Here is a 243782-nt window from a genome sequence, read left to right on the forward strand (position 1 = left end):
TTTTCTTCCATGATTCCTCTCGCTCCACCGGTTGGCTACTGGAACAAACTAGATGCATGTGTTTCACGGTATATATGGGATGGGAAATGTCCTCGTATTAAACTGACTACCTTACAACGATGTAGATTACATGGAGGTCTTTCTTTCCCTAATTTACCATACAGTGAAGTCTTTTCCCTCTGCCCTTTAGCAGTTTGGTTTGATCCTGACGCTTCTGTGTCTTGGAGAGCGATTGAGGAATCTATTGTTTATCCGTATAAATTGAAGCATCTTGTTTTTTCGGGAGTTCTGCTTAGGCAGTGTACATCTCAGTTTGGTCCCATTGTAACCCATCTCCTCTCCACATGGAGGGATGTTGAAAGACGTTCACAACTAGCTACAAAATGGCATAGGCATTCACCTATTTTCCACAATAATAACCTTTTGTCAGGCAGTACTCCATTTCATTGTCCGCAATGGACTCATAATAAAGTAAACACTCTTGGAGATATCTATGGTGATAGTGGTTTAAAATCCTTCCAGAATCTTAAAACTCAATATAATCTGCAGGCACCTCCTTTGTTATGTATTTCACCCTTTACACAAACTAATCCTTCCTTCTGAGGAATCTCCCTCCTCTACTTCAGTCATCTATCTCTTTCTTCTTGAGCATTCATACAAACCTTTATCTATTACTACTGTTTGGGCTAAGGATCTTAATGAGGATGTGCATGTTTTATTTTCCGATCAGGTATGGGGTATGTTTAAATTGTCTTCTAAAAACCTTAATCACCAAATGATTCATTGGAAATTGCTGCATAGGGTTTGCTTGACTCCAATTAAACGTTTTTATATGAATCTGTCATCTTCTCCTATGTATAATCCCAAGAAGTTTTAGGCACGTTTTTGCATTTTTTTGGGAGTGCCCCTCTCTCTCATCTTTTTGAACTCAGCTCTCACTGGACCTATCATACTTGTTGGGTACTGAGATATGTTTGACTCCGCGCCATTTTTTCATGAATGACTTTTGGGACTTCACCTTGTCCGTCCAACACAGATCTTTTCTGTTAACTGCTCTCACAGCAGCAAAACAATAGCTGGTCAACCGTTGGAATCCTCCTCACACAATGGACAGATGAACCTGGACGGTGTATTTGTTGGACATTATCTCGATGGAACGCTCTACTTCTCGTATACATGCATCTAACATGAAAGCTGATCATTCATGGCATTCAGCTTTTAATGTTGTGTCTTCTTTTCTAAAATCTTTGTAAAAATTATTTTATCGTTATTTGTTTATCTATTAATATTAATGAATATATTTGTATTATTATTATTTATTTTATTTTATTTATTTTTATTATGTTTTTTTTAAGTCTACCAGGGGGTGAGATGGGTTCTAAATTTGTACAGCTGCTTTTTGTTTTGCACTACTGTTCCACAGAATAAAATTCAATAAACAGTTGTTAACTAAAAAAAAAAAGTGAACAGTTTTTTTCAGCAGAATCCTATATTAAAGCACACAGATCTATTGGCATCAGGCCTTTCCTCAAGTACAAAAAGATTGAGTCGTAATCTGAAATGTGCATGAATTATTTTGCTTCATTAACCTCCTATCTTGACTCAGACAGAGTGATGTTCGGCGGATCATCATTTTCACTAGACAACAGAGAACATGCTCTTCCACCAACTTGTTCCCAGGGGGTAAAAAGCCAGATACCCTACTGTTTGATCATAGTTAAGATGTCATCCAGACTGTAAAGCAGGCTGATCCATTACACTTCCTCCTGATGAAATACTTAATGTCTGTTCCTTGCATTGTCTCCATCTTCTTTTTCATTAAAATGATCTATTTTTACTTTCTTCGCCATTCAATAACCTGGTATCAATGCACTGTCTCCCCAATGACATTTCCCTGAGTAAAATCTGAAAAACTGTTGAGAAAGCCAGTGTACTATGAATGCTCATTGCTCTTTTATTGATCCCATCTTGCCCAGGCTCATGCAGATTCGAGGCCGGCTTTCTCCCTGCAGCAACCAAAAGAGTCATATTTTTTGCCACTGCCGATTTTGTCCCCACTGCTTTATGAAATAGTTTGCAGCAGGGATGCATCTAATGCAGAGGAAACATCTACAATTTTTGAGGTTTTCCATTTAGTTTTTGTATGTTATAACGACAATCCATTTGAATGAAACCACAAAACAAAATGCAAATATATTAACAGATGCAGTGTTGATAACTCTAGGGTTAATTAGAACTCAAATCTCAACCACAATCTCACATTTAATATCAAGCTGCTAATCTATGCATTTATCCACTGACCTACAAAATCTTGAGACTCAGTAACAGAAAGATTTCAGGAATATTCAAATAAAATATTTAAATATATTTTTTTAGAATAATAAAATTATGTCCATTTTTCTCAGCAAGAACGATTGCTACCTCAAATCATTCTGTAACTTCACTTCAGAAAAAAATGTCAAAAAAAAGTATTTAATGTGCTACAGAAATTTTACAGTGCTGTTCTGTGTTAAAATTAGTAACTTTGACAAACATAAAATTAATCAATATTACTTAACATTAATTTCTACATTTAGCACCACTTTTTGAACACTCAAATTGTATAAATTAACAACAAATATTTACATTATTACATTTATATAAAAAATAAAAAATCTATCTATCTATCTACTGTTGTTAACTGTATTATATATAAATAAAATATTGTTTATAATCCAGTTTTGTCCTGAACATGAGCAAATCCTCTGCTACAGATCTCAGGATATTTTTATTAATTTAAATCACTAAAATAGAAGCTATTAAATGTCACAACCATCACATCTGTCCCACCTCACAACTATTCTCGACTACTTTTTTAAAACCAAGTGACACCCAAGTTAGGAACAATGACAGAACTTGCCACAACAGCAGCTGTTCCGTTGTGCAATGGCTGTATAAATAAACAGAAGGTCACCGGCGGTGAGATAAATTTTGTATCTGCTGTAATACAGGAAAGCTCTTCATCCTAATCTAGCAGACAGAGCAATCACAACAGTGCAGTAGACAATCCTCTCCAAATAAATGCTGCATGAGTGTGTCTGAGCTGTGGAGGAACTGTTCTAGTTTTGAACATCCATCCACAAGAACATGCATTATTTTCAGCCTCTCACACACCACCGCATGACAGCCGCGCTGCTGCGCTACAATTCTGAAGGCAGTTCATGAAAATTGACTGCAATGTGCTCCTTTTCACTTCAGTTCAACTCAGTAGAGGAGGTGAGGCACTTTAAATTCATGTGAAGGGCAGTCAGTCTCCCGGTGTGTGGTATAAAATTGCATAACAGTAATTTATCAGGTGCCATCTCTTGGAGACAGAAACGAGGGCCGGTCACGTGATCTATCAGCAGCTGGTGGATCCTCCCCCATACTCTCGCCGCTGCACGCGCAGCCATCAGTGCCATATAAATCACCTCTGAGACACCAGGCCGTTTTTCATTCCTAGCAAAGTGGCCATTTTGTAGTAAACTCCGAGCATGAGCAATTTGCACACCGGAATATGAGTTTGTGTCGTTCGCGAACGGAGTGATTAAGTGAGCGAAGGACCGCCCACCTTCCACATCAACCTCAGCGGATCTGCAGGGCCCGGGAAAGAGGAGGAAAGGACCTTTGGAGAATTCCAGGCGAGGTTAAATGCATTTTAATGGGTCTCATTCACGCTGTACTCAAAAGAATGTCATTTCAGGTGCAGAACCTCTGGCCAGCGCTGGCTGAAGACAAGGCGCTCAATTTCGTCTGAGTCGCCAAACGATTCAATCTATGCTTTTTTGCGGTAGAGCACTTGAGAAAACTCAGTGGGGCTTCTACACACATTTCGACACCAGAAACACCTTGAGATTTAGGTGCGAGAAAGACTGCACCAGTCTTCTCACCAGGGAGCCCAACTACACTAATCAACATGTTGCTAGCGTGAAATACATGCATTACTGCATTCATAGATACGCTTTAACTCCTTATTTTGTAGGGTCAGCATAGTACTTTTCCACATTTCTGCGATATAGGCATGCCAGTCATACTGTGCCTCACTGTAACCAATTCCAAAATTATACCCATAAAATGTTACAGTGCTTTTAGCAACAGTGCTAATGCTTATGAGATGAAACACAGCACGATAGCATCTGAAGAGAAATGCCGACTAAAAGTTCAGCCTGTACCCAAAGCCACCTCAAAAGGCTTACTTCAAAAAGTGACATTAAAAAAATCATATCTTTCTAAAAAGTTAAATTGCTAAATAAAGATACACTAAACAGATAATGTCCTGTTAGTACATTTTAAATAAAATAAAATATTAATAATGATGATATTTTAGAAGCTTCCAATATGTTCATATTGTGCGTTTCAATGCATGAAAAGAAATACACAAATGACTACAGATATTAACGAGCGTGCCCAACTGATAAAGGGATAGTTAAACCAAAAATGAAAATTCTGTCATTAATTTCTCACTCTCATGTCACTTCAAGACCTTCGGAACACAAATGAAGATATTTTTCATAGACAGAAACACAACTAAAATGTTTGCAGGTCCAGAAACGTAGTAAGGACATCGTTAAAATAGTGCATGTGACATCAGTGGTTAAACCGTAATGTTATGAAGCTATAAGAATACTTTTTGTGCGCAAAAAATAAAATAACGACTGCATAAATAACAAATGCACCATGGTACTCATGTGAGTGGCAGCAGAGACTGACCCGGAAGAGAAGAAATTTTATTTTATATAAGAATTGTTATTTTTTTCTTAGCACACAAAAAGTATTCTTGTAGCTTCATAACATTACGGTTTAACCACTGATGTCACATGGACTATTTTAACGATGTCCTTACTACGTTTCTGGGCCATAAAACGTTTCAGTTGCATTGCTGTCTATGCAGGATCAGAAAGCTCTCAGATTTCATCAAAAATATCTTAATTTGTGTCCTGAAGATGAACAAAGATCTTACGGGTTTGGAATATTTTCAATTTTATCAGTCAAAACATTAAAAAACTGTTACTTAGCTCTATCAATACCCTCATTTATGCCCATGCTTCAGATTAGGTGAATGTCAGTTTGCAATGTTCTGCACGGCTATGAACAGTTGTTCTCTCTCCTTGCGCTCATTGCACAGTAACCCGGCAATGATATCAAATCCATTTGAGTTCAAAACTGAAGCAGGTAATTTTCCTGTGCATGTGCTAATTATCGGGAGGTGGGCACTCTGCGCTGCAGCAGACACATCATTAAGTTTTAACAGGACCAAAGGTTATCCAGCCTCCAGCGATTCAGACAGATTGGCAAGGTGTGGACACTTAAAACACATCCATTCCATCTGAGATTAAGTTTACACCGAGCGCCTCCCCCTGCTTCTTGGTAGAGTGCTAATGAAGTCTCTATTTAGTGAGATCATCTATTTCAGTGACACCTGCTAAAAGAGCCTGCCGCTTTTGTGCCTCAAAGCAACAGCTCAGGGCGGCAATTCCTGCTATGACCCACAGAGGGCCAGTTCATGTCCCGTTTTAATTAATAAAAGCCATTGATTGATGGTAATGATCAATGGTTAACACACATCTTTGATTTTATGGCTTCGGCAAATTAAGTGTCACTGATAAAACTTAATATGATGGATTTCTTAAGTGGGTGAGGCAGTGGAGCGAGTTTGAATCATCATTCTCAGAAAAACATTTTGATTGCATTCAAATGTGAACTTCTGGATTCCCTCATTTCGTTCTGTGCTATTAGCTGCTTCCTGCTGAAATTCAACATTCAAGTGTCATGCCTACATGCCCCCTCCAATTTTTGAATCAAGTGGAATTTCAGTGTAACCTCCAAAAAATGTATTGTACGTTTAATAATCCATGATTATTTTAGGTAATCATGAAAAAAAATGTCTGTGACAGAAATCACACTTTCATATGTATAAATTTGGGAAGTACTCTTTAATACTTTAAACTGACAATTTGCTTAGACACTTATACCCAACAAGGATGCATTTATTTGATCAAAACTACAGTAAAACTGTAATATATGAAATATGTTTTCCTCTTTAAAATATCGGTTTTCTATTTTTATATATGTATTTTTATCATGTAATTTAATGTCCTGTTAAGGTAACGCTGGACTTTTTACTAATTAATTTTACATTATGTTTCATGATCCTTTAGAAATAATAATTATTACTATAAATGTCAAAAACAAATTTTTCATTTTTGATTAATTAATGATTAATTTTTTGCATCCATGCTAAATAAAAGTATGAATTTATTCTTAAAAATAAATGAATAAACCATGACTTTTGAATGATAGTGTATAAAAAGGTCAGAATGTGAACATAATGCAATATAATATAATAATATATAATTCAAGGTCCATGACACCCCTGTCCTGATTTATGAACTCGAACCTCTCAAAGGCAGGATAAAGAAAAAAACTCTGTTGAGGTTAGAAATATGTATTGCCATGTTAAGAGGTATCTCAGATACACTATTGTGAGCTGGAGGTGAAAGGAAAGATCTTTATAAATTCCTGGATTTATTTCTAATTTTTTAATCAATAAACTTCTAAAACAACATTCCCTCAACTGCTGCTTTCTGTTTTATCTCTGCTCCCCCCTCTGACACAAAAGAGGAGAGAGTCGTAGTGTAGGCGGCAAAACAACATCAAACCTGGTGCGGTGCCAGGATCTGTCTTTATACCGGCACCCATGAAAGCAGACTGAGGCACAGAGGCTCAGACCAGAGGCTATCTATCTGACTTCAGTGTGATCAAAAAACTCATAAGTACATGCATAAAAGCATACATTGATTTTCAAACACTCTGATACAAGCATAAAGGAAACAGCTGTAAAGAAAAATCTATGAAATATGCAGCACAGCACACACAAAACTCTCTTTCTTTGATATTTTAGTTGTAGACCTTCATCAGAAAGCAACAGGAAGCCCCGATTGGCTGTGCTTCCATGTACCCATCTCTAATTGATGCTCTGAGACTCTGAGAGGTCTTAATTTTGGGATTACCCGGAGCATAACATTGACTTAAACACGAAGCAGGAAGGTAGGTTAATGTTACCTAAAGTCGGCTGATGTTTTTACAAGGTGCATCGTCCAAATGCTTGAGTTGATTTTCTGCTCTAATGATTTTTTCATGTGTCTTTGAAGCTATTTTTGAACCTCACTTTGAAATCCTGCACTCCAATCAAGATCCACAAGTGCTTAATGCATAATGGGCTTCATTAAAATTGGAATTTGATGACAGAGAAGTTTCCACTGAGCATGCTCAGTGGGGGTTTTCTCAATTACAGACCCACTTTACAAGTAGTGTTAAACAAAACTGAATTTTAAGCAATGGGTAGTTCTGTAGAGGGACAGAGACCCAAAAATGAAAATTCTATCATCATTTACTCCCCTGTACTACAGATTTTTTTTCTTCCATATTGTGACCTACATCCAAAAAAAAAGTCGAGTGGGGATTCTATTGCTCTATTGTTTATTGGATGGAGGCAGATCTGAATACAAGCTTGCATTCTATTGTAAGAAAGGGGCAGAACGTAGCAGACTAAATGATTGGTGAAGTTCAGCATACGTAACCGAGACGTCTGACATTTCGGCAAAAGATTAAGTTGATATTTAGTTAAAAAATTATTAGCTCAAAATTTAAAAAGAAAGAAAGATAGAAACAAACAAAAAATTAAACAAACAAAGATGCATTCATGATTACTAGACAGAAAATAGATGGGGGGAATATTAATTCACCCTTTGTTGGGACATGCGACCTGACCAATCATAATGCCAAATCTGCCATTTGTTTCCAAGTAGATCATGTCAGTGGACTTGAACTTGAAACAATGAAACAAGCTACCTTCTGATGTTCATTCGTGTTTATTTCGTGCTTTAAGTAAATATGAAAAGACGATCGGTTCACATGCTGATTGAACTAAGGTTCGCAAATAAAGAATAAAGAAATAAAGAAGCCACAGTATGGTGAAAAGAAGCCAAAAATGAAGGTTTGCTAGAAGTTTTGATAGAGCTGGTATTGCGTGACGCCTAGTTGAGCGTTCAAAGTAGTCTTTTATTTCCTGAAGCAAATTAAAAATAACATGGCTTGGCAAACGATATGTTTGGATAATTCTGGCATTCAAAATAAATTAATACGTGTGGAAAAAGTAACAAGTTTAAGACATGCTTTTTGGGGCGTTAAATAAAGGCGCAAATGCCAGTAATTTGACAAGTGCAAATGTTAGTAAAATACGTTGCGTGATTCATTTGAATACTCTCCTCCCATAACTTTTGCGTCTGAAAGGGAAACTCCTAAAAATGCATATTTAATACAGTCAGGCGCAAAAATAGGCTGGCGCAAGCTGTTAGTAAAACTGGCCCAAAGTATCATAAAATAGTTTTGAGTACTTGGGTCCATTATTCGAAGTTTTCTGAAGTCAAACGCCATTTTAATTGATGAACAGACTAAAATGTTCTCATTATTTACTTATAATCTTTGCCTTTATTAACCACTGAATTCACATGTTTTAACAGCCTGATTCGTGAACAAATCATTTAGACCGATTGTGAATTGGATCAAATCGGCTAGTTCTCTCATACATTTTCTTGTGACAAGGAGAGCTAGGGCTTTTCTGTGAATTTCAACTGAAATTTTGCTCTGTTCATTGCACAGATCTATTCTCTAACTTCAAATTATATAATTTAGCCCTGTTCGGACGGAACGAGTTTTCTAAATTACATTTGAGTGTCGATTCTTATCACCTGACGTCTGAGATTGTAATGTACCAATTTGGACGGGACTAACATCTCCGGATCGATAGTATAACCACAGTTTTACTACAAATACCATGGTGAAGCTTTATGGCTAATATAGCAAAACCATGGTTAATGTGTGATTAGTTTAAAAAAAAAAAATTATTTGAAGAAAACCATGTTTGATTTTCATAAGGTACATATGTACTTAAATCATTATGTAATTGAGCGCAGAAATTAAGGTGAAGAAACGTTAATATTACCTGACGCTGATATTACAGTAGCCAGTCTTAACAGTTTACGTGATCTGGCTCTTTATTTTATTATTGTTGTTATTTTTTTTAGTGCTGTCAAACGATTAATCGCGATTAATCGCATCCAAAATAAAAGTTTTTGTTTACATAACATATGTGTGTGTACTGTGTATATTTATTATGTATATATAAATACAAACTCATGCATGTACATATTTAAGAAAAATATGTTATGTTTATATATTAAATATATTTATATATAATATAAAATATAAGTATCTGAATATATAAATGTATATGCATGTAACTATTTACAAAATATATGCTGTATGTGTGTGTATTTATAGATACATAATAAATATACACAGTACACACACATATATTATGTAAACATACATTTTATTTTGGATGTGATTAATCACGATTAATCGTTTGACAGCACTATTTCTTTGCCGAGAGGCAAACATTTCAAACATGCGCGCACTGTGCGGTAAGACTACGGTAGTCCACGTGGCCAAAACACATAAGGAAACACATGAAAAAAAAATGAATCGGCAATCACAGACATTCGCATTCAAATGGGATTAGTTTTCTCAGAGGATTTTTCGAAAAAACAGTAGGCAATTTGCGCTTGAATGATTACAGAAGTTGAGTGAGAAAAACACAGTCATGGCAGATTCAGACGGGATTAAAATCTCAAAGTGCGTCTGTGAAACACATTTCTCTAATGACACCCTGGAAAACTAGTCCCATCTGAACAGAGCTTTTGTGGTTTTATTGTAAACGCACAAAGAAGAGTGACCAGTACATTCTTCAATCTTTCTTGACAAAGGGAGAAATGAAGTTGGACAGTTTTGGAGCAACATAAGTGGAAGTAAATGATTTTTAGGTGAACTGGTTATATAATGAGGACTTCTGAACTTTTGTCACTTTGTGTTCAGCAGAAGTTCCTCATGCAGGCCTGCTGTGATGAGCGCCGTACTGCCGGGCAGTTTGGAGCGGTGTGAGATCTCCCAGTGTGGCCGTCTTCCAGCTGGACGCTGCAGACTCTTACAGCCGATCTGTCAGCATTTACATCCCAGGGCAGTTCATCTCGCTCTTGCTCTTTCTTTCCTTCTCATCTCAGTCTACCTTGGGTTTCTTTACTTGTCTGCTCCCTCATGCTTTTTTCCTCCTTTTACCCACAATCTCACTCCCTCTCTTCATCTTGCTTCGCTAAATCTGTCTCTTTCACACCACAGATTCATGAGCAGTTTTTTTTCAGAGTTATTGCACTGCTGGTCCTCCCCTCTCCGTTCCTCTCAGTTCACAACCTTTTAGAGCAAACGTATGAAAAATCATGACAACTGAGCCAAAGGAGTTTCCACAAACAGCACAAAGCGAGTGATAACTGGTCTGGCTGTGTAACTGCGGGGCTGAGTGAAGGCCTGGCTCTCTGAGTGAGTAATTGCTCAGGCTCTCTGGCCGAATTGAGGGCCTTGCACAAGCTGTCTGTTATGTGATGTAGGAGTCAAATGGCATGTCTGCGTGTGCGAGTGTGCACAAGGAGAAGAAAAAATGAGAGAGAAATGGAGAATATGTGAGAGAGAGAAAAACAGAAAGAGACAAAAAACTGTGAGGAGAACAAAGGGTGAAATGATACATTACAGTACATGCCATGTTGTAACTGCAGGGTTTCTATAGCCGGGCTCACTAAGGATTCAGCCCTACTCTCTCTCATTAAGACATCAGTATAATTTGGCAAATGTAGCATGACGACATGCGGCAAGTAATATCCTAATGATCGTACAATGGGCTTCACAGAGCCTGCAGAATGTCATCAATCTCAGCCCATGATGACAGATCACTGGTGAAAGGCAAACAATTATATAAAACAGCATAGCTACCAATCAAATGAAAATGCAACACGGTATTGCGCATCCAGACATGCCTATTCCCAAACAAGATACAAATTAATATTTCCAGAATGCTGTTAATTAGATGTTTGTGAATGGTGTAAACATTGATGGGGTGGATTGGTTTGTCACAAAGCTAGTGAGTTGAGTAATGCAAACATGAATATAAATGCACTATACTGTTCAAAAGTTTGGGGTCGTTGAGATTTGCAGCAGCCATTACTCCAGTCTTCAGTGTCACATTATCCACATTATTAGTGCATAATCTAATTAATATACAGCACATCTGCACCCGCTTCCACCACGGTTTGAAACAAAGTGATGGCAATAGCCACAGGACAAACTATTAATACTAAGAAAACTCCAAAAACTGTCTTTCCCTGTCTTTCTGTCTGTCCATGATTTGTGTTGATCTCAGAACTCATGCTTTATAAATGTTTACAGCGATAGCATCGACCAACAAGCCGGTCGACCTCATCTTTGTGTCTGAATGATTATAGAACAAGAGAGAGGGAGAGAGAGAGAGAGAGAGAGAGAGTTGGTAGGGCATATATCTTTCCATACCTCGCTGCCCACTAACAAGTTTAATGCTTCCACAAAAACAAAGGTGCTCAGTTACTGTCTACACTACAGAGGGAAGTCAAAGAAAATATATCCTGGGGGCAAAAGCAAAGGTAAAATACAACAGTACAGGTGAAATACCGTGGGTCCAAGCAGTCTCTGTACTGTTAAACAAAAGACAATTTTCACAACACTGTTTTGATTTGCAACCCTTGTTTTGGAGCTGTTTTAGTGACAGAGGATCCATCTCTCTGTATATCACTAATCATAGTCCACAGTCATTGCCGTTTCATGTAAAACAGTGACTATAGGATAATCGTCATAATTTCGACGGAAGACATGCTGATGACATGACTAAACGATGACATCATTTTCATTTACGGGTAAAATGTCCCTTTGAGAGTACAGTCGGCATTACATGAAAAGGCGTACATGAAGTTAATAGCATATCGTCACCCCTGCCATAAAGATAATGGTGCTCATGGGACCAGTGTCTCCCTTCTGGAGGTCCTGGGAGGGCGTGACTTCTGTTTCAACCAGCAAATGACGTAATGTCTCCATTTGAGACTAGCTGAGTCTACACATTACACTTTATAATTGTATCCACACCATTTTCATTTTAAAGTATCCTCAACATTGGCTGGAATTTTAGAGTTAGAGGATTAAGAGCCCATTCAAAAATGAACATTTGGTATTTTTAGTATAAAAATAAACCTTCCAGTTCGGCACTGTGCTTAAATTGGGATGTCAGGGGCAAGGAATCTATTTATTGCCCTGAACATTTCCATTTAGAAATGACTTGGGTGATGAATGTAAGACTCACGGCATGCGCAGATGGCCCCAACATGACGGACTACTCAAATGCACACTGCATTTATCAGACTTTTCTTAGGGAATATTTTTTATCTCGCCCCCTCTCTCTCTCGAGCACAGCTCAACCTTGCCCCTGAAGCTTTACGCCTTATGCCTTATGTTGTAACTCTGTCTTTAACCTCGTTCCCCAACTGCAGGCGACTGATAAGAGCAGATGAGACCCAGGCTCTAAGGAATTCCTGCCACACCACTAAACTCAAACTGCTGCCCAATGCAAAATGCAGCGTGAGCTTAGCACAGTCCAGCCATCTGCTCCCAGCCTGAGCATTTCGTCAGGCCTCTGAAAACCCCTCGATTGCATGCATTTTCCTCAAGAATATCACTACTAATATCAAAATTCAGATGCTCAGGTATGTCCTGGGAATCTTTAGCTCACTATTAACTGAAAATGCAACCATTTCTTTTGCAGAGCTGCTGCTTAGGGGGGTGAATTCGCTTGGAATGATTATTGGCTGCTGACAGACATTTATTCACATGCACAGCATCTGCATTGTTTTAGAACCCAGTTCAATAAAAGAACTAAGCAAATCAGGTAACTAATAAAACAATGAGTACCAGCAGACTAGGGCCGCATGATAAATGTCAAGTTATTTCATGAAACTCTAGATGGCGCAGGCTGATGCATGGGCTCTTAACTTAACTGATGATATTCACAGCATTAAATGACTTGGTACAACCTGATTGGTTCATATAGCATACGCAGCCAATAAGCCCTTTCATACCATTTTGGAATGGATGTGTGAATGGTGCTTTTCTGGAAAAAAGACAGAATGTCGTTGCCTGTGTGAGCAGCGCATTTTTGAATTTACCGGTAAAGTCGTTACGGTAATTTTACGACAATTTACTGGTATTACTGTGTGAAAGGGGCTATTGAGTTTACTGCTTTACATTTAAATGACTGGATAGCATCCACTTGACCATTTTGAAACCCTCCACCTTCCCCAGCTCCACCTGTATAGATCTGCTACAGGTTATTTTATATGCTATATGTGCAGCAGCAGTTTGTCTCAAATACTCACAGCACATATCACCGTATGCATTGGCAGTAGCAAGTTCCTGTACTTGCTTGCAGCAGCAGCAATAATCTACAGCATAGCAGATCTTTTCCTGCCATTAACATTGTCATATCCATTACCATGCTAAAATCTTCCGAGAGATGTCATGATAGAAATCAAAATATACTGTAGGCAAATATGAAAAATATAATTTAATTTAAAAAAAAAATTCAGTGGAAACTGGCATTAACTTTAAGGAAAAGTTAACTGCACCAAATAAACGGTGCTGATTTTTGTAAATATGCATGTACAATATATAATGAGCCTAATTTATATAAAAATTTAATTTACATTTGTTTGCGCTGAAACCTTGGTGTAAAAACTAACAGCACTATACACTTGATAGACTATCCTTTTTAACAGCAATTAACAAAAGAAAACAATTTGCCAAAAACTAAATCAAGGATTCAGATATTTGCAGAAAGTACATATAATAATCTTGCTTCTCAAGTAAAGGTATTTTGTTTTAAGCATGTTCAGATGTTTTTACTGGGAAACAAGATGTACTGAGATAAAACGTTGTGTAACTATTTCGGCTCCTCAGTTTCCTTTTCTGTATAGTGGATGTAGATCATTAAAATAGGACACCAGTGGGCATTAGAAGTTGATATGAGGTGTGCATTGTGTGTGAGAGCTGATGGCAGTGGTGAGGCTTTATCAGAGAAATGAGCAGATGTGAGGGCTGTCTGTGTATTGATCTACTCCTCTAAAAGAGGTTTGTTGTTGGCTCCTAAAATCCTTCTGTAATAAGAGGGGAGCAGGGGAAAAGACTGAGACGGGAGGTAGAGAGCACTGCAATAAAACAAAGAAAATAAATTACAAAAACTAAATGTTTTAAAACAAGAATTCTTAGATCAATTAATTAACATTGAAAATATAACCAAAGATGTACTTAATTACTGTCGGTTGCTTTGTTTGGTATACTCCGCTATTAAGAATTTGTATCAAACTCAGTTTATACAATATATTATAATTTTCTAAAAAAATAAGCATAGCAGGTTGGATTAATGCATATTTTATTTCAAATAAAATGCAACCACGTTATAAATATTATTATATACATTATATTAGACTACAATGAGGAAATCAATTATTATAAATAATAAAGCTAAAAAAAAATTGTGGTCACATTCGTCCTTTTTCCAGCATTCCCCCAGTATTGATGTTGTTTGTGGTATAAGCAACATAAAGCACATTGAAAATGTTAAAGCCATGCAAATTAGAAGAACAATCTGAATAGAACTCTTTTTAAGCGTATTCAACTAAAGACATCTTCAGAGAGGTACTTAATCTAAATTGCCGATAGTTAGACTGAAAGTAGATTTGTCATGTTAACTTGACATTTTAGGTTTAGTATTTATTTAAATTAATTAAGTGAAAGAATTAAGCTAAAAAGCCTTCACTTTTGAGTCCTCTGAAAACCCAAATGAGGATGAGAACATGAGAGAATCAGGGACTAGAGAATCAAGAGTAGAAGAGCTGTGGCATCAAGGACTCATGCATGCAAGCGTTACATTTACAGTGTCGCTCTGCCTGAAGGCACAGGCCTCCCCGCTGCCCAGCACAGCTTGTAGATCAATTAAACAGTGCTCTGCTCCCATTCATCACCACACTAGAGTGACAGTACCAAGCTCTTCTATGGGCTTCTCTCTTTCTCTCCGCAGGATTCTCAGGGTAGGGAATAGCCCCATAATTCTGCAAACACTGTTTAATCCTGCTTACACATCTGCAGGATGCCAGGCCTCCTGTGTACAGCTAGATTCACCACAGGGCAAAACATTTGCATCAAATCAAACACGCATATGCCCAAGCAACCGTTTAGGACTGGAACAATTAATCAGCAATGCACAGGAGTTGTTCACTTTTAATTGGTTAAATAATAGACAAGCATTTTAACATCTTGGCTAAATCAGAATCAGAATCAGAATGAGCTTTATTGGCCAAGTATGTTTACACATACAAGGAATTTGTTGTAGTGACAGAAGCTCCACAGTGCAACAGAAAGACAGCAACAGGACAGGACACAGATAATAAAAGAATAAGAATAAAATGTTCCAAACAAATACTGCATGTGTGGAACAGCCGAATGTGCGAGATCAGTGTTTTCCAAACTTTTATCTGTGCTACTACAGCCCCATCAGTAAGGCATCACTTCAGCAGAACCAAACGTATAATGAGCATTATCACTAATGTTATTGATGTCATTTTTAAACCAAAACTGAACCAAAGTATCAGTATCTAGTTTGGGGTCAGTAAGGTTTTTTTCTTTTTTTTTGGTCAATTGTATTAATTTATTCACCAAGGATGCATTAAATTGATCAAAACAACAGTAAAGCATTTTGCATGGTTACAAAAAATCTATTTCTAATGCTGTTTTTTTAAACATCTTATTCATCAAAGAATCCAGAACAAAAGTATCCAATAAAACTGTTTTCAACATTGAAAATAATATTACAATGATTTCTGAAGGATCATGAGACAATGAAGACTGGAGTAATGAGGAAAAATTTGCATTTTAAAATATATTAAGATAGAAAACAGTTAAATAATAATTGCGGTAATATTACTGTTTTACTGTATTATTATTAAATAAATGCCTCCAACAATCTTACTGACCTTAAACTTTTGAACAATAGTATTCTCAAGTGGGTTTCATCACATCTCAGCTTTGTTTGAGCCAGATACTCCTGGGAAGAGAGATCTCCATCTAACTTGCTCCCAATTACATCTTCATGCTTGTGGCAGTGAAAAAAAACAAAGCTCTCAAGCAAACACTGTGAAATAAGCAAGATAAGTCTGATTCTTGCGTCATATACCACAGATGTTTGAAATGGACACGAGGTAAGGGGCGAACGGCAAGTGTTTGACATGCCGGGCAAATGTCACTGTGTTTTTAAACCGGAGTGGAAAGAGAGAGAGACCAGCGAGAGACCACCGCCACAGATGGTATCCAGCGGCCTGCAAAATGTCAATGGGTTTTAACCTCGTTTGACAAAAGCAGAGCATATCCTCCCAGAGTATGATCCTTCAGTAAATGTCAGGGAGGCATTTCAGCATCTCTCACTGTCCCCAGAGACCCAGCATATAATACACAGCAATAACACGGGCACGAGCAGCGACCGGCACCAACCAGTGTAAACAGATTTAGTTGCGTAGTCCTAGCCTTCAAATGTAAAAGGTGAAGAAGCCTGTAAAAATGCATCTAAGGTTTAGCTACGGCTTAGGGTCGGAGACGGGGCATTTTTGCATTATTATTGCATTATCTTATTGCATGTGGCATAAACGAGTGTTTGATGGACTGTGATAATGGGGTCTATAAATAACTGCTCCCATCTGTTCAGCCTGCCTCATGGCAATACATATTAGACAGACCTTTGCTCCAAGAATCAAAATACTGTGCTGCTTAACTTGAGGAAAAAAGGGTATTTTATTATTATTTCCTTTGTTTTATGAATATCAGGAGCTCACGTCGCATCGCAGCTAAAATACCTGAGAAAATGCAGAAAGGTGGGAGGCGGTTGGTCAAAGGATGTCATGACCTGTGGTAATGGATCAGCATGTCAGACATATCAGACTACCTCTCGCTATCAGCAGATGCTAAATGCCTCGGCTGCAAACGTCTTTCTCCTTGTGTAAGGACATCCGTCTGTCTGAGACTGCTGCAGTGGCGCTCTCATATACTTTTAGCATCTTGAGAAAAAAAAAAGCTGAGGATCTTTTACATTCTCTGTCTAGCCCTTTGTTGGTTATGTTGAAACCTTGTTGTTTGGGGTGTAATGGCTGAATCTAGGACACACACACACACACACACAAGGCCGGGATGTAGCAGCCACTGCTGAGATGGCATTGTATTTCAGAGAGCGCTGTAAACAGCACTTTTCAGAACAGCCAAGAACAGCACTCATAAGGGCAACACTGACCTCAGACAATATGGCAAAGCCAGAATAAAAAAACTAGTTTACTTCCCAGAGAGCAACATAGTGTTGGCCCAGATCCAGCCCACATTTGGCCAGATGTAGGCCGGATATGGGCCGACACTGCTTGCTGTCTGGGTTATATATTTATTTATTATACATTTATGCATTTGGCAGACACTTTTATCTGAAGTGACTAACATTGCACAAGTAAACTCAAAAAATTAGAATATCGTGATAAACTTAATTTTTTTTTAAACTTATTTCAAAAAGTGAAACTTTCATATATTTTAGATTCATTACATGTAAAGTAAGACATTTCAAAAGTTTCTTTGTTTTAATTTTGATGATTAGAGCTTACAGCTCATGAAAGTCAAAATCCAGTATCTCAAAATATTAGAATATTTCCTAAGATCAATCAAAAAGAGGATTTGAAAAGCAGAAAAGTTTAAGTTCTTTAAAGTATGTTCATTTCTGCACTCAATACTTGGTCGGGGCTCCTTAAGCACAAACTCCAGCATCAGTGAGGAATGGCATGGAAGCGATCAGCCTGTGGCTCTGCTGAGGCACTATTGAGTCTTCAGCTTGTCTGTATTGTTGGATCGACTGTTTCTCATCTTTCTCTTGAAAATATCCCATAGATTCAATATGGGGTTAAGGTCAGGCATGTTGGTTGGCCAATCAGGCACAGTAATATCATGGTCAGCAAACCACTTGGAAGTGGTTTTGTCACTCTGGGCAGGTGCTAAAGTCCTGCTGGAAAAGCAAATCAGCATCTCCATAAAGCTTGTCAGCAGATGGAAGCATAAAGTGCTCTAAAATCTCCTGGTAGACGGCTGCATTGACTCTGACTTGATAAAACACAATGGACCAACACCAGCAGACATCACGGCACCCCAAATCATCACTGACTTCAGAAACTTCACACTGGACTTCAATCAGCTTGGATTCTGTGCCTCTCCAGTCTTCCTCCAGACTCCAGACATTGATTTCCAAATGAAATGCAAAATTTAAATTTATCTGAAAAGAGGACTTTGAACACTGAGCAACAGTCCAGTTCTTTTTCTCCTCAGCCCAGGTAAGACGCTTCTGATGTTGTTTCTGGTTCAGAAGTGGCTTGGTAGCCCTTTTCCTGAAGACGTCTGAGCGTGGAGACTCTTGATGCACTGACTCCAGCTTCAGTCCACTCCTTGTGAAGCTCTCCCAAGTGTTTGAATCAGCTTTGCTTGACAGTATTCTCAAGCTTGTGGTCATCCCTGTTGCTTGTGCACCTTTTCCTACCCAAATTCTTCCTTCCAGTCAACTTTGCATTTAATATGCTTTGATACAGCACTCTGTAAACAGCCACACCTTTCAGTAATGACCCTCTGTGACTTACTGTCTTTGTGGAGGGCGTCAATGTTCATCTTCTGGCCCATTGCCAAGACAGCAGTCTTCCCCATTATTGTGGTTTCAGAGAACAAGGATACCCTGAATTTATACTGTAGGGATGGTCGTTTAATGAAACTCAAATATAAATATTGTAATATTTTGAGATACTGGATTTTGACTTTCATGAGCTGTAAGCTCTAATCATCAAAATTAAAACATTTTTTTTTTTAATGTCTTACTTTATGTTATGAATGTAAAATATATATGAAAGTTTCACTTTTTGAAATAAGTTACAAAACACGATATTCTAATTTTTTTAGATGTACCTGAATATAATTCATCAGTGCACGCATTCCCTGGGAATAGAACCCATGACCTTGGTGTTGCTAGCACCATGCTCTACTGTTTACATACACTCTAGATAAGGAGGAATATTCAGGAAATATGTAGTAGCAATCTCAAATTTGAGACGAAATCTCAATATATTCTTGTAGCTCAAACGGTCTTGCATGGCACTAGCAATGCCAAGGTCATGGGTTCAATACCCAGGGAATGCATGAGCTGATGCATTGGCCCTAAGGAAAATGGGCTTTTGATTTTGATCTTTTGATCTTATAATACACGGTGTGTCAGATATTTGGGCATCATATTTGACTCCAGTTTAAAGTTTGACAAACAGATTTTAGCTGTTGTGAAGTCGTGTTTTTACCAACTTCGCCTTCTCAAAAAAAGTTAAGCCCTTTTTATCCAGGAGAAATCTTGAAACAGCTTCCATGCCTTTGTAACATCTCGGCTTGATTATTGAAACCCACTGTACGGTGGTCTTATTCAGGCTTCCCTTTCTCATCTTCAGTTGGTTCAAAACACAGCCGCTAGACTGCTCAAAGGGAAGTAAAAATATGACAATAAAACTCCTATTTTAATGTCCCTTCACTGGCTCCCTGTCAAAAACAGGATTGATTTTAAAATTGTATTATTTGTCTATAAATCCCTCGATGACCTGGCATCTCAAAATTTAACTGATTTATTACTTCTGTATACTCCTTCTAGAAACTTGAGATCTTGTGACCTTGGCTCATAGTTCCTAAAGTTAAACTTAAAAATTGTGGTGTTAGACTGAAGCTTTGGAATAGCTATACCTACCTTTATCAGGCATGCCCCATCTATTAGCACTTTTAAATCTTATCTTAAGACATATTTATTTACCCTGGCTTTTAACAGTCCTTAGCATGTTATCCTGTTATATTCTGTTGAATGCTTATTGCTTGTATTTGTTTGTCTGTTTATTTTTCTTTTATCCTTTTAATTAATTGTGTTTATTTTATTCTTTGTAAAGGACTTTGGTCAACCTCGATTGTGTTTAAATGGGCTCTACACTTATTTGATTGACTAATATATTCATGTACACTTTGGATGCAATGTAAGTTGCTTTGGTGTCTGCCAAATGCATAAATATCAATGTACTGTGGCTAACAGTCTGATGCTAGTTTCAGAGAAAGGTTTTAGGTTAAGCCAGGATTAGGCCTTGGTTAAATTAGGACAAGCTCAAACACGCATTTTAGTATAGGACAATGCTTAAGCCTTGTCTGTGAAATCAGAAATGAGTGTTCAAAGTACTTCATCTACGGTCATCTACAGTATCTAACCTCAGGCTTTAGCAATATTTGCTAAAAAAAAAAAAAAATGTGCACAGTCCAAAGGAGAGAAAAAACAGCCTGTTAAATTATTACTTGACATTTATCAGCGATATTCACCAATAAAATGCATGGTTTGCTCCAGTATCACCATTATTTTACTGCTTAAAACTGTCATTTCTATGTGGCTAAAATCACCAAATGGTGCAAAAAATGACTATAATGAAGCACAATATTTTTAAAAAAGGTAAAGTGAGATGAATGAAAATGTAAATGTAATCTGGATGAGGAAAGTGGAAAATCAATGATTCACGGTCATGCCGTCGGCACCAGCTCACCCAAGAAAGCCTCCATCATTAGGATCTAAGCAAAATGTTCCCAAACAGGTCACTAAAATCAGAAAACCTGCAGAAAAGAAAAAGATCAATGAATTGATAATTTGATTGACGGCTATTTTCCTAGTCATAAGATCAACCAGCAACAGCTAACAGAATTAGAAAAATAATGACTGTTTTCAAACAGGTTTCTCTGTCATTGGTCAGTCAAACAAATAAGCCCACCCCCAAATACACACCATCGGTTGAACCTGTTATAATATATTGTTTACACTTCAGCAAAGTCCTATAACCTCCAAATGGCTTGCTTTTAATATAAAGAGACAAATAGACTACCCTTCAAAAGTTTAGGGTCAGTAAGATTTTTTTAAAGAAATGTTTCATTAGCATCAAACATATTAGAGTGAAGGTTCATGTGAAACTGGAAACTAGAGTACTGATTGCTGAAAATTCAACTTTCCATCCATCACAGGAATAAACTACCTTTTAAAATATATTCAAACAGAAAATAGTCATTTTAAATGTTTACACTATTATAGCAACAGAAAATATCACAATATTATTGTTTTACCGTTTTTCTGATAAATGCAGCCTTGTTAAGCATACAAGGCTTATTAAAAAATAAAAACATACATACAATATATATAATATATTTTTTGTTCTTGATGAAGTAGAGTAACACAACTCAAAATACCACTCATTTAGTTGGTTTATGAGGAGACCTACCTGTATTTCCCATCGCTTTCTGTGGCAGCACTGGAATGATAAACACATTAAGCATAGATTAATCTAATGCTCATCCTTTGCTTATCATTCTGTTGCATTAGTGCTAAAACACTTGCTGTCTTTGGAATTAAAAAAGCGAGCAAGAAATATGAAAATGCCAGCAAGTCCATTTTATTCTGACTAAAATCACTTGCACATCACATCAAAATGCACAACACGTTATAATCATGAATTTTGAACCTAGAAGACAGCACAAGTAAAGGTCCAGAACTGCAGTGGACCCAAGAACAAGCACAAGCTTAAACCAGTTCATCAGGGAACACTTCTGAGACCATATTTACTAAGTGCAGAACTCTAAACTACTTACTACTTTTGTTTACACAGAGAAAAAACATGAAAGGAGATAATGGAAATGCCTCAAAGGCATGAAAGGGGCATGGCCATTGTCTTTGATTTGGGGATTAGGGATGGAAAATCAATTATTACACTTTACCAGAGTAATAAACTGAACTCTCAAAGATAGAAGCTGAAGGTCTGTGGGGCTATTAATGTAAATATTAAAACCCCAGTTCTGTGACCCTGATAAAAACAGACAGTAAAGGCAGTGCTACTCCTTCTGATGCTGAACAAATAAAGATTGAGAACAGAGTTGTAAAACATACTGTAATTGCACATCCCCTGGCTCAGACATACTCATTAAAAACACAATAAACAAATGTAAAACAAATACCCAATTAATCAAGGACAACTTTGTCACAGATGTATTATTCATCATTCACCAAGACAGAGAGGGAAAGAAATGCTTAAAAATATTAATAAAGAACATAGCAGCATAATGTCAAGCACACAAATACTCTGCATATCTTTTGAAAAGTCACACACAATGCAGTGTTGTTAATGAGAGCCAACTCTCAATCTACTTTCAGGCTCATTTAGAACTAGTCCTAATTACAAAAAACAAAAAGAGTCAATTAAATATGTGATATTGCTCTAAAACGTCAGTCAGTTTGGAACACAGTACACTGGGTTTTTTTCCCTCTAAAAAAAAGATAAAAAAGTAACAAAGAACTATTATTAACTGAGTTTGACAAAGAAACACAGCAAGTGAACAACTGTACTAAAGAAAAACATTATTTCAGAAGGCATATAAATTAAATAAATGATTCAAAAATGTTTCAAATACAGCTGTCGGTATGTAATCCAGTTAATGAAATTGTTGTGAATCTGTCTAAAACTTCCATCTCATGAAATCTTTCCAGAGGCTTATTTCGGAGGTGACCCCGTAACCATGCAGGACTGATGAAAACATTTATTGCTTTCTAAATCTGAGCTCTTCCTCGCAAGTCTCACAAAGCTTATCATATAGTACACAAATCCACAGAGGGATAATTAAAATATCTTCACAAGGAGGCGGCAGCCCTCACCTGACCCTGTCAAGAGCTGCATATCAATGCTTTTGACGTCTGTTCTCCCCCGTGCACAGATGCCGTTCAACTACGGGGATCTGCACAGTTGTAATGAGAAAACAAGAAAGAACTTAAGAATCATTTACTTACATTTAAGGCAGACAGGTTAAGAGTCAACAGCGTGATTCACGCTTGCAACTAACTTTAAGAATTCATAAAGATGGCTTTTGAGATTACATGCTGTGAAAACATCAAGTGCAGAGGCTTCTAAACAAGGACACAGACTGATCAAGAGATATTCATTTGCAACAGGAGTCCTTCAGTATGTTTATGACACCTATGGAATATGCATAGGGCTCAGAGGAGAGCCTCAGTAGTAGGCAGCCAACTAAAATGCCTATTACTACCACATGTACTGTAATATATCTTTAAGACATTGAACCTGGACAGAAAGATCCAAAGGACACAACTAGAATCATTTACAGCGGATTGTGTTTGTTTCCGAAGGCACTCAGCTTCCCATCAAGAAAATGTGCTTTTCTAACGTGACAAAATGGTCCAATGAAGAATCCATAATTGTAGCCTGCTGCCATAATAATGTCCTATAAGCAGTTTCAGGTATAGCTTGCAAGCTGTGGTGAGAAAGTCACTAAGCAAAAGCCTTCGAGCCCTGCTTGATTAGGCATCGTTCCACTCCGTAATGCCTTTTAATGGAGTTTTTACATGGCTGTTCTGCATGCATATCAGAGGCGGCTATAAGACGGGAGTTACTTTAATGGCTCATCAGACCCACTCTGAGCCCCACTTGACCTGAGGAGCTACTGTGTATTAAAAGCAATTTGGTTTAATGATGCAAGAGGAGTTGTCTTATTGGATTTCTTTCATCTGTCAAACCTGAGGTTTTGATGATATTGCATCTCTTTTACCACCGTATGGCTCTCGAACTTCAAAAGCCTTTCAAAGTCACCTGGCGTTAGTGAGTGCTTTTGTGATGATCAGATACGCAGCAATGTTACAGACAAAAAAAATGTATAATCTTCAAGGGCAGGAATCTAAATTAAAAAGAGAAACACAGGAACGAAAAGTGCTGTGAATGAAATAGACAATACCCATCATTAAACAGATCATCAGTATGATAACTAATATAAATCAGCAGGTTATGCCTTTGTTAATTAAGACATGCAGCAGGTATAAAAGAACGTCTACTTCAGTCATTGGAGTGTTAGGAAGCGGTGGTGTGCATCCTAATCTTGAGGGCCCCCTGTGAACCAGGGTCAGGCAAAATTCACAATTGAAGAATTAACTCTCTTTCAATTCATGAGTGTAAATTTTAATTATATTTGTCACACCTCACAGGAAACGGAATAGAAATGAATCTATCTATCTATCTATCTATCTATCTATCTATCTATCTATCTATCTATCTATCTATCTATCTATCTATCTATCTATCTATCTATCTTTATCCTTTTCTCTTTTTATAGAATATATATCTATATCTAATCTATATCTATATCCATCCATCTAGTGTTCCATCTAGTAGTTTTTAAAATTTCTTTCCAAACTTTCTGGAACTGAATTGGAATATTTTCAGTTATACTGTGAATGGCACAAAACCCTGTTGTGAACCATAAGATGGGCTCTCAAGTGGTGACATCATGCACAAACATTTAAAACTGAGAAAGAATAAGTATCGCTAATGGAAGCAGACAGTTAAGATTTTTTGTTTTTGGCTAATATCTTCCATTCATTTAGGTTCCTGTTACTGTATAAAGTATAAATCTGGTGGGTTTTAGTCAGTACTAATCAGAAAATTGAACTGTAATGTACATAAGTCTGAAACTTCTTTCTATAATACTGCTTTTGCACCACAGGAAAGCCATTTACCTAGCAAAAAGCACTCCTACAGCATCTTTACAATGTGGAGCTAATCAATATTCGACTATGAGATTACTGTTGGACGTGATTGAGAATCTGTGTAAATACATTTAGTCCGCCTCTGTGTGACATAAAAAAACTCTGTATAAACACACAGCATATTTTCTGCTTAGATGCAGCGTCTATGCAGAGTAGCGTAGAAATTGCTCTAGACAGGCCAATTTAACCGTAACATAATTGGCTCATAACGCCGTGAGGGGGTGCTCCATACGTCAGGGGTTGGCAGCAATGAAACAACCACTAAAAAATTACCAAGATCCTCATGAGAGGGTGCACCCTATTGCCCCAGTGTAGATAATGACAAATTGCTACAAACAAGCCATTAGTCTTCAGAAGTTCAGAACAGAACCCATTGTCAAGGTGTTGTGTGAACAGATAAAGTCTTGACTCCAGACTTTAAAGAGCCAAGTGGGTATATGAAAACAACTTCAGGATCAAGCCTTGCCACGCTGTCTGAGTGAGATGGGAGATATCATATCAGTTCATCAGAGCCATTAAATAAGCCAAATCTGATCCTTATCTTAAGCGGATCTTTAGCGTGACGATAATATGGAAATTTCCCTTGGCAAAGACAAAAAGAGAGAGTAAGAATGTCACCTTCATGGTAGCATGTGCTCAGATATTTGCCTCTGGAAGAAAAGCACAGTCTTGCTCCTCTGATCCACGGGAAACTTAAGAGACATTAGGACGAAAGGAAGGGTTCAGACCTCCCGACACTGTAGTCAGTGCTGATTTAGAAGATCTATTAGGACCTGACAGGCATGTAACTGCAAGTGCAGTCATTAATTTTCATTTAGTCCCCTGAATATACCCTCTCTGTTCATTTAATGATGAGAAACGATCCACTTTTTCAAGGATTCTGGTTAATTTGGTTGATTTAATATTGATATATTGTCACCATGGGCCACCCCCATGCCTTTGTGGGCGTAAAGTCTATTTCCAATAGTTCTCTACCGGATACACACAAAAGACTGCTTGAAAACAGATACTGGATTAATTCAATTACACAATTTCAAACAGACTGTCATTAGTTAAATGAAGATATTTGTGTTGTAATCTCTCTCTCCGCCTTAATGTTCTGCCATTTTGGAGCATTTGCAGCTTGCAGTGAGACTTTATCTAATTCCCTGTGTTTGCGTACCAAAACGCAAATCCTTGACCATATTTTATTGATTTGCTTTGAAGGCCGTACATCGTAGTGAAAAATAGCTAATGGGCACATCAACATAGACTAATGCAGTTAAGCTCATTCTAGTGAGAATAATTACAGATTCTGTCATCTCTTGCCAAAGGCACTGTTCAATGCAACCAAGCTAGCTTCCCTGTGGAGCCCCCCACATATGCAACCGTTATATTAGCACACAGTCAAGTAAAACAGAGATGAAGATTGCATATGTGAGAATTTATGCAATACAGAGCAAATAACATTCAGATACTTGCATATACTCATCCAACATGAGGATAGCACTGTGATCCAGATGGATTTAGCATGGTTTTATATCAATTATTATTTCAATTAAAATTTTAGCCTATAAAATCTTCATGTGCTGCAGATTTCTGCAGACCCCATCAAGTTTCACAGATACCTTGTCACCTGCATATTTGTTGCTTAAATAATTAATATATTATTTTCTATAATGCTTTCACCTCTGTTTGATGTATTTTACCATATATAAAAAACATAAAAATGCAAAATACTGAATATTTTTCCCCACAGAAAATTAAAAATGCAAAGATTTCATATGGACCTAAAGCTGAGGTCACACTTAGACTTTGGGCATGCAGAATTTCTTCGGACACTGCAACGAATGACACACGTCATCAAATCATGTGGCACCTTTTTTAAGAACATAAATTCAACAAAAACAACAATAAATAAAAAAATTAAGACTCTACTCTACATTCCTCCAAACACTACAAACCTGAAGCTTTAAAGTTTTGTTCTTTAAGGTACTCTTCTAGTCATACGTTTTTTCATTAAAAATATAAACTTCTTTACATTAGTGTGTGTTATTAGGTCTCCTGCATTTGCATGCGTATGAATGGAAATCAGTGGAAACACAAATTCCCATAATAAAAAGTTGTCCAATAAAGGAGGTGGCAACACTGAATGCCCTGCCTCCAGATGTTGACAGTTTAAAGTGGGGTACAGTAAGAAAACTATACTGGAGGACCATGGCGAGTGAAGTGGTGAAGGAGATCAGAGATATTGTGGAGCAAGGCGATGGAGAGCTTTGAAAGTGATAAGGAGTATTTTATATTGAATACGATATGTAACAGGCAGCCAGTGTAGACTGCAGAGGACAAGAATGAAATGAGAAGACTTTTTTTGAAAAGGTGAGAACCCTTGCAGCAGAATTTTGCATGTACTGAAGCTTATTCAGTAAATTATTAGGAAGACCAAAAAAAAGAGAGTAGAATTTCCTGCAAGACTTGATGAGATGAATGCATGAACCAAGGTTTCAGCATTAGTGGAGCTATAGGACGCAGTCTGGCAATGTTGTGGAGATGAAGAAAGGACAGTTTGTTGAGAGAAGAAATGTGTGAAGTGAAGGAAAGTGTGGAATTGAAGGTGACTCCTAGATTGTGGACAGTAAGAGCAGTTTCGACCAGTACACCATCAATATCCAGTGACAGATCACTGTAGGTTCTGATATTTATATTGACAAATATAAGATTTCACTATTTATAAACGCATTTCTATAACTTCTAGGTCCGAAAATGTCTCTCTAAAATGTGTATCTATATAAAATGCCTTATCTAGGTACAATACCAACCCCCCCACCACCACCACCACCACTCACAGTTATGCTAAATCTGTGGGACCTGATTAACAGAGATTTCTGCTGGTCGCATAAATTAATTATGACTGATGGAGAGATTGCTGGGGGAAAAAAGTGCACCACAAATAACTATTGCATTATATACAGCATATATCTATTTTTTTTCCATTAGGCCCTGCACTTACTGCCCCAGTAGTCTGTAATCTTGCTGCTTGTCTCAACCAGAGTAAAAAAGACATTTTAGAGGCTCTTTGCAGCGCAAGTAAATAGCAGCGGTGGTCGACGAGCAGTGGTCAGCAGATGAACTAGAATTCAAGCAAGTCACTACAGTAGAAATGAACATGTTATTCTCCCAGTCACAATATACATCTGAATTAAATCCAGCTCACATTTGTTCATGACAGGTCTCAATCCACTACCATTCAAAATGTAGATGTACATCAGTCTAAAAAATAAATTCATCACTGTGGAAGTAAAAGCAGCACTCATTTCATAAACACAGCTGATTCACACAGATGTAGGTCAAACTGTAATGCTGACTGTATAATAAATTGTGCTCTTAAATGCCAACTCGCCTTTGTTTATAGTGCACGAAGAGAAAAAAAATTCCTTCAGCACACCATCAAATTGCCCACACAGGGACTCACAGCCACCTTTCCACATCTGAAGAGCGCTAGCATGTATGCTAGCAGCTGTCCTCTAAACAGCAGGGGCTGGAATAGCACAACCCAGGGCTAGAGTCATTAACTGAAGCACAGCGGTTAGCTAGGTCAGAGAGATGTGAAGGGCAAGGTCCTCATCCTAGAGAACCCCAGCATTGTGATGACTCCACACTTTCATGCAGTCAGTGGTTATAGGCACCCTATCAATGGCAAATGAAGCTAATACATTCACTGTAATATTTTAAAAGGCTTGATAAGCCACACACTTAATGCAACGCTTGATTTCGCTGCCAAGCAGCCAAGGTTTATCCACACCGCAGATGTGGTTTCGCTGGCGGACTTAATAGCTTTAAGTGGCTTGGTATTATTCCCATTCAATGTGCTGACTAAGCCACAGGCAGAATTCCTCTACTGTTCCAGGATCCCCCCCTGAAGCAAAGCTTCTAATGTAATTAAAGGGTAAAAGCTTTTGAAACCAAATTCTACTCTGTCACGATTAAGAGTTGGCAAACCTGTTTACATTGAAATATCGTCTATGTTTAAAGGCAGCGGAGAGACAAAACACTCCCATTAACTCATCCTTAAGCAAAACGGTCTATGTTTTCTATTTGAGGAGCACTGTATGGGTGTCTAGGGAAAACGAAGCTAACAATCTCTCCATGACATCACCGAAAGCTACAGCAGACCTCGCTCATACAACCTCTCCTCAGAGACGACTTAAGCTCGCAGATCAATTGCAATAATGAATATGTATTTGTAGCAGATCAGTCAGTGCCACTTGTACAGCTTGAATGAGAAAATTAAAAGTTGGTGGTGGGGGTGAGGGGTGAGGGGTGGGGAACAAACATGAGAAAATGGCTTACTTGGATGGCATTCAAATAATGTTACTGGGGATCCTAGAGGAAGACGCACAGGCTGGTTTTTGGCAGCGGTGGCTGTTACAAAATCCTCTATAAGTCTAATCACCTGAATAAATGAGATGGATATTGATTTGTTTATATTAGCATTTTGAGTCTCGTAGGGTCATTGATTTGGCGAACAGAAAAAGGTTCTGAGGTCAGTTTCAATTAGCATATGGAAGTTGCTTGGTTATTCAGTGTTTATAACGCTCCAAAACAATACTCTGAGGACTTTATCACGACTTCAAACATATGCTCCACTGGGCCTTTAGTTCAAGTAAAATATGAAACAATTAGCTCAGATTTTGACAACACAACAGATCCAGCCACTTACTGTAATAACTTCAAAGAGTGAAACTATTCTAGCGCGAGTAGTGCAAGTGATTTTTGGGATTCTGACCAAGAGGAATACAATATACTGTTGATGAACACTTGATGGTTATAAATGTGAGTCTGAAGTTCTGTTCCAAAGCCTAGTGAGCCGCCTCACTACCTTCTTTGGTCAAGGAACAATATCATTCCGGAGTTTGAGGTTAATCATTTTTTAAGAAGGTAAAATGTTTATTTTTATTAAATCGATTAAAGACATCTATGTGACAAAATAACAAAATATTTCAATATTAATATTTCAAATTAATTAATGCTATTCATTAAAGAAATTTGTAAAAATATGATGACCGTTTTCAAAGCTGATCATAATAAGAAATGTTTCTTAAGCACCAAATCAGCATATTTCTGAATGATTTCTGAAGGGTCATGGCTGCTGAACATTCTGCTTTGCCATCAATAAATGCCAGGAATAGAAAACAGGTATTTTTACATTGTAATAATATTTCACAGTATTACTGTTTTTACTGTATTTTTATCAAATTCGTAAATGCACACTTGGTGAGCATAAGAGACATTAAACGTTTTTAAAAATCTTCACAACCCCAAAGTTTTGAATGGTAGTGTAGCCTCCTGCCTCCTCATGCCTCCTCCTCACCATTGTTGGACTTAATACTGTATTATGTATAAGTCATGTTACAGTATAATGGATGGATATTCATGGTACACACAAATTGTGAAATGTTTTAGAAAAAAACATGTTTTTTGTTCCTCAGTGAATTAATTATAAAGAGTTTCCATTGATATTTCTCTTGACTTGTCTGCAATCTTGCTTTTATTTTTTTCCCTGAGCTAGTTGCGAAGTATCCTGCAACTACCTTCTCTAAGATGCATGTGATATTTCCTTAGAATTTGAAAAGATAGAAAAAAGGCAGCATAGTTAATTATTTTTTGGAAACACATGAGCACAACTTGCACTATGTTGCTGCTCCTGTAAGAAGTTCACTAGGTTTTGGAATGTATGGAAAGAAGCAGTCGAGTGGTTCTCTCAATAAATGATAAGCAGTAGGAAACATAAACTGGGTTGAGAAAGTGGATTTTCTCTATTCTTTCTCGAGGCTGAGTGAAAACTCATTCCTGAAATCCTTCAGGGACATTTCGAGCATGAGATATGCCATATCAATAGCCCTCATCTCTTAACTGAGAGCAATAAACCTCTTCCCATTATTGCTGTGTCAGCAAAAAAATCCAGGGAGAGACTCATTATGAAGTATTTATATGTATGACATTATTATTATTTCATTCATGGCATTAATATCCTTTGTGATTTCCCGAGCAGCTGGCTTTTTCCAGATAACCACCCAAAATGGCAGCAATAATATCTCGCAACTGGCTGATTCGAGACATTTTTGCACATAAAATTGTTCCATAAATGAAATTAAAACTTGCCAGGGGTTTGTAGATGAAGAAATCCTAGCACATTTCTCAAAACAAGTAAAAGGTGACAAAATGAATGACATATGAAATTCTGATTCAGGCTCACAGTAATGTCTTCTCGCATGCAAAATAGCACACCTAACACAGCTCATCCTGGTAATGAACCAAATCAGAGAGAGGAGGAGGTTACCAATTAAGCTGCAGAATTGTTCTCTAGAGACGCTCACATTAATTAAACTTACATGACATCAAAATGTGCATCTGTCATATATCACTGAAAAGCATGCATTAAAACTTACAGTATACTGTATATCAAAATATAATCATGTTAAAGCTTTTAATAGTTAGAATAGTTTTATATATGTTAAAGTGACAAAAGGTTGACTGAAAGCGACAAGAACCATTCAGACATTCATTAGCAATCACACAATACAAAAGGTCAACAAAAGGTCAATTCATTAAGATTGAGTCATTTGTGCACAATCTTGATTTGAGAGCTCTCAAAAAAGAATGTCATTAACAATATCCCACACTGTAATGGGTTCAAAACCCAATTAGAGACAGCACTAATGCAAGCATCAGGATTCCAGTCAAAATCAATCATCTTCTTAACCAGGTAAGCACAGTAAGTACAGTGAAGTACTATGAAACACTATTTCCACCACATAAGAAAAAAATCATGGTTATATAAATTATAATTACAACATAAATCAAAATAATTTAGTTTTTTTTTTTCACATAAAAAATTTGCATCTCATAATTTTGAACTTTTATCTCATATTTATCACTTAACATCTCATTAAGACTTTTAATGTCTTGATTATTTACCAAGCATGATTCTATTTCTTACGTGGAAGAAAATACAGAGCTGGAGGGAGACCAGTAACAATGTGCTGTTCTCCACCAGGGACTAAATGTAAATGTTTTGACCAGCATTTATACAGTTACTGACACACGGACCAATCTTTTAGGAGTTGAGTGACTCATCTCTTCCTCACACTTAATAAACTAAATTTTAAAATAAATAAAATAATTTATTTTATTTCTGACGGATGGGCAAAATAAAGGGGCTAGAATATCTAAGAAGATATGAAATGATTTTCTTACTTCGATGAAACACAGACATTTGAAGAATGTCGACAGTTAGCTCTTTTGTCCATACAATGAATATCAGTAACGATAGACTTTAAAATAAAAAAGTACATACATCCAATTAATCCAAGTTTTCTTTAGCGATATGTTCGCTCTATATCATGAGCATTTCAATTATTATTCACTATCAGTTCAAGTAATTTATCAAATAACATTAGCATAAACATAAAGCGCTAGGAACTTCAAACCTCATTAGTTTATGCGCATCACGTGACGACAGGAATGAGGTTGAATAATATTAACGTAATATCACAATACATTAAAGGATAGTAAATAATATAATTAAATGTGTTATATTATTTAATGGTGTGTTTTGAGAACACATGAAATAATTGTGAAATTAGATTTTGTGACAAAAATTATAGTATAAACAGTTTTATTTTAAGTCCAAAGGCCACAAGGCCAAAAGTATTGAGTTTGTTATCTGTGCACGCATCATTCTTACTAAAAAGAATAATTATAATAATAATAACAGTAGCCTGCCTTCCATAAATCCATGGACCTGATTATAAAATGAATCAACAAGTCAACATTTAGCCATGTTTGATTATATCATACTAACCAACTGAGGCAGTTTAAGGTGATATGAACTTAATCAAGACATTCTAAGCAGTACCTCCTGTGAAGTATGCCCTTGCTATACACAGCAGATGGTAAATACATGCATGACTTCACAGAAAATCTCCTGAACCTTAATGAATTTAGCCTCAGATGATCTTAGCAAAAATGTAATTCCACCACTGACCCAAAAGCAGCCAGATCATCTACATCTGTTCGCTGTCCAGGCAGTTCCTCCCCCTTCATCATCATCAACACACCATCAAGTGTTAAGAAGACTCTTGACTAATCACACACACACAAAAACATTTATTCTTAAAATACACTGTTTGTACATTATGTCCAATTTGTGATTATAAAGATGTGGTTTTCAGATGGTAACAGCCTGTAGTCACAATTATTTTGAAGTGGAGAATGCATCATCAAAACCATGATTATTGAGAAGAGGAGGCCAGGCAAGCCTCTCAAAAGCACTCAGAGAGCACATTTATATGGAGATAAAACATCACCCCCGACATTCCTGAAAAGGGACTTTCTGCTATACTGAGTTCAACCCGTCACCTTGAACTGTGAGCAACAGTGCAGTCTCTTTCAGGCAGCACTTGCAATCTGATGCCAGTATTGAGAGTCTGCCTCATGAAGAAGCAATTGAAATTCAGTTAAACCACGTGTCCAAAACAAGTCAAGGTGAGGAAGAACTTTATGAAGGTTTTTTTTTACCCCCACAGTGCAACATGTAGATCAGTTGATTTGGTTCTTCTTGGTTCCCAAGTAACATCAAAGCCTGCATCATTCATATAAAATGTAACGTGTGTAGGTGTTGATATAATTGTAAATGTGGCTCATCCAATCAGAGTTTGGAGTTGAAACCATTTGGAACCTTTTTGGAACCTGGAATTGGAACCTATCCATTTATAATGTTAGTCTTTAGTTTTTGACTCATAATATATATGTATAATGTTTACTGTTGTTTTATCATTTATACATAGATATGATTTTACACAATATTATAAGACCTCATATAAGATTTTGGTCATATATACCACTACATTAATTTGAAATAAATATATAATCATAGAATAAAAAATAAAAAAAGACAGGTTTTATATTTAAATTTACAGCAAACAAACTTTCAGTCTCACTACTTTTACTGAATGAGTCTGAATATGTTTTGTACAACCTGTTTTTCAATCTTTTAATGCAGCTTTGCGAAGGCACAAAAGAACCCTTGTCTGGCCAGTGAAGATTTCCAGTCACTAGACCTCCATTACAAAGGTTCCTTTGACCTACTGCAAGAAAAAAGCTAAATAATGAAAAATCGTATCAGTGTGGGGTTAGCATTTAACAATCTGGTTCGGACCCTTTGTCTGGCCTTGGTCAAATTGCATTTTGCAGCACACAATCTGGTTATTCAAAAATGGAGAAAAGAGTGCAAAGAAAAAAAAAAGCTCTTGTCATCACCATTGCTCATCATCTTATTGTCAGAGTGTGGAGCCTATTCCCGTCCGTGACCTTTAGCAACGCAGATGGCTTATGCTAGTCCTCCACGGAAATTCTCAGCTTGTTATTTTAAAGTAAACACAGAATAATCAAATTGATTGTGTGTTTTTGCATTAGGTGCTGTGGGGTACATTAAGTTTTAATGTTGAACAGACTTGCCTTCATTCCCCTGATAATAATGTGTAACATCGGCTTAATGTGTTAGTGTATGAAAAGCACTCATATGTTACACGTGGACGCCAAGAAGTGATATCGTCCTAGAAAAACTCTCATCGAAATACTAAAAATGACGACTTCACTCAGTTAGAGCTAGCAAGTGTGGGTGTGTAGGGAGCACAGGCAGATCGGGCTGCAAATAACGTTTGTGGTGTCCATTGTTATGGCAGTATGTTTACAGTGGTAGCTGCCCTGAGGGCTGGAGGAGTGGGCAGCTGCTGAGACCTGTCCACCAACAGCATGTCAAACCTCCATTAGATGCCTCCCCATGTCTGCTTGCTTCACCACTGGGTAATTGAAATGCTCTGCTCACCAACACTCTTATTGGATTCTCCTCTGCCAAACATCTCACTCACTTTTCTGTGAGAAAGCTAGTGCCAAGGCTTGTTTTCCTGATTTGTTTCCTTGCTGCTCCTTTCCCCTTCACCTTGTTTCGGTTGCTGAGCCTTCAGCTTGGACATGATGAGCTCTGTGTGTGGTTCAGCAGCACAGGGATCCCAACAGACTCTCTCATTCCCTCCCCATGCCTTGTTAGGACGGTGCTGTATTGTCTGACAATGTCTTGATTTATTGGACTGTCTGTTCCTGGGGTTTCATCACTTTCTTTCAATTGCCATTACCAAGCAGGCTTATTTCAGGAAAGTGCTCACTCTGATCTTTAGGTTCGACTGTCTTTACATCTCAGCTTCACTTCTCTTGAGAGGTTTAGAAGCAAAAGTAATGGAAAGACCAGTAGTACAGGTACAGTAGTTATACAGTAGGAGTTCTCAACCAGGGAACTGAAGCCTGTGAGCCTCAGCAAACTTCCAAGATTATTTAAAATGATTTAAAATAAGACAAAACAAGCATTAAAAATCTAAATATTTCTTATGTTAATTCAACCCCTCAACAACTATTTCCACTGTCTTGTAGGACCTGAATATATGAGGATGCAAATTAATAACATTTTATATCTTCGTGGGCATTTTTTATAATTAATATACATCGTTATAGTTATGACAAGCTCTAAAATATTTCATTGGGTAGAAATTGTGAGTAGAAACATACACTCTTGCTTCAAAAGGTTCTTCACAACAATGCCATATAAGAACCATTTTTGTTTCCACAAAGAACCATTCAGTCAAAGGTCCTTTAAAGAACCATCTCTCTTACCTTTTTATAATCTGAAGAACCTTCTTTTGCCACAAAGAACCTTTTGTGAAACAGAAAGGTTCTTCAGATGTTAAAGGTTCTTTATAGAATCATTTAGACAAAAAAGGTTCTTCTATGGCATTTTGAAGCACCTTTATTTTTAAGAGTGTATTCTTAAAAATCATTATCCTTGTAAAATTTTATTTACAGAAACTAGGAGTGTACAAGTTTCAGAGTTTTTTTTTTTTGGTCGTGGTTCTTGCTGACGTAAACGACGGTGGAACTCCTTATATGGGCATTTCTCCTGGAAGAACGCGCTCATGCATGCATCGACCAGAGCAAGAGCGAGAATGCGCCCATCAACGCGTTTCATTTGGCAGCACTGCACAGGACACGCTCGGGGAGAATGTCTCTCAAGAAGTGTGTTTTTGGTTGTGAGGGAAAGATTACCTTATAGTTGGATCCTTGATACCCAGAACCCGACCAAAGTCTGTAGGAAATGCTCAAACATTAAGTTCTGCTCCCAACAAACTTCATCTGTATAACTTTGGATATGGGCAACTCACCATTTACCGCTCATTCCTAATCCTCGGTTCAAGGCACACTTCAGACTCTATTATTTCAAACTGTTAATCATGCCAAAGTGGTTTGGGATCCTATGGTAAAACCTAAAGGTATTTTGGGAGGTCATTTAAACATCCGAAGCTTATTTCCTAAGCGAGATGAGATCAGGATATTGTTGTCTGAATCCAATATTGATTTTCTCTGTATTCGTGAAACTTGGCTACATAAGAAAATTCCAAGAGCATAATTGATGTTCCGGGATATACATTTTTTAGAAGGGACCGAACTGTGGGCAGGGGTGGGGGTGTACTGATATACATTAAGGACTCATTTAATGCAAAGGAAATTTTTCCAACTGCTGATACAGTTGGGCAAAAAAAGTATTTAGTCAGCCATCAATTGTGCAAGTTCTCCCACTTAAAAAGATGAGAGAGGCCTGTAATTTTCATCATAGGTACACTTCCACTATGAGAGACAGAATGGGGGGAAAGAATCCAGGAAATCACATTGTAGGATTTTTGTATATCCACTGAATGTCTATGTATTACTGTAATATTGTCACAAAACATGCAATTTTATATTTTAGTGGTATATAATCCTCCCTCGGCGTGCAATGCAACGCTATGTGAAAACCTGGATGCGCTGTTTAAGAACTTTAAGCACAACAGCGAAGTGCTTCTCTTCAGAGATTTTAATACAAATTGGCTAGACAAACACTGTAGGAAAAAAAAAAAAATCTCACATCCAAATATGACTTTAGTCAAATGATTGAAGCACCTACACGTATCACCAGGAATCACAACACCTTAATTTCAAAATTAGCTAAGTTCAATTTATCTAAACTGTCATTGTCCTGGTTTGAATCATATTTAAATGGCTATTATAATTAATAATGTGAGATCCACCTTTCTCAAAATTTAAACAGGGATCCCTCAGGGCACTGTCTTGGGACCCATACTCTTCAGCCTCTACATTAATGATTTGCCAGACGTATGTCCAGATATAGGTCTACAGATGTATGCAGATGACACAGTGGTGTATGCACCTGGTAATACCTGTACTTCTGTGGCTGACAAACTAAATGTTAGCTTAGACAAAATATCATCTTGGCTGTCTTCATCTTGTTAAACTTTAAATACTAAAAAAACAAACTCTGTCTGCTTTTCCATTAAAAAAACGGCCTCTAACACAACTTGAATGAATGTACAAATTAATGGGGAGCTTATTGAACAAGTACCTGAAGTGAATAATTATAGACTATCAGTTGAATATTAAGTCATATCAAGAAAATCTGTAAAACCATTAAAGCCAACTTGGGCTGTTTTATGATGATAAGAAACTGCTTGACTCTTGACTGTGCTTTTATTTTTATAAATTCTATGATTCTTTCACACATATCGTATAGCTTAACCACATGGTCCCAAGCTCACCCGTCATCAGTTAAGACCATAGAGTGTCTTTATAACCGAGCCTGAAAAGTCCTGGGCAAGAAGAGAATAAGGTACCATCACTGCCAAATTTTAAGCAAATATAAGATTTTAAGTTTTGCTAATTTTATCTCCCTGCATTTTGTTAAATTGGTCTTCAAATGCCTAAATAACGCTGCTCCCACACCCCTTTGCAAAATAATAGCAAGACAGCAAAGTGGCACCAGATCCACCACCCGATCAGCGTTATAAGGCTATTGTAGTATCCCTTTCTGTAGAACATCATTTGCCCAAACTGCCTTTTCAATAAAAGGGGCAAAATTATGGAACTCTCTGCCAGAAATGTATCACAACATTAGCCATTTTCAAAAAATAAAATTTTTTTTGGCTAATTTAGGAACAATATTGTTCTCATATTTAGTTTTTACACTGTGCTCTCTCTGTATACTTTTTTATTATTATTATTTTTTTTCATCTCTATCTTATTTTTAATAATGTTAATCTGTATTTTTATTTTTAATCAAAAGCCCTACTAGGGACAAGTGTCGTAAATTACCTTCAGCTAAAAACACTATGATGTTTTAAGTTTATCTATGTTTTTTGTATCCGTCCCTATTTAAATAAACTATATAAATAAATAAGTGCTCGTCACTCTTTAGCTCCGCCCACATGGCACGCCTCCAGGAGCTCAGCTTTTTCCGGAGACAATCGTAAAGCTGTATCTTTCTTTTATTAATATGATAAAACTAAAGACTTTTTGGAGATATGAAGGAAGCAGTACTACTCTATAGGTACTCAATATTAACATGAGATTGGGTGAAACTGTGTGTGTTAGGTCCCCTTTAAAGGGATTTCACCCAAAAGAAAGAAGAAATTGGTAGTTGCGTTGCTGTATATGCAGGGTCAGAAAGCTCTAATGTGTGTTCCGAAGATGAAGGAAGGTAATTAATGACAGAATTTTCATTTTTGGCTAAACTATCCCTTTTTACCTGTTCATTACCACATACTTTCAGCCATGTAGTGCAAATGAATCTATATCTGGTGTTATGTACCTCAAAAATTAAAAGCTGACTGAACTAGGTCATTATGACCTAACTAAAGAGTTAAAAATTTTAATCAAGTGAAGCAGACACCGAAAACTATCCATAAGCTCTATATTGAGCTTTACTGGATCAAAAAAAAAATGTTGCATGTTTTGAAAATTCAGCATTTCTGAAAATGTTAAGTGCAACTTCAAAGGGAGCTGGTTTCTGTATTTGCTGAGCAGAGAAACGTTTGCGCTGAAGTGTTTTCTCACATACACACAAAGTGAGAGGTAAAGGGATTTTACACAAGTAAGAGAAAGGTGAATTCTCAACACACCACCCCCACCCAACATGAACCCAGACTAGCGGCATCCCAAAACGCCCTTGTTGTGCTGGGATTCATTTTATCACTGTGGAAGATTATCATCTTTTCATTTCCTCTGTGAATGCAATTCTCGAACGCTGGCAACTTGTGATTGCCACAGCACAAAGTAAAAGGTCAACACTGAAGTGGTTAAGACAGATAGATGAGAATATTTCCATGTAATGTAAATTTCACATTTACCAGTATGTGTTTCTTTGTATGACACACAGCTCGGTGGAAATGTTTAGTGCAACTTGAGATATCCAGTTAGGGTAACCAACTCAATAAATCACTATTATTGATCTCAAAAGAAGCTGCTTGGTCTGTGGTTATCACAAGGAGGGCATCTCATTGATTTGTGTTGACTCTCAAATAAAATGTGTACTACAAATATCTGACGAATTGGCCATCATTTACAAATATGCTATAGGAAATGAGACCATGCTAGACCTTCCAGACATGTGCATCATCATCATCATCATAGCCAGGTACTGCTAAATACCCACAACTCCTCTTCAGTCAATAAACCCACAACCAAGCTTTTCTAATGGAATCTAAAGGAACGTTCTGGGTTTGTTTGGTTAAGCTCTATCAGCAACATTTGTGGTATAATGTTGATTACCACATACTCAGTCCCTTTATTAAAAAAATATATTTTTATTTTTACAGTAATGCACTGAATATCACAAAAAGTATTTGTGTTGTGGAGGAATTGGCACAAAATACAAATGGAATGTCATATTATTCTGGGAGGTAATAGCAGCCAATTATCTAAACCAGCTTTGTTTTAGTAAAATGTATATACTATCACGGAATTTATGAATATTTTGAATTATCCTTTATATTTTAATGTATTTATTTCAGATAGCCTTAGTTAAAAAGTTTTTCATCTAATCATCAATGACTGAAAACAATCTGTAGAACAATAACACCAATGATCTAAATGAATTATTTAGTCACATCACTTCTTAAGTACAAAGTCATGTGACCTTTTTTGATGAGCATCAAGAAATATACAATACTTTAATTAATCTTGGAAATTATATTCACATTTTGGTATTTACAAACGGCATTTGTAATGAGATATCCCAAAATGTACAATAGTTCCTCTAGTAAACATGGTTTGTAGAAAATTACAAAACATCCCTTTCTAGCATCATGTGAAAACGTTACTGGCCAATGTCGTCATGACAACAGAGTAGAAAGACTGCATATAACTTTACACAGGTACAGTAACCAATTCCATCACGTTAATTCAGATACTGTATGAGTGGTGTGTTCGAATGTATTTTAGAGTTAATTTCCATTGTTAGCACCTTATATGTATCTGTGATTCTTTTTAGAACCAAGGGACACATCAAAATGATTTTCTGTTGCAATCAACATTACTGTAAAATAAATACAGTTGATGGAGCTCAAAATGTAGTGAACCTTTAGGATCAAACAGACAGGCTCCGTAATTGTTAAATGCTGTCCCGTAAAGCGTATGTAAGCCAATAAAATGAAGGGGTCTGGGACAGACAGGGTTGACATAACGGAGCTGTATAAAGAGATTAGCATCCTCTTTGTGTTTGATGCAACTCAATCAAGCAGATCCCCAAGGTTTATGACTCTATTAGGGCCTGTGACATGGACAGAGGAGGGCCGGGTCCCTGTGTCTCTGGCATCAGACGCTCAGCCTGTGATGAACTAGCCGGTTTGGAGGACATCAGATAACAGAAGAGGGCTGAAAGAGAGAATAACAGCGTACAACCTCCTGTTTAATGCATTTATTTGACAGTAAGAAAATAGCCAGACAGATGAATGATCCTAGAAAGGACAGTGCTGTGAGTGAACGCTTGTGGGATCAGCTTTTGCGTTTTTAGTTTGAGGGTGAAAGAAAGAACCATCAATTAAGGCCCGTTCACACTAAAAACAATAACTATAACCAAGTTTTAAATATCATTCTGGCACAAATTCTTAAAGTGAAAGTTTTGTGGGCCAAAAGTCCATTGTCTATTGTTAGTAGTGCAGCAATGTATAAAGCTAAACCAAAAGTCACCTTAAAAGCATGCATGTAAATCTTCATATTTATGTGAAATTCCTGAATGAAATTTATAGCGAATCGCGATTAATCCCACCTTACATTAAAGTTTTTAAATATACTTTTACATTGCAATAATTTCACATTCAATCTTCAATGTACAAACAACATAAAGACAGTATATTTATTAATATTTGTTTAATGGCATCTTTTTATGACTGAAGGCCAGTATCACTGATACCAATACTGATTTCTCTATAAAACTGAACTGGGCTGTTCAAGGGCAGTTTTGAAAACCATTTCATAGACATGTTCTCAAATGTGACTCATATAAAATATATTGCATGCATCCACAGTTTTAAGGCAGCTTTAATCGCCTTTTTGGTAATATCATGACTTAACTGAACACGACATTGCATGCACGTAGTTTATTTTGCAAACCTAGCTCCGCCCCTGCGTTAATTACGTTAAATATTTTTTACGTGTTAAACTAAAAAAATTAATCGCCTGCGTTAACGCGCTAATTTTGACACCACTAGTTTGAAGTAAACATAAATCATAAAAGTTTGTTGGTGTCTAAATTAAATTTAGAGTAGTATTACAGAATATGGAATAGTACAAATCCACAAAACCTTTTGGTAACACTTTACAACCACTGTACTGTATAGTCAACATGAACTCACAATGAAAAATACTTTGAAAGCATTTATTAGTCTTAGTAAATATGACTTTCAACAATTAGCACTACATTACTGAAATCAAAAGTTTATCTGTTAAAATGATTTAATAAGCAGAAGGTAACATGAACTAACAATGCATATCTGTATTTTTATTAACTAATGTTAAACATTATTAAATACTGTAACAAATGTATTGCTCAATGCTATTTAATATTAGTTGAAGAAATGTATTTAAACTTCTTAACATTTCACATATTTCATATCAAAACCCAGTTCAGACCAAAGTTATTTTGTATTTTGTCCACCCTTTTGAGCATTTTATGATAATCACATGTCAGAAAAATATTAGTAATTCAGTGTCAATGACAATTTACTGGAATATGAATAATGCATTACTTTAAACAAAACACACACATGCACGCACACACACACACACACACACACATGCACGCACACACACACATGCACGCACACACACACACACACACAATGGCCAACTGTTGTTTAACTGGGTGGACATTTTTAGTCTTCTATTTCATAGATTTTATTTGGTAAATGGTTATATTTATTTGCCTGGGCTTGATCAATATCATTTTGTCAAATGTTTTAAATCTCCCTGTTATGCAAAAAGTTATTTTAAAAACTTTCCACATTTTATGATGTCCAAAATGCACCAAATTTCAGGAATAGCCCATCAATGTTTTTTTTTTTTCATAAACAATTTCACATGGTAATGTCAATGATTTATGGAGCGCTAAACTAGAAACGTCCTCAGTTTTCTTTTCAGAAAGCTGGGTGTCTTAATCCTTGCACAGGCTATGCATAAAACACAAAGCGTTTTGAAGTTTTCCACCCAGCAAGAAACACATTTGGCATGATTCAAGAACAAAGCCATTTATTATTTTTCCATTCTAAAACTGCGCATATTACACATGTTAATGTTATGGTAAGCATATGGGCAAGAGAACACCTAAACAAATGTTCCTCCTTATGAATAATGACACAGAGCTTGTAAAGGTGTGCTGTAATCTAGCGGGAATAGCTAAGTGACTTTGTCCCCATGGTTCCAAACACGCAGAGCTGTTTCCTGGGTAGTTCATTCACAGCTACTGCAAAGATGATGAGCTCACAGTATGGGCTAAACAGCACTCTCACTTCAGCTGCCATCCTTTGAATTACATCATAAATCACTCATAAGTGGGGAACAAAAACGTTCCTGTGTTTCAAGCATAAAGCACCGGTGTTAGGTTGATGGGAGTTACGCCGCTCAAATGGGAGTTTTTCACCTTGCAGAAAAGTCATTTTATGGGCAAAATAAGAGATTCCGAGCACAGTCTATTCACCGGACGCTGACAAACAGATGAGCAGTACTGCATAAGGAGCTTAAGTGGAAAAAACTGAGAAGTCAGTGGTCTGTTGAAGAAAGCTCATCATAAACTTGGTCAGTTCCCCCACCCTCTCAAGACCCAGAGTGCCAAAGAACTGCTAGAGAGTTTAAGAGGCTTACCAACACACACACACACACACACATAAATCTAGATGCATGAGTGCATACACTTCAGACCAGCATACAAATGTGTGATTTACATCCCCCGTTTGTCAGTTTGAATTTTAAGGACAAAGCGATTAGAACCACTAAAGCACAACCCATAACAGAAGTGGCAATTATGAGGAAAACTAATTAGCAGATGTGTGCAGGTAAACAGGATTGAGAATCTATAAGACTCACTCACCTTCTAGCAAATGCACAGTTCTGATACAATTTCTGATGGATGAGTCTGCTGTTAATCTGTGGGCTTGAAGGATTAATGATGATTAAAGGGTTAACACATACAACCCAACTCTTAGTCCCAACAAAGAGCTCACATATAAATCACTGATCTGCTGTAAGTTAATCAATAAGTGCTAACTGTAAAAGGCATTCGCATTTTACATTAGTCCGTGCACTGTATGTGTGTGGAAGGTTGTGGTGGCATTATTCATGGCATTATCCATTTTTCACACACAGGCCGCTTTGTTTATCATATATGGGTGTTCCCGAGAGGATGGTTTTCAATCAAATTAACATTATTATATTAGGATCACATTAAAACTGTGCAACTTTTCAAGGCAAAGGCATTCAATCTTAAAATATGAAAATATGAATTATTGCTCGTTTAAAACTATGATAATCTAAACAAATTGTGAAATAAGCAAAAACTCTTTTAATATTTATTGTGAGAAAATGATTTTTCAAAATATAACACCAAACAATTATTTTGTAAACTACTTTGTTACCATTGTGACAACCGTGTCAGTGAAGAGCGTACTTGTGATGTGTGAAGATAACAAAGAATATTTTTGAACATCATTTTATTGTGCATTATTTCCAATTAAGTCAAATTATGAAAAAACAAGTGTGTAAAATAAATTGTTTTTAAGATTAATAAAAAAATAGCCTTCGTTAGACCCATATGCAAACATAATATATGTACATATTTAAAATTTCCATATATTAATTAATTGTTATATGAAATAAAGCATGAAACTCTAGAAAATGGAACAATTCCATACATGAAATTATATCTATCACATACAAATATGTATGTTTATGTATGTATAATTCATTTTTGGACACATATGTCATGTGCATGTCATGTACATATACATATATACATCCTAAAACCTGTCAATGATTGTTGATATTATAGAAGTATTAGACATCTATTTAAAACATGTATTATGAAAACATATATACACATACAGATTTTTTGTATAAACAGTATGTTGTTTTAATAAAGTTGCTTCTATAAATAAAATATATATTGTTGGCACATATGGTTGCTACATATAATACCTTTTAAGTAAGAATCAAATTTCAGCATTAATTAACTTCATATACATTATGAACTTGTATTTGGGGACAAAGGAGTTGGCTTTTTTTATTCCAAAAATATTTAAAATTCCATCTGCATCACCATCACTTCCCATATAAAGTGTTATTATACACAACCCATGTTTTGGGGTGCGGTGAAAATGTAATTTTTTTCACATTTTTGCCTTCTGTATGCATAAACATCCTTTTTAGCAGACAAATGAAATGAAAGAGTGAAATTAAACAAATTAAATGAAGTTTTATTGAAAGTTTACAAGGCCAAAAGTGCCTGGAGTTGAAGAAACACTCACATATGGAAATGCATTTGCATTTATATATTTAGTTAATCTCCCAGTATATGTGAAATTCTCTCTATCCGTTCCTGTGTTTGTGAAGGATGACTCCAGTTAGGTTGGGAAATCCCTAAATGACTTAACTTTCAGAGACGTGAAATCGCCATTGGAATTAATCTAATGATGAGTGGTGGGGAATTATCTGCAGAGAGAGGAGAAATGCATTGCTGAGAACTATATTATGCAAAGAACATGGAGTTATTTGATGTAGAGAGAGAGCGAGAGCGTCTCTATGCTAATCTGTCTTGACTTGCCATGTGTGTATCTGAGTTTCTTAACTACAAGGACATTTTTAACACTCTCAAACTTTCTGTTCTGTTCTGTTGCTATATAGACAAACACTTCGAAATGGCTTTATAGAAGAAACCCCCGGTGAACTCCGTGTATACCTGACAATGAAACCAGAGAAGGTGTATGTTCTCTGAGCGATATACAAGCGATTGTACTCTGAAAGTGTGGTCATTGACCTTACGATGAAAGCCCACTTCTCCATGAGCCACAGTACAAAATGACATGCTTGAAAAGCAGCGCTACTCAGACACTTCAGCCAGAAGCTTCGACCTTACAGACACTACATACCGAATATATCTTAATTAAAGGTGACAAAAAAAGGACTTCTCACAGTAATGCATCCACTTAAAGGACAAGCAAAATAACCTTTATGTTGCTGGCTTACACTTTCGCTGTGCACATTGACATGAAAATAAATTATGCGGCCGGTCGTCATTAGCTACACGCGATTTTGAAACACCTCTTGAGTTTGTGTAGCCAGTTAAAGTAGAACGGCCATCGCTGGAGGATCTCGGCAAACAAATTATGCAAAGTCGAAATGCCACAGGAAGCCTTAACCTACGTTTACCCCAAGGCTCTGAGCTGCACACTGCATACTGAGGGGAAAAAACAAGCAAACAACCAAAATAACAGACATTTCTAGGCACTTCTTTGTGTATGCATGCTTGCACACACTCACACACATAATGTGAGAGAGAGAGTGACTGAGAGCGTGTGAGAAAAGGGGTGTTAACCTATACAATGGTGAACTGGAAATGAAAGTACTGCCTTGCCGCCTCGCATTCAGCTGAAGACTAGATGGGTGGCAATACAAATCAGCACAAAACTCCAGATGAGTTGCTTTTGACACATTAATTGCTTTTGGTATAGTATGTCCTTCTTGGTACAAGTTGTGACAGAAATTACTCTAGAGAAGAAAAAAAAAAGCACTAACCCAAGTTTTTCATGTTTTTGATAGAATTCTCAGTAACACTTTACAATAATAGCACATGATGAATAAACAAAATTAAATATTACTTTAATATGAACTGTGAGTCACATTAATTCATGTGACTCATTTCGTAGTTAAAGTTAGGTCTTGATTAGTATGTCTTAATTCATCATTAGTTCATATTAAATTAATATTTAATTTAGGTATTATTATACTGTTATTGTAACACGTGTTACTGCACCAATGCGGCATTTTTTATCTATTTTTAAATAAATGTATTATGTACATCAACACTGCTGTAGCATTTGGACCAATCAGACACACAATTTTGCATTTGATTTAACAAATCAATTAGTTATTAGATTAACAAATAGTCACAGACCCCCCCCCCCCCAATACACATACTTGGTGCTAGTAATACACACACACACACACACACACACACAGTTAGGTCTGTATATATTTGGACAAAGGCACAATTTCTGTTATTTTAGCTGTTGACCAAAACATATTCAAGTTATATTATGAATATAGGCAGCCATTGCCTGCAAAGGATTCTCAACAAAATATTAAAAATTTAAATTTTATTTATGATTATATTTGTTCGTCCAATTACATTTGAGCCAAGTATAAATATGAACAAGTATGCTCATCTCACTTGCACAAAAACAGATCTAGTATTCCTCAAAATGAATAAAAACTGAAATGCAAACTCAGAATATGATGCAAACCTGCAATAATGTGTTAATAATTTAATTTGCATTTCCTTCAGTCCAAGGCTTATTCATTTCGCTTTTGGTGTCAAAGGGCTTTTACATATGCTAAAAATATAACTTTTTATATTAAAAACATACAAGCAAGCCCTGCCCAGATGAAAATGTAACGCAAATCTAATGTAACATTACTTTCCATAAAAAGTAATGCAATTTGTTACTTTTTGAGGGAGTAACTCATTATTGTAATGCGCTACTTTTAAAAGTAACCTTTCCAAAATATATATACACACACACAGACACACAACATTCTAACGAACTTTAATATTTTCTCAAAGTCTAACAAATCTAAATTTGTTAACTGTGTAATTGAGCTTTTTAGGAGGGCACAGTAAAGCTGAACATGATGAGCAGCAGTAATGTTTATAATACTCTACAACAGTATAATACTATGCTCTAAATATAAAAATGTAGATATCTGTATTCCTTTATGGCATTCTATAATTGTATAATGTCCTTCATTATATATGCAACTGCAACATGCTTTTAGTTTTTGTACTTTTTGGTTTATAGGATTAGTGTCAATGCGTTTGTAATTCATTTTGACTATAATATAATGTAGATAATTCTCTTAAGGTATAATACAGATGCATTTTAAGACTGTATGTCTAATAGTCTAATTGGTCATTTCAGAGGTCAGTAATGGGAAAGTTATCAGTGCTCATCTATATCGATTATACCTGAAGACCACAAAGATTCAGCACGCAGTTTGAATTTAGAAATTCTTAATTCTCCATGGCAACATCTACCTCATAGTCTCACGACTTACAGAGCTATAAAGAGAAACCAATAAAGTCACCACATCTTCATTGTTATTTCTCAGAGTTCACTTTTTATTTCTTTAAAAGCTTCGCTGATGCCTCTCAGCAGATTTAGCACAAGGGCAGGATGTTCACAAAAAGTTCAGAGCCAACATATTTAACAGCAAACGTTTTAATAGAAAGTCTCCAGATGGGATTTGAGCTCCTACCTTGCAGTAGTTACACCTACAAAACACGGTGCAATGTACGAAGGAGTACAGAAGCGAGTGGTTCACGACGATAAGCATTAAACATGAGTCATTACGCAGCTACACAACAAGGGCACTTCTACCATTTCCGAGAATTATCATGGCTCTGTGAGCTCAGGGAAAACGCTGTTTGTTTGCCGTACATCATTTGGGTCTTTTGAATGATTGTATTTTGTTCCGTTTCGACCATTTTCTACCTTTGTACTTACACAGGCTCAGCAGGGGCCGATAAGAGCTAAATGCGCTGCTCCAATCAGAAGTATCTTGTCGTGCCTCACACGCAGTGACCTGGTCTGTGGAGATGTCATTCACTTATCAGGAAGGAGAAAGCAGAAGTCTCTTTCTCTCTCTCAATCTCTACCTGCCGAGGCCTGACAGAACACAGAGGTGTATGGGGAGTCGGGCTCTGCTGATAACAGCCCAACTTCACATGACGGCAAATAGGTTTCCATTTCGCTTTTGCAGTTCACTGGTGCTTATCCACATAAACATTCCAGCAGCTCAGGTAGGTAAGAAATGTAAAGAAAGCAAGAAGGATGAACAGAAAGAGAGACAATTGCAGAGTAGGTCAAATTGAGGGCTGCACGGTTCTTCTGAGACGTCTTTTCTGGAGCAAGACAAATGATGGTTAACAATGCACTAAAATACACTTTTAGTCTCTTTTCAAATCTCTCTCAAATGACAGACAAGAAGCTGCACATTCTGATGGCACAATCCTCCTGACAGCTTCCAGCTCCGGCTTAAAGGGTGATTGCACTCTCCCAGAAAAGAAGACCAGAGAAGGAAATTGCAGCTCCAAATCCATGTTTGGCTCCATCTGGCAAGACCACCATGCAGATGCAGAAGGTAAGGATTGACTTTGCATGGCTTCTTAAACACTTACAGTTCCCAATATAGAACTCCTGCTTTATTTTTATTTTATTTTATTTTGCAGCTATTTTGCATAAATGGTGTGATGATTGTGACATGAGTTAGAAGAATTCAATAAAGACATACACTATTGTTGAAAACTTTCTTGTTTTTTGAGAAAAAAAAAAACTTTAATTTGACAAGGACATATTGAATTGATTGAAAGTTACAGTGAAGACCTTTTCATTTGTTACAAAAAAGGATAATTTAATTTAATGCTGTTTTTGACAACTGTTTTCAATATTGGTGATAAGCTGTTTCTAAATCAGTATATTAGAATGATTTCTGAAGGATCATGTGACGCTGAAGACTGAAGTAATGACTGCTGAAAACGATACATTTAAATGTAAAAAAGTTCTTGTAATATAATTTTACAATATTACTGTTTTTACTGTATTTCTTTATTTTTGCCTCTGTGCACATAAGAGGCTTCTTTTAAAAACACACACGCAAATAAAATAAATAAATCTTACCAAACTTTTTAACTGTGCTTTATCCTCTATTTAAAGTCCAAAACATATTTGGACATCTTGGTCACATTTCAAAATATAAAATATCAACTCGAAGGGCATTTGTCATAGAAAAAGAAACAAAATATCAAGATATTTGGACATTATCTGGTTGTCAAACATGCCAGTAGAGACTGATATCCTCTAAAAATCACCTTGAGACCAGTTGCTTAAAAGTAATTGCAACATGCCTTGATATTTTGTTATCTAATGCAATGAAATTCCTAGATGTAAGAAGTTGAATGAATGAATGCTTATGATTCTCTCACAACTTGCCACAGATGGAGTGGAACATCCACAAATCCATTCTGTTGTTAAACATAAATGAAAAACAAAAGATATATCACCAAATGCATTAGATGTTTTCAATAATCTATTCATTTCTAACCTCTGTGGAATGAGTTTAAAAATCAAAGCGTGCGACTTGGCATGTACTTATTTGATGAGGAGGCTCGGTTGCTGCGGCAACGACAATTATAACAGTCATTGCACAAGGGATGCTTATGTTTTTCTGTCTTCAACTTGAGCAGCTGTACACGTTCTGCATACGTTCTCTGTAATTTCACACTGCGTTTCAATATAACATCATCTAGCTGAGTATTTCTCAACCATTTTGAGATAATTAAGTGGTTGGTCTTCCAGTAAGCCATTAAGAAAATCACACAAGCATCAATAGTCTAATTCTAAGCCTTAAGGCAAGCGGCCATTGATTCTGTCACTTCCAATGGCAGGGGGCTCTATAGAGGCCAGGAGCCTGACTTCTAGATCTTGCCTAAAGTTTTCTCTTCGTGGCAAGGTTTGCAAAAGGCAGTTGTGTTTGTGATGTTCAAAATAAAAGCAATCTGCTTTGGATCACAGAGTTTGACCTGAATTTGATTCCCCTAGCTTGCTGTAGACGCTTCTGTTTGAAACTCGGCTCAACTTCAAACTGTCAAAATACACCAGCACTTGAGGAGCTGGAGATTGTGCTGTATTCTTTCTAAATCCATATCCAGGAGAGAGCAGATGATCCACATTTTAGCACGAAATGCCCAATGTGTTTAAAATGCAAGACATTATGACACAAATGGAGCAGAACCGTAAACACTGTGAACATTGAAATGTCATCTTAATCTCTTTAAGCTTCAGTTCTCTAAACAAATACTCAAGCCTCAAAAGGAATTTACCCTTAATTTGTGTGTGATGTTCGAGGAGGAGGTTTATTTTTTTATGAGATGAAGCCGTGGGAGTGCAGACGACCTCAATGAAATGGATACGAGCCCAAACTGCATCTGGAGGTTTCTTGTGGAGCTGACGGGCTTCAATCTGGAATGAAAGTCTTAAATGTTTCCTGCATTTATTATTATTTGGGGTGATTGTCTCCGTCTCCTTTTCTTCTGCTCTGTTCTCGACGATGGCTTTTCAATCATTCAGCCGGTTGTGAAATACAACACGCCGTTAATACACTTAAAATATGCAGTGAGCACGCAAAATAAATTCCAATTCTCTAACGACAGAGCAATGCATCAGAGGACTCTTTCATCATTTTTTAAATGCATCTGACTGCTGAAAAACCTAATTGCTCAGGTCCCTCGCCATCTCATTTAGAACCATAGGTGCATCTTAGAAAAAAAGTTAAATGCGTTATTAGTTGGGCTGGCAGGAGATGGAGTGCACCACGGAGGGCTTGGCATCAGGTTCACGCTCGCACAGAATGAGTTTCTCTCTTCAATCAAAGAACAATAAATCTGAACAAGGCTGACTACCCAGACAGCTGACAGACCACCGCCATCACCTAATTAGTGGCAGAGGTCTTTTATTCAGAGTGAGCGGATATAAATCACTCTCTCACAATAAAAGAAAAGGCTACAGAGAGATTTAAGGCAGGAAATGCATCCTGAGTGGCCATTGTTAGAGGACTACACGTCCGCTTGAGGAGCCTCGTGCTCCTGGCTGTTTGAGCACATACCAGGCCATTCACTTCAACCTCTTTGCAGCTACTGAGCGGCTGTGGTGAGAGGAAAAGAAAGAAAGAAAATGGATTGATGGATGGGACAAAGATTGAAAGGAAACTTCTTTTCATCTCCCTTTCAGCTGAAGAGCAGGTTAGTGTGTTCAAGCGCGAGTGGGGGAATCGAAGACCCCTGACATCAGCCAACACAGATATGGCTGAAGTGCAGTGATTCCTGACTCAGGACCAGTGAGTGACATCTTTTAAGAGCACAGAGGGATGCTTTTAGAAGCATCGGCGCTGGAGAGGACAGAACGGTATGTGACTCTTCCCACACCGCTGACTGTAGGCTTGTCTGGGGGGTACGGTGGTGCGTCGCTAGGGGGTATTTTATTTTGTGACGCACCTGGTCCATATATAGCAAAGGCAAAGCCACTGCCACAGCTCTGAGGGGATAAGAGCTGTCCTTCTCTCCGAGGGGTCACATTTAGGGTTGCCAACTTCAGCAGAAGAAAATAAGGAACACTGTTAGTTGTTTAATAAGCACTTTCTTTATATCATATATGGCATAAGAGATTCAAGTCAACCATTGGCGGCAAGAGACAATCGATGAATGAAATGAAAAAAATAAATGTCTACAGTATATGTGTGTCTATAAAAATATGCTTGACTGAATTAGGTGCTAAAATTCATTTGAGATGCAATCACTTAGATTTTGGCTCACTGACAAATGTCAAACCGAGCTGTCACAAATCATTACATACATGTCAGTCTGGCTCCTACCTTTCCTAGTGCAAATAACACTAGAACTATGACTGTACTTCAATACTCAGATGGATTTCATTGTTATTTTAGGCATTCATACATGACTTTCAGTATCCTCATTTTTTCACAATTTAAAAAAAAATGTATATGTACATAATGACAGAATGTTAAAATAATTTATGTTTGTTTTAGAAATATAAACATCTTTACTAATTCTTTATATTAAATTTATACTATAAATAAACTTACATTTTACTATATAGTTTGAAACAGTCAAATTATGCAAATTTGTTAAATTTGATGACACTGAACATATTTAATTAACTGGTTGATTAAATAAAATCCACCAATTAATTCCATGTTCAGTGTGAATCTAAAAGGAAACATTTGTACGCTGTGTGCTACATGTCAATGTCAATGGACTGATTGTCTTTAACTTTCCCCGGTTACCAAAAACGTTTTGATGAAAAGTACAACCAAACCTGCAAAAAAAGCCAACAGCCAGCTCCCAGTGTTAAATGTAGCATCTGTGTAATGTAACACCAGACAATTTACAAGAAATGTGTATGTGCTTCACATCCGATTAGTTGTTCACCCTAAACTGTTATTTTTAACATTGACATGTTTTCACAGCTGAAACAAATGCAATTATACTGAAGCATTATTTAGGCTTAAGACAGTAAAAAAATATGACAAACTATGTTTTGTTGGAATATGAGCTCATTCTGTTTTGTAAGAACGTGTCAGTAGCCATAGTCACACTGAAACTGCAAAAAGGGAAAATTTGGTAGAATGCGAACTCAGACAGAGATATTGCTAACCTGCGGTTGGGAAGAAGTAAGTTATTAGACTGTGGATAAGAAGTGCTCTGCTTTGGTAACAGTGAACACTCACACAGATAATGCCATTCACTGTAAACAGAGCAGCAGGCAATGATGCAAGCCACATAAAACGAGAGTGAGTTGAAACACTATGCATGTCAATGATTTTCAGCAATCTCACCTACTGTTTTTTAGCGTAATTACCAGATGGTGAGGCTAATTAATTCTCATCCCTTGAGAGGAACATTATGTTTTTACAATCTTATAAAATCAATTCAAAATCGTGGGATGTCAAAGAGAGCAGAAATTTCTTCCTCTGTATATCAAATGAAGTACCCCTGAGAGCTGTGGGCTTCTATCAGTGCCCAGAGCGAAGGCCAGAACATTTCTAATGCCTTTACATAAACATCACTATGTTCAGAAATTAAAGTGTGAGCACTCACTGCATGCATTGTAGGAACTTAAATCAATGTGCAACACCCAATAATGCTGTAAAGAAGAGCAAAAGATCACACCAGGATATCTAAACAAGCAGTCAGCTGACAGTCATCCACAAAACTTACTCTTAGCACAGAGACAATCCCACTGGAGTAACCTGGTGGCAATGCCTTATAGGAGCACAATAGTGATAGTTCAAGAATCAATCCTTGCTGATGTAACATGTAATACGGTGTGATCTAAATAGGTTAAATTAAAAAATGTTTCACTTAAATATGGTTCTTCAGTAATTCTGTAGTGCAAATTATTACTGTACAGTTTATCTTCCCATAGCATCAATATTTTGGTAAATATTTAGGTCAGGAAAGAAGAACTTCTATAATTATGAAACGTTGGTTTAATGCGTTTTTGTACTAATTTTGCATGGTTTTAAAAGATATTTTGCTTCTATAACATTCTAGAGTTTTCTGGAACATTCCAGAACATTGTGAGACCAAAAAAACTAAAGTTATCCAACATGCACTCCTGAAGTTTTGGATGACTCACTTTTGGTAACTCTTTATGTTAAACTGTTGTTGCTCAGTATTATGCCTGTACCATGTAATTTTTATGCATAAGTAATATCAGAGTAGCTTGTAAATGTTGTCAACTTTTATAGAATGATTACTCCATAGAACTCTTTATATTCTAGAAGACAAGGAGAAATGTAAGTCTATATCATGCTGTGAACAGTTTGGTAAAACATCTACAGTACATTAATAGAAATTTACAAAGCAAACTGTAAATATGAAATTGACGAAGGTTCCTACGCTTACGGACAGAGAGAACGATTAATAGACAGAAAAATAGAATGACGGAACAATACATTGAATGACAAAATGATAGAACAATAAATAGATAGAACGATAGATAGATCAGTGTAAGTTTTATATGGCTGTCAATGAGTAAACATGCTTCTTGCATGCAGTGTGTTGAGTGTTTGAATTTTCATGCAGTGTTGCATTCTGGATGCACAGCTGCGCTCCCCTGGTGATGTGCTTTGAGATTAAGGGAATCTGCTGAATTGCTTTTTTTGATCATCCAACATCATCAATCTGATGGAAGAGGTTATACACACAAGAAAAAAATCTCCTGCACAAGTGATTTCTCGCATGATCTCATTCACATTGTTATTATCTGATTAAATCAAAGGTACTAGATCTCAGATGAGATCTCAAATCTGTCTTCTGATCAAATTAATATCTGTGAATGTGCATTAACTCTCCACGGCAGAATGCAAGAGAGGACACACATCCACAGAACATGGCAAACATATAATTTATGTATGATTCAAGCACTATAATGGCGGAATGATATATTACTCAATTACATCTTTCTCTTTACTAGCTGTTTTTACTTTTTTTTTAAATGATTTACATAAATTACAATGCCTCCATTAGCATATACGGCATAAATTAATTAGCAGAAACCAGAAAAAAAAACAGTAAAGAAAAAACTTCTTACCACAATCTCCTCTGAAAATAAAAACCAATTCTTCTCTCTTTTATACATTTAAAAAAAATAAATTTGCTCTTCTCTGTAATCAAATCTTTTCTATTGTATAGAGGACCACAAACTGAAACTGAATAATAGAGATGCTGATGCATTTTTTTCTCAATCTAAGTTTGTAAAATCTTTCAACTTTAAAGAGGTTACACCAGGTTTGAACCAATAACCTTTCAGTTAGATCTATAACCGCTATGACGGACATCAAACCATGTTAGTTTAGACAAAAACAGGTGAAACACAGCAAGCCAGCACTCTTTTCAAAGTCAGCATGAAGCAAAAGTTGAGATCATCTTTTCTTCTCTATTGCAATGTATATCGGACTGAAAAAGCTTCTCGAATGGGAAAATTAAAAGTAAGGCAGGATATGATTTTGTCCATCGGGAATTGATTGGATCATGCGAGTGACATGGATGCTGGAGGGCTATTGGACAAGCTTACTGACGTCATGGGATGTACATTTATGTTTATATATGATTAAATATTTGATTAAAAATTGATTGAATGCTAAAGCTGAGCATGTGCAAGTTTCATTAGCCAAGTTAAATGACTTACACATAAATGGGTAGGAGAAGTGCACAACATAAATTACACACTTCAGGGAAGAAGAGAGAAATGAGTTGTGAGGTGAATGGCAGAAGCTGTTGTTGGCAATAGTTGTGTCAGTGGCCTGTTATCTGTTGAGCGTTTTCCCCTGTTGCTCTATACACACTGACTGTATCTTACATCTACCATTTCCTTTGGTCCACATGCCCACAGAGTCTGTTCCCAATGTGATTGTTCTGACTTTCAAATAGTTCTGTCTGCCAGCTGGGATCAATAGGACTAATCCCTCCTGTGGACGCATCCTGTACTCGCTAAAGCAGGTATTACTGGCACAGTGTGATCATTTTTTCTGGTAGGGTCTCTGATGCTGTAGGCTTTCCTAGAACAGGGATAAACAAGGTTTTTATTAGTGTGCTGTATTTGTGGGCCACAGGTGTTTGAAACAGCAATTTCTTAGATCGTGGGAAACCTGCAGCATCCCTGGAATAAAATCAGTTTGCTGAGGAGTAATAATTTTTTTTTTTTCTGAGATGTCATGCAGGACAGATTTCTTTTTCTTTTTTTTTTAAGTGCCCTGATGAAAAAGGAAGTTCTCAAAGACAAATGTCTTTTAAATTTCAATAATTTTTCTGAATTTGAACTGAATTATAACTGAGGAAGCAATTCACTTCTACACTGCCGTGAAAAGGTTTTTGCCCCCTTCCTGTTTTTTATTATTTTTTGCATATTTGTCACACTTAAACGATTCAGATCATCAAACAAATTTTAATATTACACAAAGATAAATACAAAATACAGTTTTTAAATGATGATTTCATTTATTAAGGGAAAAAAGCTGTCCAAACCTACCTGGCCCTACGTGAAAAATTAATTGCCCGCTCCTCTTAAATCATGAAAGAACTGTGATTAACCACATTATTTTAGAAAGCTGAGTTAAATTTCACTAGCCACACCCAGGCCTGATTACTGCCAGACCTGTTGAATCAAAAAATCACTTTAATAGAACCTATCTGACAAACTACAGCATGCTTAAAGAGCAACACATCATGCCGCGATGTAAAGAAATTCAAAAACAGATGAGAAACAAAATAGTTGACATGTATCAGTCTGGAAAGGGTTATAAAGCCATTTCTAAGGCTTTGAGACTCCAGCGAACCACGGTCAGAGCCATTATCCACAAATGGAGAAAACTTGGAACAGTGGTGAACCTTCCCAGGAGTGGCTGGCCTACCAAAATTACTCCAAGAGTGCAACGACGACTCATCCAGGAGGTCATAAAAGAACCCAGAACAACCTCTAAAGAACTGCAGGCCTCACTCGCCTCAATTAAGGTCAGTGTTCATGATTCAACAATAAGAAAGAGACTGGGCAAAAACGGCAGCCATGGGAGAGTTCCAAGGCGAAAAGAACACAAAGGCTCATCTCACATTTGCCAAAAAATATCTTGATTATCCCCAAGACTTTTGGGCAAATATACCAACAGTCAAATAAAATTCTGGATGCATCTAAAGTCAAGTCCAACAGAATCACTACATTTTAAAGCACTACAAACCCAAGAACTGAACCCCGAAGAGAGTCCACTCAGTCAGCTGGTTCTGAGACTTACTAACCTGACTAACTCTACTAACACTAACCAGTCTCAGACCAGCACTGCTTCTCACCCAAACATCAAAATAAATCAAATTATCAAACATCTAAAAATATATATCTGGAACATTGGGATCAAGAAACCAAAACACAAAGTAAATTACAACTCTATTGAACTATAAAATTAAAATATGAATTAGAAGAATATCTCCAGAGTGTCAAAGACACAAAGCAGAGACAGATCCTGAGCAAGTTCAGGCTCAGTGAGCACAGACTAGCCATCGAGACCGGCAGACACAGAAAGAGCTGGTTACCCAGAGAGCAAAGAGTGTGTGTTCACTGTGAGACAGAGACACACTTCCTACTTCACTGTTAATAATTTAAATCAATCAGAGACATATACATCAACAAATTCACAAACATCATAAAGAATTTTACAGCCATGACTGAAGAGGAACAAATAAAGATAATACTAGGAGAGGGACAGACAGCAGCACTGGCTGCGAGATACATGTGTGTGCCACAGCCTGAGAGACAGCAGGTGAACATGTGTGTGTGTGTGTGTGTGCTACAGCCTGAGAGACAGCAGGTGAATGTGTGTGTGTGTGTGTGTGTGTGTGTGTGCTACAGCCTGAGAGACAGCAGGTGAACGTGTGTGTGTGTGCTACAGTCTGAGAGACAGCAGGTGAACGTACACAATCTGTGTAATATATGTATTCTGTCTGACCTCAGTGTTTCCCTAATGTCTACCACAGTTACCCTCAGCCTGTGTGTGTTTATATGTTAAACACTGTGGTATGACATGTTCACACAAGTTCTTATTTGTTACACTGTGTATTTAAGTTTATATTGTTATAATGGTTTTATTCTATTATTTTGATATTTTCATTGTTATTATATTTCTCTATATATATGTCAAGCTTTGGCAATATTGTATTTTTTACAGTCATGCCAATAAAGCAATATTGAATTGAATTGAGAGAGAGAGAGAGAGAGAGAGAGAGAGAGAGAGACAGAATATCTATCTACTGTATCCATCCGTCCATCACACTGACCGACAGACATACTGAACTTCCTGTGTGTTGAGACCACTTCATTTCAAATTTAAAGTCATGAATTGAAAACAAACTAATTCTTCAATCCTGATTTTTGCTCAGCCCAGCTATACCAATTACATAAAGGAAATGAACAGGATTTAATAGAGCAAATGGATTGTGTTTTACTGCTTTTGCTCATTTTCTCTAGCCATTCCCAAGAGTGCTAATAAGATACATTGTTTGCTACGGAGAATGAATTTAAACATTGACTTGAGTGTATGTTTGCAAAGTATACAGCAAATTACTGAGGAAAAATAGGGTGCCACATTGCTGAGGAACAAATACTGTGCTAACAGGACCTGTGAGGAATAAAACTCCTTGAATATCTAAGGAGCCAGCCAATATGGATTCATTCGCAAGACACTACTGACATATTATAGTTATCCAGTTTCCGAGAGAAGAATAAATGCCATTAGAATTCCCCAGCTACTCTCTCCTCACCCACGCCTCTTCGGGGCGAGGTGAAGACGGCCTTGCTCCGGACTCCTGATAATATGCTCCTTTCTCTTGTTTTGTTTCCCCGGCATCATTTTCTGCTGACTGCCATTATCTACCATTGGTGAAAATCTATTCTCGATCACAGTGGCCCCTCCACGAGGACCTTCAGGGTAAACCTCCCACTTACCAGCGCTCCCTGTGGGAAAGCAATCACTCCGCGTCAACACACCTTCACAGATGCCGAGAGTCTTGTAGGATGTACCTACCTTAACTAAGGTCGTACAGAGCCACTCATCTTTGCATCTGTTGCATGGAAACAGCGAGAAGAAAAAGAGGCTAAAAATGCTAACAAGCTCCTTGGAGGATTTCAGCGGTGTGTAGCATCCAAAGTGATTGGAGGTCAACCGAAATGCATCTCCATTACATTATGAAAGAGAGGGAACTGCAAATATACATTGATTGGTCCTCTAGTTGCCACTTTCTAGGCTAGCTCTGAAGCAAGCGAGGCCCCAGGGGTGTTCTTGTGCTCCAAAAGCCACGTGACCGCCGTTATCTCGATGGCCCGCCTGTACAAAGCGGTGATTACCGGTGACCTCTAAGCACTGGGAGTAAAGACAGTGAGACCATTCCCTCCAAAAGCACATACACGGCAACATGGCTGCCGCAGGCTCTCGAGCCTACAAACTTCCACTTCCATCTGTTCTTCTCAACATTATCGAAAAAGAAACAGGGCGAGACAAGGTGGTCGGGGCGAAATCTCTCCTCAAGCCATGTGTGCATCCTTGTGATGACAGACTGCTGGAGGCTGAGCATCATAGCAAACAATGCTGTTAGATTTATAACAAGAGGCCCTGAGCACTGGCTGAAGGCCATCTCATGCTGAGAGCTGGGAAATGTACACAAGATGGATGACACAGAGCGACCGGTAAATACTGCATGAACAATGGACCATTGTGGAAGTGAGTCACTGAGGACACCCTTGCTTTTAGTTCACCTCTCATATTTATATTGCCTTAGTTACTATTTAATGCATCCACGGCGTACAAACTCACATTTTTCTTTGATCTTATCAAAGTACGTGCATTTGTGAACTACATAGAAGACAGAGACGAAAAATAGAAGCAATACATCTAGCCAGCACACAACTAGGTTTATGAAATCTCACCCTCGAATGATAATGCTGCAGGACAAAGACCATTTAATCATACTCAATGTAGAGAAACATTTTATTTTGGAGCGTAACATCTACCGCACATCCAATCGACACAGAGCAAAAGCTGGCAGCGTTTTTGGCTTCTGAACGAATTCTTCTCCTCTCATCAATTGGCTATATCAGTTTTTATATAACACCCTTCCCCACTTCTCACACGTGTCTGTGAAGGAGCTTGGGCCCATAGTGAAGACGACTATGGCTGAACGAACATATGACTGATTGGCTACAGATAGGATTCTGGCAGGTGTGCACACTTTGGGGCGAAGTCTACGAGTCCACATTCCCCTGAGTCAGTGCCACTTGTCATTCAGGTGATCAGACAGGGGAAAAGATAATGTCGTATCTAAAGTCATCCCATAAATCAGCACACAAACTCTTTTAGACTTCCTCTCAGCTCATCTGATAAACATTTGCGTCTGCTGTCTGAGTACAGTGGTTTCTTGTAGCACTGGCGGTCTCGTAACCTGAACAATTATCAGATGAAAGAAGCATTTTGAAAATGTTTTCAGGGTTTGTAAGTGAAAACGGCTTTAAAAACCACAGAGACATCAAATGGTCTTTCTCCAAGGATATTAATGCAGGCTCGGAGTGCTTGTAGATGTGGAATATAGAGGACTGTGACCTTCTCCATGAGCAGCGGAGGGACTAGAGACAGCAGCTGGTTGGTAAGAGGGTACAGCTGCCCGCATCCAGTGCAGTCAGATGTGTCAATCAGAGACTCGGGGTCCCGCATAGTGCAATTTTATATTTAAGTGACGATGGTGAAAAATGTGTATATTAAAGTCAAATCATGGGAAATAGGAGTTTGGAATCAAACCATTTTATGTACTACGTACTATAACAATCGCAGGTTCCCTCCTCAGTCTACCAATACCATACTGTACGGAAACCAATCCATGAATGCATTAACATATGACTGAACACATTTACATAATATTTAGTTACCAGCAACTTGGCCCTGAGGTAACAAACAGTATGCAGAATTGTAATATGAATTTGAATTTAAAATTTAGGTAAAGAAACTTCGTCAAGACAAACTTGACTCGAAAAAGTTAAAGGGGTTATATAATGTTTCTAAAAAAGTGTAATGCAATGTGTTTATGCGGTTCGAGGTTCAAAAAACACATTATTTTCCACATACTGTACATTATTGTTGCTCCTCTATGCTCCGCCTTTCTGAAACACGTCGATTTTTACAAAGCTCATCATTCTGAGAAGCGAGGTATGCTCTTATTGGCCAGCTATCCAGTGCGTTGTGATTGGCCGAATACCTCAAGCGTGAGACGGAAATGTTACAGCCCTTACCGTATTGTGATGCCGTGTCCCGGCGCAACGACAAAACAATAAAACTCATTATAAACAAGGCATTTGTTGTATTCAGTGGGGACATAATTACTGGTTATAATGAGTTATACTGTCTTTTTACGCGTTGCATCGAGCAGCGTAAACATTACCATGTTTGCATTTGTGTTTGTAGAAACGGCAAACAAGCACTACTCTACACTGCTCAAAACTCACGTTTGAATAGTCGGTGGCAAATTCTTTAAATATCGAAACATACTTACAGGCTGTGAGTCAGAAGCACCAGACTGTCCTTGCGACGTTGGAATTGCCCAACTTAGTGTTCACAGCCATTAGTGTTCACATTGTAGGCTACTCTCCCAGGTTCAGGAAATAGTCCTCCGTAAAATGCACTGCACACACTCGGATATTTGCATTGTACTGTTATGTTTGATTATAAACATGTACTTGTCCATTCAAAAGTTTTGGGGGCAGTAAGTTATTCTCTTTTTTTGAAAGAAATTAATACTTTAATTTTGTAAGGACATTTTAAATCAATCAAAAGTGACAGTAAAGACGTTTGTAATGTTGCAAAAATTTCCATTTTAAATAAATGCTGTTCTTTTGAACTTTCTATGTATCAAAGAATGCTGAAATTCTCTCACTATATGATTTCCACGAAAATATTAAGCAGCACAACTGTTTTCAATATTGATGATAAAAAAGAAATGTTTCTTGAATGATTTCTGAAGGATCATGTGACACCGAAGACTGGAGTAATGGCTGCTGAAAATAAAAAATAAACCAGACATGAAACTATACTGAAAAAGAAACTATTTTCTCTCAGAAATTGCTAGTGAATTTCACAATTACAAAGAAACAGTACATAACAAAAGGTGACATTTAAAGAAGTAAAACAAAACTAATATAGTACATACTGTACTTGTAAAATGTATTACATTTTTATTTTATTTACTACTAAAAATATAATTTACCCCTAAAAATAATAATGTGACACTGACGACTGGAGTAATGTCTGCTAAAAATATAGCTTTGGCATGACAGAAATTATATTTTGAAATATATTACAATAGAAAACGGGTATTTTAATTTGTGATCAAATCATACCACCCTAACAGTAATGTGTATACATAATTTTCTACTCATTACTATCTTTCCAAAAGTGGCTGAAGTTTAGTAATACTAAGTAAGTACAACTAAATGTACAACTACAAGGGAAGTCGTGGCCTAATGGTTAGAGAGTCAGACCCGTAATCCAAAGGTTGTGGGTTCGAGTCTCGGGCCGGCAGGGATTGAACCCTCAACTGCTCCCCGGGCGCCGCAGCATAAATGCTGCCCACTGCTCCGGGTGTGTGTTCACTGCTGTGTGTGTGTTCACTGCTGTGTGTGTGTGTGTGTGTGTGTTCACTGCTGTGTGTGTGTGTGTGTGTGTTCACGGTGTGTGTGTGCACGTTGGATGGGTTAAATGCAGAGCACGAATTCTGAGTATGGGTCACCATACTTGGCAGTATGGCACTTCACTTATAAATTAAATATTTATATACATTGTGAGTTAGTAAATGTTATGAAATTCTAGAATAAGGCTGCTTTAAAGATTTTGGAACTGTGGACAAAATATGTCTGTATTCTCAGAGGTCGCAATGCACATTATCAGTGTCCAACAATGAACGGAAATTACATAAACTCAGATAGAGATGAATGCTGCAGTGAATGTAATTGGAAAACCATCCTATTGCTTTCCTTTGCAGATCCACTGATATTTTTGCTCTTTGTTCACGCAACCTGTGGTTATCCCTTTCCTTTTCTTTTGTATACTGCTTTCTCTCAGCATGTTGAATTTGTGCACAACGACAGCATGAGGTCCCGGGACCAAGAAAATAGGCTCCCATTTTCTTCTTTCTCTCTCTCTCTCTCTCTTTCACACAGAGTCCTGGAAAGTGCAGGACTCAGTGGTGTCCCACTTATTGTTACAGGCCTGAGGGACCCAGGAATCTTGAATAGATGGACACTGCTCATCTATTTCTCCCTTTCTCTTTCTTTCGATAATCTCTTTTTATTGCCCTTCTCTGTATTTCCTTCTAACTCCATTTCGCTCCGTCCCACTTGTTTCTGTTCTTGCTCACTTTTTCTCTCATTCTTTTATCCTTACCGACTTTTTCCACTGAATAAAGACAGGACTCAGCAGTATCTTGCAGCCATTCCTGTGACAGAGACGAGAGGCTGCTGAGATGGAGATAAATGGGGAAGCTCAGGAGGGGTGAGCGTTGACATTTGAAGCTTTTGACATTAAGAAGGGATCAGCTTTTCTGACTCAACTTGTTTGGTACTTTCACTCATTAATGTGACGGAGAATATGGAGTTTTAATGTGTGGAGTATAAATGACTCAGAACTTCGAGCTCCATCATCACCAGCACAAAATGTTTCAATTTAAACTAATAACGTATTAGAGAGACAGAACATTGAACTAGAGAATAATTATAAAATAAATAGATACACATCATTTAGTAGAATTAGATTGAAACAAAAGTGTTTCTATCAGCAGGGAAAATCTTATTAAGCTTAAAGCTTTCATTTAATGTGCACTCAGTAATTTCTTTCCTACTTGAGAAGTTTTACACCAAAGAAATAAATGGCACCAGGGAGGTCTGCAATACCTGAAGAGACCCATCTGCTTGCATTTCCATTCAATGCCAGTTGCTCTGCCGGCGCAGGACCCCTAAAAAGCACAGTATGTGATTTGAAGTTTACCAGCTTTGCTCTTTGGCGCTCAGTTGAGCTGAGAAAGTTTTCAAATATAGGACAAAAAAATAAATACATAAAATTAATTCACTGGTAATACTATGATATTACAAACAGCATTTATAAAACATCAAACATGTCATACTATCAAACATGTAATTATTAATATGTAACAACACATTATGTAATCAAAAATATTGTGACGTGCATGTGCCCCATTAGTGGATTTTGAATGCAGCTTCCAAAAGACAAAATAAAAAGCTGAATATTATATTTTATATTTCATACAATCCCACCGGCGTGATTAGAAAGGTGCAGTGTGGTACATTACCAGCTGCGAAAATCAAATCTGTGTTCGCTAGCCAGACGCATATTGTGACCAATCACACACGATTCTGTTGAGCTTATGAATGCAATGACCAATCAGAGGCGTTCAGATGAGTCATGGTTGTTTTGTTTATTTGCACGCTGAAGGAATTCTGCTCTCTGATGAATTCTATCACCAGAAACAACAAAGTGCAGAAGTGCGCACGAATGTAAGACATTAATTTCACACTGTTTATGGCTTCAGTGATTATAATGAGCGTTTTTGAGAGTGCTTCAAATGTTATTTGATAATGTAAATGTTCTTTGCTTTCTTTCTGTACAATTAAAGTGTTAGAATTAGCAAATTACAATGTTTTTATTAAATGACGGTCGTATTTAAATATTTTATGGCATGACACCCATATCTGGTACTTCTGTAAAAAGACGGGTTTTTATGCATAGTTATAGATTACACTGTTAGGCTACTTTGCCAATCGCCCATTATAGATCAACTAACAATCTATAAAAGGTGCAAAATGCATTTACTTACACATATTTCATGATATAGTTAATAAAAAGGAAAAAATAAATAAACATAAGCCTAAATCAGTTGGGTGCATGATTTCTTCAACTTGTTTTATTTACAACTAAAAATATTACATACAGCTAAACACATGTTAATAGTGTACGATTGTTGATGTATAATCACTTGTAGTGAGACAGAACAAAAGCACAGCTATGTAAGAATCTTTCCATTTTCTGAATAAGCAGTCAGTTATAAAATTATGCACTATACAACACTTCACAAATCTTTAACAAAATGCCTCAAGCATTCAGTCTAAATCTGTGCAATAATGTAGATTAACTGTAGTTTAGTTGAAGTGCAAAGGCTCTACTTTTCTTAATACTACGTTAACAAACAAGAGCAAGTCAACAACCTGCAGCCAAGTTTGGCACTATCTCCTCTCAAAATAACAATGCTCTCTGTATCCGCGGCTGTCAACATCAGAGCGTAATCCTGCTTGACAAGAGCATAGACTCTACGTGACGCTTCATTCACATTCCAGTCCCATCATATCATGGTCCCTGCAAGCACCTGAGAGGAATCTCTGCGCAGGGCCCGGTTCAGGAGCGCCGGTCAGCAGCCAATGTGTGCGCTGATAAAGTCTGCTGATGTTTGCGCATGGCTTAACCTGCATGCGGTGGTCAGGCTATGTTTTTAAAGGCATCACGCTGTATCATTCAGTGGAGTCTGAGCAGGGCTGACAGGGCCACAGAGGTTCTGAGCTGTAATTCAAACTCTCTCACTTCCTGTGTGATGCCCACCTCACTTCTGTCTGTTCATGTCAGCCCATAAACCCCCACAACCCCTTATGCACTTCTTACCATTTACATTCTTTTAAGCATAAATCTAGCAATATATTTAACAAAAAAATATATATAATTTTTTTTATTAATAATAATAATTAATATGTATTTTAAGCCTCAATACTAAATAATCACTATTGGTAAACATGTATTATTATTGATATTATTAATTAAATATATCTAATAATAACAATAATAATAATAAACTACAACTAGTTATATATTTGTATAGTTGTTACAATAATAAATCAAAATAACAGTTAATTAACAATCAATACTACTACTAATTTTTATTAATAATAACTTAACTATTATTATCATTATTATTATCGAGACGACAAAAACACAACGGAAATCATCCTTTAAAAACATACCTCATTCCCTATCCACTCTGGGAACATGAGGAGAATGTCTTTTAATAATTATTAAATAATAATAATAATAATAATCATCATAGTAGTAATATTATTATTATTATTATACTTTAAAGACTTTGAAGACTATTTTTTTTATATTAGACTTTAAAAATATCCAATGAAAAACATTCTTTGAAAAGTTTTAGATTAGATTATAAAAGTTTGGCTCTCAAGTAATTTTATTTTCTTTATATATTGTTTATTTTATATATAAAAACAAGACAAAAATCTTGATTTAAAAATCAAGTTCTTTTCATTCCCTCTCCACACTGGGGACTTGAGTCCTCATCGCTGCCATCAACAATCACGGAGAACCTCTCGAAGAATAATTAGATCATGTCTGAATGTGATCTGGAACGAGAACGCTTCACATGAAGAACCTCTGTGCTTATTCTGATCTCCTTAGAGTCAAATGAAAGCGGTACTACTCTAATGCGGCAGGAAGCCTTGTTCACACTCACACACCCGCACCAAACGCCCAGGGCTGAATGCATTAAGTAAAACCACAGCACCAGCGCGGTATTGATCCTCCACATAGGCTGTTGCTCTTAAGGGAATTGATAACTATCATTTTAAAAGAGAAGTAAACCTTGATGATTGTAATCGGGAGATATTATCATTGATTTTTCCAGCCTTTATTCCATTGTGTGCCAAATAAAGAAGCATTTCATTGCACGGTGGCTCTCCTCTTCCCCTATCCCACTCCGAGTTAATTCACATCCTCTCATTAAACAGTCCATACTGCTGTGGCCTTTTCACTGGAGGCGCTATTGATATGCACCCTGCCCTGCGAGGCTACACACCCAGATTATCCAATAACAGGTTACTTTTCTGCAGTGCTGCATTTCCAGAATTTAATTAAAACTATAAATTAGTAAATCTAATAGGACCTGCATAAATCCTATTGCACAGCCAAGGTCTCCTTTAATTCCTACCTGATCTCTTTAATATAAGATTACACAGAGGCCTGCATCCTGACGTGTTTTGAATTAGGCTGCATGTACCCATCAAAGCGGGATGTTTACGTCTGATGCTGCGTCAGGGCCAGGAAGCCAGTCAACTGATGAGCTTTAAAATGGCACTATTGTACTAGGTGCTCCATTAATAATGTCAGCTGTACAAATTATCTCCATAAAAATCATAGCAATGCACAAGCACTTTTTAAGATCATCATATTTGCATCCATCGCATCTTTAGGCACAAACAAACAATTGCTCAACTCATTAATAAAATCCCCAGACATTTAACAATCTCATATAAAATGGATAAAGAATAAATTGTTAAAGAGAGTCTTCAGATCCACTGGTAATCAAATTCTTATTAAAAAATATTCCAGAAAAGTTTGTAAAATGCAATCAAAATGCAAGAATCTGCACAGGTACAGTTAAAAGATTTAAATGTATTTGTAAATATAAACAGTTTTAAATTTTGATGGCTGCAACAAAGTAAAACATTGGGACAGAGGCATTATGGCATTTCACAAAACATCCCAACTTTTCTGGGATTGGGGTTATGGTGAGAATTGTAAATTATCATTATTAATGACGCCATTATAATTTTTACTTATTGAGGCTTAAAGGACAGAACATTTTACTTAATTGTATAAGTATTATTGTATATATTATACTGCTATAGTAATATAGTATAATACACATAGTAAGGTGATTATTATGAATAACTCAATTGGCATCGTTATAATTTTAATAGCCTAAATAATTAATTGTAAAAACGATTGCTGTGATTAGTTATCACAACTTAAAGTTCAACATTTAAATGAGTAAAAATCAGTAATGTTTGTGTTTGACTGCAGTTCCGTTAACTTTAGTTTAAAGTTGGAAGTTTATCTGAACCAATTTTAATTTGTTGTAACTAATTGCAGCAACACTTGTATGTTTGCTTATCCACATTACTCCAATCTTAACATAATAAAACACTTTATCAGAAAGTTATTAGAAAGATAAATGCTGCCAATAAGGATCCAAATCAAACCCAAAGGCGTTACTTCAACTTGCAGAAATGTGCTCATGCTTTAATAAATAAATAAATAGCAGTAAATGAACACGCTGCCATCTAGTGGCCAGCATCCCAGTTTAGCTGAACTCACTATAGGTTTCAGCTGCTTTCTTGCATTGCAGTAAATCCAAAACAAGCGCAAATGTTTTTCAGGAAAACAATGTGTTCATTTGTTGCTAAAATGTGAATGTTAGGTGAACATTACAGTTTGATGGGACCCACACATATTTGTAAAAGAGACTATACAATTGCAGCATTTTCATGTGCTATTCATTCAAGAAGCATTTACAATGAAAAAGTGAAGGAGTGGCCTCTGATGTCCTGCGAGGGCAATGAAACCCTAACAGCTTCAACGGTATACCGACCACTACACCTTCATTTATGCATGAAAAATAAAAATAAGCCACAAACATTCCACAAAAATAAGCCTGTGTCAAGGTTAGTGAAATCATGCCTCCGGTGGAAAAACAGCAGTAATCAGGATGGATTATATCTGAAGCAGGCCCGGGGGTAGCGTGCATCTCTGAGCGTATCACCTGAGCTGTGCACTGGCAGCCTCTGACAGCAAGGGTCAGCCTCACCTCCAGAGACCCGCTCAGTGTCACCTTCAGCAAGCACTCGGCCACGTGTCTGATCTGGGATCCAGCTGGCTACCCTGCCTGACCAGAGCGAGGTTCAGACACCTGAAACAAGTCTCAGGGTCATCTGGAAGGTCAAAGAAAGAGTCCGGCGCAGAAAAATGCTCCGTCTACAAGACTTAACCTTTGAGTCTCAAATCAAAGCTCAAGAAATAAAGACTAAAGTTTACATGAAGCCTGGGTCAAGTTACAAATTACTTGAAGCCAAAAAATTACATATTGGATGATATTATACGTGACACATTTGAAAACAGAATCTAGTACAAATAAGGCAAGTACACACAAAATCAATAATTCAATAAATGTATTCAATATGCTGAGCTGTGAAAGGGTTGTGAAAGCAATGCACACCTATTTGTTCTCATTTGCACACCTCACCCCATATGAATTTCAATTTATTTTATGTTGAAGTAAATGCTGCAGCTTTATAGGTTTTTTTAGGAGTCAATGGTTAAATATTAGGGGGGAAAAAATAACTTTTTTTTTAAAAGAGACATCAGTGGTGTTTGTATCATTGATACTGGCCTTCACTCATAAAAAAAATTAAGACGACACCACTAAGTACGGTAGCGTATTGCATTCACTTGAGGAAAAAAAATCTACTCTGTTTTTCTGAATTAACGAGTTAATTATCTCAGAATTACGAGAATTTTTCATTAAAAGTTTTTGCTGTTTTTCTGAATTAACGAGTTAATTATCTCAGAATTACGAGATAATTTTTCATGAAAAAGTTTTTGTTCTGTTTTTCTGAATTAACGAGTTAATTACCTCAGAATAACGAGATAATTTTTCATGAAAAAGTTTTTGCTCTGTTTTTCTGAATTAATGACTTAATTATCTCAGAATAACGAGATAATTAAGTCATTAATTCAGAAAAACAGAGCAAAAACTTTTTTTTTCATTAAAAATTCTCGTAATTCTGAGATAATTAACTCGTTAATTCAGAAAAACAGAGTAGATTTTTTTTTCCTCAAGTGAATGCAATACGCTTCCGTAACTAAGCAAAAAATTTTAAATATACTGTATGTTGTTTCTACATTAATTTTAAGCTTGAGTGTGAATTTTTTTCAATATAAAAGTATATTTAAAACCTTAATGTTTTTAAGGTGGGATTAATCGCAATTCATTTAAAATAATTAGTTTTTTAATCGATTGACAGCCCTAATATCTATGCATCACCCATTGAAAATTCTGTGAATTGCAATTCAGTGCTGCATTGATTGTACCATTGGTGGGAAACGCAAGCCAGATCAAATTCTAATATGAAATGGAGCAAACTCGTAATTTTGCCCACCCTGCAATTCAGTAAGGATAGATGTAACAACCTGAATACAAAACATCTTCACTTTAAATGCTTCTTTCCAAACCCACTGAATCCACCCACATGAAGACTGTGAGAAGGTCAAAGTCAAGTCTTTTGAAGTAGTCTTAAGTCCTCCAAATTGTGTCAAAGATTAGAATAAACTGATCAAACACAGTTTTGGAAACAACCTGCATTTAAGAGGAAAAATACCCAATCACCAGATGCTCATTAATTTATGATGACATGCAACAATCAACCTCTTACTCATCAAATACAACCAAGTCCAAATCTTCAGGCAGAAATTTGCTCATTTGTTTTAAATTGAAGGATGACGTTATTTCCAAGTTTCCACATTATGGACATAATCAAATTGCACAAATGTTTTTTTAGATGACAAAATTATCTACTGTGAATTTAAATTATGTCCACAATAACTTTATCCTTCTAAAGGCAAAAATGTGGATCTGAAGGAGCTGTTTCAGCCTCATCATGCCTAGTTAATAACTTAGTACTTAATACATAACTACAGAAAACAAACTACAGTTTCTCATCAGACAGCGTTTATTAAAGAGAAAAGGCATTTTCAATTCAGATATTTCTAAAAAATGGATTCTGTCCTATTAAAATAACTGATAAAGTTAGTGAAAACCCACAAAAGCCTAAAAACAGTATATAACCCAAATGCAAAGAAGTCCAATCCTAGATTAAGGCCTTGATCTCAAAAAGCTGTAGGTGTCAATGATATTCCTATGAGATCCATTCTTAAACAAACCTAGAAAGCTGATCATAACCACGAATTATGTCAAGCAAGAATTTCAGATTTTGTACAAAAGGATGCCACGAGGGAGCGTGTCATGATTTGGATTCTTCCATTTCCATCAGAACTTTCTTTTGGCATGTTTGTTAAGACCTGAAACACTTAATGCTTACGATTAAGTTGTTAAATCTGAATGATTTTAAGGACAGACAGGAGGGAATAACTCCAAACCCAGCAGCTGAAATCAGTCCGTGTGAAACACTCAAGAGTCCATCTTCCATAAAACAGCACGCAAAGTTAATTAGTCCGCAAACGCAGAGAGAAAGTGCTTTTGTATTCACTCAGTGCTTGTGCTCAGAAAACCCAATGTCAGTTTTTAGAGCAACGTCAACACATCAGAGGCTGTTGATGGTCTCCGAGCTTTTTCATCAGGACCCTTTGAGTCAAAGATTACCATCCAAACATATACTCCATTGCTTTCGACACAAAAGTGTCATCCTTTTTTGGTGTCTGTTGATCTGATACAACCTATGAAGCAGAACAAAACAAAAAGCAAGCACTTCAAAAATTCTTATTTTAAATTGTTGCTCCTTACAACATATTTCAGTATTGATCCGCTACTAGCATTATAAATAACATTGGTAAACATTTATCTAGATTATATTACGTTTATTGGCAATATTTCCTTTTTTCAAAATAGACAATTTACAAATATTGCAATTTAAAATATATGATAAACTTTTCCTACTGCCTGGATATCAAAATTGCAAGGAGCAGGGAAAAAAAAAAAAAATTACAAATATTTCAGCTCATGTTCAGTCAGGTTTGGGAAAACTACAAACCAGTAAGAAATGGTTTTGGCTAGGTTCTGCTATCAAAAAGTGATTTAGACTTATTTTGTACATTTTTGATGTAATAATAATAATAATCATCAAGTTTATTCATATTTATGCACAAATTAATATGTAATCCTTAGTGATAACCTTTGAGTTTCCATGTGTAGTTTTATAATATGCTCCTCCACTCTTAAATGGCAAAAAAAAACAGCTCCTCTTTCCACAAAGCCTCAGCATTATCAAATACATTATTAATTTATTTTTATTTATTATTATAATTTTTTATTTTTAAAGCTGCATTTGTCCGTTTTATTTAAATTAATTTGTTCAGTACTATTTGCGTGGTTTTAAGAGCAGTGGGTGAGTGGAAAGGTCAACTATACCTGGTAGTCACTGCTGGATGCTTTGTAAGCAGCACTGAGGGGTCTCATGACAGATCGGGGAGTTGATAGAGCGTGACTGGGGGTGCCGGGAGCCTTCACCGGGGGCGTGAACACAGAACTGGAAGTGCTGCTCTTGTCTGAACTCTCCATTACACTCTGCAAAAATTTTTAAAAATAAAATAAATGCAGCAGCTATTTACAATAAGTGCAAATAGCTATAGATTCTATTTACACTGTTAAAATAGCAAGATTTTCTGCTATTTATACTACTTATTGCAAATAGTGGCAATTATATGCACCTCAATACTGTAGTACATTATAAAACAATAATAATGTATTGAGTGTAAATTATAGTTTTAATTCAAATTATTAAATGGATGCCACCTTATTGAGACAATAAAGCCCTCCCTACACCTACCCTAACCTTAACCTGTGCTTTATTTTCAACTTTTTGATTATTTTTTATTCAAAATAAATGCCTATGCGATATGAGATTTGAAAACGGAGAAAAAAAGTTCAGCAAAAGGCGGGTTCGAACTGGAGTCGAACGCATCAAAAAGCACACGCGTTACCATCTACGCCACTGAAAGCGTTGTTGAACGAGCATCTTTTTGCAGTGTTCACTATCCGAATCACACGTTTGTGGGCGGAGCTAATGTAAATAGCCTTTGCCAACAAGTGGGGCTATTTGCACAAATAGACACGCCGTAAAATAAAACACTCACAATGTAACATTCCCACTGTTACAATTACACCCAATAGAATTATCGCTTTTGTGCTTCTTACCTTATCGATACAAGGTTTGACGCCAATCATTATGGCTTCTCCAAATATCTTTCCATCTTTACTGAGAGCTTTTCGTGCCTGCAGTTTAGACTGATACTGAACGTGCATCCAGTTGCCCGAATTAGACATCTGTAAATGAAAGAAACAAACTTTTATAGAATACAAATCATATATAAAACAGTCTGCAGTGCTGAAACTTTGCCTGTACTTACCACGTGTTTTAATATGTTTCCATACTGTGCAAACTGTAAGAGGATGTACGACGCAGATGCTGGAGGGAATCTGTGTGCAAACAAATATAAAATTCATGTCATATGTAGACGTCGACACCATAAAGCCTGACACGTCATGGAACAAATAAATGACTGAATGATCTAAACACACCCAAAAACTGTGACCCAGGTGTCATCTAGCTGGTCTTCTGAGGACAGAGCATCTCCTTGTGTGAAGAACGGATCTACTTGAGCTGGGGAAAGTGTTGTTTTCCTCTGTTGTCCCGCGGGGCTAAACAAATTAGACACTATAGGACAAAAACAGAAACTAAGCATCTATGTTTTGATAGAACACAAGCGATTAAAAAACTAATTTATACCTGTTCCTGGCGTCCCTGATAGACCAGACAACGGTGTGTGTACTCCAGCAAACGGCTGTGAAAAATAAAGGACAAAATCTCATTAAAAACATTTTAAAATTATTTTCTTACATTTATTATAACAACTGTGTACTTCACTAACCGGCCTTGCACGCTAATGACACGTTTTGACAAACAAATGATGATTCACCGATAAATTTTGTACTAAAATTTATTCTAAATTTATAAAAATCTAAGAACACAAGCAAACATTACATTCTCTTGGTGGCCTTACAGCCAAGTTGAGTAATACAGTACACAAAAGGTTGTTATAGCCCAAGCTGCAAAGCTTCTCCGCAATAATAAACGCAGATATGCACATGCACAGCCGGCTAATGAACGGTCTGTATACAAGGGGTTTATTTGTTTGACTGATTTTAAAGCTGTCATGCGATAAAGTCATGTTTGCTAAGAGTGACGAAAGGCTATTGAAGAAAGTTTGTGTGGAAAGCCTTTTATTGATGGTTTGAGAGTTTCTTATGCATATTACTAACTTTGGGTATACGGTTACTTATAAAATACTTCAAATTCATTACTGTTAAGACTAGGTTAAAAACAACATTGGTTGTACTGACATGGTCTAACTTGAATCCAAAAAAAAAGACACTAAGAAAAATAAAGATGCATCTGGCCCCAGTACTCACTAATAACTTAGTCAAGTAATGTCATTTCAGGACGTGCTTCAAAGTCAAATGAAGGTCTTTAACTTTCTCACTTGTTTGCGAGCAGCACGAGGAGACATTCCCACACCGGAGCCGTTGAGATCATCATAGATGCTTCTGACCGGAGGGGCTCCGCTCTTGTCTTTAGGCGTTGGGACCACCGGCTGTGGAGGAGACCCACCTGAAGGAGGAAAGCATCAAATGTTAACTTCTGTGCTGTGTATAAAAACCAACATGCCGTAAGAAAAACGCATTAAAACGCATTTACCAGACTGAAGAGGAGACCTTGTTTCTGTCAACCCAAAACACCTGGGCTGAGGTGTGACAGGAGCAGGCAGGTCTCCCATCAGAAACCCAGGTAGAAACTGAGCCCCAGGCTTGGGGGAGGCTGGAGAGCCGAGGGTCATTGGTTCAATGCCTGTTATTACACATCAACAAGGGTTATATATTTAATAATTCTTGCTCATTACAGTCGAAAACCTATCATTTTAACAGCTATACACGGACAGTTAGCAACATATATACAAATAACTCGTTTTTTTATTATTTTAACGTTACCCTAAATATAAAATAGTTGTTAGGGAGCCGAATAAGGTAAACACATGTATTTCTGCTACCGGTCACATTTAACGTACGGACGTCTCTAACAAAATCATCCAGCATATGAATATACAAACACAGGACTGGTGTAAAACACGACTTACTCTGGATGTCCATACTGGGTCACTATCACAGCAGCCACTGAGAGAAGATCAGCCCTAATTCACCAAATCAACAAAAAACAGTGCAAAAAAATTTGAAACGGGCGGAAGTTAATGACTCAAGCACGCTACACTTCCGCTTTCACGAGAGCAGCTCGCGCCTCGCCTGTGTAGCGCCCCTGCAGGACAGGACATGAAACTGATTTTTAGTTTTGGAACCAAATTCATGCTTTTCTCTCACCTCGGTTTTTGTAATCACCTTTATACTGTTTTTAGTAAGACGTGTATTGATAAACTACTAGAGGTGTGAAATGCGTTCTAAATTGGCGTTTTTTTATTGTTAATGCAATAAAACTCTGTTTAGTAACTGTATTAATTTTTCACTAATATTCTGCTATTTTTATGCTTGCATATGCTGTGTTGTAACTTGTAACAGACCTGTGAAATGCTGTATTGCTGTATTCACAGTTTGCAGGTTAACTGTTACAGTAACTGACCTGAAGGTGGCACTGTTGTTTCACAGGGTGGCTTCATTCACGTCCAGGACCTCCCAGAGTAAAGGAACACTGGAATCGTCCTCCATTCATCTCCATCTTTATGTTTTTATACCATTATTAATCCTACGTTAATATGCATTTTAGGGCTATATACATGCATATTATTTAATATAATATATTTTTTTATGTTGATATAATTTTAGGCCTAATAAATTCTTGATCTGTTATGCAACTTCAAGTTTCTGCCATAACAGTCAATTTGCATGAAAATTATATCCTCATAAAAGGTAGGCTAAATAAAAAAAATGCTTAAGAAAATCTGAGAGTCAGTTAATTTCTGACTTCGCCTGCAGATTATTAGTTGCATCACAAAATAAATTAAATGTAATATGCTGTAGATGATTAGTTTGCTTTCGATTATTTTTGTTAATAATCTTGATCCTGTTTTTCACCAAAGACAGAGAGCGGCTGGATTCTGATCAGTGCACATGGACTATATCCTGCCCAAGGAAGTGTGCGTGGCACAAAATAAAAAGGTTTTGAGAGCAATGCTAAGTATTCATTAGTGCTCAGTGATTTATATCAACAGTAACTATGTCTCTCCAGAACAGAGAGACAGAGGGAGCAATAGTTTTCTGTAAAATGACTGAGCTCATATCCCCTGGAGCAACACTGAATATATGATGCCAGTCATCTGCATCCAAATAAAGAGAGAAATGCCAGCTCCGGCTAAACCCATTAAGCAAATTGACATATTTGAAAGATGCATTTGTCTCTTTATTTTGATTTATTTAAACAAACTGACACCCAGAGGGCTCCTTTCCTTTATAAATCCCAAGATGTTTTAGAATAGCATTATATCTGCAGAGTCGAGCACGTGCATTTTCTGAAGCCCATTTAAAGGTTAACTCATGTAATCAAACATGTATGTTGCTGTTGAACTTCATTTTGCTCAAATCATTTATTTGACATCTGTTTAGTGACTTACTGTATTTTCACAAGGTATATCATCTTCAGTTCTGAATTGCATGCCACACTGATTCTTCTCTGTGAAAGAGTTAAGGAGGGAGATCAAGCTGAGGTGTAGATGAAGCTGTCTGATAATAAGAATGCAAACAGCTTGCTCTCTGTGACTTGTACCAGCCCGTGGCAGCCTTGCCTTTATTACTCTGCCATATCCCATGTCACGCTCTTGGACTGTCACACAATAATGAGCGCTTTTTGACCTCGGTGAAACTGGCTGTGCTACACCTTCACAGAGTTGAAAAAGAGTGAAGAACTCAAAATGGCTAATAAAATGAAGGTTATGCTTGTGGAATATTATGAGCTGCTTTAGACGACTATAAATAGAGTTTTTACTGTGGGACATTTAGTGATCTGTTCATTTAAAACTTGCAATATTGACCACAGTGTCTTATTCAGTACCTGAACGCTAAGTCATCCATGTCCAGTGATTGCATTAAATGCCCTGTTTTTCTTCTGACAATGAAACTGCTAAAGAGCAAGGTCAGATGGTTGATTCCCATAAAGTCAGCAGAGTGAAATATAGCACCACATGTGCTGAATGTCTGCTGATGGGGAGATATTTGAGACTCCTGCAAGAGGAAGCCTGCAAGGATTTTCAGTTGACATGTGCAAACACCTGAAAATGTGAATGTGCTTTTGTGTGATAAATGGTTACATTTTCCAACGCTATATGTGCACTAAGAAGCCTGCAGTTTCCTCTGCATATGCTCTTTTGTTTTAACCTGAAAATACAAAAAAAAAGTAATCCAGGATTATACTGACCCAGAGTTTAAAATGACTCAGTGTTAATCATTTAAAGGGACAGTTCACCCACAAATAAAAATTCACACAAAACACACAAAAAAAACTTTTTTTGTGTGTTTCCCAGAATAAAGTCTTACAAAAAAACAGCATGAGGGTGAATTGCCTGAATATAATTTAGGCAAAAGCCCTAGAGTCAGTATTGAACCCAGTAAGCAAAATCAAACTCTTCTCCTTTTTTCTCAGGAAAGACAATTACTCACAGTTTAGTGCTGCACAACATTTCATTATGCTGGACCCAGCTGTTGTGCACTTTGTAATTATGTGGTTGTAGGAGGCTCGTGACGAAGGGACACCCAGGGTCATCCTTCTGCATGAAGCATTTAAACATGTATTATTCAGCAGCCTGGCACAGAACATTTCCAGGACCCTGCCAGAGCTGAGCTGCACTGCTTTACCTTTCACAAGCCCCTTATATACTGCATTTAACATTGAGAGGAGACAAATATTGATTGCTGCTCAATACATGCAGGTTAAATATACTGATGTCATTCGACATTCTGCATGGTCAATAATAGCTGGCGTCTGATGCAGTAAGAATATAATGACTGTTTGCATTTCTTATGTGAAGTCTGAAACTGTGCACTGGACTGTGGTGGAGATATGAAAAATACTTCACAGTTATTTCCACTGACAAGCTTTTTCAATTCTTTGAAATTAAGTATTTAAGAGGGAGCTTCAAGAGGAAGCTGGGATTTTAGCTGCAAGGATATTGGAGTAAGTTTGAAAATTTCTTCGAAAAAATTATAGTTTCTAATATCATATGTGCTCGATGAATGGTTTAAATGTTAAAAAAAAGCCAGACAAAATAAATAATAAATATGATTTTCACCTGGTGGACGATGCAATCTCTGAGACTTACATTTACCACATCTACCCTTATAAAAAAAGATGTTTATTCAAGTGTGGCATTAGTATACTTATTTTAAATAAAAAATCTGAATACTTTCAATCTATATATTAAACAAAATTATTCTTAGATATACTCAAATTTATATATTAATATATATATATACAGTATGTTTCCACCACAAAATAAAAGTGTGACATTTCGTTTAGAAATTTATATCTCACAATTTTGAGTCTATGAAAAAAGCACAAGTTAAAAAAGTCATATTTGTGAGATATAAACTTAGAATTGCGAAAAAAAAAAAAAAAAATGTATATTGTGGCAGAAACAAGCTTCCATAGGTGTGATGTTAAGTTCGCTTAAAGAAACCTTACGTCTATACTTGCAGTATAACAATGATAAAAACGTCTGTGCCGACAGCCTTGTGGGCAGCACACCGACATATGGCACAGTTGCGTGGACCTTTCCCGTTCCCACCCCCCATCTCTCTCTCCCACTCACTTCCTGTCATATCTCTACTGTCCTGTCAAGGAAAATGCAAAAACGGCAAAAAAATTAAAAAATGGTAAACCAGAAAATATGCTTACTTCCATAAACTAAAATGTCAGCTAGAAGTATATAACTAGTAGTTCCCAGAGAGCTGCATCAAAACGGAACTATGGGAACGCATTTAGTGTGACCACGCTCTGAATCAGGTGTGTAATCAGTCCCATGGAGGGCCAAGACATCACAGACGGGGGTGACGTAGAGACCAGGAAGCTAAAAAGCACGTTTGGTGGCAGCAGAGAGTCATTTATGGTTGACCCTGTCCGATATTAAGGATAGGGACAGGGACTTCCTTCTGGACGCCCCGCATGGCCTTCTGGCCTGTTTGTAGACGCCATCAGTTCCGTCATCGACAGGTTTCGGGAGGCCCGTTAACAGGCGTGGTGTTCCATCGGTTCCTTCCTCTCCGCTCCTATGCTCCTGTACTGGCTCCTGTACCATGTACCGGCTCCTCATACTGGAACGCTCTGAACTTAGGTTGTTGAGAACATCCTCCAGTCCAGAGCTCCCTCAACGAGGAAACTGTACACCTTGAAGTGGAACCTGTTCCCTTCTTGGTGCGGCAACCGCCAGAGCGAACAAGTTAACTGCCCAGTTGGTTCACTTCTGGTGTTCTTGCAGTAGAGACATGGGACCGCAAGATTCTGTCCCATGCCTGCCCGCTCCCGCAGAAATATATCTTGTCCCGTGCCTGGTCCTGCTCCCGCTAGCGACATTCATGTTTGTCCCGCTCCCGCCCGCAAAAAAGTAATATATATAGATTTTTTTTCAGTACATCGAATATATTTACATAAAATGGCTCTGTAATATCTACTAAGCTCCACAACATCCCAGCATAAACGCCCCGATAAAATATTTGTTATTTAGGCTAAGTATCAGCATTCACAAACCACTGTTATTTTTAATAGAAAAGCAAGCATGGGCTGCTGCGTGCATGGTTTGGCATGGCAGAATGCGAGCAGCGCTTCCTATATTATCACTAAAAGCTGACCTCTCAGTTCATTGCGATCTCATAAAGCTCTGTTATAACACAATGAATCTTTCACAATGTCTACACTTCGTGTGTTAAATGAGAGGATTCTTAAGCAAGCAATTTCAGCACTGCTGTGAGTGGATTCTAACTTAATCACCTCTGATTGGCCATTGCATTCCAGAAATTAACAGCTGAGTCTGTGATTGGCTACATTGCATAACCCTTTAAACACGTGTTATAAATAGAGACTCTGCCTAGCTTGCGCATGTTAATCATTTTAATATTAGTTGTTCTTTTTGCTTTCGTGCAACAGATAAATAACAATTTATATGTTTTTAGATCGTTTATGTTTAGATATCTCTGTTTTGCTGGAGTCCCGCGAATCATTTTACTTTCCTGCATCCCGCACACACGAGTCTCTTCCCGCCCGCGCCCACACTCGCCCATCAAGTGTTGTCCCACGCCGCACCCTGTTGCGTTGGGTCCCGTGGGTGCCGTGGTACTCCCATGGAAGTGCAGGTCTCTATCTTGCAGGCCCGGTTCTCCGCAGGGTTGACCCCCTCCACCTTGAAGGTTTACGTGGTGGCTGCCGCTGTCTCCACCGAACGTGCTTTTAAGCTTCCTGGCCTCAACGTCACCCCGTCTGTGACGTCTCGCTCCTCCATTGGACTGATTACACACGTGATTCAGAGCGTGGTAACGCTGAATGCGTTCCCATTGTGTTTTGACGCAGCGTCTCGTTCCCTCAGGGAACCATGTTTACATACAGTACGTAACCTAGGGACGTTTGCTTGTAGTATACAATACTAAAGAAGTGTGCAATACCAAAGAAACACTTAGGTAGTTGTGTACATAAAATTTACTACTGTTACACTTAAAAGTATACTTTTATAAATTCAAAATTTGGTTTTCAAAATATGTTGTCACGTTTCAGGCAGATGAAGATGAAAGATGATAACAAAACATTATTTAAGTAAATTCCAACAAGATATAAGTAATCCAAGTGTGTGAGACAGAGTGCTATGCACAAACAATACCAGACAAATGAAAGGCGAACACAGAGGAACTTAAATACACAGTGAGAGCAAACTAAAGTGAGAACAGGTGTGCTGATTAATCAGTGTCCATGGTAACTGATGGCTAGTGGGAAAACTAGAACAAAGGAAACAGAAAAACGATGAGAAACAAATTAAACGCTCATGACAATGAAACTAAAAGAACGAGAAGGCATGACCTTCCCAGGTAAAGGTCCAACTGAGGAGGGAAAGTGTGGGGTCTGGAGGAGGACGTGGAGCTGGGGAAGGGCTGAAGACAGGATGGAGAGCAGAAGAGAAAAACTAGGGTGGAACAGATGGTGGGAGGAGCCAGTGAGGAGCCTGGAGTGACACAGAACGTCCTGGAGACCGAGGTGAAGCTGCGGCGATGAGTTGCCGAGGTGGAGCCAGGGTGCCGGTGGACTGAGGCGAAGCCAGAGTGCCCGAGGACTGAGGTAAGGCCTCAGGGAAAGAGGAGCCCGCCAAAGCCAAAGGGCAGAGCTGGGGACCAGAAGCCCCAAGGCGGATCAGGGCTACATGGCAGGGCTAATGTTAGAGCTGAGGGGATGGAGGGAGCCAAAGGAGGCAGAGCTGAGGGAATGGTTGGTTCAGGTGGAGCGTGCAGGTGAGGAAGTCTTGATCAGGAAGTAGACTTGGTGAAAGATAGGACAGGTGGTGACAAAGAACAATCAGCGATGGACGATGGACGGATGGACACTGGCTCCAAAGCAGGCGTGGGCTCTAACATAAAGATCCTGGTGGGCAGAAGCTGGGACTCCCGGTCTGCAGTGGGCTCAGGCTCCTCATCTGTGGTTGGTGTGGACACTGGGCCTGGCTCTGGGGTCTGCTCCATGTGGTCCACTGGAGGATTTTGGGCAGGCAGGGTTGAGACGAGGGCATCTGGTTCAGGGTGGGCTTTCTCCTGCACAATCAGTGGGGAACCCGTCAGACATAACGCGTACTCAATGTTTTCAAATAATGAGCAGTTGTCATTCCCCACCAACATTATTTGCAACAGTTCATCATCAGACCCGTTCCAAAAATGCATCTTCAGCCTATACTAATTCCAACAGACTTGATGGCACAGATCCAGAAAGTCCTCAACAAAATCCTGCAGCAGACGTCCTGCTTGATATAGTGCAAGGAGTTGCATCTGTCCGGTATTCTGTCATGTTTCAGGCAGATGAAGACGAAGATAACAGCAAAAAGTCTATTTGATTAATTGAAATTCCAACAACAAAGGAAAGGAAAAGGAAAGGAATTGACATATATAGAGTCCCATGCTCGGAATCTGTGCTCTGCATTTCACCCATCCAAGTGCACACTCAAGTAGTGAACAAGCACACACACTCACACTGTGATCACACACCCGGAGCAGTGTGCTGATTAATGAATGTTCATGATAACTGATGGCTGGTGGGAAAACTAGAACAAAGGAAACAGGAAAGTGATGAGAAACAAACTAAAAGTCTATGACAATGAAACTAAAAGAACATAAGAACATGACTAAATCATATCAACCGAGCTGCAAGCACTGAATAGCAACCACTTGCCCCCGACATGTTGCACTAAAAACAAATATGAAGGCAATTTTAGCAGCAGACCAGACATTTATGATTGTCTTTAGCTCTGGCATTTTGTAAGTGGACAGAAGAGCATTCTGTCACTCTAGAGGTGCTCTCTTCTGCTTTCCTGGTTACACTTCACCCCCACCTTCCTGGACCCCGGACAAAAGGGCCCATCTGGTTCAAGTGCAGCAATCATCATTCATCAATCAGCCACTGTTTTTCAAAAACAACCTAAATACTCGAATATTTCATGGTAATTGTGGGGATTGAAATCTGCACTTTAATGTCCTGATGAGCTTGAGGAGTCAAGAGGCTCCACTCAAAAGAAACCAAATCAGTGGAGCTTCTTTCTCAAATGTTCCATATTATGAAGAAGGGCAGACCGGCCCTAGAGATGAGTGTACTTCACCAAAGAAGGTCAATGCTATGACATTTCATACAAGGGTAATCTTTGAAATTGCAGTTCTTGATTTCTGATGTAACATCAGGCATTTGAGAAAGAGGTATGCCTACATGGGAAGATTTTTTTTTTTAAGGATACCGTTCACTACACGAGAAGAGAGAATTTTGCAGTTTGCCTGCATTCGTTTAACTGCCTTTCGTCGTCTACTTTTAAGATGAGGCGTTTGTTACATGTCAAATGAGCCTACAACCTTCAGGAACAAAGTACCTATTATGTGTTTGCACAGAGTCACTTAAAGGTTCATTCTGCTTTGATCTTATTTGAAACTATTTTCGTCTGCCTATCAAATACAGACAAAGTAATTGGAAATTCTGTGTTCAAAAATGTAGGCTACTCACTTGTTTGATTGTTGTATAATCACACTAACGATGGTGCTATATAGCTTCGTTATGGTTTGATTCAGCATAGATCAATGCATTGAAACAAAATTTATCATATGAAGTGAAGTGAAGTGACATTCAGCCAAGTATGGTGACCCATACTCGGAATTCGTGCTCTGCATTTAACCCATCCAACACACACAGCAGTGAACACACACACAGCAGTGAACACACACCCGGAGCAGTGGGCAGCCATGCTGCGGCGTCCGGGGAGCAGTTGGGGGTTCGGTGACTTGCTCAAGGGCACCTCAGTCGTGGTATTGAGGGTGGAGAGAGCGCTGGACATTCACTCCCCCCACCTACAATTCCTGCCGGCTGGAGACTCGAACCCGCAACCTTTGGATTACAAGGCCGACTCACTAACCATTAGGCCACGACTTCCCCCCTCCCCTCCCCCCCCCATATTGTTTCCATGTGACATTCTGAAGCACTAAAAAAAAAATAATAATAATACTTGCATAAAGAACCTGACTAGAGGGACTTGACTACCTTGCCTCAGTGAGTGGAAAATATGTGATAGACCCGCTTTGTTAATATAATTAAACCTGAGCTTTCACAGCTCAGCTCAGCTATGCTCCAATTTCATTACTCTAGTGAATATTAATGTGCTTTATTAGAAACTAAATCTAAATCTAATATAATGATATTAAATTATTGTTTTTCCTCTGACCTGATGACAGATGATGCCAATTGTATTGTCTTATCCTTAACATAGTATATTCCAGAACATTCCACCATTGCAGCTCTGCATATTCTGAATTCTGTTAGGTAATTTCATACATCATAAACATTGTCTGCACACACTGGCTCAGTTATGAATTTAATATCAACAGCTCAGACGGGTCACTGTCCCTGGATTTGTTTATTTTTTCTGGTAGATTATGTTGCATCATGCAATTGGTTTTGTTTGCAATATGTATTGTGCATCCCATGATGGCTTTCTCTGATATGAAATACAACATTATCTATAATGCATTTCCCCTCTCACAAATTCCATTCTTTTAAAGGCAATGTTGGAAACACAGAGACCAGAACTACAGTCAGTGTTGCATAATTGATGGTTACTTTTAAAATGAACATACATAAATTAAAATGAGATGTTAAAATCTAACCTTAAAGGGAAAGTTGAAAAATGAAAAGTAATAATTTACTCACCTTCATGTTATTCCAAACCTGCGTTGCTGTAAAAGCATGCTTATGAAAAATGTAATTCCATCTAGACAAATAATCCAAAAATATTTGCCACACTGTTACTGCTAAGGTTTTAACTGCCCTGAATGAGACACTATTCTTGTATATAAATAAAAAGAAACTTTTGGTTTATCCATGATCCACATATTACATATTACATGATACATATTACCACATCCATACACAGGATTTAGGCTGACTACAAAAGCATAACACAAGTTACTTGACATCAAAATGTTTCCTGACTTACCGACTCGTCATAACAGAACATATAGAATATGTAACTTTAGTACTACACTATTTTCCCTTAGGAGGTAAACACCTTTCTAATCTTGGATTTACCATCTATTCATTATTTATAGAGGTCAGTGATTTTGACAGGGAATGTTTTTCTTTGCCATTTCTCTAGAGACCCCATACAGGTGTCTTTACGCTGATTAAGTTATGAGTAATGTGTAGATGCTGGAAATGCCACAGGGGTTTCCTTCAGCTGCAAGCCCAGATTTCAAAGATCAGCTCAGCTGCACAGTCAGAGGTGCGATAATGAGACCTCCTCCTGTAATATGTCTGTTAACGAGACTAGAATTGGCATGCTGGGTGAGTGGGCTGATTTTCGGACCGGCTCCTCTGGTGACCACTCTAGTGATGGGAATACAGATTCCCAGCTATGTTCCACTGCCAAGATAAGTAGTGCTCTGATGTCTGTCATAATGCCTTTATTTATGTAATATGAAGCTGTTTGAAACTTTCACTGGCAAACAGCCTGATGGCATGCAATGCATACATCAATTTGACACGTTTTAATACCTCACTTCATTTTAATAGTAGGCATTGAGGGCAACAGTGCTTTGCTGTTGTACCTCATTTGACCACTCCTCAAGATGTTTAACAGGATCAGCTCTTTTCCATAAAAGGAAAGTGAATGGTGACACGTGACTGTCAAGCTCCCTAAAATGAAGAAAATCTTTATCTGACTGTATTCCAAAGCTTCTGAAATAATACAAGAATTTGTGAGAGGAAATTTAAGTACACGGTGATAAGAACCAAGATGGCGCCGCTGATGGCAGGTATTGTGCTTTGCTCTCCAATGTTTGTACTGCTTTTGTTTGTTTTTCCTGTTTTTTTGTTTTTCAAATACGATCAGTTTTACCAGGGATGACCTGCTGAACTTTCGGCAGAACACACCACAAAATCTTTTACCGGATTTAGATTTTTTGGACGTTTTGCTGGACATTGTAGTTGGTGGAGCCGTAGCTCTGGTCAAACGCTACAGGAGGCGCAGAAGGGGGGGAAGCGAGCCGGAGCACTTGTGAAGCTTCTTCAGCGGGGATTTCGAACGGCGTTGCCTAGCATCCATCTGGCGAATCTCCGCTCTCTACCCAACAAAACGGATGAACTGCTTCTGCTCTCCTGGATAAACAAGGATTTTTCACTGTGTTTCACGGAAACCTGGCTAAATGTCATTAAGCCATTCTATTCGCTGCGGGAGTTCTGCTCGTTCATTCTCGTGAGTGTCTACATTCCACCGCAAGCGCACGTGAGCACAGCTCTACAGAAACTCACTGATCTGATCACAGACACAGAACAAAAACACCCGGACCCTGTTTTAATCATTCTCTGGGACGTTAATAAAGCAAATCTCTCCCGAGAACTGCCAAAATACAGACAGCACATCACATGTCCCACCAGAGACAGTAATATATTGGATCACTGTTACACAGCGATAAAGGACGCATATCACTCGGTTCCACAAGCAGCTTTAGGACTCTCTGATCACTGGTTGATTCATCTTATTCCGACCTACAGGCAGAAACTTAAATCTGCAAAGCCTGTGTTAAGATCTGTTAAAAGATGGACTAATGAAACAGAGCAGGACTTACAAGCCTGTTTCTCTCTCACTGATTGGACTGCTTTTGAAGCCGCTGCCATCGATCTGGACGAGCTCACAGAGACTGTAACATCTTATATCAGTTTCTGTGAGGATATGTGCATTCCTAACAGGACTCATCTGATCTACAACAACGACAAACCATGGTTCACTGCAGAACTCAGACAGCTCCGTCAGGCCAAAGAAGATGCTCACAGAAAAGGGGATAAAGTCTTGTACAAACAGGCCAAATACACACTGAAAAAGGAGATCAGAGTGGCAAAGAGGAATTATTCTGACAAGCTAAAGAAAAAATTATCTTCCAGTGATCCTGCTTCAGTGTGGAAAGGAATGAAGGATATCACCAGTTACAAGTCAGCATCCCCCAGCACTGTGAAGAATCAACACCTGGCAGACAACTTGAACGGGTTTTATTGTCGTTTTGAAAAATCACCCCACACCCACCCTGAACACCTCTCCACACAACCATTAACACCTCCAGCAACCCTCCTCTCTGGAGCTTAACACGCTCAAAACTGTGGAGATGATCGTGGACTTCATGAGAAACCCCCCTGCTCTCCCCCCACTCACCATCATGAACAGCACTGTGACTGCAGTGGAGTCATTCAGATTCCTGGGCACCACCATCTCCCAGGACCTGAAGTGGGATATTCACATAGACTCCATTGTCAGAAAGGCCCAGCAGAGGTTGTCCTGTTTCTTCGCCAGCTGAGGAAGTTCAACCTGCCACAGGACTTAATGAAACAGTTCTACTCCGCCATCATTGAATCCATCCTCTGCACTTCAATAACTGTCTGGTTCGACTCAGCTACCAAATCTGACCTCAGAAGACTACGGAGGGTAGTCCGGACTGCTGAGCGAATCATTGGTACAACCCTCCCCACTCTCCAAGAACTGTACTTATCCAGAGTGAGCAAAGGGGCTGGTAAAATCACTCTGGACCCCTCACATACAGCACACTCCTTCTTTGAACTGTTACCGTCTGGTCGACGTTACAGAGCTCTGAGCAGCAGAACGACCAGACACAGAAACAGTTTCTTCCCTCAGGCAATCCATCTCATGAACACTCAACAATAAATGTGGAACACACAACTATAATACATTATCCATTCACCACACTCACTTATTTTATTTGTATTTTCTCATTTCTAATTTGCACATACTTGACCTGTACATACATAGTTGTCTATATTATTTTTTATTTATTTTTTGCTGCTTTCTACATTGCCTATTTGGATATTTGTATATTATTCTTTTATTATCTGTGTCCTGTCCTGTTGCTGTCTTTCTGTTGCACTGTGGAGCTTCTGTCACTAATTGTAAACATACTTGGCCAATAAAGCTCATTCTGATTCTTCTTCTGATTCTCTTAAATCTCATTAGTGTGTTTTGGTGCATCACGATCAATATAAAACATGCTGTTTCGCATAAGTGACATTAAACCTGATGCGTCATATTTGAATATTAACGAACTTAAAGATTTGAGAGCTGCAGCAGAGGAGTTTTCTGAATTTCCTTTCATGAAACATTCACAACACAAACGTCACCCTCAAACGCTCAAATACCAAAGACCAAAAACACTCCATGAAAGGCTTCTCAGTGTGCACCAACAGAGGCTCCTGCAGCAGTTTAAAAGCAGAGATCCAAATCCCCATGTGCACTGAGCTCACATTATACCACCAACTACGACAAATCAGACAATGTGACCCCATTATATTCCCCTACCTTCATTCTGCATGGAAGACAGAACTGACACCCGTGAAGCTCTAAAGGGCCAGTAGCTCTGGCACTAGAATAGAATAATATAGGATTCAGCATCTAAACCCAGAGTAACTGAACCATGCTGTACAATTGCCAATAAAGAGTGCTGTATATGATATATTGTAGGGCAGCCCAGAAGTTAGCATCACCCTGGTGCCCTCAGCAAATACCCAGCAGGATCAGCGCCAAGAAAATGTATGATTCTTTAACATTTCGTTCATCATGCTAATCTTCACAAATAAATATAACTTTTATGTATCTTGAAGCCTAAATACAATCAATCACCAGAGGTAAAAAGACATACATACAGTGCATCGCATAACTTCAATGTCACCAGCATAAAGCTTCAGACAACTCATTTAGTATTTATTTTAAAACATTTTCCCTGAAAGTAAAATATTTTCCTTGAATAGTTTGCAAGAGTGTGATTATAAACATAATGAGGCTGTGAAAGTATGAACAAACCGTCTGATGGAACTGGAAATGCTAAAATTCTCACAAAAATACATCATTCCTGCAGCACTCTATTCACAAACTTGTGATATGCCAATATTCCCACTAAGAAAACTGTCAATTTCTTTAAGTTAAAGGATTTTTATGACAACATTTTGCTTTAGGTGCTAGAGACTGTCACATGGTTTTATTTAATTTCCAGTTGACCAAAATTAGAAGCGCAAGTACAGATACAATCATTCATTCATGTCCATCCTTAGCCATTTTATGCAATCAGTGGTTCAGATGACCCTTTGTTTCATCTGCTGATTGAAGCTAATATTAGTTTAAGCAGTAAATGGCAGGCCATGGGTTTCAATCTAGAGTCATCCATTTCTAGCTTTCATTCAGATTCATTTTAAAGCACAATGAAAGGGTAAAACAGAAAATAATGCACTTCCATATTTGTAAAATCAGAAAAAAGGCATTCACTGAGAGTCGAAGGTAATATTGGAAAAATTGCCATTGCCTAAAATCACTCTCTGTGTGTTAATAACACTCTATTCTTGAATGAACTAAGGTAAATGTGTATGTGTATGGCCCATTAACAGCAGATGGTTTTCACTCACATGACTGCCCAGTGATCAGTCCCTGTCTAAACACTTCAGGGCAAAGTCACCTCCCTGCCCACATAGCTACTAAAGTTAAATTTACTGAAGAAAGCAAAGCTTTGGAAGCTGTCAAGCCCAATGGTGCTAAAGAGATGTATAATTTCTGGAGAAAGCTATCTGTTAACATTTCCAAACATCTAGAGACTATCCTGAGCTGTGATTTGAATGACAGCAGACAAGTCCACTTTAATCTATTTTTAATTATTGTGCTTTTAATTATTATTACGAATTATTAATAACATTTTATTAATTTAATCAACTTAAAGTGCACAAGGTTCCCTATTAAACTTTGAAACTTTCAAGCTTAATTGATAAACTTAGCTTTTCTCAGATAATTTGAAACAATCAATATATGTTATCAGAACATAAATCCATCTTTTATTTTCCGGATTCATTTAATAAGGATTGCTCCTATGCAGGATATATTTTCCCTTCTAATCTGCTATTTTTTGAAAAATCTTACATATTATATCGCAATATTATTTGGAATATCATTCAACCATCTACACAAAGGATAGTATTTTTGGACATAAAATGAATGAATCAAATTCAGAGAAATTCTTCTGCTAATAATAATTCAATTACTAAGACCTACGTCAAATGGGTTAACACTAGCCGAATGTTAATTTCCAGAAGGTGGACCCTATCCAATGCATTTATGTTTTTAATGAAGTAATAAAAAAATGATGCACTATTGCAAACAATTATATAATGTAAATAAATGTAATTTGGGTGTACTTATAGTACTTTTAACTGATATGAGATAACTTGATGGAGAACGGATATTGAGGGAGTACGCGATTTCTTACAAAACAATGAATTCGTGCAATTTATTTACAGTACTGCCCAAATATTATTTAATACATATTTTATTGTAAGTCTATTTTTTTATGACTTGTAGGGACAAAAGAGCAACAATAGGAGTACAGCTGTGGCTAGCACCTTTGAGAAGCAGGATATTTTGTTGTTGTTTGTAAAATGTTTTGTCAACTGAGATCTTTAGGATCTTCAGGAAACAATATTTCTGGCTGCTTGAATTTAATTGCTTCTTTATGTGTGTTAGTGTTTTCTCAGCTGCTGGCAGACTGGACATGACAGAACAGATTAATTATGAATCTGAAGACTGAAATATCCTCTCTGACGTCTCCATCAGCAGTGCTTACTTTACTGAGTCCTTGCAACAACTTTTGCATAATGTCCTTTTTTCTTACAAAGGTTACAGACTCATTTCTGGACACTGCCGAAACATGATCCCAGCTGCAGAGATTTAAAAGATCCTGAACAAACAACTTCAGAATCTTCCGTTTAAAAAAAGAAAAGAGTTAAGGCTATATGTGAATTTCATCTTCTATTTTTGTAATAGTAATTTCATTACTGTTTTTGTTTAATATCACGTGTTAATATAATAAATAATTGTTTAAAATAATATTCTGAGTATTACTGTGGCATTTCATGGAATATTTATCTTCACGAGTAAAAGATATAGCGGGATGTCTCCAGAGATAATGTGAAGCAGTTTGATATAACAGATGGAGACGAGCAATGAAACATAAACATATACAAGAAACATCTTGGGCTGAAAGTAATATCATTTTAAGTTTCAGACAACATTCAATTAAATTCTCAAATCTCGTTGATTTTCACAATTTTGTTTTAAAGTAGATTAATGTTTACATTGATATAGTATGAAGGGGGGGGGGGGGGGGGGGTCTTGCACGTGAAGATAAGTGATTCCCAAACAAGAAGGTTTAAATCTATCAAGTGTATCTTTTTTCTGTGAAAATCAATTTCTGAACCAGTCATATTCTAAAACTGCTTTAAAGTGAGTCATGACTGCATCTTGCTGAAGATCCTGGCATTTTGGTTTTAGAACAGAGCTGATTAGTCATGTAATTCATGTGATACTCATAAATACATTTTGAGTTCTGTAGTTAAAGTTAACATTGAATACATATCATCTGTTGTTGCTGTTACTAAGATATGAGTATCTCATGATATGTAAACATACATATCACGTCCCCAGTGTTTTACACTGTGCTAATTTGACATCAAGATTTAACATCCACTAATACTTTCACTCTCATTTGTGTCATATATTTGGAAACTTATTTTAGCCTTTTGTTCTTGTTAATGGTTTTACCATCGGGGATTTACCATTAGGATTTACCATCCTAAAATCAAGTTTAGCACATCGCATAGACAAAACTAAAAAAGTCCAGTTCACTAGAGAACAATGTCTAGCATTACAGCCTCTCTAAAGCAAACTATAATACAGATATTAAGGGCACATATCTGAATGGAAATGACTAGAGCTGTTCGCTTCTCACCATAAGTCCTCTGTCCTCATCCTATGAAATATGCTTCTAGGAACAGCTTCTGAACCTGTGCTCCAGGTGTGCTGTGCCTATGGACTAAAACTCAAAATAAGGTCTAATCACCCTCTTTGCTACAGTTTGCTGCTCTCCCGTATCCTATTTCACAGTCCAGTGATATCAAACCACTGTGGCTCCAATTTCAACCTCGAGGACTACAGAGGGATATGTTTAAAAGGCCACATGCTCTCATGTCTTCAGTTCAGTTATGGTAGCTGTGGGTCAAGAAGAGATTGCACAATATGATATAGGACTGATAAAACCCATTGTTATCTGTAAGGCAAGCTCATCATGACATCTGGTGTCAAGCTCTCATTTTAAATAACTTGTGGTTGATATACATAAAAACACTTAGAAATCATACAATTGTAAAAGCTGCATGGAGAGTGCACTGAACTCTCTGGTGTAAGAGGTAGAAGGAACCGAAGTGCTTCTGTGGACCACTAATCAGCCCCCTCATGAGAGCCACTGCTCTGCTAAAACTACCAGATCTAAACATCCTTCTAAAATAAACTTTCACATGGTTTTATACAACTAGAACAAAACTGCATTACTTACAGTATATGTAGACACAATATTGCCAGTTCTTATTGTGCTCTGCCAAACAAAGCCACCAAATAATTAGCCCCTGCATCTCTGAACAAAACAGCATTGGTTTTCGTTCCTGACTGTATCACTGTTCTTGAAAGAAATGGCTGAGTGAATGATTCAGTTACTCACTCATGAAGAACACTTGAGTTATATTCAAGCCATTTTAAGGCATTGTCAATGTCAATTTGATTATCAAATATGAGTTTTAAAGACTAAAATGCAGGAAATACCACTACTGCTAATTCTACTACTACTAATGATAATTATACATTTTTGCACCCTATTTAAGAATAAAAGCTTTTATTCTATGCTACAGTTATTAGAAGTTTTGAATATTTTGTGGGGGAAAAAGGCAGATGATTGATTAATTTTTCAGAAATCAAAAATGATAAAAATGGTTCTAGGGAATTTTTGCCCCGAGTCATCTTAATTAGTGGTTCCACTTACCTGAACTCACACAGCAGTCTATGTGATGACACCGTTATATTTGTTATTTTGCAAAGAATAAAAAAAATATTTCCATTTCAGCATACAGTTATTTACTTTGTCCACAAACCCTTATTATTCACTGACCTGAAATTCTAAGGCACTGAAAACAGATTAAACAAACAAAATCTTGTCCCAGGGCATGATGTGGGTAAAAGCTGCTCTTAATGCACAGAATCTTCAAGGAGGATTAGAGCTGGTGTGGAGCTGCACTTAACAGATAAGAACACAATGTAGTCCCTCTCAGCGGGGAATACTGAACTCATTTAGAATGGAACGGCAAACAACGGCCGTTCCATTCTACGGCAAACCACTTAATCTTATAATTCATTTTTGATCACATGTAACATAAAAAGACAACAAGACTAGTTTGATGGAATAAAAAATTTTATTATTTTACTTTGCATCAAATTTCTTATAAAGACCTTACTCTGAAGTACTGTGCAACATAACCAGATGCCTGACTGTATCGCCTCACCTCTCTGAAAGCACTTCTGTTTTCTGAGTTTTGCAGATCAGTCATTATCATTGGACACTTGTGCCTATGTAGTGATAATGGAGCTTGCTAATATAGGAGAGGTAAACTTTGTGACCCTGATTGGTGCTCTCTAACCCAGTGACTGCATCCCAACCCATAGCTCTCATTACTCAGTGAGACTCTGCTACCATCTTTGCTCATTATCCTCTTCAGTACAAGAGTGGCTAAAAACTTCTCAGTTGAGTAATTGCACTTAAGTCAACTCTCCAGTTCAGTGTGATCTCTGTACAAGACAAAATATTGCACAAATCTTTCAAATTGTTAATAAAGCTGCTGTTAATGAAAAGACAAAATCAGAGTGTTTTTTAAAGAAGCTCTTGTAAGAAGTGGATTTCAAAAGTAAGTTATTTAAAAAATGGCCCTGAAAAAATGTTTTGGAATTAAAGACATAGTTCACCCAGAAGTGACAATCCTGTAACTCACCCTAAACACACACAAAACCCAGCAGGGACAGGACATCAATATGACGGCAGGTTGACGTTGGACAACAGATAGGCATTGAATTTTTGTTGAGAATGAAAATCGGGATGATATCAGTATTTGACGCCAATTTGACATTGACTTAACATTGGGTTTTGGTTATACAACCTAAAAACTACAAATATCAACATCAGCTGACGTCGGTATTGGGCACCAAATTAACATTGACATAAAACGTTGAACTGAACCAATGTCGCAACCTAAATTTAACCTTCTTATGGCGTTGTGTGCCTGCTGGGAAAATTTGGTTCTACAAAGAACCTGTTAAGCCCCTGTATAGTTCTTTGAGGGTTCTCTAACTCTCTCTTACTCTCTTAGTTTAGTTGGGGAAAGGATTAAAAACACAAATTAAAATGCAGTGTCCTGAAGAATACGTGATTCTCAACTTGTTTGCTCCCCCATAAGGAAATATTCCAGGACCCTCACACAAAGACTTTTTGACCTCAGAAAAGCATAAAAATGATTCAGAACATCTTTTGCCATTGTAATAAATCCCTATTCATAGCAAACATATGAGAGTGGAGTAACATATCTACAATCTAAGGAGGAGAATTGAGTTCCTCTACATAGCAAAATTTGACAAAGGTGCTATATAGCACCTTTAAAGATAGGAGCTATATAGTGGTTCCCATATGATTACAAGCCAATGAACCACTTTTTATGCTATTTATTTCGAACCTATATGAGTTTCTTTCTTCTGTTGAGCACAAAAGAAGATACTTTGAAGAATATTGGCAACCAAAAGCATTTTTTATCATTCTATAAAAGTCAATGGCTACTGTCAACTGTTTTTGGTTAGCAACATTCTTCAAAGTATCTTCTTTTGTGCGCAGCATTTTAATCAATAAATTTATGTTTGAATTTGTTGGGTCACCACTGAGGACCAATGTAAATTCTGTATCCTAAAACAAAACCAAAGAGTTTAGAGGACATCCCTGAATGTGATGATTTCTGAACTAAAGACTGTTTGAATGATCTCCATGTTTGCCAGGGAATCCCAACAGGCAGCTGTGAGTGGGCTAATGACAGCAATCAATGATTACACACACACTTATTCACTCCCAGGCATTATCCATCACCAAGGAAACAAAGTCTTCCATCATGGGAACGTCCTTGATTCTATCATTCTCAGATAACAAAGACAATCAAAACTAATGGATCTGTTATTTCCACTGATATAAATGACTGCAACTGATCCTATTCCTTCTACTCTGATGAGAATATGAAATAGTAAAACACATTTTCAAGCTTTAACCTTAGCACCTCTTATTTTGTCCAATGATTTTTAAACTCAAACTGTTTTTTCCCCCTGCATTTGGAAATCAGCACCACCAAATTATGAAACCAACAGATGAAGCAAAACAGTTATGCTAATGTCATATTCAGTGTCTAAATTGTTGAAATGCCTCCCACTGTGTCTGTAAAACATAAGCAGTGTGGACGCATCAAGATAGCAGTGGTCTGAGCAGGTTAATGTGGGATTTTGAGCCAGTGATCTAAACCACTTCAAAGATGCCTGAAGGATGGGATGATGACTCTCAATGGGATGGTGCGCATTGACATGACAACCACTCTGATCTTAGTACCCACCGCATTTACAGCACTGCATGGGTCCAAGAGACTGATGGCGCAGGGCTAAGCTGAAAAACAAACCAAAACACAACATCAGTGTGATGCTCAGGCCCTGTGGTTATGCTTGAAACAGCTGCATTCCTGATTCTTTCACAAAAACGTTTCACGTCGCCTGCTGTCAAAGATGCCATTAGCAGTTTGGTCCTGGTGTGATGAAGAGTGGAGAGCAGATGGAAAACATACAGATGCAGGTGTCTGGGTGTAGATTTCACATATTCCTCAATGGATGTAATTGCAAATATGCAATGAAATGAGAACACTGAGAAGCCTTTTTTAAAAACTTAAAAAAAAAAAAAAAAACAGCCATATGGATGAAATTTGAATCTTCACTCATACTGAGTGCTGTGCTTTGACAAGGTTCTGATGCAGAAATTGTATTCAAAACCGGGACGTGAGAAGGTTCTTTTTCAGTATTTTTAATAACCTCTGATCTCAACAATAGATCAAGTTAGTCAGTGCAAGGTTATTTCCTTGTCACTGCACTTTGGGTAGAATGATGAATGGCTCTAGAATTTCTACATCCATTGAGATTATTCAGTAATACAATCCTATACAGTTTAAGAGAGGTGAAATGAGCACTTGCTACTTGCATTGCATTGAACTATGGTAGTGTTTACACATTTCTTTCTTCAAAATATGAAAATATAAGTACACTTATAATATATTATGGCTGTCAATCAATCAAAAAAATCATACAGATTTCTGTAAATAAGTGTGACTGTGAGACCTCTGTTGTGTGTGTCTTGTGTTTCCACGTGCTCCCTGTGTTTCCATGCCCATATTTGGTTTGTTTCCTGTCCTTGTTAAATGTGATTAGTAGTTTATTCTGTTCCAGGTGTGTTTGAGTTAATTATCCTGTGTATTTATAGTCCTGTTTGTTCAGTGTTATTTCATCTGGTCTACTCGTTACACCCCCCCCCCCCCCCCCCCCCACCCCCACCCCCACCCCCACCCCCGTGTTCCTGTCTGTGTCAGCCCTGCCCTGCCCTGCCCTGCCCTGCCGTGCCGTGCCGTGCCGTGATGTCTTCATTAAAGACATATTATTTGAGTTACATCATCTCATGTGTACACTGTGACAGTGACATTGCACCCAACATTAAATTTTGTAATCACTATATTTCTAATCACTGTATTTTCACATAGAAACTCTCTTTTCTGTTCATATTAGTTATTTAATATTTTAAGCACTTGTTTAATGGCATCTTTTTTCTAAGAATAAAGGCCAATATCACAGATACCAATACTGATGCTGATGTCTCTATCTCTCTCTCTCTTTTTTTTCGAGATTTCTACAGAAAAAATTGGTAAAATGTGGATAAAAGCCAGGCATTTAATTATTTATAATAATTATAGTATGTTATATTATGAACAATGTGACGCAATATTCACAAATCCATTATAATAAATGTTACATTTAACTGTGCTTTTTTTATATAGTGTGTTGTTTCTCAATAGTCTGTCAGCTCTTACTGTTTGAATAATTGCAGGCAATTAATTTGTTCCCCACTTTAAAGTGCACATTCATTTTCATGATAAATAAGTAATAAAATTAACATTTGCATTTGTGAGGGTTGATCGTGTTACAACATCAGTATCCCTGAGACAAAACACCTGATGAGTAAACCAATGTCCTTCTTTGGAATTTACATAAGCAAACAACATTTATGACAGCTATTGTTATCTTTACTCTTTGCATTTTTAAGACTGTTAGTTATAGACATCTCTAGTTGATCTATGTCCCATCAGGAGCCATTCTAACCTGACATATTACATCCTGCCGTTATTCACAAATCACTACAGACTGTACTCAAAGTGAAGGAATCCAAGCAGAGAGCTAACAGGTTCAGCATGCCTCCGCCAGCAACACAATCACTTAATATAACGGCTACAAGCAGATGCACAGCATGACCCAGACAGCCTTGATTGGAACTTCCACAGCCAAAGATCATGAGCATTCACACAGTAAATGTTATTCACAAAATGTACATTCGTACCAGCTGGATTCTCATCATGACCAAAACAGACCTGAGGCTCATCATCAAAACGTGTCTGTAGAGGTGAAACAGTGACAATGCTAAATGCAAATAATAAAATATTTTAATACATATTTAAAAGTTGTATTGACATATTAACAGTTGACAAAGAAAATGCTTACCCTGACGTTAAGTTGACTTATCACATGTGCTGTAGTTTAGGCATTAAAAAAATATTGCATATTGTTGTTGGATGTATTATAATAATTATAATAATTTTATCTTAGTATTTTCCATTTTCATTTTATATTTTATTATTATTATTATTTCAGTAAATGTTTATTTTATTCAAAGTAACGAACATATTTTATTATGGTTTTAGTTATCTATAATAACCCTGCCTGGTGCTTGACTTTAATTATTAGTACTTGATTAATGCTATTCTTGCAACATTAGATATTGCTGTGCCAAGCTTGGCAACACAAACAAAGCAAGGTTGCTTCATTCAGACATCATGCTTTAAAAAGTTTTGAATTCAAATGCATCTGCATACCTGAACAAAAACACACTTGTTAATCATTTCAATGAATCTTTTACTATCCATAAAGTCCTAAAGGTATATATATATATATATATATATATATATATATATATACAAGTGAAAAGGGGAAAAACTCTGATTTTGTTGTCTGTAGCAGTAGTGTTTCCCACAAAAAAAACGTTGCCAGGGTGACGGCCAAGGATAATCATATGCATCAGCACTAAAACAGCCTCTAAAAGCATCATTTAATTTTCTCCACATGGCCCTCATCTCCCAGGACATTTAACAGTATCTCGCTGATAAGCCCAAGCAAATCCGTAGTCAGTTTTGCATAAGTTTATTTCTGTTATGTACCCAAGCAGGGACGCTTTTAAGCTCTTTGCACTGCTGTCAGCTCGAGAGACATTTGACTTTGAAGTCAACATCAGTTTGGCTCACAATTATAGCATGCCATCAGATTAATTAAAACAGATGTGATTCATTTAAAATGTCAATAACATTATGAACAAAATGGACTATGTGGAATTTGGAAGTTTCTGTCGGTTTTCTTTCCCTTTCACTTTCTTTCACAATATATCCCAACATGGCCGCACAACTCCTCTTCCTTTCCTTGTCAGCATTGTACCATAACCCTAAAAAAAAATCATTTGCAATTTAATTTCTCTATTTCTAGCCCCTGTTTTTATTGCCATACATTCAAGCTCATTGTAATTGTGCGTGTCTCCGATACACAAAACAGCATCCAGAAGATTAAATACTTAACTCTATTCATTTTGTCCCTTGCCTATCGGCATAAAAAATGCATCCAGTCGTGTTTTTTTTTTTTTTTTGTTAAAAGCATATTACGCAAGACTCTAAATATACAGTTCAGGGACTGCTTGTTCTCTGTCTGCTGCTGTCCGCTGTGGCAACTGCAGTTTTCTTCACCTTTTAACAGGGACTCAAGAAGCTTTTAGTGGCTCAAATGACCCATCCGCTCTCTGCAGCCATCAGCGCTGTAGGTCAAAAAGCATTTAGCTCTGCCTGGCCCATCATGCAGAACAAAAGATAACTGAAAAGATAATATCTGTGAATGAAGGGAACATGAGCACACACTTCTGAAGTCTTGATATTTTTGTATGTGATGCACATTTCAGTTTGTTGGTAATCACTGTGAAGCACTTTCTAAGAAGAAACTACTGCTGGATTTGTCAAAATAAAGCTGGTCTTCCAGCCTGGTCCTGGCAGGTTTGCTGGCTGGCTTTAGAGCTGACCAGCCTGACCAGCTAAGACCAGGAATAGAACTCTATTAAAAGGGTGGTTGATTATGATTTAACTTTTTTTTTTACTTTAGTGTGTTGGTGTTAGAGCACAAACAACGTCTGCACATACAACATACCCTCAAAGTTCAATGCAAAGTGAAATATTTTCTTTTAAAGAAATCACTGTTAAGGACTACAAAAAAAGACTGGTAGGGACTACAACAAGCTTCTTCCCGGGTTTGTGACATCACTATCCCCGATGTTTACATAAACCCTGCCCCCAGGAACATGAAACTATCCGTAATAGTAAGGGGATGTGAACACATTAGCGAATCACAACACACTAGGCCAGCTAACCAATCTGAGCCGATTTCATATTTTTGAGGGAGGGGCTTCATGGAAACAGGAATTCAACAGACTGTTTTGACAGGAATAAAGGTAAAATATGTGAAAATAATGCTTTTTAAATGAAGCCTGAACACGTTACACACTCCACACCATACACACAATCGAAAAAAGCTGATCAACCACCCCTTTAAATGTAGCCTGTAATTACACAAGTTTCACAAGCTGTCCTTATAAGATATTCTGTATCTATTATTGGACAAACAGAACTCATGGACTCAGATGTTACGGGTCAATGACAAAGAAGAGTGTTTATGATTCTTAGAAGTTCTTAGACATGACTCTATTCATGTTAGCTTCATATGGTTTTGGAAAAAATTTTTATTGTAAGTCGCTTTGGATGAAAGCATCTACTGAATGTAAATGTAAATGTAAGAAGAGTTCATTCATTATTTGAATTCAGTATTTGAAAAATAACAGGCAAAACATCTGAAAGTTTATTATCCCATGAGGCCACAGGAGAGGATTTATGAATAGGTTTGTCTGACTTGAAGCAGCGCTACGCAGACCGATCGTTGTATGACAGGGGTCACCAAACTTGATCCAGGAGGGCCTGTGTCCTGCAGAGTTTAGCTCCAACTTGCCTCAACACACCTCCCTGGAAGTTTCAAGTATGCCTAGTAAGATATTGATTAGCTGCTCCAGGTGTGACTGATTAGGGTTGGAGCTAAACTCTGCAGGACACCGGCCCTCCAGGACCGTGTCTGGTGAACCCTAGTGTATGACATCAAAGTAGCCTACTATTTTTTCATTATGATATCAGGACAGTTCTACCACCTTGACTTTTTTTTTATGCTCCCTATTAAAAATTTATTTTAATTCTGAATTTAAAATCATGCTCATCATAAAAAAAGAGTGTTTGATTAACTGAATGTATACATTGCATTAATAGATCATTGTATGGCATTTAGTCAAAGAACTGGCTACATGAGGCATGGGCTGCACACTGCAGAAATACAACTGAACAAAAACCCAACAGAGCTACAAGTTCCATCGCCATTCAGCAGGTGACAAACAAAGATGAATGAGCGCTTTTAACTGTTTTATAACACCTGTTTCATACCTGTAAGAACTTCGCTGTCACTGTTGTGCATTTGCCATGGTTACTGCCGAAAAGTCATTATGGGGACACAACATGGTGCCATGCTTGACTGATTGATATGAGAGTAAAGCATTCAGTCACAGCAGGGCAGGGTTTTAAGGGGTCTCTCTGTGCTGTCTGTCTTTTTCCTCCCTTCCTCTTTTTCAGAGCAGATCTGCCTCAAGCCACATTTCTCGTTGCCCTTGACGTCCTATTAGATGAAAAACAGCAGTAATTGCCTGTCATCACATACCCTGCCCTTGACCAAATGTGACCAAAGAATAAAAGCACTCCCCTCGTTTAATCCCATGGGTCCATATTTTGGAAAGGAACAAGTGAACTACTACTTCCTTTACGTTATTGTTATTTTGTCAAAAAAACTGATTCAAGGCAACAAAAATTCTAAACATTTTTGTTAAAAAAATTGGATAAAAGCATCTGTCAAATTAATAAAGTAAAATGTAATGTAAAATGTGTGTGAGTCACATTGGTTTGGACCTTTTCTGTCTTTAGAAGTCACACCTAAACTAGAAGGGCTACCTAAACTAGTGAAATGTTACATGTGTTAAATGTGACATCACACTACCTGTTTGTCTGTGCAAAAGAAATCTGGGGAGTGTTAAGGAAACCTGTTTGAAAACCGTCATTAATTTTACAATTCCCTTTGGTGCCATTTGTAGAGCAGAAGCGACACAGCTCACCTTTAAACTCACCAGTGGTTTTGTTATGTAGCATGTGATGAATGGAAACATCAGGTACTGTAGTCACAGGAGGGTTATGTGGCATATAAGATAAAGCATGAAAACACACTATATCAGGCATGAATTGAAATATGTGTATGACCTTTGCATCATTAAGAGGCTTGAATGTGTAGTCTCTTCATTAAGCAAATGAGTGATTGTATGCTAATGACCGAGCAAAATCCAATTTAATGGGGATCCATCTCAATTTAATTGAGCTTGGAAAGACCCGGAGAGCAGCTGCGCTGTCATGTGTAATCCTATGTTCTTGTCACAGAGAGAAGCACAAATGCACAAATATTCTCACCCTCTTGATCTCTCTCTCTCTCTCACACACACACACACACACACACACACAAACACATTTACTTCTATTTAATCGAGGCCATTGAACTGTTTTTACAGAAAGCTACTTATAATCACTAGAGTCACTCAAACTCTTTGCATTTCAGAATAAAAATAAATGTAAAGAAAGATAATTTGAAAATACATATTTATTTCATTTATGAATTGATTTTCCACTTGAAGATGTCTTCAAACAACCCAGGCTTATTGAAAATATTTTGCTTCTTGCATGTTATGCAAAACTTTCAAAGGAAAGTCAAGTGAGTGACACTTAAAGTGCACCGTGTTTTATCCAAAAGATTGCTTGCTTCTACAAACCTTGAGCTCTTTTATTGTGACTGAAATTTCACATTTCTCTTACTCAAGCACTCTGCATTGCAACTGCAATGCTGTACTAGGTGAGCTACTGAGCAAGTTTACTGCATCTGAAAAGCCACACATATGGAGCTAATTATGTGAAAATATATACGTTTTAAAAGTATCACAATTATGGTAACACATAACATAGTATTGTGCAAGGAACCATGCAACAATGTGTCTTTATTAATCAACAATCTACCCCTAATTTGAGTGAAAAAGAATAAAATGCATGCTCTTTTACAGCCACTAGTGTTCATTTCAGCTGGTAATTTAATTGTATGCATACTGTAGGTACATTATTGGGGTTTTTGAAAAATATCTTGTTTGCTTTAGTTAACTTCTGGAGACAAAATTGTCCCCAAAGTATATCTAAATAAACATACACACACACACACACACTACAAGAGACCGATAAATAGAGCAAAAAGCCATCTGCCTGACCGTTTAGAAGGGAGGCGACTTGGTTGAATCTCAACAAATCTCACAAGATGGAGAATATCATCAAAAGAACATGCAGAGATGAGAGCCCATCTGCTTCAGTCTCACAGCTCCAGAACCGGCCTCTCCTGCCAGCACTCTCTCTTTCTCTCTCTCTCTTTGCAGCCTTCAGCTGTTCTTTAATGAGCTCAATATACAACAATGTATCACTAGAAAGAATGCTGATAGACTCAACTCTCAAGGTGCTGAACAGGTGAGGGTAAACACTCTGATAGCCAAAGAAAAGCCTTGGCAATGTTTTTCCAAAGTGTGTGTGCACTGCCGAATGGAGTGTGTAGTACTTGTGGCGGTGTGCCCAGGGCAGAGGGGAGCAGGTGTAACAATTTTTGAATCAACCATCCTGAATGAAGCTAAATCAGACTGACTATTCATATCCAACATGAAAATCAAGCTATAAAAATCACCACAAAACGTGTTTAATGCTTATACGCAGGTCTCACAATCAATGTAAGTCATTATTACACCATATTGGACATACATTCTGTTATTAGAAGCACTTTGGGGATATATTTCAGACAAGTGCACAAGCTTTTGCTATTGATTAGTTGAGATGTGCTCACAAAAATCTAAAGAGCATGAAACAAAGGCTGAATGGTTAAAACGGTGCTGCAGGAGTAAGCCATAGATGGGCACACTCGTCATTCATTTCTGTGTCATTTACTTGTATCCAGGCCAATGTCAGCATTGATTTGTCAGAAAAAACAAACAAACAAACAGGATGTGTCTCTTTACACCACTGGTGTGTGCCTGCTGTGAAACTGAGAGCTTTGGGTTCACTTCTTTGTTCACTTTTGTGAAAATGTCCTATGTACAGCACAACGGCCGCTTACATGTCTTCATGCTGCTTCATTGGTCTGTTCTCCTCCCCATGGGTCTCATTTGAGGAAGCTGCCTGCAATTGGAAAGATGTGCGCAACAGAACCGTTTGATAGGGCTGAACTAGCAGGGATCCAGTGGTCCTCTGGGCTTTAATCTGCCAAATAACATCCGGTCTACAATACTTTAATAACCAGCGTGAGCCTTTATTTCCTCTTACACTTACATGTAAAACTGCTGTTTTGAGCTTTGGTGACTTCTAATGACTTGAAGACAGTTTTGCTCAAAACACCAGATGTCTACTGCTTTTGGGATGTGTCTGCAAAAATGCATAGTGCAAAATGCAAATGTTTTTATTAGTTTAAACTTTATTTCTGAATGCTCAATTATATTATATATACAGCCTATCAACAAAAACTGCATCTAAAATCTCACTTGACTAGTTTTTTTTTATTATTATTAATTAGTTTTCCATCTGATTTGCATAAAGTTGAGCATTTTTTCAATGTTTTGATGCTCTCATCGCTTCCCTTGCTTTATTGTCATTCAGCTCCCCTAAAAACTATGTAATATGTACTCTCTGTGCCAGTGGACGCATACGGTTAGAGCAATCAAAACACTTTCTGTTCCCCCCAGTTACTGACTGAATGAAGGTGCATGTGCTGAAACAGATGTCCATGCAGATGTCAAGTTAAGGGTTGTGGAGAATCTGAACAAAAAATGATGAACCATGAGCTTGTGCCAGTAAACAGAAAGTGGCAGAATAAGGAAAGTTCATAGCATATCTTTTGTGAATGAGCTTTTTGTGTTTCACAAATGTTTTACATCAAAAATCCCAATTCCATTAATTCACAGCTCTCTTCTGAAGCGTACTGTGGATGTTCAAAAGCAATGTTTAGCTAAGCCGCATTTTGAACAGATTAAAAGAGGAGAGACAGTTCTCGTTCTTTAAAGATGAAATGTGTAATTTTGGAGATGTTAAAATAGTTTTTCCTATCCTATCTTAATATGTACAGACAGCTATAAGTAAGCCATTTCTTGGTTGATTTCCCCAAACATTGCTTTGTTTGTTTGAGCATCAGCACAACTAAAAAACTTTGCCTTAACTGATTGCACCATTTTTCAGTGATGTTGTATTTTTTGTATTTGTACTTGTATTTTTCTCATATGGAAAACATAAAACCAACCAGCTACAAGTTAAATTACAACATTAAAAAGAGCTCTTCTGACAAATTCTTTCAGTTCTCTGGTTGTAGTAGGTCTATCTTTAAAGTTGTATAAGTTAGCACTTTATAGTGTACGTTTGAAGGTGGCATTATTTGTTCTGGAAGAGAGGAGTGTTCAGAAATCTGATCTGAAAGCAGTTTGGCTTGCATTTTCACTGTCTTGTACACTCCATTTCTAAAGAATATTAAGAGCTCAAATTAATACTTTAAAAATTATCTCCTTCATGCTGGTACATCAATCAAAGATTTACAGTGCCCTAACATCTTCCATATTACAAGTTGGCAATTTTGCTCTTTTAAGTCCTTCATACTGATATATCTATCAAAGCAAGGTAAAAATTAGAGAGAATTACATATTCTAAAAAAACTTGAAAATCCATTTCCTTTGAGTGTGCTCTGAAAACCTGATTACATCTTGACATGCAGTTTTGTTCAGTTAAAGCTTCAGCCCCTCTCCCGATAGCTCTCTCCACGATCACAGCACCCTGATCCTCCAGAGTCAAACCAGCACAGCGACATCCATCAACAATCTGTGAAGCGCAGACTGTCTTTGGCCAGTTGACACAACATCAGAATGTCTCTGTGGGATTACAGTGATTGTGTTCAGAAATGGATCAGACACCAATTGGAAATTCTGAGGGGTGATAATCTCCAGCTTTTGACAGAGAATTGATGATAAATGAGATTGTGTAACAGAGTGTGAAAAGCCGGTGATGAGGAGTTAAATCAGGATAGAGAACAGTGTCAATAAAGCAGCACTACTTAAATGTTAGGCTAGTTAATAGCATGACATATTCATATTTAGTTGAAGGACCCTTGGAGTATTTAGGGCATTTTTAGGAGAATGTGACAAGAACTTTTGCTAGATACAGTGGATAATTTATCAGCTGCATATTAAACAGTCTAATCACCTATTATATGAACATACACAGTAATGAAATACCATTTCAACAAGTTGATAATTTGATGAGGCAAATTTATCTTTGTCATGTGATACCCCAAGGTTCAGCATCATCAATTAACACTGCAGAACTCAACATGCAAATTTAATGACATTTTAAATAAACTAATTGTTAAAGTTTTAGGAGAAGGAGTAGAGAACTTGAAGGTGAGACTGCTGTTGTTGTTGTGTGTGTGTGTGTGTGTGTGTGTGTGTGTGTGTGTGTGTGTGTGTGTGTGTGTGTTTAGATAATTCTACATACAAGACAGTGAAAATGCAAGCAAGAAGTTTGGTCTTAATTAGATGTACTTATACAGATCTGACAACAACAAAACATAATGGAGAATGAATGCGGTTAAAGACTTTGGGCAATGGTGGTATACTTTAGAACCCAGACAAACAACAAAGATGAAAGAAACCCAGACAAAAAGCTGACAGAACAAAAAATAAAGTGATGAAAGCAACTTGTTTACTCTTCATCATTCCCTCCATAATTTAGGATTTCTAAACATCTTGTAACAATAATTAAACATCTTTCACTCTCACATTTAAAGGGGTCATCGGATGCAAAATTCACTTTACAAGTTGTTTGAACATAAATGTGTGTTGGAAGTGCACATCCATCCTATAATGATCCACCCAGTGTTCTTTCTCAAATCAGGCTGTTCTGAGATTCCTGTCAGAATGACATAGTTCTGTACAGCCCGCTCCCACGATAGTTGATTGACAAGAGCGTCTTACCTTAGACCCGCCCTGAGTGAGCTGAGTGAACTGAGTGAGCTGTAAACAGTCCGACCGCCATTGTGTCGACTCCGGTGCAGGGGAAAACAAGAATGTCTCCGATTAAGCGATTGAGGCGTTTTGTTGTTGGATGTAATAATGAATATAGCAGTCATCATTTACTCCCGACATCTGAGCCGCTGAAGACACAGAGGATTAACGTTACAATTAATTTTAAATCAATTTTTAAATCATTTAAAAAATTTAAACAGAAGGCTAAAGTAAGTGCTGTGAAGGTAAAGAGAATGTGGGCAAAGAAATGGTTAATCAGTTGAAAGTAGGACCTCTAAGTTCTATTTGTGTGGTTTATGATGGTTAAAGTAAGTAGGGGGTGAAGTAGTGGAATAGTTAGGTGTTTTGGAAGGATTTTTCACTTAGTGGGGAAGAGTTTGAACAAAGCATGAGAATGTTTGTTTTTGTGTTAAGAACACATTACTAACAGTAGGTTTTTAAATTCCTTGTTTTTATTGTTGTGATTATTCATTTTTGTATTGATTATTTTACTTCCTTTTACATAAAGCACTGTGTATGAAATGTGCTATATAAATAAACTTGCCTTGCCTATAAACGCAATGTGGCTGTGAAAGCAGACTAGTGAGTAGATGAGTTTAGCTGTTTGGTGTGTTTAAGGTCCTTGATCACCACTTCAGTCCCTTTCATAGCAACCGCAACAGTGGTACTACTGATGTAATTTATGTTGTAGAGTAACATGTGAAAATATCTTGAGCTTGTGTTAATAGACCTTATTTCAGGCATTTAACCAAAAAAAAAAACCCATTGAACAATCAAATGAATTTGGGTCGATAGAACCAGAATTGCTCAAATGCTGACTCATTTCTGGGTTTTGGCCTGCAAAAAGACGTCATCCCTGCAGCAATCTGTATGATCTGAGCTAGTTTTTTTAAAACTGGGCCATACTCAAAAATCTGTGAAAAAATGGCAGAAAGACAAATACCCTTAAGGGTATGGTTACATGACAAATAGCAAGATTTCCTTCAATATGTAAAAGAATAATTAAAACAAAAATTCCTCCTTTTCTGTATGGCATCCTTGCCATCAAATTCATTGATGCACTAAATGCAAATGTTATATTGCTAGAAGGTTTGAGAGACCAAAACTGGCACCAGAAATATTGAGATCAGTGCCTCAAATTTAATAACTTTTTATTGCCGTACTAGAAGAATAAAGAACTAGCACACCTGAGCATCAGAGTTAATGGCCCATAAATTCATGAAAGAACATTATAATGTTCAGAGAGTGGGCATGAACTGTCATCGGTTTACAAAGTCAGTAAACTTAGGAGACAACCTTAGAACTGAGAGAGGACAGATAGAGAGAGTGATCATCCATCACTCACTCTATCAGTGTTGCTTAGGATTCTTCTTGAAACAGTGGGATTAACAGTGACGGCTCAAATAGGCTTGCATCAACTGTCTCAGGAGCTTTGCAGATGTTCGACAGATTTCAAGACAGCAAACAGGAGAGACAATTTGTCTCTGTCCCAAGGGAAGGTTTACTGATTAGAAGTGGATTTGCCAGTGCTTGGACAGAATAGAACCGTTTTTCTGATGCAAAACAGCAAGACAACGAGTCAGAAACAAATCGTTTTTCAGATTGCCACATTTCTATCAACTAGAAATCATTAATAAATTATGCTGCATTATTGTTATTTCATGCAATACATATGCAATTTTTTTTAGAATATATTATATAATTATTTACATATTGATGATATTTCAATAAATATTTAATATATTGTACTATTACTTTTTCACTGGCTTGCAATATTTTATTTACCAGATACAAAGATTTTTTTTCAAATAAGTTGTAAACAGTACAGTACTAACTCATTATTTTTATTTTTGCTATTCGCATGCAATACATATGCAATTATTTTAAAGATGTTTGCTGTTATATTTTAATAACTATTTAATAAATATATTTCATTATTTTGTTTTACAGGTTTATAATGTTATTTTATTTACTGCTATCACTAAAGATAGAAACGCATCACCAAATATGGTTCAAAACATTTTGCCATGGGCTTTATTTCTCATATTTATTGGAGGGAAACAGTGAAAATCAAGAGCGGAGAGAACTGCTGAGATGCTGAAAAATGGTTGAACTAAAATAACTGCTCGTTGCAAAAGCTCACAGAGAATTTGTTCACTGCTCTCTATTGCACCGCTTTCTCTGAAAAAAAAAGAAAACAAGCATTTGTTGCCTGTACATTGATAAAATGCTTGGCATTTAAGAACAACACTGCTGTAAAGCACATCAGACAATCTATAAAAGCACACAAACCAAATCACCAAAACAAGCACTTAGCACATCTGTCAAAAAATATAATCCAGCCACAATGGCCTTCCACTTATCAGCACAAAGCCCATCAGTATTCGCTGCCAGCGAGCATGCTGCTCTAATAGACTGGGGCTGGAGAGGTGATGAGAGGGAAAACCGACGGCGTGCCGTATTCCAGGTCAGTGTGGCACACGTCCCTGTGATGTGGAAAACCATCTGCTGAGCCCCATCTGCACAGTCTACAGCCCCATTTACATGGCACTTCATCAGCAGAGTTGTGTTTGCCAACCCAGCCCTTCCCACACGGTTTCCCCACTGCACTCGGCCATTCAAACACAAATGAGTCTGCCATATTCAACTCCCTCGAGAGTTTGACGACGGCCGCTGGGTTTTGTTACCATTTCATTTCCATATATTGAATGGAGGAGAAAATTGCTTAGTTTTGGATACGAGATGAAATGAGAGGGGGAGAAAGAAAAAGAGAGTCAGGAAGTACCTGTGAAATATAGGCTACTCTACATTTGCATGCTTTATGGCTGGCTCTACCTTTAACGGTTTAATGTGCAGCTTCAAGGCAAAGTGTTCCAATACATGCATTATGCACAGTATAGGGAAAACCTGGGCATCAAAAGTGAAATCGTAAAAATGGTCGGTCCAATTCTAAATAAAAAATAAAATAAGAAAAAATAGTTTTAATGAAATGAAATTCCAATATCATAATAATGCTATAGTTGTTGGCTCATGAGCATGAGGTGAACACAATGAAACTAGCACACTTTCAGACAACAGTGATTCGTATAAAGATGATAGATTTTAACTGAAAGGTTGAACTTCAAATCTGATACGTAGGTATGTGATTACATTATTTTTTGCATGCTTTAAAATTGTAAAATTGTTTAAAATATTTTTGTCGTTTGTATGCTTTTTAAACTTTTTTTTAACTTTCGTGTTTGAATTTAGCTGAAAAGTCAAAAATAGCTGGTATAATGATAGGTTTCATTGTGACAAATCACCTCATATAGAGGCGACACAAAAGGTCAACGTGTTCAGTGAACTATATTTTTTTTCCTGGGCAATAACGTTCTAAAACATTCTGCTCAACCTTTTAGAATCACAGCAACAATATATGACTTATATGACTACACCAGTGTTATTTTAGCTATTGAGATACTATTATAATATCTACTATTACAGTATTTTATTTTATTTCTTTTTAGTTTGATTTAGTTGTTTTTATTTTAATTTTATTCATTAATTGATTTATTGTTTGTAATTTCACCAAGTGAAGAGTACAAAATGACAGTAAACACTTCACATTACTCTTCAAAACGCAGTTATGTAGCAAACAAGAGATGGTTTATTAAAATGAACATAAAAGCTGAATGGAAAATTTTGCCCCATATTTATGATGACAGACTGCCTATGCCTGCCTAGCCCAATATTTATCCTACTTTCATCGCCCTATTTTGGGTATCTTCGGTTAAGCACTTAGAACAATAGAAAAGCTATTGTACTATTCTCTAGATTGAGTGGCTCATTTGTCACAAATGCTTCACTAAAATAGAGTAAAACACTGCTAACATTTGAATATGGACTGATTACAGATTACAATAAACTACTTTTATCAGAAAAAAAAACATTCGCGTGAATTTAATTTATTCATATTTTCATGAATAATGAATAACCACTTCATATTAAGGAGTTACACTGTAAGTGAGTATAATAACCAAAATAAGCTTTGGACTTGAATGGCGATACATATTTATGCCTTTTAATAGCTATATTTCAGTTTCAAATGTATTTTAAGGCAGAATGTAAGTGGATTCTACAAGTTTGAAGTGGATTATAAAAACCTATTAAAATAAAAGCATTAGTATTTATTTTGATCTTTTCTTTCATAGTCATTTATCCGTAGTGCTACAAGGTCAGAGCAGTTCAGGCTTGACAGGACATGACACTTCAAAACTATTACCTTAATCAGATTCATGACCGCTGAAGTCATTTACAAGAAGATCCCCGTGACTCACACCATTATGAATGTATTCCTACCCACGAGGGCTAATAACACACACAGAGCAATAAACATCTGCGCTACTGTCAATTCATAAGGTATAAATGATTGCCGGCCATCAAACGCAGGCCTCATACAATTCATATCAAGCACATTTGAATATTCTTTCGCAGCAGCATCCACACATTCAGTTTCAATAGTATTCCTCTTCATTTGCATTGTTGAATTTGTCTCTTCAGCATTGGTTTTCCTTGAAAAAGCACTGTTTGTGCACGGTTAGTATAATGAATGTCTGAATAGACTGTGGAGTTAGGGCCATGTTGAAGAAAAACAACAACCTCCAAAAAGACTATCTTTGAGGAGAAGAGAAAAACAATGAATATTTTACAGGGTGAGCGCAGCAGAGGGCTCGGCGGGGTGACTCAGAGACATTTATGGAGCTTATCAAACCCAGATCTCCTACAGAGGTCTGCACACGGACCACAGACTGTGGCAGCTGTGTATCAGGTGAACTATTGGTGACTATTGGAACTATTCCCGATCCAGTAGTGGTATAATTTACCTCAATCAGAGTTATATTTTTCCTGCAACGAAGAAGAAAAAATGAGATTGTCCTTCTGAAAATAAGGTGGGGTTTCCGCTCATGAGATTACAGACGCATGCATCTGCTCGTGTGGTTTCATTGAGCTGACTCAGTGTGTGTGTGTGTGTGTGTGTGCTCAGTCTGCTGTGGGCTTATGCATTAAAATATTCATATTCATATATTCAAGGAATATGTCAATGCTGAAAAGGATGCAAAATGAATCTGGGAAACCGAGAGGTTGAACCTGCTGTTTGACGTTCAGACTTTTTCCACATTCTTTATACAGCACAAATTTATAATATGGGCAATAAATGTCAAATCATAATTAAGATCGCCTTTGTGTTTTCTCAGTCTAATTAAAGGAATAGTTCACCCCAAAATCAGTATTTACTCACCTTCATGTCATTTCATACCTGTGTGGCTTTTTGTCTTCCATGGAACACTAAAGGAAAAGTTTTGAAGGATGTTCATGCTGCTTTTTTTAACCTAGTTTAGTGACTGTAGGCTTTTGTTGTATGGAGCAGCATAAACATTTTTCAAAACATCTCCTTTTGTGTTCCACGGAAAAAAGGGAGGGGTTTAAATGAGGTAAAGTCACTAAATGACAACAGAATTGTCATGTTTGGGATGACCTGTGCCTTTATTGTGATTCTGTAATTTAATTATGTCTATAAAATGAAATATGGTCACACATGAGAGCAGACATAGTATAGCATTAAAGTGCTGTCTTAAAAATGCAGTGTAAGAAACAGTGTGCTATATAAACACGACCGCACACAGAGGAGAAATCAATCAGTAGGTGATGCTTGTATCCTGACAGTCCCTGAGGAATGATTGAAGCACATCACACGCTCCAGTTTTGATCTAGCAGCCTGCAGAGCAAAAAGACTCTTGCTTGTCATGTCTTCACAATCTTACACTGCTGTTTCTGATGGTCATTTGGTAGAGTATTATTCAAATTTGATTATAATAAGGAAAATATTACTATTACCGGTTATACTTATGGTTAGGGATTGAGGAAAACAATGCAGTGAAATCACATGACCACCTTGAGCCTGCTGCAAAATCTTTGTGTGGAAATATTGTTTGTCCTACAATAGTAACACCCTGAATGCATTGAGGTGCAAGCATCACTCATGTTTTCTCCAAACATGACATTGAATTATTTATTTTTTTTCATCATGCACTAATGGAATTCAAAGACAACAATTTTAGGGAAAGATTTTTTCAAACAGGCTAAGCTGATTTTGTGACATGCTAGATGCACTAAAATACTTTGTGAATTTCATCAGATATAACATATCCATTATTTGATAATGTTCAATCAAACTAAGAGTCAACGTAAATCATCTCTTATGTCTGTTCGTTAAACTATATCTAAGTTTGATGCAGTGTGCCATCTGGCTGGTGTCTTAATGGTTTCCATCTGGGCAACTTTTCGCTTGAAATTATTATTCATAATTACCATAAACGCAGTATCCTGAATCCACTTCTGTGGATTTCAAGGACATTTCAAGTATGATATCTTGATGACTGAGACTAAAGCAAAACAATTTAGCCGTGTTTACATGGAAATTACAGCACTAACAATTCCAAGATCAAAGAAAAGCACCATAATGTTAATGATAATTAATGTGGACCTGAAAAAGAAACATTTGTATCAAGACACCTGTTCCTTTTTGTTAAACCTGGCAAGAGAACTGAATGAAAGGATTTGGCAATCATGGCCATAATTTCCAGGAACATGTATGACTAATATCAGTTAAAGTAGCATGAATATAATTTGCATCCAATGTTAATGATGTGCCCTATTCATGTTCTGTGTTTTGGACTAGGACTAGCCTTGAAGAGAGTTCTGAATGGTCTTACGTAAGTCTCTGATTTGAAAGGCCGGTCATATTCAGCACTTAAGAGTCAGACACTATTAAATTATCAAAGACCAACAAAGCCCTTTCCTCTCCCAAACTACTAGGAATAGTGAAGCTAGCTAAATATGGTAAAAGCAGCATGACAGATTGTCTTCATTGCACCTGCTACCATAGCTCCTTTGGTAGAGTATGGTGCTAACAATACCACTGTTGTGTGTTTGACTTCCAGGGAACACACATAATGAATAAATGATATGTATGCTATGTCTGTTACTCTACTCTTTTGAAGAACCTGAAAATGACATCTGAAGCACTGACCTCCTCCTGGATGATGCTTGACCGGATGCCAGCTTTCAGTAGCAGTAAAACTCTGCTCTCTAAACACAAGAAAACAACTCCATTGAGAATGAAATGTTCTCTTAGAAGGGTCTAAATATTTGACATTTAACTTCATATATTGGTAAACCATTTAGTTATAATGTAGCAAAGCAGGTTTAGATGCAGAAGTGTCATTTCTTTGTTGTTCTCCTTAAACCTGCAAATGTTAACCTCTCTATCGTCATCAGTGGTGGAAACATAAAACTGCAGACTTAGTTTTACATCGGTTATGAGTCGACGCTGCTCTTCTGCACAGATGACTCTGATAGTTTGAGGGTGCATGGATGAATGTTATCACCATATCTTGCTAGCTACACAAAGATTTACTAAGAAGAAAATCCTACAAGATGAACATCTGAAAAATATGTTATCGGAGCAAGTAGCATAAACTAACCACCACTGTAGCCTAACCATATTTTCTAAGTATTGACATGACTATAAAATACTTCATTTGGAATAAATTAGCATCAAATTAAGGACCACGTGAGGCATAACAATGAGCACAGAGATTAAAGACAAATGTAAAGCATAGCGCTGTCTTTATGGGTGTAGCATTTTCCTCGACATACAATATTTCTTTTAACAATGAATGTATCTTGTCAGACAAAGAGAAAGATGTGAAAAGAACAGAGAGAGCAAATATCACACAGTAGTTTCAATGTTTTCAATAATCTCCACAATGGATTTGGAAGGGGACAGTAGGGTGCATTCATCCTGTTCCCATAGACTTCCTGGACTCGAGTGTCCTTCAGTGCTAAGTTCGTCCTCTTCCTCAGACTCTTCCTCACAGGACTCCAGATAGTGTCCTCCCAACGCGTTGATCCCTGAGTCCTCGGAGTTGGAGGGCGAAGAGCAGTGGCCCATTTGTGGTCCTTTAACAGTCTCCTCAACAGTCCGCTGCTGTTTCTGTGGTGTCAGAGAGGCGGGGTTTATTTGAGGTGGAGTGGGAGGGGCCTCCGTGTGAACTGGGGGCCGCTGAATGTAGCACATCTTGCCGTTGATGCGTTTGACAATGTAGTCATCGATAAACAGTTCAGCAATGTTGCAGTATTTGGGAGATTCAGGACAAGGTGGAGGCAGGAAACAGGGGGAGATGCGGAGGAAGCGCTCAGTCAGAGAGATGGACAGATCGATGGTGTCGGTGCAGTCAGATGGAGCAGCCGGCACAGATGTGCTGGGTAGCTGAGCGACATTGGTCATGGGCTGGTAGACATATTTACCTGGACAGAGTAAAAGGAGATCATTACCTGGACGTGTCAGAAAGCATATACTAATTTGTGCATTAAAATTTTATTACCTCAACAAGACTGAAGCAAGCAGTAAAGTCAAGCTGAGGCTTTGGGAATATTTAGGTAGCAAAGCTTTAAAGGAATAGTTTACCCAAAAATGACAATTTGCTGAAAATGTACTCACCCTCAGGCCATTGAGGAGTTAGAACAGATTTGGAGAAATTTAGCATTTGCTCACTAATGGATCCTCTGCAGTGAATGGGTGCCGGCAGACTGAGAGTGCAAACCACTGATGAAAACATCCCAATAATACACTACTAATCCACATTATTTCACTCTAGAAACATATAAACGAATAAGGCGTGCTTGATCTGTGCATATTTCTCTCCTGATTCAGATGAGATGACTTTTTCACAGGAGAGAGCAATATTATTGATGACTCGTTTGAAGTAAAAAGGTCTGAATGATTGATTTGTTTCTTACAAACATGCAGCTTTTCACTTCACAAGGTGTTAATTGATGGACTAGAGCAGGGGTGTCAAACTCAGTTCCTGGAGGGCTGCAGCCCTGCAGAGTTTAGTTCCAACCCTGCTCCAACACACATACCATGTAGCTTTCAGACTTGATTAGCTGGATCAGGTGTGTTTAATTAGGGTTGCATCTAAACTCTGCAGGGCTTCGGCCCTCCAGGAACTGAGTTTGACACCCCTGGACTAGAGTCATGTGAATTACTTGTGGATTATTGTGATGTTTTTATCAGCTGTTTGGACCCATTCACTGAAGAGGATCCGTTAGTGAGCAATTTATGTGATGCTAAATTTCCCTAAATCTGTTCTGATGGAGAAGCAAACTCATCTTCATCTTGAATGGCCTCTGGGTGAATAAATATGCAGCTAATTTTTATTTTTGGGTGAACTGTTCCTTTAAGTATAACTGAGGCATCCAGAAAAAAGAAAAAGAAAATCAAATGCACAGGATGCTTCATACAGTCTCTTGCAGTGCACTGCAGTATTAGTGCCAGACCTCTGGTCTGAATGTCATCATCATTTACAAATCAATCTGTTTTGTTTTAATTAAAGCACACATATCAGTATCTCATATAACCTGTGGCGTGCATCTACATGCCGATGACTGTAGACACACACCAGTTTAGTTCATCTTTGGATTTGCTGTCATAAAAGACTAATCAAAAATCTAAAAGTGTCAAATGTAATTTCATTGAAACATATTTCATTACATAATAAAAAAAACCTGTGCACATTTAGAATAGTCAGAGATAAAAATGAATAATCCAAATAGGTTATGCTGTAATCCACTGAGGTTGTATCACAGTGCAGCAATACTACAGAATGAATTACACAGTGCTTATTCTACACGCCGTAGCATTTCTTTTTTTTTTTAATCATAGTCCACTAAGAATTTTAGGTGATGCTTCTTGCCCCCAAAAAAAACATTATTTAGTTACATTTGCCTTTGCATCTTACTGTAGCTATAATACTTCTATGCAAAAATAACCTCTGTCGTGATTGGTTAACCTCTCTGTATATGAAATGAGAAACAGCCCCACTGCCAAGCTGCTGAATGTTGAATAGGCTTTGATATGTATATGTAGACGTTTATTGTCTTTTTTATTAAGGCGCAATGTAACCAAAAAAAAAAAGAGTGTGTCATCCATTCACATCAAAAGCTACAACTGATCGAATGTGTGAAATAAATGTTTAATCTGTTGGCTGTCCAACCATGTTGGAAGACATACAACATGCTCATATTCCACAATGACAATGTCAAGATTTATTGGACCCCAATTAATGGTTCAGGGAGCATGAGGAATCATTTTCACGCATGAAATGGCCACCACAGAGCCCTGAGCTTAGCCCCACTGAAAGTCTTTAGTAAAAATTTACCCAACCACTGGTTTAAGCCTGTTGGGTCATATATTGGGTTGTTTTTTCCAGTGTTGGGTAGTTTTTATGTTACACAGCCGTTGGGTTAGTGGCTGGGTCAATCTCACTGACAGCTGAAAGTATGCATTTATAAAATGCTTGTTATACGAGTTTAAATGTATGTAATATTGTAATCTATGCTGTATAAATCAAAATAAATTCAATTAGTCTTATGTTTATGTCCATGGGTGTTCTTGCTCATTAATAAATGTTCATCTTTTGATTATTACTGTTGCTTTTAGTAATTCTGTGTGTGATTTCTACTTTCCAACCCATTTTAAGCCAGTAAAAATTATAGTAAGTTTTAAACAACAGAGTTAAAACAACCCCAGCATGCATTCTGTCCAATATTAAGCCTGTGCTGGGTTGCCAAATAACCCAGAAATGGTTGTTTTTAACCCAGCATTTTTGTTGGAGTCAGCTTTACAGAGTGATTCGACTCGTCCATTGTCAATACAAGATCTCAGCCAAACATTATTGCAACTCTTGATGGAAATAAATGGTGTGCTAAAGGTGGTCCATAATATTCGAGTGCAACTTTTTTGAACGCAGTGTAAAATCAACTCTAGCATATCCCAAAGACTTTCAATGGGGTCAAGCTCGGGTCTCTGAGGTGGCCGATCTTAAATAATTTGAGCCTGATGAATCTAGACATCTGGATTAATCTTGTAATATGGGCATGAGTATGTCTTACAACACTGTTGTTTGAGAAATAAATCAGTTAGGGTCAGTCAGCCAGAAACATACTGTATAATCACTGCAATAATCATTCAATCTTAAAATACCAAGTATTTGCTTATTTGAATCCAGACGGTGACCTTTTTTTTTTTTTTGGCCAGGCAGTGTATATCAAAAATTTGATCAAGGGGGAATTTTTCGTCCCATTTGTCATTTTGTGATTCAGGAGGGTGCTCATGCTCCTCTTTGTTGAAAAACTGTCCAAATAAAGAGAAGGAGGGACATACAGACCACACAGCTCATTTCCGTTTCGTTCCACACATCTGGCAGAATTCAGCCGGGGTGTGATCAGGACATCTATGACAACACTAATCTCCTGTTATCTAAAGCCCAGATCAACATCCACTCATTCACTCATGGCCTTTGACAGTAACTCTCGTCTTGTGTCTCGTTGTCTAAGCGATTTTCTCACATGCTCAATCTCCGTCTTTCTCTTTCACAAAAGCATCCCCTGAATTATAAAGAAGTCAGCTCTACAGAGATAACATATGACAGCAACCCCATCCATCCCATTTACTTCCCCAGAATGGATTTATAGGGGACACGTATGAAAGTAGAAGACAGCAACTGCCAAATATCTTGTGTCTGGTGCTGCAAACAGATGACTGTGCCAGGTCTAAACTGACTAAATGTATCAGCACCACAAACTAAACCACAGCATGAGAATAGCTTTTCCAGTGTTTGAGACAGTGTAATAAAAATATGTAACAATATAATAACAATATAGTATATTTTTAATACAACGATTTCCAAGTAATTCCACGCAGAGCTGCAAAAATGACTAAAACGCTGTTTTATGCATGCCAGGCCAGTAGATGTTGTCACTTTGTAAAGAAACTCGCGCATAGACTGAACGTGTTTTACACATCAGGTCACCATTTTCACAAATTCATAATTTTTATTTTTAAAATGTGAATTATTATGCAAAAATGCAAAAAATCTATTATGCAAAAATCACTTTTATAAGGTGTTTGAACACAGTTGTGTGGCCGCAGTGTGTGAAAACAACCAGCCTATAATGTTAAAAATCCACCCACTAATTTTTTAAATAAAACCAATAAATCATGAACAGCCTCTCCAAAGGAGCTGTTTCAGATTCTCCCTCTATTCACGTCACCGAGGGGAAAAAGTCCCACCCATTTATGACGCTCTCTGCCCAATTTTATCATAAACACAGCCCTGAGTGAGAAGCTGCGGTCCGCCATTACTGGAGTTATATATAATGTAAGCGCCAAAGAGGCTTTGCAAGTGTTGTGTTTTGGGATGCACTAATGAACAATCTCCTCCCATCTGAGCCGAGGACACTGCGGTTAAATGTAATTTTCGAAGGAAATATCACGGGAAAAAATACGTAACAGAATCAATACCAACGCTTCGTGCAAAAACATCAGCTCCAGACAAGAGTTTCTTGACACTCTGTAAGGCTAATTGCTAAAGCTATCATTGTCTCTGCCTGTTTTCACTGATGCTGCCTTCAAGTGCTACCAGAATGATCATGAATAGGAATGTGGTTGTTAAAAGTTGCATATGAAAGCAATGTGAGTCGATCGCTTGAAGTTGTCGAGTTCATAATCAGAAGTGGGACTTATAAAGTTTGTGACCGCATGAGACCAGCTATGTTGTTATTTTCATCCCGCCGTCCTCCCCGGCTGTGTAATTCATAAACGCGAATTTATTATGCACAGTATAATCAGATGACTGACTTTGAAACACAGTAAAGATAACAGGCTTGTATTAATAGTGGAATGTTTATTTGCAAAGGCTAGCACTGCTAATGCTGGAGCTTGAGCTCTTGAAGCTCCGCCCTCTTCTCCGGGAGCAACAGCTCATTTGCATTAAAGTAACACATTCAAAAACAATGCGTTTTGGCTCATACCCTAAAAGTGGCAAATTTAACAAGCTATAAAAGAGTATTTTGAGCTAAAACTTCACACATACGCTCTGGGGACATCAGAGACTTATTTTACAGCTTGTAAAAAGGGGCATAATAGGTCCCCTTTAATACCGAACGATAACAGTATCACTTTCAAAAACTTTGAAAAAACTTTCCATTTTCAGGCCCCCAAAACGCTGTTGTCGTGTAAATGAACACATTAAAAAAATTATATTTTTAGTTGAAAACGTTGTGTAAATGCCCCCTTAAGATAATTGTAAGCACAAAAAGATAAAGGCACAAAACTAAATATGTCCAATTTAGGTTCTAATATGTACTTTTAAAGTGTTAATATGTACCTTGTACAATTTAGGAGTAAATAAGGTACCAAGATTAGCTTTTGTACTTTAGAGTACCACCCCAGTGACAACTTTGTACATTTTTAAGTGTATAAGCATGCAGCCCTGAGATTTGATACGATTTCTGTAATAAATTCATGAGTGGAACTTAATAAACATATCTTTTCCGAGAAAAGCAAAGACAACAAAAGAAACACAAAAGCAAAAAACTCATTACATTCTAATGAGATTCCAAACATGTCCTGTGAAAAGTGCAAATTAAGCAAATTGCAGGGGTGGCGACTATCTCAACTCAGCGGAACACAATTATTTCGCTATACTTTTCTCATGTGCAATCAACAATAGAGGTTCCGCTTGTACGATTCGGCATTCATTTACAGACTTCTTTCGGTTCTTTGTTTTATAAATCTGTTGAACAAAGGACCGGATCTCCAAGCCAGAACAGAGCTCACAGAGGAAATCAATGTTTGACAGCTGGAGCTGGAGCTGAAGGCACAGTGGCAGAAACAGGAGGCTTCCTTCTCTACGTTTCACACCTGGCCACATAACATCACTAAGCAGCACGTACAAGCCTGAAGCACAGACGCCACTCTCACACCACAGCCCTGGATTTACTCAAAGTATGACTGGATACTGTCAAACCCAAACACAGCTGAGCAAAGTGGTGCTGTGGAACAGCAATATTAGTAAATCATCACAATGCACAGCATAACACAGTGATGTCCCGAAAGGGGCTCTCCTTGCACCCTAAGAAGAGGTAAGACACAATAAAGACTTTCTACAATGGAAACAGAATTGCATTTGAAAGGATTTAGGAGATTTACGTTTTTTTTTGGCATTGAGCACAATCTCAGTACTCATTCAGTGGGGTCAGTAAGATTTTTTTAAAAGAAATGTTTCTTATGCTCACCAAGGCTGCTTTTATTTTATAAAAAAAAAATACAGTAAAGATAGTAACATTGTGAAATAATATTACAATACAAAATCATTGTTTTCTATTTGAATATATTGTAAAATATAATTTATTCCTGTGATGGCAAAGCTGAATTTTCAGCATAATTACACCAGTCTTCAGTTTCACATGATTATTCTAATATGCTGATTGCAAAAGAAACATTTATTATTATTATTATTATTAATGTTGAAAACAGTTCTGCTGCTTAATAGTTTTGTGAAAAGCCATGATACTTTTTTTCTTCATATTTTTTGATAAATAGAAGGCTCAAAACAACAGCAATTATTTGAAATAGATATCTTTTATTAGATTAAAAATGTCTTTACTGTCACTTTTGATCAATTTAATGCATCCTTGCTGAATAATAGTATTAATTTATTTCTGAAAAACTTTAAACGGTAGTGTACCTCTCCACTTCTGGATCTGTAGAGCTTTCATAAAATGAACCTGATAATGAGCCACAGATGGGGTTGTGAATAGCAGTTATCATTTGTGCTATAGGTGTAATTTTAAAAGTCTGCAACACAGTTATGCATCCCAGGATTTCCAGCCATTACAGCAGGCATACTAAACAATATATATCGGGGTGAGCATGCTGTGTTTGTAATTTTATGGTATATTTTGTGCTTCTCACAATGGCGCACCAGTCAGTAGTTATATCACAGGGCAAGTGTGCTGGCTGATAAACCACGAGCATGCATTAACATAATGCTCTCTATTGCAATAATGCTAGATTTAAGCTGTCATAATGTGCACAGACTGATAAAGGACATACACGTATTTAAGAAACACTGAGTGTCTCCCACCATCCTATAGTCCAGATTCATTATTTTGCATCTTCATATCTCATGTGTGCATTAATGAAAGGTAAAAACTATTACACTATCACAATATATGCTAATAATGAAGTAATCATAAAACAGAGGTTGCATAACTGCATTTGCAAACCAGTATTACATTGTGCAGTAAATTTAGGATTACATGCTTTTATTGATCAAATAAATACAGATGCATCTCAACCCCAACCCTACCCAATACTGTAGAGATGGTCGTTTAATGAAGCTCAAATGTAAATATTCTAATATTTTGAGATACTGATTTTTGACTTTCATGAGCTGTAAGCTCTAATCATCAAAATTAAAACAAAACACTTTTGAAGTGTTTTACTTGACATGTAATGAATCTAAAATATATGAAAGTTTAACGTTTTGAAATAAGTTACAAGAAAAAAACATATTTTCACCATATTCTTATTTTCTGAGATGCATAAATACATAAATAGAGTACCCATTCTGTGCTGTATAAGTAATCACAAACACAGACCAGCTAGCTGATCAGCTTAATCTGAAAATAAATAAAAGAATCTGTGGGTAGAAACTACTCTGAGGGCCATTAAGGATAATATTATTTTATTATTTGACGGCTGAACTCAAAGTTCAGTTCCCCTGACGGAAGTGTCATGAGAGGGTATTAAATACCCTCACGCTGACATTTACCTCCCTTAAACACAACGAAAGCCTTTACAATCACTCAGGAGCTGAACTCGTTCAGAGGGACGTGAACTAGAGGAAGTGAGCATCCTGCTAAAGGAGCTGTCGCTTCCTGTGTATACGCTGATCCAGGGTCATGCCAAGATAACAACTGGAGAATATAGAGGTGGCGTCCAGGTTCAGGTGGGGTGAGGTCTGCTTAGATAAAGTCAAATATAAAGGTTAACCCTCACGCTGGATTTGCTGGCGAGCCATTTCTGGGCAGATATTCATGAATGACACATCTATTCTCAAAAACATATGAAGCCATATAATGCTGAAAAAGCTTCCAAGTGACACCAGACAACAGTTTCTGAGCTCATAAATGTTCCCAAAGCAGCTGTGACAGTAAATAAGAAAAAAAGGTTGTGCCATCATAAACACAGCGCCTTATATTCATCAAATAGATGTCATATTTGAAACCCTAGATTCCATAAAAATAGTAACGAAAATGAAATATTGTGCATGTATTCACTATATTTTCCTTCAAGATGATCGATGGCGGATTATTTCTTTCTACTACATGTTTGGGCAGTGAGCTTTATTAATCATACTGTCAGCTGCATTATTGTCCCTTTATTGTGTGACGTGAATGCTACTCCGCATTTCAGACACTTATTGTATTATCAGGTGATGCATTGAATGCATTTGCATGTCAGAAGTTGGCCACTTACAGTGACACCAGCCCAAATGGCAGCACCAGTGCAGTTTGAAACACTTTCCGTGGCTGTGTGTCGCGCAGATGGACAGTCCATCACAGGGAAGAAAGTCCGGCCTGCCAGCACAGCTTTTGGCCAGAGCTTGAGCTTCATCTAACTTATCGCTCTTCAAAGCCTTCTGAGCTCCAGTGTAAGCCATGGTTACTGTAACTGAAGAAGAGACATGCAATGCAAATACACTGTGTTACCTACTGACTTACTGAAATATTAAGGAATAAAATGTATTTAGGACACACTTTATATGACATATAATGTATAATAATACTGTTTTTAATTGCACCTTTTATTTTACAGTATTATATCATATTACCATGTGATACCATTGCAGTTATGTAAAATATTACTGTATTAAAAATAAAGGAAGAACAGCAGAGTGTTAGTCTCAAATAATAAGAACTACACAAGTATATGGAGTTTGGTTTTGCTTACCTTGTTCAGGTTTGAGCACTTACAGCTGATGATGATTTCCTGCCATCACACAACATCTGCATTAAGATCCCTGTAGTCGGACGGAATGTGAAGAATAACATTTTCCCATATTAAACTGACAAATTGCTTCTCGATGAGGATAATCCTTGGCTTTTCATAGATTTCCAGAGAAGTATCAATTGAACTGAGTTAAAACACCGGTGGCTGCCAGATCTCTACTGAGGAACAGTCGTGCATGTGAAGGGTCCTGGATGTGAAACAAGAGCCCGGCACTGAGAGCTGCTCGCCTCGCGCGCGGACAGATATTATACTGCACACGGACGCAGTGGCGACACGTGACCAGCAGACGGCGCTATAATCTCCGAGAGACATTACTAAGGTTTTCTCATTTACATAATTTTTTTGTAAGGTGCACAAAGAAACAAAGAGCTTTAGAGAGTTTTTTTTTTTCTAAATAACAATATAATAATATAAAAACTATATTAATAATACAAAAATTATATTATACACTTATCCTTGGTAGGTAATTATTATAGTGGTAAAAACAGAGCAAATGTATGACACGTTTTCGGTATTCTGTGAACATTTAAAGGGGTGCTATTATGCTTTTTCACTTTTTGAATTTTAGTGTGTAATGTGTATATTTGGGCATATAAAGAGCTACAAAGTTACAAATCTCAAAGTCCACTCCAAAGGGAGATATTTAGCTTTTAAAAAAATAAATTTTCCAGAACTACAACGAACGGCTCGTTTGGACTACAAAGTTGTTTTCCTGTATTTGTGACATCACAAATTGGCTCATTAGAATATCATTAAAATAAATCCCGCCTACATTAATTTGATTGGTTGGCGGGTGGGGAGAATGCTTGGTTGAGCTCTGCACATTTCAAAATCGAAACCTGGGGCTGGTGTTTGTATATCACTGTATTTCTGATGGAAACCAACTGTTTTCAGAAAATGTTGGACGTCATTTTCATTTCATCTTGCATATAATGTCTGATAAAGCAGCGTTTGTGAGCAGAGCTCTGCTTCGTGTGCAGCGTTACCGGGAAACACCACAAACTTAGGTAAACAATATAAATCCAAATGCAGTTGTTAGTGAAAATTACACTAAAATGTTGCAATGACAAAATATTGCACTAAATTAAAAGTTCAAATGTTACAAAAAAAAAATACAATATTGATGTTGTAATACTGGTAGCACTAATATAAAAATTTGATGTTATATTTTACAAAAAAGTAACAAATTTGAAACACGTTGATGTTGTATTTTTTTGTATTAATGTAGTATTAGTTTTTTTTTTAATGCATGATAGTAACCCTAGAATGTGATCAAACTGTTTAAAATAGCTGGGCATATTTTTTATGACTGCAGAAATGTGTTATTTCAGTACACACATTATCCCACCGGTCACAATTTTGACCGACCATAAAACTATTTTTCACACACTTCAAAAAAAAAAAGAATAATAATTGGCCTGGTTTCATAGACAGGGTTTAGCCTAAAACAGAATTAGGTCATAGTTCAATTAGGACATTTAAGTAATTTTTATAAACATGCCTTAGAAAGAACATTACTGGTGTGCATCTTAAGACAAAACAAATGCACTGACATGTTTTAAGATCAGTCAGTGCAAGTTTCTTTCAGTTGAAACAGCTCAGATTTACATTTTAGTCTAGGACTAGGCTTAAGCTGTGTCTGTGAAACCAGGGGATTGATTATTTCAAAGGGTTACTAAAGACACATCATTTGGATATTTTCATGTCTGGGAAAAGTTGGGATTAAACGGGTTAATGATATGTTAGTGAATGCAAAATTCTGATCTCTCTATGTACATGTACAAATAATTTGGCCTTCATAGTTTGATTTCTACACACTCTTTGGACATAGTTCAAAGGGGTGAACACAGGGGTTTAGTGTGGTTTAATTAAACAGCCTCAAACATATTTGGGTAGCAGCACAGGAGTAATAGCAATTAACTTATCCCTTGCAGCAAAGCACAAATCACATCATACACACTACACCTCCTATTCCACATAGATCCTCAAAGCCAAATTAATTAAAAAGTTTTCCTCAAACTGAATGCACAGCCATATAAATGATATAAAGCACATTAACCGGTAATTCATCATGTATACACTACTGTTCAAAACTCAGGAGCCAGTAAAAAAGTCAAATAAAAAAAGACTTATTTAGCAAGGATGTATGAAATTGATGAAAAAGTGACCGTTAAATCATTTATAAAACATTTATAATGTCACAAAAAAAATCTAATAAATTCTGTTCTTTTGAACTTCATTGAAAATCCTGAAAAAAATATTAAAATATTAAGCTGCACAAAACTATTCACAACATTGATAACAATAAGAAATGTTTCTTGAGCATCAAATCAGCATATTAGAATGATTTCTGAAAATCATGTGACACTGATAATGGCTACTGAAAATACAGCTTTGCCATCACAGAAATAAATGATATAAAATATATTAAAATCTAAAACAGTTATTTTAAAATTGTAACAATATTATTGTTTTTCTGTATTTCTGATCCAATAAATGAAGTCTCAGTGAGCATAAGAGACTTCTTTCAAAAAAATCATAAAATCTAACTGACCTCAAACGTTTGATTAGTTGCTTTTGTTGTGAATGTGTATGGGCAGCTGCAAGCGTCTGAGAACCCTCTCATCCATGAATCCTTTAAAGATAAAATGCCACTTTTCTAATGCATTTTTACAGCAGGGTAAATGAAACACCAAAGGGCCACGAGACCAAAGCTGTGCAAAAATGAAACAAGGTAATTTGTTTGGCTTTATTTGGCTTTCTGCCAAAACTAAAGACATCTGCTTCTAAGAAATGCTTAACATAAAACACAGGAAATTAAAACCTCTTCTGGGAGACATAATGAAAGCCAATGAGACAGGGTTAAGAGTCGAGAAAGTAAATTCTTTATTAATAACAGCTTTCAGCAGTGTTAAATGAACACATTTGGCATGTTGTGCTTTTGGAGATGGCTGTGCATTGTTTTGATATGCTCTCTCCATTTTTGAACAGGAGGACTGTCACAAGCCACAAGTTTTTTCAAAAGGGGACTGGACTCCGAATGAGGCACATCAGGATGGGCTTGGTGATAATGCTCCAACATCTCCAGCACTCTTTCCAGGCCCACCATGCTGGCGTAGAACATGGGCCCACCTCGATGCCTTGGAAAGCCGTAACCGAACAGATAGATGACGTCAATATCCTCGGGTCGGGCAGCTATGCCATCTTCCAGGATACGGAAACCCTCGTTGGCCAGGGCGAAAAGGCATCTCTCAATAATTTCTTGATCTGAGATATTGCGCTGTTGAATGCCGTACCTGCTCCTGTACATCTCAAGGAGGTTCTGGAGACTCCCGTCGCAAAACCAAAGTCCTCCAGAGCCTTGTCGATTTGTTCAGGTGTGGCTCCCTCCTTCAGCAGGAAGGTGGCTTGATCCAGGTAAGGCTTTAGCATGCGGTTTCCAACAAAACCAGGGCAGTTTCCAAAAGCGACACTTACTTTTCCCAAGGCTCATTGCTGTAGCGAGGGTTTCACTTGAGGAACAAGGCCCGCAGATGACTTCTTCTCACTTGCACATGTCATGAAGCTGCTAGAAGTGCATCCCAACCATCAGGTGCGGTCTATCCGTCACACCAGCCAGCGCATCTACATCCAGAGCAGAGGTGTTGGTGCAGAGTAGAGTGGCTTGTCCACAAACCTTGAAAAACATGCTTCTTAAGTGCCATGTCTTCAAAGACAGCTTCAATAACAATGTCCACATCCTTCAGGTCCTGTAAGCCGAGGGTGAATTTGAGGAGATTGAGAGAGGCACTCACTCCCCGTCTTTTGGCATCTCTCTCCAGCATGCCAATCACCATCTGCTTGCCAGTCTCCAAGAGTTTCTTTTCTGACTCTACAGCAATGATAGAAATTCCCACGCGTGCCAGAGACACAACAATGCCCCTTCCCATAGTGCCGAGACCTAAAAGATTGACGGTCAGTACAGAGTAAAACAAAACCGCCAATTTAAAACAACATGGGCACAATTAGACTTGTTAATTGGCAGACGGTGAAACTGAGCAGAGCACAAAACTGTGCCAACACTGCTGAGAATTAGCGACATTGCGACATTAGCACATTAACAACCAATATGTGTGTATAAAGCTGTCCAAGATGAAAATGCTGAACAGGAATAAGAAAATGGGGGTTTTAAATTAACTTTTTTTTTTTAAAGAACTATTTAGCAATGGTTTCAATTAACAGCTGATCAAATGTATGCTTTAAAGTTCCTTTGGGTTAAATAAATAAAAAAATGTAAAAGAAGATATTTTGTAAATAAATAAAATAAAATATGAATATGGATTTGTCCATACAATGAAAGTCAATGGGTCCAATGCTGTTCCTCAAATCATCATCTTTTATAGTCAGCTGAAGAAAGTAAGTCCTACAGGTTTGGAACGTCATGAAGGTGAGAAAAGGATGATTTTTCAGATTTCAGTCAATCCCTCTACAACGCAGTGTTATTTTGTATTTACAATTATAGTTTTTAGTGATATTTTTGATTAGCTTTCATTTTTATATTTTCATTTTATTTATTTTTTTGCGAATGTGTTTAGTAAATTATTAAATTATTTTTATTATTTAAATGTTATTTAGGTTTCATTCATTTATTTATATTAAAGTTTTACTGTTTTAATTTCCATTTAGTAATTTCTAATAAAACAAAAGTCGGCACACCATAAGGCTCCAAAATGTCAATTTACTACTGAACTTCAAACAAGGTAACATTTCGATCTATCAGGTTCTCTGTTAGACAATAAAAATGGATTTCAAACATGCCTTTATACTCACAGGTAATTAATCAAGAGTCACATTACCTTTTTGGAGCCTATGGTGTGCTGACTTTTGTTTGTTTTTTTTTCATTATTTTCGTTGCCAAGCACCCAATTTTAAGCATTTTGTGCCATTGATGTGTGTGCTTTGGTTCCGTCTTTCCTCGTTTAGTAATTTTAGTACTTCAACTTATTGCAGTCAGTTGCCAAGGCTAAGTTTTTAATCTAATATATTTTATTTCAGATTTATTCAAACTAACATTAATGTTTTAATAGTTTTAGTCAATGCACATGAAGACTCTTTTCATACCTATGACGGCTGCACTGTTTGCTGTTGTTCCATTGCGCTCCACTGGGTAGAGCTCATTTCCCAGCAGTCCTCTGAGCAAACAGTACTGAAGAGCCCGGGCCTGGCTGGAGTTGAAAAGAGTGGCCATCAATTCACTCTCCTGCTTTATTCCCTTGCTGTAAGGCATTGTAGCAGCTGCCCGCACCGCCTGAATACAAGCCAAAGGTGCCATCACTCCCCGAGCCTTCTTTTTAACCTGCATGGTGACCGCTTCTAAGAGGGCATCCAGATCTGGAGAGCAGGGTGTGGTCTCTTCGGGAAGACAACGGTTTGCCTGTTAAAAAACATATCAAACATGATGTCAAAATATAATGCGATACACAAAGGCAAAGCTGAGTGGACAGTACTGAACCTTTCCAGTGACTAATGCATGTTCCTGATTGGCTGACAATGGAAAGTAGCAGTGATCTACACAAAAATAATTAAACCATCAACAAGTTCATCTACCAATGTTCCAAAATTGTCATGGTAATCCAAATCAATTGCTAAAAAATGTTGAATTCATCAAAGTCTGAAAGTGTATAATCATGGCACTCAAAGCACAGTGTGAAAGAAACAAGCACTAGATCTGACTTGAGTCCTATTCTGTCTGGTATACACCCATTCACACTTCCTCATGCATCTGCACAACAAACCAACAGCCCGTCAAAATGGCATTTTTCTGAATTTATCAGGTTCTAACGTTTGACTTCCTGCCTTACTAAAAGGATTATGCAGGGCGGTGCTTGATTCAATATAGCTTCTAACTGCATTAGATTCATCTTCCTCTCTGGAATCTGGGTCACACTTATGAGCCTTAAAGGGCCAGCAGAACCAGAAACCAACAGTTTTGAGAAATCAATATAAAGTATATTGATAAGTATGAGTATTTCAAGCAGAGTTAATTCTATAAATTTCAGAGCTGCAAATACTGCAGTTTTTTCACCCTTGAATTATCATGGTGGCATTTTCATTGTACTGTACAATGGCTACGAGTAATGCATTTCATATAACACATAAAAGCATAAGGAGTGATGTCTAGTGTGCTGTGCTATACTGCATGATACAGCTGTATCTGTGGTTAATCTGTGATGCTGTGGGCAGGACTTGATTCACTAATGCGGTGATTTATTGTGAGTAAGTACTGTAGGGCTGGGTCAGATCCTGATAGGTGCATTTGGCAGATGTTTTTGCGACTGGAAAACAAGATAAATCTCTGCAGCTATGAGCGCCGAGAGCCAGATCCTACAGAAAGTATTTAGGGAGTATGAGTGTGCCACTTTTTATTACCCTGCTGAATAAGTAATAAAATAAAACAAACACATAACAATCCTGGTTCTGTAAGTATTTTTCCCATTCACTGGGAAATGGGATTTTAAGCAAATTCTGTAAGTAAAGAACTACAAGATGCATGACAACATTCCAACTTTCATTTGTATTAAATAATTGGAAATCAGTAAAAAGACACTCATAACACATTCTTTTACGAGTAAATTAGTAACTCATTTCATGAAGCATTGTGAATTATGTAACTCAAAAGCAATCATAAAATAAAACTATTGACTAATAATTATGAAGCATAAATTTTTTTGCAATATATAAAAAGGATTTGTTATTAAGGCTGCATTTATTTGATAAAGAAATACAGTAATATTGTGAAATATTAAAACAACTGATTTCTATTTTAATATATTTTAAAATGTAATTTACTCCTTTGATGGTAAAGCTGAATTTTCATCAGCTATTACTCCAGTCTTCAGTGTTTGGTGCTCAAGAAACGTTTAATATCTTATTATGATGAAAACAGTTGCTGTGGTCCCTCTTTATATTAGGTGGTCTTAACTACCATGTACTTGCATCAGACAATATGTACAATGTACTTATTGTGTTCATAATGCATTTCAAAACACTTTTGCTGCTGGGGACAGGTTTGGTGGTATGGGTTTAAGGGTGGGTTAAGGTGTAAGGGATGATGGGTCAACAGTGTAATTATAAATGTACTTACAAAAATTAATTACAGATGTAATTACAGGTAGGTAATTTTAAAAATATAAGTACGATGTCAAAACAAGTACAGTATGTACACAATTATATCAAATTATTAATTTAAAGGTAAGTACATAGTAGTTAAGGCCACCTAATATAAAGTAGGACCGTTGCTGCTTATCTTTTTGTGGAAATCGTGATACTTTTATCAAGAAGAAATGTTAAAATTAAAAATTTGAATGGCCCCAAACCTTTGAACAGTACTGTGTGTGCATCAAGGGAGTGAGAGGTGTCAGCTGAGCTCTTTCAATGGAGAAAATCATTTTTACCCCAGGGACCCTACTGTTGAACATGATCCATCACATTCATGAGATTTACCATCCAGGCTAATTCTCAGCCATTCTCTTTAAACATATTCTCTGTTGTCACATTTTGAGGTGGAATCAACCTGTTTACATTCTGACAGATTTGACATGTGACCCTGGACCACAAAACCAATCATAAGTGTCAATTTGTCAAAATTGAGATTTATACATCATCTGAAATCTGAATAAATAATCTTTCCATTGTCGTATGATGTATGAGATACAACTATTTGAAAATCTGGAATCTGAGGGTGCAAAAAAAAATCTAAATATTGAGAAAATCGCCTTTAAAGTTGTTCAAATGAAGTTCTTGGCAATGCATATTACTAATCAAAAATGAAGTTTTGATATATTTACAGTAGGTAATTTACAAAATATCTTCATGGAACATGATATTTACTAAATATCCTAATGATTTTTGGAATAAAAGAAAAATCAATCATTTTGACCCATGCTATGTATTTTTGGCTATTGCTACAAATATACCCCAGCGACTTAAGACTGCTTTTGTGTCCAGGGTCACAATTTTGAACCATTTACAATAGATATTTATCATTAGTCAGTACATCAGGCACATATTTTGTGTCGTCCACCATACCTGCTCCACAATTCCATTTAGTTGACTGTCGTGAGGATTTGGCCGGGTTGATCTTCGCTCAGCGTGTGATTACAGTGAGAGCATTAGTTGTGGCCAATCTTTAATCTCCCTCCAGAGCTTATCCTGACTCTAGATGAACCCTGATCTCTCCCTAAGAGTGTCACTCACAACATTCACATTACAAGGGATCTGGCTCCCTCAGTCTCAGTGAGAATCTGTGGCCTGTAGAGTACAACGAACATCTGCAATTACTGTAGACCTAGAAAAGCTGAATAAATTGACAGAAATATTTCAAGATGATTTAATTGCTCTCATATAATTTTTCATTACTGGAGGAAATGGGGGTCAAGCAGAAGGTGAAGGATTGGCATTCATTTTTCAGAAGCTGCAGAGTCTCTAATCGCTTTTTCAGACCGAAGATGATTCAACACCCTCCAAGCGATAGTATACACAATTTTTTTGACTCCACTTGACCAGTTTTTAAAAGACAATCAACGAGTCTAGTCCCTGAGTAAAATCATTAGCATTTTGCATGTTTTTGAACTGGTTTAAGGTGATACAAAAACCATCTTATCATAATATGGAATTAAATCCTCAAAAAATTGTTCTCCAATGCTCAGAGGGGTCACAATAAATATTCTAATAACGTTTGTTCTATTTCAGTTCTTGAAAAATAGATCAAAAGAACAGAACGACTGAAAGTCGTTGACAAGGATATGAAACATTAATTCCATTTGCTGTGACAAAGGATTTATCTGGTATGTCCCCTGACAAAGCTTGCCAAAGACTCTGCTTCCCTTCACTCTTCAGGCTTTTAATATTTGTATTTCTGCATTCTGCTCCGTGACCTGGTCAACGATGCCCAGCTTCAGAGCCTCCTGTGCAGAGATATGGCGGCCTGCAATATCACACAATAATGCTGCTGTTAGTAAAAGGGAAACTGAGCGATGTGGGGTGCTTTACTTGATTATTTTTCTGCTTAATATATTATAACGAGTGAGGAAAATCCCATCATAATCATAAAACAACTGAAACCTGATTGCTCATTTGTTAAAGGATTAGTTCGCTCAGAAATGAAAATAAATGACTTATGCTCACAGCATTTCAATCTTGTATTTTACCAGAAGAAAACAAATAAAAGTTTCAAAAAGAATGTTTATGCATGCTCACAAGAAAAAAAAAATAATAATTATATATATATATATATATATATATATATATATATATATATATATATATATATATATATATATATGTGTGTGTGTGTGTGTGTGTGGTTTATGAGGACACAAATGTGTATAATGACATGGGTATGACAGAGGTATTACAATATGAAGGTGGTTTATGAGGACACTGCCTATGTCCCCGTAATTCAAAAGTCTTCAAAAACATACTAAATGGTGTTTTTTTGAAAATCTAAAAATGCACAAAGTCTCCTGTGAGGGCTAAGTTTATCAATCAAAAACAACATACAATGCTGACACCTAGTGGGAAAAGGTTTATTTACTACTGATTTTTTTTTTTGTTATCTATTACTTTAATTTTTTTATCATAATATACCTTATGGGATTAAATTTAGCACTTGATCATTTAAAAAAAAAAACTATTTAATTAATTATTAAATCTCTTTTGAATTAGCAAGCAATGGCAGTTACAGAACATAAAAAAAAAAAAAAAAAAAAAAAAGAATTAGGGGACTGGATCATTTTTTTCATAGCCAATCAGAAATTTCAGAAACGTTCTCCGCATGACATGACTGTTATGTTGTTTATGGAGGGTTGCAGAGAGGGCATGTGGTTGACGTTAGCAAAGGGGCTGAAATCTGTCGGGGTGAATTGTGGGTGTGCCAGTAGGCTAAGTGTATGATTTGCCAGTGGTGATCAGTTCTAGGGCAGCAGGAATGCTGTGTTCCCCCTGCAGCTGGCAGGATGCCCAAAGTCACCTCTGGAAGTCCAAGACGTGCCTGGAACACATAATACAGACTCAGTGCGTAAACCACAAAACAACAACCTTTCCCTTCTCAGATAAACTTCAAATATTGATATCAAAGTTCAACTGATTAACTAGGGACACATCAGCACTAGACAGTGTTGCACAATATTGAAGCTAGTTCAGTATGCATGTGCACAAGAATAAACAGCAGTACAAAATGGTTTACCTTAAAGTGTGCAATACGATAGTGACAGACTAGGGCTAATTCAAAGCCCCCACCTAGAGCCACCTCCTCTATGGCAGCAACCACAGGTTTCTCTCCTGCCTCTATGGCATCTAACAAGGGTACCAGCGGAGGTCCTCTTAAAGATCCAGCAAACTCACGGATGTCTGCACCTAGAAGAACACAACATCATTAGATATTATAAGATGGTCTTAAGGCTTGAATACACAGTGAGACATACGTTTCTGCATGAGTTTGTTGGAACAACTTTAAAGTGTGGTTGCGTGTGATCCTCAGTTGTTTAATATGCCCAGTTTTTCTCTGTAACTATTTACAATGTTGGCAAGTGTTTTAAAGTCTGTTCAGATTTTAAAAGTCGTATTCAGCCTTTACATAAATCAGCCAAAGGAAGCATTTCATTGAAAGATTTCATTATAATCTTCAATCATGATGGATTTTTATCTTTAATATTCTTCTAACCTCCACAAAACCTTCCATTCTCTCCGTAGATGACCACTGCCGTGACCTTTGGGTCATTCAGGGCACGCTCCATGCTCTTTGCAATGGCATGACGCACTGCAGAACTAAGGAGAAAGCAGATGTTCAAATCATTATTGTTCAAACTTAGACGGGTTTATAACAATGCACTTGGACATTTGTGGACAAGATCATGTGTATAAATCTTAGCATTTATAAAACGTTTAATACAAAGTAATACATTAAGAAATATAATAATAGAAAATGCAAGATTGTATGCATTGTGAAGAACTTCATTTGGACAACTTTAAATGCCTTTATGGCTGGTTTTGTGGTCCAGGGTCACATGTGGTCTGAAAATCTAAAGAGAGGTTTGGAAATTTGAGTCTGGTAAAGTATGGAATTTTGAAATGGAAAATTAACCCTGATATTAGCAGGAGCATTATGTACAACATGCACCTTTATTTACTTTGATCTTACAACTTTTTTTCCCCCCAGAACATCTTGGCTGGGGCCTTGTTTGGGACGTGGTATGGTCTTCTCCTCGCCTGTGTTCTCACCACAGTGGGCGCCACTCTCTGTTTCCTCCTGTCCCAGGCGTTCGGCAAACAGCACACCGTGAGACTCTTCCCTGACAAGGTGGCCATGCTCCAAAAGAAGGTACATCAAGTTAAGATGTCTGAAAGTGCAACATACAAAGTATCATTGCTCGATTTTGTACATAACTTTCCTAATTTTTACTTTTTGCCCAGGTTGAAGAAAACAGAAGTAGCTTGTTATTTTTTCTGCTGTTCCTGAGATTCTTTCCCATGAGCCCAAACTGGTTCTTAAACATGACCTCCCCAATACTGAATATTCCTGTCACTCTCTTCTTCATGGCTGTCTTCATTGGTAAACACAGTAGAGGATATTTCAGAACATTTCCCTTAATATTTGTAGCATTAATCTTGTTTTTCCTTTCAGGCCTGATGCCATACAACTTCATCTGTGTCCAGACGGGATCAATGCGGACTCATATCTCCTCTCTGGACGACTTGTTCTCCTGGAGTGTGGTGTTGAAACTGCTCCTTATTGCCTGTGTTGCTCTGCTGCCTGGAGCTCTGATCCGTAAATACAGCACTCGACATCTCCATCTGGATGGCCTTGAAACACATGGACTCAGTCAAGACAAGAAGAACCGATAAGGGACAGTGTGGGGTCAGTCATTCAGTCCCCCTTGGCTGCTTTGTGGGTGGCTACTATTTGTATTTAATGTGACTTTTAAGAGCTCTAAAACCTTTTTTTGTGGCCTCACATTTTTAAAAATGGAAATGTAATTTTTACATATTCTTTACTCGGAAGGCCGCTATGTCTTTACTGGCATGGGTTGTAATGTTAGTGAGAAAAAGGGACTTTTTGCTGCCCTTTTTTTTTTTGTACAAATCATAGAATTCTGAAATCTGTTTTCACTTACTATATATACTGTACATTTATTCCAGTGCACATTAGCTGTCCGTAACAGGCTTTTGTGGTTTACAAGATGTGGAATTGTGCAGCAAAGTATAGACATTTGAGGCATTTAATACCATTCTTCTGTATTTACAGACTGTAATAACATGGATATTGTGGATTTTGGTTGTGGGTTATTCTTTGAAGTCTCACATCAGCCTTAAAAGTGACCTACTTCACTGAAGTGAAATATTTATATATATATATATATATATATATATATATATATATATATATATATATATATATTTTTTTTTTTTTTTTTTTACTTTCCTGGAGTCCTTGTAAATATTAACATGGAACATCAAGCTGTAAATATTGACTACGGATTTAGTTTATGGGGAGGGAGGCATTATGTGAAGTCCTGCCTGGTCACTCAACGCCCATCCAACTTAATAATGTTGAATTAAAGCAAATCCTTTTCTATGTATCAGTGGCATTAGCAATGCTGAGAGCAGAATGCAGTATTTTTATTGTGATCAATCATCTGATAATAAACTCATTCCATTAGCTTCTTTCAGAACATTTGATCACATCTGCATGCTGTTCATTTCGAGCCAGTGTTCATATGCACAGTTGATGAATGTTATGAATGCAGGTTTATTAATTAAAGGAAAAAATGCCATCACATTATGATTAGTGCATATGTCTAACCAGGGAACAATGTCCTGCGTTTAGCTCCAACCTGCCCTGGAAATTACTAGGGCCATGTCAAAAATCGCTCCCTATACCTTTACTAGGTTTGCACAGTTAAGAGTTTCGATCATTTTGACTTAAAAATAGTTTTTGTTTGTAGGGATGTGCAGTTTTCATAATATATCAGTATGGATAGAAAATATAATAACAGTAGTAATAATAATTACTTATATATATATATATATATATATATATATATATATATATATATATATATATACACACATACATATATTTAGTAATACTGCTTTATTAGTAAAAAAATAATATTTAATTGTAAAATAAAGAAAAAAATGTTTGAGATTATAACTGTAAAATCACAATACTAATATTTATGGTGATAATATAAATATTGCGATTTAGGTTTTGACTAATCGTGCAGCTCTATATAGTGCGCTATTCGAGGGGACCGCCATTTGTAGTGTTGTCCAAAAACAGTGGACATTGAGTGCACTTATTCAATCCCATAATGCACCTTCATAAGGAGTGTACTACTGATGTACACACAACAGCAAGCTGCTAAAGAATACCTTAACACCATGCTCAAATGCATTTCCACGTCTCACCAGAGCATGCGTCCAAAGCATCTCGGTGCATTCAGAGTTTAAATTCAGTGCTCATATTAGTCGAGTAATGTAGGGAATAGTGAATGAGGCTGTGGGAGTTAACGCAGATACATCATAGTATTCCAAAAGACCTTGATTAGTTGGTTCAAGTGTGTTAAATAAGGACTTAAGGATCTAAAATCCGCAGGAGAGTTGTCCTTGAGAAGGAATGGACACCCGTCCAACAAGATGAACTTCAGACATGAGAATTTTATAAAGAATTTTTATTGCTCAAATCCATGTTGATCAGCAGTACAGTTCACCTACATTTCAAAACAACATGGTTGTTAGCAAAAAAAAAAAAAAAAAAAAAAAGTTCAGCTCTCAGTCCCCCAAACCCCCCACTACCCACAATCCAGCGGAGGGGACACGGCAGGCAGTGCAGCGAGCCCAGTCTCCGTTTCACATCGCTCGAAATGAACTAACATGAGAAGCTAGAGAGCTGCGTAGGAATGGATCTGCCGTGGTAAAGGCGCAAAGAAGTTTTCACAGCCTATGATTTGCATTGAATTCTCATGCATCGCTCTGATTTCCTGTTCTCATCCCGAGTTAAACATGACTAGAACGGTGCAGTCATACTGTGAGCAACTATAGCTGTGCCTGTGGTCTATTCTAATATCAAAAAACAAACATAGAACAGCACCTACCTTAAGTCTCCATTCACCCTAAAAGCTTTCGGGCCCAAAGAAGACCACGATGAGATTTCATGCCAACACTACAAACAACAGCTATCCTAAACTGACCTGATTCGTTCGACTTATACTAGCTATGACTTTCGGCCTAAAGTTAATGCAAAGCCCTCAATTCTTCCTAGCGTTATGTTACAGGATATCATAATGGATAGCGAGACAGCTTCATTACAAGACTACAGAGACAATATAACAGTGTGGTGTTAGTTAATGCACGTATCGACTAATGCTTCCGTAAAGTTAAATACTGATGCACACCTGACGAAGCCTCGAAATACAAACTCTTAAGAAAAGTTAAGAACCACTGCAGAACATTAGATAGGTGTCTATCGACAGCGTGGCGCGTGTTACAGTTACAATAACAGTTAAAAGTGATCTGAGTTATCATACTGCTACACAACCTGAACTCCATCAATGAGCAAACACCTGAGATTAAGCAGAAAGTCTATCATTCAGGGGAAATAACAGCCTGGTCTAGCTACAAGCCTTCACAGAGTCAAGAACCAGAAGAATCGTATTCATCTTCTTGAGTGAAAAATTGCTAGAAATCCACAAACTGACCTAATCTAGCAGAAGCCTCTAACCTTTGCTAATAGAAACACCTTCGGCACCTGATTTCTTTGCTACTCTTTGCGGATAAATGTGGACGAGTTGCTTCAGTAGGTAAAAAAAAACGATTTACACCGGTCTACAGTAACACGCCTCTACTGAAAACGGTCAAACGTTAGAACTAAAACTATGGAGTGGGACAGCTTGCAGTTCAGTCCACAGACAAATCATGTGAATTACTGTATGAAAGCAAACCAGCCATCGCATGTACATACACCTAGACCTAACATCGTGACCTTCTACTGCCATAGGCCTGGTTGGTTTAGCGGTAACACGCAAGGACTGCAACCGGCAACAAAATACCTGCATTTGTGATGTGTGTGTAATTACGATAAACACTTTTACCAAACAGTTACTCAAGTTTCATTATTTTTTTCATTTTTTTATTTTATATCAACCTGGTTTTGTTTTGTAAAAGGCCTTGATTAAAAAAACCTTAATTAAAAAATTTGGTCTGACTGTAATTCCTGAATTTGGATGCATTTTTATAAAATGTAAAGAGAAAGCTGGCTTGCGCTTCAGACAGCGCAGTTGCTCCTGGAGAAAGCTTCGAATTAAACCATTCTTGATATTCATAGTCATTTCGGGTTTCAGGTAAGTACCCCTCAGTTACACACGCTATAATAAATCACGAGGTTGCGATCGGTAAAAGAATGAAGTAAATTCCCATACAGTTTTGAAAGCTTTAAGATCCATTCTTTTTCAGATGGACCTGAAGACTTCAGACTGATCTTTTTTTATTATTATTAAAAAGAAAATGCTCAAAACTTTCAGTTTACAAGGCATACAAAAAGTGGGGAGAAAAAAAAGGAACTTATAGATTGGACTGAGGTACCCTGACGCCTGAGGTAGATCACAATACTGACATGCGCACCGATCAAAGTGTTGCGGTGATTCATTACTGTTAATATACTACCGATATTCATAGTCTACTTCCAAGAAAATAAACACTTCCCTTCAGAAAAACATGGCAGTGTTCCACCAAAAAAAAAGACTTGTTTTTTTCCGTTTGTTTCTTATTAATAGCTCTCATCACAAAATAAGAAAAAAAATAGATTCATAAATATTTCTCTCTCTTTATATATATATCTATATACACACACGCATACACACAAATGGAAGCTGTGCGTATTGGTATAAACCTTGCGTCTGGAAGATGAGGCTTAGCTCTCATTGGGCGAGGGAGCTGTCGGTGATGACACTGACCGGTGACGTTTAAGGCCACGAGCTTTCCATGGTCAAAAAGAAAAAAAAAAATAAAGCACAAAGGGATCTCCATGCCTGCACATCCTGTTGAAACAGTCAATCAGTTTCGAGTATACGCCGACCAACCAGCTTACTGGACATGACAGGGTGGTGCTCTCTCTAAAAGGCTGCTTATTGTACATTCACAGCTGGCATGCCGTTTAAGAAAGCTCCCTGACAAAGAGATTTAAAGCCAAATGCGGTCGTGTGTGTACCACAGGTCATAAGGTGCCTCCCCGTCCCACATCAACCTGACCCTCCCATCACATTTTGAGTCACCCATCTTTTCGTTTCCGGTCAGCATAGATTAAGGCAGAGTTCTTGGTGCACTTTCGATTTCGTTCTGCCCGAGCAAGTAAAGGTGCGCTGTCTTTCAGACGCTCGTGCTTGCTTTATATTCTTTTCATACCCCCAAAAGCAAACAAGGGGTGTTGACTCCTAAGCCACATCTACCACATACCTACTCCGTCTCGTAATAACTGCTGCCACAAGAATGCAGTGGCGATGAAATGACTAAATGCAGAGGCCGCAAAAACACCGGCATAAAAATAAAAAGGGAGTATAAGAGCTGGACAGAAATAAGAACAAACTACAAATGATAAAAGCTAAAAAATGAAAGCTATGCACAGAAATAAATGTTTCAGTCGCTTTGGTACATTGCTCGAATCATTCTTGACATTTGCAAAACAGTAAGTGCATTTCTCAAAACAACTCGTACATATGTTTGAATTAAGGATATGGTCGATCTCCCAATTTTTATCTGCACCCTTCAGTCATTGTAAGGCCATGTTTGACAACATTATTTGATCTGATATGCACCTCTGTCCTTGGCCTCTTCTTCCTCTGTACACTTCCATGCATCCTTACTCCTCGTCTTCCTCTCGGCTGTTGACCCTGATCGTTTTCTGGATGTTCATCCATCGTCAGAATTTGTAAATTGTGTTGTTCCGTCTATATATGCTTTCCAATTGAAGGGTCATGAGATGCACCTTTGAGCTATTTCAGAGAATCGGTTTATAATTGGTTGATCTATATTCTCTTCATTAGTGAGAGTCAAGATTCACTTGCAAATGTACAAAAAGTCTAATAGAGATGTGTAGAAAATATGCTTGACAGTTTATGACAACCATTTTGCATTTAATGACTTATACGATGAACTAATGACTAGATGTTTTGAGGGGGTAAGACAATAGCACATTTTGATCAACATGACATAAGCAATTGATAATGTAGGAAACAGCAGAGAACTGTACATAATCATTTGCATGGATGTACCAAAGCATTTGCAACTTGTTCAAAGAAATGAGAAACTGCTTTTTTGATGTGCACAAGAGACACAATGATGTGAAGATTGAACAGGTAGTTTTGAGAATTTCAATTCTGATCTCAGAAATGTACCAAAGCGACTGAGAAAAACTGTAACGGCATCCATTGGCACGCACAGGCTAAGTAACAAGGATGCGCTGAGCTGGACGATGTTTCCCGAAATGCAAACAGGCTAAGATATGAACAAACGTTCTGTCATTTACATTTCCCAACTTTCTTGTCCCATCATCAAGAAATCTGAAAAACAATGTTATATGCTTACGCCCGATGGCTTGTGCAAAACAAGAAGAATCGTGCTTCTGCTTTAGATATAACAGTATATTTGTTCTAGTGTACTGGTGAGAATACGGCTGAGAATCATTGAAAATCCCAATCTGAGCATCAAAAAATAACAAAAAAATAATAAAATATTCGGTCGCCAACTGCTAGTGCACACCCACACTTTACCTAACCGAGAAAACAGCAACACAACTCAGTCAAAATGCATCAGCGTACACGTGTTAATGGAGCTTCTTATCTGTGTTAACCCTAGATTAAACCTAAATTAAGAAATTTATAAAGAAATTGTTATGTGGGGCTACCGGGATGCTTGATAACAGACGCCCCATACCTATTCTTCTCAAGCTCAGGGTGTGTTTGAATGATAAAAGGAACACTTGTCTTCTTGCACTTCCTTCCCCCCTCCCTCCCCAAGCTGGCAGTGCACTCAGAGCCCTTCTGCCTGTGGCTCCTTCATCTCCCCCAGAAAGAAGTTCTTTGGTTTTGATCCCACGGCTGCTGGTCTGCCCGGCCGGTCCCCTTCGTCCGGTCTGGTCTGGTCTGATTCCAGTTGGGAGGGCTACATTCATTGGCAGGTGCCCACTGGGGCTTCCCTGATGGTCACTTGGAGCTGTGTGTCACGGGGGCACCTTGCTGGTGCTTCTGCTCCTGTTGTTTCACCTGCTGGATGATCTCCCTGATTTTCCTCTGTGCAGTCTGTGGGAGCAGAGGAGAGTATGTTAATAGTGCTAAATGTTTGACTTCAGGTTCTATTTAATAAGAGAGAGGTGGCTGAGTGAATTTGGAAACATAAGACTGTAAGATTTCATGTTTTGTCACTGCTGCATGTCACGGACACTAATAACTGACAGAAGTCAGTTAATTCTCAGCACAAAGAGACACTTTCACCTAGATATCACACTATAGAGACTGTCTCTTCCCCGAACTAGAAAATACAGAAAACATCCAAACCAAAAAAAGATTAACAATTTAATTGATGTTCAACAAATAAAAACAGGTATAATACAGATAAACAAATGATAAAGCTTGGCTTATTGAATATTAGATCCCTTTCTACAAAAGCACTTTTTGTAAATGATATGATCACTGACCATAAACTAGATGTGCTTTGTTTGACAGAAACCTGGCTAAAACCAGATGACTACATTACTTTAAACGAGTCTACCCCCCAAGATTACAGCTACAAACATGAACCGCATCCAAAAGGTAAAGGGGGAGGTGTTGCCACAATTTATAGCAATATTTTCAGTATTTCTCAGAGGTCGGGTTTCAAGTATAATTCGTTCGAAGTAATGGTGCTTCATATAACGTTATCCAAAGAAACAAGTGTTAATGATAAATCCCCTGTGATGCTTGTACTTGTTACTGTATACAGGCTACCAGAGCACCATACAGACTGTATTAAAGAATTTGCTGATTTTCTATCTGAGGTAGTGCTGGCTGCAGATAAAGTCCTAATTGCTGGTGATTTTAATATCCATGTTGATGATGAAAGAGATTCATTGGGATCAGCATTTATAGACATTCTAAACTCCATTGATGTTAAACAACACGTTTCAGGACCTACTCATTGTCGAAATCATACTCTAGATTTAATACTGTCATATGGAATCGATGTCAGTGGCGTTGAAATATTGCAGCAGAGCGATGATATCTCAGATCATTATCTAGTTTCGTGTATATTCCATATAGCTAAAGCTGTAAAGCCAACTCCTTGTTACAAATATGGTAGAACCATCACTTCTACCACAAAAAACTACTTTATAAATAATATTCCTGACTTATCTCAATTCCTCAGCACATCAGAACAACTTGATGTAAAACTATTGACTCTCACTTTTATAGCACTTTAGATACGGTTGCTCCTTTACGCTTAAGGAAGATTAAGGAAAAGAGTCCAACACCGTGGTATAATGAGCACACTCGAGCCCTAAAGAGAGCAGCCCGGAAAATGGAGCGCAGCTGGAGAAAAACTAAATTAGAGGTTGTAGTGAGTGGCGCAGGTGTCGCTCATTATCATTAACTCCACCGGCCTCGTTCCGCCCCCCACGGCTCTCGGTCCCGCCCCCACAGCTCTTGGCCCCGCCCCACTCACTACATAGGTATTTCGTATTGCTTGGCGGGAAAGTACCCTATCCTACAGAAAAGCATTAAAAATGGCTAGATCTGCTTACGTCTCTTTTAAAAGAAAACACACAACCCCAAGTATTTATTTAATACAGTGGCTAAATTAACAAAAAATATAACATCATAGGTGCAGACATTACCCAGCAGCACAGTAGTAATGACTTTATGAACTACTTTACTTCCCAGATCGAAACTATTAGAGATAAAATTGTAACCATGCAGCTGTCAGCCACAGTATCGCATCAGATAGTGCACTATACATCCCCTGAGGAACAATTCCACACATTCTCTTCTATTGGAAATGAAAACTTAAATAATCTAAACCAACAACCTGTATTTTAGACCTTGTTCCATCTAAGTTCCTAAAAGAGGTGCTTCCAGAAGTAATAGATCCTCTTCTGAATATTATTAACTCATCATTGACATTAGGATATGTCCCAAAAATCTTCAAACTGGCTGTTATTAAGCCTCTCATTAAAAAAAAAAAAAACACAAATTGACCCCAATAATTAATTAATTATGGACCGATCTCGAATCTCCTTTTTTTGTCAAAGATATTAGAAAAGTTAGTATCATCACAACTATGTTCCTTCTTTATATCAAGCCGATGTAAAGCTGCTTTGACACAATTTGCATTGTTAAAAGCATTATACAAATAATATTGACTTGACTGACCAATCTGAGGTGATTTTATTTACTGCAATTAGCCTTTACATGGTCAAGGAATACTGAAAAACATGCAAAAGTCTGGGCTTGGTAAAATTGTTTTGAAAGAAGTCTTTTATGCTCACCAAGGCTGCATTTATTTATTCAATATAGTTCTGTCAGGACAGCTTTCGGAGGGATTGGCATGGTAATGTACATGACAATGTTAATGTATTTGGTCTTGGCGAAATAGATCTGCTACGCTGCTGAAGCAGAGCAAGTACCGAGACTTGCTATTGCCAATACATCCACAACATGCTGCTGTGAACATGTAAGAAATACTGCTGCTGCAAATATAACGTACATGAAATAACCCCCATATAGCATACATGAATCACCTCATAGCAGATCTATACAGGTGGAGCTGGGGAAGGTGGAGGGTTTCTGGATTCTATTACTGTATTAATAACAGTAATATTATTACAATTTAAACTAACTACAGTGGGAAAAAAAATTTGCCCACTGACAAATAAATGATGAGTCTATAATTTTAATAGTAGGTTTATTTGAACAGTGAGAGACAGAATAACAAAAAAATCCCGAAAAACGCACTTCAAAAAAAATGTATAAATTGATTTGCATTTTAATGAGTCAAATAAGTATTTGATCTCCTATCAATCAGCAAGATTTCTGGCTGCCAGGTGTCTTTTATACAGGTAAGGAGCTGAGATTATAGGAGCACTCTCTTAAAGGGAGTGCTCCTAATCTCAGTTTGTTACCTGTAAAAAAGACAACCTGTCCACAGAAGCAATCAATCAGATTACAAACTCTCCACCACGGCCAAGACCAAAGAGCTGTCAAAGGATGTCAGGGACAAGATTGTAGATCATAGAAATATGTCTTGCAACTGGTTACTGTAATAAACGCATTCGCTCTAAGCTCGCGCTGCGCTGTTTTCTTTTGAGGCGAGTGGATAAAAGGTCAGTGTGGCACGCAGCTCAAACGAGTACCGCTATTTTGTTCCGCTTTTGACACGTTTGGCGTTTAACATATCTATCATGCACAACAGAGTGACAACGACTATCAGTTAGACAATGTCTTTTATCCAGTGTGTTTGAGTTTGTTAAACCCCGCGCTGCAAACACCTCTCAAGCACACAGAATAATGCAAGTGGGCATTTTTAATTGTTTATTTATTTTTGTAATCACGGCTTTGAACGATTATGTAATCGTGGCATCCATAATCGTAATCGTGATTAGAAATTCGATTAATTGTGCAGCCCTAGAAGAAACCAAACCAATGTATAGTTGACATTTGAGGCTCAATGCTATAGAAAAGCAATAAACGTTCAGGAAGAGTGTTTTCAGCCTTTTTTAAAATAAATTTTATATAAAAATATGGCATGCCGCTTCAAAAAATGGCATAAATCTGTTGAAAATAATCGCAATTACAATCTCAAGGGAATAATCAATTATGAAACAGCTGACTACATATCTCCTTATGCAGTGCTGCTGACAGTCGTGGCCGGTTAGGACAAAACATCATCATAACATAGAAGAAAATGGCACTTATTTGCTGCTGGTTAGGACACAATGCATCATGTTTTAAGAATTAGGATTGATCCAATATAAAAAAAATACATCAAGATTAATGTGAAAACAAACTCTCTCCACATTTGAAGTCATGTGTGATGCATAATTCACCTGGCTGGCAAAAAAATGGCCACTAATTTTGACAAAGACCTCGTCGTTCTCGTCTGGGGTTTGGTCCCGTGGCACTATGACCTCTGCACTGGTTAGGTTCTGCAGCTCGTTAACCTGAAAGAGGTTCAAAGAAACAAGCTGATGACACCACTCTCTAACAGTGCACCTAACAATAATGTCAGCTGGGTCAAAATGTGCAAACGCTGTGGTTTAATCAGACTCATACAAGAACAAGCAGCACATATCCAGGTGCTCATTGCTACATGACCTACGTCAAGACCAAGCTGCTGTGATGCTCTTGGGCAGCTACAGCAAGCCCTGTCTACTCTACAAATGATGCCCCTGTGGTCTGATTCACCATGAATAGAGCCAAATATTTCCTAGAAACAAAACGTACAGTTCATGAAACATATAATAATCCTGACTGGAACAGGTCACGTTGATTTGGATCAGCCTGTCCTCTTCAAAGACTAAAAAGTAACAGTTATATAACATAATAACCAAACTTTAGTCATAATAAAAAAATTTCCCTTAAAAAAGCTTTCAGTGTTTTTAGCTAATTTGCTGACCAAATTACACAGAAAAATTTGTAGAGTACATATAAAACAATTAACAAAAACAATAACAACATTTCCATCATTTGCTCAGGTGGCATGTATTAGCTCTCTCAGGAACTCTTCCCACCACATTAACTTTGATTAGTCAACAATGTTCCCATTCTTTAACAATGAACATTTCATTATTCTTTGGAAAGCTATTATGGATTCTGAGAATAACTGTTAACTTTTGCAAACACATTTCTGACTTAACCATTTATAACGGTGCATAATGAAAGGAATATAAGAAAATAGCTGTGATTGGATGTGCTGCACAACATCGCGTTGTTTGAAAAGGTGTAAACAGACATAGTTTATTGTGAATCAGAATCCTATAGTATGTCTGGCATTAGAAGCTGAATCACCTTTGAATAGAAAGTCTTACATCACTCAAGCTCAGGGTAAATATGATTTTCAGACTCTGACGCAAGTACATAAACAAATAATCCCACAGTACACTTTATTTTTCCCCATTTTGTAATTTTTCATTCATTGTTTTTTAATAAACGCCTAATGCCAGATCCACCCATCCTGTCATAAGAGAAAGCAGTCCTACCATATTATCACTGAATATTCTGATCGTGATTTCTACTACGGTTTCACCATATTCTCACCGTTTTGCCACCTTTCCCGATGACCCTCCCAGCTGCTGAAGAGGGCACTTTTATATGTGTCTCCAGCTTCACTTCTTCTTTTGCAGAAAAGAAATTATCTTCTTTCAGTTTCCCAAATATCCTGCCCTGGGCCTGAAATACAAAAGCAAAGACAATGTCCATTGTACAGGGGCATCATAGGGTTACAAGAGAGCTGAAAATATTTTTCAATTGTCATGTACTAATAAATACTGGGATTTTAAGATTGCATTTTATTCCTTTACCTTAAACTGAGCTTCTGGTGGGCCAGTGATGATGACCATCCTCTGAGTGACATCAGGACTCTCCGCAGGTGCGATCTGAACATAAAAAAATCACTAATTTATTTGCACACATTGTTTTTGCATGCCAAGATATGAAATCAACATTATTTTCTGACATAACATGCCACAAATGCAGAAACAAATTTGCTTTAAAGAATATCTTTTTATTTCTAGAGCTCATCACACAGCCACCAGAGGGCTCTGTTTCCAATTACTGATCAATAAAGGGTTAACAGTTTAAATTCTCAGTTTCTTTTGTATTTTGAATTTGTGTCCATGATTTCAGTCAATTCAGTAAAATACCAGATGGCATTAAACCATATGCTGCGTTAAAATGTCAGCATTTATTAAAACTTCATTATTACACTCTCTTAGTATACATCAGAGATATTAAGAATTACTTTAATTGCATGAAACAGACACCTAAAAATACACATTTACACTACATAAGTTTGGGGTAAGATTACTTTTTTTAATAATACGTTTATTCAGATGCATTAAATTGATCAAATATGACAATAAAGACATTTATTATGTTACAAAAGATTTCTGTAAAATAAATGCTGTTCTTCTGAACTTTCTATTCATCAGAGAATCATAAAAAATGTACTGGGCCTGGCTGGACTGAAGTAATGACCTCTGAAAATTTAACTTAGCCATCACAATGTTTCTAATCAATTTAAAACAGTAAACATTTATTTCACAATATTACAGTTTTTCCTGTATTTTTGATCAAATAAATGCATTCTTGGCAAGTGTGATATTTAAAAAATAAAAAAAATCTTTGTCTTTTGACATGAAATGAACTGAGGTACAACTATGGGTGGTGAACTATCTCACCCTTACTGTTTACCCAGAAACCCACAAGACTGGCTGAATCAACAGAGAGAGGAGGTTACGGATGACTGAGGCACTAGGCCAAATCTGAGCATGATATGGTTAGATTCGAATCAAGGATCTCAGCAATAGGACAGAAAATTAGATGGATTGTGCTTCACATAACAAAAACACAAAAGGAACCTTCATTTTACAGATTTGACATGACAGCAGTAGGCAGGAACTCCTACCTTAATAGAGGCTCCTGCGAATCGTGCCAGTTGTTTAATATGTTGGCCCTTTTTGCCAATAATAGCACCGACAGCCTGAGTTGGAATAAAGAGGTAGACCACCTCCTGTTCAGGAGCCTGCTGAGGAGAGGGCAGAAGAAACATGCAAAAAATTACATCCTCTAATTCAATGTGATACTGTAAATCAGGGAGTCCTAAAACCCTGAGCATGTCAGGTAGAGACATCCTTTTTAAAAGTGGTTTGGAAAAAACGTCACTGTCTGTTTACTGCCCTTAGTTTCCCCAAACCACCCACAATCCCACTGGGATACTGCTCACTTCAGCGCAGGCCGGAGGTCAAGCCCTGAAGCTTCACACAGGTTTGTACGGAGGCAAAAACAATCCATTCATCACTCAAACCAATGTTGAGGACGCAAACCCTCTTATCTGTTTCTAAAGGACCTGACCTGCCTGACACCAAACTGTAAACCATAGGACACTGATGACTCATTGTTCAGACTCCCAGCAGGAGCAACAGTGAAAGATTGAAGATGCCAGAGAGAGCTAGTTAACAGAATTTCAAGTCAACACCATTAGCTTGTGATGCTCAGAGACAGAGGTTGTTATTTTGTGAATAACTACTGAGTGACATGAGATGTAGCAGTTGCACTGGGTTACACAGTAAAGCTGATAACGGTGTCCGATTGGCTCATTAACAGATGTTGTCACTCACAGAAAGGGGGGTTTGGAATAAATATTTTGTAAAATAGATGGACATAATTTTGTGTCATAATTAAATTGTGCTGCACAAACAATATATATAAGCTTTGTATCAGCCATCCCACTCTCTAGATATCAATATATGACGTAAAATATGATATGACATATATTTGGTTGGCTGGACACTGTCCCCCGGTTTCACAGACAAGGTTTAGTCCCAGACTAAAATGTAAGTCTGAGCTGTTTCAACTGAAAGAAACTTGCACTGACTGATCTTGAAATATATCAGTGCCTTTGTTTGGTCTCAAGATGCACAACTAATGTTTTTCTCCAAAGCACATTCATTAAAATGATTTAAATCCCCTAATTGGACTATGGTCTAATCCTGGCTTAGTCTAAGCCCTGTCTGTGAAACCAGGCCTTTGTCCAGCAATCATCATCCAGAACCAGAACAATCCCTTTTATTGGACAGTTTCAGTACTCACTGTGTGCTGGTGAGAGATGGCACTAGCAGGTGGGACACCGTACAGCCCACCCAGCTGTGATGAGTGACCCTAGAACAAATGATACGGATCAATATGCAAACATATTACTTTGCAAGAACATTTCACCGGCTCGTTTATTGCCCATGTAAATAATGAAAAAAAGGGATATTTCTTAAGTTCATCTGTCAGTCCTCATAAGTTCACTTTTATGCTTTCAAATTTATTTTGATTAACATTCCTGCTGATTAGACCAGCATGAAGTGTAATGCAGCTCCAGGTTAGTGTAGGTTAAGTGCTGATCTATTGTTCCAGCTCTCGTTCGTACAGAGAAGGCTGACTGAATGACAGAGACAGAAACATCACTGCAAGGCAAGTTCATTTATACAGAACACTATGGTAATTCAAAGTACTTTATGTAAAAGAAAGTAAAATAATCAACAATAAAAACAAGGAATTTAAACACTTCTAAAATTATTTAAATATAAAAAACAATATATTAAAGGAACAGCTAAATGTGACATGGGTTAAATGTGAACATTGCTCCTTTATTCATAAAAAAACAAGTAATAATCAAATAATTTGGAGATTTAATGTAAACATATTTTTGATAACAAATGTTCATGTTAGGTGCAATTAATCATGATTAACTGCAGAACCCTGTATGATTAATTAATCATTTCTTTAATAGATCATTAGCCCTACTTTAAAAAGACACTGCCCCATTTATTAATTGCAACCTTTTTCTCTTTTTGATATACGTTGTGTAACTGTTTTGCTTATAAAAAAAAAAACTATTCAAAAAAAGACTAAACTTCAACCCATTTAGCTACTTTTGTTTGTAACTCAAAGTGTAACTATGTTATTCCATGCTGTGTATGTATGTATGTATGTATGTATGTATATATATATTTAATAGAGAAGCTGGCTGGTGAGGATACTAACTTTGATTTTTAGCAACAGTTTCCAAAAGTATGATTAGTTATTGACAGTATATGCCAAAGTCACTAATGTAATGAAGAGCGCTTGATTTACCGTAAACAAAGAAGTCCACAATAAAAACCTGCTGTAACAATTTACAATAAATGACTACTCCAGTTTTACAGTACTACTGAGGATGATAAAAAGTGATTCAGTAATGAGTGCCATCTCACACACCCACACACTCATTCTACCTTCATTAGTTCATCCGTGAGCCATAAGCTGTCCTTTCTGACTCATCACTAAATATGAAGGGGAATCCTACACTAACCGACCGGAAGAATTATACAACTCAAACATGATGAAGGTGAACACTCACTGTGTATGTACAGATTCTCCCCTGTTCCCTTGTCTGCTATCGTTTGCTTTGTGTTTCGCTACCCCATGCTCCTGGATTTCCTGTTTCTTCTGAGAATTATTATTAAAAGACTATTATTTGAAACCTTCCTTCATCGTGCGCTTTTATAGCATAGCACCCGTAACAAGACTGTAGCACTTCAAATTTGAATTGAATGATGTAAATGAAATAAAATTAATAAATTCTTTTTTAAACATGTAATCTTTTGTATAAATTATGCAATAAAATGTCGTCAAACTCAACATATGGGGTATTGCCACAAATTCACATTATTAATAATAATTAATGCAACTTACAGCTATTTGTGTTGTGTGTGTGTGTGTGTGTGCGCGCGCGTGTGTGTGTGTGTGTATGTATACACACTTGATTTCTTCTTTTTTTCCAATTTACCCAAAACTCTTCAAAATGGAGCCAAACACTCATCTATTACGCATAACATTTGTTTAAATATTAAAAATGTTATCATACACAACATAATGGGTATTTCCAGAAATACATGGTATTAATAATAAATGTTTAAAATGCAACTTACAGAAATGTTGAATTTATAACTATAACTTTTATATACTAATTATGTATAGCAACATTATGTTCTATATAAGGTAAATGTAATTTTCCAATTTAATCTTTCAAATCATGTGATGTTTAAACCATTTTGACAATTGTTAACTGTTTAAAGTGTCTAATTACTAAAGACAGTAATGTATTATACATATTATGCAAAATAATATACATAATTATTTGTATAATAACAAATTGATTTTGATTTACAACTGGTAAAATCTTGTTTCTATCATTTCTGCCACTCCTGCAACATGAAGCTATGTGTTCAAACCAGAATTTTGATCTGCTAAAATGTAACACGTTCCTGAGGATGAAACATCCAAATATGCTGTAGTTCCATAATGAAGTCCATTCTGTGGTTTGTACTCACAAGAAAAGGGTTGTAGCCAGTTGGGGGTACGGGTGGGACGCCTCTGGGCCCAGCAGCTGGCGGCAATACTGACAAACCGGTTGAAAAGATGCCCAGTGCGCTCAGGCTTAACCCGGGGATAAGGTTGGTTTGTTGCTGCAAGACATCATGGATTATGAATGATTACTCCGTGCATGACCTCAAGCTATCATGTTCTTCTTGATACTAACTCTCATTTGAGTTTAAAAAAAAATACACAGAATTCACTGAATCTGTGAGCTGTATGAACCATGTGAACCCTGGACCACAAAACCAGTCATAAGGGTCAATTTTTCAAAATTGAGATTTATACATAATCTGAAAGCTGAATAAATAAGCTTTCCATTGATGTATGGTTTATGATAGGTCAATATTTGGCAACTATTTGAAAATCTGGAATGGGTGCAAAAAAAAAAACATCTAAATATTGATAAAAATCGCCTTTAAAGTTGTCCAAATGAAGTTCTTAATGCATATTACTAATCAAAAATGAAGTTTTGATATATTTACAGTGAGAAATTTACAAAATATCTTCGTGGAACATTATCTTTACTTAATGTCCTAATGATTTTTGGCATAATAGAAAAATCAATCATTTTGACCCATACAATGTATTTTTGGCTACTGCTACAAATATAGCGACTTAAGACTGGCTTTGTGGTCCAGGGTCACATATTTGTTATAAGTCTTGTAATATTGCTACCGTCACGCTAGGTGGCTCTATCGACCCGCTGCATCGTGGGAAACGATTTTAGATAAGAAGTTATGCTGTTTAGTCTTGACAGAGGACTTCATGTGTCTAATTTTTCATGTTCTGTCTGATTCATCTGCTGTGTCGCCTTCACACAAAAGAGAATGAAGGTTACAGGGATCAACTGACAGACACTTACACGCGAAACTGTCGCAGAAACACTTGATCCAAGCATGAATAATTTACCATACGCCTGACTGAAGACTGACTAATGCGTGAGTATAAAACTGCATAAATTTGATCTGTGTAGTTGATAGAGGCCTCTTCCGCAAAATAAATGACTCACTGAAGATGAAGAGAGGCATTGGATGTAAACGAGAATGATGATGCTATTGTTGCAGTATTTGCTCTCAGTCTCCGGCTTCACCTCCCTCAGACACTGGCAGTGACGTCATGCATGTAAACGGTGTACATGTGCGAGCACGTCTGTGTGAACGGCTGTTGACAGGATGACAGTGCGTTCTCCGTATGCACGGCAGGGGACGGACTGACTCAAGGCTGTTTCCTATAAACACAGTCAATAACTGAGCACGAGTAAACAGACGAGGCATTTAACTGCCTAGTCTTCTATTAGACGCTGACTCAAGGTTGATCACACTTGACGCACAATAAGCAGCGTTTTATACAGAGCATATCAGGTTTGAGTTAAATCTGAGATATTGATTACGACATAAAAACGGCGGCTTATAGAAGGAAATCACATTTCCTGTTATCGAAACCACAAACACTTACGTTAATAGCAGCAACGTCATTCTCATAGGCTTCCCTCAGCTTTCTCATGATCTCCACTTCAGCCTTACAACAGGCCTCGATACTCCCCTTCACTATAATGGTTCTCTCTGGGTTATAAATAGTTAAGTCCTGTAAACTGTGGAAAGAATCAAGAAAGACAAAAAGTAGGTGAGAGTAAAATCATTGGTACATGTTTGTCAGATCAGAGTAGTGTTCAAATTGAGGGTATTTTAATTAAGGCAAGGTCTTATTAATTATTATACTGTGGATTCATGATGTGACCAAAATGTTTTTATTTTATTTATTTTTTTATTTGTGACATCAGCCTGAATGGGTAAATATCTCTGCAATTATTATATTGTGCATATGTGATCATATTGGTTTTGACTGATATTAGGATTTTTTGTCATAATTACAGCACTCTAAATGTGTCCATATATTTTATTATTATTTAAAAAAAGAAATGTGTGGGGGGGTGATTAATTCTTACTATAATTATTAATTGTCAAAAAAAAATGGAAAGCAACAAAATGTGCCCCAACTAATTTTTTTTTTTTTTTTTTTTTTTTTAATTGATAATTTACAAGAATTTATTATATGCTTTTATGTCTGTTCTTCCCAAAATGTTGGGACCCACAGGATAGCAGAGATCTGAACCACGTCATAGAAAGACAACACTAATTGGTTGCATTGCATCGCTCTTACTGTATGTTGCTCTAGAACTGAATACCAAGACAAATTGTAGTGGATCTCTGCAGTGATGAACACAGTCATCCTGAATCAACCTGGAAGTACGTGGGACTCTGGGTGAAGAGCAAGTTATTTGAATTGGTATTGATGAGCATTGGTAAATGAGGCCGCTTTTAGAGGGACAGCAATGCAATGACGTCAGGAGTCCTGGTTAGGGCTTAATTGGGTGACTCACTTCCTAAGCTTATTTCTGGGAAATACATAAGACCACCTGTACTCTGATGCTCTGAACCAGATCCCAGCACTTAGCAGCCCATTACAAGATGTCACATGTTCAGATCACGTTTTGATCGTCACAACAAAACACCATATTTCCAATCAAAACAACTGTCCATGGTGAACCAAGTAATCATGTATGCCTCCATAAAGAATCAGAGGAATATGTTCAGCTGAAGTGTGACAAAACATTATATATTTTGACACAACAGTGAATCAATTATGAACTTCCCTTGTTTTCACCAGTTGAAAGCCATTAAATGCAACAGACACTTACGAGGAGATGGTAATCTTGGTTTCTGTCTCCTCTTCAATCTTCTTCAGGTTCCTGCCCTCCTTCCCGATCAGTCTTCCGACTAGACTGTTGTGGGCCAGGATCTTCAGAGGAATATCCTCAGTTCTACAGAAGCAAAACCACAAGTTGGCAACAACAGAGCTGTATTTAAAGAGGTCCCGTGACTCCAGAAGATCCAGACTTACACCTTCGTGTCATCAGCCTCTTTCTGCATGATGTCCATGATCATGCGGCACGCGGCGGAGCAGCCTTCAGGAGTGGAGTGGATGCTGATCGGTTTCTCTGCCGCTCCCGCGTTCTCCTTACGATGGATGTCCACCCTATCAGGAACAGACAAAGCTTCATGAAGAGCTGTCAATGTCATCAAGCATGTGTTTAAAATCATTGTGAGTTCATGCTTACAGCCAAATCTGATGAAGTAATGTGACATATTTCCAGGATATTTAGTGTGGAAAATATATGATCTTGGCAACAGATGATCTTAGCAATGAATATTATATATTATATAAAAAAGGTATTTAATTCTATATGCATTACCATTTAAAACATTTAAGACAATTTTTAATTAGCATTTTTATTCAGCACGGATGTATTAAAATTATCAAAAGTAACAGTGAAGACCGGTACGGAGCCGACGAGACGAGAGGCGAGTGGATCCATTTGCAAGGCTTTTATTCAGGGACGTGGTCACAAAACAAGCAAGGTTCATGCAATGGCAAACAGGTACAACACAGAAGACAAAGAGTAATCCTTGGGCAAGCGTGGGTCTACGATCAGCAAACAATATCCAACAGGGCAAGGCAGAGAGATAATCCAGGTACACGAGCAATAGTCCAAGCGAGGTGCTAACAGAGTCCGAACGGCAAGGCAAAGCGTTAATCCAGGAAACACAGGCAAGAATCAAAACACTAGAACACAGGCAAGGCAAGACTATGACAACTAGGTGGGCTCCGAAGAGTAGCTATTGCTAGGAGAGTGATATACGCTATACCAGGGTTCCTCAAATCTTTCCCTGGAGGGCCAGTCTGCTGCAGAGTTTAGCTCCAACCCTGATCAAACTCATCTACCTTTGATTTTCTAATGATCTTGAAGACTCTGATTAGCATGCTCAGGTGTGTTTGATTAGGATTAGCGCTAAACTCTGCAGGAGTGGGCCAGATTTGAGGATGCCTGCACTATACAATACTCAGCGATCTGACTGAGGGAGTCCATGGCTAAAATAAGGCAGGTGATGGGAATCAGCGGTGTAATCAGTGCAATCAGCTGTGTGTGTGTCGTCAGTGCAATGGATGATGGGAATTGTAGTCCGGGGGTGATGTGCAACAGTTAGTGTAGTGCAAGAGTCAACGTGGTGAGCGAGTGACCTCTGGTGGTGAGTGAACGGACCGGATTCGTGACAAAGACATTTATAATGTTACAAAATAAATGCTGTTTTGCTTTTTCGGTTTATCAAAGAATCTTAAAATATTATAAATAAATAAAATATTAAGCAGCAGCACAACTAATTTCAATATTTATAATAAGTAATGCTTCTTGTGTCTAATCATGTGAGACTGAAGACTGATATAATTATAAAATTCAGCTTTGCCATCACAGGAATACATTTTCTTTGGCAATATTATTGTTGTTATTGTATTTTTATTAAATAATTGCAGCCTTGATGGAGCATAAGACTTCTTTCAAAAACAAAACAATATCTGTAAAACATATGAAATTTGTTAACATAAGTTAATAAATAAACTGAACCAGCAGTGAGCAATATATTTTTACAGAATTTATTAACCTTTGTTAATGTTAGTTCACACTATATTAAATTTACTATTAACCGATACAACTTTTGATCTTCAAAACTGTATTAGTAAAAGTGTAGCTTTAAAACTAAGATAAATGCTGCAGAAGTATTCGTTCATCGTTAGTTCATCTTAAATAATGCAGTTAACAAATCTTACCAAGCCCAAAGTTTTGAATGGTAGTGTATATCACATTTGTAATTAATACATTTATTATGCAATTATGTTATATAGGTAACACTTTAGTATAGGGACCCATTCTCACTATTAACTAGTTGCTTATTAGCATGTCTATTATTAACAAATTTGCTGTTTATTAGCACTTCTATCCTGCATGAGCATATTCTACACACCTAATCCTATCCAATACCTAAACTTAACCTTACTAACTATTAATAAGCAGCAAATTAGTTTCGTAATATATTGAGGCAAAAGTCGCAGTTAATGGTTTGTTAATAGCGAGAAATAGACCTTAAAATAAATTGTGACCAATATATAAATAATAGTTGTATTAATATTAATTCCAGTGCTCTGGAAGAATTCTTCTGAATCTTAATAACCACAGATGTCTCTTCCATACACTGAAGGATCCCACTCTCTCACTCACTTAGACTGAGTCTGTTTGGTGATGTTTTTGATTGTGAGCCCCTCCTTGCCAATGATGGCTCCCACAAACTGCGTGGGCACCAGCATGCGCAGGGGGAAGTCTGGCTGTTTCTGTCGGGGCCCCAGGGAGCCTGCAGAGGTCCCGGGCTGGGAGTCCTCGTCCCGTGATGTCCTTCCACCCTGACGATTCCGGGTCGCAGGCAGAGGCGGAGCAGCATCCATATCCAAAATATAAGACACTTTAAAGGAGTAATCCTCAAAGGTCTGTCCTGTTAACTTCTCTACAGCTCTGAGGACACAGAGGGGGACAATTATCAGTGGAATACTGTTGTACTGTTCTATTGTCAAATCAAAAAATAAAGCGGTGCAGTATGACGGTGTATAACCAGTGACAGCTAAAAATGAGCCAACCGTTAGAGGTCCAGAAGAAAAGCATGGATGATGAAGAAAACTTTTTCCTATTATAATGGGACTGATTTATTTAAACATTTTGGGTTTATTTTTTTTTTGGGGGGGGGGGGGGTGAATTGTGATATTATTAATGTGACAAAATATGTAATTAGTGACTGTAATTACCCCCGGTTTCACAGACCAGGTTTAAGGCTAATCCCAGACTAAAATCTAAGTCTGAGCGGTTTCAACTGAAAGAACCTTGCTCTGACTGATAAAGGCATTGAATACATCAATGCCTTTATTTTGTCTCAAAAATGCACACCAGTAATGTTTTTTCTAAGGCATGTTTATAAAAATGACTTAAAATGTCCTAATTGAACTACGGCCTAATCCTGGTTTAGTCTAAACCCTGTCTGTGAAACCAGGCCGTAGTTACTTAAATAATGAGCAATTTTTTTAACTATTTAAGTTTAGTAACAATAAACTATTTCATGCCAGTATTATATTAATATTATTTATTTACTATTATAGTATTTATAATATTTTGACTTGGCTTTTTTGTATATTCAGTTTTCATTTTAATCTCATCTTAAATTTGTCATTTTGCTTCATGCTTTAGTTTTTAAGTTTTTCATCTAATATATATAATAAATGTTTTTAATAATATTCAAATGAGCAAAAATAACTACAGTTAAACTATATGATTTTGGTCATACTGTCCATCCCTAAAAAACCTTCATACTTAGATTCTTACATTTTAGCCTCTTCTTTTGTTGAATATGTCACATTCACCACTGCTGTTTCTGTATCAGTGTTAACTGCAAAAAGAATGAATACAGAGAGAGAAAATATGAGTTAGAAAAAGGGTGCTCGATCATATTCATAAATGTGAGACTGCATGCTTCTGTATTATGTGCATACAGGCAAACAAATGAAGTTTTACACTAGTGCTGTGAAGAGCCACTTGTGTGTCTCAGTGTCTGCATACAAACTAAAGATTACTGTGCCATGGCCAGATGTGTACTTCACAGGACAAGCACAAAACAACCCTGACGTCTGTAGATCAAAGCCCTGTGTATCATCTAAATACACACACAATGAGGGAAAGACCTCCACTTGAAGAGTTCATGCAGCTATACGCATCCAACAGCTAACAATAGCACCTGCGTAAAGATCCGGATCTCTAAAGGTCAAGCTGTATTATATTCTCTGAAGAGTGTGAAACGGGGCTAAATGAAGGTTGTGCCACATTACAAGAATTCCTCTTGGGTCATTTGAATAATTACAGACAGAAGCCACTGCAGAGACAATGTGCATGTGCATGGCATTTTTAAGAGGAAAGCCTGCCTTTTTATTGATTAGATGGAGTTGTGTGCCTAGAGGACCAGACAGTCTGTCTGGAAGAACAGTAGAAGTTGAGTGGGATGGCTTGGCAGAAATCCAGAGCTTCACACATGAAGAGAACCACAAAGCCTTGCTGTAAGACAGCGCAAGCGATCAATCTCAGAACCGATGAGTGTCACCAATGAAGACACATCACGCAATAAGCTCTGAGAAAGAACGACGAGACGTAGCGATGCCCTTACGTCATGCTGACACCATCATATCTATTTAATAAGATGCAGCGCACAAGTAACACAACAACACTATTTGGATATGATTTGTTTTCTAAATGATGCTGGAGTTATAATTATTATTATAGTCTGTGATTTAATTTCATCCATTCGGACTGGATTGGGAATTCAGTAGTTTTTTTAGACAGTAAGCTATGTTTTCATGCGCATTCTCACATATTGCATCAAAAACGAGTGATGGAAATGCCAAATTTAGAATAAAAATCCTGCAAAAAAAAGGTTTTAAACACTCACTTGAGGCGGTTTTTGACTTCTCCCATTATTTGCATGAACCCTTTTTTGTAAGAAACCCGGCTAATGATATGACGTCATTTTAAAATTTAATTTGTCATCATAATGAAGAAAAGCTCATTAAATAAACTTAAATTATTGAAATAAAAACTTAACTAGCAATTATTTCATTCATTAAATTAATTGTAAGTACTTCAGCACAGTCTTTTATTTCATATATATTTTAATTAATTATAAAAAAAAATTAATTGTTTCACTGCTTATAATTATGACAAATTATCCAATAATTAAAATTTTTCATCATGGTTAATTAAGCTGCATCTCCCCAGAACTAGTGATTCAAATAAACAATTAATAAACAAAATCAGTATTGATAAATGTTTTATTGATTGTTAAACCACATAACAGTTTTATAGTCATTCAAACACTTAAAAGTAAACTGGTCTTGGAAATCACAAAAAAAAAAAAAGTTCTCAAAACTTTATGAAACCAACTTAAATACAAGTAGTGCATTTCTAGGAACCCTGCACGTGTGTTTTACACAACATTTGTGAAACTTCTGGATATCAGTGACACGTTTACTAAGATGAGACTAAGTCTTTGGCTGCGTTTACACTGGCACAAAAAAAAAATCAGATTTTTTGCTCACATCTGACACAGATCGGAATATGTTGCACACGTGTAAACAAAAACCCGAGCGAGAACCGATTTTTTTGCATCCGATCTGAGCCACTTCATGGATTTTAATGGGATACACATCCGATATCTGGACATCCGACCTACGTCTAAACCAGGGGTGCCCAAACTCGTCCTGCAGAGTTTAGCTCCAACTTTCCTCAACACACCTGCTGGGAAGTTTCTAGTATGCCTATAAGAGCTTGATTAGCTGCTTCAGGTGTGTTTAATTAGGGTTGGAGCTAAACTCTGCAGGACACCGGCCCTCCAGGACCGAGTTTGGGCACCCTTGGTCTAAACCTACGTATATCCGATTCTCCACAGAACTCCCAATGCAAGGGTGACATGTTTGCTCAAAGATTTTTAATGGCATTTTAATGCCGGCGTGCTGTATGCGCTCACATTTTATTGAGATGGAAACTTATTATAGGCAAGAAATTGCACATTCGGGAGCTGGTTTTCAACCCCTGCCCCGTGAATCTTGAAAATACAACCGCTAAAAGCTACATTATACTGTATTTCTCAGCAATGAGATGATAACTTAGCAGTTTTTGTACTTAAACCGACAAGCTTGTTCGCAATGCTTCACAATCACTTGCTCGCTCGCACGTTCTCTCTCTCTCTCTCTCTCTCGTTAATTCATTTCAATAAATAATCTTTATTTCCCTAAAGAATTAATGAGCAGTAGATAAAATAGTCTAACAAATTAAAACTACCGTTATTGCTGCAAAACATCCATGACAGCCGTTGTCCATGCTGGCAAGTAATAATGGCCACTTGACGTGAATTATTTAAATAATTTTAATAGCACGTCCATTTAAAGCCCAAGGGTCTACCATGTCATGTGCATAGTAAAGCGATCACTGCAGACAATCCTTTTGGGCGGGAATTAATGTAAACACAGATATCGGATACCAGTCATGTCTAAAGTGAATGTAAACAGACGGGCAAAAAAAAAATCAGATATGATTTGTGCATTAAGACCTTTGTCTGGATTATGAACGGCTGTTTGGGTCTGATATCAGCATACAATGACAGGTCATCAAGCACCACTGTAACAACATTTTTAGTCACTAAATCAGAGACCCTTCTATCGAATCACAAGTAGTCGCAGGAGACGCATGTTCATACCAGGTATACACGCAATCCATCTCAGCTGCGAGTGAGAACGAGACCGCAGGCGCCTTCCTCCCTACACACGTTACAGCTGGAGCCTGGCCAATCTGTCCCACGTCAATCCACACACTGCTCATGTCAGCCAGAGCAGAGTTCATCCCTCTGTCTGTGACCTCCTCTCATTCACACTCAGTCCTAGGCGCCCTGCCTGTGTGCCTCCCTCTCACGCTCGCTCTCATTTGGGAAAGACAATTACAGAACCTCAAAACTGAGTCGTCTCCACTGGCAGCATGTGTTGATGTGATTTAAGTTTGGATAACGTGTGATCTAAACGCACACATTGTCTCTGGAGTCCACTGTCTGTTAGCAATTTAGACTCATCCACAGTACATCAGCACATGTGCTATAAGGCCAAGTCCCCAACAGAAAAGACTCTTAATGGGTTCATAAATGGGTACTTCACTTATACCGTAAATATGAATGTGATTCAGCCTCCACCTGATACAAGCTGCAAACATGTTGATTACAAAAGTATTTGAACATTTTTAGATGGAATTTAGCACTGCTTAAAATGTCAACTACGCAAACAAAAAAAAAATTAAACGTAGTATACTATACATGCAAGTATATTCACTTTAGACTATGGCAACTAATTTACCTTGTTCCACATTTTCTACAGTACCATACTCTGCTAATAGGCCGTCCAAAACCTGCAATGAGAAGAGAACAATCAGTTACAAACACAAACAGCAAAACATCTCATAAACTGTTTTTAGATTGAATGCCAGAAAATAGGAGAGATGGGAAATAAAATGAATAGTTCACCCTGAAATGAAAATGCCATCATTATACTCACCATTATGCCAAATATCAAACCCTGTATGCTATTATTTCTCTGTCTAACACAAAGTATACATACACTACCATTTAAAAGTTTGGTGGAAGTAAGATTTTCTCTTATATCTCGTTTATTTGATTGAAAATAAAATGATACTGTGAAATATTACAATTAAAAATTATGTTTTCAATTTAAAACATTTAAATTAATTAAAATGCTTTATGTGATGGTAAAGCTGAATTTCAGCATCAATTATGCCAGTCTTTCAGAAGAAATTATTCTAATATGCTAATTAGGTGATCAAGAAACAATGTTGAAAAGTTAATATACTGCTCAATATGTTTTTTTTTCCCCCTCACAGAATTATTTGATGAATACACAAGAGCATTTATTTGAAACTGTAATCTTTTGTAACATTAATAGTGTTTTACTGTCACTTTTGTCGCGCAATTTCATGCTTCCTTGCTACAAAAATATTAATTTCTTTAATTAAAAAAAATCTAATTGACCCCAAACGTTTGAACAGTAGTGTAGCTCTCATCATACAACAACAGTTCAGTCACCTGGGGCTGTTAAAGTTAAAAGTTCATTTATTCATCATATTTCAAAATCATTACATGACTTTGTTTGAGACAATGTTTTGAGAATTTTATTATTCAATGATATTCTTCAGTTCTGTGAAGCTTGTGTCAAGTGCCTGTTCATGCTCAGATTCAAAACTGCTAGAGGTTATGATTTTTCAGCCGTTTTGACTAAAATCATCCTAAAATGGCTTCAATTACTAATTTCTGCAGTTGGTCTGATGCTTGCTTCTGTAGTGCTTGGCCCCGTAATTGCTGCTTGCAGCTATATTTATTTTTGTTGTTGTTTGCTGTATTGTACTGTACTCTACAGTACATTAAATTAATGAATAAAACACATGGGGAGTACCACAAGCAACACTTATTACCAGTTTTTGTAGTATTGTTTTGAATTTCTCATCAATGTGTAAGACTGTGTTGTAGTGTGTGTGTGTGTTTGAGGGTTTGTGTGTCATGTCTGAGAGCAAAGTTTGGTTTTTCAGCAAGATTGAGTTGTTTTGAGTGGAGAGCTTAACTTTGACCTGAATATAGGACATTTGGGGAATTGAGTTAGAAGTTATAGATTTGTGTTAAGAGTTTTGCGAAAAAGACCTAATTTTAAGAAATGTGTTTAAGCAATCGAGAAAAACTAAGTAAAGATCATGTTCCAAGAAGATATTTTGTAAATTTCCTACCGTAAATACATCAAAACTTCATTTTTTGATTAGTAATATGCATTGCTAAGAACTTCATTTGAACAACTTTAAAGGTGATTTTCTCAATATTTAGATTTTTTTGCACCCTCAGATTCCAGATTTTCAAATAGTTGCATCTCAGACAAATATTGTCCGATCATAACAAACCATACATCAATGGAAACCTTATTTATTCAGCTTTCAGGTGATGCATAAATATCAATTTTGAAAAATTGACACTTAAGACTGGTTTTGTGGTCCAGGGTCACATATGGTATGATATTGAATGAACGCACCAGTTTTTACACAGTGAACTGCTAAACTCAAAAGAGCAATGCAGAATACAGAGGCACAGTGTCCAAATACATGCACAAGTGTGTGAGAGCGTGCAAGTGGGCCAGCGCTCACTGTAATGATGTCATCAGGATTTACAATCGGGTCACCAGGGCTGAACTCTCACCAGACAGATTCACATGGACTGCAGAGGAAGTGTACTTGTGTGTGTGTGTGGGTGGAGCTTCCCTAACACACTGTGAGTTAAAGAAAGAAGCGCTGCAGCCCAGAGGAGACAGACAGAGTCTTGACCACACACACACACTGTTCTCTCTGTCCGAGCGGTTACACACTCACCTCCCACTGGAGATGAGGAGGAATGTTCCGGATCTGAATCTTCCGACTCCTGCGGACACAGAAAGAAGGAGAGCGACAGTGAGACAAAAAAAGAAAGTGAAAGGGAGATGCACAGCAGTATTCAACATAGGTGCTACAGCATGAAAACATACAGGCTGCTTCTAGATCAGAGACTAAACTATAACTTAAGCTTTCCACTTGTTTTGGCATGAGAAACCATAAACACATTCTTGAAATATTGTGAATGATGATTATTTCTAAGTGCTTTTCTCTAAAAACTCTCAAGGACTGTATCATCTCATAAATCATTACTAAGACTGAACAAATTATGGAATTCAAGTTGATTCGTCAAGCCGTTCTCAAATAACGCGCGAACGAATTCTACGAAAAGCACGCAAAAATGGGCGTGAGCCATTTGAATTTAAGAAAATCAATTCTACTCACTGAATCAATGACTCTGAAAACACTATCCAGCATAACATTTTTTATATTTTCAAATGTTTAAGTATAAAAATACTGCCGTTATATTGCTAAGTTTTGTGATATTGGTATACAGTATACAAAAATTGTTGTTGAAATTGTTCATTTTTATGTTAAATGTGTGAAAATCATGTCTTGTAATATTTTTATTCTTAGGCTAAAATGTAACTTGCCCAAATTGTAGCATTTTTAATACAGTTATTGCATAGTATTTTGATAAATCTATTGCCTTGCTGTCTAGAAGTCCAAAGTCTTCCTTCACCATTCTAAAATTTGCTCAAATCCTTTAAACCAATCACAAGCTCATCGTGTTCACTGTGGGCAACCGTCCAATGACACATGTTCAGGAGAGAGAGAGAGAGAGAGAGAGAGAGAGAGAAGTGGAGTAGTAAAGGGAGAGCAGGTCCCCCAGAGGGATTTGACTGCGTCTATGATCCTTCATTCGTCGGGTCCGATGCTACCCACCAGCCTTGTGAGCGTCCTGACACCAGAGCCACACAAACCGCTCCACCGCAAGCTGTTAACAACTACATTAAACTGAGTGGAACTGAGCTGGCCAGAGGAAGAGATTTAAAAGAGCAGAGAGAGAGAGAGAACCAGATCTACAGAGGCACTTTCACTCTCCGTTCATTAGGGCTCTTCTGCAGGTAGACTTTGATAATGCAGAGTAAACAGACAGTTAAACAAGAGGCTTACAAAGATGCACCAAGCATTATTTTGCACGGTACCCAACAGGAAGAGATTAAACTCATTCTTTCAGAGTGAGCTTAATACACCGCGAAGCTGCCCTCACTCATGTCTTTACACATTTTCTCACCCTCTACCCAGCACACTTTGCAATACACGACGGGGATTCGAGCACTCACACGGCTCTGTAAACCGTGACACTTCCTCAAGCCTTCCAACAGCCTCGGCCTTAACGCATCCCTTCCCTAATGCTGTGGCCTGCAAACGGTCAATCCTTTTAAGCCTCTTGTTGAGAAGGGGCAATTTGGGATATCCCATCTGAGCATGGCAGTTCAGCTCAAACCTCCACCTCTTCATCTTGACCCTCCAATTAGAGGTTCAACTGTAACACCGTATCTACAGCGGACACGATCGGCTCCACTTGATAAACTAAATTGCTCTCATTATAATCAATGATGCTGTCTGCAGTGGAGAAGTCCATTGAGTTGACAGGCATGTCATTTGTAGTTCTGATGCACCTGTAGTGCTACTCCAGCCATGCCATTATACCAGTCTACAGATAAACAGCACATACCATACATATACATTTTTTGCCATGAATTGAATGCTACAAAATGTATTTGTTTCTGTTCTATTCATTTAAATAATCTTTTTACAAACCATATGTACGATACAAGTCAAAAGTTTAGGTCAGTACAATTTTTATTAATAATATTTGATTCAGCAAGGATGCATTAAATTGATCAAACATTACAGTAAATACATTTATAATGTTACAAAAGATTTATACTTCAAATAAATGCTTTCTAGTCAAACAGTCTTGGAAAAGTATCAGTTTCCACAAAAACATTAAGCAGCACAACTATTTTCCATCTTTGATAATAGTAAGAAATGTTTCTTGTGTAAATGGAGTAATAATGCTGAGAATTCAGCTTTGATCACAGGAATAAATTACATATATATTCAAACAGAAAACAGTTGTCAAATGTCATAATATTTCACAATATCACTGTTTTTATTATTGACTTCGTATTAGAATCTTCTTTCAAAAACATTAAAAAATCTTACCGACTGCAAACTTTTGAACAGTAGTGTAAACTAAGGATTAATATTAGAAAATCTGTTCCAATACTGATAATTATTTTCATATTAGGGTAGAAATTTAACACTAAAATGAAACATTTTTAAATGCTAAAGTGAATTTAGGCACCACAACATAATGTACAGTATTTAAGATTTGGGGCCAGATTTACTATCCGCTTGCGCCGGCACAAACCCTCATTTGGCGTAAAAAAAAAAAAAAAAAGGATTTAATTAGGTAATTACTATGTATTATGACACCTTAAAATAACGTGTTATTTCTTTAAATAGAAGTACAAGTTAAAATATATATGTACACAATTAGTGCATTGTACCAAATTATTAATTTATATGTAAGTACATGGCAGCTAATGCCACTTAATATAAAGTGGGAACTTTTCTTTTTATTGTCAGTGGACTACCCTTCTATAAAACTTGTGAAGGCTGAGTCAGTGAATCACAGGAGAGACTAGCAGCAGCGGTTCATTCTACATCATGCCTTGTGTTGAGGTTCAAGTGCCGACGACACAACAAGTGGACGGCTTCTTTTCTCTGTCTGCTCACTCTCTCCCTCTAACCACCATAACCATCCGTGTTCTTTCCTTCTCTTCTCCTCGTCTATCTCTCCATCTCTCCTCCACCCTGCTGGGGTGGAAAAAGTGACAGTGCTCTCCACAACTCTTCAGGGGCTCCTCATTTTCAGCATGCCTGTGGCAGCACTGGGTTACTGGACGTGCACAGACTCAGACGCACACGCCCTGCCCATCACAGGAGGATCCTGGTAAACCTCAGCATGAGCATCTCTCTGCCTTTCTTCACATTCATAAATAACATGCATATAAAGGACCTTAAAGGGATAGTTCACCTACAAATGAAAATTCTGTCATTAATTACTCACCCGTGTGTTGTTCCAAACCCGTAAGACTTTATCTCCGGAACACAATTTAACCCTTAAAGACTAGAACATTTTTTTAATTGTCTTTGTTTTTTAAGACCTATTCTAGCAGTCAGCATCAAGTGCCATATCATTCAGTTTCAGTCTAGCTAATTTAAAGTCCCAATTTTCCTTTTGTTTTCTCTAAGAATGTATGAATTTCAAGAAAAACGCAAGCAACAATTGGGTGTTTTTTACTGTGTACTCAAACAGAAACTCCTGAAGTTTGGATTTTTCCCTTTAGAAGTTGTATCTGCTTGTTGTCTACATCTAACATTCCCTAAGCAAGTTAGAGCCATTTATTACAATCTTGTTATAGGCGCTTTTCAGTGAAAAAACAGGTCTATTTAGTTTATTAACAATATAGATGTGCCCAAAAAAACGTTTAGGGAGCAAAGCAAATGGAATCAGTGCTATATAATAACGCAGTAAAAAGTGACTTTTTTCAGAGAAATATATTTTCAATCTGAGTATGAACAACAACAAACACAAACCGTGCAGCTAATAGTGAAAACCATTACAACAATACAAATAGTGCAAATGATTCACAAACTACACACAAAATGAGCGCGAAAAATACGGAGTGCAACAGAAAAATAGTGAAGATTATAATTGTTTACAAAATATACATAAATGGCTTGATCCGCTGACTGTACTCAGAATCAATTTCACCGGGACATCTCCTAGCGACGCGAAGACATATATTCCAGTGTTTTATCTGATATATACAGCGGTTTCATCCTTGTTTTTGGAATTGTTTTATGTCAAAGTACTCAGTTGTGAGGTTTTCTGTGCTTTTTCAGAGAGTTCTCTCATGCAAATGTGTTATTTTGTGTTTGTTTTCATGCACACATGACAGACTTTACTTTCACTTTGCGTTTGATCAAATTTCCATTTTTGGGTGAACGATCCCTTTAAGCTGTTCACGTTGTCTGAGATGTGGCCTGGTGCAAATGCTCCATCACCTGCATGATGGTGCTTGCATGGGCAACACAAGTTTGAGTCCAGCTTGCATCATTTCTTGATCCCGTTTCCCCTTTTCGCCCACATTTTTTGGGTCTTTTTTCCTCCGCATTCCCATAAAGGTCCAAAAATGAAATAATGGTACTAAATTGCTTATTTGGCTAATATTAGACATTTATTTTCAATTGATCAGTATCGTCGAGAAGTTATGTAAATGCATGATCATTTCCATCATCTCAAAATGCATATTCATTTTTCACACTTCACATTATAGTGTCATGATTCATAGCATTTATAGCATTTAAATAAAATTGATTGCATGTTTCAGTGTTTCATTTTTTATTTATTTAGACAAAATAAAGGCTATTTACTGGTTATCAGCAAATATCAACCCGAATTTTAATATGGTTGCATATGATAAAAACTAAACAAGCTTTAAATTAGTACACATATGTCCAAAAAAAAGAAATTTCATAAAATGTAATGACAAATGAATTTTTTTAATTTTTTTTGTGCACAGAGAAGCAAAACGTTAATTTTGCATTAGTCCCACTCACGCACATATAAAATAATGGCATAAATGAGCTCACACACTAACACTGAGGCAGATTCTAGATCTCTGAGGATCAATTTATGATGTGCCATCAGGAGGGGGCAGGTTTATTAGCTTGTTATTTTCAAATCTCTTCAGTGAGTATTTGTTTATATTTATGTGTAATGGAGCTGAACCCAATGGCCTTTTGAAACCAGTCTCACAGACCCCTTCACCCCAGTCCAAAACCACCAGCACTAGAAGATGCAGGCTGAATGCACTGCTTACCGTATGTTTGTTGAACGTAACCAAGCTGTCTGCTGCTGGTTTAGAAAAGGCTGCCAGACAACTAAATAAAAAAACATGCTTCTCAATTTCTGCCTTTGAATATCTGAGGGTGGCCACGTTCATTTGAAAAGCTAATATTTACAGCAGCCAGCTGCAGCGTGCAAGCTAGAAAACCATGTCGGCGCACACGCTCGCATACAGATCCTCACATCCGCGCGGATGGTGCGAAGGAACGTTCGCCGTGCAGCAGACGGGTCAGAATAGAAGCATTCACCTTGGGCCAGGACCTCTCAGACCTGCTAACGACCACCATCCGATCATCCCTGTCAGCCAGATTAAATGTTATTCACCATACATAAATCACCCGGCCACAACGCAGGCACGTGAGTAGGGGCGGCTCACTGGGCATCACACGTGTGCTGACAGAGAACAAACCTTCAGCCTTTCCTCATTGGAGGACGAGAAAGAGGTGGACCTCACTGCTCTCTAATCCTTTGGCTGTGGACACAAAGCATGACCTCCTGCTCCTGAGACATCTACACTGAAGCTTAAATACTACATGTTCCTTACAAGGGGGCAAGGTTTGGCTGGTTAGGATGCTCCCATTAGCCTCTCCCATTTAAACCTTGGTGTAAATATAATGGTGCTTTTCCACAGCATGGTACTACGGTTCGATACGGTTCACTTTTGGGGGGTTTTCCACTGGGTACAGTACCTGGTACCTTTTTAGTACCACCTCGGCCGAGGTTCCAAGCGAACCATACCGTTACCAAAACATGACGCGTCTGTTGAGGAAGTACAGCCTGTCCTCTCGTTGATAGCCAAGGAGCGGATCCAGCGAGTTTTTCAGGAGCCACGGCAGTAGAGGCAGCGCAACTATAATAACACGTAAATAATCCCACCCACTTTAAAGCGGTACTAAACCGTAGCTGAACCGAGCTGTGCCGAGTCGTACAACGCAGTGGAATAGCACCATAATAAAGACCTTTGGTACCACAATAATCATCTTTAATCCTCATGCTGACTAGAAAAGGGGCAGCAAACGGCAACAAGAAAGCAGCGCTAACCAACAAAATGGCCATTTATTGGGTTGACGATATCAATCACTTGAGTAATATTCATTTTGAGAACCAATATTGATTCTTAAATTGATCTATTAGTCTATGCTGTTGATGCATGAACAAAACTTAACTAAACACTATTTGCAACAAGCCTGCCATCCATTAATCATAACAAGCTTTGTGTTACTTTTGATATGAAACCAAGTCTCAGCTTTCAAATTCTGTCAATTTTATCATGAAACTTAAACAATAAACATTGTTTTGATGCTTTTAATATGGTGTGACAGATCACTGTAGCCTCAGTTAAAGCAACAGCACATAAAGATCATCGCTTTCTCCAACTTTACTACTTGTTAAAGCATAAAATAAACATGACTGAACATCAGAAGGTGTGTTGAAAGAAACTGAAATGTCTGAAATCTGTCTTGAAATCAAGTTATGTCAGACACTGTTAGAATGTAAACACAATCACATTATTAAAAAGTAGCTAAAAACTGCTTTGTGCAAATCAGATGTATGCTACTGTCACATGTCTGAGTTTTGAGTCTCCCCTGTGACCTAGTTTTCCCAGTTTAATTAGTCATTCGGTTCACCTGTGTTTGGTTTATTATCTCATTAGTCCCTGTGTTTCTAAGCCCTGTCTGCTATTATTTGTTTGTATCTTCGTGTTGTGCTACCCCTTGCTCCTGGATTACTTCGGTTTCTTGTGTGGATTTATCATTAAAAGACTGTTATTTGGATTTTTCCTGCATCGTGCATTTAATAGCACAGCAGAGTTACAGCTACTAATATTTTAATATTTAAAAACATAAATAGCAATTGTGTTTTAATACATTAGACTCTTTTGTTAATTTGAGCCTTTAATATTATAGTATTGTACCAACTGACAGGGTTTCCTTGTCTATTTTACCACTTTTGTTGAGACACTTTTTCCTTAATTTTTTTGACCTGTATTGTGCCTAATATCCAAATGGATCAAATCAAAGTCAAATCAAGAGGTTTTGGATCAAATAGAAAGTTGTGAATATCCTACCATTACCCAACCCTACCATTTATTGTTGCATCTTAGAATCTAAATCTATATTAGTCTCATGGGAGGAGCAGACGTTATGATGGGTAACATCCACAGGAACAAAAAACGCACTCATGCAGAGATGAGACATAGTGGCTCCACTCCATATGGGTGGCAGGACACATACACTCACACACTCATAAGGGTGTGCAGAACTGACACCAGGCGGCAGCTCGCAAGCCACAGACGGCCAATGTTCCATGTCTGTCCTATACGTCCCACAGTGTGGCCTCATAAAGACTCAAAGAAGAAGAGCTAAGTTGGAAGTTTCAGGAGCGTTTGCTCCCTCCTCAGATGCATGAAATGCAGCCCTACTTCAAATGTCTTGTACTTGGGCTGTAAAAAGAATTACATTCCTGGCTTTAATAGTTTTGGATGCACATGAACATTAAAAGCCACAATGGTTTCCCCTCAGTCTCAGGAACCCCTATGAAAAAAGAAGCATTTATGCTTAAAGTTTAGGGTCAAGATTTTGTTTTTAAATAAAATCAATATTTTTCTTCAGCAAGAATGCTATAATTGTGACAGTGAAAAGATTTGTTTTTCATATTAACACTTCTTCTGGATTTTCTATTCAAAAGAATACTGTTTTTGTGTTGTTTTTAAATCATTGCAGTTTCCATGACAACAAAGCAGCAAAACTGTTTTCAAAATTAGTTGATAATGATATTTTATCTGATAAATGATAATGTTTCTTGAGTATCCCATCGTCATTTATATTATTTCTGAATGATCACGTGACACTAAAGCCTGGAGTAATGGCTGTTGAAAATTCAGCTTTGCATTTCAGGAATAAATGACATTTTATAGAACATAGAAAAAATAGAAAATAGTTTTAAATTGTAATAACATTTCACAATATTACTATTTTCACTGCATTTCTGGTCAAATACAACAGCATGAGAACATAAGAGACTTTCAAAAACATTTAGAAACAAACATTTACCAACCCAAACTTTTGAACAATAGCGTAAATCTAACAGTAAATTTAATGATGAGTAGAAAAATATATTAGAAAGTAAATATTTAGCAAATTATATTTTACACAATTTATCATGCATTTAATTCTTTTATATTGAAATAAAAAAAAGCACTAAATGAGATGATAGTAAATTAACCCAGATTATGTCTCCCTCACAAAAGGTCAAATACACAGAAACAGCTCAAATTCAGCAGGAATACTATAATAAAAGCAGCATTCAGAGTGCAACCAACTGAGGTTAACGCCTCAACCAGAGGGTCACTCTTCTAGTCAGAGGAGTTGCTGAAGATGGAGCTAAGAGTACTTTTGCACAAATGTTGTGTCTGCCTTGAGATCAACACAAATGACTTCCTCCCCACTGTTACAACTGACTGAGCTTTCAGTGTTTCCTGAAGTCACTACAGAAATTCTCACGACAGGAACTAAAACTCGGAACTGTCCAAGTGTCACTGGAACACCGAGTACTTTTCTAACACCAACAGAACAGGCACTTTTAAAAGAAAAAACAAGATTATGCCATGCATTTCAAGAATAAACTCAGTGACTACACTATTTATTTGGAGAAAACACACCTATTTTGTAGAGTTGGCTTAAAAATCCAGTCATCTCTTAAGTATGAAAAACATTTACATTTTAATTTCTCAGATGGGTATAAATGTACCATGTATTCAGATTTACATTTACCTCAGAGTGTAAGGAGAGGAGAGAGAACTCCTGCCAAATAAACATCACAGAGAAAGGCAATGTTTTATACAACATGCTCAAATGACACCAAAAACATTCAACATGATGAACGTAACCTGTGACAGAGACGTTTATCGATCACTGCAGAAACCTTCCTAACCATTCTGATCTATACTGCCCTCTATTCTGTGCCTTAGACATTCCTACAAAAGGACCTAAGGGGGACAACAACACCACATAACCCTCTCCATCTCCTTCTCATTTGCTGCCGCTCTCACTCTCAGAGCGAAGGCTAATGAGAATGCAGTGTTTCCACCTGCCTGGCTGAGATCCTGCGTGAGGCAGATGCTCCTCGCGGGTAAATGGAGGCAACAGTTCCCTGACAGGCCCTCTGCTGCTGTCAATATTCACTCAAAGCAGCAGTCAGACAGCCATGCTCTTAGGAGACACTCATGAACTCCTAGTTTAAGGAGGAAAGGTTTATGTAGCCGTTTAGGAATGTTTAGTACTTGCTTAAAGTTTTGAGGAACTAAAATAAGCTTACTATGTTAGAAATGGGGTGTTATCCCGGGTTAACAATTAATCCTGGGTATTCATTAGCTGACATCACTGTACATTCCTAAACCCGGGGTTTAAACAACAGATAAACACCTTGCAAAAGGTTGGAAACCACTTGTCTAGTCAATGTATTTTAATGTGTCCATGCATTCAGCATTAATCAGTGAATTAAGGTTTTTTTTTTTATTTCAGTTTTATTATATACACACACACAGTGCCGTGAAAAGTTTTAAAGGTTTTTGCCCCCTTCCTGTTTTTGTTTGTGTTTTTTCTTTGCATATTTGTCATTTAAAAGATTCAGATCAAACTAATTTTAATATTACACAAAGATAACCAGAGTAAATACAAAATGCAGTTTTGAAATACTGAACCTTACCAAACCTGCCTGGCCCTACGTGAAAAAGTAAATACCCCCTAAATCTAATAATTAGCTGTGCCACCCTTAGCAGCAACAACTGCAATCAAGCGTTTGCAATAACTGGCAATGAATCTTTCATGTCGCTGTGGAGGAATTTTGGCCCACTCTTTGCAGAATTGTTTTAATTCAGCCACATTGGAGGGTTTGAGCATGAATGGACTGTTTGAGGTCATGCCACAGCATCTTAATTGGATTTAAGCAACTTGAGCCATTCAGAGGTGGACTTGCTGGTGTGTTTGGGATCATTGTCCTGCTGCATAACCCAAATGCGCTTGAGCTTGAGGTCACAAACTGATGGCCGGACACTCTCCTTCAGGATTTTCTGATAGAGTGCAGAATTCATGGTTCCATAAATTATGGCAAGTCGTCCAGGTCCTGAAGCTGCAAAGCCCCAGACCACCACACTACCACCACCATGTTTGGCTGCTGGTATGATGTTTTTTATGGAATTCTGTTGGTTTTACACCAGATGTAATGAGACACGCACCTTCCAAAAAGTTCAACTTTTGTCGCATCAGTCCACAGAATGAATAAATAAAAAAATTATATATATACATATATATACACACACACACACACACACACACACACACACATACTAGGGATGTGCATCTCCATAACTGAGGCGATGCGATACGCATCTCGATGCATATCCAACAATGCGATACATTAAAGATACATTTGAAGCAGCTACCGATGTGATGCAATGTCATTCACCCCTTTTACTATGCAATGTGATCCGATTTCCATTCAACGCAATGCAATTCAATGCAATACAATGCAATGGAAAAAAAAAATATGCTGCTATGCAATTTAATATAATTTAATATTTAATTATAGATATTGGTAGATGTAAACATTTGTTTTTTACAGTGCATAATATGCATCTACACTGAACCATAAAGTAGTGAGACAGATTCCTGTCAGTCTTGGGATTGCTACAGGCACTATTTATTTCACTAGTTAATCTTTGCCATGAATACAACTGTGGTTTTAAAATGGAACATTCAAATGCAGACACACAATGCACTGAGACACTCTTGCTACTGCGTTACAGAGTACATACAAGATTATGATGTTAACTACAATTTACAACGCAGTGCTTACTGCTGCAGGCGTAACTACAACTCGAGCAGCTCACTTACACACAGATCACACAGCAGCACCCCGAGCAAGCGCCACCCCGTCACAGCCCCGCCCACTGACTGGCACAGCCTATCAGAGAGCACTACACTCTCATCCAATGAGAGACAGAGGAGGCAAACCAGTGGCAAGACAACGGTCAGAGTGACTGGTCACAGTCATGAAATCACAACACTGAAGCTTAAAAATACAAAACTAAAACATTTTACTCAGTTATGTTTAATCTAAGTTAATTATACTTTCATATAATTATCACTGTTCACTAAAAAGAAAAGGACAGTTTACAGAGAGGTTTCCTCAAAAGTCATAAAAAGCTAAAAGAATCATTAGTAACAATTTAGTATATGGACCAATGCTCACTATTAACAAGTTGCTTATTAGCATGTCTATTATTAACATATTGGCAGTTTATTAGTACTTATAAAGCACATATTTTCTGCATGACCATATTCTTCATCCCTAATCCTACCCAAAACCTAAACTTAACTACCTTTCGAACTATTAATAAGCAGCAAAAAAGTCATAGTTAATGGTTTATTAATAGCGAGAATTGGACCTTAAAATAAAGTGCGACCGAATTAAAGAAAATGTTATGATCCAGCTCAAATTATTTTTTAAATTGACTTATTTTCAAATTATTTCTAATTACTTTAGTAAATAGAACTAGTAAATAAATGTCATTGCAGAAATCATTATGCATGCATTATTTAATCTCTTTAAATGAAATAGAGTGTTATCTTATATATTGGTGTTATATTGGCCACCCTGCTCTCTAATAAAAAAAAAATAATCCACATCGCTCTACAACAGCACTGTAGAAATGCATGAAATCCAGCATGGAGCGAGGAAAGCATGACAGAAATTACTACAGCATACTGTATCCTGCAGGTTCTCTGTTTGCTTAAATGTTCAGCTGAAGAGATCACAGGATTTGGAGGAGGGCACTGTTAGTGCACTGATGCATTAAGTAATCAGCATGCTGGGAGTTTGCTTTCAAAGCATGGTGCAGCAGAGTTGTTGTTAGGTAAATAAAGGTAAAGTCTGCCAGCTGTTTCCAGTACTGCTCCATTTTATGGGTCAGTCACGCACACATACTAAAAACCTTGGCAACACGAATCTGCAAGTATTTATCAGTTATTTGTGCTTTCATCTTCCACCAGTAACCGTGATCTGCTTGTTCTCCTACTTGAGAAATACCTGCTCTAAATAGCAGCCCCATTAGAGAAACACAATACTTCTGGTAAGGAGCTTGACCACTTTGCTCCTGGATATTAATGGTTGAGACAGCAAGAGACAGGAAGGAGTGTTTACATGAGGCATCCTCACCGCATCTCTAAAACAGTTTTCCCTTGAATAACATGAGATGACTAAAGTCTATGTTTATATTACAGCTCTAAAGTAATTAAAATGTTTCAGTTGAACTAATTATTGAATGTGCCTGTTAATATGCATGTCAAATTAATACAACAGCATATAATATTTGCTGAGAAATGATATTAACATCATTCAACAGTAATGCATTATTGTCTCTATAAAGGACATTGCACACTGAATCCCAAATTTTTGCATGCGTTTTTCCGTTTTTTCGTATTCCCCATCCTTTCCTATCAAAATGCATGCTACAGATGCAAAAACGCAGAGGATTGAACTTAATCCTATTTTTTTTGACATACGAAAGTTTCAGAAGCAGTATGCAAACGTGATTGACAACGTGAGGTCATATACATTTTTTAACGTGCAAAAATTTCGGACTCAGTGTGCAGTGACCTTTACTCTTCAGTAAAAGGAAGCAGTCTTGAATCAAGCAAGTCTGTGGAAAATCCTAAATCACGTCCTGTCATAGTTTACATTAATGTGACTTCATGTAACGAGTAATAAAATGAGATTGAGTCGAGTTGCTTACAAGACGCATTTATTGTTCTTCAGGAAGATGTGTGTTTCATTGGATTTGTTAGGAGTATAAATGCATCATCGGGATGGGGAGAGAACCAACAAAATCTTATGAAACTCAGAAGTGCATCATATTTAATGAATTATACACCACTTTCGTTTATACAGTCCACATCTGTCTTATAGTAAAAAATCATCTGACTCAGAAGCTCCTAATTTGATATTAGAGCAAATGTATTGACGAAATGTTGATTGAGTATTTTCCCTGAATTTGTAATTGTCATTATTAATTTTGATTATTAGTATTTACATAAAATAATGTGATAATAAAATATTAATGCAGACCTAAATGATAAACTGTAGTCTAATCAAAAGGCCAACAGCAGAGCAACTGAGAACATCAACAGTATTTTAACAAGACATGCAAAAACAACAAGGAAGTTGTAGAGGACATTTTAAAATGTTAGTGTTGACAAAACAGGGATGTGTGAGAGACTGCAGCTCATCTGAAACCCAGTTGGCGCAGTCACGGGGCTGATGATAGCATGAACTGCCCTTGGCAGACTGCTCTGGCACACTGAGACCGGTTTCTCCACTCCATAAAGTGACGTCCATCACAATCCACCTGTGCACAGAGAGCTACAGGCCTTCGAATTCAAAAAATGAATCTCTCTGAATACCATATAGCAGTCTGACAGTCTGCAAAGGAAGGCAAGTGCTGTGTCCAGTGTCATAAGATGTTACAGATACACAACACATACTCCTATGTTTACAATACAAAGCTCTACCAGCCTATGGAAATTATGCTGTAAAACAGATCATTAGACTGCAACACTGTTATGATGCAAAAACTACCAGCACATTAACATATGCCTGCCTACATTTACTCATGAACAGACCCTTCACTACACTCTTGAGCTACAACAAGCTTTGAAGAACTGAATCAGACATTTCTATGAAAACTGTTACATTCAGCAAAGCGTGCTCATTCAGTTTAAGCAATGAATGGATAATATTTATGGAATAAAGCAACAAAAAGAAAAGCCTCCCAAAAAATACCATATCAAGCTTATCACTCATGTCCAACATGTTTGCTCTCGTGTTTAGCACATATTCAGCAGCTTCAAGACAACTTCAGATTATCACTGAAACACTGATTCACAAACTTTAGCCTGTGAAAAGCACCACACATCTTCATATTCAAACACTCACCATGCTGCATTAAGAGCTGACACATCACACGAACAGACCCCAATATGACCCCACAGACACATCAGCATCATACTTTATTTCTAGGGATGCCCCCTAATCGTTCAAAATGTTATTAGGTCGCTTAGTTGCAGAAAACAAAAAATAAATCCACAGGTGAAGTCATGCAGTCCGTGAAGGACAGATCATTAACGGCTATTCTTTGGTAATACAGCACATCTGGCAGGACACCAAACGCTCACCTATCATTCATCAACCTCAAATATTGCTCATCTGAAATAAGTATTAGCAACTTCACATGGCCGCTCAATCTAATGTTAACCTAGAGAAATCCGCTATTCAAGTGTCTGTGTGGAATCTGAACAGTAGCGATCACTGCAGGCGCCGGTGCGCTCACTTGCTCTTAAAATGCTCCCTCATTGTTGGTCATACAGATAAGAGTAATACATCTTTCAAATCTGTAAAGACTCCACGTTTATTTGTGTGCACTCACAATAACAACAAAAATGCGCTTTTTATAAAATAATGAAAGCAAACAGGATACGCTGCTTTCTGCCGTCTCGGTCTCTGTGAACTCCATGTGTGCTTGCCTTATAGACATGAAAAACATATCTACAGAGAGCGAAATATCTACTTTCAACTGAACCATTTCAAATGTAAAACCAATAATCTCAGATTATGTAATCTGTATGAAACATGCACACAGGCGCATCACTACAGCGCAGTGTCGCCGACTTCATCTCTTAAACAGAGAACAAAGAAAGCACTAGTTTATCAAGTTATTAAAATGATGCAGTCTCCTGACTGTTTTTCCCTGACACTTTCATAATCATTATTTCTGCCGGTGCGCTGTGGCAAGCTTTATGCATGTAGCCTACTAGAGCACTTATTAGGCTCAAAATGGTTTATTAATAAACGTGTGATTAATGCTTCAAATAAACGACTACTAGTCGACCACAAAAATCCGTAGTCGAGGGCAGCCCTATTTATTTCTGGGGACATGTCTCAACATTTAACAAAAGGAGTAATGATGCTCATCCACGGTAAGACAACTTTTTCCACCTTAAGGAGGGACACTGTTCAAAATCCTCAGATGTTTAGACTAAACTAATGAAGATGTACCTACCCTTTACAGTAAGATAATTAGCCAAATTACACATGCATAACTGAATCCATCACAGCACCAACTGCTATTCAAACAGTCTGCTCTGAGTTTTACTTTCATTTTCACTTGAATATCCTAGAAATTAAACAGACTTATTTTGGCATCTCCGTTTGAGCTTGAAACTTAAAAGAAAATTTCCGTTATTTTAGTTTTTCAGTTATTCAGCTCCTTTTTTAGTACAAATTAAGTTTATAATTGCAACATTAATTAAAAAAACAACATGTAAAAAAAATAATATAAACATTTAGATTACAAGCTTAAAAACTTTGAATTCTCTTTTTTTAAGATTTAGGTTCAACGTTTTTTTTCTTTTCTCAATTTTACATATTGTTTCTTTTGTAAAACAGAAGAAACCTCTTTTTGTCCACACAATGTAAGTCGATGTAGTTTGGTTACCAACATTCTTCAAAATCTCTTAATAATCAAAATCACACGTGAAGTTGAGTAAATGACAGATTTTTCCTTTTTGGATGAACTCTCTCTTAAAGGTTACATTAACAATAACACTTTTGACTATATAATGCCATTTTTGTAAATCTAATTTTTAAAAACCACATATAAAGAAGAAGTCTTGAGACGGCTCATGACCAAAGACCATAAGAGACGTCAGATTTAACTCCTACTCCAGTTTAAAGTCCTCAAGCTTGACTCAGACGAAAGACCTGTGAATATCTCTGGGAAGCTTTCAGGTGTCAAATCTCATTGTGAGATTAGCAATAAAAAATATTGTCATCTTGGAAAAGATTAAGCTGCTTCAAGTGAGGAAAGACTTGAACAGTCACATAAAAGCGAGTGCCACACTGAACCGGAGCGGTTTGCTGTCTTACATTCTCTCAGATAAACGAGACATGATAGGAGGAGGCAAATATTGCATTTATTTCTAAATGCACTTCAGTAAGTTTGAAAGACAAACCCTCACTGTGGTCATTTTCAATGCACCGAAACTCATTTGGTATCCTGGCAACATGTCTGTTAGTGAACAATATCGCTGAGACCGCGCCGTTTGCCCCCTCAAAAGAGAGAAAGACAGACTTTAACGAAGGAACAGATGGGTCAAATGAACGTAAATGTCTTTTTAGCTTTGAGTTTCAACAAATTCACTTCTTCGGTCTGTCCTCAAGGCCACCGCTCAAGTCCACATGTTATTTTCCCTCAGGGGACTGAGTCAACAACATGACCCAATACATTCTGAATGAATCACTTAATGAAGTCAGTACAGGGGATTTCAGAAGAATGCTTTGTCACGGCTTATGGTTCCTTATGTTCATCTAAAACACTCAATGGTTCAGTTATGAAATGTGACAGTTCAAACTAAAAGGGATGCAGATGCAAGTTCAAGGAAGTAGTAATCAGTTACGTCAAAGTGTGGTGAATGAACTTCTTTTAATGAATGAGCAGCAATGGTCGATATTTAAAGTATTACTGCACACCAGGTGACATGTACAAATATATTTTCTATTAAAAACATGTATGAAACAATCAAAAATAAAAGTTTTCTCTGCAATATTATCTAACCTCTGGTAAGCATGCTTTGTTCTCATCAGGGTCATTCTTTGTTGATCGCCTGAATAAGTGCGCTGGCATTTTTCATTACAGTCAGACTGAAGTTAAGCCCACAAACTTATCACATTTACAATCATTTTATTTATTTCTGTTGTAGTTTATATAATGAAAATTAATAAAACATTACAATTAATAACATATTAACAGTATTATTAAAGCTATGTGGTAATACCCTAAATGCTAGACTCATTAAAAAAAAATAATGTTAAAACAGCTCAATTTTGTTAATATTTTGTGGAACCAATTATATATTTTTTTTTCAGGATTTCAAGATCAATTTAATGCATCCTTGCCAAACTAAAATATTAATTTCTTTAAAAAAAAAAAATCTTCTGAACTGCAACATGGGTTAAAAACAAGACTCAAAACTCTAAAACTTATGAACGGGATAATTATGAATCAAAATTCTGATTGAATGAATCACAGTTGAGGCTGTTGAAAATGATCCAATATTCGCGCCTGTGTCAACACTCCAGAAGAATTCTATATTAATGAAGCAAGTTTGTGATGTTGCTCAAACTAAAATCTTTCCTGTTGTTCCAAACACTCCTTAATAACAAGATATTCCTCATTTTGACTTGTTTGGGACACATCCTTCGTTATTGGTTTAATACATGGTTCCAAATGTAAATAAAGCAGTCCTGCCCACTGGCAGCCACACAAACATTATATAATACCTTATATCTTTACCATGGCTCGATATATATATATACCACCAGCAAATGTCACAGCCATACATCCAGCATGCTTGAAAAAGACACAGGCTCTTTACTTTAACAAGCTGGGATTGCCCTGTTCAAAACATTATATCCATTACAACTCAACTAAAGCACATGTATATTTTGACAGACATCATTAGGGGCCATTTAGCATATTTTGGTAAAAATGTGGATGAATAAATCAGAATTAGGGCTGTACACAATCAAATTGAAATACGGTCTAGAACATTGTGCCTGTGATTAGATTTATTTTTCAGAGACTATTGGAGTACTACAAGAAAGTAATATTTAAATCTTTCTACTTTAATTCTGTGTTACCTGCTTTTAGTTCATAAATATTTGTAAAATGTATTAGTTATTTCTGGGTAAGTAAATCCTACATCAGTGTATCAATCCTACTTCATCCTCAGAGCTGCTCTGAGAGTACAGTAGAATGTACTTATCAAAGTAATAACACTATTTATTAAAACTAGAGATGCACCGATCGACCGGCCAGGCACCAGAATTAGTAGATTTTCCATCAAGTCTGCCGATTTCAAGCCGGTCTGTTTTGACGTCATACTTAACGGCGACTGATAATGTATTTATGTCGTGCCAGATGAGGCTTGCCCAGCCTGAGTGAGTGTGTGAGAGAGACAGAAATCAGAACAAATCAGTGCAACAGCACACACAGAAAGTTATAGATGCATACCGAAGTATAGTAAAAAATATATACCTATACTATAATATATGATTTAGGTACGCAACACTGCATGACCAAAATGTTTCAACATGATTGCATTCTTTATGCATTCAAAATGTTGCAGTGTAAATGCATTTATGGCACCTCAGTTTCACCAAACAGTGTGTAAAATACTTCTAATGCCACTTCAGATGCAGTTTCTGTGAAAGATGGAGTTTGTTGACACAGATTTCATTTGAATTGTAACAGCTCTACAGTTTCTTATTATTCTGAATTAATTGAAACAATGTAAGAATTTGATGTGAAAAATGACATTTAATGAGGTCAGTAAAAAAATGAAAAAGGTAAAGGGGACATACACAGTTTCACCCAACTCGTGTTAATCTTGAGCAAGTCGTACTGCATCCTTCATATCTTCAAAGAGTCTTTAGTTTTATCATATTTATTAAAGAAAGATACAGCTTTACGATTCTCTAAAAAATAGCTTTTTTAGAGAAAAAAAAAAAGCATAAGTCACATTTTATTATTTCATTTAGATATAGGCCTAATGCATTATAATAAACACTATAAACATAGCTAGGCTATTTTAGCTCCCCTCACGCCACTACAAATCCTTTCAATGTAACAGTATTTAGAAAAGAACAAGAATTAAAAATATAAGAAGCTATAGCGAGGCTATAGAAACAACAAGCCAAACGAATTCATTTAGGCTAAAATTAAACTGAAACCAACGTTGGGTCTCATTCGAAACAAAATAAAATTTAGTTTTTGCGATGTATTTGAATGCCGAAATAATATTCATATTGTACTTCACTCGCGTTCCAATATCCACGTAAAATAAAATGTTTTGCATGACATCACGAACAGCGTCGGTTGTCGGTTAGGAGAAATAACCGAAATGAACATCCCTATATTAAAAAAATCATGAAACTGAAAAATACAGAACACACAAAACATCTAGAAAAAAAAAAGGATACTGTTATTATTTGTCAGAGTTGTGGGGTGAAGAGATGGAGCGAGGACTCAATAGTGCAAGAGAATGGGCTTTTATTGATAATAAAACAAATCAGGCTGGCAACCAGGACAAGGCAGACAGGACATGACACATGCGATGCTGAACTGGCACAGGACTGCAAACACAAGGAGATAATAAAGGGAGCAAATGAGGAGGGTAACGAGGAATAAACAGGTGGGGCAAATTAACCAATAATCAATGAAGATTAAACAAGATGAGGTCAAGACAAGTGACATGAGAGCACATGACACACAGAAAACAAAAACACAAGCACATGGTCAGCAAAACAAAATTACCAGCCATGTGCTAAACGGGACACGAACACGCAGCTAATGAGAATACTCATAAGCCGCGTGTTCACACAAGACATGACAACAAGAAAGCACGCAGCCGATAAAAACAAACTGTGTGCAAACCAAAACACACGTGGACAGAAGAGTGCACGGCCGAACGAACTCGACTGCACGCTCACACACAACGAGACAGAACATGGAGTGCAGTGTCCGAACCCCGACACGAAACAAGGCCCGCAGACTCGAACCCGCGCGCTCAAATGAAAACAGGACATGACGGGAGTGTCAGGGCTCTGTCGCAAAACCATGAATAACACTAGACCGAAGTGACAGAACCCTGACATTATTAAATGTTTATGAATCACTTAATTGTTCAACGTTCAACTGATTAGACATTTAATTATTAAAATGTAACAACCATTAAAACACAATTTGGGGAAAAAATACAACGGATTTCACAGGATCCTACATAGTGTCAGTGAAAAGGTATTGGAGATGATGAGCCTGTTTAAATGAGACAGAATAGAACATTTTAGACAAATAATGAAATTGTATTTTGATCCATTCCAGTTATGTTTTGTTTCCAGTGACTGCACACTGCCTCTCTCTAGCATGATTATTTCAAGCGGCTCTTTCTCTGTGCCCGGCCTGCAGAGTCTGTGTCGAACAGGCTAAATATTTATCAGGGACAGTTTCATTCAATGTACTCATTGACTGATTCCCACAATGAAGGCTGAGGCAGAGGCGTTTCAGTCAGCAAGAGGGTGACAAAGACACACTGTACAAAAATGGTGTAACAAAGACGTGGCTGACATCGTTTCGTCCATTGTCAAACTGCACCCACAACAGACTATCTGTGAGTACGCCACAGGGCACAGAGGACTTCATGACTGAGCTTCTTGGCTTACTAATGCCTGTATATAAGTCACCAGCAATGTCGCAGGTAGACTGTTCGTCACCTCTGAAACACTGCCCTCTGCCAACGACTCTCACAGCCAATGCAGACATGCAAACCAGGACAAGAGCCCTGTGGACGACAGCTTGTGACTCGATGAGAATTTAACCATCATCAGCAGTCTGATCAAACAGCACTTTTCACTTGTTAGTGAACACACTTTTCACATCCACAAGATGCTTCAATTAAACATGACTTACTCCAATTAATTTTAAACCCAGAGAGATGGTCAAATAAATTCAGCACATGAGGAATAGACTGTGACGGCTTCTCCAAAAACAATAAGATATCATCAGCAAACAAAGAAATATGATGATGAGTATTCCGTATATTTATGGGGGAAATAGCTTCAGATTGTCGGACCGCTTGAGTTAAGGGTTCCAAGGATACGGCAAATAACAGAAGAGACAGCAGGCAACCCTGACGAGTACCTCGATGTATAAAGAGTGGGTTAGAGCGAACAGCACCTGTGAGAACAGTGGCTGCTGGATTGGCAAACACAACTTTTATCATATTTATGAAACTCAATCCCAGACCCAGATGCTGTAGAACCGCCCATAAATAGCTCCATTCTAGCTGGTCGAAATCTTTCATCGCATCCAGAGATAATGCTGCACAAGGAGAGGACAAGCTATTCTTTGAATTAATAATATGATATAACCTGCGTAAGTTATCCGGAGCTGAGCGAGATTTAATGAATCCTGTTTGGTCATGATGAACTAGCCTATTCAGAAATTTCTCTAGACGACGAGATAGTACTTTAGCATATAATTTAACATCAGTCCCTATCAAAGAAAGTGGCGGGTAACTAGAACAGGAAGTCGGATCTTTATCTTTTTTTAACAAGAGAGAAATAACAGCTATATTAATAGCTGGGTGAAACGAGCCTTGAGTAACTGAAAAATGTATTATATCTAACATAAGGGGGCCTAAATTAGACCAAAAAGTAGTATACAATTCGATTGTAATGCCATCTATGCCTGGGGATTTGCCCTTGTTCATAGATCAAATTACTGACTCCAGCTCCTGAAGAGAGATCGGTTCTGCCAGGTATTCTGAATCTGAATCTGACAGCCTAGGTAAATCAAGATTAGACAGAAAAGATGCAAAAGAGTCAGGGTCACCATCAGCGGAAGAAGTATAGAGGTTAGAGTAAAAAGAGGGAAAGGCAATATTAATGTCTTTAGGGTCTGTCATAATGAGCCCAGATTGTGATTTCACAGCTGAAATATTAGCAAACTTTTCATTGTTGCGTAATCTTAGGACTAAAAGGTGGCTTGGTCTACTCCCTTGAAAATAGTAATTCTGCCTGGATCTTTGGATCAGGAATTCTGCCCTGGACCTCAGTAATGAATTGAGTTCGGACCGAACCGCCATGATTTTACTGAGTGTATTGTCTGAGAAACAACGCTGATTATCTCTAGTCAGATTCTGGAGCTGTGAATCTTTTTGTGTCGGTTTTTCTGAAGGAAAGAGGCATATGAAATTGAGTTATTCCTTATAAATCCTTTAACTGCATTCCAAAGTGTTCGAGGATCATCCACTGAACCTTGGTTAATTTCAATAAACTCAGCAAATTTATTTCTGAATTGGCTGCAAAAGTTTTCATCCTGTAACAATTTAGGGTTAAATCGCCATCTAAAAAAAAAATAAAAACACATTCCCATGAACTATGGCAGATCAAACCAAGAACAAACCTTGATCTGCCAGCACCCCTTAATATGGTCCGTGGTGTCAACACGTATATACATTATGCATAGAAACAAAATTGACAGTCTATTACTACAGCTTGACCTCCAGCTGAAATTGAGAAGACACTATCCATTTGAACAATTTACACACCCATCAAATAAGGCAAACATCTCATAGGAACACTGAATTAATCATTACAATTCCATCAAAACTCATTAGCATGTTCTCAAGGCCTGTGGATGGCTGTGATCCTCCATCTCTCTAGTCCACTCATGAAGGGCTGCGTCTTCATTCATAACTAATCAAACAGTGCAAAACAATACTCAGAGTTGTGCCCAGGGAGCTGGTGGGTGCTGACTCGACAAGGGCTTTCTGAGGACGTGTTGTTGATGCCCTCTCAATCATACATATGGAGAGGCAAAATGTAAATGGCTGATGCACGAGTGGGATTCATGAATAAAAATCCTACTGACAAAGTTTCACAGTTGCGTAGGGGAAGATCCCACAAACACCAGAGACATTGTGCTCTAAATGCCAAATGCAGAGATACAGACGGACCGTGAGGGATGGACAGTGACAATTCAATTATCGGCAAGTTTTAAAAGAACACAACATATGAAATTTAATAAATAAAATAGAGCCACACTCTTAGTGGCACAGAATTACAACATTACACAGGAAAAAATATATAAATATACCCCCATAATAATCCAACTTCAGTCTCTTAGAGAGCAATTTTCTCTCTTCTTCTGAGAAAAAGATTCTGGTAAATCGCAAGAAAGTATTTTAAAAAAAGATTTCAATAACGTCACAACCTTTTGCTCAGATTTGCCGGTTATTGGAGTTGTGCTAGCCATTAACTTCAAGGCAATGGCATTTAAAAGTGTCCACCTTAAAAAGAAAATCTAGAAAAATATAGTTTTAAGCACACGTGCCAAGTAAATACTCTTTGTATTCATGCTGGGTTTTGGAAAAAAAAAACATTATACCATTATAAAAGTTTAAATTTAATTACTCTAAAACATCATGTGGTGGAACCATCAGGTGAAGTTATTTTATCTTTGAATACCTTGAATTTTCAACACATCCCTGATTTGGCAGACAACCGTTTTTTAAACAGTAATAAGCAGTGAAGCAGTTGTTCAAATATTTTAAGAAATAATAAAAAAAGTTTTGCCAAACTACTTCATAAGGATTTCTTTTCTATCTTTTCATTCAAAGAGTTTGTTTTCTTCATTATAACTGGACAGATCACCCAAAATGTATTTCAATTCAGAAATTAAAAACCTGTTTATTGCAGATGACAAAAATTAACTTTTATTCACATTTTAAATATATAGTTGGTGCTTTTATTCAAAATGACTTGCATTGCATTCAAGGTATACATTTTATCAGTTCAAGAATTCCATGGGAACCAAACCCATAAACTTGTGCTAAAATTCTGTACTTACACAACTTCTGCGACAAACTATGATACTTAAATAAAACAACAGCAAACTCCACGGGTCTCCTGAGCTATGAAAGAACAACCTCTGATCAATAACATTGTCCTTTGGGCTAAAAATAAATAAAAATAAAAATGTATAATACAGGATCGCTTTCATCCATCTTTGACCTCTCGAGAAAAAAAAAAGCAACCCTCCTATCTGGTTGCCATGGTAACCATAGGATTATTCTGCTGGAATCACTGTTGGGTATAGACTCGGTTCTGCCAGAACAGTTGAAGCACTGATAATATTTGCAAACACGCTGGGTGAGGAAAAGCTCCCTTTAAGTGTATGGCGCACTCTCTTCTGAACGCTGTAAGATAAGGCAGTGTGCCCTTGATGCAGCCGTAATTAAATATTTACAGCTCCTCTATATTACGCATATTTCTTGTGACAGTTGCGCAGAAGGACAAGATGAATGAGTTCAACTGATAGGCATCTTCAGTGGACCAACAAATGAAGCTTCGTAGTAACACAACCACAAATGGTTTGGAGAAGAATAGGTTATATGAGACAGGTGGTTCTGACCAAGCCTGACACCATCTCACCAGCGCTGGGGCTAACAACTGCTCCAACACACACACACACACACACACACACTGTCAGGGCTCAGTCACAGAGTGAGCCAGTCAGGGCCGAAGTGCAAGACGTGGCACCTGCTGGGTTCTCAGCTGCCCGTTTCCCCGGCCTGCCATGCCACCCAAGAGCAAGACAAACCCCAAAACAGTGCCACTCACGCCGTGGCCGCTCAGCTGAGATATCCCACAGTCCTCTACTGCAAAGGTAAGCTTCCTTCAAGCCAAGGCTACTGGGATGTGTATCTAATAGAGAAATATTTGTGAATAATCAACATAGAAGCACATTTTCATTTCAATGTAGTTCTGAACCGTTTTATGCAAGATTTTTGAAAATAATATTTATGCTTGACAATGAGAGACATCCTGATTTGATGGAAAAGTCAGACGTAATTTGTTCTGGAAATTTTGTGACATGAATGTTTATCAAAAAAGGGAAAAATCTAGTGAAATAGATTACTGGTAAAAAAAAATGTTTTTTTAAAAAGTAGGATGGTACCTTGGCTCTATCCATCACTTTTTGATTGGATGAAGGAAGGTACATAATAAAGGGGCGAGTTTTAAACAGACTAAATGCAGAAGTTTGAAATATGTCACCAGAGAGAAGTCTGTCATTTCATCGCATGATCCATGATCCACCAGATTATATGATGCTGTGATTACATTGATAATATTACAAGGTCATTTTTTTTTTAAACAGATGACTCTTTTATTTTTTTTGCATGGATAAAATCACTCACAAAAATATGTGCATTTAGAAAATAAATAGGGTGAATTTTCACTTCATGCTGACAAAATTAAAAAAAAGCAGGAAATGACTGCAGATTTGCTTTTAAACGGCGTCTATTCACGTTAAGCCTTTTCACACTAAACCCACCAGACTGAAGCCTTTCTCCTCAACGCAGCGACAGACCGACAGACACAGATTAAATCTGAAGATTTACTGTACGCACAAAAACAGAGCCTGTACAGTCTGAGATTATAGTCCACCAGCTTTCATGTGCTTCCTGTCACCATACGAACAGTTAGAGACGATGTTTTTTAAGGTATATGCAATGAAAACAAATAAGCCAACTCGCAAATGAGCTACAGACCACTATCAGCCCTTTGCCACTCGAAGGACAGAATCCACTCCACTGACATAAAATACAACATTACACCTGTTTACAGGTACAACAATGATGCAAAATCAAAACAGACCATCTCTTTCATAATACTCAACAAATGAGAAGCATTATCCTTAGCCCGCTAGTCTATAAACAAACAAACACTTGATAAGAGCCCGTGAAGAGAGCAGCCGAAGCCCCTTCAGAAGAGATTACAGCATAAAAGCTTCTACGACAATCATTCTCACATTCTTTATGATATAATCCTTTTCTTTCCTCTGCCCCCTTTATAGCGATAAAGGGATTAACGAATGAGGAATTATGCGTTACAGTATTTTAATCTCAAAGGAGGCGAGGTTACAGAGGGCATAGAAAACACCAAGTACAGTAACACTAAAAAAATAGATTTGCTGATGTCCATGAAAGGAGCAGCAATGTGGAAGATTAGATTTATTTGTACCTCTGCATTTGATTGACAGCGTATTTATATCCACAATAGAGAAGGGAGAAGCACCGGTGCATAAAGGTTCTGCAATCTCTTTTTTAGGTTAAAAGATCTCGTGACAAGACGGATCATCTCTAATCACTTTGGCAAGGTAAGATACTGTACTGACAAACCGATATGGGGATTTTTAAGTGCCTGCGCAAATTGAGACTCAAGTTAGACAAATAGTACGTTCAAAGAGAACAACTCACTTGATATTCTATTTGAGCACAGCTTTACAGACACATTTTTATCGTGTGAAAGCACAAGAGGACATACTATGAATTTCATTCGCTCAGTTTAAACATCACTGATGTGTTACTGATGTGCTGATGCCTTAAACGTGAAAGCACCTAAAGCAATTACAAATTAAAGCATGCATCAAACTTTAACAAGAGTCTTGAGTCGTTCTAATAATCTTGCATGAATTTACACAAATACTAAAGGATGTATTGCAGAGTATTATAGGTCATGTGTTTGCCATAAGTGACAATGAATACAGCTGTGATGGGGAAAGGGTATAACTGAACCGACCTCATCTCTGAGATCCTGTAATGCCCCTGGGCTTCAGGACTAGTTCTCTATTGAGAGTTCAACTTCATAACCCACTTTTCCAGCTACAGATCTGTTCTTAGCCTTCATCTCAATCTATTCAACTCATGAGCCAATAAAGAAAAATCATTTGAACTGGGTGCATCATTTTTAGCCATCTATCCTTTCACAGACACCTTTAGATCAATTTTTAACCTGAAATCAGACAAGCAGAGTGATTGGGAATTAAAGCAAAAGGAGTAACTACTAGTTTATAAATATAATTATAAACTTATAAAAATATAAAGTAAAATCCATCATGTTCATCAGAGTATGCATATTCAAATCACAAATAATTGATCGACTATAATCAAGTAAACCTCACAGATCATCACTATTACACAGTAACAATTTCACTAATAAATCAATTCCTAAAACAAAATGCATTATTATTCTGAAATGAACCACATTTTCTGTAATCAATTCATATGTGTTCAATACACTACAATTTAAATATAAATGTCTGCAAGCTTCAAACTCATATTTTATTGTTTGGATTTAGCTAAATAACAATCATTTTATCAGATCAATAACAAACTGAATTGTTCCTAACAAACTAGATTATTAAAATAGCAGGCTTGCCACCACACACAACAAGATATGACTAAAGAAAATATTTATAAACCTCTCCTGGTAGTTAAGAAACCAAATTCACAAAAACAGTCACTTCAAATGACAAGAACATGAATTGAATATGTGGTTAATTACTGTGGAGAACAGCAATAAAAACATGGTATTAAAGCATATCTAAATTGTGAACATTTAAAAATACATTATTTGGACAACATTTCAGAATCATTTTAAAATAGTCATTGCATGGTTAAAACATCAATGCACTGTAAATGTATCATTTTAAACAGAAATATGTATATTTTAGAAGAATGAGAAGCACATTTGAAACTATTCACAGCATTAAACGGCATCTCTTACATACATACAGCTCTATATTATTCCATGCTTCCACTCTCTTACTGCAAACACACAGGACTCCAGAATAAAACATCTCATGAAAACAGGGAGAATCCTGAAAGGAGCTCAGTAAAGCACTGCTTAATGCAAGCCGAGATTTAAGAATCTGAAAGTAACATACAGCAAGGGAAAGAGCAGCTGCTTTTCAAGACATTGTGTAAACCCATAAAACCACTGCAATAGAACTTTCACAAACTGCATTAAAATACTGGGACATTTCTGTTCAAAATAGATATTCAATACCAGTGTACAAAAATATGTTTTTTGAAATAATTCTCCTAGAAATTATTCTTTAGTCTCATTCTGATTATTGAAGTTATACAATTTTTTTAAATATGAAAACCTGTGAAAATAAACTATATGACAAATGTGCTACATTATTAGATTGAGTTGTTCAAATTCTATGTAAAATGTATAATTACTTTTTTTACAAGGTAAAAAGTTTAAAAGCATTGTTCATGAAATTCTGATTTGTTTTACAGCTTGATTTGTGAAAATAAAAAACACAATGGATCACTGATATACAATCAAACAGTAGCTGATCAATATGACAATTAGGCAAAAACAATACTCATGTCTATTTAGACTATATATTTTGTCATATGCTAATGTGATCATTTATATTTTTAAACATTGTTTTGGGTGCTGTATTAAAATGCATTTACATGTAATATTATTTATCAAAAACAGCCATGATATAACTACTTAAAACAAATCAGCTGCTTAAAAGGCATGTTTGTTTTTAATTATTTCTGAAAACGGTAAAGTCTGTTCAGCAAATGCAATATACCATAATAAACATTAAAAGTAGCTCTATTTAATCACTTACGTGGGCTAATTTAGTGTTTAATTTTGTACTTTTAATTTAGCATCTTCTAACAGAAACAGTTTATCATAATGTCTGCATGTATATCATTTTCTAAAGTCTTACAGAAAAAAAAAAAACCTACCAGTGTTAAACAACTGCCAAACAATAAAAAAACTGATTAAGAAAGGCAACAACTCTGTAAACAAGCAAGTCAGGGTATGAACAAAATGTAAGAATCAGATACATGTAAGATAATGCACATAAATGCAATTTTCTTTAAAGCTGTGTTAAATGCTAATGACATGAAAACGATTCAGTCCTAATTTATACAAGTAGGTAATTTAACACAATATGGATATATAAATGAAAACAGGTTACTAAACACACTCTTTAACTGCATTAAACACAGAATGCACCAAGGATTCGGTGAAATATCGATAACATTAACACAGGTTAATACAAATAATCACAGCAGCAAAAACTAACGTGAATATCCACTTTACATGCGTAATGTATGAGCAATGCTAAACTAAACTGCACTGTAAAATTAACACTGGCGTAAATAATAACCGAAATACCTATAATCACGGACAATATGGGCATGGGAGACTGCAGTACCATATCTAACACATAAAACACATGCATGTGTGTGAGGATTATATTCCGACATAAATGCATCCAAATATCGCATATGCGTAACCTGAGGCGCTTCAGATTACACTTCGGATTCTAGAAGCACTCTAGAACTGCGTTAAACGTTCTAGAACGTTCTGCTCGTGCGTGCTGCTTTCAGTCATGTTAGGTTGACTCTAGCAGCAGCATGGCCGACTCTTCCAAATCAAAGACTGGCCATCTTGACTGCGCGCTTTACGCAACACGCTCCCCGAGCTACATGCGACCCTCTGAGGCGCCAGAGACCAGTATTAATATGTTCCCCGAGATTGCACCTTTAAAGCAAGGTTATTTTTCGATTTAAGTGTTGTGTGTGACGCCTTTTCTGACAAGGAGACGCCGTAGCAGGCGTGCATTTGACATAAACTGTAAATGTGCACATGTAATTTTACATAAACCCTTAAATCTCAAGGTTGTGGGCTGTTCTCTAGCCATTTCTATGCCGCCCTCCCGTGGAACACAAACGCAGGGCCTATAGGGGAAGTCACGTGGGCCACGGAAGGGCCTAAACACGCGCCATGAGGTCATGCACAATGATCCTGCTCTTGTACAATTCACGTGTAAGAAAAAGGGCGTAATGTCAGATTTCAGATATAAAACTTTATTTGCATATTAACTACCTGGAGCTATTGCACGTAAAACAAACACGGCGTGTTCTTGAAGCTTTTTTTTTTTTTGAGGGAAAAATCTGTGCTAGATTATGCAAAGAAACAATATCAATGTGCTTTTCTACGCCTGAGCGCTTTTACAGTTTATAACTATAACTTCTGAGTCCAGGCCACGTTGTTCCAGTATTAATACTTTTAATGCAAACGAGCTCATTAACCCTGACAAGAAATGCATTAATTAAAAGTCAAATAAAATAAACAGGCAAGAAGAGCATGGTCTGTAAAATAAAGGTTACGCCTGAGGGACAAATACACAAAATCTAATTTAAATAGAATTGTCCCTACACATCACATCTTCACAAAGACAAACCAATGCACCGCCAACTTCCAAATACGACAGAGTTCATGCTTCTTCAAAAGCATATAAATAAAGCAAAGTTATTACCTTAGTTTTTTAGGAACAGAGTAGTCGACCTCGATCACTTTCCCATGCAATTCAACTTTCCCTGCGAGCAAAAAACAAAACAAATGTTCACAAAAAATTACAATACTCCAGTGCATTATGGACACTGCTCAAATATGCATTTACTCCGTTTTTATTTAGAAAACAAACAGCCGTGCGTGCAACGTAAATACGTGGGATACAATCACACGTGCAAGCTCGTGCTTATAAAAGCACGTCGGCGACGCAGTGAGTTTTATCATGTTTACATGTAGGTGTAATATATTTACCACGTTTCTTATTATGCCTGATGATATTATGCTTGATGAGCTGATACGATATGAAGAATGGGCAGCCATGCTTTCCACTAACCACATACGAGCAATGAGGAGAGTTTGAAGAACGGGAGGTCAAAGGATACGACTCTTCTGCCTAAATTTGCCCTGTTTCTTCAAGTAGGTTTGGATGTGTACTTTTCTGTTGCATGCACAACGCCTCGCGAGCGTGGAAGAATATAGAGGTGTTGTGCTGTGCATCTGTTGTGTATGAGTGGCCTGGCGCAGCACAAAAATTGGCATCTCACCTCCGTCCCCCTCCAGCTACCTGTTTATTAGCACTTTCCTCCAGACCCCCATCACCCACCTTTAAGACACCTCGTAAAAACATACCTGGACACCATAGGAACATGCACGTGACGCCTTCTTCTCGCTCAGTTCGCTCGCTTCTTTTCAATAAAATCAAGACAAAAAATAACTGAAAAATAATTACGCCTGCCACCCGAGCATCAGACCCATCCGATACATTCCTATGGGCCGATGGCTGAGGAATCACCCCCGTTCAGCACCTCGGCTCGGCGAAACAAGCGTGCATTTCAAGAATTCTAGCATAAATTCAACTTGTATCGCGTCTTGGAAGCGAGCGAGCGCGAGTGTGATTGAGCTCGCGGCGTTTGAGAAGAACCGGAGCAGCGCGCGGCTGATGCACGAGCGTTAGTTTCTCTTTTCTTTTCCAAGAAAGTCTTTTACGGTGTCAGTCCAAGGTATATATATGTAGATGTATATAACAGTGACTTTGCGCGACGTGAAAAACGCACTTACCGGATAGAGTCTCGATGGCTTTAATCGCCCAGTTCTGGTCGGGGAAGTCCACGAAGGCATAGCCGGATTTGAGCAGGACCTGGTCGGTCACGGGAAGCTTGCTCTCGCCGAAGAGCTGCTTCAGGTCCTCCACGGTCACCGAAGGACTCAGATTCCCCACATAGAGTTTGTTCATGGTCTAAATCTGTACGTCCAGATATATCTGCGCGCGCGTGCAATGGATTGCTCGAAGTAGGGAAAATAAGAAGAAAATAAAATAGAAAAAAATAAAATAAACGTGCTGAGAATCAGCAGTCACCCGCCAGACCCCCCTGCTACATAAACACAACTCTGTTCCTGCTCAAACTCTTTTACTGGGATTGAAAAAAAGTGTCGTTGCGACGTTACTCTGTTGCCAACAAGCGCCGCCTCTAAATAAAACCGCTCTTAAATATCACAAAAACACTTTTGATGTGTTTATGGACTTAAATTGGTGTCTGGTGTTCAATTTGCCACTATAAAGCATCGGATAAGGCATAATGATAAGACTCAGTGAGCAACACAGGAGGGTTAGTTCATTTCAATCCGTTTACAGAGAGAATGTCTGTTCAAGTCAATATATATATATATTATAATGACAGGTCATACAGCCCTTCAGCTTGTGTTAATAAACGGATGCATGAGTATTTAAAACACTTTCAGAAGCAGCTTTCATTTGCATGTGTGATTGACAGCTTGATTGGCGTCTTTAGGGTGTTGTGGATTGATGGGCGTTTTCCTGTCCCTTGTCAGAATAACTCGTTTTAGATTGGTTTACAGTCTTCGTGTTTAATTCGATATTTAATCTACGATTAATAATTGGGACTGTAAAACTGTAAGCACAGACTCCAAAGAGAATAGCAGCTGGAAAATGGGACTTTCTCTGGGAACGCCCATGTCAATGGAAAAGAAACAGGAATGTGGAGAAACCTTATGGAATTATGATTTGGGAGGAGCATGAACGTTATATATGAATATAATGCATTGGTTCCACTTATGTAGACTGTGGTATGAGCCTTCCCAAGAGGACTCAAATCTCAAATCATTCTTTATTGCATATGTGTGTGCATTCAAGATTAATATTGAATATCCTGATGATTTCATTCATTGCAATAGTATGGTGAAAATCAATCTTCTAACATTAGGTCTTTTACCTGAAATGTTGTTTGCCCCCTTCTGCTGATTTCTGTATTTAGAGGACTAAACATCAGTACAGGATTGCTCTGTATTGCAATATTCTGGGGTTTTCTCCGGAGTCTTAAAAACATTATTTATCAGAGCTCTAAATCAGTACATTATAGGCCTCCCAATGCAGCAGTGCCGAGTAGCAACAGTGTTACAACAGCTTAATCTTTACTCGTAACACAATCTATGACTAAACTGGGACCAGTTAACGTCAGTTTGTGCTGCTTAAAAACACCTTTATTATATTAATGATGCTGACTTCAGAACTTCAGAAAGCCAATTAAAACTCCTCCAAGAGCCAGGTACAGTAAAAGCAGGGAATCCCAGACTGGTCAGCTAAAGCACACACACGTGTCCAAATTAATGCTAAATCCCTCAGTACTTTAAACTACAATTTTTACACATACTGGAGAAGTATTTTAGATGATCCTATTATTAACAATATATTATCTGAGGTAATGAGGCTTAAATTGGAACAGAGCTCAGACAATGGTGTTCTAGCATTTCTATTCAATAAACCTATTAATTTCACTGTAGTTCAATGCAAATGTCTTGAGAAAGTTTGTATGCATTACATAAATCTGCAGTGGAGTAACCTCACTTCTGATTCTGAAGACTACAAGAAGGATTTCAATTCTTTATGGTTTGAAACACACAGATTTCAATGTTTGAGTTATTCAAGCAGAAGCTCACATCAGGTGGGAGGTATAAAGCAGTTTATTGCAACATCACTGCCAAGCTTAAAACGCATAAAAACATGGGGTTTGAGCAGGACACTTTATCATATAAAATAAACGCAAGTTCAGCATCAATTTGGAAACTGAAAAAAAAAAAAAAAGTGCACAAATATTCTAACTACTGAAATATCCAGATCAGTCAAAGACATGTGAAACCTTTAGGCAAGAACTCAAAGGGATTGGGTTTAAAGTACATCCAAACTCATGCCACCAGAAAAAAAAAAAAACATCTACGTCAACAAGAATGTCACTTGTCATCAACATCTTCAGGGATGGCAAGAGGAGTCAAACTTCACTTCAGTAATGACCTGTAAAAACAAATAAAGGTTTACTTTATTTTTTTACATACATTTGTCACAAATTACCAGAGCATTTACACTGTTGAGATTAAGCATTCTTGAAACATACAGCCAGGTAGACAACACAAGTGAAGTTTGTGGTAGCATTTGTGCAGTACTTACGAGGGGAGTAGGAGCGAGAGCGTGATCTTGACCGGTAAGGTCCTCGGCCGTAGTAAGGAGAGGGGGATCTTCTCCTGTGAACAGAAAGCGGAGATTTAATGGAAACGCCAGCATCTACAGATCGCAACAAAACTGTAGCATAGCAAGCCATTTAAAAAGTTAAAAGGCATAGCATGGTTTGTGAAAATATCTTGCTATATGCAATGTGAACTGATGCAGTATGCAGTCTGTGGGACCAGGGCTCAACAGTAAGGATAAGCTGATGTCCTGAGTGTTTCAGGCCAAGTTGAAGCAACAGTCACTTGCCCTATTTGACCAGTGGTGCTCATCAACTCTACACTTTACCTTCATTGATCTCATACAATGAGTTTCTAAAATCTGAATATAGTTTCTGCTCATGTAAAATGTTATTGTAATTATTTAGATTTCTAACAGAGATTAGCATGGTCAATTAAAAAACAAATTAAAAAATAAAAGTGGTATTCCTGTTAGCAGTCAGTAATTATAAACTGATTTTTTTTTAAAAAAGGACATTTCAGGAAAAAATATTTTACCAACAAAAGTTGTTTATGAATTTATAGCCTCATAGCATCCGAATATTACTGATAATAAAAACCTTAAAAATTAATTTGTCATAACATGTTTGTGAAGAACATATTGAGAGAAAAAAAAAGACTCCTCCTCACCAAGGCTGCATTTATTTGATCAATATTATTTCAATAGTCAATTAACATTACAATTTTATTCCTGTAATGAGAAAGCTTAATTTTCAGCATCATTACTCAAGTCTCCAGTGTCACATGATCAGAATAAAAAGTTCAAAACAGCATTTATTTAAAGTAAAAATCTTGTGTAACATCACTTTTGACCAATCAGAAGCATCCTTGCTGAATAAAAAAGCATTACTTAAAAAAAAAAATTACAAAAATATTTTTTTAGCATGGTAGTGTGCGTTTAACATTATACTACATAACATCAAATATTTTGTAGTGAAATGAGTAACAAAATCAGCTGGTTAAGCACAAATCTGATCCACTGGCCAAGCAGAGAGGAATCCTTATTGTTGAGCCCTGTAGGATGATGGGATGTCGCAACAAACACATACAGACTGTTGAACAGTAGAAGAATCACCTGTACGACCTGCTGTTGTAGTAGTCACGGTCATCATAGCGATCATATCCACGCTCATAGCCTCGTTCATAGGAATCACGGCGGCGGCTTACACTCGGGCCTCCGCCACTGCATGCAAGAAAAAATTATTTGAATTCAACATTGATCACTGAAATACACAACACTGATCAAGACCATTTACCACAAGAGAGATGTTCAGATATCAGCAGGCACGGCTCGTCTGTAAGGGAAGAGTCCAACCATAATAAATAAATAAACTGCAAATGTGTTCAGTATTCTACAACAAATATTTTTTGGATTTTCTTGATTTTAAGTCATAAAGTGCGCAGGATATTAAAATTCATCGCAAGCTTTGGCAGGCGTGTAAAATGATACTAGTGGGGCAGTAGTGCCTCCCGAACTCAACAGCGCCCCACAAATTTTACAATGTGGTGAAAAGTGCAACTGCAGCACGCTCTAACAGAGCCATTTAGGCAGTTTTGAGATTGCCCCGCTTATTTTCACGTTACTCCATCTCGCTCCAGACCAGGGGTCCGTTCTTCATACCTCGCTTAATACATCGGAGATGATTTGAAAGATTCCAGATCTTATAATCTTGATAACTGATCTCTGGCTAATTTTGTTCTTCAAACGAATTTGCATATATTTTAATCTAATGAAGTGAAGTGACATTCAGCCAAGTATGGTGACCCATACTCGGAATTTGTGCTCTGCATTTAACCCATCCAACGTGCATCCATACACAGCAGTGAACACACACCCGGAGCAGTGTACAGCTAATGCTGCGGCGCCCGGGGAGCAGTTGGGGGTTCGGTGTCTTGCTCAAGGGCACCTCAGTCGTGGTATTGAGGGTGGAGAGAGCGCTGGACATTCACTCCCCCCACCTACAATCCCTGCCGGCCCGAGACTCGAACCCACAACCTTCGGATTACGAGTCTGACTCTCTAACCATTAGGCCACGACTTCCCCACAATATCTGGATTAATTAGTCTAAGATTACTGCGTGTTCTTCTAAAAGGGCAGATGTATCGATACTCGAAACCACGATCAGCAAGGCAGCGATTGGCTGGCGTCAAGACAGCAACGTAATATCATATATAAAAAAAATAAGACACCTGACGAAAAACTTGACAAATTTCTGGACCTTTATAAGGAAACAGCCAAGCGAACAAAACGACATAAATGATATAATAGATAAATGAAATGTGCACTTTTAAAAAAAATTATTTGTAATTCTTTTACATGATTCCCAATTATTTATATTCATGATTTCTAGTATTTGTGCAGGCTTTACATTTTAATTTCAATGTTGTAATTATCAATTCATTTAATTTTATGTTTGAAGCAGATTTCTTATGCGACAGCATTAACTGAAGTTTCTTAGAGATCAATTATCTGCATCTCCTGCACTCCATCAAGCCACTCCCATAATAGCGTCACCACTCAAATCAATGCACGACTCAGATTAAGTGCACATGTAAGACTCCAATACAATTATAAAATTATTTAATCACTAATAAATCTCTTAATGAGTAAAACTGGCTGTGTCTATAGTATTAGACTACACAATCTTATTTTACAAACATTTTTAAATTATTATTTTAAATAATTTTCCCTGGACCAGTAGGGTGATCTTGTAATAAAGTAGTGTTTGTAACCGAGTTAGCGACGTATGAAGAACAGACCATAGGACGATATCAGTCAGCTTCAGCTATGCGTGTCTGCATCAGGTCAGTAACTAGCTGGCATGTCCGTTTTTCCCATGTATGTGGAGTAGTGTTTTGAAACGGGGGGGTACAATGATGTTTCATGCATTCAGAGTAGTTTACACTGTTAAAAGAGTTGGATTCTCCTGCTAAACATGGCCAGAGTTTCAAAAAACGATTTTAAAGTAAGACGGAGTATTTCTGTGCCAAAAATTTTCCATAGGGGTTCGTACAAGTTTCAGAAAGTGTTTTTTTTTTTTTCAATCATGGCTCTTCCTGACGTAATGAAAGGTGGAACTCTTTATATGGAAGAGCGCGCCCACTAGGATTGGGAATCGAAAATCGATTCCAGAATCAGATACTTGTCGTCAAATTAATTTCGATTCCTATGCGCTTTTAAATTCAAATGTGCTCACCTGAAAAGCCTTTATATAGTTTTGATGTGTTTGATTAATGTTTGTTTTGAGATGAGACATGATATTGGTTTCCTCACTTGAATTCCTCTACAGCTTGTAATAATCTAAATCAACATTCGGAGACAATAACTCTATAGTGCGTGTACTTCGAGCCTGTCAAGCAACATTAGCGTGCCACCCACAGGCCGAATCAGACTAAGCTTTCTTGAGTTTATTATAAACTAGCGCTACGACCCACCTAAATTTACTGGTTCTCAGTGTTTATCATTTAGAACATTCAGAGGAGTTATTTGAGTGTGTGATTAAACAGACTGCAAGGAATCAGACTCACTATGTTGGTCTGCCCATATATATTCCTGGAGTAGGTGTGTGTGGCCTCTTGGTAATCGAGTAGTCAACTCGGATTCTGCGGCCATCTAGTTCCATACCATTTGCTCGCTCCTTAGCCTAAAACCAAAAACAGACAAGAATAACCCATACTGAGCACACAACAATATTCTCTCTGCCATTAATCCCAGGTCAAGGCTCTAGACTTGCGACAATTTGAGAATGTGTGAATCAAAATTTGATGAGAGCATGGTCTGCGCTGCTCCTGCAGCAGAGCCTCGGCAATCAATAAACAAGTGTACAATTGACCAATTAAAGGAATAGTTCACCCAAAAATGAAAATTAGGTAAGAGCATTTGCTCATTTTTAAGCTATCAGAACATGAACGAACTATGTAAAATGTTCAATTAGTTATTTCAGCAAAGACAGAACATTCTCGTGTCTTGTATGAACAAAAACAACATTTTGCTTGTTGGAAATCCATACAAATGACAGCTGCAGTTTATTAACCAATCAGATTTTGCAGCTAAATTGCACGTTACTATTCAGCTGGAAAAATTCACCTCTTTTGAATCTTCTCGGTTCTCAAAGTAGACAAAGGCAAAACCCCTGGAGCGTCGAGACTGCTGGTCATACACAATACTGACATCACTCAGAGGGCCAAACTTGGAGAAGACCTCCCTCAGGTCTCTCTCTGTGGTGTACAGGCTCAGGCCAAACACTCCCAGGCAGCTGTTTGGGTCTGGGTTTGCCTAAAGGTGAAGAAAACCTTATAATATGGCGCTACAAAAACACTGCATAGATCATCATGTATGGAACAGACTCATCGTCTCACCCGGTCTCCAACGTGACGTCTACGGTCGGACATAGGAGAATGACTATGACTGTGGCGGCGGCGGTATTCGCTGCTGTATGAGCGGCTGCGTGAACGTCTCCGGCGAGAATGAGAGCGTGAATGGGAACGACTGTAATGTCGGCGAGAACTCCGATGGGAACGGGACCTGCAGAAGGATGGAGTAAAATGAAAAAAATAGCACCGTAAAAGGCAACAGACAGGGAGACTATCAAGTTACCAAGTGATAAGTCCTGTCTTCAGCTTCTTAGACAGACAAGAACCTCCGGCTTCAATTTCATTATATATCAAGTTGCTACCAACGCATGTCAAATGATCAACTGCGGAGTGCTTAAAATTGTAGTCCTGGGTGGGGAACATTTTTTTAAATCTGGCCCAAACATCGTTTCTACTTTTAACCGGAAAGCAGCAGGTGTGACTTCCACTCTGCAGACTCCATGTACCGGGAATTCCACTAGTAGCTGAGCCACGAGGCCAGTTCAACAGTTTCAAATGACATGCAATTTGGACTTAAAAGCAACAACTGTTTCCCCTGTGTCCCCATTTTGCAATAATTGATTAATCACATTCATTTTGTGAAGAAAAAATAAATCTTACAAATACAATGGTTCTTATTCCTCTAAATAACTAATGACATACAATCCATTTCAGTCTTGTTTATGGTGAAACTGAAAAAAAAAAGAAATTGATATTAAAACAAGTACAGATATCTATTCCATTCAAGATTTGTATTCTTGTTTGAAGCATGTGTGACCCTGGTCCACCAAACCAGTCTTAAGTCGCTATATTTGTAGCAATAGCCAAAAATACATTGTATGGGTCAAAATTGATTTTTCTTTTAAGCCAAAAATCATTAGGATATTAAGTAAAGATCATGTTCCATAAAGATTTTGTAAATTTCCTACCGTAAATATATCAAAACTTCATTATTGATTAGTAATATGCATTGCTAAGAGCTTCATTTGAACAACTTTAAAGGCGATTTTCTCAATATTTAGATTTTCAAATAGTTGCATCTCAGCCATATATTGTCTGATCATAAACCATACATCAATGGAAAGATTATTTATTCAGATTTCAGATGATGCATGACTGGGTTTGTGCTCCAGGGTCACATTGTCAATTTTATTAAATTTTTTGAGATTTAGTTAAGACACAAAACATACAATTTGTTAATAATGTAATAATTTTACTTGTTATCCTGTAAAGTACTTCATGCTTATTGTAGTGCTTTGTATTGTAAACCACTTATGAACTTGTATGGAAGGTGCAATACAAATAAAGTGTATTAATAGTATTAATTAAGAAGAAGGTGAAGATCCTTGCTTTCGTTTGACCTAGAAATACTCACCGAGTCTTGGACCTGGAGCGAGAGCGGGACTTGGAGTGGTGAGACCCCTCTTTCGACTGAGCAGGTGAGCGCTCCGGCGAGCGACTGGCAGACTTAGCAGATCTTCTAGGACTTGGGCTCCTAGAGGTGGAACGGGACTCCTAAACCAACCACATCCAAATCATATTAGAGCCAGAAAACATGGTCAAACTGAGAATGTTTAACTAATTACTGTATGCATATAATTGAGTTTGAGACCATTCTAGACTAGGATAATATGCAGTGGCCTTTTCCCTGCAGGAACTAGTGTTAAGTGTACATTTACTTTGAAGCACTTACAACATAGGAATTTGTAGTTTTGACATGTAATGCATTATTACTTAAGAAAATAAATAAGTACCTGTAAATCTGTCATGCTACAGGACAATAGTAACTAATATAAATGGACAACAGAAGATTTATGCATGCACGCATGGGACAAACATACTAAGAGTTACTTAGCGCTGTGATCTTATCCCAGATAACTTCTGATCTTAACTTCATAACACATCTTTTCTTCTTTCTTCAGTTTCAATTTCATTTCTGACTTCATTCCTCTTCCCCCATTTCTCTCACTGCCCATAAATGCTATATGGGAACTTCTTTTGCTCCGAAAATTAGCATGCACTGAAAATTCAGCTTCAAATTATTCGCATTAACAACTTGACATTTGACTTCGTCCAGATTTCTCTTCTTCCAACCTTAACCTTAACAAAAAAAAAAAAAGGGATGAAGAATGTGTAAACACTGGACATCACAACCAATAATCCTATTGTTTTATTAGTGTGGGGAAAACATTATAGATGAACCAACAGAAATGAAAAGTGAGCTTTAATAACCATCATGAGGAACAATTAGGATACTTACAGGTGCATCCTGAGCCTTATGCATGCAAAAGCAATTACAAACTAATACTTAATTACTTGTAATATTACATTTAAAGTAATTTAAGTCAACTTTAAGGATTTGAAAGGATAATTCTGATACTGTACATATCAAGTCTACTGTTATGTTTACACTAACAAAACACTAAAGTCGTTATAATATTAAAAATGCACGTGATTTTGAAACGAATTTGCATTTTGTGCATGAGATTAGCTTTAAGGCTCAGGATGACCTTCTCTCATGTACTAGCAAACAGGTTATATCAATTTAATAAAACATGCGAGGAGAAAACACCACTTAGTAAAGACAGCAATGTTAAAACATGTTGCTTACTATAGAAAAAGCAGAAATATGCAGATAAAGGTGCACTTTGTGTGCTAGCACTGAAGCTGGCTAACGTACGTTAACTGGATACTCGGATTTCGACACAAATCCATATTACATGCAGTGCTTTTATCATTTTATTAAGATTTTAGCGATATTAAAAAGAAAAAGCACCGAGTCCATCACTGCATTTGTACATCAATAATCATATTTTACTCAGTCCTACTGACTAGCATTCAATATGGAGGACATTTCTAGAAGGGCGCGTGCAAAAAGACGAACCAGTGCAAATAAATACTACATACCCGCTCCACGAATTCCTTCTCGGCGTCACTCATTGCTGTTTAGTGTGTATTACGCTGCACTGGGAGAGAAATGACAGATAATGAAACACAAACAGATCGAGCGTCTGGTAATGAACGCCTTTCTCGGTCGTAGAAGCTTTATTTAGAAACCAGCGTTTCCACTCCCACAAGAGGGCATCGATAATACTACACAGATAAAACCGTCTTGACAAAGCCTGTACATTATTTATCTATAAACTTATGTTTTACACAACAGCCCTGTATTCAATTCATTTTACACTGAGCAATGGTTAAAAAATCCGACTGGCATCTTCTTCTTCTTCTTTGGTGTTTATTGGCGGTTGGCAAACCAACTTGTAGGTGCATTACCGCCACCGACTGGACTGGAGTGTGGACAGGATACATGTTTATAGGATTAACATAATATGATAGATGGGGAACAAAAAAAAAAAAAAAAAAAAAAAAAAGAAATTAAATAAATAAAATAAAACAAAAATTAAATAACTGTCTAAATTCTTTTACTTAATTCCGTTTCTTTAATAAACTTAGTAATAATGTCATATATAGCCTTTTCCTTTAGTATACCTATTATTGAAAAATCTTTATGCTCAGCTTTAATTAGTGACTGAATAAAATTATGTCTTTCTTTGTTGTATTTCCTGCAGTGAAGTATTACATGTTCAACTGTCTCTTGCTGACTACAGTGATTACATTCCCCAATTGGATGTTTGCCGATTTTAAACAGTGTACTATTCAATCCTGTGTGACCTATTCTCAAACGGGTTATTATATTCTCTTCATTTCTGTTCCTGCTCTCTCTCCTCCCAGTACCAACTTGTTGTTGAATATTATATAAGTGTCTTCCTGTTTCAATACCATCCCAGTGTTCCTGCCATATAGATTGTGCATATCTCCTAATGAACACTTTAGCTTCTGCTTTACTTAATGGAACTTGTAAATCTATCTGCTTTAATTTTAAAGTTTGTTTAGCCATAACATCCACCTTCTCATTTCCTACCACACCAACATGAGCAGGAACCCAAATAAATTGAATTGATATACCCATAAGCTTTAAGTTATACAATTTATGGAATATATCATTAATTATATCCATCCTAAAAGATGAGCTACCAGATTTTATGCTTTCCAGTGCTGAGTAGCTATCAGATGCAATAACTATGTTATTCATTTGCTTTTCTTCTGTCCACTGCAGGGCCATTAAAATTGCCAATAGTTCTGTAGCATAAACTGATAAATGATCAGAAACTCTTTTCTTAATGTAAGAATCATTCATTGGAATATACACAGCTGCACCGGCATATCCTGTCTTCGGGTCTTTTGATCCATCCGTAAATAAAAACACTGAATCATGGAAATGTCTCTCAATATACTTCCACACTATATACCACACTGGAAGTTGTTTGGATTGATCCTTTATTTCCTGTTGTATACTGAGGTCAACGGTTGGTAAGGGGAATAACCAGGGAGGGATGGAGGATATTGAGACTGTGTTGCTGTACTGTACTTTATTTAGTCCTATATACCTCGCCTTTGCGTCACCTATCCACCCAAAACTCATAAAATTTGTTACATTATGTTCCCAACAGTCTGTCAATACACTTTTGACAGGATGTAAAACACTTTGTCCCTGGATATTAACCCAATATGCCAACATTAACTTCATTCGTCTTATACCTAAAGGCATTTCTCCCATCTCCACCTGCATAGATGATACCGGCGATGTTTTAAATGATCCACTGCAGATTCTTAGGGCTTGTGCTTGCAGTATATCTAATTGTTTGAGGTTTGTTTCTGCTGCTGACATATAGGCAATGCATCCATAATCAAGGACAGATCTCATGAGTGCCCAGTATATACTCTGTAGGGATGTCCTACTAGCTCCCCACTCCCGTCCTGATAAACACCTAAGAATATTAATAATATTTTTACACTTGTCCTTAATTTTATCCAGATGAATTTTCCATGTAAGTTTTTCATCAAACCAAACTCCTAGAAATCTTATAACTTTAACTTGCTCAAGAGGATTCCCATATAATTTCAAAGAGAGGGGTATGCTTTTAAGTCGCCTTGAGAAACAAATGACCTGCGTTTTTGATACAGATAATTTAAACCCCCATTTATTAGCCCACTTTTCAACTTCCTCTATTGCCTTTTGCATTTTTTTATGAACATATGATATATTGCGACCTCTAGTCCACAAAGCCCCATCATCTGCATATAAAGATTTTCCAATATTCTGTTCAACTTGTGAAAAGATGCCATTAATCATTATGTTGAATATTAATGGACTGCACACACTACCTTGTGGTGTTCCATTCTCCACTGTATGCATTCTAGAGTATTCTTCACCTACTTTAACTTGTATTTTTCTGTCAAATAAAAAGTTCTGAACCCAGTTATATGCTCTACCACTAATTCCTAAAGACTTTAACTTGATTAATAATCCTTCTTTCCAGAGCATATCATATGCCTTTTCCACATCAAAGAAGATAGCTACTACTACTTCTTTGTTTGTCTGTGCTTTCCTAATGTCTGATTCTAGACATAATACAGAGTCCATTGTATTCCTGCCCTTACGGAATCCACTCTGATAAGGAGACAACAGATTTTTACTCTCTAAAAAATATGTTATTCTTTCTGTAATTATTCTTTCCATTGTTTTACATAATTGAGAAGTAAGTGCAATAGGCCTATAACTAGAAGGATCTGATGGGTTTTTTCCAGGTTTAAGAATAGGTACTATTATTGCTTGTTTCCATACTGAAGGGAGTTGACCAGTTTCCCATACTAGGTTAAATAATTTTAGTACTTTTTCCAGTGTATTATCTGTCATATTTGCCAGCATTTTATAACACACTCCATCTCTTCCTGGAGTGGTCTGCCGAGCAGTTTTGATTGCTCTTTTTAACTCAAACATGTTTATAGGCAAATCTAATAAACTATCTGACATCTCATCTTTCTTTACCAAATTAGGATAATTCATTAATGTGTTACTCCTACACTGTTTTGCTTCTTCTGAAAGATTATCTGCGCTATGAACTTTCTTAAATGTTTCTACTAGAAGTTCAGCCTTATCTAAATTGGTGACAGCCATTTTGACTTTGCCTATAATCACTGGTAACTCATAATTCCTTCTAATCCCCCCCATTTTCCTAATCATATTCCATACATCTGACAGATGTACTGTTCTTCCAATACTATCACAGTACTGTTTCCAAAAAATACGCTTTTGTGTTTTTATTGTTTTCCTTACTACTGCCTGGGCGCTTTTATACTGAATCAAAGCCTCCATAGAATGCTGCTTTTTAAGTTTCTTAAATGCTTTATTCCTTACTTTTATAGCTGCTTTACAATCATCATTCCACCAAGGTACATTCTTTACATGTCTTATTCCTGTTGTTTTAGGTATAGTTTGTTCAGCCGACTGAATTATTTCATTAACTAACTTACTATTGAATATATTTACGTCCATCTGGTTTTCTTCTTGCAGAGTCATACATCTATCTTCACAAATTACTCGAAAGACTTCCCAATCTACTTTCTCCAACTTCCATCTAGGACTTCTATTTTCTTTTTCATGACATATTTTTGTACCAACCGTAGTCACTACCGGATAATGATCACTCCCTATTGTAGTATATTTGTTTACATTCCATGTAGTAATCCCTGCAATAACAGAAGACACAAATGTTAGGTCAAGTGCAGTTTCTGTATTTTGTATACTGTTATATCGTGTTCCCTCTCCATTATTAATACACACCAAGTGATTATCATCAATGAATTCTTCAATTATTTGTCCATTCACATCAGTATTATTACTTCCCCATAATGTATTATAGGAATTAAAATCACCACACCACACTACTTTGTCATGCAAATAACCTACAACAGCTTCTAAAATAACTTGACTTAATTTTTCACATGGATTATAATAATTAACAATATCTATACTCCCTCTTTCGGTCCATATCTTAGTTATGATTGATTCATACTCTTTATTTATTTGTTCTACCTTATATTTCATCCCATTTTGTATAAATGTTGCTACTCCTCCTCCTCTGCCAGATTCTCTATCTCTTCTAATTATACTATAACCATTTATTATATAATCCAACTGTGGTTTTAACCATGTTTCCTGAATACATATTACATTAGGTTTCACTGTTAACATATCGATGTATTTCTTAAGCTCTTGGCCATTTGCAATTAGACTCCTTGCATTCCACTGTAGTATGGTCAGTAACATTAAGAAAATCCAACACATGCCTGAGAAGATTGTGTCTCTTCAGTAAGGGAGTCTCTTACGGTCTCCCATTGCAGCCCTTTAACATCTAGATATCTCTCTGCAGATTTAACAATTATTTTAATCCTTTCATTTCTACTTTTTGTCTGTGCAGAGCAATTTATTATTTCTGCCATGAACATTACAAAATCATTCTTTTTCACTATCAAAGTTTCCTCCTTCAATTTATTACATCCTTGACATTTCTTTCCTTGATTAATTTCTTTCCTGATAATTTCTGATTGCTTAACTACTGTCACATTCCCTGAGACTTTCTTTGCAGCTTCTGCATAACTGATTCCCTGAACAACCTTGATTCGTTGCACTTCGGTCTGCCTCTTACTAACTTCACATCCTCTGTAAGCGGCACTGTGTTCCCCCCCACAATTGCAACACTTCAGCTTTGTACCCTCCTGGCATTTTCCATACTCATGTTCTCCACTACATTTTCCACATCTCTGCTTTCCCTTGCATACCGCAGCTATATGCCCATATCTCTGACATTTAAAACATCTGATTGGAGGGGGAATATACAATCTTACGTCATAGCACATAAAGCCAATGTACACTTTTTCTGGAAGTTTTTCCTGATCAAAGTTGATCATCACCGATAGACTATCCTGCATATTACCATTTCTGTTAATTTTAAGACGTCTAACTTCATTTACTCTAGCATTTGTTATGTTTCTCTTCACATCATCAACTGATACGTTTACCGGAATCCCAGTAATGACTCCTTTTGTAAATTTCTTGTAAGTCTTGGAACATTCCACTTTCTTTCTGTTGATTATGTTCATTTTGATTGCTTTCCCTTGCTGTTTCTCATCCTTACACACAATCATCAGGGCTCCATTTCTTAGTACTTTAGCACTCTTTATTTCACCTATTTCCTTATTTAACGATTTTGTTAGTTGAATTGGATTCATACCTCCAAACGAGTCCCCTTCGTCCATAAGTTTTGCAAAAATTACATACTCCTCCCTCCGCTTCTCCTCCGTATTTGATCCCCTGTCTGAATCACTTTCATCGGTTTTGTTTTTCCTTTTCTTTTTCCGTTTATTATTCCTAACCGACTCCCAGCTTTCGTATATCCCGCCACCTACTTCCATCTCTCCTAGTTCATTTCCTGATCCGTCACTTCCTTCCACACGCTCCTGTCCATTCACAGTCCAGCTGTTGCCAACCACCCTGGGAATCGACATCTCCCCCTCCTCCATCTTCCGCTCCGCCCTCTGCAGCCGCCAACTCCGCCTCCGCTCCCGACTGGCATCAAATGCGGAGTGGCTGTTCATACTTCGAAAAGATTCTTTACTGCTCAGTAAGCAAGGACCTGATTGGTCGATATATAATAGAGGCGGTCTGTGCAAGACATTGATTGGACGGCGATGATAGTAATTCTTCCCTCGTTCACTACAATAGAAATTATATGAATGGAAACTGCTGCATGGCAATGAGTTGAATTATATTTCCCGCGGTGGGATTTTGTATTTTGACTTTGTTTGATGTAGAGGTATAATCGAATATTTATTTTTATACTCAGAAATTAATATTTTGCTGCTTTAGTAGGCTATGTTTTTTATACACAATAGCACGTGTATATTTTAATTGATTCCTATTTTCGAAAAAAGCATTGGTGACAGATGTGATAATATTTACATAAAAACAAAAAGCATTTATTTTGTTATTATCATTCTACATAACCATATTCACATACACGTATTCTTTGTGCTTTTACAGCAATACAATATTTAGGAAAATAAATGAAAATAATAATTTCCCAGTTTAATACTGTAAAGCTGCTTTGACACAATCTTCACTGTAAAAGCTTTATATAAATAATGGTGACTTGACTAAAGTGGAAAATAATTGCAAAATATTCCACGTATTTTGGAATATGTTGTATATTCCACAATTTGTATTGTTTCCAGTAGATGGCGCCTAAGATACAAAATCGCATTTTTGTATAATTAATTTTAATGAGCGACAGCCATCTCCTTAACATTATAAATATTGATGATTTAAACGTCTTCTAAAGAGTGACTTTTTATAATATCCAATAACACAATAAACAAATATGCACACGTAGAGTGAAAGTGTGGTCTTCACTAAAAACTAAATAATTATTCTGACAATCATTTTCCTTTAAGCCTTTGTTCCCAAGACAGGATGAATATTGCCTGCATTTCTTGACAAACCCAAAAGGTTAATAAACTTACTAAAATATAAATGAAAAGTCTTTAATGTAACAGTATGACTTATATTGCAATATAATAATTGACACAGAGAACACAATCAAGTTCTAAAATAAGTCATAGTTATAATATAAAAAGAAAATAGTCTGTGCATTATTGAAATCCTCATTGGCATTTTTTATAAATAAGGTCTTAATTATATTTATTGCATACACCTAAATACTTCAATTTAAAGGCCTTCTAATAAAAAAATGAAATCCTTAGCTTACAGTACAGTTAAATACAGTCATTCATAAATTGTTAACTGTCTTCATGTGCAGAGTAATGATGCATAACCACAGGACATAATGACATTATAATCAACAAAGCATATTGATGATCTGTGTGCAAATAAGTGCAGGTATAATCTTCTGAAATGTGTGTTTTGTGATTGTTAGTGGACTGTTTTGAATGTTAGTGATGAGATGCATCCTTCAGCTGGTTTGAAGGTATGTCATTAAGTGCATGTTTTAAAGTGTCATCATGATTTAAGTTTTGCATCTGATTTAGGGATCCACTGGTGTTCATGCTTTGAGTTGCTGGTTCAGCAGGTACAGTCCATATGTCCAGTGCCACTAGATGGTCCTTAGTTTAAGGACTTTAGAGAGAGCAGCCCTGGCACTGGAGTAGATGAGGTAGGAGCCATCGGTTGTGTTAAAATATTCCCAATCTCTGCAGCCATTGGTGCTCAGTCTGTGCACCGGGATAAACCCCTCATAACCCTGCCACCTGCAAAACACCCGTTTATAATGTTATTAAAACTTTTGGCATTGTCAGATTGTCAATTTACTCTTAAAGTTACAGTGTGTCATTTCAGAGCTACTAGCAGGATCAAAGGGAATTGCAGTCGGCTTTTCAGGTGCAGGACTGTCAAGCCTGTCTTTACATCTTTTGTCATGTCTGACAGAGAGCTGACAGAGAGGTTGTTTATTTTGACTATAAAGTTTGAATAAAGCTATAGAACAAATTTAACACATTTAGAATGACATTTTTAAATATAGAATTTTAAGAAACATCTATATTACCCTTGATAGTGTCATAATTGAGCAGCATCGTTGAAAACTCTGGGAAAACTTATACTTTGACGAACACAGAAATTCTTCTTTTGTGTTACATGGATGAATGAAAGGAAAAATAAAATGAAGCTTAGAAATAATGACAGAAGTTTTATATTTGGATCGACTATTCCATTGATTTTAAATGTGTGCAAAACACACATATAATATAATTTCTATACTATTATAGTTTTTGTTAATATTTCATTTTTACCTACATTTCAGTTTAAATAATTTTGTTATTTCAAAAATAACATTATATTCAAAATAATATTTGTTAAGTTATTTTAGTAATTCAAGTTAAACGTAAAAATTTGAAAATGAAAACATTTCCTGGGTAGCTGTTTTTTTTATATTCTATTCCAGTTAATGTTTATTTTAAGTAATATTGTTGGAAAGGCGGGGCTTAGTGCACCTGTCAATCATCGTCAGGACGCAGCAGAATAGAGCGAGAGAGAGACTTGTCCCTTAATTGTTCTGACTTGTGAGGTTTATTGCAAGTATTTGGGCACTGTCAGTTTAACGTGCCAATTATGTTTGCATAAAAGAGAACAACGCAAGATTGTGTGTATATTACCACTGAAAGTCAATACTGTATATTGTATTTACACACTACTACCTTGTATACATTAATGTGAATCAGAACCACCTTAGAATACAATCCTAGATCAGCTCCAAAACAAAATTGCCCACGCCTCGCAGTCTCCTATGGAGGCGTGGGCAATTTTGTTTTGGAGCTGATCTAGGATTGTATTCTAAGGTGGTTCTGATTTCTCTAGCCTTCCTCTTAGTGTGTCGATTAGAACACAGGAGTGGATCAAGCGGTTAACTTCAATCAAAGGAGTTTATTGAACACTGAAGATGGATTTGGGGGGTGTATGAGGATGTGTGTATGGTGTGGTTCTACAATAAAACAGAAATATAGAAATAATCAGCATAACAATATTTGACTTCTGTATCAAAGCAAATCACATTAATGTATACAAGGTAGTAGTGTGTAAATACAATATACAGTATTGACTTTCAGTGGTAATATACACACAATCTTGCGTTGTTCTCTTTTATGCAAACATAATTGGCACGTTAAACTGACAGTGCCCAAATACTTGCAATAAACCTCACAAGTCAGAACAATTAAGTACTCTTAAAATTATAAACTTCACCGTAATAATTACCAATGTAGCAGCATGAAACCGGATAATACTAATAGTGATAGCGTATTTGTAAACACAACTTGTGCGTGCGCTGAATGCACTAGCATAGCCTTACATACATTTCACACGTTCAATCGCGAACAGTGGACAAATACCAAAATGTCTCCGATATGATTATTAGAATAAACAAGAACAGTCCCTAGAGCTGAGCAGATACTCACAATTAGTCACCGACGCACACAATAACACACAAAAGGAGATTATTTCTCTCGCTCTCGGGACAAGTCTCTCTCTCGCTCTATTCTGCTGCGTCCTGACGATGATTGACAGGTGCACTAAGCCCCGCCTTTCCAACACTGCCGCCCCCAAATTTAGTTGTAAATTTGCTCCGTGGGAAAGTGATTCAGGTTTCCTGTTGTTTGTCTTTACTTCCAGGGAGCTCATCCTCCTCAGGGATTTCAGGAAGCACAATCAGCCGAGCAATAGGCCGGGTATACGTCTTGTCCTTTATCTGGATCTCCACTGTTCTGACATGTCCATCTGCTCCCGGGTAGACTTTTGTTACTCTTCCAATCTGCCACAAGGACCGAGGTAGTTGTGGGTCAACTAACATGGCGACAGTGCCAGGTTCAATGTCAGGTGAGGATCTTTGCCACTTGCCTCTTGTCTGCATTGTTGGTAGGTATTGCCTTATGAACGCAGTCCAGAATCTGTCGGCTAATACCTGGGAGTGCCTCCATCTCCGCTTTGTGAGGAGTTCAGACTCTGGGAACACCACTTGAGGTAAGGAACCATCTGGCCGCCCCATCAGTAGGCAACTTGGTGTAACAGCATCCGGATCGGCCAGATCTGCTGAAACGTATCCTAGAGGCTTTGAATTTAGGATGGCTTCGACCTCGATCAAAACTGTCAGGAGTACTTCCTCAGACACGGTTTCTGAGCCTAAAGTGGCACGAAGAGCAGCTTTTATCGACCGGATCTCCCTCTCCCACACACCTCCAAAGTGTGGAGATGCCGGAGGATTGAAGTGGAACCTTATCCTTTGCTTGGCTAACAGCTGTTGTAGGTTTGGACTGAGTTTGCTGAAAGCTTCTCGGAGTTCAGTATCGCCACCTCTGAAATTTGTGCCTTGGTCGGAGTACAGTTCTGCAGGCTGGCCACGTCTCCCAATGAACCTTCTCAGTGCCATCAGGAAGGCGTCACTGTCCATAGAGGTTAGCAATTCTAGGTGCACAGCCCGAGTGGTGAGACACTTAAACAGGAGACCCCACCTTTTTTCCGTCCTGCGTCCCAGTCTTATTATGAAAGGTCCGAAACAGTCCATTCCTGCGGAATAGAACGGAGGCTTAAATAATCTGAGTCTTGGAGGGGGAAGATCGACCATCTTCTGAGTTGCTGGTTTTGACCTCCACTTACAACACTCGATGCATGACCTTTGGTGTTTCTTAATGGCCTCTCTGCCTCTCAGAAGCCACACTCTCCTCCGGAGCTCAGCAAAGACCCGCTCAGGTCCTGGGTGATGAAGTCTCGTGTCACAGTCCTTAATAAGCAGTTGGGTGTTAGGATGATGAGGGTCGAGTACGATAGGGTGCACTGTATGTGGGTCAAGGTCTTCTGCTCGCCTCAGTCGTCCTCCGACTCGTATGAGTTGATTTTCTGCGTCAAACTCTGGAGAAAGACATAGTAGCCGACTATCTGAGCGAACTGGCTTGTTGTTTTTCAGCAGACGATAATCCTCAGGGAAACTGTCCATCTGGATCCTTCTCAGAACAACAGTCTCTGCCTCTCTATAAGTATTAGCTGGAGGGGAATTATCCTGGGCGGCCGCCCCATGCAGTTCCTGTGCGACTGCCTCCACCAAATCTTTCCAGCTACTGTATTTCTTTCCATCGGGAATCACTGGCATGGTGATAGTTATCCCACAGAATGTTCCTCCTTTAAGTTCAGTGGTGTCTTCAGTCTCAGAAATGCGTGAGGTGGGATGAGAGGGCCACTTCTCCTGAGCTTGTAGTAGGAACTCTGGACCCTGAAGCCATCTGTTGGGGGCAATAAGATCTTGCAGGTGCTTGCCACGAGTCAGATCGTCGGCAGGGTTTCTTTCCGAATTTATGTAACGCCATTTTGCCTGGTTGGTCAACTCCTGAATCTCCGCTACCCGGGTGCCTACAAAGACCTTGTATCGGCAGGACTCGGAATGGAGCCAGTGCAGCACAATGGTGGAGTCAGTCCAAAAGGTGATTTTGTTCAAATTTAAAGTGAGCTCATTTGCAAGCAGCTTTGCCAACTGTGCACCTATCAGAGCGGCGCAGAGCTCAAGCCTCGGTATTGACTGTTGCTTTCGTGGGGCCACTCTGGATCGCGCTAGAAGAAAGGCAAGGTGGGGTTCCCCTTGGTGACCTTCTGAAAGCAGGTAAGCTACAGCCCCATATGCCTTCTCAGAGGCGTCACTGAAGATGTGGATTTCCCGTGCTATGTCAGGCTGATCCATGTATGAGGGGTTATAGCATCTGGGGAGCGTTACTTGGGGAAGATATTTAAGCTCCTCCTCCCAGGTTATCCATGCTTGCCGGAGCTCACCAGGGAGTTGTGGATCATCCCAGTCCCGGTGGGTGGCCCAAAGCTGCTGCACGATCACCTTGGCTCGGGTGGTATATGGAAGAATGACTCCAAGGGGATCGTACTGACTCGCCATCACCCGGTAAATGCTCCGCATTGTCAAAGCATTGTATGTGATAGGTCTATGTTTGAACCCTAGCTGGTCTGTCTCACAGTGCCAGCTCAGGCCCAAGGTTGACTCTCTGGGGTCAGCTTTATCTTGAGAGAGCCACAACTCCAGCTTAGTGGATCTGGCTTCAGGAGGTAGGTGACTGACAACTTCCACGACATTACTGGCCCATTGGCGGATGTCGAAACCACCAGAGGATAAGAGGGCCCGTAACTTATCCACTAGCTGACGTGCTTCTCCTGCAGAAGGTAAACTTTGTAGACAGTTGTCCACATAGAAGCATTTATCGACTGAGAATCTCACATCCTCTTCAGGAGTACTGTGCTGAGCCACATGTCGCTGGAGGGCGAAGGTTGCACAGCAGGGGCTGGATGTAGTCCCGAAGGGAAGGACTCGCCACTCATAGGTATCTGGTGGCTCATTTCGTCGCAGGTCACGCCATAGGAAACGTAACAGTGGTCTGTCCTCAGGTAGTAGTAGGACCTGATGAAACATCCCCCGTATATCTCCACTTATGGCTACACAATGCTCCCTGAACCGCAGGAGGACGCCCAGGAGAGAGGGGCTTAAAACTGGACCAGGTAGCAAGAAGTCATTAAGGCTCAGCCCCTCGTATTCAAAGGAACAGTTGAACACTAGGCGGTTTTTACCGTTGTGAGTGATCAAATGGTGTGGAATATACCATTTCTCTCCTGCAGGTCCCTGTCCCTCCTCTCGCAGTTTAACGGTAGCACCAGTCAACTCCAGCTTCTTTATCTCAGACTTATACACCTCTGCCTTCGCTGGTGTCCGAGCGAGCTGACGCTCCATTCCTCTGAGATTAGGCATGACTGCTTCTTTTGGAGCACAAAAGAAGGGAAAATCCCTCCTGCGCAATAACGGTGTTGCGTAGCGGAAGATTCCGTTGACATCGACCCGCGTAGTCTTGGCTTCCAAGAGACTGATAGCCTCTCGATCCTCCTTGGATCGGGTAGCTTGCTTCTCACAGCGGTATGGCAAGACATCGATCTGCCAAAGCCTTTCGACATCCCTCTTCAACTGTAGTTCGGAGGGGGTAAGGGACAAGAAGAGACACTGTTGTCTTGATAACTGATCTTTGAAGAGTCTTACAGGTCCCTGCAATGTCCATCCAAGCCTTGTCTGAATAGCTGCAGGTCCTCCAGCAGGGCCTAGACGAACAGGTGATATAGGGGTAATGAGGTGAGTATTGTCAGCTCCGATTAGCAGCAGTGGGCGTACTCCCTCGAAATCCTGTAGGGGTAGGTTCTTCAGGTGCTGATACTTCTCCAGGATACTCAAAGAGTAGGAATGGTCGGCAAGTCCGAGGCGTTCAGCGGTGAAGGCAGACGAAATTCCGTATAGCTTCTGTGGTTGAGTCACTGGAGAAATCTGGAAGGAGACTGAGGCTCCAGTCACAGTTTGTACATCCTGCCGGATAGTCCGCAGAGCTAGGCTTTCTTCAGGACCATAGATTCCGAGTTTAGTTGCTGCAGGGGAAAGGAGAATTGTCCTCTCCGAACCATCATCAAGGACGGCATAGGTATCCAGGGTTTTTTCTCCGTTACGAAGCAGAATTCTAACAACCTTTAGGAGAACTTTCCTACATCCCGTAGGTCTATCTAAATACAGAGTCTCGGTCGCTGAATTAACAAGACAAGAACCTTCAGTCACGGGTTTGGAGTTGACTTCATGAAGGATCTGCAAATGCCGGCCTTTACAGATACTACATGGCTTCTTGAGGGTACACTTGGCTGCTTGGTGTGCACGCCCACAACGCCAGCAGCGGTGATTCGTTTGAATCCAATCTGTGATTTGCTGTTTATTGAAGGTCTTGAAAGTAGGGCATTGACTGAGGTAATGATCGGTCTTGTCACAATACGGACAGAAAGCTTTGGCCTGTACTTTGAGGACCCCTGAACTGGTTAATGGGATCGGAGCTGGTCCAGATGGTGGTTTAGCAGGGCCCTCGTCTGATCCATGGAGTACAGTAGTGGAACGGCCAGCAGGGTTCCCGGCTCTCCCCCAGACTGTCTTCTGCTCTACCCTCCGTTTGCGGTCTGATATCTGACTCTCACTGCTCTGACACCAGGCCTCATATTGTAACCATTCTGAGAAGTCCAGGAGGTTATACACCGCACCGGGACGACGAAACATATGTCTTCTGAACTCCGACCTCATTTCAGGAGGAAGTTTGCTTAGCAGCCTCTCCACATGCGAACCACACCTCAATTCAGCCTGTCCTTCATGGCCCAAAGTCTCCAGCATACCAACCAAGGATCTGATTTGCAAGGCGAACTTGTCAAAGCCTGTTGTGTCACCTCGTCGAATGTCAGGCGCATCCATAACTTTCGCTATCCTTCTGAGGGCTAGCTTGTACGGTTGTCCAAACCGCTCAGTCAGAGCTGCCATAGTATCCCTGTAAGGGAAAGGTGAGTTAAGATAGGAGTCAGCTACTAGACGAGCTTCATCTAATCTCAAATGATCCATCAAGATCTGATAGCGGAAGAGCTCAGTAGCATCAGGAGGTAGAAGGTTCTCAAGAGCAATCTTTAGTCTGGTAAACTCACTAGGGTCCCCTGTGGTGAAGTCTGGAATGGTTGGAGTAGGTCCGCGATAAGTGCTCTCTCTCTCACCTGGATGTAAGGTAGAAGCTCTGTGCCTAGGCGTCTGATACCCAGGTCTCCTTTGCTCATCGCTTTCATGAAGGGGAGGCAGGTGGGCAGCTCTAACAGGCTCAAACTTCTGCTCCGGATACCAGCTTGGATCATGAGTATAGTTACTGTAGTCGATAGGTGGCGGCGCTAATCGGCGGGTAGTTGGTCGGACAGAGTCATCGGGATAGTTAGCAGGAATGGAATCTGGATAATTAGGAGGCTGAACTGACTGTGTGACTTCCCGTTTGGCTGGCAGTTCCGTCTGTATGTGGTCTCTCATCACTTGCAGCTCACTGAGCATCTTACCCAGGAAATCTACCAACACATGCTCTCTCTGCGACTCCTCAGCATTCTTCTCTGGTCGTCGGGGCAAAGCAGAATGATCTCTATAACTCACAATCTGCTTGGGGTTAGGTAATGAGCTACAATCATCTTCATGGGATGAAAGAACTGAGGTTACTGGTGCAGCGATTGTACTGGCCAACGGCAATGCCTGACTGATGGCAGATGAATGAGGAAGTGGCATTGGAAGAGACTCGGAGCACACCAGAGATTGATTAGGCCTGTGTGAGGTATTAACGACAGTTTTTGGAGATGACTGACACCCAGTCTCTTCCCAAGGCCGGTGAAATGGTGAAGACTGAGCAGGTTGAGTAGATGGCATGGAAGCTCTAGACTGTGACGCTTGCTGTCTTTCATAAGAACGCTCTCCGTCGAAGGCAGCCAGGGGCCACTCATCGACCACTTGCCATGAATACTGACTCACCGGACTGGAAGCTCTGTCAGATGGGGAGGGAGAAATCTTGGCAGCGTCTGAGGTGCCACCTCTCCATGACTCCTCTGCAGCGTGATGCAGTGTAGGCGTACTGACTGGTCTACGACGTGTGGCTGTGAGATCGTAGTCCTCAAGGTAAACGGGAGGATGAACATGACGTTTAGGTCTGGCACCTTCAGGATTCACCCCTTCTGGTTGCATATTAGGGCTGATAGATCCTCTAGATCCTTAGGTCGCTGGTTCGAATCCGGCTCGAAGGACCAATTTTGTTTTGGAGCTGATCTAGGATTGTATTCTAAGGTGGTTCTGATTTCTCTAGCCTTCCTCTTAGTGTGTCGATTAGAACACAGGAGTGGATCAAGCGGTTAACTTCAATCAAAGGAGTTTATTGAACACTGAAGATGGATTTGGGGGGTGTATGAGGATGTGTGTATGGTGTGGTTCTACAATAAAACAGAAATATAGAAATAATCAGCATAACAATATTTGACTTCTGTATCAAAGCAAATCACATTAATGTATACAAGGTAGTAGTGTGTAAATACAATATACAGTATTGACTTTCAGTGGTAATATACACACAATCTTGCGTTGTTCTCTTTTATGCAAACATAATTGGCACGTTAAACTGACAGTGCCCAAATACTTGCAATAAACCTCACAAGTCAGAACAATTAAGTACTCTTAAAATTATAAACTTCACCGTAATAATTACCAAAGTAGCAGCATGAAACCGGATAATACTAATAGTGATAGCGTATTTGTAAACACAACTTGTGCGTGCGCTGAATGCACTAGCATAGCCTTACATACATTTCACACGTTCAATCGCGAACAGTGGACAAATACCAAAATGTCTCCGATATGATTATTAGAATAAACAAGAACAGTCCCTAGAGCTGAGCAGATACTCACAATTAGTCACCGACGCACACAATAACACACAAAAGGAGATTATTTCTCTCGCTCTCGGGACAAGTCTCTCTCTCGCTCTATTCTGCTGCGTCCTGACGATGATTGACAGGTGCACTAAGCCCCGCCTTTCCAACAAATATAATATTTTATGGTTTTAGTTTTAGATGACTATATTAACCCTGATGCAATATGAGAGCCGTACCTGTATATAACACTATTAAGAGAGTATGAGTTTCCATCGTAGGAGTTGGCGACCACCAGGAACTTGTCATCTCCCACAGTAAAATACTCCCAGTCCAAAGCACTGAAAGACCCAGACAACAAAGGGTTCCTTAAAGGGATAGTTCACCCAAAAATGAAAATTCTGTCATTAATTACTCACCCTCATGTTGTTTCAAACCCATGAGACCTCTGTTCATCTTCGGAACACAAATTAAGATATTTTTGATGGAATCTGAGAGCTCTCAGGCCCTCCATAGACAGCAAGGGTCCTTACACGATCAAGGTCCAGAAACGTAGCAAGGAGATCGGTAAAATAATCAAAACAGTGCATCCGATATGCCGCTCACACAGAAGAGCATACACTGTTTCGTAAACACAGCTTCGTAAAATTACGGTTGAACCCCTGATGCCACATGGATTATTTTACCGATCTCCTTGCTATGTTTCTGGACCTTGATCGTGTAAGGACCCTTGCTGTCTATGGAGGGTCTGAGAGCTCTCATTACATCAAAAATATCTTAATTTGTGTTCCGTAGATGAACAGAGGTCTCACGGGTTTAAAACGACATGAGGGTGAGTAATTAATGACAGAATTTTCATTTTTGGGTGAACTATCACTTTAAATAAATACATGAAAACTTTTTCTAATGAAGAGCAGGTCACAATTTACCTGCTCGTTTCAATATCCTGAAACTTGATGAAGGTCTGAGATGTCATGCTGAGCTCATAGATGGAGGAGTTGATGGAGTACAGAATCTTGCCCTCCTCCGTGAGCATCTGGCTGTTCGCCACAGCCAAGAAGACCCTGTTTTCAATCTGGAACATCTCCCAGTCTATCGCCCCAAAGGTCTGAAAGATTTGTAGGGAAGAAATTAATGCTTTTACTCGGACAGGTGTACTTACTCAAGTGACTGTACAGACATTTATCATGTAAATACTGTATTACTGATCCAAAATGGTGAGCATAACAGGCTATTACAAAAACACTAAAAACCCCAAATTGATTTGCAGATCAGGGAACAAGGGCCCTTGGCGCTTCCATTGTGATGATGATCATGCTGAGAGAAGATAATTTCACTCACTGTAATGAACTGATAAGGCTGAAACATCCCTCCCAGCCAGATATAGATGGTAGAATCAATGACTGTAGATCTTCCATTGAAAGTGTTAGCGACTGCAAGGAAGTAATATGGGCCGATGGTGAAAAACTCCCAATCATAAGCACCAGTGGTGGGGATCGTCTGATTGACCTCAAAAAACTGAGTAACTGGGTTCCACTTGTAGATTACACTATTAATATTATGGTTTCCTTCCCCTGTACACATAAAAAAAAACAATATATATAAAAGGTTAGTTTTTCAGCCACATTTTAACACAGAAATCTGGATCAGCTTGGATGGGTTCCAGCAGATGCAGGTGTATAGATGGGGCCTGTATGGTTATGAAGAGCTATGAAAGGTGTCTTTTATGCCCGTGTTTCCGCTTTGATCAATGCCAGAGGCACACGTAAGAACTTCACACAAACGGATGAGCACAGTGTGCTCTCATAAGCGAATAGACATCAAGTGCAGAATGAAAGTGAACCACATAAACAAGGAGACCTTTTAGCCTTAAAAAGATTTCCTTGATGGCCTTTTGTTCAGATTGTGTGCCTCAAAGACCATAGATTTGTATGAGATTTGTATGGAATTCAAGTTTAATCTTCTTTTAGAAATCATATAAATGAACTTCCTCCTCTTATTGTTCAGCAGATAAAGCCTGTCGATGCCACATGAGATGACAGACGTGCAGCGAGCTAACATTACCTTGCCTATGATTGGCCACGGCGAGGAAAGTTTCGTCTTGAATGCTGAAAGCCTCCCAGTCACGAGCGCTGTGTGTGTTCAGAGTCTGATAGCGAATAAACTTCAGCTTCCTTGAGCTCCACTTATATATCACAGACTGCTCCTGGTCTCCTGCATCCTTACTTCTGCAGTTAGCAACAACCAGGAACTTCTGTGACAGGAACATGGTTGTAAGAAATCATGTCAACAGCTTCAGTAAATTAAAGGGTGCTGTGATGAAAAACAGAATTAAATTGTAATGAGTTGTGTACTTCATAACGTTAGGTGCTTTCTGCATCTTCAGAGGCTTGTAATTATCTCGGACAGATTTCAAAGCTGTGCTGATGGGAATATTTTAATGAATTGGCTAGCTCTGAACTTTAGTTTAATGGTGCATTGATTTATCTTTTAATAACTGGTCACTGATGCAATTACAAAGGATTCCCCCCTCTATTTCACTTTAAATTGAACATGAATCATAATTTTATCTTAGACTTCCAAGAAGACAAACACATGGCTAATTGCACTGCAGGTATTAACAGAGTCTGCTGTAATTATGCAGTAAGTTACGGTGAAGGGAAGCAGGAGGTGTCTGCTGTAAATTTTGGATACAGCATCAGACAAAATTAATTTCTGTTATTATGCACATGTGATTTACAACATTAAAACTTGAGAGCCAGGTTTCCACCCCTTCTCCCTCTGGAAAACCACATCAAAACAGAACCGCTGGGGATGAGCAAACAGACGTTCTTTACTCTTCCGATAGTGTTCACTTGGCAGCTCTATCAATATCACAGGCTTTCATTTACACAACAGTTATTTTCGGTCCTCAAATTTGATTGGCTTAGCAGCATTCCAAGAGTGCTGATGTATCAGTCCAACAGCACTAAGAGTTGTTCTGTTTGTATCACTCCGCTAGTCTATGTTTGCTTCAGATATACTGTTAGTCTTTGTTTTAGTGGTGTGGATTTCTTTACCGATTCTTTCTGCAGGTTACACAGATATGCCAGCAGGTGATGAAAAATAGCAAAAAGTCTTTAAAAGTGAATCACCGAATAATTTACCAAATTGCTTTGTTCAAGTAAACTGATTCATTTATAGGAAAGAAACAAGAGATGGCCTTTCTGGGTGAGTCATTCACTGTAAAAAAAAAAAAAAAAGTTGAGCCAACTTAAAATTTGAAGGCAACCAGCTTCAGCAGATTTTTGAGTTCTCTGAAGCTGGTTGCCTTAAAATTTTAAGTTGGCTCAACTTTTTTTTTTTTTTACAGTGTTGAATCATTCACTCAACCATCATGAAAGCCACTACTAGGCTGTGACTTTGTTGAAAACTATTTTTACAGACAGAGCAAAAATAGACAAATTAACCAACAATATGTTTACTAAAATATAAGCTACTCAGCGTTGACTGTTTGTTTATTGTATGAAAGCAATATCACATTCTGCTGGTAGTCCACACACACCTTTTTGCCCACTGTGAAGTATTGCCATGCTTGTGCATCATAGGTGCTGATGTTTTGATATCGTTCAAACCTCCCATCTGTCCATTTGTAAATTCCTGATCCGAGGTTGGAATCACGGTTGGCGGTCGCCATGAAAAGTCCTACAGAAGTGATGTGGAAAACCTCAATGTCAAATGTCTCAGAGTTGGTAAATAAATCCTGGTGATCCTCCACGTAGTCCAGCTTCTCTTTCACTGCAGAGATGCAATGAGTTATATACCATGTCAGTTATAAATAGAAGCTGCATTCATACAAATTGCAGTTGCAAATTACGGAAACAAAATCACCTTGCAGCATATTGAGCCATGTAATCCCATCACAGAGAAACAGTCCTCTCTTCAGTGTGTTAAACCACAGCTGTCCCTCCTCTGAGTGTCCACAGGAAGGAATCACACCGGCAGTCACCCGGACCTCTGCCTCTGTGTCCAATAAACAGACTTGTTCGGTTTCAGAAATTATGTATATTAATTAAAAATAACAGTATATTAACAGCTTTCTCAGATGAATGGTTGGATGCTGAGTTTCACTATTTAGTTTCTAGAATAACTATATATCAGTATATATAGTAAATACAAAGTTAAGGAAAAAAGTTAATGTTTTATAGTTCAGTATATATAGTAAATACAATAGTATTTAGAAATGTGTTGAGTAACTACTGACATATGTGACCCTGGACCACAAAAGCAATCATAAGTAGCATAGATATATTTGTAGCAATAGCCAACAATACATTGTATGGATCAAAAGTATTTTTTTTTTTTTACTTTTATGCCAAAAATCATTAGGATATTAAGTAAAGATCATGTTCCATGAAGACATTTTGTAAATTTCCTACAGTAAATATATCAAAACTTAATTTTTGATTAGTAATATGCATTGCTAAGAACTTAATTTGAACAACTTTAAAGGTGATTTTCTCAATATTTAGATTTTTTTTGCACCCTCAGATTCCAGATTTAATTTTTTGAGTATTTTGAATGTGAAAGGAACTGCTGTGCCAAAATGAAAGCTGGAAAAGAGATCTGTGTGAAGAGTTTTTTTATAATTGCTCAAGTATTGAGAAATGTGTCTCACATAAACCTGTATGAATGTAATCGTATTTGAAAATATCAAACAAATCTGCAATGATAACAGACTTACTGCATATTGCAGCCTAAGTCTACCTACATTATATAAGGAGAAATAAAGCAAACATGGCCTCTCACTGCCCTGTGTTATGTCTCTCAACAGGCCCACAGTATAAAGCATAACAGCGAGCCCTGCTTTCAAACACCAGCACTTCTTCTGAGCCACAGAGAAACTCAAAGCACAAGACTGTCAGTCAGTGTCAGCGGATCAGTAACAGACCTGTGAGATAGAGTTACTCACATCCCCATACAATCACAGACCTGTGTTTACAGCTAAAACACACAGCATTCCTATAGGATGGACTACTGCAGATTAAAGATATCCTCAGTGGACATTACCTACACAGAAATCAATCTATAACACCTGCACCTTTTGAAGATTAGCTTAGATTTAGATTCTTACTGGTTAGACCGAGATATCAAAATATCAAGTTATCAAAAGAAACCTGCATGCACCATACATGATATTGTGTTATCAAGGTGATAGTGAGTCTACATACTCCACATATGTACTTTTACGATAACTGTGCATACTGACATGCAGCCTATGATTCCAGTGCTAATGTTTTAGTAGTCTCACCATAAGGGTGGAGGGGAAGGTCAGTGGATGATGGTTTGATTGGCAGGTGTAAGAGGGCATGAGGAACTGAGAGAGCAGACAGCCGGGGCTCAGATGAGGGACATATTTGTGAGGTAGCATCTGAACCAGGTAACAAAACTAGCTGCCGTAAGAGACCCTGAAAAAAAAATAATAATAATGGAACGAAGTGATACATTTACATTTCAAGTGCATTGTGAATCATAATCAGTGCTGGGTATGTTACTTTCAAAAGTAATTAATTACTATTACTAATTACATAATCAATATTGTATTTAAATTACTTTACTAATTACTCTGTCTGAAAAGTACCTTAGGCTACATCTTAAAATCCCTATAAACCTTAATAGAAATTAAACTCTTTATTCTTTCAATTTGAGTCAAACATAGAATAGTTTAGCCGTTTAGCTTAAAAACCAACAGTAATACTTAAACATTTTTATTAAAAAAATTGACCTTCTTTGGTTAACAAATAGAAATACTCTTAAGAAAAGTTAAACAATACATTTGAGTTTGGTAAGATGTTCAGGAAAAGCCCAACTAGTAAAGTCCGTACAGTTTATGTAAAAATAACACATTAACTAATGTAGGAAAGAATAAATGTAAAAATGATCTTCTCTGCTGAATAAAGCCGTGTCAGATCGCACTGTTCTTCTGAGGTAAATTCCTCATAGCAGGTCTTCTTTCAAAAACGATGAAAATTAGATGAATCTTGATTTTTATTTTGATCTATTTTGATCTATTTTTTGTATCTAGGTGAGGGTGTTTGCCCGCAGGTGACTGCATATAGTGAGCTCAGATACGGTAAAAACTGTACCTCGCTTTAGTTTCATACGGATTACATAGTCAGAGAATATTAATTTATTTAAAAGTAGACACTTCAAGCTTTCTATAGAAATCTCATGTCTCTGTGTCAAATATTTGTTGAGTTTGTGATGCATAGAAAGTTGCTCAGAGAGACCTAGACGGCAGAAAGCGCACCCTTTTTGTTTAGTTTATTTTACAAAAGCACAATGTTTTGTTGTTATTGTCAGTGTACACAAAAGTAGGCCCTTTTTAGATTTGATTGATTTTAGTCTTATATGTATCTGAATATTTGGTTTCTCTGTGAATCAGGAAAAACTGAAAGTGAGCACGTCGGCACGCAGAGGGTTAAAAACGTTCAAATTCAATATTGATTTTAGAACTGTTGATACTATTTACTGTATGTAACGCAATATATTAATAAGTAACTGTAATTACATTCACTATAAATGAACAGTAATCCCTACTTTACTTTTTCAGTGGATAACGCGTTACACCCAACACTGATCTTAATAAAATGATAAAAGCTTTGAAATGAGATTTGTACAGAAAATAGGCCGTTCCATCTTCTTCTGCTAGCAATGAAGAATGTGGAGTCAGTTGTATCAAGATCATCGGGGAAAGGTCTTTCTAGCACTCTGTTTGAGACAAAACAAAACATTTTATAAGTTTATGCAACAAAATGATATAGTTCAATACATTGCATAAATTATTGCACATTTTAGATCATATATCATTACAACCTGACATCTACAGTATTCCCAAAGAGAGTCTTACAGCTCTAGAGGTGTGCCACAGTCCACGGTGAGAACTGTGTAGCGTCCCGTCACTGCCAAGACCACAGTGTGCCAGCGGTTATCATCCAGCCCTACTGACTTAAAAGTGATGCGTTTCCTGCTACTGTGACCCTTCTGTAGAAAGTGGAATTTGTTTTGGGACAGACGCAGGCCGAGGAGCAGCTCATCTGAATCTCCCTCCAACAGTGTGAAGATGTATTCACTCTTCTGCACATCAAAGAGTTAAGACTGATCACTATCGCTATTCAGAAATCTAGAGCATATTCTGAGGAAAAGGCTTCTGATGGTTCTTTAAACTTAAACTCAGCAATATCCTTATCTTTTTTTGTTCTCACCTCGGGAGCCATTTGTGGGATTTTCAATGTGACAACGATGGAGAACTCGGCGGGAAAGAAGTTACAATTAATGAAGAGCTGAGAGGCAGGGAAGCTGAACAGCTGTGGAGATCCAGAAAACTGAAATCCACGAGCACCTCTGGACTGGACCATACGTATCCCATCCTGAGCCCTGCTGGACACAGGAAGCACCCGGGACAGGAGGTCCAATGGCAACAGATCTGTAAAAGAAATTTGCATTAATTTAACATACATTTTGTATGTGTGATACTGTTTGCTTTATGGGATTATGTATATTCAGCAGCCATAAAATACCAACTTAATAAATAAATACACATGAAATATTGATTTAAGCTGATATTGCCTCATTATGTGAGAAGAAAGAGACTGTAGAGTAATATATATATATATATACAGTGCTGCTTGAAAGTTTGTGAACCCCTTGCAGAATCTGTGAAAATGGGAGTAATTTTAACAAAATAAGAGAGATCATACAAAATGCATGTTATTTTTTATTAGGTACTACTGTCCTCAGTAAGATATTTTAGAGTAAGTTCTGATGCTCCAGAACGTGTTTCCTTCTGAAGCATCAGTGAATGTTTGAACCTTTTTTAATAGTTGTGTTTGAGTCCCTCAGTTGTCCTCAGAGTGAAAAGATGGATCTCAAAATCATACAGTCACTGCTGGAAAGGGTTCAAATATACAAAAGATGCTGGAAAACTGAAGAATCTGCAGGACATGGAGGATTTTTCTGAAGAACAGAGCTCAGTTTAACTGTTCAGAACAAACAAGAGACTCTTGAACAACCATCACAAAACAAAAAAACAGTCGTGGATCATCCAGGTAACCACACACAGTATTAAGAACCACTTTTCAATGTGATTATTTTAATCATTTCAGCTATTTTTTTGGTCTTGTGGACTAAATGTAAACATCATTTATGTAAAATATCTTACTCAGGACAGTAGTACCTAATAAAAAATAACATGCATTTTGTATGATCTCTCTTATTTTGTTAAAATTACTCCCATTTTCACAAACTTTCAAGCAGCACAGTATATATGACGAGTTCAGATGCAAAAGCCTTTAAGTGCAGTTTGAAATTTTCTTCTAAAATGAGCATTTTTCTCAAGCTCCTATGTTTACATTTAGTTATTTCACTTTAATGGCAATGAAAAGAACTTAAAGTGAAATTGCTTAACGTAAACATAGGAGCTTGAGAAAAATGCTCATTTTAGAAGAAAATTTCAAACGGCTTTTGCATCTGAACTCTATAAATGCTTTTCTTTTGAAATTACTCATCAAAGAATCAAAGAAATGTTGCATGATTTCCACAAAAATATTAAGTGACACAAATGTTTTCAATATTGATAATAAGAAATGTTTCGTGAGATGGAAATGATTTCTGAAGGATCACGTGACACGGAGTAAATCTGCTGAAAATTCAGCTTTAAAACTACATTTTAGAATATATTCAAATAGTAATATTAATGACATGGCAATAATATATAATAATATTTTTTAAACTGTAGTAATATCCCACAATATTTCTGTTTTACTGTATTTTAATAAAATAAATGTAGCTGTAAATGTACTTCTTCCAAAAATATTATAAACTTTTGAACACTAGTGAACGATTAAAATTATTTAAGGCATATAAACGAAAGATTTAAAGGGCAAGTGCTCTTGTTTTGTTTTGATTCACTTCAGTAAATCAAAGAGGGAAATGGTTAGAGTGAAGAACACTTTATGGATCATATTTCAAAGACAGCAAAGCAAAAGGCATTTTGGAAAGCAAACAGTCCTTTTCAAAATATCTCATATTTACATGTAGCGTACAGCTCAGTGATGTTAGCTGGTACAGATTACACTTCAGACGCAGTCTTGAGCTGCTGACTCTTATACTGTAACTCATATTGGCTGAATATTAATTTAAATTCTGCAATACGCTCAGCTTGAAGAAGTTTAAGAATAAACAGGAACATTTTAGCAACATAAGCTGTTTAGCATGTTTGATTTCTAACAAACTCAAGCAAATCTTGCGTGAAAACTAAAGCCTTGCCATGTTTTATTCTTTATTTTATTCAGTATATTGTTAATAGATCTGCATCTGCTTGTTTGTAGGTTTAGTGCATACCCAGAAGGAACACTAAATCTATCCCTGTTACATTATAAGCCACTTTATGATTTTAATGAGAGAGGCAGAAATGCCATGAACTCCTGGTTTGAAGTTTTATCACAGAATTTTGGATTCTCTCCGATATATTATCAAATATATCAGGTGTTCTGGCCATTTTGTGCTTGCTCTGTCCTGGGACCATATCATGTTTTCAAAGAATGATAATAAAAGCAATGATACCGTGATGAATTGTGTAAAATGTCCTGTTTCCACACAGTGTCATGCACTAAGAAGGGAAGTTTGCTAAAGACATTTGCCCAGCTAACAGGGAATGTTCTGACATTTTCATAACTTAATGGGAATGCAAGCAAATGTTTGTTAGCTAGATCAGTCAAGCAACAGTTGCTACAAACAGTGATATACATAGTTTAGAAATGGCCCCTAATTGTCATTCTGCGGTGCATGACGTCTTTCAGATGAAACCACTGTGCAACACCAGAGTGTTTTACATCAGCACCTGGCAACCACATCTAATCCGTGTCTTCTTTTACACCTGCATCCCACTGGGAACCTAGATATTCAGAGTGGCTTATCCTGACCAAGTAAATAACCAAAGAAACAGACTTCTGACAGTAGAGTATACCGTGGCAGTTAGAACTGATTGGAATTACAAGAGCTGTTTTTTTCCTCCCATGACCATCTGCCTTTATTTAGTTTTCCGAAATGGTTTACTGAACCTAAAGCCCGTAATCCAATGGCAATTCAATAGAAAATCTGCAATAATTACAAAGGATAACATGACTCAAATAGTGTCTTTAACAACAGGGACAAGTTATGACTAAGACTAGACCTTTCCACATAAAATGTAATTTAAAAAAACCTGATCATCACAGATTATTCTTCCATAAAATGCTTGTAAATGTGTTTGTTTATAGTTGTATGCATGTTAAATCAGCAAGTAGGTCTGACCTGTGCAAGGTCTCCATGGTCCAGACTGGCAGGTGATGATCCAGGAGAGGAGCACACAGGCCAGCAGCAGCAGCTCCGACATCAGGGTCTCCGCTCTCTCAGCTCCATCCACACACAGCCAGACTGAAACAAAGCGATTCTCAAAACCCAGAGACCATCCTTGCATCCAAACTGTGAGGATGAGAAGATGTCCAGGAAATAGCTGAGGTGTCACTCCTAATTAAACTGGCATCCTGGAGATGCCGCTGTCCTCTGATGTCCTTTTTTTTATTTTAATAAGCATTACAATGTATGTATGATCAAACGATGTAGAATACAATGCCAATGCATTTTGCGTTATCCAAATCCAGACTTCTTTTGCTCAAGAGAGTCTGTCAAAACTCCACGGCTGTGAAGAACTTCGTCCTTGAACAGTGTCCGGCTGAGGTCTCTCTGCTTTGCTGTACATGTCAGTGTGCTATGAAGGGGAGTGTAAACTTCACCTGTGAGTTATGAGCAGGGAGAGGTGCTTTACCCCGCAGACATTTAAATGAGAATAAGTCAGCTGTAGAAAGGAGGGGTCGACGTTAAAGAGAGGGAAAGGTGGGGCGAGAGAAACACACAGGAGAGAGAGAAAGAGGTTTTTTCCAGCTCTTATCTCATGTCTTAAAGGTGTCGTGAGGAATTCCCCAGTGTTGTACATGTCTGTGTGTCAGGTACGGCATCGCTCGTTTCGATCGGTGTGATGAGATGAGCAGCATACCCTGAGGACCACTTGTCAAAGAAATCTCCCTTCAGCCAATCGTTTCCTCGCCTGCATCTCAACCCATGTCTTCAACAACACCCCATGTGGCCGGCTGGAGGGGAAACTGTTTAACCACCAACCCAGAGATAGATATACATTTAAACTGAGCAAAATTATAACTTCAGTTAATGATAAAACACTTACATTTCTTAATTACAAACCTTACAACTTTCAAAATTAAAGAGATTGTTCACCTAAAAATGAAAATTCTGTCATCATTTACTTACGCTCGTGTCGTTCCAAACCTGTCTGAGTTTCTTTCTTCTGTTGAGCACAAAAGTTTTGGTAACCAAACAATTGACTTACATAGTATGGACAAAAAATACAACAGTGGTCAATGGGGACCAGCAACACATTCCTCAAAATATCTTTTGTGTTCAGTTGAAAATTCAGTGTGTGCCTCAGTTTCCCCTACATTTTATGAACATTTTTACATCAAAGCACTAAGGCAATAAAAAGAACACTCTGTCTTTTTCACCTGTGCCATATTTTGTCTTCAATTTCCTTCCTCAAAGCTGCTCAAGCTTATCTGGAAATCTGTCATGGATTCTGAAGGTGTGGAAAAGACATAGATTACACTTAAAGGAAACAAGAAAAAAGTCTGGTTAAAATAACAAACAATACACAAAAAAATATGAAAAAAATACAGTAAAACTAATGCAAGATATTGCTCTCGGGGTCAAACAGTAAACCAGTCATTCATGTTGTTGTGTTAGAGACTGACTTGATAAAAAATGTTCAAAGGAGAATAAAAAAGAAAGCACAACACAAGAGAAAATGATCTTTCAGGGTCAACATTAATCTGTTCTCTTTGTTAAACTCCTCACAGGTTTTGTGCAGCGATGCCAAAGATATTTTGTGTGTGATACAGCATAATGAATACAACTCTGCCATGTAAGTCACAGCAGTTAACCCCTAAATAATTCCTCACAGGGAACTAAAAACATAAGCGACTATAAAAAAGCAGCAGAAGCTCATGGAAGAAGTAGTAGCTCTCACATTTCTGTTTTTGTTTCATTATCAGTGTGAGGAAGAATCCTGGCATGTTTGGGCAGGTGACTAACCGATCAGTGCATGTGAGAAATGACAGCTACTGTTTGCTTGTGAATGTCTTCTGCTCACCCTACAACTGTGACATCCACAATCTAAATACAAACACCATTGTGTTCTTATTTTACAGGTAAAAAATTAAAATTAAAATTAAATATTAAAATTTAATTTAATTTAATTTAATTTAATTTAATTTAATTTAATTTAATTTAATTTAATTTAATTTAATTTAATTTAAAAAGCTGCCTGGAAAAAAAAAAAATCCAAACAAACTTCAAGAACACTCCTAACATTTTCTATCATTTATTTTCTTTACATAGTGAGAAAAACTATTAAAAGCAAACGCTGCATTTATAGTTCAGCCTGAGGGCTGTGTGAGGTCAGCTGGCTGTGATATTTCATTCTAATGCATTGTAAAGGGGCAGCTAATAGTTGGGCGGCTACTCTGATACTTGCAGTAAGCCTGTAATCACGAAGGGAAGCAGCCCCAGTCATTACTGAGGGACATGCTCTCTGCCTCAACCAGTACATCTCACCTACTCATTAACCCTCCAACTGACCACCTGACCTCAGAAAACATGCAAATACCCAAGCCTGACCCCATGACTGCATCATGATCTCTCTTAGGTACATAATATGAGACACAGCGGATCTAATGACTTGAGAGAAACATTCACATTACATTTCTATTGATATGCATGCTTGTCTTTATTTGAAGTCTCACACTATAAGCTTAAAAAGTAATGTGTGGTGTTTTTTTAAGATAGATAGATGAAAAGGTTATATATAAAACACTACAATATTTTTTCTGAATTACAATATTTGTCATATTTACGTTCTTGCTATTTCATGTGCTTTTTTAATGTAATGTCGGATTTTTCTACATTTAATAGTTCAATCAGCCTTTAAAAGAGAGGTGGTCTGACAAATGGAAGCTGCAATGGACATTAAACTTTACAAAAAAAGTTATACTTGAAGTGTCCAAACTTTTGTAAAGACTAAAATAACATTTATGTTTTGGCACGAGTTGTGTCCTGTGTCTATCACATGTATTCCCATGTAGTATCCAGTGTACAGACGGAGGGGAAATGTATCAGATATGCAACATCTCTGTCAGTGGCTTCATTGTGTGATCAGTTCTTTTGTATTCTGAGCTTAAAGTGTCATCTGATCCAAAGAGCCACGGACAATCAAAAACTATCAGCACTATGGCCCAGAGCATGAGAAAGATAAAGGTGGGTAACTAAGAATCTCTTTAAAAAGTTTCAAATGGGTTCCACAAAGAATGTCTCTAGTTCTTTTGTAAACCTTCTATATACAGGTGCTTTAAACAACCCAGAAACTACACTGACCTGAAGAACCTATTCACCTCAGTTTTAACATAAGAGCAGGCCTTGCTATTTTACTTTGATTGAATGTGTTCTTGTTCAAATACTTCCCCATAAATTATGATGAGAGCCAAAATATTAAAAGTCATGGAAGAATATTTACTGAGTAATACAGAATTGTATCTAACTTTTTAAGTTTTATTTCTAATGTTTGCATGCCTGTAACTCCAGAAGTCTTGATATCATTTCAATTTTTGGTTTTTAACAAACATTTCTTTTGCTGTCTTCATTTTGAAAGGCCTATATGGTTCAGATATTGGGATCTCAATGTGGCTCCATGAGTAAACTGGTAACTTGTACAGATTTAAAGTGGTCAGTTCATCCATTGCTTTCTTCTTCATTTACATATTTCTTCAATTGTGACCCTGGAGCACAAAACCCGTCTTAAGTCGCTGGGGTATATTTGTAGCAACAGCAAAAAATACATTGTATGGGCCAAACTTTTTTAATTTTATTGTATGCCAAAAATCATTAGGACATTAAGTAAAGATCATGTTCCATGAAGATATTTAGTGAATTTCTTACTGTAAATATATCAAAACTTAATTTTTGATTAGTAATATGCATTGCTAAGAACTTAATTTGAACAACTTTAAAGGTGATTTTCTCCATATTTAGATTTTTTTGCACCCTCAGATTCCAGATTTTCAAATAGTTGTATCTCAGACAAATATTGTCCTATCCTAACAAACCATACATCAATGGAAAGATTATTTATTCAGGTCTCAGATTATGTATAAATCTCAATTTCGAAATATTTACCCTTATGACTGGTTTTGTGGTCCAGGGTCACATTTATGTGTTTAGTCGGGAACCTTTGTTTGAGTTGACAAGGAATGGAAATTCAAGAATTATACAGTTTTTAAAAGGTGAAGTACAATATTGGTTCTCATGTGTCTTTTAACCAAACTCAATATGCCAATTTTGAATATGCACAAGCGTGAATGAGATCTGAGAGCTACAGGGGGAAATAGGATTTTCATTTTTGGGTATTACCCATTTTTGGGTAACTATTCCTTTTGTTACACACATTAGGACTGAAATGCAGTGGTATTAACTTAAAGAGATGTACTATAAACATGATTCCCTGAAACTGAAATATCGACTCCATCGACACTATCTGATGTACTAGTTACTGAGACACAAGCCAAAGATCAAAAGACCCCATCCTATGTCAGGACAAATCAAAGCCTCCACGTGTTCACAGCATGGACTGCAGCTATGCCACAGATGCTATCTGCTGCCCCAGTGCCCAAACTCTACCAGCCTGCCTGATCTAGAGGCTGAGACACAGACTGATAACCATCTGATAACTCCTCCAGCTCTCTGTGTCAGAGCCAGCAGGGCAGATAATGTGCTTCTACACACAGGAAACACTTTATCAGGCTCAATGTTTCCCTGATCCCACGGCTCTTCACATCTCAAGGGCCCCTCAGCACATGGTGAGCAGCCAAAGAGTTACAGTAGCAGATAACCACCGGCAGCTCTGTGATGCTCTATCAAAGCCCTGAGGTGTTTTGGGCAGAATATGAGGAGCATGGGGGAAATTATTGGCTGAGATAATCACTGGGATGATAAATATGTGTAATGATGTGTTGCAAAATTCTGAATGAGGCCTGATGGACACAGAAGAGGCGTTTTGTCCAAGCAGACAAGGTGAATCATTTTTGTGAATCGAACAACCCGGCTCATGGAATTCCAAACGCTACCGTAACACCCCCCCAAAAATGGTGCTAAATAGCACTCATTGGCCTGTAATCATAGGGGGACCACTTTAAAGGGATTGTTCACATTCTGTCATCATTTACTCACCCTCAAGCCTGAACACAAAGGAAGATATTTTGAAGAAAGTTTGTAACCAGGCTGTTTTGGGGCACCATTGACTTCCATAGTAGGAAAAAAAAAATACTATGGAAGTCAATAGTGCCCCAGAACTGCTCTGTTTCCCACATTCTTCAGAATATCTTCCTTTGTGTTCGGCAGAACAAATACATTCATACAGGTTTGGAACTACTTGAAGATGAGTAAATGATGACAGAATTTAGATTTTTGGGTGAACTATCCCTTTATGTGCTATATAGCATCTATCTTTAACAGGTGAATGGGAATTAAAGCAGTTTTGTATCACTTTTAAGCTTTTCTGAGGTCAAAAAGTCTCATATTTCCAATGGTTGTTATCTTCAGGAAATACACTGTATTATATTGCTGTTTTTAATTCTTTCCCCAGCTAAACTAAAAGACTAAGAGAGCGTTAAAGAACTATACAGGGGCTTTGTGGCATCTTTAGTAATGGTGCTAGCACCTCCAAAACCCCAAAGAACCGCTGAAGAACCAATTGTTTGTACAATATCTGAACCGTCACGCACTGAAAATGTAGTTTTTTTTCAGCAAGGATACATTAAGTGGGCGTAAAGACATTTATAATGTGACCAAAAAGTCTATTTCAAATAAATGCTGTTCTTTTGAACTTTCTGTTCATCAAAGAATCTTGAGAAAATGTATTAAAAACAAACATTCAAAACAGAATAGTTTTTTTTAAATGGCTTGCTGAATGCATGACACAATAGCTGAAATAAGGTCAGCGTGTTTATGTCTGAGTCCAGACTGATGGTTGTTGTCTAGCTGACACGTGAGAGACATCAGAGCGGTGGGAGCCTTTAATCAGACCAGCGAACCGCTCATCAGCTCACACAGAACAGCATTCCCCATGAGAGATCAGACCTTACTCTCCAATTTACCACAGCAGCACCAGAGACTCTGGGGACAAACCTTTCAGAGACCGAAACACACACAGACAGTGACAGCCCTGTAATCATATCCATCTATGAGTCAATTATGTGTAAATAGCACATAGACTTTCGAGTGTGTGAATCCAGCGCAATAATTCTGTTTACACTAACTGATGCTTTCCACAAGACCAGCATGTATCATTAAAGTTTTAATCTTTATAAGTGTAACAAACACCTGCACATATCAAATAACGCCATCATTCAGATGAAGGGATAACGAATGCCGTGGCATTTTCCAACATGCTCTTCAGCGCTTTAATGTGAGCCAATATCCTATTAGGCCTTGATGTGGGCTGTAAGAGGTTTGCAGCCCTTCACCTGCTGCCATTGAAGACATCTTTTATCTAATGCAGTTCATCACGTGCACCACTGTAAAAAAAACAAAAAACTGGTTTAACTTTTAACTTTTAACGTTTAAGGCAACCAGCTTCAGCAGATTTTTGAGTTTTCTCAACTTATTTTTGTAGGAGATTTTTGATTTTTTACAGCACTGTAGAAAAAAATTATTATAAAAAGTTGAGAAAACTTGTTCTTCTATGACATCACTGTGAAAACCCACTTTTGGAAGTTAATGCAAAATGAAAACACAGAGGTTTCCATGGGGGGCTTTCTGGTTCCCCAAAGAACCTTCCGGTGAACAGTTCTTAAAATAACTTTTGTCTTATAGTGTCAAGAGGATGTTAATAATCTAGAACCTTTTTGCCATTATACAGAACCTTTTGTGCAACGAAAAGATCTGATGGATATTAAACAGTGTTGGAACGGTTACTATGGAAATGTAGTAGGTTACAGATTACAAGTTACCCTATTTAAAATGTAATAAGAAGTGTAACTATTTCAATTACTTTATTAATGTGATTGTTTCTAAATTTCTAATGAATGTTTTCAACTGTTAATCATTTTCAAATCGAATAAGCATGTGTCCTAAACTTCTGAAACATTGGTGTCTCATATTTTGAAACAGTCAATGCAATTTGGAAAATAAATCACTTAAATTAAACTTTTATTTTTAAGAGTGTATGAAGAGACAAATTTGACACTAAAAATCCAAAACAAATCAGAATATCAGGAGGATTTTACTGTCATTTTGCTAAAACGGACCAGAAATATAACTGACTTTGTATACTTTCTTTTATCCAAAATAGGAGTCATTTTATCCATCACCATTATTAGCCGTCACTCATCATGTTGTGGATCAACAGTGGGATTGAGAAACAATCATGTAGGCAAAATATGTCAACATGGGATTGTGGAAAGACAATGAAGTCCAACATTTTTGTGCAGGGAGTATTACGACAAATCTTTGCTGTTCAATGTTTATGAAATCTTTCAATAAAAGAGATGCATGATGTTTCCAAACCATGACACTCCCACTGAATCTTTGGGATGGTAAATGTCCCTTTGTACCCTCATTGACTCTTCACATGTACGGGCAGGTCAGGAGGTAATTCATCCGCCTTTAGAGGAGATTACTGAGTGCTTCAAGTTAAACACACTGCTCTGCTGCAAACTGTGCTCTCACTCATTAGCACAGTGGGACTTCTCTGCTTAAAGCCCTGCACAGACTGCATGTAAACACATTGAGACCAATAAACAGCTTTGATATTAAAGTACCATCCAAGAACACAAGTGCAAATTGAAATGTAAATACTTTTTTTTTTTTTTTTAGCTCACAGCTGAACAACGTAAATTGAATTATAAAATCAGGCTATACAAATCTGCTATTGTTCTTTACAAAGCATGCTGATGCAAATAATCCTTCCCATCTCATTACCTTAATAATATCAATTTCCCTCATTTCTCGGTCATGTATCAATGCTTAAATTCATATCTGATATACAAAACACGTCTTACCCCGTGGTATGAAAGTTAATCTGTAACTCAAACATATACGTCACTTGTTTTATAATATAACCCTTTCTCTAGATGTATCTATCCTGTGCTATTATATCAAATATTCATATCACAGTAAAACCCCTCCGGAAATTGCTATCAATCACATTTTTATTCTTTATGAATTTTAGCCATGAATTTAGCTCAAACATACTCTTTTGTTGTTTTTGCATTGTAGCACTGAAGATTACTTAAAAAAAAAAAAAATAATAAAATAGACAAGAATTCCTGGATTCAATGAGTGATAAGAAATTGGTTTAATTTAACCCCATACTTCTACAGAAGGCACATTTTTTTGGTATAAACTAGACATTGATTTTAAGAAAATCAGTGTGCTTAACTCATTCAAATAGACTCATACTGATACTGTTCCATTAAATGCAATGCCAGCAATTTTAGGATTATTTCCTGACCGTTGGTAGAAGATATTCCAGACCTGCATGCAATCTCTCTCTTAAAAACAATAAAATGCACCATTACACAGTTACTCCATCTAGTGGCAAACCATTTCAATCTTGAACTGACCTTTATAGAGCCTGAAGAACAAGACAAATACAAATCAGTATCAAACTATATTTATTATATACAGTAGTAAATTGCCAACATAGGATCCTCCCAAACACCCCTGCCATTCCCATTACAACACTCATGTTGATTTGGCTTGAATTCACTGTGGAGTCGCCATTAGACCAGAATAGTGTTTAATACTCTTACGCCTGAAAAGCTAAATGAGAGTGACGTTACTATATGACGTATTTGCAGACGATAAAATCAAGGGGAACACTTAGTTTGTATATCATGAAATTCATACTGAAGCAAACTTTTAAAGACATATGCATCAAAACTTATAAAATTAAAAATGGCTACCGGTATACGATCCTGAGGTTTCAGAAACACAATGCTGCAATGTCACCTTTCCAAACTGTTCATAAAAAGGGCGTCTTAAAGTTTAGTTGTTTACCGCAATTAAAGAAATTCTGGGACCATACTAAGAAGTCCCAAACATCCTCTTTCACGACGCTTCCCTCCTTGTATGTGGGAGGTGCAAACATACGTACATAATACACAAACGTATACAACAGGCATACGAGATCCAAAAGGGGGAAAAACAACTAACTCATTTCCAATTTAGTTCAGGGAGAACACTGCAAAAACGGGGTCTTTTGATGATTAAAAAGAAAAAAAAAATTACTTAAACTGATTTAATTTCCAAAACCTTTTCCATTTCAGCCCTGAACTGCACTGGAAGTGAAGATGAGCACAAATAAACAAGCATCTTTAACAGGTTCCTCCCGTCTGCTGCTGGAATACATCGATGGTGTCCTCATCTTCCATTTCCAGCTGAAAATTCACAAAAACATACACTGAGAAACACTTCAAACTGAGGCCTTATAACAAGTTCCAAGCTCCAGGTTTGCTAATACACTGACAAATGCAGTTTTTTTTTGCATGGATTGCTTACTGTTAGTTTTTTTTGTTAAAGAGACTGCATCCAAGATTTGGGGCGGTTAAATATTACCAAAAGCAACTAGGAAAATACAGTCCCCATAGCAAGAGAGAATACATAAATGTTTGAATTCTGATGTTTGGACTCATTGTGACGGCACCCATTGGTGAGCAAGTGATGTAACACTAAACTTCTCCAAATCTGTTCTGACAAAGAAACGATCTACATCTTGGATAAGGCCTGAGGGCGAGTACATTCTCTGCAAACAGTGAACTATTTCTTTAATCAGGTAAAAATAAGATTCAAAAATAAGAGTACAAACCTGTGCAGGTGTGTCCGTCTCATTGATTGGCTGACCATCAAACCTGAACCTAATTTGTCTCACGGATAAACCCTGAAAATAAAACAACATCCAAGTTATAGATCTGCACATCAACGTAACGTCAAACGTGCAAAGCCTCATGATGTGTCTCACCTGTCTTTCGCAGTAGGCCTTCATCAGTTTGCTGAGGGGGGTGTGCCTTTTAATTTTGAACTGGACCACAGATCCATCCTGACCAGCCACTTTCAAGTTGATGTGGTCATTTTCAGTCTTCACGCCCTCCTGAAATGAAATATGAAGAGTGTGTGGTGTTAAAGATTAATAATGAGCATGCACTGTTCTGAAGGGTCTACACACACACACACACACTCTCTCTCTCACACACACACACACCAGGTAAGTTACATGATCTGAGCTAAAACCACATGCAGTCCCTGTATTAAACACACACGTGGTTAGATGTTCCTGTGACACTGAGTAACACGTGTTAAGAGATGAAGACTGTAGTCTATATCATCATCAGTGTGTTCCTGGAGAAAACAGCTGCGTTTGGCGCAAAGTTACAGCAACTATCCGCATGAAACCCCAATCTGAGCATCTCGATGATGCTGAAACCGAGCAGAATCCCGCCGGTTTAACTGCTAGCGACACGAGCTGCTGTGGTTCTCCGTGCTGCTGGACGGATGGAGGAGTTATATGGCCATGTGCGGAAAATGCGCTAAATCTTTGTTGAAAACCTCTTTGTTTCCCTACATATAAAACACAGGATCCAGACTATCTACATCTACGCGTTATAATCACACAAAACACACCCTCCGTGCTGCTGGAGCTCGGAGCACAGACACAAACATGTACCTTTGGCTTCTCGTCTGACATTTTTGTAGAAATGTAGGATTCTCCCGGGAACACGAGCGCTGTCCTCCTCGCGCTCAGCAAGAAAGCGCAGACTGGATTCTAACGTTTGATTGGTCCGGGCAAAACCACGTGATTCCCAGCAGGGGGCTGTATCCCCAGAACGCGCAAAATCAACTCGTCCATTTCATTGGACAGCATGAAACCACGTGACCAATCCTCATGTCCTGGTGACCCAAACTACTTTTAATTATGAACATAATTTCAACACAATATTACTTTTGCTTAATGAAAAAATATTACATTACTTCCAAGAAACTCTAGCACTCTCTATTCTAATTAGGGCCCAAGCCAGTAAGGCGCAGGGCCCTATTGTTCTTCTAAGGATTATTATTTTTTTTTTTTTTTTTTTTTTTTTTTTTTTTTTTTTTTTTTTATTTCAATCATCCGGGCACTTTTGGGGGCCTTAACGTGCCCGAAAACTCTCGAAAATTGGCACGCACATTGGAACCTGCGGCCATTAGGACGCCGCTGAGGCTGGGACCCGGGCGTGGCACAGGGGCTCTACGGCGCCCCCTGGAAAATTGTCAGAAAACTTGATGTATAGCTCACACATACTTGCACGTATTCATATGAAACTCGGTACACATATAGAACTCATTGAGCTGAACAACTTCCGCGCAGCATGTCATAGGCTCCGCCCAACAGGAAGTCGGCTATTCAGGGCTGTTTAAAAAGCGCATGCTCTGGAATTTGATATACTCCTCTGAGGATTTCCATACGATTGCCACCAAACTCGGTGAACATGATCTCAAGACATTGGGGACGCTAAATTGCGAAGATATTTTTGATATGTCGAACGGTTTGCCCGTGGCGAGGCGATGAAGTTATGGCGAAAAATGAGACCCAGGAAATGCCTAATAACGTCCACATACATTGTATGATGTAGATCAAACTTCAGTGATTTGTTCTTTGTATGATGCCGATCGGATAGATGTGACTATTATGACTGAAAGTTATAGCGCCACCAACTGGCTGCAGGAAGTGTGTCGTTTTCAAAATGCTTTGAATTCAGCATCTTATTTTTACTCGATTTGCTTCAAACTTCACCAGAATAATGTCAAAACACGGCCGATGTAAAACTGTGAAGGGAAGATTGATATCTAAAATTATGTTGCCATGGCAACGTGTCAAAGTTGAAAATTCGTTTCTGGTGATTTTGAGGCAGATAACATGTTTAGAATGTCATGAAACTCAACACACATATCAGTATTAATGATAGTTAGACACTGGAAAAAGCTCATATACGGGCGTGGAAGAGGCACTCTATAGCGCCACCTTTTGTCAAAAATGAGGGGGTTAGTTTTAGCTACAGACCCCAAACTCGGTACATAAATTGTTCTAATTAATCCGGACAACTTTCTAATTTACAGTCATTAGCTACGACCAACAGGAAGTCGGCTATATTTATTTTAATGTGGGTTTTTTTTAAAAACGGGCTGTAAACAAATTAATACTCCTCCAAGCAGAAACACGGAAATCACACCAAACATTTTTTATCATGATGCCAAAATACTGAAGATGCTAAATTGCGGACGGATTTAGGATATCTTGAACGATGATTTAATGGCAATTTATTAAAGTTACAGTAAAAAAGATCATTTCTTTTTTTTTTTTATCTTTTAAGAGCAGCTTCCAAACACTTCATAAAAAATTACATACACAGAACAATACAGTCTGAGGATATGTGATTAATTTTATGAATTTACAATACACTATGCAGAGGAGAAAATTTTAAAACTATCAGAGAGTTAGACTTAGACTGCTTCTGAGTGAGAGATCCCTGTCAGCCTGCAGCTGAGTGAGGGGTGGGGGTGGGGTGTGAGTGACTGTGTGAGTGACTGTGTGGATTGAGCCAGTGGGTGAGAGAGAGAAAGAGAGAGAGAGGGTCTGTTTTTTTAAATCTTTAAAAAATGCTTATAAATCATTAAAGATTTTGATAACACTTTATAATAAGGTCTCAATTCTTAACATTAGGAAATGCATTAATTAACGTGAACTAACAATGAAAAATATATTTTTACAGCATGTTAATTCTTCCATGATAGTATGAACTAACAAAGAACAATTTTTTTAAAGCATTTATTAATCTTTTTAATGTTAGAAAATTAGTCATGTTCAAAAGATAAACTTTAAAATGTAATAATATATAAACACATTTTGGAATTAATATTGATCAACATTAAATGGTATATAATTATTAATGATTATATATATATATATATATATATATATATATATAATGATAGCTACAGACACCAAACTCGGTACATAAATTGTTCTTATTAATCCGGACAACTTTCTAATTTACAGTCATTAGCTACGACCAACAGGAAATCGGCTATTTTTTTTTTTTATGTGTTTTTTTTTTTTTTAAACGGGCTGTAAACAAATTCATACTCCTTCAAGCAGAAACCAAAAATTCACACCAAACATTTTTTCACATGCTTCCAAGATACTGAAGATGCTACATTGCGGACTGATTTAGGATATCTTGAACGGTGATTTAATGGCAATTTATTAAAGTTACAGTAAAAAATAACACTTTTTTTTTTTATCTTTAAAGAGCAGCTTCCAAACACTTCATAAAAAATTACATACACAGAACAAGACAGTCTGAGATATGTGATTAATTTCATGAATTTACAATACACTATGGAGAGCAGAAAATTAAAACTATCAGAGTTCTCCTGTCTCTGTGCTTCTAATGTGTGCGGTGGGTGACTGACTGTGTGAGTTCAGTGAGTGTGGAGGGGGAGAGAGAGAGAGAGGGGGTCTGTTTAAACTTCTCAATAAAATCCTTAAAAAATGCTTATAAAGCATTAAAGGTTTTGATAACACTTTATAATTAAGTCTCTTTTGTTAACAGTAGGGAATGCATTAATTAACATGAACTAACAATGAAAAATATATTTTTTACAGCATGTTAATTCTTCATTGATAGTATGAACTTACAATGAACAAAATATTTTTAATATTAGAAAAATAGTCATGTTCAAAAGATAAAACTTTAAAATGTAATAATATATTAACACATTTTGGAATTGATTTTGATAAACATTAAATGGTATATATTTATTAATGATGTAAATTAACAACAGTTAAATAATGTTGTTTTTAACATTGGTTAATTCACAAATAACATTAAATATTAACAATATATGTTTTACTTTATTCATTTGTGTTAGAATAAATTATTCATGTTAGTTAATGGAAAAATAAATCATTAAAAAATGCTTATAAATCATTAAAACCTTTGGTAACTATAATAATTTCTCATTTGTTAGCATTAGTAAATGCATTAACTAACATCAACTACCAATGAAAAATATATTTTCACAGAATTTAAAGTTTTATATGTTGTTCTGTGTGTGTGTGTTTCACAGAGTTGATGGTTTGGAATAACCCTTTAATTGCCGTATCCCTTAAAACCAAACTGCCAGAGGGTTACTGTAATGTGTGTGCTCGCTGGGCACCGTTTTATCGATGCCACCGGGATGGCGTATGCTGACGGCTTGGGCCCGTCATCGCTGCTCGCAGCTATATTTCTATTTTATCTTCACCCTCTAAAACACTTGCACTTTCAATTCATTTTGTTTTCTTTAAAAAGCTTTTATCAATAGCTTTTATAAATCATCTGAAATCTGAATAAATACGCTTCCATTGATGGTATAAGACAATATTTGTCTGAGATACAACTATTTGAAAATCTGGAATCTGAGGGTGCAAAAAAATCTAAATATTGAGAAAATCACCTTTAAAGTTGTTCAAATTAAGTTCTTATCAATGCATATTACTAATCAATAATTAAGTTTTAATATATTCACGGTAGGAAATCTACAAAATATCTTCATTGAACATGATCTTAATATCCTAATGATTTTTGGCATAAAAGAAAAATCAATAATTTTGACCCATGCAATATATTTTTGGCTATTTCTACAAATATACCCCAGAGACTTAAGACTGGTTTT

General features: G+C 37.5%; 7 protein-coding genes and 1 pseudogene across 12 annotated transcripts; 1 reads left to right on the forward strand and 7 right to left on the reverse strand.

The window, feature by feature from the left end:
- Positions 1-53689: 53689 nt before the first annotated feature.
- On the reverse strand, positions 53690-74464 carry nup35 (nucleoporin 35). 2 transcript variants are annotated; one of them, XM_079429018.1, is made up of 9 exons: positions 74324-74464; positions 73888-74037; positions 73673-73800; positions 72919-72973; positions 72711-72846; positions 72539-72608; positions 72327-72455; positions 71541-71696; positions 53690-55522 (listed from the first exon to the last, which is right to left on the reverse strand). In XM_079429018.1, the coding sequence occupies exons 1-9, from the start codon at positions 74334-74336 to the stop codon at positions 55484-55486; spliced, it is 876 nt and encodes a 291-aa protein (XP_079285144.1). In that variant the 5' UTR covers positions 74337-74464; the 3' UTR covers positions 53690-55483. The 2 variants fall into 2 exon arrangements, with proteins under 2 accessions (XP_079285144.1, XP_079285143.1); XM_079429017.1 differs by lacking the exon at positions 53690-55522 and adding an exon at positions 70104-70849 and having other exon boundaries at positions 74324-74455.
- A 38635-nt stretch (positions 74465-113099) lies between these two features.
- Positions 113100-122642, reverse strand: LOC306877251 (UPF0524 protein C3orf70 homolog B). The gene is made up of 3 exons (XM_079428895.1): positions 122362-122642; positions 121888-122082; positions 113100-113807 (listed from the first exon to the last, which is right to left on the reverse strand). Exons 2-3 carry the CDS (start codon positions 122069-122071, stop codon positions 113230-113232), a joined length of 762 nt encoding a protein of 253 aa, XP_079285021.1. The 5' UTR covers positions 122072-122082; positions 122362-122642; the 3' UTR covers positions 113100-113229.
- Positions 122643-125332: 2690 nt separating this feature from the next.
- Positions 125333-133299, reverse strand: LOC306877087 (peroxisomal bifunctional enzyme-like; annotated as a pseudogene). The gene is made up of 7 exons: positions 133292-133299; positions 133124-133227; positions 132647-132816; positions 132360-132451; positions 131292-131386; positions 127522-127834; positions 125333-126361 (listed from the first exon to the last, which is right to left on the reverse strand). The product of its transcript is annotated as a peroxisomal bifunctional enzyme-like (transcript).
- An 85-nt stretch (positions 133300-133384) lies between these two features.
- LOC306877088 (transmembrane protein 41A-A-like) lies at positions 133385-134304 on the forward strand (the record flags this gene model as incomplete). Its single annotated transcript, XM_079428629.1, has 5 exons — positions 133385-133394; positions 133461-133471; positions 133619-133780; positions 133873-134011; positions 134084-134304. 5 exons carry the CDS (start codon positions 133385-133387, stop codon positions 134302-134304), a joined length of 543 nt encoding a protein of 180 aa, XP_079284755.1.
- A 3293-nt stretch (positions 134305-137597) lies between these two features.
- LOC306877273 (insulin-like growth factor 2 mRNA-binding protein 2) lies at positions 137598-193754 on the reverse strand. Its single transcript, XM_079428931.1, has 16 exons — positions 193400-193754; positions 192306-192366; positions 162496-162544; positions 160431-160482; positions 156871-156934; positions 155725-156012; positions 153513-153647; positions 153310-153432; positions 152067-152202; positions 150566-150700; positions 148296-148364; positions 147112-147231; positions 146006-146080; positions 145743-145874; positions 144533-144646; positions 137598-140753 (listed from the first exon to the last, which is right to left on the reverse strand). The coding sequence occupies exons 1-16, from the start codon at positions 193572-193574 to the stop codon at positions 140658-140660; spliced, it is 1824 nt and encodes a 607-aa protein (XP_079285057.1). The 5' UTR covers positions 193575-193754; the 3' UTR covers positions 137598-140657.
- Positions 193755-195220: 1466 nt separating this feature from the next.
- On the reverse strand, positions 195221-208707 carry LOC306877128 (transformer-2 protein homolog beta-like). Of its 3 annotated transcripts, XM_079428658.1 has the most exons (10): positions 208684-208707; positions 203117-203419; positions 201964-202309; positions 201585-201724; positions 200216-200381; positions 199944-200132; positions 199385-199500; positions 196932-197039; positions 195801-195874; positions 195298-195647 (listed from the first exon to the last, which is right to left on the reverse strand). In XM_079428658.1, exons 3-10 carry the CDS (start codon positions 201976-201978, stop codon positions 195637-195639), a joined length of 819 nt encoding a protein of 272 aa, XP_079284784.1. In that variant the 5' UTR covers positions 201979-202309; positions 203117-203419; positions 208684-208707; the 3' UTR covers positions 195298-195636. The 3 variants fall into 3 exon arrangements, with proteins under 3 accessions (XP_079284786.1, XP_079284784.1, XP_079284785.1); XM_079428659.1 differs by lacking the exons at positions 201585-201724; positions 201964-202309; positions 203117-203419; positions 208684-208707 and adding an exon at positions 200831-200871; XM_079428660.1 differs by lacking the exons at positions 201585-201724; positions 201964-202309; positions 203117-203419; positions 208684-208707 and having other exon boundaries at positions 195221-195647; positions 196941-197039; positions 200216-201474.
- Positions 208708-210225: 1518 nt separating this feature from the next.
- LOC306876928 (thrombospondin-type laminin G domain and EAR repeat-containing protein-like) lies at positions 210226-229305 on the reverse strand (the record flags this gene model as incomplete). The annotated part of the gene is made up of 12 exons (XM_079428382.1): positions 210226-210379; positions 219131-219232; positions 219821-219999; positions 220233-220465; positions 220956-221145; positions 222436-222668; positions 222762-222893; positions 224182-224338; positions 225551-225641; positions 225781-226007; positions 226136-226356; positions 229224-229305. The coding sequence occupies 12 exons, from the start codon at positions 229303-229305 to the stop codon at positions 210226-210228; spliced, it is 2001 nt and encodes a 666-aa protein (XP_079284508.1).
- Positions 229306-237357: 8052 nt separating this feature from the next.
- On the reverse strand, positions 237358-239843 carry LOC306876987 (small ubiquitin-related modifier 3-like). 2 transcript variants are annotated; one of them, XM_079428488.1, is made up of 4 exons: positions 239752-239843; positions 239050-239178; positions 238897-238968; positions 237358-238468 (listed from the first exon to the last, which is right to left on the reverse strand). In XM_079428488.1, the coding sequence occupies exons 1-4, from the start codon at positions 239770-239772 to the stop codon at positions 238406-238408; spliced, it is 285 nt and encodes a 94-aa protein (XP_079284614.1). In that variant the 5' UTR covers positions 239773-239843; the 3' UTR covers positions 237358-238405. The 2 variants fall into 2 exon arrangements, with proteins under 2 accessions (XP_079284614.1, XP_079284613.1); XM_079428487.1 differs by having other exon boundaries at positions 237688-238468; positions 238897-239178; positions 239752-239831.
- Positions 239844-243782: the final 3939 nt, after the last annotated feature.

The sequence above is a fragment of the Barbus barbus genome (genome assembly GCF_936440315.1).
Source record: "Barbus barbus genome assembly, chromosome: 11".
NCBI classification, from domain to species: Eukaryota; Metazoa; Chordata; class Actinopteri; order Cypriniformes; family Cyprinidae; genus Barbus; species Barbus barbus.

Bases quoted from the DNA above. Each gene is read 5' to 3' on its own strand.
- nup35 (XM_079429017.1), bottom strand. The intron at 73,801-73,887 runs GTAAATGCGTTT...TTCCTCCTTCAG, and splicing joins AAGGTCTCCTCTTCAGTCTG to GTGGGTCTCCTCCACAGCCG. The intron at 71,697-72,326 runs GTAAGAAGCACA...AAATTTTTGCAG, and splicing joins TCAAACCTTGTATCGATAAG to AGTGTAATGGAGAGTTCAGA.
- LOC306877251 (XM_079428895.1), bottom strand. From the start codon at position 122,071: ATGGCTTACACTGGAGCTCAGAAGGCTTTGAAGAGCGATAAGTTAGAT. The intron at 113,808-121,887 runs GTAAGTGGCCAA...TACTCTGTCCAG, and splicing joins CCATTTGGGCTGGTGTCACT to GTAAATATGTCTACCAGCCC.
- LOC306877273 (XM_079428931.1), bottom strand. From the start codon at position 193,574: ATGAACAAACTCTATGTGGGGAATCTGAGTCCTTCGGTGACCGTGGAG. The intron at 153,648-155,724 runs GTGAGTGAGAGA...TGTTCCTGATAG, and splicing joins ACCAAACAGACTCAGTCTAA to GGTGGACATCCATCGTAAGG. The intron at 153,433-153,512 runs GTAAGTCTGGAT...TTGCTTCTGTAG, and splicing joins GAGGCTGATGACACGAAGGT to AACTGAGGATATTCCTCTGA.
- LOC306877128 (XM_079428658.1), bottom strand. The intron at 199,501-199,943 runs GTGAATTTTTCC...TTTTGGTTTTAG, and splicing joins ACCGAGAAGATTCAAAAGAG to GCTAAGGAGCGAGCAAATGG. The intron at 197,040-199,384 runs GTGAGTCTGATT...TCTTGCATGCAG, and splicing joins TATATGGGCAGACCAACATA to TGGCGGAGGCCCGAGTGTAA.
- LOC306876987 (XM_079428487.1), bottom strand. From the start codon at position 239,772: ATGTCAGACGAGAAGCCAAAG. The intron at 239,179-239,751 runs GTACATGTTTGT...ATTTCATTTCAG, and splicing joins TGTCAGACGAGAAGCCAAAG to GAGGGCGTGAAGACTGAAAA. The intron at 238,469-238,896 runs GTTTGTACTCTT...GTGAATTTTCAG, and splicing joins AGACGGACACACCTGCACAG to CTGGAAATGGAAGATGAGGA.